Source organism: Indicator indicator, chromosome Z (assembly GCF_027791375.1).
Source record: "Indicator indicator isolate 239-I01 chromosome Z, UM_Iind_1.1, whole genome shotgun sequence".
Lineage (NCBI taxonomy): Eukaryota > Metazoa > Chordata > Aves > Piciformes > Indicatoridae > Indicator > Indicator indicator.
The window spans coordinates 5,579,742-5,839,671 of record NC_072053.1 but is presented as its reverse complement, the minus strand read 5'-3'; the positions used below and the strand labels follow the sequence as shown (position 1 = coordinate 5,839,671).

General features: G+C 40.0%; 2 protein-coding genes across 2 annotated transcripts; one reads left to right on the top strand and one right to left on the bottom strand.

Moving 5' to 3' along the window:
* Positions 1 to 16,541: 16,541 nt before the first annotated feature.
* Positions 16,542 to 121,848, top strand: VCAN (versican). The gene is made up of 12 exons (XM_054397725.1): positions 16,542 to 16,611; positions 24,541 to 24,912; positions 36,912 to 37,086; positions 37,203 to 37,330; positions 50,798 to 51,091; positions 93,095 to 93,208; positions 94,700 to 94,813; positions 101,538 to 101,696; positions 102,502 to 102,584; positions 118,848 to 118,992; positions 120,026 to 120,208; positions 121,718 to 121,848. The coding sequence occupies exons 1-12, from the start codon at positions 16,542 to 16,544 to the stop codon at positions 121,846 to 121,848; spliced, it is 1,968 nt and encodes a 655-aa protein (XP_054253700.1).
* A 52,757-nt stretch (positions 121,849 to 174,605) lies between these two features.
* Positions 174,606 to 204,547, bottom strand: HAPLN1 (hyaluronan and proteoglycan link protein 1). Its single transcript, XM_054398012.1, has 5 exons — positions 204,448 to 204,547; positions 203,135 to 203,137; positions 191,922 to 192,293; positions 182,383 to 182,685; positions 174,606 to 174,895 (listed from the first exon to the last, which is right to left on the bottom strand). The coding sequence occupies exons 1-5, from the start codon at positions 204,545 to 204,547 to the stop codon at positions 174,606 to 174,608; spliced, it is 1,068 nt and encodes a 355-aa protein (XP_054253987.1).
* Positions 204,548 to 259,930: the final 55,383 nt, after the last annotated feature.

Genomic DNA, 259,930 nt, shown 5'->3' with positions numbered 1-259,930 from the left:
TTTGTTTGGTTTACCAAATAGCAATTCCTCTAGGAAACCTCAACAAAGAAGTGGATTAATGAGAACCCTAGCAGAGAGTGTTTGCTGTATAAGCAATTCCAAGCCTAAGTAAAGCAAGGGGCAAAGTCTGATCAGCGTTCAGTACCAAACTCAAATAAATTCTGACAGAAGTGGGTGAAAAATGCACCAGCTGTAGGTCAGCAAGAAATGCTAACAGCCCTCAAACACTGGCTTGCCTATTTTCATTAGAAAGCAAACAGAGAGCAAAACAAACACTTATTTTGCCCCTGCCTTTTATTGTTCTGTGGAGTTTGTTTTGACACTTGTCCTCCTTCAGCTGTACTGTCCTCTGGTTTCTTCTGTTTTCATGGCATCTTGCTGCTCCTCAAACCCTTTTAGCCCTGCCTGGATACATGAAAGCTAGACTGCACCTGTGATTAGGCCACATTGTCCCTCAGAGTGCTTTTACCTTGCTGCTGGCAGGTCCATTCTCTGCCTCTGCTGTCCCAATGTCTTCTCAAATTCTGCAGTGGAGAAGTTTGCTTTTATGCATACGAGCAGGAAGACCCTCCTGCCCCAAGCTGCTTGCAGCTGCTCCCCTTGAGTTGTATCAGGGAGATTCTATCTCCTCCTGGACTAATCTGAGCCTGAGGTGCTGAAGACTTGCTTACTGCACAGCAGAGGGATGTTGCTGTACCTCAGAGTGCTCTGTTGTAACGGAATGCTCAGCATGCAATGGCTGTGTCCAATGCACAGTCAGCTTTTACTTCACTATAAGTTACTGCTTTCATGATGTGGTATTTCTTGCAACTTAGTCTGTATGGCTTTGCTTTCCTGATAGGCCCTACACATTTTGAGACTGTGGAATAGCTGATAGGAACTAGCCAGAAGGCAGTTTGCAGGAAGCAAGCTTCTCCAAAACTGTGACCTCTCCTACCATTCTATGACCAGCACAGCCCTTGGGGTGGCTGACACCATCTTCAGTGGCTAGGTGTTTGAGGCACTTCACATAAAAAAGTGCAATATCCTGCAGTGCTGGTGATAGGCAAGACACAGAAGCTGTGAAACTGGATGCAGGGTTGAAGAAAACTAGTTAATATGCCACAACTGGGTATGCTACTGAGTAACATTACTATTGGGTTCAGTAGAAACACTGAAAATTGTAACTTCCCTTAACTCTTGCACATCTGAACAAGGGGAAGAAAAGAAAAAAAGGGGGAGGGACACAAGATGGATAAAACATCCATCTTAACTGTTTTTTCTTGGAATGTTCTGTACAATGATGTAGCTGGGGCTAAAGACAAGAAAAGGAAATATATCCCCTCCCAGTCTTTGCAGACTTGGACCACTTCTCATCCTTCAAAATAAAATACTAAGCAGGTGGGTTTCTGTATATACATTGTGCCACACTTCCCCTCATTTCTTGGCTCACAGGGCAATTAGTGGTGGCAGGACAAGCAGGAAGGAGCAGCAGCGATCATAAAACATCCATAAGGCAGCAGATTTCAGAGAGCCTTGGGGGAACTTGTACCCATAGCATGAGAGCTCCTTATCTGCTCCAGGGCACGTCACCAACCCAGTTTGCAAACTCACCACACAGAGGAGATAGCACAAGCTGCTATCTAGGCACTTTGGCCATGGAAATATCAACTGCTGGGGCTAAGGTGCTGAAGGTATGTACTCAGCCAGATGTCCTGCTCAAAATAGCAAAGAGAACCCCTCTGCTGTGCTGCTGCACCAGGCTAACAGCACTGGTAGGTCCACTGGCATTAGTACAGAAAAATCACATGAAGTTTATGGTACTTTTGTCTGATTTTTATACTAAAAAGGGTAATTTTTTTTAGCTTTTATAGTTAATCCCATGAAGAAACCTTTCTCTGAATAGCTGGATACCAGAAACACTTTTTCTTATCCTTCCTTCAGTAGCTAGAGGATAATAATGGCATGTCTCCAGTGCGGGGGCATTGTTTACAGAAACAGAGCAGGAAAAATTGGTGAGCATTCCTTGGTTATAAAGGAGCCCTGCTCATAATGGAGATCTGGGATAGGTGGGAGGGTAAGGGTGAGAAAGGAACGTGGTGCTTGAGGCTCCTTGGGCAGAATGCCCTGACTTGGTCTGCAGAAGCGTTTTAGCAGCACTGCTTGATGCCTGGTCTTAAGGCCTCACCTGGGGAGATGTCTTCATTTGCTGTACCTGCCTGACACAGCTGTTGGAGCATGCATGAACTGCAGATTGTGGCATTGGTACTCATGATGTTGGTGCTCATGGTGTATGCCATCACTAGATTCTCACTGACAGTTCCAGGCTCCCCAAAGCACTAAACCCATCTTGCTCTCAGGCAATGGGATTGCTTTACAAATCTCATTTCTGTGAGCCTGATTATTTTTATTTGCATGTTGGGTCTTCAGGGAAAAGTTGCTTCCTCTTTCCAAACTTTTCTCTGCTACCACCATGATTCCATGATTGGTGCCAAATGCAAATGGGCTTCTCGATTGAGCACAATATTTTCTCCTTCTAGGCATTTTTTTCTTTTTGGCAGAAAACCAAAACAAAACCAAATGAAATGTTACAAATCACCAAACATTCAACAAAGTGGAGTAGTTTGTCATCAGAGAAGACTCCTCCCACAGTTTAAGGCTTTTGAGGCAATGCTGAGGGGTCAGAAGTAGTGTTTTCTGAAGTAGGTGGAGCAGAGAATGCATCAGAGCCACTGGCAGGAGCCATGGGCAGCCCTGCCTGCTCCTCAGTGCCATGGGGAGACAGTCCTGCAGTGGAAGGACTGAATGTTTCTCTACTTTTTTGTACCTATCACTTCCTAGGGAAGTGTTTACAACTTACATAAGAATCTTATGAACTGTGCAGGGAATATCTGCAGACACCCTTGATATTTTTATTTATTTATTTAAAATTAATGTATAACAGATACTATCCTGGCTGTCTCCGAAAGTCAGGCAGAAGAAGTGAGATCCCAGCAATTCCATAGGGAATAAAAGCATATTTTCTTGCATGGTGGAAGACAAGGAAAAGGCCTGCAGTCTTCCTCTCCTCTTCCTTTTAGGCTCTTCCTGCTCTGTTGCATTTCTTTACTCCATTTCACACATGGCAAAGGAAAAGAAACTACTGCTTGACACTTTGGAGTCAGATCTTCCTAGTGACTTCAGTAGGTTTTGGATTAATCACATTGTGAATGTTTGTTATTGCTTAAACAAAGGATGAGAAAGCCCAGGAAAAAGAGACTAGTTAACAAAATCTTTCTTAATCCATTTCAAGAGCTTGCCCTATCAGTGTGGAATCAGACTCAGCAAGTTTATTTTTTGCACAATAGTGGTACCTTCATATCATAACAAGGAAAAAAAAGAGAGAGATGTTATGAAAGACTCAGTTCACTTGGTAAGTGAACAAAACCACATCTGATTATCCAGGATTATTTCTTCACTAAAGCTTGTAATGCAGCCACAGAGTTATCAGAACAAAAATAATGGGTGTTCAGGATGGAGTTTATCAGAGGAAGCCCAAGACGCTATGGCTTAGCACAACACTTTGGCTTAGGCAGCTCCATGCTGACAAGTTTCTTAGGACCTGCCCACCCTAACAACTCATCCTCAAAATCACAAAACAATCATTCTTTCAAGAGTCAGATGTGGCTGTGTAAAGCAGACTGCTTTTTGAGCCTCACTTGAAGACAGAGCTTGATACTTTGGCTTACACCAGTCAGAATCAAATGCCACCAGCTTTCCCAAGCAGACTTTGGTGAGACTAGCCATGGAAGCATAAGCAAAAGCATTGCAGCCTGGCTCCTTATCCTTGGATTCAGGACAGAAACACTGAGACAGAACAGAAGGCAGTATTGAAATGCAGGAGAAAAGCATAACCTTGTCTCAGCCATCATCAAGTGGTGCTGAAAACCTCTGTGTCCTGGGCCTCGTCCTGATAAACTATGTCCTGGAAGCTGACTATCTCGGTGTCGATAATGGTGTGTCTGTATCGTTACATTTAATGCAGAAATAATACCTAACCATCAATTGTGGTTTGTTCTGTTACCAAATAAAACACTCTATTCATAGCTTTTCATAGCAGAGTGCTCTCTCTTCCACTGCAGAAATACAGAGTGAAAAATAGGTGGAGAAGGGTTTTGCCACAAGAGAAACATTGGCATAAGTCATCAAGTGTTTCATTTGAGAAAGTGGTTGTATACACTATGGTTACCACTGCTGCTAAGGTTGACTCCTTTGAAGAGTTTTAATTTGGCTCTAAAAATATATTTGATTTGAAACACAGGAAAGAGAAAGGATTGGGAAAAGCTTTTCTCTAACACTGAATATGAGAACTTGCAAAAGTCTATTGTTTTGAAAGATTTTGTGGTTTCTGAAAACACATTGGGCTTTAGATAACTGAATCACAGCAGAGTCAGGAAACAGCCTACATTACTGCACCTTTAACAGGAAAATTGGACTGGTGGATTCATTTTCAGCACAGCTGACATGATACAGCCCTTTGCAAATAGATGGAGATGTGAAGTTAGACCTTCAGAGCTAGTGGCCAACTGGAATAACTTTGCAAGGACCTTTGATTTGCCTGAACTGACTTTACTGTTGCTGGCATCTAAATTGTGTTAATGATTTCCTTGACTTTTACATAAGGCTTTTCGCACACAGCAGCTCAGCAGACAAAAAGGAAAAAGGTGTGGGAAAAGACAAAGAAAAGGTGATTCTGAAGTCACCTCTGTCAGGCAAATTAGTTTTTGCTTGATAGACTGTATTTCAGATTCACAATATTATTTCAAGTGATGGGAAGCTTTTTTTTCCACAGATGTTCAGTTTGGTGTTTGCACGTTGGCTGTAGCCATGGTCCAATTAACTTCAGATATTTCAAAACAATGGTTTCTCATAAAGAACAATCTAGGGTCTGTGTTTCACATAAGAAATTATAATCATTGTTGAGTCAGTAACAGAAAACCTGTGCTTTAAAAGTGTGTAATGAAAATAGTATTTTTCATCACCTCAGGACTACAATGTAGCTAGCATATTATTTTTTTTTTCTCTAGTGATATTGCTTTTAGGATTGAGACAAAAGCCTAAACATTTTCTCTTTGTTGGGTTTTCATACACAAATCTCAACATCTGAAAACAATGATTTGTCATGGGAGACATTTGGCAGCCTGAGCAAAGGTTTACTGTTTCTACTTTGCTTAAAATATTTACAAAGAAAAATATCTGACATTCATAGTAAATCAGAAAATGTTTCAGGCCTCTGACATAACTAGTGAAGAAAGTCTGCATTTTGTCTCTGAAAGGAGAAAAGATCTCATTTCTGGGTTTTTTTTTGGTTCAGTGCAGAAACCTTCACTCTTGAGGAAAAAGGGGAGCGTGAAATAAAGTGGGAGGGTTGCTGCGGTCAGTTTTTCTAGCTTGATCAGCTCCTCACAGCTCCTCCAATCGTTCTCTCCATTCGCAAAAGCCCTGAGGGTCTCCTGAGTAAGCCATCCTCCCTCCTCCAGATTTTCTTTCCCTCCCGGGCAGGGGATGCCCAGGATGAGTTCCTCCTCCCTCCCACCCCGGCCTCACATTTCTGGCGGGCGACAGGATCACATCCCGCACAAGGAAGGCGGAGAAGGAGGGGCTCTGCGACCACCTTCACTATCTCCGCCTGTGCCTTTGTCTCACCAGCCCGAAAGTCTCCCTCCTGCCCAGAAGTCTCCATCCCACCGCGGATGCGAGCGATCCCCCTAACTCTGAAAGGGAAGGGGAAGGGAGGAGGGTGTGAGGGGGATACAAGACTCGTCTGCGTCCTCTCTTTGTCGCCTGGCTTGGTTTCCCCCGTCGGAGAGGTGAGGGAGGTGAGGGAGGGGAGGCGGGGGAGCGACTCCGCTCCCCCCGCCGCGGGGGTCCGCGCCTCTAGCCCCGGGGCCAGGAGGCTCCGCGGGGGCACCGGGAGATCCGTGCCGGGGGCGACCGGGGCCGGGCCGCGCCAGAAGGAGGAGTAAGAAGCAGAGGAGGAGCGGGGGAGGGGTGGGAGGAGAAGGGGGTGGTTTCTGCATCCTCCGCTTTCTTCCCGGCTCCGTGAAAGAGAGGCTTGGTCGTCCGTTTCCCATCAGGGCTCCGGCATTCGGGGAGTGGAAGAGGAAAGGGAATAAGGAGAGTGGGAAAGGTCTTTTCTTTAAAAATAATCTATTTTCTTTCCCGTCTTGAGAAAAGGGATGCAAGCAAGCATATCTGAGGCTTGGTTAGCACCGGGATTTAACTCCTCATTACTTCTTGGTGCTGGCTGCAAGCAAAGAAAGCAGCGCTCTCTCTCCACCCCGCCCCCTCCAAATTTCAGGTCATACCCAGTGTCTCCCTGTCCCCATGAGGATTCGCCAACTCTGGGTGCCAATTGCAACTGGGTGGACAATTGCAACTTCCCCTGTTGCAGTTTTACCACTGGTTTCCTGGACAGCCACAGCTACAAGGAAATGCTCAGAGACCAGCTCTGCATAAAAGATCTTCACATGGTAGGGACAGCAGAGTTGCCAACTCCTCTTCCCTTACTTTGACAGAAGCAGTTGTCCAGTCTCAAGTGACCAAGAACCAAGAGGTGATGGAGAAGCTAGACCAGGGATGTACAAGTGGCTTTTGCAATTTCTGCCTGAAGTGAAGGCAGGGTATGGAGTAAGAAGAGAAGTTGGGAGGATGAGATGAATGGGAAAGATTAGAGAGGACAACTGAGCTACCTTCAGTTTGGCTGTGGTGCCTGATCTTTCATGAGTTCCCCATTTGTACTGGAGAGTGGTCTAGGGCAGGGGAGGCATCCTGTCTGCTTTTCTTGAGGCCTGGGATGGTGGATAGAGTTACGCAACTTCATAAAGAGACAGGGATGAGCTATTGAGACTGGTGAAAAGGAGGAAGTTTGTTCAGAGAGATTCCCATTTTATGCATGTGTCCTCAAAAGGCTTCATCTGCAAGCCTGAGAAGGGGCTGAAAGTATATGGGGAGAGGGAACTGTGCATGTCAGATAACCTCAATAGGTCTTGAAGGGCTGAAGAGGCTTGTTTGAACTAGAGTTGGAGAAATTCAGTGTTACTTCTCTTCTTTTATCACAGCATTGGGCAGAGGAAGTGTGCACAGCCTCGGCAGTGAGTGTTGTCATCTTCATGTGGGGAGGCAGGGAATGCCAGGCTAGCAAAAAGCAAAGTTAAATCTGACAACCTCCTTCCCGTGACTGCAATGCCTTTGTGTGAATCTGCACCAAAAGCCTTGAAAAGATTCTTGCAACTCTTTATAGTGCCCATTTAAAAGCAAAGAGTTGCATTTTTATCATCTGCTTCATTTCATAAGGTTTAAAGACTGAGAAAACTTCAACCTAACCATGGAGCAGGTCCAGTCTGTTGAGACAGAGCACTGCCCAGGAGGCATGTGTGCAAGAGGAAGTAGAGGGCCTGGTGCCAGGGGAGTGGCAGTGCTGGGGAGGCTGCTGTACACTGTCTATGTTCATGTGGGAGAAAAGGGGCAGCCTCTCTTCAGTGCCCTTGCTAGCAAGTAAGCAATATTTGCTTTAGCCTATTTAAGAAGGAAAGACCAACAAACTCACACAAAGGTGAGGTAAGGATTTCACTCAGTGGTCCAGCTCCACTTGCACACACCCAGGCTACAGCTCATGCAAACCTGACCTGGTTTAAGCCACCAGGTCTCAATTTCCCCCTGCTTCGCTGTTATCTCTCCTGCCTCCTACTTCTACCATTTAGCAGCAAAGGCTGTGTTTGGAAATGAGGGCTTTGGGCTTGTCTGAAACCCACTGTCAGGACAACTCTGGGGACAGAATAACTGAAACAATAGCAGCAAGAGGCACTGAAGGAAAACTCCTTCTGCCTCTTCCTAGCTGCGGACTGCCAAAAACGTGCCCAGAAAGGTGTGATCTGACACACCTCTCCAGGCTTTTCTGGCTCTGGATTTTCACCTTCCTGGAGGAAGGGAAATTGTGGCACACGGTCCTCTCATTTATTGCCACATACCAAGATAGGTACCTTTTGGGAAAGGAGCTGCCCGAGAAGCACAGCAGAGCTTTTATTGGTGAAAGTCCCCCATAAAAGGTTGGTTTAAGAGTTCTGCTTGTGACTTTGCCTTTGAGAGGTTTGGACAGCAAATGGAGAATCTAATCTTAAAGAAAAAAAAAAAAAAGAAAAGAAAAAGAAGAAAAGTGGCTGGAGATGCATAAAGCTAGGGTGGAGAAGCTTGGCTCAGGAGCTGCCGATGTGAGGCTGCCTGTGAATTGGCACCGGCAGGGGAAGTTTGGAACAAGCACTAGTATATTCTTTCATTGCAACCTCCGCTGAGACTGGGGAGGCAAAAGGGAAAAAGGGATTTCGGTCCCAGTCACTTTCCCCGTTTCAACCAGCTTCGGGAGCCAGAGTGGAGGAGGTCTTTCCATTCTCTTCTCAGTTAATTGTTTAATTGGGGAACAATGCTCCTTTCGCACCCAACTGTCCTTCTCCGAGGGCCGATGCCGGGCGAACAGAGGGACCAGTCCCGACGCACCGGCTGCTTCTCCCCGGTACTTTCGGGGCTACTGCCGGGCTGGGGTCTACGGGCCCCAGAGGGGACGGCGGGAAGGAGGGAGGCGGGGGGGGGAACGGGAGGGGGGAGCAGGGGAGGCTCCGCGGAGGCAGGCGCTGGGGGCTCTCCTGCGCCCAGCAGCTGCGGGAGCTCTGCAAATTGCAAGGAGGCTCTTGCAGAGCTTGTGAACCCTCCTCTCCCCGAGCCAGCGCCCCTCCTCTGCAGCGCTGACGGTACAACGATATAATAATGATGGGTGGCTGAGACTCGCATTTGAACTTGCAGGCGAGCTCCCTTTGCCCACAACTCGGTTCAGGCTCTGCAGCTCCGAGTCAGGTGCTCGCCGGCGGGGAGGGAGGGGAGACCGAGTTCTGGGAGAAGGAGAGACCCCGGAACCACCCGTCTTCCTCCAGCACTAACGAGGGGATTTACTCTTTCATGCGGCCACTGGGATCTCTGGACTAGCCTAGCCACCACGCTGTGATTTTTTTGCAATCTCTGCAGTACTCTACCTTTTAAGGTAACTATAACTCTTTTCATGTGGGTTGTTTTTTGACCTTTTTATTGTGTTTTGGGGAGTTCATATTTTAATTTTTTAAAAAAATGATTATTTTTATTTTTTTTAATTTGCATATGATTGCCAGCAAACACCTAGGGTGAGATTTTAAACTATTGTTTTACTATTGGTACCTATAAGGACAAAGAGTTGAACTGCAGAGCTTAAGCAGGAGAGAACAGCGGTGACTGGTGAATTTAAACAACCTGGGATAAGTTCAACGACCTTAGAGGGAGGTGTAGAGGAGAAGGGATGCTCGGGGATCCACAAAAATCCCCTGGTACAAAGAGTAGAACAAAGAAAACTAGGAAATAAAAGACTTTGGGGTAGAAGCTCTGACAGAAGTCTTTGCTGCTAGTTTTTTGAATGGCCAGGAAGGTAGAGCTTCACCTTGGTGTGTGATGGGGCTCAGGAGAGAGAAAGGAGGAAGCTATTTCTTACGGATGTTAAATACACAAAGCGCCCGTGTGGCAGGCGCGACAAGAAAGGACCTTTCCTCCGGCCACCAGATATTCTTGCTTCGGGAAAAACGTCTGCTCACTCTCCTCTGCTCTTGTGTGTTCATTTTTATTCCTCCCCCCCACCCCCCCCATTACCCCGCATTTTATTTTTATCCCCCCTTTTTTAATTAATTTTTTTTCTTTCCTTCCTTTGCCTGATATTCCTGGAAAGGTGCTCACAGGGCGAAGCGGAGCTGAGGTGCTCAGGCAGCATCTCTCCAGAGGAAAGGGAGAGCAGGCGTCCTCTCAGCCACATTTTCATTGCTGAAAAGGGGGGTGGTGGGTGAGGAGGAGAATCACAAGGTCAGTGGAGCAAAACGCCCCCTTTAACACACACGGCCAGCTTCTCGGGGCACGGGCACTGCCTTCTCCCTCCGCTCCGTGGGATTTCGCCTTTGTTTTACAAAGAAAAGTGAGAGCACCGTGGAAGGAATTATAGGAGTTTTGACGGCGGGAAAAAAGCGGGTGTGTGTGTGGGGGCGGCATCGGCGGAGGGTCGGGGTCCCCACGGCAGGGGATGGGATCCCGCGGGCAGCTTCCATCCGGCCCCCAGGCACCGTCCTCACACAAAGGGGCGATGGGGAGCGGGCGAAGCCTGGGGCCAGCCCTCATTGTCCCCCTTGTCACGTCCTCCCCGGCCACCCCCTCAATCTCTGGGCACCGGCTTTCGGGGTTAAGCCCCGAAAGCTTTTCTTTTCTTTTCTTTTTCTTTTTTCGTTCTTTTTCTTTCTTAAAAAAAAAATGAAAAAAAAGAAAGGGAGGGAACCGTATTGCAGAAATCTATCCTGGAATGGAGAGTGAAACTGTTTGGGGAGTTTTGGGGCTTTTTTTTCTTTCTTTTTTTCTTTTTTTTTCTTTTTATTGAAAGGCCGAGAGAAAGGGCAAGTTTCCCTCCCAAAATGAGTGAGTAAGACTTTGGCGGAGAGAAGGGGGCGCAGGGCCCCGTGGGGAGCCCTGCCTATACCGACGATGCGCACTGGCCGGGGCTGACCTGGCCGCCCTCGGGACGCGCTGTCGGGCGGGGCGGGGAGAGAGGTTCTGCCGGGGCTCTGCTGCAGGATTCACAGACGGCTAAACGGCTTCCTGAGTACACCTAGGGGGCGGGGAGCTGTTCCCCGGGCGGGAGGGCTGACGGATGGAGGGGGGAAAAGACGGCGGGGAGCTGCGGCCAGGGGCCGCGAGGTCCCGCCACAGGCAGGCGCGCTCCCGGTCGCGGCCGCTCTCGAGGAACGGGCCGGGCGCGGCTGTGGCGTCGTGGCGCCCTCTGGCGGCAAATGCTGGGCTTGTGGTTTCTGTCGCCGCTCGTTTCCCGCCAGAGGGCCCCGGTTTTCCTCACCCTGTTGAGGAGGGGTGTGGGGATGGAAGATAATCCTTATAATAAAATAATCGTTAGCAATCGTCGCTGCCGCGTTTCGGGCTGTTCCTCGCTCTCGCTCCCTCGCGGAGCGGCGCGGGAGCCTGACAGCGTGGATGGCCGCCCGTCGCGCGGTGTTTGACAGCGGGGCGGGACCGGCGAGTTTCCCGCCTCCGGCCGAACCCCTCAGGTCCCTGGCTCAGGTATGAGGCGGGCCCGGAGCTCTGGTCCCGGCTGGAACACAGCCGCGGGTCTCGGTTGAGGGGGGTGAGAGCATCCGCAGCTTCCCGCCGCTGGACGAGCCCACGGGAGGCGCTGAGGAAACTCGTCCGGCCAACATGCTGGTCCTTGCGCTGCGCTCAGCGATGGGGTGTGGAGTCACACCCGCCGCTGCCATGAGCAGCATGTCTACGTCTTTCTCCCGTTGCTGCTCATCACACATATGTCTTGCTCCCTTCACCTTGCCGGCGGTGTAGCTGATTGGGAGAGATGAGGCAGAGAGGTCCACAGTTGTTCTGGAAAGCCGGCTGGTAGGCGAGAACTGAGTCTGCTTTTAGGGTGATGATGGAAGGTGCAGAGGAGTGGGAGTACGTGTGGCTCTCCGGGCACATGAGTTCTGGGACCTTGTTCCATACGCTACCTCTGACAATTTTCCATTGCTTTTCTCTAAGGCCGTCTGAGAGAGCCCAGAGCCACTTCTGGCATAGATCAGCTCTGGCCTGTGAGGGATGTCCTCAGGCAGCAGCTTCTCGGCAGCTGCCAGAGCAAGAAGGGCCAGAACACGCTGTGCTCTGGTTACTTTTCCGTCTGCACCCCTGTGCTTGGGGCTGGAGGCAGAGCCGCTCGCCTGTCGAGGCTCCAGCGCGGGAGGCGTTCTCCCTTGCAGCTGCTTGCGCTGGAGGTGGTGAGGAACGGGTATTCTGAGAGGCCGTAGGAGGACCTCTGTGAGAGATAACAGGCTAAGCAGATGCCACTGATGAACCAGATGCTGCCATGTGGCAGCACAGTGGGGTAACTAATCATGCGACAGAGGTGTGGTGAAACTGGCAAAGCTAATTAGGCAGCAGTTGGTCAGGTTGATACATCTAAGCAATTAACAGTCAGATGGCATGAAAGGATCAAAAGACTACAAACGCCAAAGGAAGTTCAGACTGTGTGTATTCGAGAAAGGATAGCAGCTATGGAGGTTTCGGACAGAGCTCAGAAGGTAGCAAGAGGTGTGCCACATCTGGGATGTATCATATCTAGCTTGGTGGAGTTTCACTGGAAAGCTGTGTAATTTACTGCTTTACCCATTAGTAGGAGCAGCGACTTTCTTGAGTGTCAGATTTTGTCAGGGTTTCCCTCCCACCCTTTAAAAAGATTATTTTACTGTGAACCTGACTTTCACTATGGAGGCAGGGAGGAGTGTTTTGGGCATAGGGTGCTTTTTACGTGTTTAAGGAATGATTCCAGCTTTCACAATACAGCTGTAGACCATGTGCTGAATCAATCTCACTGTGACCTGAGAAGCTGCAGCTTTTAAAGACAGTTTTGCCTCTATGAAATTAGCTAATTTCTCATTGTCCCAGCCTCAGAGAAACAAGGGGAGTAGTCTGGATGGTAGATTTTAGTCTGTTTCACATCAGGACAATTCAGTATCTTTTTTAACCTGGAGTTTAAAACCAAAAGAGAGACATGATGTTCTCCCATCTGGTTAAATTAAAATAGCATTGGTGTGAGATCAAGCTTATGCTGTAAACTAAACACAAGCTGGAATGTGATCAGACCTTATTGCTCCTACAAGTTTTTGCTGTGGAAAGGGAAGGTCACAGTGCAAGCAAAACCAGCAGCCTTTCTCCCTACCTACAGAAAGAACCTCTGCTTCTGGTTTTAAAGATGTGAAATTTGTCAAGGTCTTGGCATCATCTGGCTAAAAGACACTGTGCTAAGGGTTGCTTCCAGTTTAAAAGTGTAGTGCAAATTACTACTGTAGATTGGTCTGCCTTTAGCAGCTCCCAATAAAATGGATCAGTCCAGGTGGAAACTAGCCAGCACACAACCCAAGTTTGGTCACATTAAATGACATACTTTTTTTTTTTTTTTTTTTTTTTTAAACAGAGGGTGGAAATTAAACACTTACTTAAGTCTTTCAGCCTTGAGCTGGCAGGATTTTCTTGCTGTGTCCATAGTATTATGGTTTTCTCTTACTCTAGATGTAGTGAAACTAAGGGGGGAAAAAAGTTGTGGAAAAAGGCATGGTTAGAAGGATTTTGTCTATTTACAGGGGATTTAGGGGCAGTACGGCAGCCAGCCAGCAGAGGCCTTGACAACTGTAGAGTTGTGGGAATGGGAAACACAAATGGGTTTTAGATCAGGGCTTTTGCTCAGGAGGCTGCAAGGGAGCACAGTCAGCCGCAGCCTCTGCTAGCAAAAGTGCTTCAAAGAGTCAGGAGCAGTCACATCTGATACCAGTGTCCTGGAAATGTGGGCAGCATGGACTGGGAATTGGGATGCTAGGTGTGTAAGCAGTAGCCTCTACCTTGCCTGTGGGTCCTGAGAAGTATTGATGGTACTGGGTCTGCAGATTACTGCACTACTGCAGATTACTGCACTACTCAGTAAAAGACTAAGTATCCATCATATCCATGACCACTCCTTTCTCTGCCAGTGCCTGAGTTCAACAGCCACAGCATGTCTTGAAAGTTATCCTTTCACAGTTTTTTTTTCTGTTTTTATATTTCACCATGGGTGTGTCTATTGTGTTTGGTGTCTGGAAGCTGAAGCTGTGATTTTTTGTTTTTTAATAAGATTCCTCAAATTGTGTTTGCAACGAAGTCACCACCATGACATCAGAGGATCAGTGCTCTGTGCTTGTGTGCGAAATGAACAGGAATGGGAAGATGAGAGCCCCCCTGTAGCATGGACTTGTAGTGTAGGGCAGAAGCTCAGGTTCTGAGCTCTCAGCTGGGTCAAAGCATAGCAGCTGGGCCATCTTACCAAATGTGGAAGCTTTTACACCACTTCTTGTCATAACAGTATAGCAAAAGGCTTCTGAGGGCAATGAGCATTCATCATTGGAATATCCCAAGTACAAAGATTCTCCTCATCATGGCTGATACGGAGTGGAGAAGAGCAGGTGGTGGCTGCAACACACAACGAACTCTGCTTAGGTGCACACCTGTCTTCCAGGGAAAGGAAAATCCTCTGATTCCTTTGTTTCTGGTCCCCAAAGCCATGGTTGCCTTTTGGGGAAGGAGTGTGATAAAGCAGCATTTGGGTAAACATGGAAAGCCTAAGCTATAAACAGTTTGTTCTAGGTTCTTGTTTAGCTGTTGATGTAACCAGTGTGTGACGCATGAGAAACACATGTGGACAAAGCATCTCAGAAGAAGGTCTGGAGCCACTCTGCTCCAGAGGGACCAGAGCTTTCACATTGTCTTACAGGCAGGTACAGCATTCACTGCCTTGGTGGTGAGGTCTGTCAGTCTTCTTTTTGTGCCTTCTTCAGAATGCTTGTGTTACTGAAGGAAGTAGTCTGCAATGGGTTGGGAGCTTGAGGCTTCCAGCACTTTCAGAAGGGTTACCTGAATGGCCTTCTAGTCTGTGCACATCTGTAGGCTCGGTGTGACCTTTCAATTTTAAACATTGTGTAATAATGAGGATCATTTATGTGTTTATCTAAGAAAACAAGTGACTGTCTATTGAAGAGCTGGTCCACTGCATTAAAAGGAATTTGATGTCTATAGCTCTTTCTTGTGCAACCTGCTCATTCACAACAACCTTATCCAGAGAATTACTAGGACATATATAGTATATCAGGGCATAGTATGGATTTTTAATTTTTAGTTTTTAAATATAGCCACTTTTGTCTTCTCCATGTACAGCATAGGGAGAGATAAAATTCTGGCTGGCTGGTTTTGGGGTTATGTATTAGAGCCTTCAGAAAAAGTTTTATGGCAGATAGGTCTTAAACTGAATGAAGCCAAAGAAGTTCCCAGTTCTTCTTCGGGACTCAGACACAAAAAGTGCAAATTCCATGAAGTTAATATTGCAAAATAAGTGATATCAGATTATATGCTCAGCTCCATGGAAGGGCTGAAACAGAGAAGGGGCGTCTTTGGCAGCATGCAGTCTGCTCTGCGGAAAGCAGATGTATTCTTCCCTCCACGCCCTGGGAATAGGTTGCAGCATGTGTTTCCCACTGCAACCAGCCAGCTCTGACCATCCACATATAGGGAATGAAATGCTCTTGGGTTTTCAGCCCTTTTGGGTGGGAATTTTTAACATGATGCTGTTATGTTAGAGATTGCCTCATTGGAAAGGCTTGGTTTGAGATGTTTTCTGTCTTTTCTGAGCTGTTCAGCCATTGCAGGATAGATGCCAATTCACACAGACTCATGTGAAGTTTGGGCTGCAGCTGTAAGCTGTGGAGAAAATTTTCCTGAGATTGAGCGTATCACCAGTAGTTTTCTGAAGATGTTTCTCTGTGTCTCTTGCTATCTTGTTCAGTATAGTTTGTGGAGGCTTCTGAATGTATTAATGTCTTAACCCATAAAGCATTATATGTAAGTATTAAAGAGCTGAAATGCTCACCTAAAAGTGTTAAAATATGTACATATAACACAAGTTTCATAGTTATAAAAGAGTTGTATATCTAGTAAACCTCTGTTTCACTTAATGCAGTTCAACTGTAATCTCTCTTGGACAGGGAAAAAATCATCAGTTCAGATGACTTGCCCTAGTAAAGAGCACAAGTAGTGTATTTTTACAGCAATATTAGGAAAATCAGGATTTTGTGATTAAAACTTTTTTTGATGGCAGTGTTTGGCAAACTATTGCTGAAAGTTATTTCTTATAGTGGTTATGTAACTGTATGGAAGAGGGACTGTTATGAATTCTTTACTGTAACTGACATTTGTGTGACTTGTAATGCTTTTGTTAGTGTAATTTTTAATTATTATTATTTAAAGATTTACAGATTCCATGTGTGTAACTAAAAGCTGGAATAAAAAGAAGATATTCTATTATGAGCATGCACTAATATAATGTATATGGTGAATGTTTCAGCTGTTAGAAAGTGGAACCCATAAAGAGAGAAGCCAGCCCAAAGGGAAATGTCTGAGTAATCAATAACCTGGAATTCATTATCAATCTGTATTAGATAGGGGTGGGCCATCACTGTTACTAATTTCCATCATAAAATATCATATGGAGCAACCTGGAAAGCTGGTGGTAATCTGACCACCTACTTGCAGATGGGAAGGATCATAGTGTGGGCATTGCCTCGTCATCAAAGTTTATTAGAAATTTGTCATGGGAGCCCCTTTCAGTACAACCCAGGTTGTTAGCTCTTGCTAAATGACAATGTAGTTTGTTATAGACATAAAACTACCTAGAGGTTGGATATGAAGTGGCAATACCATACCAGAAAAAATCAGGTTCTAATTGTATACTGCTACTACCATGTGGGAATAAATTTTAAATGGCGATTAAAATAGCAGAAGATCAGTGTATTAAGAATTAACTGCCCTGCTGAACATCTTTGCTTGTAATATCAATGACAAATATTAATGTCGCAGTACTAACCACTTACTTCTTTGTCCTTTATTTGTAGGTCAAGATGTTGTTAAGTATAAAAAGTATCTTATGGATGTATTCTACATTAGTTATAACATATGTGCTACCCAAAGGTAAGTCTGTTGTACATAGAATCATTCATCAAACTTCATTTTAACGGTCCAGTCAGGAGGGCATTTTCCAGGACTCCAGAAACAACGCAAATTCAGGAGCTGCATTTTCTGGTGTTGCCTCTGCCACCTTTTGTTGCTGCTCTGTGTAACTAATTTTGTTTCTGTGTTGTCGTCATTGCCTTACTGATGATTTATATAGAAAGCTCTTGGTGGGTGGGTGTGGTTTTGACAGGGTTGTTGCATGCATCTCTGATGTTTCCTGAAGATTTTAAGTGCCATTACTACAGTTCAAGTGCTGTAACATACAAAGTGCCATACGATATCACTGTGTAAAGCAAAATAGTTTGTCTTCTCCACATACATCTTAATCCTTTAACCTGTGATTCTGAAAACTGGGACTTGCTCGCCAGATATGTCTCACACCCTCATTTTTCCATGATCTACTAAGGAGCTCCTTGCAGTAGATGAGGTGAGGGCTTACAAGAAGGGATTATTTCAGTAGAGGCCACAGACCTTCCGTGGCACCTTCAGCCTGGTGCCGTAGAGGGAGGAAGCAAGCAGTGCTGGCATTATGGGAACAGCAACAGGTTCCTGGGACAGACCTAGCCAGGCTGCAGAAGTGATGGAATAATATCTTTCCCAAACCTCAAAGTAACACTTTTTGTTGATTTCCGCAACCCCCCCCCCCCCCCCCGCCCTGTTCTTTCCAGAAATTCCTCAAACTAATTTTAACCTTTCAGAGATTTCCCTACCTGCCTCCCCTTCCCCCCCCCCCCCATCCCCCCTAGTTTCAACACTGTTGCTAGTAGTCTTTAGGTAGTCCTCTAGGATAAATGAAAAGAAAAATGTGCTTAGTGGAAACAACTTAAAAGAATTTTTTTTTCTCCACTGTAGCAGGTTGGGAGCACTATGCTCGACTATTTCCTACCATCACTTCCTTTGTATAACTGTTTTTGTTTTTTTCCATTCTTTGTTAGACACAGAACAGGCCACAAAGATTAGATTTGTCCTCAGGGACAACAAACTCAAAGATTTGGGCTGTGTCAAGACACTAGCACTGAGCTTCCCTTTTCTTATTTATGGAGGACTGAGACTGATTTGGTTGCCAAATACTAAGATTTAGAATCATAGAATCATAGAATCAGTCAGGGTTGGAAGGGACCACAAGGATCATCCAGTTCCAACCCTCCTGCCATGGGCAGGGACACCTCACACTACATCAGGCTGGCCAGAGCCTCATCCAGCCTGGCCTTAAACACCTCCAGGGATGGGGCCTCAACCACTTCCCTGGACAACCCATTCCAGGCTCTCACCACTCTCATGGGGAAGAACTTCTTCCTCTTCTTTTTTTTTCTTACTCCAGTTTTTCACTTAGTGAAATATCTGTAAGCATAGATTATTGTGTCTTGGATCCACAGTTGACATTTAATGATCTGTTCACATGAAGCATTTGGAGAGGCAAAGTAAGCAGTTATCAGAAGAGGTCATGGACTTGCAATCTACGTCTACATGGTCGCCTTGAAGGTTTTTATTTGATAAGATGCTTATACTTCAAAGGGGCTATAAGAAAGAGAGAGAGACTTTTAACCCAACGAAAGAAGGACCAATGCCCCCTCACTGGAAGTATTCTGAATCAAGTTGGATGAGGCTTTCAGCAACCTGATACAGTGGAAAACGTTCCTGCCAAAAGCAAGGGGGTTGGAGTAGAAGATTTTTGAATGTCCCTTCCAACCTGAACCACTCTATGATTCTAAGTTAGAGCTTTAAGGCATAATAGTCTGTTTTAAGATACAGGAAAAGAAAGAGCTGCAACCAATAATTAGTCATCTTCAAAATAGAATAAATGACAGTGCATCACTCACATGAGCAGAGATCTACAGATCAATTTTACCTGGATGTCAGCATTGGGATGGAGAACATGTAAGGAGATAGAATGAGTAAGGCAATAGAATCTGACAAGTATCTAGACCTAACATTTCTATTATGACCTAATGAAAGACTCTTCATGTTTACTTAGTGCATAGTTCAATGGTCAGTCTAACAACAAATTTTTTCTAGGTTGTATAGTCCTGCTCCTTTTCCATTCCCTGGTGCTATTTTTTGCACTTTCCTTAGCACTGACACTAGTATTTATGTGGAATATATGGCCAGATGAATGAGGTAAATGAGTTGTTTGGAAGAGCATATGGCAATTCTTGCAGGTTAATTTTCCACTGGATCAAACCTTTGATTTGACTCACTGCCTTGTGCAAATGCTAGTGCTTGCAGAATTCAAAGACTGGGAGTGGGGCAGAATGTGATGCATCATTCGAGTGCTAGAACATAAGATGGTCCTGTTTGGTGTTCTCTGACTCACTTCACCTTTTATCACCTCTTACAAGGCTTCTGCTGTCTTCAGAGTAGAATTTTCAGTACTTTACGAAGTTCTGTATGAACATTCCAGTAAGGGCTTTTCAGGAATAGAGACCAGGTTCTGAGTGGTCTGTATTTACATGATTCTTTCAGAAGGACTTTGTTTTGTTGAAAAAATACTCTACATCTCTGCACTATGAAGAGTTGCACATCTTAAATTTTAACTTTAAATTCTGAATTTGAATATAAAATGGAAGCCTTGAGATTTTTCATGAAATAGAAATTCCCATGCTTGGATTCCCACAATGGATTGAGTCATTCCACAAGATTTAATTAAATGCAATTTAATAGTAGTTTAATATGATGCATTTCAGTATTTCCTTTAAAAAGCTCTCAGGCAAAATTGTTGTGAAAGTTTAACATTTTTTGTTCAAGAGTCATGTGGAAAATTTATCGAAATCAATGGTTATTTTTAAAGTGGGAATCCTGCAATCTGTGAATCATCGTGTCAAGTCATGAAATACCTGAAGCTTAATTTAGAGCACAGCAAGTTATAAGCATGCAAAATTTTGTGTGTTCACCACTAATCATTATTCCCATCTTTGTTTTCTCTTCCCACTCCCATCTTTGTGAGTGGTCACATTCATAAATATCCAACATGTATGCTTGGCATGCTTGTTAGATTTTGTGTGGGAAGAAAAGTATTTTTCCTTTGAGGGCAAATTGAGAAGGGTCTTGCATGCTTCTTTAAGTCTTTAAATTCTCACAAGATATGTGTCAGGAAGGCAGCAGGAAATATGGTCTGAGCTTCTGGGTTCATGGGAGTGCTCCTCTGTTAGGCCTTTGCTGTTTGCTCTGCTACATGTGAAGGATTAATGATAGAAGTTCACGAGCAAGGTTTATACTTCTTGTTAGTGTGACATTTACTCACATTGAGCTAGCTGGTGTTTGGATATTGTAGTTTACAAGCTGGACCTTCTGGTTATGACTAATATCAGAGTTTACCTTGCCTCTTTCAAGTGACTATTTGTCATGCCATGAGTGAGTATGTTTCATAAAAGCCATGTAATCCAGAGGATGGTAGAAATCCACTAGATTGTAGTGTTTAATGTGTTCTTTCAAAGATATATAAAAAATATTCTAGTTTAAACATCAATTTATCTGATCATGTTTTTACTCTATATGTGCATGCCTGTGATGTCTGCATATGTTCAGTTCTGCAGCTGAGATTTACAGTTGCTAGGCTTCCTGTGAATTTCTTGTAGAATATGAAAGTAGTTGGTTCTTCATCACTGTATGACTCTTCTTATTCTGCTTGTTTAGACCACCTGGTAAAGAACTTGGTGAGGGTTTTTGTTGAATCTCAGTCTATTACCTGTGCTGTCAGTGTTTCATAAAAGTTCATGTAAGTGGTGTATTCATTTCAATTTATCATTACCATCAAAAGATTTATCGTTAATGAAAAGACTTCTTTTATGATCAGTGTTAGTAGCCAGCATAAAAGAATACGTAATTTCATTGATTCTTTCTGTTGCTGTTCTGTTTTGTACCATTTACAGCAGAGAAAATTTACAAATTCTAAGAAAGAATTTTCTCAAGCAGAAGTTCTTATGTTTAAAGAAGAAAGATATCAAGCTGACTTTGCATCTGAAATAGTGGAGACTTGCAGGACCTAAGGCAGTTTTTCTGGGGGAAAAAGCCATAAAAAGCAAGCTGGAATTTTCTTTTTTTTTTCTAAGAAATGCTGTACTAGAAGTCATCATTCCCATGATAAATGGATACAAATGCATAGCTATAGCTTTATGTTTGAAGAAAATAAGACAGTAATAAATTGTTGCAAAATCCTACCCAGTAAGTCAGACCTGACAGGACTGTCTTCTGTCAGGACATTGCATGGAAGAAGTTTTCATTCTGAAGTCAGTTTCTGCTACTTATTCTGATACTAGAGATATTTAATATTTGAACAGAAGAAGACAACAAAATTGCCCAACTACTAAAGCATTCTGTCTACTGAGACTGCCCGTAATCTGACTGCACTGTGCTTGCTCTTGGCCTGATTTTTGTAGTCTCATCATCTTCTACGAATCTCCCACTGACTTTGCTGGGAATTCTGCCAAGATATGTGTTTCTGGCCAGGTGAATTGAACTTAGCTGTGTATTTATTTCTTTATTGTCTATGTATTTTCCCTAATTAAGCATTTATGAGTGATACATTAGCTTGCAGCAGGAAAAAAAATGCCTATATTTACTTCCAACCAGCTTAGTCGTTTCAAAGCTATTCTCTTGTTTAAGAGTACATGAAGTTACAAGTTTTCTAGGTCATACATGGTGAGGTGAAGATATGGTGTAAAAAACGGTTGACAAACTCCTACATTTCTCAGCTTGTGTTCCAATTTACAAGCAGTTACAAAATGCTTTCTTCATCTTTTCCCTGCCATGTCCCTTCTAAAGAATAGTCTATCACGCACAATTGATAGTGACTAAAAGAGAGAGGTGATCTCCCCTCTTTGTCATCTTCATCTCCCACCCTGTTGTCTTCGTCTTCCTCCCTCTTTGTCATCTTTGTGGCCTTCGTCTCCCCTCTTCATGGCCTTTGTCTCCCTTCTTTGTGGCAGCCTTCTCCGCTGCTCTCATCAAAACAGAGGCTCTTTTACACAGTGCTTTGTAATACTTCCTACAGCTAGACAGGCATGTTTGTAGCTCCATGATCTCCTGTTCTGGGATGTAGCCCAATCTAGGATAGACCTAATTTTCATACCGTGGTGATATGTTGTTTGCCAAGGGTTTTAGTCTGCTGATTTGAAGACACAAATTTTAAAGAGAAGGTATTTCCTCAGGGTTCAGTGCTGATATTCCAGATCACTCAAAACCTGAAACACTGTTCTCAAAACTTTATTAAAATTCTGTCACTCAGAATTGTTATAACTAGATCATTTTTCATTTCAGAAGTTTCTGTAATGTATGTAGATGACAAGAGATCATAATAAACACTAAATATTCTTAGACTGATTTTAATCTCCCACCTGTGCAATTTGGCAGTATTTCCATCACAACTGATAGGACTGGAAGTTCATTGTTCCTTTATCTCTACCTCACGCTGACTTGGTGAAGTTTCAACAAATTAAAGGTGATATTAAAGGCAGTGATATTTTCATGCATTACATCTTCAGGATAAAAGTAGTCCTTTCTAGTTTTTAGCAACCAATTAATTCTAGGTGAGTTGAGTTTTCATTTCCTATGAAGAAAAAAAAAATGGGTTCCCACCCCCCCAAAAGAAGTGTGTATGCATATGAAGCTTTGGAGATAATCTTTAGACTTCAGTAACTCAGAATCATAGAATCAGTCAGGGTTGGAAGGGACCACAAGGATCATCCAGTTCCAACCCCCCTGCCACAGGCAGGGACACCTCACACTACATCAGGCTGGCCAGAGCCTCATCCAGCCTGGCTGCAAACACCTCCAGGGATGGGGCCTCAACCACTTCCCTGGACAACCCATTCCAGGCTCTCACCACTCTCATGGGGAAGAACTTCTTCCTCATGTGCAGTCTGAATCTCCCCACTTCCAGCTTCATTCCATTCCCCCCAGTCCTATCACTACCTGATAGCCTAAAAGGTCCCTCCCCAGCTTTCTTGGAGCCCCCTTCAGATCCTGGAAGGCCACAATAAGGTCACCTTGGAGCCTTCTTTTCTCCAGGCTGAACAGCCCCAACTCTTTCAGTCTGTCCTCATAGGAGAGGTGCTCCAGCCCTCTGATCATCCTGGTGGCCCTTCTCTGGACACCTTCCAGCCAGTCCATATCCTTCTTGTCATAGGGGCTCCAGAAGTGGACTTCTAAAGACTTGCCTTCATGCCTTGTGAGTTCTCCACTTGGACCTTGTTTTGTCTTTCCCTGTTTTACAAATAGATTCTTGCTAGGTTTGGGCCCGACGTGTGTGAAGTGATTAGTTTGTCTGACTATTAAAAGTGAATTGTACCATCACATTTACTTGTAAACGGACTTGAAATCTCCCTATGTACCTGGATCATGGAATGAGCATTTTGTTGATGAATGTGCTCAGACAGCGCTGATCTATGTGAATTTTTCACTTGAGCTTTGGCTGCAATGCAGCTGTTTTGGCACAAGACTTACTCAGTTATTACTGTACTCTATCCATCCTAATCAGTTTTGATACAATAATTTTGAGTGTATCTACGTTGCATTCTCAAGAATTTCTAGTTAGGTAGGCATGGATGGAAAGGATCTGAGGGCTTGTATTCACACTTCTGTGTCTTCTTTGGTCAATCTGTTTTTTTGATTCTTTAAGTGAACCTTTTTAGATGATGCTATTAATGCTTTATGCTGTATAAATAAATCTCTCTGTTAAAAATAATCAAGGAACATTTTTTCTTCCATTCTTCAGCCCCCGCAATATACTCTTTATAAGGAGATAATATTTTTTTATATTAGTTAAATAGCTAGGTAATTTTCAGGGGCTCCTCTCTCCTGTTTCATGTACCACACTTGGTGGCTAGTATTTGAAGTTCCTGTATTTCTAAACTTCATGAATCATGGCTCACTCCTCATTAATGATCTCCATCCAGAAGATTAACGTTAGAATGCAGGACAGTGAAAGAGATAAGATAGATACTGTTGTGCGTCAGCTTTTAATCTTCATTTAGTCATTATGTATGGTGAAATAACATCACACAAAAAATAAATCTAACCAAAATTCTCTTTTCAGACAGTTGCTGTGTGTAGGTTGGATGAACAGTAGTCAGCTTTCCCCTCAGGACATTGTCAGATGGAAGCATTTCACTGTAAAGCGTTTGCAGCTGGAGATGTCATAAAGAATGATAAAGGTCCTATCATGTCTAGTCTGAGCCAAGAAGGGACTTTCTGTGTGCTTTACTTCCTTTTTTTTTCCATTAACATCCTGAGATACTTTATTTCTTCAATGTGCTAAATCCCTGAGGCTACAAGGAAATAATTTTAAAAGAATGATGATTTGGGAAAATCTCACTGGAAAGCTTTTGTTTCAGCATGTATGCAATAAAAAGAGTTAACCCTTGAGAGAATAATGGAGTAAGTGATGTCATGTATCCAAAATCATGGGCTATGCTTTACTTTAGGGAAGAGGCAAATCAATATGCTACCTTGGAGTAAGGTGATATGTAAACATCAGTATCTCCCCTGCATGCATGCTTTTGGCCACCATCTTTCACTCAGAGTGGTCTTCTTCCTAAGAGGTAAAAAACCACAGCTCTTACAGCATTAATCTGTCATAGAATGTTTCAAAACATTTTCCAAAGAAAGTCTAATACTTGGTGACTATAACAAATGGAGAAAATAATTCAAAGAACAGTGAATTAGATTTGTCCAAAGAGAAAAGCGCTCCACCGTGAGCCTAAGATACTGATGCAAACTCTTTTTGTAGTTTAAACTAATCAGTCCTGTGACAAACCTACTCAGGTTCATGAATTTCAGATCTTGCACATCTGTGAATTGTTAAATAACAAGGGAATATGTCTGTTTCTGATTTTGCTGTTCCACTAATGTTATCTCCCCTTCCTCTCCCATTGTCTCCCCTTTTTCTAGTTAAAGCAGAAAAAAAAACCCTGGTAAAGGGATCTCTGTCTGGAACTTCAGTGCTGCCATGCTTTTTCTCAACCACACCCACTATAAGCTCCAGCTATGCAGCTGAGTACCTTCGAATCAAATGGTCAAAGGTTGAACTGGATAAAAGCGGAAAAGATGGAAAAGAAACAACAGTCCTGGTGGCCCAAAATGGCAACATCAAAATAGGTCAAAGCTACAAAGACAGAGTGTCTGTTCCAAATAATTCGGAGGAGACCGGTGATGCTTCGCTGACTTTCTCTAAGCTGCGTGCAAGTGATGCAGGAGTGTATCGCTGTGATGTCATGTATGGAGTTGAAGACACACAAAACATTGTGTCATTGGCTGTTGAGGGTAAGGATTTGTCTATTTCACTTGTAGTCAATGATTCCAGTTAAAAGAGGGAAGATTAGTGCATAACTAGAGACCATTTAAAGGAGCCTGTTTAGCGATCTGTCATTCTTTAACTGTTAATTGTTCCCTTTTTCTGTGTCTTTTATTTCTTTTATTTATTCTTATGAATCTTTTCCAGTGTGCAGCTCTTTCATTTCTTACTTAAACCTTTGAGGAGGTTTAAACCTTGAGGAGGTATTTTTCTAATTGTGGAAGAAATGATGTTTTCTTATTCCCAAAGTAGTTTATATCTTTCCCAAAGGGTTTATAACCTTTGAAATATAAGCCTTTTTTTTTTTTTTTTGAGGAGATAACTCTGAAGTTTCCTCAAGCCAGTCCTTCAGAAATATGATACATATTGTCAGTGTCCTTGCAAGAAGGCAGACTTGGCAGGCAGAGATAGTTTCTTTTTAATTATTTGTGTAGGATAAAAAGGAGCAACTGCCTTGCTACTGGAGTTGTGGTTAGCTTATCTTCCCACTTATGTACAAAACTGTCATGCCAACAACATTCTCAGACACTTTTTCTGAGATAGGAACATCAAGCACAAAGGGAGAATTTCTTCTGTCTCAGTAATAAAGGTTGGGGAAATAGGAAGAAACCTGTCTGGCAGTCGCTGCAGGAAAACAAGTAGGAAGGCGGCTGCTGATCCATGTGGAAGATCCAGGGCTAAGAGTTTGCTTGCCATTACTATAAGGAAGTAAGCTTCATAACTTTGAGGGGAAGAAGTGATTTTCTCTCTCTATTTAGTAAGAGAGACAGAGGCCTGCTGGAGAGAATCCTGCTGAGAGCCACAAGGATGATTAGGGGACTTGAGCATCTCCCCTGTGAAGAGAGACTGAGATCCCAGGGGCTGTTTAGCCTTGAGAAGAGAAGACTGAGAGGGGATCTGATCAATGTCTATAAATATGTGAGGGGTGGGTGTCAAGTGGAGGGGGCCAGGCTCTTTTTAGTGGTTCAGTGATAAGACAAGGAGCAAAGGGTTCAAACTAGAGCATAGAAGATTTCACCTCAACATGAGGAGAAACTTCTTTACAGTCAGGGTGACAGAGCACTGGAACAGGCTGCCCAGGGGGGTTGTGGAGTCTCCTTCTCTGGAGACTTTCAAAACCCACCTGGATGCATTCCTGTGAGAACTATCCTAAGTGATCCTGCTCTGGCAGGGGGGGTTGGACCTGATGATCTCTTGAGATCCCTTCCAACCTCTGATATACTGTGATACTGTGAAGCGTGCATGTAAACAGAGAGAAGAAAAAGCATGTAAGTGGCAAAAGGAACCACAGGATATCTGTATTTTTTTTCTCCGAAGAGCCTGCTTGTACAGCATGGTAAGTACAGCATAGAGACTGCCCTAGAGCCCAGTGCTGTACAGCCCTGTCAGTTTGGCACTAAGCCTGAGCTAATAAACTGTGCTGAGAAGCAGGACATATTATCCCAGGCTCTGTGCCATGTAAATGCAAAATTTGGACCCAAATTACTCTCTGCACTTAAAACAGCATGGTGCTGTGCGGATGTACCAGCTCATGTGAGCCTTAACGTGGAGTCTGCCTTACACTCCTTTGCACTTAGCTATTTTTGAAAGTTCAGTGTTTACTCAAATGACTGAATCACAAAACAAGCATTAATATCTGCTGCTGGAAATTACATCTGTGGCTAAGATTTTTGTTTTGTTTTGTTTATTTGTTTTGTTTGTGAGCTTAATACTATAATGTTCTTTCAATACTTAACCTAACTTGAACAGTCTAGGCATTGATCCAACAATGGATTTTGGAGGTGTGGTCTTGATCTGGGAATACAATAAATCAGTGTAGCCATTAATGTCTATATAATATCATAAACTCTTTAGTCCTAATGGCAAAAGCCATTCCTGTTTTGAAAATTACTTTTCAGGAATTAGTGTACCTGACATTCCTTATTCCTTTTCAAGTGCTCCCTTGACTACATATTTATATCCAGAAGCAGCAGATGTTTATCATGATAAAATAATTGATATTTTATGGCAGTGCTTCAGCTTCTGTAGTTCGTGCTCCTGGAAAACACTGCAATGAGGTGAACTGATCAGATACTTCTTTCTAATTGAAAGAAAATTTCCTACATTCTTTTTCCTTTCTAAAACTGTTCTTCTCCATGATTTCAGGAGGAGAAAAAGCCAAATCTTGCTCTAACTGGAAATTAGTTTTGTTAGATTGCTGTTTGTGTACCCCATTCTCCATTTTCTACATTAAGTAAATGAATGCCATTTATGAAACTCCTCAGGATTACCCGTGAATGTTGCTGCTCACATATTCTACCCTCATTTCAGTTAGGCTTTATGTCTGGTTTGGGGTTTTTTTGTTTGTTTTTTTTATTTCAACGTTAATTTAAAAAGCAAAACAACCGTTTGTCCCAGATTTAATTTATTTCCATTATGTTGGTTACTCTTTGAATCTGTACCCCAGAATGCTCACAAGCAGAGGGATGTATACTTTCTGCATTCTTTGCTACCTGCTATTAGTGTGGTGTGAGATGATCTTTCCATCTTGACATTGGTGGCTTCAGAGCTACAGCTGGTGTAGTTCAGCACCATGCTTTGGTCAGCTCTCCTGTGTGGAGCTGGGGCTTCCAGGGAAACCAATGAAGTTATTAGGTAAAGTTATCACCAACTTTGCTCTTCTACACATTTTATACTTATCACAAGTGAAATACAAAAGACATTTGTGTAGCACTCTCGCTGAAGACTGAGCAGGCATGTGTTGCTTTAGCTTTTCTGTGGATTAAAAGTATGCAGAAAAAGTGGGAACTCTGGCTTGGGTAGTACTTGCTTGATCATGTGGCTTAATGTTAAAGGGAAGCAAAATAATTTTAGTAAAACCAGGAAGCTGTTGTAAAGTTCCCTGTGTGGGGTGACTTAGGTGTGGGATGAAATGTAGCTAATGCTTTAGAAAGCAACATTCATCTGCTTCTTGAACTGCCAACACTGTTATATGTGTTAAGTCTAGTTAAGTCCAGTTTAGTCCAGTTTAATAAATTAAGTAGGTAAAAGCTTATCTGCATCATTCTGCTGAAGTAGGTGAAAATGCTCTTTTGTTGTTATGATAACTTTATGGGTTTGTACACTTCTTTCCTTTGGGTATCTTTAAACCAATGCAGGACTTGAGTTGTAGGTATTTTCCGGATTTCCATTTGTTTTATGGACATCCCAGCATTTGAAACTTTCAAGCAAAAAGAACATTACAACATCAATGAAGGTGTGTAGCTAAGGTTAGACAGATGTGCTGTTCATTTCTCAAATGAACCTTTGCAAGTAAGATATTAGATAACTGGGAGAGCTATCTTGAATTAGGAAAAAAAAAGAAATAGTGTAATTTATCTTTGTATCTTTTCATTTAGCTTTGTTAGGAACATAAAAAAGATACTGAACCTATTGTGCATTAAGTGAAAGTATTTTACCAGTGGTGGAATTTATTTTGAATGAAAAATTTCATTTCTGAAAAAGACCATTTTTTTCTCTGTACCATATAGTATTTCCAAATTTAAGCTATACAAGCTGAACAGTTGGTATTAGCCATTGAAATTAAACAATAACATTTCTAATATTTATCTTTTTTTGCTTGACTCTCAAGACAAAGACTCCTCAAAAGATGTGTGTAACTATTGTACATCCACTTTTTTTGGCTGTGTAGCTACCACAACAGAAAAATTTCATAATCTGCATGTAAATATTCAGTTAATATGCTATTTTTAGATGCCAAATAAAATTCTGAAGTTCAGAAAAGTCAGATTCATATGTTACTAACAACAATATAAATACTAGCTGTACCAAAAAGTGAGATGTGAAGATAAAACTGCATTTTTTTACCACTTCAAACCTATATTTCAGTGCTTTGACTCAAAATGCTTTGTCATCAAATTCTACTTTGCCATAAAGTTATTTAGATTAAGTTCTGAATAGAAGATTTTGTTTCTAACATAATCAAGTGTTGCCTAACTTTATTCCTTGCAAATGAGGCCATATCCATCTGTATCATTTCAGATAAGAGATCTGTCTGTCTCCATGGCCTGTTCTAAAAAGAGCACGAGTAGCTGATGCCAAAGGGCAAGCATAACCATTTTTCCTACATATTCCTACTACCATGGTCAGAGACTTGTCAACCATGGGCATCCTGAGGCAGAGGAGAGGGTTTTATGTTAGACAATCCTGCACAGATTTTTTAAATTTACCTTTTTGTTTCATTTATTTTTGAGCATATATAAAATTTTACTGTTCAGTGGGAGTCCTGGTTGTGATACCACTTGACCACAAATGGTGAAATTAGTTGTTATTCATGAGGAAGATACATATGTTTAGGCAGTCACTTTGCCTTTGTTTTTGTGTCATGTGTTTCTACTACATCTGTTTTTGACATTCTAAAGAATGGCAGGATCTTGGAAACTGCCATATAATATAAATTGTTATAGACACAACCTACACTAACTTCTTGGGTATCAATAGCTGCTTATCATAGAATGGGCTAGGCTGGAAGAGCCCTTAGAGATCAAGCAGTGCTGTAGCTCTGTCACAGAAGGTCATCAGATTAGTCAGGCCTGATTTGCCCTTAGTGAAGGCACATTGGCTGTCACAAATCACCTCATTATTTTTCATGTGCTTTAGTACAGCTACCAGAAGGATCTGTTCCACCATTTGACCTGACACAGAGGTGAGGCTGACTGGTCTGTAATTCCCTGGGTTCTTTTTGCTCCCCTTTCTAAAAATGGGGCTCATGTTTCCCCTTTTCCAATCTGTGAGAACCTCACCAGACTGCCATGACTTATCAAATATGATGGTTAGTGGCCCAGCAACTTCAGCTGCCAATTCTTTCAAAGCATTGGATGCACCTTGTCAGGTCCCATGGACTTGTTGCACCTTCAGGTTCTCTGAGTGTTCCCAGAACTAATCTGCTCCTACCCTGGGAGGTTCTTCATTCTTCCAGATCCAACCAATGCCCTCTGTGACTTAAGTGAAGTGGTTCAAGTGGTTACCAGTGAAGACTAAAGCAAAAAATTCATTGAGTACTTCAGCCTTCTCCATGTCCTCAGTAACCAGGTCACCTGTGTCCCTCTGGAGAAGCCCCACACTCTTTTCTTTTTTTTTTTTCTCTCACATAACTATAGATAATTTTCTGTTATTTTTAATGCCACTGGCCAGACTTGACTCCTTCAGGGCCTAAGCATTTCTAACCTGGCTTCTGATTTCACTTTTTCTTAGATTCTTTTCACTACAAACTCAGAGACATAACCTGGACACCCTGGCTTAAAGTGGTATCTTGTGGCTGCTGAGCAATGCTTCATTATGTGTCTTGTTTTCTTGTGACAGGGGTGAAATAATTTGAACTCTGTTTAAAGTGTGCACTGTAAAGCGTAGTATGGGGTTGTTCAGCCTGGAGAAGAGAAGACTCCATGTCTATGGACAGGATGTCCCAGCTCAATGAAGAGGAGTTGGACTGATGAGCTTTGAAGGTCCCTTCCAACGCAAACTGTCCTATGATTCTGTGATTCTATGATTCTCTGAACTGCTTTGTTTTCAGTAGGGAATATAGCAGTGTTTGTGTTCATGTCACTAACCAGGGTGGCTCAGTTGTATGTACAGTCTTGGGGATCTGATGTGAGGAAGTTATAGAATCATAGGATTGTTTTGTTTGGAAATGCCCTCACTGAGCCCAAATGTCAAGCTGACACCAGCATGGCCATTAAACCGTGTCCTGAAGTGCCATGTGTACACGTTTCTTAAACACCTGCAGGATGGTGACTTCATCACCTTACTGGGCAACATACTCCAATGCCTGACCACTCTTTCAGTAAAGATTTTTTTCCTGATATCCAATCTAAGCCTTCTCTGGCACAACTTGAGGCCATTTCCTCTCATTCTTTCACTGGTACTAGGGAGAAGAGACTAACTCCCACCTCACTACAACCTCCTTTCAGGTAGTTGTAGAGAGCACTGAGGTCTGTCCAGAGTTCATACAAATGTATGACTAGGAGGGTATGTTGGGTCACTTAATCTAGTTCCTTTGTTATTGCAAATAACCACATTACATGCTGTGCAACATGCCTTTATTAATCCCAAAACTAAGCAAGAGCATCCATTCACATGGATTATCAGGTGCCTCGTGTATTTCACCCTTAGGATCAGTGTGGATAGATTTAACTATACCCTGTATGAGATTATTTTTATTTTACGGATAGTGAAAGCGTAAGAGAGAAGTGAAACAAATTTAGCCTATCTAGGAAATTTGGGGTCAGACATGCTTCTTCTGCAGAGCTGTCCTTGAGGCAGGGGACAGTGTCAGTGCCAAAAATCTGCAGGCTTCTTGCAGAGGGGTACCACTAGGTACCTCCTTTCTTGTAACTGATTGTGAGAAATGCTTTCCTTACACTCTAGGTGCTGCTATAATTAACATCAGCCTCTCAGAGATATTTTAAGTTCAAAATGGATCTAACAGTATTACAGTATGACATGCTTCAACTTCTTACCACAAGAGAAATGTGCAGAACAAGTCGGACACATTTTGTTTTTCTTACCATGTGTTTTCTTCTTTGCCTTCTCTGCATGCCCCCCCTGAAATTTCCTCTTTGTCTCAGGAGCAGCTCTCCTTTGTTCACTCTTGTCAAGTCATCCTGTACAGTATTTTGACTTTTTGTTCTGATTATTCTTGATGTTATTAAACCCACAAGCCAAACTGTCTCAAGCTTGGAGTCCTTGAGCTCACAGTCTTTGAATACTTCAATCTTATTTTGTCTTCACTCTTAGTCAGTGTCTGCCACAGTTACCTGTAAGTGTCAGGTCCCAGAAGCCTTTAGATACTTGAGAGATCGTTTTCTCTCTCAGTAGCTCACACTGAGTGGTCAATTCCTTCCCACTTTAAACTTCTTTTGGACACTGGTGGGTTTTCACTGTATTCTGTAGAGACATTTGGGATAAGGTAGATAGAGGATGACAATCAGCAAGTAATACTTTCTGAGGATCATCCCCAAGTGTTTGCTTGCCTGCTAATAGTTTACCAAACACAAGTCAGAGACTTGACTTGGATGCTATCTGAAATAAGTCTGAAATAAGGAAACCTGAAGTCAGGGTGGCATTTATTTAATCTTTGACAATTAAGGTCTTGTGCCTAGTCTGAGCTAAACATGCAGGCTCATGCTACTTTCAGCTCCTCTCTGATGAGTTTTGAGTGAGATGATGTCTCTTGTTGGTCATTCATTGGAAAGGTTTAGGTTACTAGTTTAGAAGAGACTTCTAACCATCAAGTAAAGCAGACCTTGGCAAGTTGAATCCCAGAAAGGATTTCATAAAACTATTTCTGTACCTGTGTCCATATTTACTCCCTCTCCCTGGTTATTGCAAATCCCACATGTATAAAATAGTTTTGAAATAGCCTGACAAAAGCTGACCTAGAAGTGCAATGTGAAAGAACACTTCATTCTGAAACATACCCAAATATTTAATGAAATTCTCAGGTGTTCTCAGAAAGAAAATTTCTAAACAAACTGCTCATGTGAGCTGATGTTTTTGTTATATTTCTTGGAGAAGATTGGATTTTAAGGGATCAAAGTGTTTTTGTTTTGTTGTTGTTTGTTTTTGTTTTTTTTTTTTTTTAACCACTAAAGAGAATTCTAGGCTTAAAGTACTGATCTTGTTAATGGAAAGAAGCAGCAATTAGGGAAGCAGAGTAGGTGTTAAATCACACTTTCATTTTATGCAAGCCCTTCTTTCTTGCAGGCATTATAATGATAATAAACGGGAGTTGTTTCCAATGTGGGAACCCTGCCACTCAATTGTGCTGTTAGTCCTAAGAGGTTGTGTGTTGACAACCTAATTGATTTATTCTCTCTTTAGCCAGAATTCCCCCTCATTATCTCTTAAGTATGGCATTTGAAGAGATGCATTTATTTAATCTTTTAGACTCATCTGTCTGGAAACCTTACTGTCCCCTGATGTTTAATTTCCATGCCTTTTTTCCTAACTAAATTAACACGGGCTACTGCATTTTTCAGCCTGTGCTTTAGTCTCCTGCATCATGAATCGTAAGGAATCTCCAACTTCTGTAGCTGGGAAGGGGAGAACTCAAAGGGTGAGGGTCATCAAAAGAAAGAGAGAAATTTATTTCTGGGGAAGAAAGACCTGGGTTCTACATAGATTGCACATGAAGAATGAAGGAGCAAATGTTCTGATCAAGCTGCTGTGACCCTCATATAGGGACCGGGCAGCCAATGGGCAGGCTGGTGAGATCTCTGTATCAGGCTGGATGGTGGGTCTTCAGTGGAAGAGCTCAGAACCCAGGCAGCTCATAACATGCCTTTACATGCAAGATGGTAGGGCAGAGGCCAGCACTAATGGTTCAACTGGTTTTAGGATGTCGTTAATCTCCCAGTATGATGTCAGTTCTGAGAGGCTGAGTATTTAAGTATCGGTGCCTTGGCCTCACTGAACAGTTGTGTAACCCTGCTGTGGAGAGAGAACAGAGTGAGGCAAGTGATCCCATTGTGTATTTGAAGATTAATGGAAACCTACTAAAAAAGTCCTCCCCCTGAGAAAAGTACAGGTAAAGCTTATCAACAATTGCTTTCCTTATCTGGATTAACTTGGTCAGAAGAGCTTGTGAAAACCTGCACAAAACTGCTTTGCTTGTGAGGATGGATGCAGAGATTTTGCTTAGAGGAACAACATGTGAGTTAGTGCAAGAAGTCCCTGGGGACCAGGAGGTGCTGGAGCTGGCATAGCAGAGGGGTTGGTAAATGCTTTCTTTCCCCATGATGAGAAGTTCCCTGGGGCATTTGGCAGGTGGGCGCCTGCTGATGGGAGTCTGTTCTGGGATTGCCAAAGCCTGAGATAGGGGTCAGAATAGAGGTGCAAAAACCTCGAATGAGGAATACAAATGAATTATTCATGCTGGATACTGAAACTGCTGCCTATTCCTTCCTTTCATATGGTGCACAGTCCTGTAACCTCTATTTTGGCATGTATTTGTAATGTAAATTTTCTTCTTCATTAAACGCAAGGAGGATCACCGGACTGTGTGGTAGCTTTGGCAGTGGGTGGAGGGTTATTACAGAGGTCTGTACCATGGTGGCTCAAGTTTGAAGATAGAAATTCACAGGATAAGAACCACTGCCATAATTTTCTTTTTTCTCTAGATATTTTTTGCTGTGTGATGCAGCTTCTGAAATTCAGGTTTTATGTGACTCTGAGGGTGTATGTTGCAGCTGTGTGAGCTCACTTAGTGAAAATGAGCTGTGATTTACTAGCCATACCAGGGCCCTTCCCCTGCAGTTCCATGAGGTTTTGCTGCATGATACTCTGGCAAATAACAAAGCAAAGCTGCAACCCAAAGGTGTGAAACTGCAGAAGAAGGCTCTTACCTGTGGAAGACCAAGTTTATTATTAGTGAAATATTTTCTAGTTTCCTTTTCTGGTCTAAACCAGAGATGAATGATTAAAATATATTCTCTCTTGCTCAGACAGAAGTGAATTTCTGGATGGTACAAATTACTTCCTTGTGAGTATTCTTCCTTGCAGATGTTGCTACTCCTTCCCGTAATTACACTGACTTTGTTTGCCAGATGTTCAGTGACATTATACTGCTGTAGTCTGTTTTCCAGTTGCTTTATTTCTTCCTGAGTCAACTCCTTTCTTGCCTTTGCTTTCAGAAAGGAAATAGACAAAGGGAAAAACATCCTTTACAAATGTTTTAAAGTGCAAAAACTCGGACAATGGATTTTGCCCCTCTCTCTCTGTCTGACTGAAACAATGAAAGTCCTACACTTTAATCTTCTTAGCCCCAGGAGGTCTTCTAATTATTGCAGCTGTTGCACAGGCTTATACATACTGAATTCTTTTTCCCATTCATCTTGAAGGCTCTTTTATGTCCATTAGCTCCTCACTGGAAATGGAAGAGTCTTTAAGAATAGGTGAAGTTTATCTTTTGGATCAGAGTGAGGAGAATAAAGCATTCTCCAAGTTCCTTTCCAGGATTTACAAATGACCAAAGACACTTCTTAGCACTGCAAAAGTTACTTTAAACTGTCAGTGACATTAACTCTTTAGTCCTGCCTTGTTTAGGTATCACAGGCATCCCAAACTGGAGATAGGAAGGGCAGTGGTTATTTCCATCATGGAAAGTGAGAGGTGAGAGCTGGTTGTGGAGAATGCACTCACATATTTAAACTGCAGGAAGCTTTAAGAAATGCAAGTTCAGAGAAGTATGTTGCCATCTCCTCCTAAGTTAATGAATCTTCTTGTGGGTGTACTGAGAAGCCCAGTTGAAGTCATACAGCACCAGCTCAGCAGTCTTGCAAATACACACCAAAAACTACCCGTGAGTAGTTTTCAGATAGTTTATTCTGTTTTAATTTCAGAAACCTTCTTAGAGAATCATGACAAGAAGAAAAATACATGTTTTCTATGTATTTGCTATATCCAGACCTTTGTTAAGTGGCAAAATTTTACTGGATTTGTCTGCAAGAGAAAAAATATTTTTAAATATACTGTAATCTCTTGAATCAACATTTTACTAAGTTATCCATCTTTCTGTTTACTAATAAATTAGCAGATTTCTCCCATCTTTCAACAATGCTTTAATAACAAAGACTTGTTAAATTTACCATTGCTACAATACCACCATTTCCCTAAACTGTGATACAGTATGTTATTTCCTCATCATGAAATACTCAAATAAAATCATCAAGAGAAAAGGATCATTTTATGGGTTATTTGTCTTGTTTTGTAGCCATTCTCTGTAGTGGATGTTTCATGGTGTTGCAGTACTTCTGAAGACTTTAGAGTGCAATGACTGAGGTTGAATGTCTTGTTTCACAGATCTTCATGAGACATTCTCTTCCTGCTAAATTATAAAAGATGCTGTCAGTAGAGAGGAAGTGATTTTGCAAGGCGGAATATCTATTTTCTGACATTTCAGAGTCACTGCCCTTTATGGCTTGTTTTAGGTGTGCTTGTGCTGTTGTTGCCAAATTCACTAGAAATTATGTGTATATAGAAAGCAGAATGTGGCTTCTAAACAGATCCTGTCTTAACCAAAACCATCTTAACTGTAGGCTTCTCTCTCCAAATGTCTCATGTGCTCAAGTAACTTTTGACATTGTTGAGATTCTTTCCAGAACCAGAAAGGCCCCAAATAAGAGCAAACTTTGTTTTGTCTATATCATTTGCAGTGTGTGCAGGAAAACATGGTTCAAAAAATTGACTGACTGCCGTATATTTATAAATATTATATTTATAGTAAACCTTGATGCATAGGAACAGACAACAGAGCCACCACTGATTAACAAATCTCCATCAAGAGCACAGTTATTTTGATGTTCCCATCAGTCACGTCTCACTGCAACTAGTAGACCTCAAGTGCTCAGGGGATCCCCATTCACTGTGTGCAGTTACTGCAGCTGGCTGCTTCAGAAAGTCTGTTTTTAAGCCCGCATTTTCCAAGGACTGGATGTGTTTAGTCTTGTCTTGCCACACGCTTTGGCTGGAAACTGGACCTGTCTTCTAGGCTGATAAGCTAACATGTCAGGTAGCATAGTAGTGTAAGCAACCTTGTCTGCACTGCAAGTTCCATAAGGAAGTGGAAGAATCCAGGTAGCTATGTGATACCATTGATACATGTTAGCATTCATTGTCCCTTTTTATCACAATCTTCTCTAACAGCAATATAAATGCATATATGGTTTAATTACTTCCTTCTGTGTGTACGAGTATAATTTCACCAGCTATTAATAAAGTAAGGTGCTATATAACTACTGGTAGCAGCCACTAGAGGGGGGGGGAACATCATTTAGATGATAACATATCTCTCAGTCTTCTACTAGTTTTATTGTACCCATCAGTTTTTAGCATTGTAACAATACCTAGGTGAAGTTATTGCGTGATGATGATTGCAGAATTGATGCACTTTAACGTGTCTACTAATGTAAGTATTTTTTTGTGTTTTCAGGTGTTGTGTTTCATTATCGTGCAGCAACCAGCAGGTATACTCTGAATTTTACACAAGCTCAGCAGACTTGTCTGGACAATGGTGCTGTCATAGCAAGTCCAGAACAACTGAAAGCAGCCTATGAAGATGGATTTGAGCAATGTGATGCCGGCTGGCTGTCTGACCAGACTGTTAGGTGAGACTTTTAAATCTCCTGACATCATTTCTCAAAATAAATATGCTTAGCCTGTACAGACTTAAACTGCTGACTTACTGTAATAATAAATAAAATATGAGAATGCTGTGTTTCAGGTATCCAATTAGACATCCAAGAATTGGCTGCTTTGGAGATAAAATGGGAAAGAAAGGAGTCAGAACATATGGGCGCCGTTTTCCTAATGAAACTTATGATGTGTACTGCTATGTGGAGCACATGGAAGGTAAGATAGGTCCATATTTACTCTGCGCTGAAAAGTGTAAAAATGTCTGGAGATTCTAATGTGAAAAGACAAAGAAATAAGAAATTCTGTGTGTAATAAGTTTTGGCTGTTTTGAACCTGAAGAGAATTGCACAACGAAGTGAACTTATAGTTTGTGGTCTAGCTGGCCTTAATTAAAGGCAAATGTAGAGCCTACAAAGAGGCAGTCAGGTTTAAAACTGCTATAGTTAGTGCAGGAGATCTCACTAAAGCTCCTCTTGAAGAATCTTACTTTTTATTCAATGTCTTAAGAGGATTGTCAAAGAAACACACTTAATGTTTGAGAAACTAGATATAAAGATGGATATAGTACACGTGCTAACTGTATTATAATTCATGAAGTATGTAATTAAGTTTTATATGTCCATCACATAAAATCAGACAGATATTTCGTTACAACACAATTTTAATTTTTTTTTTAAGAGGGACATCTCAGCACCAAAAAGAAACTAACAAGCAAAAAAATTCCAGTGGGAAAATTCTTTGCAGTTCCACAGTGGAAGTGTAGTCTTTGTAAAAGCTGCTAATTAAACATCTGTAAAATAGCAGAGTGATTATAATTCTGCCACATGGTGGCTGTGAACCATGGGTCATATTGTCAGCCTCACAGTACCTTGAGATCCATGGCTAGGCTCTGCATTGGTTTTTATTCAGTGAAGAGTTTGATCATAAAAAAGAAAAATATGGTAAATTCTTCTGTGATCAGGCAGCTCTAGCATGCACATATCTCCATATTACAGGTGTGATGTTGTAATAGTTTCTTACTTTTTTGAAAGTAAATTTAGTTATTTCCCTTCAGGAGGCCTATAGACATGTTCCGGGTACCTTGTGCTTAGACATTACTGTGACTAGTTAAAAATTTGTACTTAAAATATAAATGCAGAAATAGATTTTCCTGTTCTGTAGCCTACTTATTTTTGGGTTTGGACTGGTTATGCACATGGGAACTTCATTCTGGTAGAGAAATACTTTGCAACCAGAGCACATTTTCCATTTACTACAGTAGTCTGAGAGTGCCACACTGCCCCTGTCTTGATAGCCAGCAGAACAATAGAATAACCATGGCTGTGACCAAGCTTGCCTTTCTATATGTGGATACATTTGTAACACACAATTACAGAATTTAAGGTAATCTATCTTCATGTATATAACAGAAATGCATTAAATTGTGCATTTTACTTCTGCTGACTTATAAAGACTTTAATCACTGAAATCAGTAAGTGTTTTTTTTCTCTCTTTTAACAGCTGAGGATGTACCCTGTATGATATTAGTGTCATAGAGTTTTGGGAGAGTTATAAAATGTACCAGTACAAGCCTTGCAAAGACTCAAAAAAATGTATAAATCTGGGAACTCTGGAAGTTAACTGAAAGGATTTTGTTAGTGCTCAGTGTTCTTAATTTTACTTATATTACATCTATATCTATCTTTGAGCAGCATATAAGAACAACTGGAATTCATGATTGATCTTCCCACTTCTTGATGGGATTCAATTCTGAATCATCACTGCACCAAGGCTTTGAAATTCAATTTGAGTATTTTCTGGCTTACAAAAAGAAATTTTAAGTGATCTATATTATTCCTAGATAAAAATAAATTCCTTGTTTCCTCCTCTTGTAAGACCAGAGAAGTGTAACTAATATGGAAATGCTTATCCTGGATGCCTGTCAGCCAGCAATTTCTCAGGGTCAGATATTCTCACTGGGCTTGAAAAAATGGAAATTATAAAAGTCAAGACTGAAGCCTGTTTCACTGGGGCTGATGCTCTACGCTCAGCAGAACCTGGAACTAGGCCACGAGGTTCACATAGGCTGCAGCAACTGTGAAATCTTCTTTGGTGAAGATGCACATGAACAGGTTTTCAGTATTTCATAATATTAATGGATTCTTCTTTGTTACAATATTTCATTTACCAAGACTTATGAGCTGGCTTTCCTCTCTGGATAGTTACAACTTTCGCCCTATCACTGTGGGTGACGACCTGGTTAAACATATGCACCTCATTGTGGCCTATCAGCTGGGTCTTGATAATATGATCTGCTTGGAAATGTAGTCTTCAGCTTTTAAGAACTATAAGCTAGTATAGAATATTGAGGAGATTTGGTCTATTGACACAGGTAGCAATAAGCACCTTCATTTTATCCTCTCCCTTGCACAGTAGGTTCCTGTGAAAAACTCACTAAAACAAATGCACAGTTTCAGCCTTTATTTGAAAGGCTCCATAGCCTGGGTCATGGCTTAAAAACCTACAAGGGCTTGTAGGTCTTACTTGAAGACCATGATTGACCACTTCACTCCTGAGATCCATTGCAACTCTTCAAGACTGTCACAAAGCCAGCTGCAAGACAACAGAATGCTCATAACGATGACTACAGGTTCATAATGAAACTCTGCAGGAGACAAAAATATTTGTGAGTTTCATTACTGTTCTTCCCAAAGGCAAAATGTGTTTGAGCCTTTATCTAAATGGTTCTCAGAATAAACATTCTACACTCTTTTCTCCCAAGTAAAGCAAAAAGTATTCCATTTTAGGCTGACATATTTTGTACACTTTGATATTTTCTTTATTTCTTGGAAAAGCATGTGAGACAAAACAGTTGCATGTTCTGCTATGTTAACATATAAAGGCATTGGCTGGTGGGGAACGCCGCTTGCTGCCAGGAACTGGAAGGGTGGAGAGATGTGGCACTGCCTCTCCCCCGTTTTGTACTGCATGATCGTGGGGCATCCGGTGCTAAATCATTCGTAGATGACCTGATTCTGGGTCAGGGTTTCGTGCACAGCAGAGCAGCTCCCTCGCTGTGATCTGTTGAGAATCAGCCCTCAAGTTTTATTTATTTATTTTTTTTTTTAATGACAACAAGCTGGGGGCAAGTGTTGATCCATTAGAGGGTAGAAGGGCTCTGCAGAGGAACCTTGACAGGCTGGACAGATGGGCAGAGTCCAACAGGATGGCATTCAACAAGTCCAAGTGCTGGGTGCTGCACTTTGGCCACAACAACCCCATGCAGAGCTACAGGCTGGGATCAGAGTGGCTGGAGAGCAGCCAAGCAGAAAGGGACCTGGGGGTACTGGTTGACAGCCGCCTGAACATGAGCCAGCAGTGTGCCCAGGTGGCCAAGAAGGCCAATGGCATCCTGGCCTGCATCAGGAATAGTGTGGCCAGCAGGAACAGGGAAGTCATTCTGCCCTGTACTCAGCACTGGTTAGGCTGCACCTTGAGTACTGTGTCCAGTTCTGGGCCCCTCAATTTAAGAAGGACATTGAGGTACTTGAATGTGTCCAGAGAAGGGCAACGAGGCTGGGGAGAGGCCTCAAACACAAATCCTACGAGGAGAGGCTGAAGGAGCTGGGATTGTTTAGTCTGGAGAGAAGGAGGCTCGGGGGTCACCTCATTGCTGTTTACAACTACCAGGAGGGGTTTGGTCTCTTCTCCCAAGCAGCCAGCACCAGAACAAGAGGACACAGTCTCAAGCTGCGCCAGGGGAGGTTTAGGCTCAAGGTGAGGAGAAAGTTCTTCACGGAGAGAGTTGTTAGACATTGGAATGTGCTGCCCAGGGAGGTGGTGGAGTCACCATCCCTGGAGGTGTTCAAGAGGGGATTGGGCATGGCACTTGGTGACATGGTTTAGTAGTCATGAGGTCTTGGGTGACTTGATGATCCTTGAGGTCTTTTCCAACCTTATTGATTCGGTGATTCTGTGATTCTTTACTGTGGTAGTAAGCTAGATCTGAGAAGAGAGAAGTATTTCCTGAACAGTTTTACTATTGACTTCAAGAAAGCAGTCAGGTTAACACTGAGCACATGGGGAAAACTCATCCTTAAACTATGTAGCAGGAAGGTCCTGTATGTGGTATGAAGAGGTGACTGCTATGAGTGAGATAATTGCCAATTAGCTGTGCAGCCTTTATGAACTCCATAGGGATTAAAAAAAATTCTTATTATACTAATCAGCTTTACTGTCAGATTGTTATGATTGTTAACCAAAGATACTTTCTCCCTCACTTTTTTCTGCCCTTTTTTTTTTTTAGCCTATTTTCTCAGGATTTTCTCAAAGGAACTGAAGTCTGAAAATAACTTCTAGGAGTAGAAAGATTGATGATTTGTATGGATATAGGGTATAGACTTGGTAGAGGCGTGTTATACTGACATGAAGAAGAGTCAATTTATTCTGTTTAGATGAAAAGAAAATAACTTCTAGGAAGACAGAATACCATGCCATGGTTAAGTGCAGGATAAACTATTCTTCAGTACTTTCATGGAAATCTGAGCCACTGAGACAGACTTCTTTTTTAAAGTAGGACTAATGAGCTAAGATGGCTGTCTGTATAAGAGAAGCAATTTCTATAAGAACAAAGGATGCAGAGCTTGTTTGAAGTTACATAGCATCAATGGGATTATGCTTTCGAACCACTTATCCACAAGACAGAGAAAATTAACTAAAATGTCAATGAAAGTCATTGGCAAGTGAACATAGCAATAAACTAGATTGTGTGTTCTGTTTACTGTATCACAACACAATCATAAACCGGTAGAAGACCAAGAGTTCAAGATGTAAAGTTATGCCAAATTCTGATTGCCCTGTCCACCAAAGCCTGATTCTTCGAGGTACAACCTTTCCCCTCATCAATAACAAACGACATTCATGGTACTTACTATACTTTAAAACTGTGCTTAAACATGATTGTTTTCATGTGAATCTGAAAGTTCATATCTGCACAGCCCTATGTTGATTTGGTGCCAAATCTTACTTACTTGTGCTAAATATACCCTTGTTTGGAAAACATATGTCAGTGGGATGACTACTCATGAAATAAGATGGTGCATGATTAATGATATCAAAATCTGGGCCATCATGAGAATGTCATCATGGAAGTCATTGAACAGTTGTTGGTCTTTTGGTGCTATTAGTGTGTTACCCAAGAAAGGCCAGAAATGGTGGTAGGAATTCCTACCATACACTTTAAATGTGTACTGAATTTGCAGTACTAATTTGTGTACTTGCACTGAGGATTTGTAGAGGCAAAATAATTTCAGTTTTCTTCCTGTCTGGCCATGAGAAATCACAGTTAGCCACAGACATTGGTTTCTTCTTGAAATACAAAATATTTTCTTAAATTAAAGCCAGTTGGCTTGGCTAACTCTTACCATTTCCTTGTTCTGAGGAAAGCCAGAGACATTAAAGAGTGCACAATTATGAGTTAAATATTTTGAGTTTTGCTAAAAGACACGGAAGAGTAATTATTGGAAGGATTAAAAATTTCTGAGCTCCCAGTGATAAAAATAAGAATCTGAAGTAAAAAAAAAATCCTTAAATGGGTACTAGGCATGGTCTTTTATTAGAAACTGATTTACATTCCTCATATTTTGTCACATATTTTAGTGTAGGATATCTTTAACTGTGGGAGATGATGTAAAATAAAGAGTTTAATTTAAAGTGATTGAGCTGCAAAGATTTGGATATAGCTGAGATTAACACCTCCAGATGAAGCAGTGTCTACACCAGTGTCTTCTACGGAATAATACCTTGAATAGACATGAGTGATGGTGGGGAAAGAAGGTTTTCCATTCTGTCTTCAGGTAGTGTGTATGTGATTGATTTGGTAGTGCTGTGGAGTAAGAAATGGAGACAAAGTGAGGTCTGCTCACCAAAGCCCACTGATGAAGTGACGGACTGTGAGTCTGTGGTGCGGAGCCAAAGCACAAAGTACTCCATGCAGCATTGTCTTCTGGCCAAAGTCAGTTAGAAGCCATATATGTCTAACAAGTGTATGTAATATGCATAAGGGGACTCATGCTAAGAAAGTTAATTTGGAGTGGCTGTGGGGAATATTATAGTCTCCCTTCTATGCACTAGTTCCCCCACACACACAGTGAGTGCAGCGAAGAAATCCAAAAGCAAAACCAGATGTCCTTTAAATACTTTCCACCTACTCTCATGTAGTTTTACTACTGTCATGGAAATTTCTGTGAGAATAGTAATAATTAAAGAAGTCACAGTCTAAAACATGGCTTCAGGTGAGAAGTTTCTTCTGTCATTTTGGTAAGTAAAAATCTTCTCCAGAGTCTATTCTGATTCTGGATCAACAGTTACATGAGGTTTTAAAACAGAAAAAAAGGCTTTTTTTTTTTTTTTCTTAGTTCAGGACCGGTGGTAGAGTCACATCTTTAGTATTGCCTTATACTGGGTGCTACTCCAGCCTTGAATCCTCTGACCTAATACAGGGCCATGAATCCAAGAATTCTCAAGAGGACTAGAGAGCCCAAATAAAGTAAACTAAAAAGGACATAATGCAATGGTGGTTGCTCTGTATGATGTTACATTTGAGCTTATAATGTGATAAAGCTCATCCTCAGGGAGATCTGAAAATCCTGATTTCTGAAAGTTTTTTTGTAAAAGTAAGCATAGGAAAAAATTGTACAGAACACAAAGTTAATTTTCACCCCCTATATGAGTAAAAGCTGGTGATACTTTACAACTACAGCAGAGCTCTCTAAGGGTACAGCAGAACTCTCTAAGGGTACAGCAGTCACTGTGCTATTCTTCATGCTTGAGGACAAGACTATGGGAAAAGATGGGAAAAGTACGCTCTTCCAGTCTTGTTAGATGCAGTGGATCCCTGTTCATCTTATGGTTATGCATAGAACAGACCGAGGACATTCAGGAGATTTTAATTCAGTCATTACTAAGGTGTATCAAAATGAATCAACTAACTTGTTTTAACATGTAAGAGAAAAGACTTCTTCAACTTGTCTAGACTTCTGCTTTACAGTTGAACCTAGCTGCTTGAGTCTGAGGTTTTTCAGTCATAGAAAGTGTTTTACAACGATCTGTGACTTTGTTAAGGATACCTCTTTCTTAGTCTGGGTGTCACAGAACCAGCCTTTAACAGTGTTGGGATGGAGTAAGAGTCATGTTCAGGAATGGTGACTCTATTACCTCTCTGGGCAGCATGTTCCAGGCCTTGACCTCTCTTTCCATAAAGAACTTTTTCCTAATCTTGAATCTAAACCTCCCCTGACATAGCTTAGGGCTGTTTCTTCTCATCCTGTCACTAGCTGCTTGGGCAAAGAGACTGACACCCTGTATTAGTGAGTTCTTTTCATGAGGAGTTAATTAATTAAACGTACCACAGATGCCGATAGGTACATCTTGATTTATTATAAAGGCAGATGAGGTTGTACTGCAGTGCTGTAAGGCACGAAACCCGAAAACAAGACACAACCCTGCAAGCTACCCATGAAACCCAAAAGCAGAGCCAAATCCCAAGTAAAGCACAACTGATTTACCCTAAGCACCCTATAAGAAACACAGCAGTACTGAAGATCATGGAACAGCAGAGCTGACCATCTCCCATCCAGCGGGCATCCCCACGAGACCAAATCTCATCTTGTCGGATCAGAGAAACGGTAGAACCTCACCAGTAGCGATCTTCAGTTTATGGGTCTCATGCTCTGTGACATCAGGCCAAGACATCACAGGAGGCTGAGTCTTAGAGCCAAACCCCCTCTCATGTTTTGCAATCACGTCATGTAACCCCTCACCCTACTGCTCATGTGTGTAGCCTGCCTAGGGGCTCCCTGCCCAGCAATAGCCTTCCTCATCTTCATCTTCCTCCAAGTCCATTAGCGGTCAAATGAGGGTACTTTGGTCTTGTTTTTATTTAAAATTGTCAGTTAAGTGTTTCCATTTATGGGAATGATGGAAATGTACATTTAATGTCCCTTTAGATAGTCCTTTTCTTCAGCTGACGCAGAAGGTAGTGGAGGTTGTAGAATCTGAGCACCCAGTTATAAAATAAAGCTTGTGAGAGCCAAATTCCATATGGGATAGTGATAATGAAGGGTCCTAATGCTCTGGGAGAGCAAAATGGGGGAAAACACTAAAAATATTACAACCAAATAAACATAAAGTGTCATCTTGGTATTTATCAGTCCTTCACATGGACTGGATAATAGCAAAGGTTTTTCATAGGTGGTTGGCCATCTGGCATCCACAGCAGTTGATTTCAAAAGTATTTGGTAGAGGACTCACAGGTTACCTCAATCTTTGCAGTTTGGGACTCTCTTTCACATATTTGTATTACTTTTCTTACGGACTTGCACCGCCACCTTCATCTGCCATGTGCCCGTGACTTGTAGCTCTTTTTGTTGTGTCTGGCATGGTGGGTGATTGTACATCGAGTTGAGAAAGTGATGCTGTGTTCTGGGATGAGAGTACCATACAGGCTCAAAGATGTCCTCTAAGAAGTAGCAACCTGTGTCTCCAATGGCTTAACAATGGATTCATCAATGGAAAAAGAAATTAGTGATGAGGTCTGTGCTGGAGGGCTTGCCTCTAGATTCGTTACTTCTACTCTAGTTAATACGTGTTGTGTATTGAACCTGGCTGTGATTCTAGCCTGCCCTTATTTTTCTGCTCGCTTTTAAGATGTGTGATTAATGAAATTCACATCTACAAACACGACCAGTTCAGTGAGATGTCTCCTGATGAGTGAGAGTAAGTGAATTAACCTTCACAGAAATGAAGCTTGCTATAAAATTAGCAGCTAAGTCTGTAGATCTTAAGATTTTTCCTTGGGGGTTATAATGAGTCAGATTTTGTCTTCAAGAGAAAAACCTGACTTTATCTGTTTTGATACATTTGAAAGAGAAGGAAAAGCATGGCTTTGATCAGGTGTCTGTTTTAACCAAGCAAAACAAACACATTAACAAGAAAATCCTAACATTCTTCAAGTATTCTGACTCCTGAGGCTGGGTGATCGACCTGATCAACCTAAACTTCGGCTTCAAACAGGAGCCAGCAATAATATACATTACCTTACAGTCTGCTGTCTAAACAGTGTCATGTTCTTCATTTCACCCCCTGCTACTGCAGAACTAGTTTCTCTATCTCCTGGTCTAAGCCCTGGGCTTGTCTGCATAATATTGCTAACTTGCTTACTAGCAGTGTACTCCAACCTTGAAAGCATTGCACGTAGCTTTTAACACAGACAAAATTCAGTCCAACTTGCTCTGGTATTGGTACCTGTGTCATTTGATTATTGATCAGACAAGATTTCTCTTTTAGTTTCATTGTATCCAGTGTTTTGACTGCGAAATTGAGTTGCTTTCAGATGTCGTAATAAAGATGCTGTTAGAGCATGACAGGCCAAATCATTCTGGGAAACATGAAACCCATTGTGGTTCTAAAAAACAGCAGTTAATTTTACAGACTCTGTGGATTCAACCTATGTTAATTGGTTTTCACATTTTAGAGGAAGTTTCTGTGCAAAGGTAAAAACTTTTTTTCCTTTGTAGTTTGAAGGACTGAGGATGTTTCAGCTACACTGGCTTGAAGGAATTTATTTAGGGACTAGAACCCCAGACACTGTCTTACTGATAGAAGGAGATGCTTTAACCCTGATGGGTGGCAAACCCTGAGAACAGAGCGCAGCTAGAAGGAAAACACAGACACGTCAGCTCCCTAGATGCCACTGTGACCTAAGGGAGTTATTCAGGGACCTGATCACAAGAACAAAACAAAACTTAGGACAGAATTTTGGAGCCCCCTTATCTCTTGCTTGACGGTTGCTTAAGCCTTCTGAAAAATATATGCGTTCGTGTGATGCTTTCTCTCTGTAGCCAATCATGAATTTACAACTGTAGTATGGACATACCAATGACCAGTTACAAGCTGCCTTCTGACGTTATGTTAACCTATATAAAGAAAAAGCTTTGTACAATAAATCGACACTTGGCTTGCACCAAGCCTCGTCCTGTCTCTCCATCGCAGCACTGGCTGCCCTGCTGGAAGTCAGTATTGGGACACAAGTCATGGCCTCTTGAAAGCCTCTGTGTTTTGAGGCTGAGACCCTGAACTCCATCGGATGATTTTTCTGCAAGGGCTTGGTGGTGCCAGAGGAAGAACCTAGAGCTTCTTAACGTTCTTTTGTCAGCACTCTGCATCTTTCTTCACATGCCACTTTCTCTGTTTCCTGCTCTCTTGCCTAGCTTTTGAGTAGGCTGACTGGGGAGCAATGTGGTTTCCAACCTAAGTTCTCACTGAGAAAAAAAGCCACATTGTCAGTGAAGTGGGACCAGCATCATTTTCACATATGACAGACTGAATTTCCACATTGCTGTCAGGTAAAGAAGTTGGAGAACATGTAACCTAAATATAAATAGTTTAGTAGCTACTTCTTTCTGACCAAGAAGACTGGCAGTGAGCAATTGTCTCAGCACTGATCATGTCAGAGAGGTGATATGGATAGCAAAATATCACCCCTGCATGTTCCAAGTGACTGTGCTTTCTGCTTGTAAGCAGTAGATCCTGATTAACTATGCCTGTGCCATGAACTGCTAAGTCTGCTGTGCATGAGCTATGTCCTCAGTCCTCTCCAGATGAGAAGTGCAGTAAAGGTTCTCATCACGTGATTTAGAGCTGCTGCAAAACAAAGTGATGCCATTCAGCTGAAGAAGTGTTTTGGGGACCATTTTCTTCCCAAGTGCTCAAAAGAAAACATAAATGTCTCTCTTTATGTTTTTATGTTTTGGTGGTGTTTTTTTGTTTGTTTGTTTGTTTGGGGGTTTTTGTGTGTGTATTTAAGGTAGTTTTGGAAGATTAAAGGACAAGTTTTAACTGTCTCTGGGTGTATATTACAAGCAAGACCTTTCTTTTTCACATTTCATTCCCACAATTATTTTGCACACAAAATGCATACTCAGGCACACAGAATTTTAATTTATTTTCAAATTGGAGAAACAAATTGTGAAGTCATATCTTCTGGATTAAATGACTACTATTTGGAATCTGAGTTCTGCACTTTACTGGATTTTTTAAAAATAAGAATTCTGAAATCATAGAAAACCACTCTTTAACTAGAGCAACTGCATCTTTGTACCCTTTATCTTATCACAAGCATTTGTGAAATAAATATTTACATAGTATATGATTAAATGACAATAATGGTATTTTGCTCATGCTCTAGCACTTTTGTGTCTTCTTTTGAATTTGTTGTCACAAACTCTTTCATATACCGAATAAATGATAAAGAATGTGACTTTGAATTTAATTTGTTGCACTGTTCTGTTTAAAAATTATTTTTCCATAAATACTTGGATTTTTTATCAGTTAGTTTTTCTGGTGAAACATGCTTTGACAAAGATGGTATCCATTTGACAGCAGCTGACTTTAATAGCTGAACCAATGAAATAGATGTGGGGTCAGTAGAATAGATATAATACAAAGAAAGTTACACCACCCATCTTTTAAACGTGCAGTGTTAGTAATATTATATGTACAGGCATACTCCAAAGGCAATTTAAGGCAGTTTTCATATAGAAATGCTCTTTTGCAACTTGTATAACTTCAAACTTATAAGTAAACAAATAAGTAAGTTCTCTCCTAAATAAATACTGATTGAACCCTTTACTTTGAAGTCTTATAGCAAGACTTCTAACTTCACCAAGTGTCTTTGCTTAACAGAGTGCAGAAGACAGCTCAGAGGAGCAATTACCCCTAACTTTAATGATCTTATGCACAAGCTCCATTTGTAGGCAGTGCTCCAGATCATTTGAAGGAAAAATTGCTTTTCTATTAATCTTGCACTGTTTACCTCCTTCCCTCTGTATTCAATGAGTTTCTCTCAGATGGAATGTTGTGGGTTTGTTTGACACTACTTAATTTTTGTTCCATCACATTTATTTCAGGAAACCAATAAAATGCATTGTTTTTCTTACTCATCTCATGTCCTTGTCTGTCTAGACCTATATTTGCTGTTTAATTATAATAATTTTAACTACTACTTTTTGTATACATCATGGTTGTTGTGTGAGAGGATAAGCGAATAGTTCTCAGAACAGAGGGAGTTGTTCTGACAACGTCTTTGCTCCATTGTTTCACAGTCTGGCTGTTGGAAGGATATGGTGGGATAACTACATCCATCGTTCTGCATTGGCCATGATGTCAAGCCACTGAATGTAGAAAAAGCTGTCTTCTGCAGAAATGTTTAATAAAAAAGTGCCTTGACTGTGTGGTTTGAAAAATCTGAATGAAGCATTCTGGTACTTACGAGGATGAATGATTCTTTGCTTTCCATATCTGTCCCTCTCCAATAGACAGGGCCTGTCCTTTTGCCTCTAAGTTAGAAAATCCCTACAACTCATGTAAAGAAACTTACACTGTGGAATTGATATTGTAATTAATACAGCTGAAACAACAAATCAGAGTTACTACCTGGGAGGAAAAAGAAAATGGGCACAGTGCCTCCTATCACACTTGCATTCCTTTCAAGCCTGAACCAGATGTAATATTGATGTGAATTAAACTCTTCAGGGTGAGGTAGTTTCTGTCTGCCTTTTGCTAGGCTGCCTTGAGACCACTGCAGAAATAAGGCAGATTGTGTGTTCAGTATGAATAAGCAGTGCTGTCCTCCAACAATGACAGTGTGTTCTGCTCTACAGTATCTGAGGAAGAGTTGCTATCTTGTAACGAACATCTTGAATTTGCACTGCTTTCTACAGCTGAAGAAGTTGATTTTAGATTTCTTCAGTTCCATCTGAAGTCTGAGCACAAACTAGAAAGGAGACAGTTTATGGTTTCATTCCCATGACATAGACATTAGAACCTTGAATTTTGTTTATACTGTTTAGCTGAGTAAGGCAGTCAAGCCAACTGCTTAATGGTGGTTTAACTTGGAAGTAAAATGTTAGCTGTACTGATTGTTTTGTTTCAGTTTCCATCTGGATAGCTATTATTATGACTACAACAAATTGTTACTGTTACCACACTACCAGTACTCTAGACTAATTCAGCTTTTTTCGCTAAAGATGGACTTTGTGCATGCAACATGTCTAGTTCATTTCCTCACCTTTGTTTGTTTCCCCATGGGGCAAGATGAGGACTGGTGGAAATAGGGCATTAGAAGCTGCTATGGAGCAGCCACTGAAGAACATTTGCTTTTTTCAGTGTATCTCAAATTAGATTCTAGTAATGACTTAAAAGGTCAGGTAAGAGTCTTGCAGATGTAAAAGTTTTGTTCTACTGAGAATATAAATTTCGAAGGACTGGATTTAATTAGTGCAGTTGAGTTGCAATGCCTGCTCCAACAGACGTCACAGAGGAACTTCAAGGCTGCTATTACCTCTGCCTGGAGACTGAGGGACGAACTCAATCTCCAACTAGAATGTACTTCATGGCATAAAGTTTGCATATAAAGGTCAGGTTTTGTAGTAGGTTCATTTTAATGTTCAAATTTGGGACATTTTCTATCTGTATTTTTTTAAAGCAGAAGAATACATTGAAACAAATTTTGGGGAAAAAAAACCAACCCCAAACACTTATTTTCAGGATGCTGACTGGAACAGGAGAATCAAGCTTCCTTGATAGTGGAACTCAGTCTTTGATATCAGATACTCAATCCTTGTTATGTTTGTTTCCTTCCTCTAGATGAAGTGGTTCATGTCTCTGCCCCTGAGAAGTTCACCTTTGAGGAGGCTAAAGAGCTGTGTCGGCAGAGAGATGGCGTTCTTGCTTCTGTTGGGAACATGTATGTCGCCTGGAGGAATGGCTTTGACCAGTGTGACTATGGCTGGCTGGCGGATGGCAGCGTTCGTTACCCAGCCTCAGTGGCAAGGCCCCAGTGTGGTGGAGGTTTACTTGGGGTGAGAACCCTGTATCGCTATGAGAACCAAACAGGCTTTCCTTACCCAGATAGCAAGTTTGATGCCTACTGCTATGAACGTAAGCTTTTTTTTTTTTTTAGTTACAATCTTCAATGTGCTTTCCATGCTAACCCTGAAAAGTGTTTTCTTTAGCATGTGTTTTGCTTCAGTTTTGTGGTGTGCGTGAGTTATTGGTTTGTAACTATGGTTTTACAAAGAAAACCAAACAAAACCAAAGAAAACCAAACTAAACCAAATGTCTTAAAGTAACATTGGCAGATACAAACAAGCAAAGTTTTATGGCACTATTTCAGCCTGAGTAATGTTTGTACACATAGTCTCACACCATACCCACAGTTACCCTGTGTCTGCCAATGATATATTTTTTGGTACCAAAGTATATTTATGTCATGTCAGTGAACATAAGAACAGAAGAAAAGTCCTACTTGACTATGTGAATGATTACCATCTGACCTGATATTTTCTCTCCATTGATGGCAATAAGAGAGGCTGTTTAGAGACTACAATCAAGCCTAGACATTTTCAGATCTCTGAGCTGCTGATAATGTGCAATTCCCTTCATTTTGCCCCATCATATTTTTTAGGATTCTAAAGGAACTGTAAGTTCTCCCCTCACTCATTCAGTGTTTCATGTGCCAGTCTGGTACTCTGGATGGTCTAAATCACATTTTTTACTGCTGCTTGTATCCTTCCTGGTATTTTCAGAGGTGCATCAAGAGTTACCAAACAGGTAAACCACATTTCTTCCACAGCCAGAAATGGTTAAATGACCGAGACTGCAGCTGTCAGATTACTTTTGGCTTTAGGGTTACATATCCTTCTGCAATGTCTTCTGTCTTCAGCACCAGCTTGCTGGCTCTGCTACTGTTATGGTTCAGTCTATCATTACATAGATTCCTTTTGTCCCCAAAGGTTCAACACCTTCAAGACTACCTGAGTCACTCTTCTCTATATCATCTCACCTGTGCTTGGCTTCCAGATCCCTGCCTGGAACTGGCAGTGGTTCATAAGCCCCCATTCTGTAGGTCATGGTCTCATCTGCCTGGTCTACTCCAGAACATCCATCCTACATTTCTCTCTGTCATTTGTGATGACGCCTCTTTCTCCACACCTCCAAAAACCTATCCATGGATATCATGATATGTAACATGCACAGTTCCATGTATCTTTCAAATACCACTGGCCATCTACCCATATCTGTCAAGAGAGGATCCCATTACACTCTAAGGTCCTCTCCATCACAGACAGAAGTATTCTTTGTGCAAGAGGATACTGATACCATTGGAAGGTACACCATCAGAGAGCTTCTTCCCAGCTGAATATCCTGGCTCCCTGACACTTGCATCCTTCTCAGCAACACAGAGAGGTTGGACTGCTTAACAGTTTTCTTGCTGGCTTTTTTTGTTCAAGGAGGTGCCTGTCCTTACAAATAGTACAACTGACATTAATGTGTAAAGGCTACTTGTGTTGGGTTATAAGTTCAAAACTTAGTCTTTAACTATGGGGATCTAGGTTTTTTTTGGACTCAGACCTGTTACGGTAAGTCAGAACTGCATAAAATGTGTGCAGCCTGTCCTGATTTTTGTAGATGAAGAGCCAGCTGCAGCTGCAGATCTTTCCAGCTCAGACATTGATGGCTCATTTACAAACAAACCTTACTGCTTGAGTACAAATCCCAACATCTGGTTATTACAGCTTGGCTGTTCTCAGACATTGATTGTTGCGGTTTTCTTCCCTTTCTTGCTTGTGGATAAGATGTTCCAAAACTTTGCATGTGGAAGTAGTGTTAAAGGACTCCGAGGGAACTGTATAGAAGAAGAGGAACCAGTTAGGAATGTTTGCTCTGATATGCAGAGCAGAGTTTTGTCATATAACTTCTTCTATTCCACCCCGAAATTGTTTATGATCAGTTTTAAATGTCATGGGTCAAATTAGCATTAATGGGGATGAAATTAATAAATTTTCTTAAAAGACTGAAGTAGGAAATTAATGTTTTTTCTGTGATCTAGGACAAATTCCTATCTTCTGATTGTTTGCACCCCTTTTCATCAATATGTTCCTTTTCAGTTTCTTTCTGGAAGTTTGAATCACCAAGTTGTCCTAAAAATATCCTTGATAAGTAGCAGGCTGTTGCCTTTTGAATAACTGCCTTTTCTGCAAACTCTTGCCCTTGATACAAAGAGGACAAATATTTCATCAGTTTGCAACCCAGGAAGTAGACAGTCCATGACTATAAACTGTTTTACAAGACAGAAAAAGACTAAACACTATTTGGTAGGCAGTGGGCTGCTCTTGAACAATTTTAATTGCAATGAACATTACATCAGAATTAATTAAGTGTTGCTAGCTAGATGACTCAGGTTTTGCCTTATACTTCTGGTTTTGCATAGGGAAATGCAGGAGTGTAAGGCTGAGCTGTGTACCTTCCTTCAGGGTGCCTGTCTGCCACGTATTTCAGAAGTTACTGAAAGCTCTCTCTCCTCCTCAGACAGTGCTAGGGATCTCATAGGAACCAGCTGTAACTTCTCACTGCTTTTTCTAAAAGATTTGTGCAAGTGGTGAGTAATGAGGCTGGCTGCCTAGTATCTTGGTCTTTCACATTTCAAGCTGCTGACTGAAGCAGTGGCTGGGGAGTGAGTCACTCTCTCCTGTTGGAGCCTTGGACCCAGTTCCTTTTTGGGGGCAGAAAGTAGGAGGGAGAGACAAAATTTTATCCCCAGTATAGCAGGAGGCTTGGATTCAAATCCTTGTTTCAAGTCATCTTTTGCCTGGAAGCTTCTTTCAAAGCTTCTTCCAATTATCTCTATTTCAAAGTTTCAGTCAGCAGTCCCTCACATGAAGTCCACTGTCCCCAAGATCTGACTGCTTTTATCCGGATATGAAGCTTTTACACAGCAATTCCCACCATACCAGACCACAAAACTGTCCTCCCCAAGCCCATGTCTTTCCATGTAACTCCAGTCCAGTGCTTACACCTCTTACTGTGCTCATTATATGTCTCACATTACATCGTTATATTTCCCTCCCTGCCTGAAAACCCAGTCAAAGCAGCAAAAAAACACTTCTGTGGCTGAAAAGAGACGAAAAAAGGGATGTTGATACTTGCATTTATGAGATCTTGGTCAGCTAAAGGAAAAAACACAGAGTACCTCTGTGAGCAGGGCAGGATCGAGCCAACTCTCTAGGTAGCACCAGTGGTGAAGGTCTGCGGCACAGATGTTAATGTGGTGATCTCAGGGTTTTTACAGTGTCCTTGTAAGGTTTCCTCTACCTCCTATGTGAAAGCTAGCAAAGTTCCCATTGACTCAGCTCTGAGAGTAATGGCCACATGTTGCACATTTAGATTGGAGTGAAATGGCAATGAAAAAAGACCCGCTTTTACTCATGCTGATTAATACTACTCTCCCCGAGTAAGGCCACCAAAAGAAATGTCACGGAAAGATAAGTCCAGGTCTTGAATTTATGCATACTCTGAAGCTATGGATTTTGTGGCAAAGCAGGCATCTGTTTTGATAAAGATAATTCATATATTTAAGAAAGGGTATATCTCTTTCTTCAGGCCTCTTAAAAGTTTTCACGCCTGTCCTGTGAGTAAAAGTCTCCTTGGTGGAAATTCTAGAAATATTAATTTTAAGTTGGAGTTAAAAGAGTCCTCAATTCATATTTTGAATGTTTTAATTACTTTTAAAAAGGAGTTGCCTTTATTAAAATACATGAAAAACAATAACCCAAGCAGTATATCCATCTTTAAAATGATATGCACTAGTTTCAATAAAATGACAAACCTGTACAACATTTAACTGTAAAGTTCGAGATTTTGACTTCAGCAGTGCTCTGGTTACACAATTATATTGTAGAAAGTGTCTTGACTTTATGAAAATAAAAGTTGCCTAAACTAATAATACATGATTTAAGATCTAAAAAGCTTGTTATAAAACCAAAAAACCTTCACTTTGATCTTGATTTCTGCTCTACAGAAACCACATGGCTCTGAGTTTCTGAAACTTTATCCACGTGTTTCATCTCATCCCTCTAAGACTTTTGCCAGACTTCTTAGTTCTTCTTTTATTCTGAGAGGTACCTAATAACGTGCCTAGTGGGGCTTGAAAAATTAAGTACTTGAAGCTCCTTTTAGGTCATCTTCAGAAGAAATGTTTTTCAAGTATTAGCTTATAGGACTTATATTAACATACTGATTTTATTTTTGTAATTTTTAAAAGTAGACCAGCCATGGCTGAACACTTATGTTTATTTGTAAGAGACTAACGCATTCTGTCAGGAAAAAAAAAAAAGGTAATTTCATGATTACCTATTTTTCATGATTACCTGTTTTTCATACTTACTACCTGCATAGTGCTAGATGCTATTTATTTAATTCCATCCCTCACCTCCCTAGTTTCACCAGATTTATTTCACTGAGGTTTGTAGGAATCTTGCCACAGACTTCAAATGACTTTGGATGGGATATTTTATGCCCCCACATCTGCAGAATAAATTGCACTCTAGAAATGCACTAATCAAAATGTGTACAGGTTTTGTCTTGCATACCTGCAACAAAACTGAACTTGATGGACTTCATACACAGAGGTGTTTGAATTTGTGAAACATAAATCTGCATTTTGCTGAGAATCACTGATTTATTAAAGCTGAATTCTTTCATAGACCTGCACTGATTTTGGCAAATCTTCCCACAAAACATTTTTTGCTTGACTCAAAACATATGTTGACCGTTTTGCTCTGGATTTGACCACTTGTTTCAGATTTGCTCTGTCATTTTGTCTTTGTTTCATACACCTTTGTTGTTTCTCTTTGGTTATGCCACTTTGGTTTGGCATTATGATTTCTTTGTAGCTAGACATTGAAAAATTCCAGTTCTGAGACAGTGCTGCTATATGTGCTCATCATGAATAGACTCTACCTTGTTTTGACTGTTTCAATACAACCTCATTAAGAGTGTATCCAAGTTAGCCACTGAGGGCCTTGTTCTTTGATGTTCATCCATCTGAAGCTCAGAATCAGAGCACTTTTAAGGAAATATAGGAAGCCACAACCTTCACAGTATGTAGTAGTACAGATCTTTGAAATGATGGAAGTGGAGAATAATCATCTCTCTGCAAATCTTTCCTTTGCTCACCCCAAAATATCTCCAATGAAATCCTCTGTTTATTGTCAGTTCAACTGCAAGTGTCTTGCTAGGACAGGGATGTTTAGTAACACAATGTGACTTGCAAGCAGTGTTCTTCTATGGAGGACTTCAGACCAAGGAAAGAGTAAAACTCCCTTTATTTGGAAGGTCCTGTGACATGAGCCACGGAGATTGTAGACTAAGGCTCAGAAAGCACCAACTGTGCTCCCATTGTCCAGCATTAGAAAGGACAAGATTTTTAGGCACAATACAAAAGCTGGCAGAAGAAGTGTTGTCTTTTGCTGCATGTGACTTAGTTTGGAAAACTTTGAATAACTAAGCAGTTCTGTCCCTCTCCACAGCAACCGCCAGTAGCTACATGTCCTAGCTATTTCCTGGATGAGGGAATTATTTCCAACCTGATGTCAGGGACTCTATTAGTTGAGATCTGTGGATTTTAGATCAGTTTGGGAATGACCACATAATCCTGAAGATGTAGGGCTTGGTGAAAACAAGGAAACAAAACTGTCAATCTGAAGGAAAAGAAAATTAAGAGTTTTTATTAGATGAAACACAATAGAGTGCAGAACATAATGAAAACAATGTCCTCCACCATTGCACAGAGCAGTATCAGGATGTGTAAAATGCCTTTGAGCATGCAAGAATCTCAAGGTCGTGGCACTGACCACAGAGCACATAAATCTGTTGGCTCTGCTTGTGCTTCCTTTCCCCTCTCTGAAGGAGAAGCTATGCAAAAGGCTTAAGCTGCCTTACTGAGACAGCCTCCAACCAGTAGCAATCACTAGGCTTTATTATTTTTCTAAGAAGGTAGATCTCTGTGCTTCTCTCAGATACGCAGTTTAGTAAGACCTACATAGCTGTGCAGATCTCTAGTAATATTTTGGACCAGATGTAGGAGGAATAAATCCCTGAAGCTCTCACTGGGTTTATAGCAACAGGCAAAAGTCATAAAGGCTGTGCACTCTAGCAGCTTGCAGCATGTTTCTTACCCTACTTTGTATCACGATGAAATATGAGTCAGCGAAACCATACCGAAGACTGCAAGAAGACCTCAATACCTTTCAGACAATCCTGTGCTGTTGACTTCACAAGTACCTCACCCTGAGGAGGAAGAGGTGGCTGAGTGCACCTTGACCTTTTAAATGCTGTGTAAAGTATGAACAGAGACGACCTGATTTACCAATGTAACTGATGGACATAGAGGAACAGTTTGCAGCCTCTACAGGTGGAGCTTCAGGAGGAGATGTTTCTTTTGCCAAAGAAAGTGAACTTAAATTTACATGAATGACTCAAAACTGTATTCATTAGGTATAGCCTCTGAAAGCAAACACTGTGGGCAGCAGGAGAGAGGAAAGAAAAGAAGGTAGTTAAAACCATTTTCCTGTTGTTCCCTTAGATCACAGAATGGGTCAGGTAACAAGAACAGCATTTGGAGCAAGAGGGTGAAGAAGTAAAAGATCCATTCCTTTAGGTGTTCAAATACCAGAAAGATAAATTAGTTTTCCTCTTTATTACCTTTACTCCATGCTCTGGGAACTGGGTACCACTGCTGGCACATATAGGTAATTTGTCTCCTTTCACACTTGATGGGGAGAGCAAAGTAGCCAGGATTTTGCTCTCAGCTCCTGACATGAGTGACAATATTAGATCTCTTTGTTCTTCAATTGGCTTTTCAGCCAGGAAGCCAAGGCTGTTTGTATTTGGTTCTTGGATGCAGGTTTCATTAGGAAGAGGTGACTAAAGAGGCTTGCTGACTTTTCATCTTCTTTGGCAGTTTTAAATAGTGTGGAAAGAGAAATGTTTCTTGTTCTTCTTTTGTGGATAGATTGACAGGTTATAATTTGTTGACACAACTGCACTTGCATGTAGGGAAAGAAGGAGATAACATAACCTTTCCTTTTTAATTGTCTGACTTCAGAAGTTATGAAATAGCAAGTGGTTTTACTTAAGAATGTTTGTGTTCTCAGAGCTAAGAGAGTTGCTGGGTCTGCTGTAACAATTGGTTTTCCTTACAAACAAGAGGGTAATAGCCTTTAGGGTGGTGCTTTGCCTTTTTGTTGTCGGGTTTTTTTTGTTTGTTTGTTTGTTTTTTAAGAATATCTTTAATTTTCTCTGATATTTCCATCCTTTGCAGTTGAGCATTGTAGGTAAATGGGAGCAGACACCTGGAGTTGCAGAGAAATTTATAACTGTAGTATCAGATTTCACATGCTCCTACCACATGTCTTATAAGTAATGAACAAAACTTTACACTCCCTGTCCATCTTTCTGCTTCCTGAAATGAGTGAATGAGCAAATACTGAGTTAGTGTAATAGAAAGAGGTTTCTGGCCCAGGCTGTTATCTAGAGCAACAATTTTTAATTTTTAAAAATGTTTTAATTTTTTTAAAAAAATCTGTTCTTACTTTTAGACTTGTCCAGTTTGGAAGGTTCTGCCAGTAATTTAAAATCCAGCTGGCATAACTCTTGGAGTCAGGGAACACTCAAGACTGTCCTCTCTGCCAAGGTTGGTAGCAGGGACAGGCACATAGAACAAACCTAACAAATCAACAAATAAAGTAACATAAAAAAATATGTAAAAATAAAGCAGAGCAACCTCTCTGAACAGCTATTGTGATCTAAATAGACTGAAAGTATTCAAACCATTCATTTTGTCTCAATGTTACTGATGTTTTAGAATAACTTATTTTGGCTGTTATTGACAGAAATAATTAACTTCTGACTTAAAACAATTTTTTTGTTGTTTTGGCTGTCGGCAATGACTCAAACCAATTTATTTCTCTTTCTACAGGGTCTGTGTTTCTCCACAGTCTTAAGTACAGACCTGAATGTAAATACACAAAGAGAAACCTGCTCAAGTGCTTCAAGTTAGACATACAATTAAAACTTTTGTGGAAATGGTTATGCTGAAAATGCACGTTAGTAAATTGTAATACACATAATCTTTAAAATAAGAATTTTCTTCTCCAGAAAGTACGCCCATATATCCCAAAATTGTTATTAAACAACACAGAACGTTGAAAGTGTTATTTGGTAATCACAAAGTTAAACCATACCTAAAATCGTGTAGCGTAATTACCTTGAAAAAAATAGTAAATTTTAATATTTGTCCATTATTTTTAATCCTAATTTAAACAATGATGGGAGAGGAGAGGAAGAAAATGCTACATAGTTAAAGTATAAAATAAGTAATCAAAGAATGCAAAAGTGTAATATTTCTGCAAAGTTGTATAGGCCATCCAAAATCAACGTCCTGCAGATCATTCAATATAAAAGGAATTGATTAAAAAACGCAAGATAGTCCGTGCAAGATATGTGCAGATGTTGGTGAGATAATTTGCTTTCTTGCTGCTAATAAGTTCATGAATTTTATTAGGAAAATCTGCCTCATGTCTTGAACCAGAGGAAGGACAAAGGAGATAGCATATTGCATGCATGATGCAAGGAGTACAGTAATGTGAACCATCTGGGTGGAGTGGATGACAGTTCAAACTAATGTTCAGGCTATTAAAAAAGCAGCCTTCTCTTTGGTTGTTTTTTGTTTGTTTGTTTGTTTGTTTGTTTCTCTCTTCCCTTTTCCCACAGGAAAAAAAAAGAAAAGTAGCAACACTGGTAGATTTCTTCTCAAAAAAGTATTTTTTTTGTCCACTCAAATAAGTTTGCAGGCTTGATCTGTATGAAAAATTTTTGTATTTCATATTTATAACAAAGCAGTTGTAGAGGCCCTCTAGTTGATTTTAACTAGAACTGCTCTTTGCAGGCTGGCAACCCCATGTCAGTCTACCAATGAAGAAATTTAGGTGTTGATAAACTCTAAAAATACATCCTCTTCTTACACCACTATATGAATTTAATATTTGTTGATTCTCTTATATGAGCAAATTCACACTTTGGTGGATTTTTAGGTTTACTTCATGAAATTGTACTTGTTTTTTCTACTAATTAGCAGATGATGAGCCACAAATAACTGCATCTTATGCATAAATATAGGAATTTTTGGGATTTTCCCCAAGCATTTCTTGAAAGTTTGGAAGCTGCATAAAAATAGTTGTGAGTAAGTGTACACAATTTCCCAGCAGTGATGAAATAAAGTTACTTTTTTTTCTTTTTTTTCTTTCCCCCCACAGATTTTAAGATGTATTCTCATGCCCTCATTTTTGTCTAGCTTTGTTAGGAGGTACTTTGTGTTCATGTCGTTCTCAACAGTGATCTTGATAATTACCTAAAATATTGTACTTGGAGTCTGAAAGAGTAGCTGATACTGTCTGCAAAAAAAAAAAAAAAAGATCAGTTTGCATTAGGGAAACTCAAACTATGGTTCAAAGGGAGAATAGGAGACTATTCTGTCTTCTTTCCATTGTGCTGATAAAGAAAAAGAACAATTAAAGCAAACTGGCAGATACTTCGGCAGAAATTGAATAATTGCCAACTACCACTCAGGATGACAGTCCTAACTTACTTCTGTGTAGTCTTTTCTCTGGAGATGTGAAGTAATTCTCTGTGCTAGCAGAGAAGGAAAAACACTGTAAGAATTTGGTCATCTTTGTGTGAGCACTGTCTCACACCTGGGTCACATAGGTGTTGAAAAAAGCAATGAACAACCACTTTGGGTTGTAGCAGTCCAAAACAGAAAAATCACTTCAGATAAGGTTGTTCCTTGCTTAGGGGTATTTCAAGAACTCTACTCTTCTTGCTTAACAGATTGTTTTAAGCAACAACAACAACAACAACAGTAGCTAAGTCTTCTTTGTAAAACCACAAAAAGATTTAATATACTGTAGGGGAAAGAATTCTTTCCTTTTTCTTCTGGCAAAGAACACCACCACTTCTAAATATAGTGACTTCATATTTTCTTACCCTCACAATTTCCTTTTCACTTTCACTTCTCATTAAAGAAAGATGAAATACCAGATCGTTTTCCTCATTTTCCTAGCCTGCAAATACACCCATTCTGTTAGAAATCCTAAGCAGCTCTCATCTGGCAACCCTGTCTTCTTTAGGGTAATTCAAATAGGTCATTTGCAAAGGTGGCATTTTTGAAGCCTGGTGTGCGAAACTAAACAAATATTTGTGTGACCCTAACCTGCACATGTAGGATTCATACCTACAAAGATCAAAGAGGTACCTAATTAGGCATGGGTGTGTGAAAAGCACCAATTTCTGCATATATACTGCATATGCTTGTGTATAAACTGTAATTGCACAAGTATGTGACTAAGTCTTTTAAACATTTCACTTATTTTCTTCCCTTTCTTTGTTCCTACAAGTCCCAGGTCAGTCAGAAGCTGCACCATCATCTAGAACATCTTCATCCCCATATGCCAGGCAGTAACAATCTAATCTTGCAACTCCCTTTTTCCCTTAATAACTTGTATTCCCACCTCAGATTGAGAAAGGTTGCCTCATCTTCTTTATTACCTGATAGCTATAATAATGAGGCTTTGACTTCAATATTTTCTTGTCAGGTACTATAACTGTAGGTTTCTGCTTGTTAGAGGAAAACACTTTGCTCTGTTGGAAGTTGAGCAATACTTTCTTTTGCAAGAAGTTATATGTGTAACTCTTTCTGGTAAACCGTTAGTCCTCATGCACACAGCCTGTTTAATGCATTTGTATGCTTAGTGTGATTTAGAGGACAGTGTTCTGCCTTTTACTTGCATCTGTATAAGGCTTTTGACTCTGAGCAACTTGGAAATTGGCAGCACCACTTTAAGATACTCACAGATATCCACCTCTTTGCTCCCATTGTCCTTCTAAAGATTACTGACCTGGAAGAACTGGTAGATACAGTATCTACCAGTATGTTTCCACCCTGAGTTTTTCCTGAGTAAATCCTGTTTTCTGAACACAAACTCACATTTTTCAGGAGTTTTAAAATCTGATACCAGTCTGCAGTGTCATGGTTGCTGGATAGAAACGGTAGAAGTCATGGACAAGGCATAAGGCAACAAGATTGGTTAAAACATTTGGTTCCCTTGGAAATACCTTCCTTTGTGTCTCTTGTGAATCTAGGATAGCTACCCGTTTACTCTTTCCATCATGCAGAGGGTTCTTTTCATGTTCAGCCCTCCCGTAGAAGCACTTTTGTGTGTGAAGGAGTTTCAGATGTATATCTTTGAAGTGTTTTCCAAAGATCAACATCATTATAGTATTAAGTTTATGATCTTATGGTTTACTGGTCTCACCTTTCCCCATAATGAATTTCTCTCAGTATAATTTAAATACAGAGCAGCAGCTCCCATGCCACTGTAAAACAGTACTTTTTGATGGCATGTTTGCTCCTGTTGCTTAAGCATCTTCTCACTCCAGTGAGGGTTCTTTTTGGCAAGTTGCAATTATGTGCTGAAAATAAACTGAAGTGGTATTTCACTCACTTTATACAACTGAGCTGTATGCTACAGTAAGCTTTGAAGAAAACCCACAGGTTGGGTTTTCATGGCATCATGAAAGAAACCTTTATATTCCCTGATCGTTACTTAGCTGTCTGATGGGTACTTGTGTGATATGAAGACTTCTAGGAGTAATTATGTAAGCAATGCATATAAAGAATACTTCTACTCCTCTCATTTCATCTAAGTTAGATGTTCCACAGCTTTATAGTGTTTTATGTCATTCAAACCTCTGTAACACACTACACATCTGTCTAAAGCTTCTGACCTTTATATTTTTTTCCTCAGTGCAACATTTGGATTTTGCTGGAAACATTCAAAGTGAAGTAAAAAAATGTTTACTTGTGTTCTGACTGAATTATTTCTTAACTTTATTTTTTCTTTTTTTTCCTCTCTCTTTTTATTTTTAAAGGTAAGAAAGTTGCATCAGAACCTACAACTGTTAAGCTGACTACATCAGTGAAAACTGACAGTGTGAGATTATCATCTGCTAAAGTTACTCTTAAACCTCCTGTTTTTGAGCCTTCAGTTACTGAAACGGCTGTCACGAAAACACAGGTCCCTGCTTTGGAGGAAACAACCCTAGAGACTGAAGAAGACACAGAAATTACTACTGATGTGGCTGAGGAAAAAAGGGAAATGGAGGTGCTTATGGAAAACATTAAGTTAACCACCCTTCTACCTCAGACTGTCACAGATGGCGAAATAAGCACTTACGATACACTGGGAAGGACTGAATATGATGTTTCACCAAGGTTAACTGAGAGCACATCTGCAGCTTTGGAGCTGGAGCCCACTTACTCTGAAGTAGAATTGCCTGAGGAACAAGGTAGGTCTGAAAGCACTGAGGACGCTTTCTTGACCTCTGTAATTTTTCAGGATAGCACAGATGTAGCTAAGAGTTCCACTGGTTTGTGGGAAGATACGGAAAGAGGAGATACACAGAAACATGATGCTGATAATCAGACTGAACAGATAGAAGTGGGTCCTATGATGACAGCTACAGATAGTTTGTTACCAGCTTCTCGGAGAGAGTTTCCCAGAACAGGGACCTCAGTTTCACTAACAAAAGAGAATACGTATCTTGGTGCCCACTCAACAAAAGAACCCACCAAAAAGTCAATGGAGGCAAAATCTGACAAGAAACTTACAACTGTTGTAATCCCTAAGGCTTTGTTCACTGATCAGTATGATCTTACTACAGAGGGGGAGGGCAGAGAGAGCATGTACACCATTATGCCTGATAGAGTTTCTAGTGTGGCTGCTGGTAGAGTCCCAGAATCAGATGTGCCTGCTTCATCAGAGACACTCGTAGATAAGCATGCAGAAACCACTGGACAATTTTCTACAGCAGATGAGTCAACTCCATTCATTAAATTCAGTTCTGCAACACTGTTTGACAATGAGGCATCAGCTGAAGGAAGCAGGGAAGACCTGAGTGATGTGCAACCTACTGTGTCATCTGGAATACCTGTATCCTTTTCTTTATCAGCTGTTAATCTAACAGAATCAGAGGCCTTTAATCTCTCAGGAAGCACTGTTTCTCCACTACCCTTTGGAGAAAGCACCACATCTGTTATCCACTCATCTCAGCAAATGGAAGGATCATCCATTTTAGAGGAACAGGAAAAAATGAAGGAGGCAGACACAAGAACAATTGGTATTAAGATCCCTCATGTTACAACTGTCATTCCTAAGAGTGTTACAGCAGATTCTGAGGGACGTTATGCAGGTGAGAAGTTCACACAGGGTCCTCCAGCTTCTGGCATGTGGCTGCTGACAGATAAAGGATATATGACAGAAGAGTCGTCTCATACTAAAAGAATGCTTGGGTTAGATTCAGAAGATGGCATCTCTGGAATGGAGCCTACATCATCTCCAGGGCAAATTACAGAATACACAGAGCATCCAGGAGTTCTGATTTCAGCAGTTACAGATGAAACTGAGACAAGCATGGAGTCAGCAGAAACAAAAAGTGATGAAGAAGCCGTATCATCTGATTTTGATCAGAGTAAACACACTACAAGTGTCTCCCACACAAGCAGCTCTTTGGATATGGAAATGGTCACAGTGCCTGAAATATCAGAGCGTGAAAGTAGTGCAGTAATAAAGTCTTTTAGCTCCTCAAGTATTACAAGTGTTATGCCCACAGTCATGGGAGTAACTGAACATGAGGGAGATGAAATATCAGGGTATGTTCTGGAAACACCCGTTACAACCCCAGAAGCTGAACAAAGAGAAGATAGTGAGACAACAATAGCAACGCCTGCTGAGGAAGTCTCTACTGAAATGGAGATCTCAAAATACACAGTGGTAGAGGAAGGCCAGGCAAGTATTGCAACATCAACTAAGGAGGAGTTGGTGACAACACATCAAGACAGAGAAGGATCACCATCAGTGGGCTTTGGAGGGACACAGGAATCTATTATATTTACAGATGTAACAAAGGTAGATACTGCAGTCCCAATGAAAGAACTTGATGCTTCTCTATTTCCAGTTACTGTAGAGAGTGAGGTCACAAGAGATATGCCAGTTACTGATCAGACTCCTTTTGGTGGTATCTTTCATTCAGAAGCAACAGAGACCACAAAATATAGTGAGGTGTTTCCAGAAGAACTCTCCACAAAAGATCAAGATACTGCCACAGAGTCTACCTTACCTGTGACATCTTCCCAAATGCCTGAAAAAAAGACAGCACCAGGATCTAAATTGCCTCAAATAACTGTTCAGGAAAAACAGGATGAGACAGGTTCAGCTTATGATGAGACATATCCAGCAACAGAAGCATCAGTGTCCTCAGTGAACTTCACAGATTATGGAAGAGTTCCATCACCTGATGAAAGTAGCACCATGACCTTGCATCTCACAGTGACTCCTAAAGCTGGAACTGCTGCTGATCAAGAAAAGAAGGTCACAAAAGTGATGCCTGTAACAGTGGGTACCCAAGTGAAAACACATGAAAGCAGAGGAACCCCCACCAAGAAAGAAGATAGTGATGTGGTGAGCTTTGAATCTGTGTTGCCCCCTCATACGATACCAACAGGTCGTTCTACTGTGGAAAGCATTACTCATCTGACTTTGGGAGCTTCTCCAAGCCAAATTGTGGAAGCTTCAGGTGTATCAGAAGAACCTGAAGAAATCACAACACCTGTATTTTCACCTATTGCAACAGAGAAGACAACGATTCTCAGCGATGTAGCAAAATCTTCTATTAGTGCTGCAGACAGTATTCGACCTACATCAGCATCCAAAACTTTTACTACTCAAAAATCACCTCGTATCATTCATGAGGAAGAAGAGGAGGTAACAAGCAATGACATCATCATAATTGATGAATCTATTTCTCCTAGTAAAACCACTGCTGATGATGATCTGACAGGAAAGATGTCAGAACCAGAAATTGATAAGGAATATTTCACAGCTTCAACTGCTACTGCGGTTACACGACCTACTGCACCACCCAAAGTGAAGGAGGCCACAGAGGCTTTGAAACCTTCAGAGGTGTCTCCTTCTACTTCACAACCTGATAGTGGAAAAGACATAAGATTGTATGTTATTCAAATCACAGGCAATGATACAGGTAAGATTTTGCCTTTTAGACTTGTAGTCCATCAGAATGGATAGATTATCATAACAAACTGGTGTACTTCAGAATATACTGGAGATGTTTCTTGGATCAATGAAGGATGTGCAATACAAGATTTATCTAGACAGCAGCTTCCTAAATATTGGTAGGTCTATTTTTCTATCCATAAAAACCCTCAGAAATGTGTTACGTATATGGTTTGGGGTAAGATAAATTTCTGCTTGAGAATGACTATGAAAATGTATTTGCTTTTTAAAGTCATGATGGCTACAGTCCAGTTTTCTTATTTAATACTATCCAGTCACTGATTTAACTTCAGCTATCTGTGAAACAAGCACTTCAATTTCACAGCTTCCATTCCATGCATTACTAGTCCTAAACAAAGCATTAGATTATTTTAACATTCCATTAGTCTGTAGCAATTAACAATGCCATGTACAGTGTAGTCAGCTAAAAAGGATTAAAGCACATCTACTGTGTCCACAAGTGGACCTCCTATGATTTGATAGAAAGGATTTTGGACATTTTCATAGCATAATGCAATATTTAAAAAAATAATTTTAAAGAATCTCTGATGCAAATTGATATTATTTTTAGTGTTACTGCAATTTTTAGCTGATGGCATAGTACATGTGTACGTAGCTTCAATTCCATGGGTATCCAGAACAGAAACTCCTGAAGTATCAATGAAATGTTGAGTTTTATGGTGAATATGTCTCCATAATGCAACAGCTGAAAATAGTCTGTCAGCTGAATAGTATTTAAAATGTCTTAGTAAAACTTTATTTTTTAAAATGAAATGCAGAAGAACTGACAAAAAGGTAAAGCTCAAAACATGTTAGGTTCAATGTTGCATTCTATTTAATTATTATAATTAATAATACATAGTTTATAGTTATAAATTTACAATATTTTATAATTATTTACATCTTGGAGGACCACAGTAAAACTTTATTTTGTGTCTTTTATAACTTAACTATATGCAATGTTTCTGAATGGTAATATAAGAAACTTCTTTCTCATTGGTTCTTGAACATTATGTCTTTTAAGAGCTTATCCTACAGAATTTGTAATTTATAGAAGTCTTTTTAGTTGGTTTAGTCAGATTTGTGCTTGGTAGACTTTCATTGAAAATGAAGTTTCCTTGAGATGTGCTATATCATTACTGGACTTTTCACAGAGTGGATTTTGTATCTTTATTAATTTTATGCATCTTATTTTACTTTATATTTACAAGACATAAAACTGCACAAGTTGTATTAGTGATAGGTTAACCTGCTATTTCAGAAATAATAGTTGTGTTATTTTAACATTTAAACACTACTTTTGTTTCTGTGGTATATTACCATTACTATGTCTTAAGCTTTAGATGTTACCAGTGTCTTGGAATTCTCAATTAAATGAGACAAATCTGGTAAGTCAGAACAGAAGAATTATTTCTGAAGACTAGAATTAAACCACATTTTATATACTTTTGTACCTGTGAAAACTTGGTCAAGTCATCTTAATAGCTGGACTGTATAGTAGTGAGCTAGTTTTCCCTGTTACATAGTTAAATTTGTTGCACATGGAAGAGTTGGTTCTGCTGGGCAGCTGTGTGTTCTGGGAGGATGGAAAGAAGTAGGGTGGTTTGGGAGGGTGTGGAAACTTGGTGTTTTATTCAGATGGTGCACATATTGTACCATCCAGGATCTCACTGCATATTCATCAGTCTTATTGTGTACTATTTTTGGGACCATGTGGGTACCATGATTCAGCAAATCAGGTGTTAGTTCAGGATGGATTATCTAAAGGACAGCACATCGATGCAGAGTCATTCTTTCCAGATAGTTTCACTTTCACTTGGGTAATCACATCCTTAGGGTAGGCTTTCTTTAGGATTCTGCATCTTCACAGACTTTCTAAACCTGTGCATACATTTCTTCAGATACATATGTGTGGAGCTATATGCAAGCAGAGTTCAAGCTTTACGTGCTTAAAATTTTGCCTTTGGGACTGATGTAGTCAGTATAGAAATGTAAGGTTTTCTCTTGAAATATTATTAAATTCTCTACATGGCAGTATCTGTATTCTCTTTAATTTATCGTGTATTTTTTGTACGGTCAAAAAGGAGTTTTCTTTATTTCTCTGTTTTTAGAATCTGACAATAAAAATTCCTTTATTTAGCTACCCAGAGAGAAAAGGCACTGTATACCTACTTACCACATGTTAAGTTAGAGCTTCCAAAGATTTATTCCATCTGAGGATTCAGATTAATGATTTCTTTCTTCAGAAATGAAAAACTGCATCTGAAAAATCCTTTGAGTTTCACTTCATTGTTCCTCAGCCTATAAACTTTTCTTTGTGCTGAAGGAAATGTACATAGGAGATGCTGAAGAGGAATGAATTTGACAAATATTCATAGCATGTGCATTTCACCAGGATATAGTTCAACTTTATCACTTTTTGTTTGAAAATTGACCTGCAGTTATAAAGGAACTGCATAAACTGTACTTTCTAAATGTTCTTAGCTAAATGGGAACAAGTACAATTTTCATCACACCTCTCTGATAAAACAAAAGTTTTTTCTCCATTGCTTTGGCTTTCTTTTTTTTTAAAGTAATACAGCTTAACATTATTAAATAAAATAATTAGTAACTATTATAAACAAAGGCTTATAACATGATTTTCAAATCAAGAGTCCAAAAATGTCTCCTAAGAAAAGACAACTTTCTTATCTCAGGCCTTCAAATAATAGATATTTCAAATAAGAATAATAATGAGATGTTTGCTGTATAAATGGTATTATGTACAAATTAATATATTATTTTCCTTTTTTATATGGGCAAGTGTTCCAAATATTTATGATTTTTTTTTAAAATCTTTTTTCACCTCCTTGTTATTCAGCTTTTGCCAGAAGCAACACTTTAATAGTGGAGCAGAGCTCGGTGGGAATATGGTACCGTGTTTTGTTTCCTATCACTTGTATCACTTAATTACAGGAAAGGCTTGCTATTATACTAACACGGATGAATATTACTCTCTGCAGCTCCATTTACCATCTGTAGTGGAGGCATAATAATATTTAAGTGCTCCATGGAGGTGCTATTAGGCTTTTGTTAGTTACGAGCAATATTTCATACTCCTCGTGGAAGTGAAGGGTCATGCCAAATGAGTAGAGTTTTGAGACATGCAGACGTGTGTAGCAGTTTCCAGCAGGCAGGACAGAGTGGATCTCTGGCAGCACAGGAGTCCCTGTGTGATGGGTGGGTGTCCTACCTCTTGGTGTGAAGTGTGGCAACAGCAGCACCTTGCTGCTCTGGATTTGGTGAGTTCACCTGTGGCCATGCACCGGTGGAGGGAGAAATGGGAAAGATTTCTTGTGCCTTTCTTCTCAGCCTCAAACCGTTGCTACACTGGCACCAACTTCATTGAAGTGCTTTGAAGTCTTTGGCTGGAATGTGCTATTGATGTATGGAATGTGTTATTGATGTATGGAATGCGTTATGGATATATGGAATGTGGGTGATATTTTTCTTAATTATTGTAGGCTCAAGATACACTTGAAAGATGTTGAATGTTGCCTGGGTTAAATTCAATTAAATATAAGGGCAAGGATCTCAGGCCGTCTTAAACAAGCCCTCTCCTTTAATATGAAGTAGTACAACATATATCTGAAAGGTGATATTAAATATTTTCAGGTTTTTTAATACAATAAGCCTTTAAATTTATTAGACCATCCAACCACCATAGTTGGAGCTTTTCAAATGCGTATTTTCAAACAGTTAAAGCTTTCATAAAGGAAGTTTCAGTTGCTTTTAGATTTTAAAAATTACCATGGAAACAGAAGCAATTTGGGAGTCTGGTGGAAGGTCAAGCTCAGTAGCGTAAATTCCAGAAAATGCGCTCTAGTGATGATAAGAAAGAACACACCACTGAATGGAGTAAGCTGCTTATTTGTATAAGAATGCAGCAGTTTTCATTGAGGAAATGTGTGGTACAAACAATTCATATACTTCTACGTGAGCAAGTGTGAGGCAGGTGCACAAATTAATGAGGGGTAAAAGGCACGAGGTGTTTGACAGCCCATGGGACATGGGCAGATCTAGAGCGGGTGTTCCAATTAATGAAGAAAATATATCTGTGCATGGTGAAACATCCCTTTTTATGCTACCAAAAGCACCATGCACATGTTTCATAATGCAAGGAGGTTGGGACTTCATTCACTTAAGTAGAACAACAGGCTGTTCCCTTGGGTTTGTGACCATGTTGTGAGAGTGGGAAAGCAAAATAGCCCCACACTGTGATGTGTTATCAAGTTAGCAGCTGTCCACTGCATCAGATAGAACAGAAGAGCTTGTCTTTCACTGCAGAGGTGGAAAACTTGCCACTTCGTGCCCTCTTATATTCTCATAGCTCCTGTGATTTACAGTGGTGAGGGTTTATGCTGTTGCTGGAAGGTAATGGATTAGCAGCTGAAAAAAATCCTAAACCTGAAGGAGCTTTTCAGCTCATAAAGCTTTTATGAGCTGAAAAATGCTTGTGGGGGTGTTGTTGAACAGTGGTTGAGAGGATGCTGGAAACATAACTCCTGTATGTATCAGAAGTAATTTGCACACCTGCATTTTTTGGAGACATTTAAAAGTCTTAGTGAATATGTTTCAAAGTGCTTATTGGACCCTGGAACTCGCACCAGCTCTGTCTGGTTTCTTGTCCCCTCCAGCTTTGAACAGAACAAAATTGCAGGAGCTTGTGCTTTGTAGATGTGGAATTTCATGGAAGGAGGTTACAAACCTTTGTGTTTCAACACGTATTTCTCTGACATGCATATTTCAGTCTTAGGAGCGTAAGAGGGCATGTGAAATTTGAATGAAATGCAGAATGGTAATGAGTCATAGCTATAAACCTTAACAAAGAAGGCAGAATAGAGTCTTTTCAGCTGCATCTTAGGTCTTGTCTTAAAATTAATTTAATCCTGTTGTCTTCACAGCTCCTTCTGGAGCACAGATCATCATGGCTCTCTTTAAGTCTGATTCTAATATCTTGCCTGAATTGCTGCTTGGCCAATTTTTACCCATGTTTATTGTTGCCAGCATTGTCTTTAGCTTGAATAGGTCTTTTTTCTTCCTGACACTTACCCCTTAGATACTTTCATTTCTCTGTTCAGTTATAGAGACTAACCATGTTCTCTTTCAGCTTTCATTTTGCTAACTTCCGAGGGCAATGTGGGCATGGAATAGTAGAAACGTGCCGGGAACATGCTGGCAGGAAAGACACTGGTTCTGTTCTGGAGGCTTTGGGTGTTAGGATGTTGCTGTGACCAGAGCAGAAGATGGCGTGGAGGGATGAGAGTGCATGTCTCACAACACCATTCCCTCACTTCTAATAAAGACAGTTTAAAAGCATGAAGCATGTAGGCTTGCATCTGTCTGCACCTGCACCCACATTGTTCTCTTTTAAGTTATTTTATTTATGCCCACTGGCAAATACCTATCTGGACACTGCTCTTTGTAGTATACACACATATGCTACGTGCACATATGCTACGTGCAATTTTTGGTGCTCCTTTCAAACTTCTCATGTATTAATTATTGTGTTAGACTTCTACTGAAGGTGAGGAAACTTCATCTTTTGTGTGCTGAAATAATTTGGTTTTCCTCGAAAGAAAAGTGTGTATTACTCAAACCTATTGTTTATTCATAGGACCTATTGTAAAAGGAAGATACAGTCTTGCATTCACTGCATTCTGGTGGTTTATGCAGTGATTGATAACATACTCAAGTGCATATGTTTCCATAGGACTTCCTTGCCTGCTCAACCTTCTTAACAAGTACTTAATACCTGATATCACTATCAAACCTTTAAGAGAGGAAGAGTTCCAAATTTACCTTAATGCTGTGTGGAGCAAAGTACCATTTAATTTACATTTCAACTTACATGCAGCATAGTGTTCATGTGGCCCCAGTTTATTGGTTTTGTGCAGCTAAGACTGATTTGAATTAACTGCTGGTGGGCTATTGAAACCACAGTAAAAAGTCTCATATAGACTGAACCAACTTCCATCTTACTAAAGTCAAAATATCTTATTTATTTAATAAGGAGACCAATTTATTTATTTATTTGGGTTTATTTATTTATTTTAAATTTATTTGGCTTGTATCTTTATTAACTGCATTGATATAGCTAACTTTAAGACTACAGCAGCTGCTGCTTGTCATCAGTTTTGGAGAAAGGTCACATACTCTGCTACCTTGAGTATGCTGCAGTTAAGAAGCATGGTCTTATTTCAGTGTTTGAATTAGCAACGTGGTCCTTCCTGGCAGTGTTTTGTTTTGAGCCCTGGGCTTGTCTGTTCAACTAGGAAAGAAAACCACCTCGGATTTCTGAAACACATTTCCAAATTACACTTTCATTTCGATGTCTGAAAAGTAGTCAAGTAAGGTGTAATCGTGCCCCGAACGACAGAACTCTCTGTGTTACTCACAAAACCTGGTACAGATAGAGCCAAATTCTCACTTCATCTAGAATATCTGAAGTGTTAAACGCCAAGTAATATGGCCAGATTCTGGTATCATCTTCTACAGTGTAATTACACCATAGTAATCAATTAGATGTTTGAAGGAATTGTTACAGGGATGTGGGGCTGCTAGGTATCTGAATGTCTTCCTGGTTCATTCTTTAATTGGGTGATTTTTCTCTTCAGACAAATTTGTGTCACATATTTAACCCAAATTGATAGCACTCTGGCTTATTTGAATCAGTTGGAGTTTTTCTGTATTAGAATACTCATGTTAGAATAGTGTTGTGGAGAGCTTTTTAAAATAGTCTGGTCATCACATACAAATCATATTTAAAAAGAAACAGCAATGGTGCCCTGTGTGAAAGCAAGCCCTAATAATAACTTAAAAAATTGTAATAAATTCAAATTTTTGTTCACCGCCTCTTTTTCTAAAATAAAGGAAAGTAATAATAAAACCCCAGCATATCCAACAGAGCTGAAACTTGATACTTAGAAAATAACAAGAAGCTAAGACTGGATTAACAAGTAGTCTTCAGGTCACTTTTTCTGGCTCTTCTTGAAGACTTATCATAGAACAATAATTTCTTTTTTTTTTCCACATTCCTTTGTAGACTTCCATAGATACAAGGAGCAGTGCCCTAACTTTAAATACTGTTCAGGGGATGCCTACACATTCCCTGCTGCTTTTGCATTGTTTCCAAGGAAACATCTCAGATCTAGACATAGGGATTACACATTGCTAGCTTTCTTATAGCTCTTTGTTTATTCATAGGAGAAATGAAGGAATTTTATTCATAGGTACAATGTAGTTTTTCATACTTCTGTTGTGAAAGAGAGGAATCCTTTTAGCAGTTTTGTTTATACTTGGATAAAGCCTGAAGAAATCCTGTTGTAGAAATTATGAGTTGTTTTTAACATGGAAACACAGTAAGAATGATTTTTTTTTTTGAGAGAAGTGGTTTTCTGTACTAAACTCCCCTGAATTTATCCAGATTGTAAAAAGTCTAAGTACTTATGAGTAATATAATTTTTTTTGCCACTTTCAGAAAGTTTTACTTACACTTCATATGAAATGATGCACTGAATATAATGAAACTCAATTAATACACGTGTGATGTGATCCTAGAAATGCAAATAAACATAGTTTTACAAGTGGTCCAAAGGCTAAAGATCATAATAGAAAATCATTGCCTTTTTATGGATCACTTGATAATTAGTCTAATAACAGCTCTTTAAAAATATTTGTTGGCTATTCTTCTTGAGTATGTAGTTTTCAGGGGTCTTATTTTCAGTTGTTCTTTGCATATTTTAGATTTAGTGATTGAATTAATTCTTGCTGATCCAGGTAGTCTTTTTCTATCTCTTTGTTTCTGACAGTGTTTAGATGATAAATAGCTGCTCATGCCCTTCAAGATACTTGTGAACTATTTCCTGGCACAAGTCAGGATGTGTTCAGAGTGTCTGCTGCATATTTTGTGTTGCCTTTGGGAACATGGAGATGAAGTGATCTGGCTTTTTTTTTTTTTTTCCTATGGAGTAATTCACATTTATTTTAAAAACTTCTCAGTGAATTGCAGTAGGATTTGTTTGAGCAATCCCGTGTTACATTTGATTGAATGAGGAGAACTCAGGAAAAAAAATTCTAGAAATTTCTTGTCAGAAACAATTAGATCTGAAATCCCTGAGGAGAAAAACACTTGAAATTTTGCTCCTGAGCAGGATCAGTCTTAGCTTCCAGTGGTCTGTGCATGCTTTGTTTTTACGTTTCACCACTTTTTTTGTTGTCCAGTGTTATCTTAAATAGTGCATAAGAAACACTATAATTTTTAACTACAATCTTAGACTTTCACATTAATCAAGAATTCCATGGTTTCAGCGGGAGGTTTTTTGCATTAGGAAAAGAATTTCCACATATTTGATGTAGTTTTTTATTCCTCAAAATAATATTAAGAACATGCCTATATCTATACAGAGTAGAACCGGCATTTTTTTCTTTTTCTGGTAAGATTTTATGGGATTTTATCTCAACTATTTTTTTCCATTCATGGAGATGGTGAGTGAAATAATTCTTTGGTTACTTGTGTATTTACTACTCAAGTTTATAGTGAGTTTTCAGTGAGCAAAATTCTTGATTCATTTTGAAACCCCGTGTATACTATCCTCCAGTGAAACCAGGCAGTGATATTTAGGTGGTAATGGTGACTGAACCTGGAAAAACTTTGCAGTGGTGTCTTTTACCTTAGTTAAGGTACTCATTTTTATTCTTGAAGAAACCAAAGTTACTGTAAGATTCCACAGATTTTTTTGGACTAATCTTCGAAAAATATCAAATTTTGATCAATTTCATGCCATCAGGGAGAAGGCTGCTAACATCAAACTCAGCACGGTTTGGAAATTACTGAAGTGCAACAGATATAAAGATTCTGGCAGATTTTGTTGCTGTCTGTGAGTGTTGGGTGTAGGAGTCCAGCACTGCCCAATAAGAAACACTGCTGAGTGCTTCAGGGTGTGTAAAGTGACAACAACTTAACACAGTACTGAGTGACCTGATTACCTATGAAGGCATAAACCATTGGTATAATGTACCCTTCATGAAGTAAGAACACAGTGAAAAACAATGAAACAGAAGTATTGCTACATCTCCAAGGTGTTACTCGAGTATTTATTTGTTCTTAATTTAATTATTTGTCTTCTTGGCCTATATGCCTTTTCCCAGTTTATTCTGCCTGCTTTCAAAGCCTGTTAGGTGTGAACTGAGTCAGTAGCCACATAAGCATGTTAGTATAGGAAGGATTTTGTGCTGATAGATTTCTAGTCAAAAGTCTGTCCCTCTCTGTCACTTTTTTAGTGCTGCACCAAGCTTACCACAGCTAGACACCTATTTTTAGATAGATTTGGTTGAAAGCTTTTGTTCTCAAGTATTGTCCAACAAGAATATTTTTTTCAAAACATCAAGTGTTTCCAAAAACAAATAAATATTTTTCCAAAACAAATGTTCCATTTTAGCCAAGAAAAAGAAAACAAAGGTCAGATGGAAAAAGTTCTGCTTTTAGAAGAAGGATGAAGCCATTTCTCATTTTTATATGTGTGTATGGTTATGTAGTTAAAAAGTTCATAATCTATATGCAGTTTATGTAATTTTTCTGAGCTCTGAGCAAAGAAATAGTTAAAGAGTTAAATATTAGCAGCTTGCTTTCAGATAAGTCTTCTCCAGTTATAAACTGGAGGATACAGTACTTGCTGCATCAGGCTTTCTTTTCTGTTCTGCTCTTCTTTCTATTCCTTCTTTCTATTAAATGTCTCTGAGGAGTTCAGGAAAGCATAAGGATCAAAGGCACTCCCAAAGTTGATTCATGTAGAAATTATGTATCAAAATACTGTTTAATACTTAATTTTTTGAAAGCCATTCAAGTAAATGATGATGTACTCCTTTTCCTAAAATTCTACCTCAAATAGATTCACGCTTGTGTTATTCCATCTGCATCAGTGGGGTTTTTACATCCTTGTGTTGGTTTAACTAGGAATCTGGTTTATCCCTAGTCTGCTTGGGGTGCTTAATACCCAAATCAATCATGTTTATTAACCTTTATAGATAAGTTTCATTTTTTTTTTCACCTTTTATTTCTCCAAATTAAGGGATGATGCTAAGAATATTCTATTAAAATTGCAATTACAGAATCCAATCTGAGTCTTCTGAATAACACTTTAAGAAAACAAGACTCAGATCTGTGTGCAAAAATCCATGTGCCATGTATGTCAACATCTATGTGACATATATATATTCTAAAACATGTGTGTTCTTTCTAGATATTATGATGATATTGTAGTTACTTGAGTTACTGCTGCTATGGTTGTAATTCAAATAATTTTGCACAAGCAGATAGGACTAGAACAAGGGTGTTTTGCCCCACAATGGACTATTCCAGCAAAGCTTTCATTATATTTCAATGCAGAAAAGTGAAGCTTAAAAAAAAAAACAGATTTGCCTTGACAGAATGAGTATATGTTGTCCCAGGATTAGTGGCTCTAAATAACACCTGAGAAGAATCAGGGACTGCAGTTAAACACTGCATCCAATCAACTGTGAATTTGAGTTCTAGCTGTTCAACCAATGGGCTAGTGTAGACATTAAATTAAAAATGTGTTTATGAGGTATGACAATTATGCATGAAAATTGTGGGCTATAAGATAAGGGTAAGGCTTGATAAATGGCAGTATAGGTATATAAACTTCTTCAGGTATCTGTACAAAGGGAATCATGGGGTAGATCAGGTGGGGTAATCATCATAGATTTTGTTCTTTGAATTGAATTATTCAGGAAAAAGAAAAGTTATTTTGTGTAAGGAGAATCCCTTCCCTTCCCTTCCCTTCCCTTCCCTTCCCTTCCCTTCCCTTCCCTTCCCTTCCCTTCCCTTCCCTTCCCTTCCCTTCCCTTCCCTTCCCTTCCCTTCCCTTCCCTTCCCTTCCCTTCCCTTCCCTTCCCTTCCCTTCCCTTCCCTTCCCTTCCCTTCCCTTCCCTTCCCTTCCCTTCCCTTCCCTTCCCTTCCCTTCCCTTCCCTTCCCTTCCCTTCCCTTTCTCCTTCAGAACTGCCACACTCAGGAGTGTAATGTAACTTTGCTCCTAAAGCCAAAGTCTGTAATAAGATGTTCTTGGTTCGTCTGGGAAAGGTCACTTTCTTCTCATACTGGTACATCCAGAACTGGTTCCGTCTTGTCCTGTCTGTGTAACGGCAGAAGCATTTGAGGTTGCCCTGATATAACACAGTGTAAGTGTGGCCAAGGGGTGGCAGTGAAGTGGGCCAGAAAAGGGCAAGATCCTTTCATATGTCACTATTTCCACCTCAGTCATGAGATAAAGGCTGAAGCTGTTTTAGTGAATGGTTGCTTTCCTTCCCAGCCAACTCTTCTGTTTGCCATCTGACCTGTTGAGTTGTCCTGTGGGCTTGGACTTTTCTCTATATATATCTATATCCAGACAGATCAGCTCATCCAGACTGTGTGATTGCACAGTGTGGCTTTTTGCTTTATTTAGGATTCCAGCTGGAGAAAATAATTTATTATGTGCCAGTTGTTTGGCTTTGGGTTGTTTAGCCCTGCAGTGTTTCAGAATTGTCTCAGTAGACAGTAAGTAGTAAAATGTTGTCATTGGAAGGATGCTTATGTCAGGGACTACTCAGGAGGACACACTGCTGGCTGGAGTATCGTTTCGTTAATGCCATGCTAGAGTAGAGAGGAAGTGGGAGTTGTTGTCTTTAGAACATTGTATGACAAATATTCAGTCAGTACCCAGGGAACTGCATCCTGCACTTGCTGAGGCTTAGACTTGTCAATGCAAGGCTACCATTTTTAACAACTTGACATTTTACTCAATATATTTTTCCTTAAGAAGTTTACTGCTGCACCATGGGGCAAACACAGGAAGGAACGAGGCTGGAGGAAGTGCCAGAGATTCCCCGAAGGCTTAATGATATGCTTTTGTAATAAAAGGATTCTTTATTTCTGACATAGTTTTTGCACCATCATGTCTCTTAAAAATTTGGCAAGGGTGTTTATGCACAGCTATGCAGGCGAGATCCCTGTGCAAAACAGATGCCACGTAAGTGACAGTCATGTCCATGGGTGTTTCTGGTCATAGCCAATGACTCTGTCATGATGGTTCTTGGGGATATGTAAATAGGCTGCAGTTTAGGAACACTTCAGCACTTGGTACTCAGGTTTTCAACAGGGCTGTATCTTGTGTGGAAATGGAGACGTCCAAATATGGTAAAGCAAACTGGGTAAGTGAATTTGAGTAGGCAAGACTGACCACCCACCTTGAATTACTTTCAGCTCCTACCCAGGTAGCTGTGTAAAAATCATTCTTTTCAAATACTTTCTTCCGGAAATTCAATTGACTAGTTTGAGATTTTTATACAAGGTCAGGTTACATGTGAGTTTTGTTTTAATTTTGCTGTTGCTAAGAATTATAAAAATGAAAACTTCTCTTCTGACTGTTAGATAACAAAACATATTTTTTTGCAAAATATAGAAAAAAAAAATCAAACCAAACAATTGAAATGGGCACTATATCCTTAAGCATTTCTAGAAAGAGCCAAAGTTAACAAAACTTTTCAAAACCTATATCCACCTGGGGAAAGTTTTTTAAGTGAACTAAATAAACCCTTTTGTTTGTTCAGACTGAACAGTAATCAAGGACTGGATTTTACTAAATCTCGTCATACTAGTCATGTTAATGTGAGGTAGAAGGATTACAATAATAAAAAATGTAATTTATTCTGGATTTTTCTTTGTTGTCTTTTACTTAGGTATGTATAATAGTAGCCATGTTTCTTTAACACCTTAGACCAGTTCCTTGGCACTATTCCCACCTTTTCCTGATGGAAGAGATGGGGCATGCCTGAAGCACTATTGTACTTTGACCGTGCTTATGTAGGTTAATGATGTTACAAGATGGCACAAGTTAGAGGAATTGCATGTACTGAAGGCTGACACTTGGAATTTTCCTTCATCAGGAAAATTCTTTATTTCAAAATCTTATTTCTTTTGAAATTAGATGAAAAGTACAGTTTAAAAAGTTCCTTTTCTAGGAAACAAAATGGCCTAAAAGATGTTATCAGAATGCTTTATTTCTGTAAAACTGAAGCTTTGCAAGTCAAATGTAATATTTTAAGGGAGAAAAACCCCCAAAACCAACCCAGCCCTAAACAGAAAGGTTTTGAAACAACAACAACAAAGATTTAAATAGTTTAAATAACTATTTATTTACAAGTAAATAAGATTTATACTAATAATAACTAGTTATTTAGAAATAAATAACTATTTATTTAACTGTTAAATAGCTATCTTTTCAGATTGCTTCTTTTCTTCTTCAGTATTGCTTTTAAACAAACTATATTCAATGAGACTGACATGTTCCTGTGGAATTAGTTGAGCTTTGTTTTACTGGAAGATTTTCAGGAAGCCATAGTCAGAAAAGTACTCAGACTGCAAATCTGGTCATTGGCAGAGCTGAGGTTGAGTGGAGTCAGTATATGACATAAAACTGTTTAAGTCTTTCCTCACGATCCTCTCCCAGGCTCAGATACCAGGCTTCACTGGACTTTCAGAGGGTTTTTAAAACCATTTTGAACCTTTTCTGCTTTGAGGACTCCCAAACATTTCTCAGATGAGGTGGAGACACCTGTTGACTAATTTGAGTTGGCTGAGTGTTGGCTCACTCTTTGTAGGTCATCTCTGCAAATCCATCAGGAGTTCTATTAGGTTATTCTGAGAGTCTTAAATGCAGTGTACATGTTTACTGAGTGATGCTGTGGATTACCTGTTTGGATCTGCAGCTTCAATCTGCAGCAAATTCTATGAATGTGCAAAAACAAGGGAGATAACAGTCCATGCACCTGTCTTCAGCCCTCGTTGCTTTTCACAGATATTTATATAATCTCTTAGTGCAGTGACTTTCTCAGAATAATGGGTTTTGATTAAGAAAGGGTCTGATCAATAGGTGGTAATGAAGCTCGAGGCACCTGAATTGAGTTGTCATTTAAACACCCTGCCTAAGATGTTCTTCCATGATGAGCTGAACCATTGTGCTAACTGCTGGGTATTAGGTATGTTACTTGTCCCCCGGTCCTAGTCCTGGACTCCTGACCTTGATGTCAGAGCATTTGATAATTAGAGATAACAGTTAAGGCTGTTGCCAGGGAGTGCAAGATTATCATTGTGTGTGTGATGGGAATCTTCTGCAGGAGGTAATGACTAGTTAGATAATGGTTGGACTCAATGGTCGTAAAGGTCTTTCCTGTGATTCTATGACTATGGTGCTGTACAGACCAACTGTATTAATAAAGAGGAGACATACAGAAATAAATGTAGAGTATTTATCTGTAGAGAAGAAAAAAGGTGGCTTAATGTGGAACACAGAGGAGGTAACAATTATGCACAGAAGGCAAAAAAAAAAACCCAAATAGATTTTCTCAGTTTTTATTTCAGTTTTTTGTTGCTTTTCTCTTTGAGCCATTTTTGTTGTTGTTGTTGCAAGTTACTGCATTACCTTTGTCACAGTCATCAAATGTTGCATTTGTAGAGATTTGATACAAATCCACGTATATACAATATTTTAATTACATTTAGTCATACTATGACTGTGGTAATTCACTCTGATATAGTTCTTTTAAAGCCAACCCCAAAATTCTCTGGTTATCAAGTGCAGGAAGGAATTTGACTAGTGAAAAAGATTTTGTTGTTTGGTCTTGTTTTGTATGGGTTTTTTTGTTTGCTTTTTTCATGCAAACTGATCTTGTGGATATGGGTTCTGGATAGTGAGCATTATGAAGTTTGTGATAAAGAAACACATGAAATATACTTTCAAAGCAAATAGTTAAAAAATATTGTTGTCCTTTTTTTTTTTTTTAAAGTGCATAGAACATTTTACAATTCATTCTGTGAATTTCATAGGTTTATCAGATCTCCAACCTTTCTACAAAAGACTGCATTCTATTACTTCTTGTAAACAACTCAGCTCTGAAGAAATAAATGGACACAAAGCTATAGGAGAAAATCTGTTATCTGCAAGATGCTAGACTAAATGTTAGCAGTCCTATTTTGAATGAGACTTCACAAAAGACTGCTGAATCTATAAGTCCTCTAAATGAACCACTTGGGGTTTGAAAGTTTGGAAAATAGCAGAATCTGTTTTCCATTTAATTAACTCTTAATTCTTCTTCAGCTGATTACCTCAAGGTTTTTGAGAGAGAAAAGGTTTTTCATTGCCTGTCCCCTCAGAAATTATCTTAGGAAAGTCCTTTGGGGTTCTTTGTAGAATATTAAATGTCTCCTGAGAAAAAAATACTACTGCACTTAACATGTATTTTTAATGTGCAGAAGTTAGACTGTCAGATGTGACAAATTTTATCTTTGATCCAGAGAAAAATAAATGTAGGTTTAGAATAAATTATTATTTGAAATGCTGTTGTCCCCTCAAACATCTCTTCTCTGGTTATATCTGGTAGCAGCCAAGTCCTGTTGTGGCTACAAAGCACCACAACAGCCAGAGAGAGCTCCATTTCTCACACAGTTGACTGTTACTGAGAGAGATGGTTATTTCATGCAGGTAATTTTAAACACCTAGACATATTAAATGGATTAAGAAACACTCTAGGCAGTGTATACACCTATCTATTCCATCTCTATTTCACTGCATACCTCATCACTTTCCTCAGTAAGAGGCTTTGCTTATAAATCTTCTTTAGGACTTGTTTGGATTGGCAGTCTGGACTGACAGCCGTTGGTTTTACCTACTCATTTTTACCTTCTTTTTCTTGGGGTCACAAGTAGCAAAGCAGCTCTTTGAATAAGTAATACTTTTGGCTTGCTTGCCCTGATATTGTGTGAACTATTGATAAGCATACTTAGAAGCCAAGCTGCTTTTTCAAAAAGTCCTTGTTTAGTCTCATTAACAGTTTCAGGTCTGTATGTCTTTATGTGAAGTTGGAATGGACTTGAACATAAATAGGGGAAACATATGTCACCTGCATCCAGCCAGTTTAAAGTTATTGTAAGTGTTCATGTGTCTGCCCTAAGTTTAACAAATCATCTCTGCAGATAAAGATTTCCACTCCTGTATTCATATTTTATGTTAGCACTTAATCCTAGTGTCTTATGCACGGAGGACCCTGTTATATGCTACACATCAGCTCAGGTTATTGGCCATCTCTGAAGTTTAAGAGAATTTTCCATACCAGTTAACCCTGAGCATTGGTAACTTGATTACTTACACTGAATAATCAAAACTCTGGAAAGGAGAAGGAATTCTATTTATTTACTTGTTTATTTAAATCAATTAAATTCCTCACTATTTTCTCAAAAAATGGTCGGGGTTTTTTTTTAGCTCTTTTTTTCTCAGAAAAAGAAATCCTAAACAAAACCACTTAGTATTTAATGAAAGAGCCTTCTGAAATCTTATTATGTGAATATCATACCTTTAGCTAAGGTTCTTTTATGTGGATCTTTGTGGCATGTGAGATCTTGAAAAAGCTAACAAAGTAAAAGTACGTTTTGATAGAGATCTTTTCCTATGTAAGAATTTGTATATGTATATGTAATGAACAGATGTTGTTCATTAAATTTATTACCTACCATAAATGATTTAGCATGAGCTAGTAATTTGAGGTACTCCCAGGTGTGCACTGCTACAAAAATAATACACTGGTCAGAACTTGTTAGTCACAGTACCCTCCTACAAATTACAGCCTATGCAGGTCCATCCAGGTTTTAGAATTTATTTTAATGTATAGTTCTGTGCAAAAGCATGATGCATGCTTCATGCACACAATCTTAACAGCTGTGTATGAAACAATAATTAATCCTCATGTCACATTCGTCTAGTTATACACCAGGTTATTTATATGTATTCCTTCCTAAGCTGTGCACACAGAAGTTATTTTCCTTGCCCATGCACGTTTCTGTGTGTAGCTCTCTGATTCTCTATGTGAGTGCAGTTATTTCATAGTGGATTTACTGAGAGTCAAAAACTCTCAAAAGCTGCCCAGCAGCTTGGACTTGCCATTACCTTTTCACCTGCCGAATTCCCATGTATTTTTACTTTCACAGTGTTGAAAAGCAGGTGTACAATTCTGTGCTGATTAGAGCCTCTACTTCTATGAAAATATGATACCTCAATATGACTAGAATTGCTGCTTACTAAACCTCTGGATTCTGAAAGTGATGTTGCTAGATGCATTTCTCCACATCACACTGCAAGTCTTGGATAAATAATTAAATTTCCTTTGTTCTTGAGCAAAATTTGAAAGGCAGGTTTGGGAAGACTCAAATAAATGGCTGAAGAAGGTAAATTCTTCTGTGGTATCAGGCAACTTCTGCAAATATTTCTAGTCTTCTAGAGGAAAGAATAGGGAGAAATTCTCTCCTTCCAAGAATTGCATAAAAAAGCCCCCATCAAGCATGTGTGAGAGAGAGGAGTTGCAATTCTGTAGTTATCTAATACAGCACAAAGTAAACACCAGGCTTTATTGGGGCAATATAGACTAGCCAGGCAGAAATTAGGTTAAAAACATTCTTGTTTTTTTTACTTACACTGGGAATGCTGAGCCTAGTGCTGTATAAATGGAATATTTTAGTGCAAATACACAATACGAAACGTGTTTTATTCTCTGTAAGGCTGTCAGGGACCTCAGTTTTTCATACGCTGTGTGATGATTAGATCAAAGCCTCTTTTTCAGGGCACCTTATTAAGTGTACTTTGGAAAACAGACCTGAAATTGCCATTTACTCTTCATCTGGAGGTTTAGAAAAGAGAAGATTCAGTAACACTTTGCAAGTTTACCTGTAAACAAAGAGTGAGATGCTAGAATGTTTATTCTCAACAGAGTTGCAATGACCTTTTCAAGACCCAAATTGCAGTCAATTTGCTCAAACAAAATGCCCCCAGAGAACCATAAGCGTTTCACAGGGCTCTGCATCAATTTGATGTGATTTAATACATCCTTTTCCAGAATGATGGCCAGCTTAATCTGTGAGGGCTTGTAAATAATACAGGTTAAATGTTCTTCAATTATTCTTTGGGAGCAACCACAGCTCACAGTGCTGTGAGGAGTCCTGTATATTTGTTCAGATCCTTGACTGGCATGTGTAGACAAAGCCCTACTGGCTGCCTCAGTTTATACCAGCAAATAGTTAAGTTTGTTTTGGACAGAACAGTTATAAACATAGACTCAGAAGATACATTCAGGGAATCAGATTTTAGCACAAATTTCCAGCTTCAAATTAGTCATCCAAGCCTGAAATCTGGCTTCCCCCCCCCAATGAGGGTAGGATCAATTGTCTGGCACAGAAGATTAGAAGTAATATTTGTGCTGAGAGAGCACATTTGAAATTCATAAATCTGAAGAGTAATTCACAAGGACCTATGAAGCTAAAATCTTGTCTGTTTAGAACTTAATTCCACTTCTTTATCTACTTGACTACATAGAAACAAATGTTAAATTTTGCTGCCTGTGGGGGTGTGTAAATAATTTAAAGCGAGCAGTGAGCAGAAGAAAGAAATAACTCCTTGCGCTGTTTGATTGGTGACTGATTTTTCAATTGGGGATCATTTTCCTTACTTCCTCCATAATGCTTTGCAATGTCAAACAGCAACAACATGAGTGAGACTGACCTAGGGTCCATGTCTAAAGAGTAGGTCCATTGATGTAAGTCTTAATGGTGTTCCTAGTCTTTCTATTTACTCTACAATGAGAATAAATGGAGTTGCAGAAGCATATTCTGTATGTTCTATTTTATTCTAGGCTTTGCATTTCTTAGCTTTATCTAACTTCTTTTTTTTTTTTTTTTTTTTGGCAAGGGTTAGAAGCAATTGCTGTACACCGAGAGCAGTCTTTTAGTCTGAAAATGGTTCTCATTTTGTCCATCTCTGCTGCACAGGAGTGGGTTTAGGTCTAACAGGCTTGGCAGTTGACAGTATTACACAGTCAGCATGTTTCCTATATACAAAGGTTTCAGCTAGAAAGTCAAACACTGTGGCAGAGGTGTGTCAATAGATGACCCCACAGCATTGACTATGTTTCATTTTAAATTTCTTTTGTTTGATTGTTGGTTTTTTTTTTTTTTTTCCTCTGATGGATTGCTTGCACTTCATGTGTCTAGTTATGCACAACCATTGCTGTCACTTAGGGATTATGAAAAGCTCTCTTTTTTTTGCAGATCATCCGGTGAATGAATTTTTGGATCTGTTCAGTCGCCATATACCTCCTCATTCAATAGATGAACCCCACATTGATGCAGAATCAACTCAGACTGAACCCTGTACTTCAGACTCTGTGCAGGATTCATCTGAATATATAATATTGGATCCTTTCTTTCCAAACTTTCTAGAATTTGAAGAAGAGGAAGACTGTGAAAATACTACTGATGTTACAACTCCTCCAGCTTTGCAGTTCATCAATGGAAAGCAACAGGTTACTAGTGCACCTAAGAGCACAAAAGCTGAGGAAGCAAGAAGTGACCAAATTGAAAGTGTTGCACATTCCAAAAATGTAACCTTCTCTCAAATCAATGAAACCAACACATTTATAATAGCTGAAACTGAAGCTTCTGGTACTATGCAACCAAGCAAAGCTGGAGAAGTAATAGGGGCGTTTGATGTTACACAGCCAACAGCAGATGTTGCAATGTTAGAACCTGTCTATAGTGGTGAGTCAGAGGTTGCCACAACAGATAAATCAATAGCTATTACTTCTTCATCTTCGTCTCTCCAAAAAAACAGAGAAACTGTAACATGGCCTGGAACTGAGGAGAGCTCTACTAAAGGCACAAAAAACTTGCTTTTGATTACTAGTGAATCTTCTGGAGATGGCCCTACTGAATCTGATTATTCCAGTTCTGTATTATCAGAAATTGTGACAATGTCGAGAAAGGAAGATGATGAAAGAAATTCTGGCATAACTTCTGCTCCTGATGCTTTTACTGTGGAAAGTTCTGCTTCAACTGCTTCTCTGGATGCAGTTTTTAATGCTGCTACAGTAGGCATGGGTGTGAAAGACCTTATTGCAGATAAGACAACACCTGCTCCAAGAGACAGCAATAAATCAACAATTAGACTTCATGCAAATTATCCTGTTGAAAATATTCTGGAAACAAGTAGTCACACAGCAAAGCCTGCAATGAGTGCTGCTTCTTTTACAGTTCTAGAAGGCTCTGGAGATGTAGAGGAGGACATCACTGTAATTTCAGCCATGACAAGGGAAACAGCAGTAACAGAAACAGATTCAATACAAGATATTTCTCTGGGCTCTGACACAGTACAGCCAACAGAAATGTCTGTAACTGTTTCAGGAATTGCCTCTGCTTTGCCCAGAGGAATAGGCACCCTTTATTCTGTTTTTGATCAAAGTTCTGCAGTAACTGCTGCCACCAATTCTGTGTCTGAGTTCATTATGGAAAATGTAGTTGACAGCACTCTTGTAACTGAAAGGAATATTGATGATGAAAACCAGACTGCTATCTATTCAAGTCAGGAAAATTCACCTACCGCTATAGAGAGAAATTCAGAGTTGAGTGAAATTGGGAGTACTACTACTGAAGTTAGAACTGTAAGCCAAGAGCCTACCCTGCTCAGAAAACCAGCACTAGTAAGAGGCACAGTAAGTTCTGAAATAAAAAAGGTCACCACCATCCCTTTCTTGAGAGAGAAGAAGTTTTTTATAAATGAGGGATCAGCAGAAGAACCAGCAGACATATTTTCAGGGGGTCCCACAAGAAAAGTGGTAAGTACTGACTCCTCATTTACTGATCCAGGTTCTGGAGACATAGATGTTATCATTGAGTCTACTACTTTAACTTCAGTTCCATTAAGGCTTGTCACTGAAACAGAGCATGAAGGAGAATTTCACAGCATAGATGATGTTTTACTGGGGAATGCCACAACAGAATATGAAGACCATGCAAGAACAGATGTATCAGCAATATTAGTATCAGGTACTGGGTCAGAAGGCTTGACAGAGGAATCTGAAGTGTCAAGTCAGAAGTCCCAGGATGTGTTTAATGCAATAAAAGCGGGACAACAAAACCAGGAAACAGAACCAACTTACACATCTCCATCTGAAGTAAATTCTAAAACTCATGTTGCACCAGGAATTAAAACTGAAGTAACAGTTAAGGTGACATCTTCTCCAGAATCAGTGCTTAGTAATAGCCCTCATGACATCATGTTGACACCTGGGACTGGCAGTATAAAAGCAGTAGCTGACTCTACAGAAAGCAAAAATGCAAAAGTTAGTTCTTCAGCTATCTCATTAGGCAAGATTCTGCTGATTGAGCATGGCTCTGGAGAAGAATTCAAAGATGACAGCAGCACCACAAAACTAATGTCTAATGGACCTACTGAAGAAATACTTGAAAACTATTTCTCATTTACTGATCAGGGATCTGGAGAAGCAGACACACATACTGAATCATTTGCAAAAGCAGCAGTTGTGCCCACTGGGAAACAAGGAACACAAGAGAAGTATGACAAGAAAGTTGTTAGCACACCATCTACAGATGGTGCCTTCACTACCGAAACTGATGAGCAAATAACAAGTACTGAACATGAATTAACCACAATGGTGGCTATAACTGACATAGGAATGGAAGAGAAAACAACTGATGAACTGACAGTAAGAGATTTTTCTACTAAGATTCCTTTCATTGAAGATATACATTCTGGGGAAGACAGGCCAATGGACATTTCACCAAAACCTATAGAATCTTCTGAAGAAACAACAGCAGACACATTCTTTAAAAGCACACAAAGTTACCATGAACATTTGGGGGTTTTAAGTGTTCCGACTGTCAGTCCATATTCAGAAGAAAAGGAATTAGAAACCGAATCTGTTAAAAAAACAGTTCTACCATTTAATGCCGACAGAGTAACTGAGCCTGTAAAGATTGAAAGGAAATATGTAAGCTCCCCAGTTACAAATACAGAGCAAGAGGAGGAGTTGGTACTAAATATTTTTCCTACAAAAGATGTTCCAAGGTCACTCCTGAAACCTAAAGAAGACAAGCTAAAAAATCATGAGCTCATATATGATCTATTATTTTCAGGACAAGGATCAGGAGATGACCTTGCTGTTACTTCTTCTGCAGGGCCACTGGCTGTGAAAGAAATCATGAGTACTTCAAGTCCTCAGACTTCTCTTCCTGCAAACATGGGACCCAAATTGTCAACTGACAAGATACAGGACTTTGTAAGAGGAAGCACAGAATCACATGCTGAGGTTAATGAAGAAGTTACAAGTGCTGTAACTGAGCTGCTGTCAGAAACGGAAGACCAGTTCTCTAGCTCACTGATCACCAGTTCCCCAGCTTTAGCAGAAGAGAATTCCAAGAGCTCCAGCTCTAACGAGATTAAAGAGATGACACATTATTTTGCTGCCACTGAGGAACCTCACAATAATGAAACTAACTATTGGATGGGAGAAAATGAAACAGACATGACAATGGCTACTTCTACAGATGTTTCTCAAGAAGAAACTTCACATTTGCTGATTAAAGATGATGTAACTCCGGTTTCTGTAATACTGAGTGGAACTCCTAATCTTGAAACAGAAAAATCACTTATTGCAGCAGCAACAAAAATGCCAGGCAGAATATTACCTGAAAGCTCTGGAGAAGGATCTGGCTGGGTTGGTGTTTTGGATTCGTCTTCTCCTGATATGTTTACTCATTTGTCAATACCACCTATGTCAAAAGTAGAACTAAATGCTTCATCTAGTGTTCCTGGGGAAGTTTATTCTGAAGTAATGACAACAGAGGCACCAACAGAAGTAATGAAAACAGAGGCACCAACAGAAATAACAACAACAGAGGCACCAACAGAAGTAATGACAACAGAGGCACCAGTAGATGGATCACAGACTGTGACCATGGGACTAGCACCACTTTTTACAGAAGAAAAAGATATCGAGGCCAATCTGTTGGTCGTTAAACCAAAGACAACCACCTCAGAAGAACTAACAAGTGATACTGGGATATATGAGAAAATTATTCCCATTATTGATGATAAAAGAAGTGTTATACTGAATGTTTCTGTTTATGGTGATATTACACTAATTGAAGAACGACTTCACATACCCTCAGAGGAAACAACTATTATAGATATGGATCACTCAAAATCGATGCCTGAAGATATAATAAGTGTGCAGACAATGCCAAACTCTGTCATGCAATCAACATATGGCAGTGATGATAGCATGACAGCTGGAGGAGAGAAATACATTCCAACACCTAAATTTTCCATAATTAAGGAGAAAACATTTGGATCTGATGTTAGTCCTTCTTTGACTACTTCTAGTCAGCCAAGCAGTGAATCAGTAACAGCTGGGCATGGACCAAAATCAGATGACAAGTATTTGGGTTCAGGGAATCCCATGAAGTTTGCAACAGAAACTCGCATCACTACTGAACTCCCTGAAAAGGGCATTTTCCTTCCAACAGTACCATCACAGGCAAGCCCTCATGTGCCTCATGAGCCTAAACATCTTGTAACAAGCACAACAGAAGCCACCTATGAGCTGAATACTTCAGCAAACAACCAAGTAATAGCTGATCAAAGTGAAGGAGTTTCTGTCTCTGGCTTTTCAGGAATGGGCCTAGAAGAACTGGATGACAAGCAGCCTGTGGTTCCTTCTCTTACACCATTTTTAACTACTGAGACAGAAAAGGCTTTGACAGCTGACATGCTTGATATAAGAATTATCACCACACAGCATACATCCCAACTGACTACTGTATCACCTAACAAGAATGAAGAAAGGCATCCTACAGCATATACAATCACAAAATCAGCTTCAGCAGAGTATGAAGAAACAGATTCAGTAAGCTTTCATCCTGTACCTCAAACTCCTAAGTCCTCAGTAACTGTTCAGTTAGTTAATGGAGTATCTGAGTATCCTGAGGTAATCATTCCAAGTACATCATCATCAAAGAATCCTGATGTGTCCAATCACTCATCAGAAGGAACATTCAAAGAGGTTAGCTCTGATATTGCAGCAACATACAAACCACCCACTACAGACCTTCTTGACAGAACAGAGTCTTCTCTCCTGGAGTTTTCTCCCCAGCCTGTTTCAGAAAGCAGAACCACTGAAAGTACTCCTCACGTTAATAGATTTGTTACAGACAGGGCAGAGGAAACAGAAATCTTTGTAACTGATTTGGCTGTTGAGGAAGAAGCTACTGTTTCTGGAGATTCTCCATCAATACAAGTCTTGCCTACTGCTTCTCTTAATTTTGGAGACAGAAAGAGCACAGATGTCCCTAAAGTTAGCACATTGAAAGTCGAAGCTTCCTCAGGGAGAGTAAACACCCCCCACCATGAAGATGACATGAGTACTGAGAGAGAGCTCTCATGGCCTTTTTCCACACCTGTTTCAGATTCACCGAATAGTATTGCAAGTGAAATATTGAAACCTGACCAGGAAGCAGTTACCATACTAGTTTCATCTTCACAGCCTTTGGATAGAAACACGGAGACACAATCAGCTTTTTTTGGTCAAGAGGAGATCACAACCATTTCTTCTAACATTGCAACAAACAACCCTGCCCCTGGAAACAGACCAAATCCAAATGAGCACTCAACCATAAGCTCAGAGGATCCAAATACTCTTGAACTTGTAACTTCACCATTTTCCCTTCCGGAAGTCACTAATGGATCAGATTTCCTGATTGGCACCAGTGTGGGTTCAGTTGAAGGGACAGCAGTGCAAATTCCAGGTAACTTCTAAATATGATCACTGTCATAAATGTTGTGATATTTTATCTGTGTGTCTTAACTGAGATAGGAGGTATGAAAATCAGCACTGCATGAAAAAAACCCAGCGGAACTCATGTGCCTCAAGCTTTGCAATCAGCATGATTGGTTTTGCTACAAATTGAAGGACAATGGGGGTACAAAAACTCAAGCTGAGTGACTTTTCCTGAGTGTTTGCATTGTGGAGCATGGAATGAAACTTGAGGTGACCAACTAGTACTAAAAGACAGGAAAGTACCATTGATGGTAGAGAATTTGGCTATAACTATTTAATTTACCAATTTCCAACACATCATTTTGTCTGATAACTTTTCTGTGTTGGCGTGATGGTAGTACTTACACAATTGGTTTATCAGGAGGGTTGACTTAGAGATATAGTGGACAGTTTAGGATCAGAGTTTTCTGTAAATATGAATCTCTCTTAACCTACCAGATAAGTTTCCAGACAGAAAATTAAGACTTCACATTTTCAGCCTGTCTGTAGCTTCAACTTGTTGATACAGTGTCTCTCTCTTATAAATTACAGATCTCTCTCTCTCTTTTTTTTTTTTTTTAGTGATGTATTTTGCCACAGTATTTTATTTTACATAATGGTTATTAGGCAAGGTTTCACCAAAGACAAAGGTGATGAAGGTAGGGTCAGTATAAGTTACATCATTTCAAATCATATTTTATCTAGATATAGCTGAGAAAAGAACCAATCTGGCTTAATTTTATAGGGTATTCTATTTTTTTTTTTTTTAAATAACTCAAGAAGTTGTCAATTTGAAAGTGTTTATTGGAAAATATCCAATCCACAGGAGGACAAACAAGATAGTAAACACAAAATCATAGAATCATAGAATGGCTTAGGTTGGAAGGGGTCTTACAGATCGCCTACTCCAACCTCTGCCAAAGGGCAGGGTCACATCACAAAAGGCCTCAGATGCTCAAGGCCTTATTCAACCTATCCTTGAATATCCCCAGGGAAGATGCATCTGCAGCCTCCCTGGGCAACCTATTTTCAGCAAAGCAGTCTAAAACGAGCACTGTATTTTGTAGATAAAATCATATTCTTTTCTGAACCTTCAAAGTGAGATGATCCTGCCCACTTAATTAGAATCCCAAACTCAAGTATGGGATTTTCTTCTGGAGGCATTCAACTGAACTTCCTGCTTTCCAGTGATTAGACTTGGTACTTTAAGACTTCTCTGACTGTCTTAACTTGCAAGGCTAAAGTAAATGCTACTTACGTTTTATTTAATAACCCATAGTCAGATTGTTTTGGGGAAATATAACCAAAACTTTTCTCATGTTACAGAACTCTCTTATCCATTCTGTAAGTTCTCAAAGCCAGGGCTTTCTTCATGTGCCCTTGAAGGATTGTTTTCCTGATTTTCCTCTAATTCTGAGAAGCTTAGCAGTCGTTACTTAGTGCATACTTGTTTGTGTGAGTGACTGCTTCTAGGCATTAAATCAAGTGCAAACACCTAGGTATCTAAACTCAGTTGAAATAAACATCACTTGAAGGCATAAAGCTCTGCAAGGAAAAGCTATTTATATGATAACTCCAATAACAACTGAGGATTTCACAGCAGGTAAGCTTTTATCTTAATGCTGAGTTCAGTTACGAATATATTCAGTACTTTAATCTGTATTCTTGAAATGTGTTTCTAAGAAAGACATATGTGAAATATGCATGTGTGAAAATATCATTTCAAAGAAATAAGACTTAGTGGGCCAAGTGAAACAGCCAGCCAGTATGTTCTGTGTACCCAATCATTTTACATAAACTAACCCTGTTCAAAAAGAAAAGCATTTTCCATTCATTTTGCACATGCTTAACTGTTTTCAGCTATAATTAATTGTCATGTCATGCAAACTAAATCCTCAGCAGAATTTCATGACTGCTCAATATAATATCAATTGCTATGAAAAACAGTGTAATGGTGAAAAATTTTTATAGTGGTTCATAGTAAATGCAATGTTAGATGAAAATAGTAATGCCTGAAAATAAGATTTACTATTTTACAAAACCTGCAACAACAGTGCAGAATTGAAGAAAGGTGTCTTCTTAAAAAAAAAAAAAAAAGAAGACACCAATTCCTTGAAAGTAAAGAGTCAGTTTTCTTTTTTTTTTCTCCTACTTGTTTAACAGGCCAAGATCCTTGCAAAAGCAATCCCTGTCTTAATGGTGGTACCTGCTACCCACGTGGCTCATTTTACATCTGTACGTGTTTGCCAGGTTTCAGCGGCGAGCAGTGTGAATTAGGTAAGCTGATGACACCCAGGAGCTTATCAAGTCAAGAAGAAAGTTTTCGTGTATGAGATCTGCAGAGCTGATGTGTTTTGAAGACATGGACATTTGAGAAATTCTACAGCAAGGCCTTAATTAAGATGATAACAATGAAATTAAGCAGATTCACTTACTGCTTTTCTCTCTTACCATAAAGTGCACAGACATGTATGCAACAAAAGAAAGGGAATTGTAAATTAATTGCTTGACCTAGAATTCACAACATTAAATTCATAAATACATCAAATAAAATCAAATAAATATTAATACTTGGGATAATTCTTAAGACAGTATGTGATTAAAAAATAATTAGGCAGTGTTTTTCTCTACTATCCTACCTCATGTTGGTGAGTTTACTAGTTGCCTCGTGGGTCGTAGCTGCTAGAGGTCAAGTTTTAGATGTTGTATCTTAAATGTTCTTTGTCAAGGAATGTGTTGTCCTCTAAGTTGTAAAACAGAGGTCAGAATTTTCTTTTTTTTTTTTTGGATTATAAAAGAATTATCTGGCCATTTCTGGAACTCTTAGTGGCTTGTTAACGACTTGGAGTGGGACACTCCATGGCCAGTCACCATATAGAATCATATTTGGTTGTGGACTACGATATTTGCAAAATCTGCTTTGAACTTCGAGTTGTGATTGTTTCAGGGAAATAACACTCTTTAGAATACATCATATGATCTTTACAAAGAGACATGCTAACTTATAACCCATGCAAATGCATGCACAAATTAATTACAGAAAATGAACTAGTGCTCCAATTTAAAGGACAAAGAAGGGGTATTTTAGCAGCCAGAAGATCAGGGGAGATAAATATTATTTCTGTACTCTAGAGGAGCCATAGGCCTATCAGTAAACCTGTGCATTACTGTGAATGTTACTATCTGACTGGTTATTTTGTGAGATTTTCTTTATGATGTTTTGTCCTTATCTCAACAGGATTAGACATATTGGAAATGCAAACCAAATATGATGCTAGGGCATGCTGCTTTGGAGACTGAAATTACCAGTCTGTTTGATGCTATTTGATAAAATTTCCAATATTTAAAATTTGTGAAGATATTTGAGATGTCCAGTACTTTTTTGGTCCACGATCACACACTTTTTCCACCAGTACAGGAAAATACCATACACTGCACAGTATCACTTCTTTCTCAGCTACACAAAGAAAAACTGAAGATCTCAGTTTTACACATTAACTGAGAAGTCAGAGACCAGGATATAAAATTGTGGCTCAGTATTGTTACATTTCCTGAGGAAACTGTTTCTTGACTTGTGGATAAAGAGAAAGGAAGGTTGTGCATAGTGAAATCAGTTGTCATGCAAAGAAACCAGTCACTGGGAAATTTTGCAATACTTCATTCTTCTGGGTTGAACTGGTTCTAGTAATAAGTATGACTAAGGCTGAAGAACATTTCCCTTCTAGGAGGTGGGTGGATTATTGAAACGCTTTTATCTTTATGTTGCAGATATTGATGAATGCCAGTCAAACCCATGCCGGAATGGAGCCACGTGTATAGACGGCCCCAATACTTTCATTTGCCTGTGTCTGCCAAGCTACGTAGGTGCTCTCTGTGAACAAGGTAAAGTATATTCTTTATTCTAGGGTGATTGAAGTAATTAGTTTCCATTTCAACACCCTTCTGGAGTAATTTAGTAAAGCTTCATAGAAACAAAAGGATGGAATAAACTGTCAAAATCTGTGGGAAATCACTAGTGATGGGAAGGTGTCATACTTCCTGAGTATGTTAGACTGTCAAGATTTGTGGCCCAGGAATTTTTGTTTAAGGTTACATCTGCACGGTCTTGTGAAGAAGGATGAGAGCAAATTCTGTCCACATGCTAGCTTGACTGGAAGTTGCATTGCTGCTGTACTGAATATAAACTGATATATTGGGCAATTTCTGTGTCAAAATAATGACAGCCATACAGTTTTTAGGTGGCTCCAAGGCAAGAACAGCTTCCTTATATTGGCTTGTAAGCTAGTGGGAAGACACATAACAAGGTTCTCTCATTACTCTAGTGATGTTTATGGGATGATGACTGGGAGTGGAATTCCTCTCTGAATGAGCTTCTGTCTTAAAAACTATTTATGTGGTGTGAAAGACATATCAGAACATATTACTTCCATCAAGGATCACTGGAATAGTCTACTGATTATGCCAGATCATATATCCATCTACTGGGAACCATAACCTTGACAGCTTCATCCTAGAGTTTTCAAATTGATTTGTTCTGTAATAATTTATGGAAGAGTAAGAGCAAGATCACAGTTACAAGTTTTAAAAGGCTTTCTAAACTGGATGTCTGAAATCAGATTAAACATCTGTGTTTCCATAATAGTTAGAACATTGCCTGAAAGAAGTCCCACTGTGTTTACAAGGAATATTTACAGTGCAAGATGCTTACTCATGGAGGAGAAGGAATAGGGAAGGAAATCCTGTTCTGTCAGTAAAATGAATGAAGGTATTTCTATGGGAAAAAGAAATGGTATCTTCAAGTGTACTCTCTAAAGCTTAAGAAATAATTTTTTTGACTTCCAGTTGAATGTTTTTTGGTCACTTGTGAATGAATTAGACCTTTGGATTTGATCATTAATATTATGTATTTTCATGTTTGTTTCTCATCTTCAGTGAAAAGCAGTTTGCAAACTCTTCCAGCTCAGCCTAGAGAGAAAATTCTCAAGCCTGACCAGCTCCAGGACTTTTCACTGCTTAATTTTTCAGTAGCCTGTTTAACCTTGTAATTAGAAAGGACTGTCTGAATCTGTTCTCCAAAACAGCAAGTTGACAGTGTTTTCACAACAAAAGAAATGAATGTTCTCACTGCCTTCTTCTGGCAAATCCATGGGAGTGAGTGGTTCTGAGAATCATGGTAGCTTTGAGCTGCTTTTTATGACCAACCTGAGAGAGCATTTTAGGTGGTTAATGGGAACATTTCCTAGTTTGTCAATCAGAACCAGAGCCCTGCTCACTCAGCTTTGGAATTTAAATTTCCTCCACTTAAAGTCCTGCAGTGGTTTGGGACATGGGAAAAGCATTTAGTGCCAAATTTCCACTCCACCAGACAAAATAAAACCGTGTTGGCAATTCACACATGGTTGTCTGGCAAGCAGTCTTTATTTTAAGGCACCAGTCCTGACCTCACTAGATTTGAAGACCAGCCAGAATGACAGAAAGCACACCTTGGTGTGACAGGAAAGGTGGAGTTGAGCATACCAAGATTGTATTTCATTACTTTTTTTTTTCTTCTCTCCAATATATGCTATTCATTTTAGAAAACTTCAAAAAAGTCAGTCTGAGGGTCTTTCTCAGGCATAGTGCTGAGTATTCCAAATGCCATGAAAAAGAATGGGAGCAGCAAGAAGGCATTACCTCTGGAAATGAAATTCAAAATAGGAGAGAACTCCACCACATCCTAGTCTCGCAACACTGGTGTAGGAAAAAACATAAAGCTCAGAATTTCACTCAAGTGTCCCTGTGAGACTTTTCTAGACTGAGGGATCTTCAGCTGAAGTAGTATGCTTGTGTCAGTGCTAGGAGGGGACGTGAACAGAGGGCAGTGCAGCTGCACCTCTGGGACGTGCAGCAGGTGGTAGATGTCAGGGGAGCCTTCACGTTGATCTAACCTAGGGAGAGGGAAATTTATAGGGAGATTCAGCAAGATGTAACTGACTCTGACAAATGTTTTCTTGCCAGGTGGAAACAGTTCAGCAAACTATCTGAGCCCAGGAATGTCTTCCTGAAGAGAGCTAAAATTATCTGATGTTAGAAGTAGAGCAGCTGTTTCCTTTTTAAACTAGATTGGTAGCTCAGTAAGACAGCATCGCTTCTGTCTCAGACTAGATTGAAAGTGAGTAGAGTACCTCTGTTAGTTAATACCTACTTCTGCTCACCACATGTATCTTTTCAAAGTACAGATGAATAGTCTGCATGCCTCTTGGAGACACTTGAACACTACTTTTTAAAATATCCCAATATCTCAGAAATATCCCAAACCTAGGGTTTTTTAATTTTTTTTTCAAAGATTGACTGTGGGCTATGGTACATCTAGGTGTGACTCTTATTCTTGGAAGCCATAAGTCTTTTTATTGTCATTCCCCTGTGAAAAACCCTTATGAGAGTTCTTGATGTCCAGATAAATGATCACACAGTTCAAGTCCTCCCAATTTTGCTGTCTGATGACTTGCTTTGCAAGTAACATGCTCAGGAAAAGAAGAGAGAAGAGTTGTTTCATACTTCGTCTCACAGTGGACTGGTGGAACCAATTGTACAGTAGTCCCCTATGATCAGTAAGATGTATGAAAAGCCATGGCCATTGCAGCATTATCTGACCATCTGTATTTGTGGTGACAACTGCTTTGTCTTATGAATAATTACATGGGAAACATCAAAATGATAGACTTACAACTTGAATGTCAATTCAAGAATAAGTGTTCCTTATGAGAACAGGATGAGAACCTGTTTAGATTTTCCTCTTCCTTCCTTGTCTGGCTAGAGCATCCTTTTCTTTTTTATTCTTTTGCTATCCTAATTGTTGTCCACCTGCTTTCAAGGAATGGTGTTTGCATTTTAAAGTCTGTCTTCTTCTACTGCGAGATCTCTGCAGCTCACCTAGGCTAGTCTGTCTGCCAAATGCAGCTGTTTGCATGGGCTTGCCTCCTAGGGATAATACAACCAGCTGTTCTCTTGGGTTTTTTAACCATCATGTCAGGAACAATAGTTTTTTTATAACCCAAGTTCATTGTTCAAATTGTCTGTGATCACTCCAGTCTCATTTTATTCACTTCACTCCCAGAGATTGGTAGTTTGGGACGGAAGTATTTAAGAAGGGTTCAGTGCAAAGATACTTTCCGAAAACAGATGGTCTCTAATTGATGTCTTTCAGCTGAGAATATTTACCAGGGAAATGGTTTCTCCTCAAGATGTGTGGGCTAATGGGCCTCAGGCATAGCTCATCAGATAAAGGCAGACAGATAAAATTCACAACTGAGTAAGACTCTGATTACGTTCTAGTACCTGTATTCCAATCTTTATTTTCTTTAAGCCTCTTAAGGAATTTTTTGAGACAAGGGACCTTTTGTCAACAGTTTATTGCAGCTGTTGAAAAAGCAGTACCTGTCTATATATTAAACCTACAGAGAACCCTTTTTTTCAATGCAATGTTTGGAGGTGTTGTTACGCACATACAATTGCAATTACAGAGAACAGAAGCTATGTAAGTAACTCCTTGCACACGTTGCTGAAAAAGCCTATAAATTGTCATAAATGTTAAAACTAGTCAAAGAACTTTTAAAGCACCATAAATACGGCAAGTAGTGCTTCAGTCTTTCCATCACGTTGTGGAATAAGGTTACAGAAAGCTGTGATTACCTCCCTGGATAAGTACACAATGAACACGGAGTATTGTACTCAGTAAGCGCTTGCACCTACTTTGGTCACAGGTGGTCAGGTCAGAAAATTTACAGCCACCTGCAATTAGACTTTACTGTTTCAGTAAAGGCATTAAAATCATATACCTGTATGGAGCCCTTACCTTTGTGTCACCCTTTCAGCTTTGTTAATGTGTTAAGATACATGCAATCAGGACAAAGCAGTACAGACATGAAATATTTTCCCACATTTTTACTTTCTTGGTTTACATTTTTCAGTCTCTAGCCTCCTGACTCTGCTTTTTCCCATTAACTTTTCTCCTTTTCTCATCCACCTCACCTCTCAAAACCAAACAAGAATCCCTACCACCCAAAAAACTTCCTCAAATACCCTCTTCCCATCTAAAAATCCTATGTATTTTAGAACCATCAGCTCTATCTCTTTCTGCCTTTGTAGATTTGAGCTACAAACAGATGCAGAAGAAATTATTCAGCTTTTGTCTTTTGCAAAAGAAGATGTCATTTTGAATAGGAGGGAGGAGTTGTATGTGGACTACAGTCAATGCATTTCAACTAAGAGCACCTATGTTGGGTAGCTTCTGTCTTAAGAAGAGAAATTTTCTTATTTTGTGATTCATGCTCAGACCATTATATTGTAGTCTTTGAACTTAGTCTGCTAGATTGTGTGTCTTCAAGCCTCTTTGCCTCCTCCATATGCATGCACTTCATCCCTATCAGAGGCTTGCTTACAATAGCCTGGAAAATCTCTCTGGCCATGATTTTTTCTCAGCATGCAATGCTGCACACTATTATCTGACTTCTTTCCTGTGGGACAAGGGAGTCCCTGAACAAGATGAATAATAAAATCTTAAGTGCCTTCACAAAGGACATTGCACTTTTAATCAGCATTGTGTGGTTAAGCAAATGTTCTAGAAAGCCAAAGGCAGAGTAAAATTTAAAGTGGCCTAGATGGCAGAAATAAAAGCCGTGTCTGCAGCTGTATCTTACAGAATGGAAAGAGGGAAAAGATAAAAAAACTAACAAGTTGGTAGTACAGATTACATTCCTTTTTTCATAGCTGAGATTACTCAAGGCACAAGCAGTTTTATACAGCTTGTTGAAAACAGAAGAGTGAAAATCAGTGTATGCTCTATTATGCCTTTGAGGTTGGCACAATTGTGTCTGTATTGATGACTTTTGAAAGTGATTTTGATGCCAGACTCCTAAGACAATGACTGCTGCATTACTTATTGTTGCCAAGAATTGTCAGAGAAATACTGGGAAGCCTCCAAAGAGATATGTTTGCACTCTGAAATCCATTTCAAGTCTAATATTTTTTCTTGGAAGATTTAAAAACTAAAAGAAATAGTAAGTAAATAGATGCTTTGGTGCTTCAGGTTCTGAATGCTCTCTTCCTGCTATGAATTAAGAATCAGTCTTGTGTTATGAAAAACATTATCCCACAATTGTCTTTCAGGTGGTAGTTGTTCAAATCTAAGAAATATCACAGTTAAACAATTTGCAGTCATATGTTGCTGGTATCTCTTGTAATAATTGGATTTCTGTACTAATGCCCCTTCAGCCTCTTCTGTACTAGAGCCCCTTTGGCCAAAGCATGTAATTGACTACTGACAACACTGACTTATTGAAAGTACAAAATATGGTTTCATAGACAGAATGTATATATAGATCTGGGAAGGCCAGATAGTTGCTTTCAAGTACAGTTTTGTTTGGGGATTGATAAAACTTGGTTGGAAGTGGCAAATTCCTGTTGGGTGGCTGGGGAAGGTCAAACTTTGTGTTTCTTTTCTTCAGCATCCTGTGACTGAAGCCCTTCAGGGTAAGCCATCGTGTAATAGATAGCTGGAACCAGCTGTAGTTGGAAAGGGCTGTAATCTTCTGCCTTTTTTGTGTCATTTCATCTGCCATAACTCAAACCAGCCTGAGTTTTCCCTATTGTTTCTTCCATTCCTCCCTAGAACTTTCTCATCTCAGTGGCAAGTTCTTGTCATCATCACACAAACATCAGACACATTCAGGCACTGTATTTTTTAGGCCTGTCTTATTGTTTGTGATTCATTCCTGCAGTATTGGTGCAGAAGCAGACTTGGAACAGGACCTTTGCTGCTTTTTGCCATCCATTCTGTTTGCAGCTGCATAACCTTGACAAAACAATTAATGTAAAATCCATGAACTGTTACTGTTCCAAGGCTCTTGTTTATTTCTCTTTAGATGAAAGGGCTGGCTGGTGTGAGCTTCTGTCTCTTATGCATTCTTATCAGTACCATCCCTCATACAAGAATAGAAAATGTGTATTTGATTACTTTGTATTTCAGCTCTACATCCTGCTTTAGGAAGTGATGTCTAAAGTTTATTTAGGTTAGAGTTTGTCAAGGAGGATGGGTTCTGAATGAGTTTGGAGGGGTAAGTTCAGAAAACTAATACTGCAAATTTGCATCCATGGACTGAACAATGACAAGTGCTTTCCTTCAGATTATTTTCAGTTATCTTCCAAACCAAGGTACAGTCACTCAAACAACTATCTGCCCTTGCAAGTGAAAATTCCCATCCACATACACAGACTCAGATGAAATGTAGAACTGAAGTCCTACCAGGCATTTCATTCATCCAGAGCTATGGGCTGAAGATGTCCTCCAGATACAGCACAATTTGATCCATGAAAGCTCACAAAGTTGCCAGTTGCAATTATACTCCTTATATAAGTAATAATCTTGCAGCTTGCGAGATTACTAGTTCTGTGTAAACAGAACTAACTGAAAGCACAATGAAGTCTCAAGGATGAATGCTGGTTGTTTGCATTTTTACCAAGGGGTGGGTGTCTTCTTGAACATTTGCTCTTCAGAAAACACCTTGGCTTGCATGAAGCGTGCCTGTGTTTCATGCCCATTGACAGAGATCTGATTTGTTTGTCACAGACACGGAGACGTGTGACTATGGCTGGCACAAGTTCCAAGGACAGTGCTACAAATACTTTGCCCATCGGCGTACATGGGACACAGCTGAAAGGGAATGCCGCCTCCAGGGAGCACACTTGACAAGCATCTTGTCCCAAGAGGAGCAGATCTTTGTGAACCGTATGTACTGTTAGGTTTCCTCTAAACAAAAGTGGGCACTGAGTGTTCAGAGCTAGTGAAATATCCTCCTGGTTGTTCAGCTTTTACATCTGCATCTTAAAATGCACTTTTAAAATGCTCAAAAGGCACACTTAGTGTTCTTCAGGTTTATTTTTGCTGTCATTGCCAATTGTCAGTATTATTATTTGTTACGTAGAAACTAACTTTAATTTTGAGGGAGAGGAGACAATTTTTTTGGTGTTGAAAATTGATGAACTTTTTTTTTTTTTTTGTGGGTTTTTGACTTTTTGTGCACTTGACATCAATGACCACACCATCATATGTTGTATTACCTAGGCATAAAAGAATAGTTCCTGTTTGTTGTGTTGCACAGTCTAGACAACACTGGTCTCAGCCCAACCGTAATGAGAAAGGTAGATTAAAATACTTGCTTTTATTATTTTAAGTGATTTTCCCCCCCTTTTTGTTTCCTTCCATATGTACTCAAGAAGGAAACTAATCTGTTTTCTTTGGGAGACACTATCAGAAGCAAAGAGGCATGATTGTTTAAAACTGTCAGATGAGAACCTACATTTTTATAGATAATCCAAATTAAAATTGAAAAGTTGAAAACCAACTTCTAAATAGTTTGCATAGTGAATAGTAGATTAATCTTAGATGTCTGATTCATTCTGTGCAAATTCTTTTTGCTTTCTTTGTCTGAACAGGATGTCTGATTCATTCCGTGCAAATTCTTTTTACTTTCCTTGTTGAAATGTCTTCCATTTATGGGAAGATTAATAAAAATATCCTTCTGGTTCCTTAGGTATTGGTCATGACTATCAGTGGATTGGCCTTAATGACAAGATGTTTGAGCGTGATTTCCGCTGGACTGATGGTAGCCCACTGGTAAGATGCCTTTGAAATTAAATCACTCATTCATTTCTTTCTGTGGTGGCTTATCAAATTCCCAGTAGCAATGAAGGAAGCTGCATGAAAAAAAAGTGTGTGCCCAATCAAAGAGCCAGCAGACTCTTGTTTTGGGTTAACTACTATTTTCTATTGTAGTTCTAAAATCTTGATTTGAGTTCTTGTTATTGTACATGTGAAAGCCCTCAAAGCTTCCAAAGAGAACTCAGAAAAGTCTGAGACTGTAATTTAAGGGTCTCTGCTGGGGTTGGTTCGTGCTCTTCTGATCTTATACAAGGCTGTTTGTGGTGCTTCTTCTCACCCTTCTGTATATGGAGCAAAATGCATTTTTCGGGTGAGGATATGACAGTTGAAGCTCTTGCATTCTATAAGTCTGTGGGAATGTACTAATAAGCTTCTCAAATATTGTTGGAGATTGTTCTAGGCTGTGTGGCAGCTCTACATGGATGGAGAAACAGTCATCCTTAGATGATTCTGGAGGCCTGTAACCTCTAATCTGTCCATAAAATTTTAGGATACTATTGATATCTCTTATTGCCTTAAAACAATCATATGAAGAAGAGGGAAAACACTCTCTGCCCACCTTTAACTAACCTAAATCAAAGAGTTAATGAATACAGGAAATGACTGATCTCTTCCTAATTCAAAACACTTTCTATCGTAGAAGGGCAGGTGATTTATTGCTGTTTATATAAAGAAACCCCCAGACTGGTTATCTTTGTTATTCTTCTTTACAGTTCTGAATTCTTCTTACAGCAGAAAGCATTTGGATACACATATGTACATCCTCACACGTGCACACCACGTGTCTATAACTTATGCAGAAAGACACCTGGGGCAAGGCAGGCTTTGTTTATTAACATTTCATGTAAATAACCAGAGGTTTAGAGTCTTGTAAAATGACTTGTAAATAATCCATTTCTTGAGGAAACTACCATGTGGCAGGTGACTGCATATGGAGGGGAATAAAAAGATGAAGAAATTTTTTGTTTCCTGACTGATTGCTCAGTGCATCTGTGGTGATACTAATGCACCTGTGGTGGCTTGGAGTCACAGTCTTGCTGGGTGTAAGCAGAAGAGTTGTTTTATCATTTTCTCTTGCCTATCCTCATGTGTATTTGGGAGTGTAAGTTGGGCCATGGCATTGAACTCCACTGAGTTCATTCTCTGACTCCCAGTGTAGTTTCTTACACCACACTGTTAGTAACAGGCACCCTCTGAGGGTGGTTTAGGTTTGGTTGAAGCTCAGGGATGGTCTGGGCTGTCTGTAGAGGTGGGTGAAAGAGCTTAGACTTTACTAAGGGATCTAAAGTTAAGTGAGACAAATTTGGGCATAAATGTAGTGCCTGAAGTGGCAACCCATCTTACAGTGGGAAGTGTAAAGACATGCTCATATATTCCAAAGACAAATACTCATATATTCTAAAGCTAGTGACAAAGAGGTCACTGAATGATGAATTTAAGGAAATTAAGTTAGAGCTGAGATTCTAGTTTTTAATTCAGGCTACTGGGCAAATGTGGAATTATGTTTTTACTTTATTTTTCAGTTTTAAGAAATTAAGATAAAACCAACTGCCCAACATACTTCAATTTTGATTGATCTTTTTTCCACCTTCTTTTTCTTTTATTTTTAATAACTTCTGTCTGTGCCTTCTTTCAGAAACAATTTAGGTGTCTCTTGAAATCGTTTATGTTCGCTGCTTAAATAGCTTTCCCTCATAATGAATTCCTTATGGTTTCTGGATACCATGGTTTTAAGTGGCTTTTAAGTAGCATTTGTTGCTTTTCCCATTTTTAACTTATTTTTCACGCTTTCTAAGCACTCTTTTGGATGCAGTGATTTATTACTTGTCTAGTAGTTAATAGGAAACAATAACATAATTAAATGCATGGATCAAATGTCTTTCCCTGATTATATCTTGAAATTCCAGTGAATTTGAATACTGTGTATGTCAAAAAAATTACATCATTTACCTATTTGCAGGTGAACAGTAATCATGATAGTGTTAAATGCATTACTATAATTTCTGATCATAAAAATGAGCATTATTACATCAATGCTCAGGTTCTAACTTGAATTTCTGAGATAAGAGGTAGCTCTTGCATTTAGCCAGAAATCTTGTATTTCACATATCAAGGTGCTTCTGTAATTCAGCTATTTCAAACTCTGTGTCCAGTCCCACATTTTCTGTAAAATAATGTTATCTATCTACAATTCTGTTCAACACTGCTGGCATAGAGGAAAAATTATCAAGTCTGTTGAGAATTCATCTGATTTAGGAGTTTGCTTGGAGAAGTCAGAAAAGTCACTCTAGGTGCTATATAAGCTCTACATGTACAAGTGATGCACTTTTGTCTGGATACCTGTTTGACTTTCCTTCCAGTTACAGCTTGATCTAATCTGAATATCATACTAACAAGATTTTATTAGGCTTTAGATGAAAAAGCAAATGAACGAAAAACAGCAGCAGCAAGATATGTTGTAGATGGAATTGTTGGCCTGGTGCTGCATGTGGCCCAGTACTGACAAGATGAATTAGATGTGACACATTTTAGTGAATTTTCTTTCATGTGAGTTTTCTTTCTGAAAAAAATAAAAAAACTTAAACCCCCCCCCCCCCCAAAACCCAAATCCCACAACTCAAACCAAAATACTCTGGGACTGGGAATCACTGAACCACAGTTTCTACTACTGGAGATCGTGGAACAAGGTTTAGATCACAGTCTAAAGCTGCACCAGGGGAGGTTTCGTCTGGATGTTAGGAAGAAATTCTTCACAGAAAGAGAGATTGGCCATTGGAATAGGCTGCCCAGGGAGGTGGTGAAGTCATTGTCCATGGCAGTGTTTAAAATAAGACTGGATGAGGCACTTAGTGCCATGGTTTAGTTGATTGGTGTTGGGTGATAGGTTGGACTTGATGATCTTGAAGGTCTTTCACAACCTAGTTAATTCTGTGGTTCTGCGATTCTGTGATAACTTTGGTAATTCTTTTCCACGGACATAAGGAAACCCATAACTTAAATATTCAGTATATTGAAAGGAATTCTTTTGCTCAGTGTTGGCATGTATGTTACTAGCAATTTCTGGAAAAGGGATCAAATACCTTTACTTTTTCTTTTTTTTTTTTTTCCCCTTTAACACGTAAAAGGTATTTCAACCAATGAGTTCAGTGGAAGGAAATCCATAATTTTTGGACAATTTGAGCTCATTCTAAGTGACGTTTTTCTGTTTGTCTTTTTTTTTTTTTAACTAAAGTGCAAATCCCCATTAAATATGACAGATAAAGCACGTACATGAGTTTTGTAGTGAAAACCAGCAAACATATTTCCAAGTGCATGTTGATTCTAACTACAACGAACTTCCGAGCACACACATCCACCTTAGCTATTTTTTGTGGACTTGATAGTCGTATGCAATCATGGCATGTAAATCTTGTGCTGTCTCATTTCCACTGTCTTCCTAGGTACTTCTTGTTAATTCCTGTGAGATGAAGGTGATAAAAGCACCTTGGTCATTGGCCTGAAGACAGGGGTGATTATTTAGGTGTCTAGTAGTGGAATAATTGTAGTCAGCCACTTTTTGATATCTTGGGGTTTTTTTTGTTGTTGTTGTTTTGGTTTGGGTTTTTTGTTTGTTTGTTTTTTAGTTCCTATAGAAAACAATGACTGTTAACAATTCATCAAACCCAAGTAGAGTTAAAAAGACCCCTCTACTCGTCTGCATGTTTTTCATGTATCAACTGGAATTTGTGTTTAACTTGCAAAAATAATGCCAGTAAGCAAGTCCTGGAATAAATGAATGGTGATCTTGTAAATACATGCTCTGATTGTCAGAGTTCCTCAAGGGAAATGTTGGTGTCTTGAATAACAAAGCAAGTACAATCAGATTCAATAAGAAAGTTAAGAATAGGATTTAAAACATGACATTTGTCCATATCAGTATTAAATCTACTCGTTGTCCATAACAAGAGCTTTTAACATAAGGAAAATTATCTAAGCAAAATAGAAATGAGCAGACTCCTGCATCATTGTATTGCAGGCTCTGTTCCTGCAAAGATTACTTGAGGAGGCTTTCTGGTTTACCTCACTGAGGTTTTTAACACATAGTTATCTTTGGACTTTTAGTGGATTTTGGCAGACTTGTTTCTTAATTGTAAAGTGGGTTTTAATTTAAAACTGCTTAGCAGCTTCCTGCCTTTCAGGCAAAATGGTACAGTTTTATGCAATGGATTGGGTTGTGTGGATTAAGTCCTACAATCTCCTGCTAAAAGATATCTTTTCAGCATGCTTTTCCCACTACATCCCAAACGTTGACTGGGCTTCAAAAGTGCAAAAGGACACAAATAAAGAAGTTAAGTCATGCACTAGAGCTTAATTGTCAGTCCAGGCACTACTTGTTCATAAATATTTCATTACACTGGATTTTACTGACCAGGTCATTATGCTCATATTTGTCTTTGTTTCTTTTAAAACACTAATGGGGATCTTCTTGGTTAAGGTCAGAGCACATCTTCAAAGTTGCTCCTTGGGTAAGCTTAGACTACCTTGTCAAACATGCAGAACAAAATAAGATATAATTATACTAAACTGTGGAGTCTATTGCTGACCATCCATATGAATCTAATTTGTTCTGACTTGCTGTACTGTATCCATATGGCAGGAAGCAATCTTTTCCCATCTACAGTGTGTTCCTGCTCTCCCACAATTTTTTTTTTTCTTTTTTTGGTCTGTTTTTGAAAGAAAAGGAAAAGGTTTACTTTTTTGGGTGGTTGTGAGAGGTGGGTTCAAATTCTGGAGTTGATAGGCCACATGAAAAACACTTTGACACCAGCAATCATTCTTTTTCTGAATTACAGAATCATAGTATCATATCATGGTTTAGGTTGGAAGGAAACTTAAAAAGCATCACACTACAAAGCCCCTGACATAGGTAGGAACACCTGCTGAACCAGGTTGGTCAGGGTGCTGTCTTGGCTTTGAACACTTCCAGGCTTGGAGCCTCCACAACTTCTCTAGACAACCTCTTCCGGTGCCTCACCACTGTCATGGGGAAGAATTTCCTCCTAATGTCTAATATATGTCGAGCTTTTGGGTTGAAGCTATCACCTCTTGTTCTGTCACTACATGACTTTATAAAAAGTACCTCTCCAGCTATTTTGTTGACCCCCTTCAGGTACTGGAAGGCCACGTTGTGGTCTAACCAGAACCTTCTCTTCTCCAGGCTGAACAACCCCAACTCTCACAACCTGTCCCCACAGGGAAGCTACTCCAGACCTCTGATCATCTTTGTGTCCCTCCTCTGGGTCCACTCGAACAGTTCAATGTCCCTGTTGTCCTGAGGTTCCCAGAACTGATGCAGTACTCCAGGTGGATTCTCAAAAGAGCAGAGTACAGGGGCAGAATCACCTCCTTCACCCTGCTGGCCATGCTGCTTTTGAAGCAGCCCAGGATACAGTTGGCTTTCTGGGCTGCAAACACTCGTTACTGGCTCATGTTGAGCTTCTTATCCACCAGTGTCTACCCAGTCCTTCTTGAGACTGCTCTCTACCCATTCTCTGCCCAGCCTGTGTTTGTTCTTGGGATTGCCCTTACACAGGTTCACTTGGCTTTGTTGAACTTTGTGAGGCTGACATTGACACATCTCTCAAGCCTGTCCCTCTCTATGCCATCATTTCTCTTCAGTGTGTTCACAGCACCACACGACTTGGGTGTTGGCAAACTTGCTGATGGTGCCCTGGTCCCGCTGTCTGTGTTGGCAACAAAGAGGTTAAACAGCACCAGTTCCAGTAGTGATTCCTGAGAAGCACCACTTAGTACTCATCTCCACTTAGACACTGAACCATTGACCATCACTCTTTTGAGTGTGGTCATCAAGCTAATTCCTTATCCACTGAGTGGTCCACCCATCAAACCCATGTTCCAATTTGGAGACCAGGATGCTGTGGGGGAGTGTCAAATGCTTTGCACAAGTCCAGGTAGACAACATCAATTGCTGTTTCCTTGCCCTTCAACACCGTTACCTTGTCACAGAAGGCCACCAAGTCTGTCAGGCACAATTTACTCTTGGTGAAGCCATGTTGCCTGCCATCAATCACCTCCTCATTTTTCATGTGCCTTAGCAGGAGGATGTGGTCTGTGATCTTGCCAGGAAAGAGGTGAGATTTACTGGTCTGTAGTTCCCAAGGTATTTTTTCCTTTTTGAAAATGCAGGTTATATTCCCCTTTTTCCCAGTCAGTGGGAACCTCATCAATTGCCATAGCTTTCCAATTATGATGGAAACTGACTTGGTAATTTCATTCACCAGTTCCATCAGGACCCACAGATGGAGTCCTTCAGGACTTGAGCACCTTCACATTCTTTAACCCGATCTTCAGTTAGAGCAGGCAGTTTTTTGTTTTCCCAGTTCCTGCTTTTACCTTCTGTGACTTGGGTGGTGTGATTAGAGCCCTTGCTGATGAAGACTAAGGTAAAAAGGTCATCGAGTACCTCAGCCTTCTCCTTATCCTGGATGATGTAGTCTCATGTCCTGGTAGAGAAGGCTTACCACTTCCCTAGAATTCCTTTTATCATTGACATACTTCCTGAAGCTTTTCTTGTTGCTTTTGATGTCCCTGGCAAGATATAATTATCTCAGGGCTTTAGCTTTGCCTTTTTCTCAAGGGGAAAGAGCTGATTGCAGCTGGTTTAGTACAACACATAAAGTGGGTGCTCTTTGAGGAAGCTTAGGTCTCACTTATGGTACAAGTTCACTGAGAGATGGAGATTAGGGGCCGCTGCCACAAGCATAGGCTTGGAATACCAACAAGAGCTGAGATCACATGGACTATTTAGAAAGGAATTTGCAGGCTGCAAACTTTAGCTTATCTGCCTAGTCTCTAACTTCACATAATTTGTCTCAAAGGTGAAAGCAGTGAGAGCAGGTACTGAGGTGTGTTCGGAGAACTCACAATATCCTAACATTTTTAAGGTTTTGTTATTCATTACTTCCTGAATATCAAGCCAATTTCTGCTCAAGCCATTTTAGGTATGATTGCATTGACAGATGCAAGTAGTAGAAGAAAATAATATATAGTATTTTAAAGAGCATGTTTCCTTACTTCTGCTTTTCATCTATTACAGTGTAGTTATAGGGCTGTTCTGTTGGCACTTGGTGTGGGAAAGCATTAGTTTTCCTCTGATTTACATTCTACACAGGAATGAAAATGGTTATATGAAAGACATTGTTTACATTTTGAAAATCACAGAATCAAAATTATTCTTGCACTTTTCTGTAGATCTGTCTCCCAGGATTTCTGTGACAGGGAACAACTCTTTAAGGGAAAATAATGGATGTCTTCGTCCCAGAATCATGATAAAAACTCTAAGCAATAAAAACAAATACATTTAGGAAAATCACAGTGGCAGAGGAGAAGAAAGCAAGGCCTAAATACTCACACAACTCTCTGAAAACTCGTCCATGACTACTTGGACCTCTGTATACTTTAAATATGATGTAATACAAACTACAAAATAATGAAACTTTCATTATCAATGGAGACAATTAATAATTGGCTTGATCAAAGGAAGAGTGAACACAATGTGACATTTGAAAATATCTCAGGGAAATTGAATTTAAATAATTCACTTAGTTCTGTGAATAGTAACTTTTTCAGCTGTAAAGCACACCCATCCAAATAGAAAAAATCTGGTGTTGCTTTTGGCAGCTCCTCCATTGTATTTGGATTGTTGGCATTTCACTGTTAAGGATTCTTGTGAGCAGGCACAGCAGTAAAGGAGTCCTTTGGAGCTATTCACGTTATGGATTAAGCCCATATAGTTACTTGGGGTTGTGCCTTGGGCCTCTGTCTCACAAGGGGAGTTATTCATATCCTTTGGAAAATGCTGTTGATAATTAGTGCTTTGTAGGGTGGTGAGCTCACTCCCATTACATAAGATTAGTGCTGTAATAAGGAGCTGGCTAGTGTCTGTGACCAGATTGTCTGTCACTTGGAGAATGCTGCCAGCTAGGAAAGTAATGGGGCGTATTGCCCCTTTTAAAACTATCCAGAGACTCTACATTAGTTTTTCTTCCCTTCGGCATAAGAGTGTTTATGCTTTGTGTTTTGCAGTGCTAGACCTCTGTTTGTCCGTGCTAGGTAGGTATATCTTTAAAAAAAAAAAAAAAACAACAAAGGGAGTAAATAAATAATAAAAAAAAAGAAACAGCAAAACAAAACTGAAGTTTAATTCTGGCAAAAACAAAGCCTTCTCTTTTCCTTCCTTTATTGGTCAGTGAATCAGAATGCTTTTACTTTAGCAAATCTGTAACTGCACCCCTCTCAGAAAGAGTAACTTTATTGAACACAAAAACCTTCAAAAGGCATGGAGTATTGTAGGGAAGGGGCCTGGCTCTGAGGGTTAAATAAAGCAAACAAACTAAAACATACTGTAGTCAGCTGCAAACAAAAAGCTCATTGTGCCCATGTCCCACAGGATCCTTGGAGAAGGAGATTTTAAATCTACCAAATGTTTTGGTTTTGTGCTGCAGTCAGTCATTACAGCCTCTGTTTAAGATGCTCATTTGACCTGCATTTAAATGGTGGAGAACTATATAACGTTATTAACGACAGGTATATTTTTAGTTCAGTGTGTTGTAGGCAGTAAGGAGGCCCTCTTGGACAAAGTGGGGTTTTGTCTCACTTTTACCAGGGGGGTCAGCAGTTGCTTCAGAGCCTCATTATGGCTGGCTCTGGGCTAAAACTTATGGACAGCTTCAAACCTGTAGTAATTGTCGACATAAATGACAAAGTTCAGGATTTTTTTTTTTTTTCCCAGTGGTTCTTCTGGTAATTGTGCACAGAAAGAGTAAGTCACATACCATGAAATTTGGATCAAGTTGATAGTATACAATTATGTTAGCGTGGCTCCTGAAGGACATGTATTATATCAAGCAGCATTTAACACCCCACCATACCTTTCTGGGTAAAACACCTGTCCATTAGCTAGAGAATATCTCCAGCTCTTTGACACTCCTTTTGCAGTCTCTGTACTAAGGTGACTTCTGAAAGCCCAGCACATGCAGTACACAAAAAATTGAGCTATATATGAGTGTGTGAACGATGACAAAAGTTACCAACACTACGAAGTGTTGGTCCAGGAAACATAAAAGTCAATGGAGTTGTGTCCACTGGCTTCAATTAGCTTTGAAAGGGTTAATAAAAGAGGTATCTTTTCTGAATAATTAGTATTTTGGAACGCCTTAGTATCAGGACTCAGTAGTGAGTAGACATTGCCATCTAGTGGGAGTTTCTTGCCATACCGAGTGGTTTCTCATGGAAAAGTCATCACACTAGTTTTCTTTTTAAAAACATCATCTGCTCCACCGCAGGATCAGCTCCCCCCCAAAAGATAGCATTGAGAGTGCTTTTTTTATCTTTCAGCTTCATCAGTTAGACTTGTTCACTCGTTTCATTTGTATTCCTTACATTTCTTCCCTAAACTATTTAATTTTTTGCATATACTTTACAGCATGTTCAATCTGCAGCTAGTGACTATGAATATTCATGGCTATACACAAGTGTATGTTATTCAGAGTACTTTTTTTTTTCCCCCAAGCTGTGGCACAGGAAATCAAAGAGTTTTTCAGTACATTCCACTGCTCTGTTACCAAGAAAAATCCTTTCAAGTTAAATCTTTTCCAAAGGTCTTTAGCAAGATTGTCTTGGGAGTTTGTCTTGCTCACAGTACAGCTCTGTAATGGAAAGTGTTGGCCTGATACAAATCCTGCCAGTTTCCCAAATCCCATGCAAATAAAGCTCAGATTAAGGGCCTGAGGGAAGTCATTGAATGTAATCTATGACATATCAGGATCAAAATAGGCAATTTTTGCATAGACTGGAACATAAGCTTAAATAAAGCAGTCATCTTCAAATGGACTGGAATTTCTCCCAGCAAAGATTTACCAACACACATAGTTTGGAATTATTTTAGGCATTGCCAAATCTTCACAGCAATCTAATTTTTATTTTTCCTATCAAAGGGAAATTCAGTTCCTTTCAAACTTCCAATGAATGCCCCATGTAACAGAATCAGTGCTGTGTAACAACATAAGTCACAAATAAGGATTTTCTGAACTGATCTACACGCTGATTGTAACCTTGTACTGATCTTGCTGCAGTTCAACCAATGCATAAAGCTGGGTAACTATCAGGACTACTGAAACTGAGATGTAATTTTTAGTTAAGCCATGCTGTTATAACAGAACCTCCACAGCAAGGGATTTGTTTAGGAGCTCTCCTGATAAAGATCTCTAAGAGTTTGTCATACATTGTGAAGAAAGTGTATTCCACATCTTGGCAGAGTTATGGCAAGGGCAAAAAGGGACAAGTAAGTCTTACCAGTAAGATTTGCAGTGGTGGTTTTAGCTTCTTTACTGATAAATACCAGGCAGAAAATACCACTTCACTTGAAGATTAAATGTCACATGGGGTATCCACTCAGCCATGAGTCTTTCTTCCTCTTTTGTTTTGTTTTGGTTTGTTTTTTTTTTGTCTTGACTTTCCTTATTAGTCTTGCAATAAGAAGCAATCAGATAGGGAAGCAGCCAGAACGAAGCAAAATAAAAATCACATTGGAATTTACAAGTGCTAAAACCTGCCAAGACAGATTTGTAGTTTAAGCTGATTTAAACATGCTGAAAACATGCTTCCTTTTTCCAGAAGGAAATGCATTCACCCTGCAAGACCTAAATAGGTGTATTTCAAGTAAATTATTTCCCAGCTTTAGTTATATACAAAAGGTTATTGGCCTTTAGACAATAAGGAGGTCAAGCAGTAAAGTTTTGTTTGCATCAGTAGTTTATTTTGCTGTGCTTCATTAAGCACAGTGCTTGTTGACTATTTTGGAATGGAAAATCCAAGTGATTGATCTCAGCCACTTGATGTGCCTTTTAGAGGTAAAGGAATGGCTGAAATTTCCAAATCAGTGTCACAAATCTGAGATACTGCTTACTCCTAGATTCACCTTGACAGTGCAAACATCTGAAAAAGCTGAGTCAATCACTCATTAATAAGCAAATGAGACCCTCAAATGAGGCTGTTTATCTGAAAATTTAAATGCCAAATCTCCCACAAAGTAGGAACTTGCTTATGATGGGAAGGCTCTGCTCACTCAGTTTAATTAGCAGCCATTATGAATGAGAAAAAGTAGTGACTAGCTAATAAAGTTAGCTGCCTTACATCTTTTGCTATAACCCTGTCTTTCTTAGATTTAATTGATGTGAAAAATTAGCTTGTCACCCAACTGACAGATTATGGCTGCAAGTTAATTCAATATTACACAGAAATCTTTCCCAGATATATGGAACTTCATAAAACATCTTCATAAGTCTCTGTAATCATCATAACCACGTAAATCCAATGTGTTAGTGCAGGCTTCGACTTCAACAGCAAAAAAACCCCAACAACAACAACAACAACAACCAACAAAACAAAACAAAAAACCCAACAACATTAAAGAAACAAAAAAGCAAAATAAAAGCAAACAAAAAAAAACCCCAAACAACTGTACAGGAGAGATTAATTAATTATCACAATATAATTAAAGGCATAAAATGCATAATAGGAGCTCAAGTTTTCAGCCTGAAAGGATAGCAAGGCAGAGTAGTGGTGTTGCTGCCACAGCACCAAATGCTTCCATAGGGACCAAAATCCTGTCCCCAAGGGTAGGTCCTGCACTTACTTGATCACACAGAAACCTCATTTTGGTAAAAACTCCCATGTCTCTTGCCATCAAGGATGCTGAGAGCTTTGAAGAGTGGCTGGTGCGGTGGTATCTGCCTGAGGCTGAGGTGTGTGCTTCCAAGCCTCACCTCCACGAATTGCTTTGAACTTCTCTCTCCACAGCCACCTCAGCAAAGCACTCTTCATAGCTGGAGGAGAAAAGCGCAGTGGGCCAAACCTCTCTTGAAGCACAGTTTAAGTCATGTAATTAAGATTATATATCCTAAAATGTACAGACTGGAAGTGTTTGAATTTTAATCCAGGTGCAAGCTTCACAGGTTATAGTACTGTTGCTTAAGGATCAGGATGGTAATAGTTTTTATGTCCCTCTGTGAGACCACCCAGGGCAGGTATTTCTGCTGAGGACTAAAAAGGTCTTAGCATCTTTTATTCCATGTATTAACATTCTAATCTATTGAGGTTTTCAGAAACATGTCACATCTCATGATGCACTTATGAGTGCATTGCTAAAGGTGTCAGCTGGGAACAGCTTGTCTTGAGCTTTATCAATTCAAACACAGTGCTTCTCAGAGCAGTTTCATTGGTCTGCTGAGACAGTAACCAGCAGATATAGGAAGCTATAACCTAGTAGCAGGTTGGCAGGAACAATGCCAGGAGATTTTGGCTCATTTGTGAGAAAGGACGATCGATTTTGGATGTGATCTTAAAAAACAAACAAATCTGAATGGTGTTGTCAAGAATGAAAGATTTTTGTTGTTTTTGTTCTGTGGATTGTTGGGGTTTTGTTTATTTGGGTTTTATTTTGGTTTTGTTTGTTTCTTTTTGGTACAATACACTTTTCTAAAACTCAGTAATACATTGAAATACAAGGATCTCAAATGACATAGCCACTTCAAAAAGTGCATCTTGTTCAAGATATTTTGAGCGGTGTTTCCCAATAGAATAGTGATGACCTTAGATGCTTGCTGCACTTACTGTAGATGTAAGGGAGTCTTTACACTTAGCACATTTGGGATGGGAGATTCTAAGGGAAACCTTTGAAAACAAACAGTACAAATCAGCATGTGACTTATGGGAATTGGTTCTTTCCCATTAATTCTTTCACTGATGACAGTTTACTAGAGATAGTAGAACAGTCACCCCTAAATTACACTAGTGTGAGTGAAAACCAACATCATGCTCATGGTCATGCAAAAATGTAATGACCCATAAGAGTAAAGCAAAATATTAGTTTAATTGTCTAGCAACTTAGTCCACTTGAACTGTGAGAATCTTTTTGTATCGTTATCCCATTATCAGTGTCTAAATAAGGAATTGAAAAGCTACAGAAGAGCTGGGTGGAGACCTAAGAAAGCAATTCAGCAGTCTGGAACTTCCTCTGCTAAGCAATTCTGGCACTAAACTCAAGTGAAATCAGAGTTATTCAGCCAAAATAAATCCAGGCAATGATGATATCAGATGTGAGGTAACAGCAAGTCATGCTGGAGGATATCAGACATTCTTGAATAAACCTCAGGGCCTAGATATAATCCATTGCCATTGCGCTGCAGCCCTGCCCCAAAGCAAATACAAATTTTGGAGACATTATTGCAAGGCAAGTGAGAGCATATGGAGTCTATGTGCTTATGATGGGAGCTGGCAAGCTGATGAGACCTTTAGCTCACACGCCTCCCATAGCCATTAAATATCCTTCATTCCCATGCTCTGATCCCTAAGGAAGCAAACAGCTCTCTATTATCATTTCCACATGAAACAGCTGCAACTCTTGTTAAGTCTTTCCTTTTCTGTCAGGACATTGCTGATTAAACTTGTCTACCACTAACCTAGCTGTTTTCTTTAATTTCTCTATGTGTCTGTATGTCTGAGCATATTCCTGAAGAGATTGGATGACCTCAGTTGCAGAAATTGCTGCCCATCACCTGAGCAGTGTAACCACCCACACGTACACTCCTGACTAGATTAGCAGATCTGACTTTCCAGTGGGGTTGAGTAGTAAGCTGTTCAGAGCTGAAAGTGAAAGCTAATAATTTATTTCTGCTTACCCCACCTCTGCAACACCCAGACAGAATTCCCTGCAGGGGAATTGAAGGCTGCATGTTTTCCTTCACTGCCTTGTACTTTGTGGTGCTCCTGAAGGTGCATCACAGCAGCCCATGTAGAGCAGATGGAGCAGTACCACTGACAAACCTAAGCCTTCAGTGTGTGCAAGCAATCAGCTATCCCTGCTTTAGTTGGCAGTAGGTTTCTGCGTTGTGGTAACATTACCTTTTCTGTTCTGATTCCTGCATTGTTAACCAGCTCTGCTGTAAAAAGGTACTAGACCTTCAGCTCAGTGGCCATTCCACAATATTCTTTTGGAAAAGGTGTCTTGGAGCTCTCTATGTTGCAAAATACTCATCACAGACGGGCATACTCCTTTCTCCCTGGTTTCCTTCTCCCTGCATCAGTAGACAGCACAGAGCCTGCTTTTCTTTGTTTGCACTAGGTGTTACTAGAACCCACACACACTGCGGATCCCATTTGACTCATGTGTGTGATTTGGCTACCATGCTTGCAAAACTTGCACTCTGATTTATAAGCTAATGTGAAATGCTGAGTAAATGAGTTAGTGTGTATTGTAGTTTAGGACTATTAAACACTGAAATGTAGAGAAGGAATTAAGTTATTTCGACTTGAAAAGGGAGATGTTGTATTAAAGGTAATAAATTCAGTGCAGTGCAGAACAAATTTATTTAGACCATGATTTTAGAATTGCTTGGGTAATTAAAGCCTGTGATGGGTAAGGTAACATGTGGTAGGAAAAGGTTAAGTGTTTAACTCTGTTTTTCTCATACTTTGATTCATTGCTAAATAAATACTACTTGTGTGGGGTAGGTTAACTTTATTTCTAGAATGTGGTCACCCAGGCAGTGGAGGGTCCTCATTTCATAAAGTTAAGAAAATGGAAAGCTAAACTTTTATTACATTTATATGGGCCAGCTCTAGACAGAAAGATGTAAGCACTGAGGAAAATATAAGCACTGTAGAAACAGTGTCATTTTGACCATACAAGGTGCTAGCTGTCTGGTTAATGTCTGGCATTTATGTGAATTCCAGTTCTTTCAAATACCTATTTTTATCCTTCATTAAATTCTTCTTTGAATGGCACCACAAAAATCCCAAGAAAAATTGCTAAGAATAGTTTCCTATACCTTCACTTTGCCTTTTTTTACATAACATTATGCAAATATAATGTGCTTCATTTGGGAGCAAGATGAAACAAGAAATGAGATAAGGATTATCCCACCTCTTCTGACCACAAGGACAGTGGGCTGTATGCCCCTTATAAAAGATTCCAACTCGTGTGACACTCCCTTTCTTTGTGTTTTTCCTGCTTATTGAATGAGAAAGCAGACTTACTCCTCCCTAATTTTCATCCAAAAATGACATTGCACAATGATGTACTTAGCCATGCTTCAAAGAGTGCAGAGTGGAATTTATTCTACAGTGGAATATATGCAGATTCAGCCCATGCACACAGCTGGGCACAGCCTGACAGCAGCCAGCATACAGAGCTATTGGTAGGGACATATTTTTAGGTAGATGCAGAGCTGAAAGCTGCAGAGCTATGCAGTTAAAGCGCAGACTTGCATATAGCCAGCTTGGATCCCAAAGAACGGAGTCTGCCCAAATTGATATGCCAGATGTGTGCCCCAGATACAGGGCTAAGAAACTATTTCCCCTTCCCTCCCAACCCCCCCCCCCCCCCCTCCCCCCCCCCGTTTTGGTTTTGTTTTTTTTTTCATGTTAAAGCTATTTTTCAGCCATCTGAAGCTTTTTTTGTCACACACCAATAATCAGATTTTTACTGAAACTAGTGAGCTAGTTTCTGGTTGTATTCCTGTATATTCATAGATGTCTGGAGTTAGTTTTTCTAAAGAGGCCAGAATCCAAATGATCGTTTTATAAAGCTAGTAGGCAGCTGTATATGCTCAGTCTGCCACCTAGGCCTCTTTAATGGAAATATCAATCTGTAATGATCTGGGGGCATATTCTGACACCTTTACTTATTTTACACCCAATTCTGCATGTCGTCCCATGAAAGACTTCATCAGATGAGGTCAGAAAATAAATAATTTGAATCGGAGAAACTAGCCTGTAATTTGCCACTTGGTAGGTATGGAGTAATGGGGGTCATGTACTATTTCCTGCATTTCCTGGCATTCCATTTCATGTCTATGTATGAAAGAGAGTGTTTAAACACACTTGGGATCAGGTTTTGCTTGTCATTTTTATTTCATCCACCTGACATCAGTTCACAGCAAGAGAGAAGTTAGATTAGTTCTTTATTCCCATTGAGATAACCTGTTGGTAGAATGAGAGGATATTATGAACCTGGTTCTGTTTAGTTTGTGCTTAACAGCCTGAATAAAACAATTGAGATTGCTCTTCACCAAAGGTAATAATGCATGTTCTTCTGTAAAATGGAATGCAAATATACTTCAGCATAGCCAATAATAATTTTCCTCCTCTTTTCTGCAGCAATATGAGAACTGGCGACCAAACCAGCCAGACAGCTTCTTTTCTGCTGGAGAAGATTGTGTTGTTATCATATGGCATGAGAACGGACAGTGGAATGATGTACCATGCAATTACCACCTTACCTATACTTGCAAGAAAGGAACAGGTACAAACTTTTCAGTAACAACAGCATATTTCTCTAAATACAATGCTGTAAAATGACAAATTCTAGATGATTGCTGGTAACCAGTATAGCAAGTCCTCAACTAAGCTAGTGGCACAAACTCATCCTTCATCTGTAACCACATATTACATCTTTACCTAATCTGCTCTTGAGTCAGGGACAAAAGTATGCTCACTTGAAACTCTTGGTTGTAACCAGGAAAATTGCTTCTTAGATATAAATTTTAGCAAAAGAGATGTTCATGTATGTGGCAGGCCTGAAGCATGCTGTGAAAATATTGGCAACTCTTCTTTCCTGGGATGGTAGCACTAGGGAATACGTGGTCAGCAGAACGCTGGTAGGCAGTTAGAACAGGCAACTGACCATTGGGATGTGTGTCAGCTTTTCAGCTTCCACTGAGCATAATTTTCACTCATCAAGGTAAGGAACCCTGACTAGTTAACAGCAGCTGTGTAAAAATACTTTAGTATTTGCCTCTGTCTCTTCAGAATGGGAAAGTATGGTAACAGCCAAAATCTTGTGTGTGTTCCATTGATCCCAAATGCCATCTACAACTTTCTGCTAATATATTCTCTAAGCCTTGACAGATCCATCAGTTTTAAGTGCTTTAAAATAGTCTATTGTTGAGGAATATACAAGAAGTATTGAAAATGAAACATATTTCTTAAATGCCTGTAAAAACTTAACTGGTTTTCAGGTTTTCATCTTTCCAGTGGAAATCTCTTCTTTGTGTGAGTATGCCAACATTTTTTGGCTCAAATTTGCATTAGGAATTTAAACCAGCAAGGCAATACTAACCTTACTATATACAGTTTTCTAATTTTCATCATTACTGTATTTGGTCTAAAAGACTGGAAAACTACAGGAAAGACTGATCTTGTCATTTTCTGGGTGTGTTTCTTGGGAATCTGAGATACCTTAACACCTTCCCCTAACCAGGGTTTATAGGTCAGTAGCATACTCAGAAGTGCACTTATAAACTGGTGTTTGGGGTTATATTCTCTCTTCCTTTCAGTTGCCTGTGGTCAGCCTCCTGTTGTGGAAAATGCAAAGACCTTTGGGAAGATGAAGCCTCGTTATGAGATCAACTCCCTTATTAGATATCACTGCAAAGATGGTTTCATCCAGCGTCACATTCCAACCATCCGGTGCCAAGGGAATGGAAGATGGGATATGCCTAAAATTACTTGCATGAATCGTGAGTTCTTTGAATGCACACCAGTGCTGGATCAGAAGTGACAGACTAATTTAAGATTAATAAGTAATGAACTTATATTTTAAGAGAAGTAGAAGCCTGGTATGATAGACTATCTGGACAGGTTCAATCAAACTGGGTCCAATGGCATGAGGTTTAACAAGACCAAGTGCCAGCTCTTGCACTTTAGCCACAACCTCACTACAGGCTTGGGGAGGAGTGTCTGGAAAGCTGCCCAGTGGAAAAGGATCTGGGGGTGCTGGTGGACAGCTGAACAGGAGCCATCAGTGTGCTCAATTGGCCAAGAAGGTCAATGGCATCCAGGCCTAATTCAAGAACAGTGTGTCCAGCAGGAGTAGGGAAGTTATTGTGCCCCTCTGCTCAATACTGCTGAGGCCACAGCTTGAGTCCTGTGTTCAATTCTGGGTGCCCCACTACAGGAAACACATTGAGGTCCTGGAGAGTGTCCAGAGAAGAGCAACCAGGCTGGTGAGGGGTTTGAAGGGTTACTGAGGGAGCTGGAGTTGTTTAGGCTGGAGAACAGAAAGCTAAGGGGAGATCTTAGGGCTCTCCAGAACCACCTGAAAGGACGTTGTAGTGAGGCTGGTGTTGGTCTCTTCTCCCAAGTAACCAGTGATAGGATGAGAGGAAAGGTGTTAAGGTTGTGCCAGGGGAGGTTTAGGTTGCATATTAGGAAAAACTTTTTTACTGAGAGAGTAGTGAGGTGTTGAAACAGGCTGCCCAGAGAGGTGGTAGAGTCACCATCCCTGCAGGTGTTCAAGATTCGTGTAGAAGTGGTGCTTCAGGACATGGTTTAGTGGTCATGGTAGCAGGGTTATGACTGGACTCATTGATCTTAAAGGTCTTTTCCAGCCTTAGTGATTCTATGACACCAATATTGCTCCCTCTATCTGTGGGAAAAATACTCTCAGGTCTCCAAAACTAATGAAAATAACCTTCTTCTATTTTTACAAAAGCTACTATGATTCTTTTAAAGTAAACAACACTCTTGACAAGCCCTCAAAATCAAAAGGCTCCTAGTAAGAGTAAAATACTTTCTATAGCTGTGATCTGTGGGCAAGAGTTCTCCTGCCTGTAACATGGTCACAGGAACGGTTAATTGTGTTAACCCTCTAATTAACCTATAATAACTGTAACTGTAATGTGAAGTGTAGCCAAGAGGATGGAGCCAGGCCTTTCTCAGTGATGCCCAATGACAGGACAAGGGGCAGTGGCTGGAAGTTGAGGCATAGGAAGTTCCATGGAAACAGGAGAAAAAATATTTTCACTGTGAGGGTGAGGGAACACTGGAACAGGCTGCCCAGGGGGGTTGTGGAGTCTCCCTGTGTGGAGACGTTGTTGGATATGTTCCTGTGTGACCTGGTATAGGTGATCCTGCTCTGACAGAAGGGTTGGACTAGGTGATCTTTCGAGGTCCCTTCCAGCCTCTAACATTCTGTGATTCTGTGAAAATTAAATAATTTCCCCTTCCCCCCCCACTTCTCATTGCAGCATCCACATACCAAAGGACTTACTCTAAGAAATACTACTATAAACACTCTTCGTCAGGAAAGGGGACATCATTAAATTCATCAAAACACTATCATCGCTGGATCAGGACGTGGCAGGACTCAAGGCGCTGAGAGCTAAATGGTGAATGAGGATTTCCACCATTTCAGCCAAAGTCATAACTTCCTGTGCCTTTTCTATCACTTATAGGAGTATTATCAAATTGTTTTGAAACTATGGACTGCGGTATTCACAAAGCGTTTTGCAAAAATAGGGTGTTTATCAGAAAACCTTAAGAAAAAAAAAAAAGAAAAAAAAAAAGGAGACATGCTTATGGGGATAAAAGGAAACCATTTCCAGCCTGTAAAGATTATTAGTTTTCTATATGCCATCGGTGTGGACCATTTTATGATATCTACCAGCCTTCTGCAATATTTAAACAGCTCAATTTTTAGCACCAATGAAAGTGTAAATAAGATGATTTTAATGTTGTGTAATTGTGTGTTGTTTCTTTGTTTTTGTTTTTTAAAAATCCTGTATATAAAATGAAAAGTCACACTAATTTCAGGCATATTTATGGTTAGAATGGCCTCAGAGGCCTTCAGTCATTTATGGCGTTGTTTTTGTGCTGTTTACCTAGGCTGGAAATGGTTGAAATAGCTTCACTGACTGAAATTTGACATTATCAGGTGAAGATAAACACACAAGTTACATGACTTTTTTTTTTTAATATTATTTTTATTTTTGTTTCTTAATGGGAACTCTGCTGATTCCCATCCAAGGTACAGTTTTTGTCCATGTGATGCAAAGTTTAGACAGAGCACATATAAGTGGCATGAAGCATGAAATAGGAACTACAATGTGGGATTTTTTTTTTCCTGCTCTCCATTCCAGCTTCACCATTCATGAGACTGCCTGGAGGAGTTGTGTGCGATGAGGAGGGCCTGTAAAAATCCAAGTGCTAATACATTAACTTTATCAACCAGGGCCACTTTTTTTGAGGAGAAGAAAACAAAAATAAGAAATAAATTTTTTACTTTCGCAACATTAACCACAAGGTCTATATCACAGGTGTCTCCATTCTAAAATGGAGATAGGCCTGGTGTTTGGGGGATTTTTTTTTTTTTAAACCTTTTTTTTTTTTTTGTAAAAAACAAACAAAAAATCAAAAAAGTAAATAATTTTGTATATATAACCATTTTTTAATCTTTTTATAAAGTAATGAATGTTTGTGTATGAATGCTGCAGCTGTGAAGCGTACATAAATAAATGAAGTAAGCCATACTGATTTAATTTATTGGATGTTATTTTACCCATGCAAAGGAGATAAAGAGAGCTCACCACGTGCAGTATCAGCCCCTGAGCTCCACTTTTGGAACCATCTTCCAGTTCACTGCTATTTCCCTGCAGAACAAAATTCCTGCTAATCAGGATCATTTCTTTGCTGTTAGATGGGTGAGAACTGTGTGACTTACAGAAGAATCAGAATCTTGGCTTTCTAAGAAGTGTGTGCAAAAAAAGATTGTAGGTTGTAGCTGGTGCAGTGTCTATGTAGGAGTTTTCTGTTATGATTTCTTACTCTGGTCAGCTCGATGACTGATTTGGATGTGTACAGTAAATGTAGAAGGTAATGTTTGAAACGACCTCTCCACAGAAAGGACTTTCATTTCTGCAAAGTGTCTTGCACACCGTTGGGCACTGAGCTAAAAATAAATGAGGGAAAAAAAAGGAAAAAAAGAAAAAAAAAAAGAAAAGTGAAAGTAAAGAACAGTAAGTGTTGCCTATGTTATACCTTCTAAAATAACATTAAATACATGAACACAGATGGGAGGTTTACACCTTTGTGTTAGTGTGGGGATATGATGCATAGATGTTGAAAAGCAAAGGCAAAGATTAGAAACCCAGCCAACATGTAAGAGTTTGTACTAGGCAGAGCTGCCCATGGAAGGGACCTTGCTATAGCTCATTGGGAGCAGTAATTACCTTTCCAGACAAGAGCAGTGACTTTTCCATCAAGTGTACCCAACCTGTCTGCGTTCAACGTGGCAGTGTGTCACTGTATTGGCTGGTTCATTCCCCACCCCTTGCCCCCAAACAATGCACATAATACTTTTCTCTATTTATATTATCTTGTATAGTGTATAATGTGAATGTCTGGGGGTTTTTAGGTGGTTGTTTTTTTTTTTTTTTTTGTGAACGAAAGTCTAAAATCTTTGTAACTTTTATATCTACTTCTGTTTCACCAAAGAAACAAGGTTTTGCTATACTGTGACTTGTCTTGTTATTGCATGTCATCCTGTTTAAAGTCTATGCAATGTGACTACAATTAGACTGTCAGGTATTTCACAGTTACCACGGGCTTAGTCAAGTGCCCACTGGAGTCAAAGAGAGTCAGCTGGCTGAACTTTAGTAGGTGCTGATTTGACTTTATATGAGCAGCTCTAGGGGATATTTTAAGATATACATTGTATGTTTTGAAGTTGGTTATTGCTTGTATAAGTCAAGGCTCTGTTCATAACTATACAGTATTCTACACTTCACTTCCTTGTACCAGAAACATACAGAACAGAAAAATATATTTTAACACTTTGCAAACTTTCTCAGCATATGTATAAAAATCCCTGCATAGATTTGTTGTTTTCTTGTCTATTTGTTGGATTTGAACAATGTTGTAAGGCATTCAGATAACATTGTGATTGTAGTTTTAAATAGGTTAGATATGGTGCTTATATCTGATCCTTTTTTTTTCACCACCTTCTATTATGCTTAATAAAATAGGACTGATAACATTCCTTATTAAAAAAAAAATGTAAAGAAAAACAAACAAAAAAAACCCACCCCAAAACAACCCTGTTACCCATGCTTGTTTATTTAGACAGAGAATGGAACCTTATTCAGCTCTGGAGACATTTTCTAAGGACTGACCTAAACCAGAAATGTCTCAATACCACCCTCCTACAAAATGCACCCATGGAGTGAAGCCAGGGCAGTACCGTGAGTGTCGTGGTTCCTTTGTACAGAGCATCTCCAAAGTCCAGTATGCAGATGTTTGTTGGGGTTCGGGCAGAGGGATACTAGATGAAACCTAGAGATTCAAATACAGGTTTTTGAAGCCAGTCTTTCTCACCTTTGATTTCTTACCTTTCAAGTTAGACTGGAATTCTTCTAAAATTCTCTAAAGTTACCCTGTGTCTGCTGCAGATGTAGAAGAGTTCACTTGAGATTGTGCTTTACAAGTAAAGGCAAGACAAATATCAGAGTGGCATTCCTGAGGTAATCTTCCACTGTTGCATGTATTTTAAACTCTTTGTCTTTGCTAACACTCTGCGTGGCATTCAAATGGGTAAAAAAAATGGTTGTAGACCAGGGGGTGAAAAGGTTAGGAGAGGACAGGGCATTGATGAATAAAGTCATTAGCTTAAAGGAGTTCAGATTTAAACTGCACATCTTAGGTTGCCAGGAACACACGGAGCATCTGATTCAATCAAGGCTCAGGCTGCTGGTTTGTGTGTGAAGCTCAATATGCCACACATGAGAAATTGCAGTTTTGTACGTCAGTAAAAATCTCTACAGAGTAGCTATGATTATTCTGAACATCTTCCTCTGCCTTCAGATATTGACAGCATTTAATTTCCCCACATGAGCTTCAGAACATGGGGCTCACCTCTTGCAGAGGTTAACAGCACACAGTCTGATAGAAATAAGCCAGGCCACCTATTTCAACAGAGCTTCTCAAATAGCAAGAGAACGTGCTGATTAGTGGAAACATTCCTGTATTTTAGCTATGCCCGAAAAAAACGCACAACATCTTGAAGCTGGAAAGGAAGAGAGAGCACTGTGATGACAGATCTCCTTAGGAAGCATTGGTTTATATGGGATCTCTAGCCTGAGATGTGGCTGCGAGTGGCGATTTGCCAGCAACTGGGGACGGATGAACCATGCATGTAGGAGAAAACACAAGTCTCTGGAAGCGCCACAGGTGGGCCAGCAAGATACAAGAGGCTGGCAAGTGGCTGCCAATGGAAAGGATAGCTTGCAAAGAGGGCAGTTAGGAATTGCTTTGCCAGGGCAGTGGCTGCAGTAGCTTTGAGGTTCAAGATGTGGGTAAGCCCTGTAATACATTTTTAAGCAAAAACTCTTCATTTCTATAGGCAGTATCTTTGCTCTGAGCACACACAGAAGCTTAGCACACACACGCACAGGCATTCTCTTGGCAGTGGGAAGCTGAAACTGCAACAGCTGGTGCAAGCTTGAGCTCTAAAAAGCACAGCAGACTTGAGTGACAGAGGAGGAAGCGCAGCAAGAGAAGGAGAGCTACCAGTGTAAATGCTACCATGTAACTTCTGAAAACCCAGTTCCTGCAAAGAGCAGAACTCACAGCTGTATCAAATCCTCAGTGAAGCTTTGCCCCTCTGCCAAGTTTGGAATTTTTTTTTTTTTTTTACTTTCCTGTTTTCCCCATTGCAAGTTCTGTTTTTTTGCATTTTGCATTCTGTCTGCTGAGAAGTCTTCCTAGAATCATAAAATGTTTTGAGTTAGAAGGGGTCTTAAAGCAGTTACAAAGCTGCCTCCTGGGGCTTCTAGGCATATGTGTGAACTTTAATGGCATTTGTAGACAGAGGGGTATGAATTGCTCCTAGTATGACCCAGGGCTGTTTCTTATTTGAGATGGGAAGGTAAAAGGGTGGTCATGTTCTTTGCTCAGTTGAAAGGCTTTCAACATGCTGTGCTATACACCAGAGGTAGAAGATGACTCAAGCTGTCTGTAGGCTTCAGCTCTCTAGGTAGGAAATCACCCCTTCACCAGGAAATGTTTAAGGTCTTGAATACCAAAAATGACTGGAAAAATCTCTGGGTTCAGTGCACCTGTGTTAATGCACAATGGCAAAGTGCATTCTTGTTCAAGGGAAACATGCAACGGGAATTATTGATTGTGACCAGTGATGTGCATGCAGCTTTCTGAGCAGACTCTTTTTCCTGACAAACAATGAAAGAGTCAAAATTATGTTTGGACACAGCACAGACAAAAGTAGGGTCAGCAAATAAGAACAGAAATATCATCCAGGAAAAGCTGTATCATTTGAACATTCTAGCAGTAAACCTGGAAGGAAATTTAAAAGCCTGTAAAACACTATTTGCTGGCAAATTTTTCACAGCAAATAAATATTTTCCAGTGAGGAGCCATCAGCTGTTACTGCTATAGAGGCTAAGTTACTGTGTAAATGCAGATAAAAATGAGAAATGGGACCCTGAGGTGCATTAGTAAGGAATTTATTACGAGGGTGGGAATGGATACATGATACTACCAAGATGCCTCCAGATTTCCAACTTCCAGTAGCCAAAAGAAATGAATTCAAGCTGGCAATGGCCCAGAAGCCTGATTCTGGGATGGTAAGAAGAATGAAGATGATAAAATGAAGGCAAACCCTGGTGGTCCTGCAGACACATCATTCATAGGGAACAATTACTGGTTTTAAGCTGTTTTGAGATGTCCTGTGACAGTAAAAAATTTGTTATAGACAGCAGATAACCAGTTAAGGAAAGGGAATAAACGGTGTGGTTGTCTTTGGTAGCAGGTGAATTGCAGGAATTTTAGTTGTGTGGTTTTTACACTAAAGCCTTTGGGGCAGTAGTTACAGATAATGTTTCCTATGTGGTAGAGAAAAAAAAAAACATAACACAGAGGCTTGGCAGAGGCCATATACAAAGATCTACAGCAGACCCAAGCAATGTATTCATGTTTACTGGGGGTCCTTCACAGGTTTAAAAATCCCAAACCCTGACCATTCTAAGCAAGTGATGAAAGTTTTGATTCCAAAGTCAGTAGTATCTCCACACACACCCCCCACCCCCCATCCTCACTCTCTTCAGAGTTAAAGCTTGGGACCAACCACATACCACTTCTTTTCTTTCTTTCTCTCTCTCTCTCTCTTTAAGAACATTAGAGAAGGGAAAAAGACCAAAAAAAAAAAACAAAACAAACAAACAAAAAAAAAAAAGGCAGCAGACAACTTGCTTGCTGAATGAAGATTCCTTTTAATCATGAAAACCAAACCTGTTGTTCTGCTGCAGCTTGTTCATCTTAAACCACGGCAGTTTCTAGACATGTTTAGATCCTGCCTGAGGACAGTATATGGCAGGGTGACAGGGACAGTGACTGCTCCTACTCTGCTTTCCACTTTGACCTCATGGTGAAAAAGGAGGCAGTCCCCATCTTCAGGTGGCTGCAGAGGTGGTACCATACCTGCAGTACTTGCAACATATGGTATCTCAGAGGTGTGTGTGCCAGGCAGGAACTAGTGCCTCATGTCTCCCCAGAGAGCATTTCAATGAAACATGTGCTTTGTTAACAAAACCCCACAGACTTGGAAGTGTTTTGAACCATGCTGTGCCCAGGTTGGTATTGACAAATTGAAAACAGCTGATGATACAGGGGTGAAATGCCAGCTATTGCCCTTTGCTTTGGTTGAAAATAAAGGTATTTTTCTCTCAGAAGGCTGACCAGGTCATGTTGATTTTCTCATGTCTTCAGGTTATAAAAAGAATCCTAAACCCGGCACAGAGTTGGTACTAAATCAAATACATTCAGCTGTGTCTTTCAGAAACCATCTCCTTTAGGTACCTTCATAAAAGGTTCTACAACATGTCGGCACAAGGGGCTCTGCTTGCACTATGTCATCACTGGCAGAGACCAGTGAAAGACACTCTTAAGGAAAAAGACATGACTGGGAAAAGAGATGCTTTGATCCATCCTCCCCCATGTCCTCTCTGTGCCATCAGCCTGGCTTCTTCCCCCTGTGCTTTCCAGACTGACAGTTTCAAAGGCAGAGTAAGAAGGACAAAAATCATCAGAAAAGGAAAAGGAATTGTGATGTCAGAGATCAAAATGCAGGAAGAATGATGAGAGGGGAAAGTGCATGGGTATTGATCTGAAATGAAAAATCAATTCATATTAACTTTCTATTAGGGAGGAATTTGAGTTTATACCAGTGATTTTATACCAAACAGGCAGCGATATGCCCAGCAAGAACACATCAATATAGCAGCTACAGAGAATATAAAACATACACTACTGTAGTTTTTACCCTAAATATGTGTGCCCTTTTTTTTTTTGATAGTAGCTTTTCTTTGCACTTTTTAAAAAAGCTGCTGCAATCCCTCAGGACCTTATTTAGGACAGAACTTTTCAGCTTGTGTTTGCGCAAGTGGGCTACACTTAGTCACTTCCCAGTCCTTAAAAACTGTTAGGAGCAGTTGTTTGTACTTGTAAAGCCAAGCATTTGAGTTTAAAATTACTGGTAATTGGACACAGATTTTTCAGGTTGCCTGACATGACATTAGCTTACTGATGAAGTAAAACGATTTCAAAATGAAAGAGCTTAGGATATCAGCATCTGGACTTAGAGTTTAGGACTACATCACTACAAGTGGTGCTGGATGTCCTAAGAGTGACTATACACTCCTGAGTGGAAGATTCATCCTCAAGAAGAGATTCCAAATATTCAGGAAAGTTAAGGAAAAATCTTGAGGTTTAGTCTACAAAAGTAATTTGAGCTTTACAGTACACCAGACACCAGCTAACATGTAATTACCTAAAGAAGTAAGTTTACCTTTACCTTTTAGGACATAGCTTTATAGTTACATACATAGTAAATCTTTTTTTCAGGGTTAAAATAATCAGATATGTGTATTTTGATTGACTTAATACACTGAGTCCAAGATATTACTAAGAACATCAGGGCTAACCTCAGAGGAAAAAGATATTTGCCAAAGAGGAGATGAATAGAATTACAGGACTCCAACCCTTGTTCTCTCACCCTGCCACAGCTGACTCCAGGCAAAGGTCTAATCTTAAAATGTCATGAGGATTGCTCCAGGCTGCTGACAATAGCTCTGGGACTGCTGTGTTTGCAGCTGTTGATCAGCTGCCATGTCCTCCAAGCCCCTGGAGCAGCAGAAGGGCAGTGCCATCATGGGGTACCAGGGAATTGCCATAAGAAGGAGAAAGCAGAATAACTGAGGCTGGTGTCAATGAGACAGCGCAGGAGCAAAGCCCTTGCCTGGATGAGCCCCATCCCATGGAAAAATGGTTGGAAAGCCCATGAGAGCTGTCACCTTGTTCTGGCAGGAGTCAGATTTGAAGCTTCCCTGATGTGATGTGACTTGTGGTGTTGGCTGAATTAAGGAGCTGAGACATTCCTTTTAGGCTAACCCAACCCTACATGCGCCAAGATAATGCAGCTGTAACCACTGTTAAATTTTCAGCAAAGGTAGTACACATGGTACAACGAATCACCAGGCTTACAAGGGCAGTTTCAGTTAATTTCTTGAGGAACAAACCCCCTTTCTGTTAAATCATTTCTGTGTCTTTCTGCATTCTTTCAAAAGTGGATGTAGATCAAAACTGTTGTCTCTGTAAGTAGCAAAGTCAGCTCTCTGCTGCAATCATGGCTTGGTGTGGCCACTTTCTTTGAGGTTATAACTCCTTCAGGCTATTCTCTCTGTTGCTGCTAAGCTCCACTTCTGTGAAGTTCAGAGATCTTGCTTTTCCTGGGCAAAGAAATAATATTGGACATTCAAAACAATTCTCTCAGCCTCTGTGATAGCAATCATCCGAAGTCAACACATTGTTTTGTTTTCATTTGTTTATCTTACCTTCTTGTGAGAGTACAATGTAGTCTGTTGCTGAAAATCCAGGACTGCCTCTTGATGTCTGCTGTGACCTCCTCATGGCAGAGACACCTCTTTGGATCTTTGTCTGTATATACTTTCTGTGACATCCAGAGCATAAAAGCCTCCAGCTAATCTCACATCATGTAAACTCCTTTTTGGCTGTTGATTTTCGACTTATGCTCTACAGATGGTGAATAAAGAGCACAAAAGGGAAACAAGTAAATTCTGTGTTGTACAAAACTTTTTTCCTGTCTCATCCACATCACTATTTATGTAAACATTACTCTTTGCATTTAACTGCCCCTGTTTCCTTACTTTTTGTAACAGATCTGTCTCATATCTTCAGATATGAGAACAGTAAATAGACAACCTTGACCCTTTGTGGTCAAGTATTGGAAAAAACAACAGTTTTCAACATACTTCAACATCTATCCCTCCATCTCATCCAAGAAGGGTGTTTCATTATTTAATGCTCTCCATCTTTCATAAATTAATAAATGCTGACAGATTTTTATTTTTATTTTTTCAATTATGTAATGTGTATCATAATAAGAGACATCTCTTCTGGAGTAAGGAGAGATGTGCAAAGACTTAGTAGCTTTCATCTCACTTTATTGGAGTGTGAATCTTTGTGTGAAATATTTATTTCATGTGTTTTAAGAACAGATTCAACCAAGAGTAAATTGGATGTTGCATTCTCAAAGCTGGAGAAATCAAGTTCTCCTTTTATTAGATATATTTCCTTAGTCCAGCTGGAGACGTTTCATATGGAAGTTATGTCATGATCTCTTTTATGACAAAAGGTGCAGGCAATGGTTAAACAAAACACTGAGCAGCTATTTCCCAGTATTTTATGTATTTGTGTATTCCTCAGCATAGGAGAACTTAGCAAGGATTCCCAGGAAGAAGTGTGAAGGTACCATTATAAGTACCAGATCATTAGCAGAGCTCTCCAGTATTTATTCTCAGATACTCTTACACCACCTATGAAGTGCAAGTTTGAGGATAGCATAAAGACACAGAAATGAGCTGAAAGATCCATGCAAAATAATCTCTGAAAGTATTATAGGACAGAGGACAAATCCTTTCCTATGATTTATTGTAATATGTTTTTGGAGCAGAAAACAAAACCATTTGAAACTCTGGCCAGAATGCGTGTGAATAAACATGATGTGCATGTTTTCCCTTTGAATGAGAAAAGGCATCTTCTCAAATCAAGGGACTCAGACCCACTGTAATTTTGGACCCACTTTAATTGCTCTCAGCTCTTTTGTGGCGAGCACAACTCAAATCCAACCTACTCACACATCTTGCTGGGTAGCTACTTCCATTTAGCAAAAATTTTGGGCTGACCTCTGGGAGCTATTCCTACACTTACTAGCCTTGGAGCACAGTATAACTGAGGTCTAATGCAAACCTCTACATCCATTATTGACACAGTAGTGTGGACAACTAGAGGTAGCAGGAGGTTTACTACCCTTCATGGATGGTGGCAGTGGCAAGTTGTATCTACCAGGCAGAGAGGCAGCTTGCACTCTTCCACAAGTACAAATATGCTCACAAACCACCCCCTCCATAAGTAAGAAGCTGTATTTGCTTGGGATCTCCCACTCTAAAATGAGCAGGAATAGATGTTCCCTCTGCTGAAAATGTCACCTGAGTTCCCTCATCTCCAGTCAGCAGGTTTGGGGGAAAATGCTAACGTGATACATGGAAATGCAACCACAAGGACCATGTCATCCAGTCTTCCCTTAACAGTGGGAGAAAACATCAATTTTAGCACAAATATTACAAATATAAATGTATGAATGTATAATGATTGGATAAGGAAGAAGAGCAAGAGTGAAGAACTATTATGAAAAATATCATTGTCTGTGGATAAGTTTTGGTGGGTGGTAGTTAAGTCATCCAAGAGCAGCCTCTCCACATCCCAGAATGAGATAAGCTCCAAGAAGTATTGGATGTCACGGATTTTATTAAAGCTTATGACTTCTTCAGCTTCACACATACACAAAAATTAAACTTGTATAGTTATGCCCTGGGGCAAAACATCTCTGGATGGAATAGCCAGCAGGGTAACAACAGCAGAATGGAAAACTGCATTTTAAGGAAATTTGTATCCTTCTTGAAGCAGACACAGAGTTGCCTAACTTCAGAAATACAGCCAGGGAGTTAGAGGTGAAAGAACTTCATTTGCTTCCCTGTATTACTTATTTAAACATGAAATTGCTTACTTGAAGTTCAAAAGTGGGAGGAAAAAGACTTGAAAAATCAGGGAAGAAGAAAAGGGGAATAATAATAGTGTTTTTTTGTTTCCTTGTTTTTGGTTTTGTTTTGTTTTTTTCTTTCCCAAAGTCTCTGAAGGAGAAAAATAGCCTTAACAGAGGAGATATTTGATACTAATAAGGAGAACTCATTGCCTTAAAAATTATTCTGGCTGATGATGGATTCTCCAGCGGCTTGGAGGTTTGGTTTTGGTTTTCTTTTTTTTACTGGAAATTAATCAAGAAGGAGTCAAACCTTAGGATGTCTTGTAAATCTACAACATTTTTGGTCAGCAAGAATTAATATTGCTGTTCAGGATGGATTGCTTTGGGTAGGTAGAGTGTCAGTTCTGTATCATCAATGCATTTATATAATCTGGTCTGACATGGAGTAGAGCCAGGAAGGAAAAAATTCCATAGCTTAAAAAATAAGGGTACTAATTGCTAACCATAAGCACAAGCAATGACAATCAAGCCACATTTTTAGCAGCATGGAAATACTTGCTTCCAAGGGTCATGAAGAACTGCATAAGCATGAAGAACTTGGTCTTACAAGATTTTAGCACTTCCTCATATTAGGTTTGGACTTGTGCAAGCTAAATACTAAATGGTTCATCACACCTGGGATCTGAGGCTTTGCTCCAATATTTATTAACATAATAAATATCTTATTGTGAAGTACAATTAATATGGATGCATTCCTGTGCAGACTACCCTAGGTGATCCTGCTTTAGCAAAGGGGTTGGACTTGATCTCTGGGAGTCTCTTCCAACCTCTAATGTACTGTGATACCGTGACACTGTGATGATGCCCAGAGGCATTGTTTACCAATACAAAGCCAAAGATAACTAAAGAAAAAAAAGTGATGAAGTGTTGATGTTTTACTACAAGTCCACCCCTGGATGAAGAGGTAGAAGCTTAGTCAAGCTGGGTGCTGTCTCAAATATCATAGAGGGATGAAAAATTTTGTGTCTTCATGGGGGCAGCATACATCCTTTAGAAAAGCAGCAAACACTAATGGGAGTGTAGTAGGGTGTGTTTTCAATGGAAATGTTACTTGGGTTTTTTTCTCCCTTAGTGTTTTGACTACTGTGTGAGGATCAGTTTTTAGATTTAACCTTGAAGGAGCATGCAATGTTTGCCTCCTCTTCACTGAGAGCAGCAGCAAATGCTGTACAGCACATAAAGCACTCAGCTCTCAGTCTGTCCCAATAAGACAACAACCCCAAAACATCAGGTTATTTTTTCCTTCTTGCACGTGCATTTTACTGAAGTAGCACAGGGTCCATTTCAGTACCATTTGTGCACACACAAGGATTTTCCCCTTCAGGGAAGCTCTGGTTAAGGATTTCTGTAGCTGAGTTAAGGGAAAAGGAGGAGAGACAATAATGTCTCAGCTGAGAGAGATTTGTAGGAGCACTGACTCGTTGCCCTTGAAGTTCCTGGATGTTTAGCTGGGAGCAAAGCTCAGGTGAGCTTTACATTTCAGAAAATACTGGCTGGTTTGGGCAAGAAATAGAGCTGGTTATATGGAAGAGGCAAATACTGGGTGCAGGGCTTGCAGCTTTTGGGGAAATGGATGGAAAACTAGCAAGGGTAGAAAAGTTTCCAGGAACATGGCAAAGGAGAGCTTGCACCAGTCCAAAGGATAAACCATTTCTGACAAAATATCCCTTAAAATATGCTCCTACGTGCATACTTAGAGACAAACCTATGAAGAAAATTATTTATTTACTCCTCCAGTAAATTTGTGGCACTCAGATTATGCTTTCTTCGTGTGTCACATTCATCTAATTTATTTCACTCCTCAAGAGGCAATAAATATAAGGTAAGTAAATAAAAAATAAGTAAAGCTTCAATAAGCTAGTGGCAAGCTGATCTTCATTTGACTGTCAAAGCTACCTGGTGTAAGATAGAGAGGTACCTTTTCTAGGTGATATTGATGATAGTCTATGTAATTTAACCTAAGGATTAGTGTCCACTGACCTTGTGGTTATTACATCATCTTTTTTTTTGTTTTAAATCAAACATAATCAACAAAAGTAAACTCCAACTAAACCTAAAACAGTCACTCTTGCTGAAATATACATAGAGCAATATCCAGGAGAAAGTCAATGACATAGACCAAAACTAGGTTTTTGCCTCCCAACACTTGTTGGTTTGTTTGTTTGTTTCTGCTTTGTCACTGATGAGGTGAGAATCACAGAAACATTTTTTTTGGAAGAGTCTTTCAAAGTCTTGTTGTTGACCCAACACTGTCGAATCCACCACTAACCCATGTTCCTCAGCTCCATGTTTATATGCCTTTCAAATACTTCCAGGGATAGTGACCCCACCATTTCCCTGGGCAGGCAGTTTCAGCATTTGACAACGCTTTTGGTGAAGAAATTTTTCCAAATAACCAATCCAAGCCTCCCCTGACACGAATTCTGGATGTTTTCTCTTATCCTGTCACTTGTGACCTAGGAGAAGAGACCTACATCCACCTTGCTACAACCTCCTATCAGGTAGCTGTAGAGAGCAAGATCTCCCCTCAGCCTCCTCTTCTCCAAGACTAAACAATCCCAATTCTCTCAGCTGCTCCTTGTAAGACTTTTTCTCCAGATCCTTCACCAGCTTTGTTGCTCTTCTCTGGACATGCTCCAGCACCTCAAAGTCTTTCTTGCAAGCGAGGGCCCCAAAATCAGTATTCAAGGTGCAGCTTCACCAGTGCCTAGTAGATGGGCACAATTACTTACCTGCTTCTCCTGGCCACACTATTCCTGATAGAGGTCAGGTGGCTGTTGGCCGCCTTGACTATCTGAGCACACTGCTGGCTCATGTTCAGTTGGTTGTTGACCAATACTCCCAGGTTCTTTTCCACCAAGCATCTTTCCATCCATGGGTAGAAACGTGTTTGAAGCTGTTGTCTAGGATTTCTTCTTTCCTGCCATGTATTATGTCATCTGTAACTACTCTGGACTTAATCATCTTTGGCTGAAGGAGCATATAAGCTGTTAGCACTGAAGAGTCTGTCCTTCTGCCCTCAAGACTCTAAACTGATGGTCTCAACAAATCACGGCTATGGGCATTTTGATTTAAAATATTGGTGCTTTACAAGCCAAGAGTTTCTAAATTAGTTTCTTGGGCATTTGATTATCTGCTACTTCATTGGCAGTTTTATTTCCTGCTATTAGCTGAGTATGGGTAGTTTTATTTTTATTAGCTTCGTGATTTGTTACTGTCCTTTGCAATATGAAGTGTCTTTCTCACAATCTGATTTGGTTTCTGGCAATGCAGGCCAAATGAATCTCAAATACTCCATCTGTCGATGTTTCCAGTTCATAAGAAAAAGTGACCTCATGTGGCCTATGAATTGGTGGTCTTCTCTTCTGTCTTGCAAGGAAAATGTGCCACCCACTTTCTCCAGGGGTATTTTTGCATGGAGTAAGAGTATCCTTGAATTTTACAGCAGCTTTCTTCAGTCATCTGCAGCCATGGTAGAGGGCATGATAGCTCTTTGAATATCAATGGACTGAAAAATTTAGCAATGTGCAGATTCAAGTCAGACTCCAACTTCTACATTTTGACCTAAATGTTGTCTGCACTGAGGGGAAAAAAGAAAACACTCCATTCCCAGGAGCTCTTTCTCAGCTTTCTTCTTGGAACAGAGGATTGAAAGGGTTTCCTTTCCCCCTTGTCTATAAAAATGTTATTTTCTAAATTATGTCTTTTCATCTTCCTATAACCATTACTTTTCATTATATCCCTAAGTGACCTAGGCTAAAATATAAAATTTAATCTTAAGCCAGAAATACTGTTTCAAGTGGAAACTACACACCACATGCTAAAAAGCATATTCCTTTTTCCTATCAGCCAGTCATCAAGAAAGTCTCTTCAGGTTTTGCTTTTCCCCTGACAATAACCAACATAGGTGTGATACCAAAGAAGGTGAAAAGTTGAGTGTAGGTTTACAGGAGGAATGAGGGACACAAACCCTGCTTGCTTTCTGCACTTTTTATTTCTTTCCTTTTTTTTTTTTTTTTTTGTTTGTTTGTTTGTTTTTGGTTTGGTTTGGTTTTCCTTTCTGATTCTTTTAAAAGCTTCTGAAAAATCTCTCTTCTTTATTTACTTGGCCTCTCCACTAACAAGGACTAAAATGACAAATGTCAGTAGCTCTCTACAGTAGTGGATATTACACTCATATCCAATGATATGATAAAATACAGCTCTAAGATTCCTTGCAATTTGCATGGAAATCAGAGTGCTAAAACCCACTTAATGAAGTTTATTTCCTCAACTGGTTTTTTGGTTACAAACAGACAATGCAAAACACTATTTTATTCACTCCTCAGATGAAGTATGCTTGATTAATTTATATTGGATCCTGTGATAGAAATAGTCTTGCTAGAATGGGTAAAGCAATTCCATACCTGTTATCAAACAGTTGTATTGTGATGAGGCGCTCTTTTTTTTTTTTTTTTTGTCTCTTTTTGGGGATACTGGTGGATGAGAATCACAGAACCACAGAATCACAGAATGGTAGGGGTTGGAAGGGACCTCCAGACATCGAGTCCAACTGCCCTACCAAGGCAGGCCCACCTAAAGAAGATCACACAGGAACACATCCAGGCAGGTTTTGAATGCCTTCAGAGATGGAGACTCCACCACCTTTCTGGGCAGCCTGTTCCAGTACTCATGTTTCTCCTCATGTTTACATGGAACTTCTTGTGTTCAAGTTTGTACTGTTACTGGGCCCCACTGAAAAAAGACTGGCCACATCCACTTGACCCTGCTCTAGGTATTTATAAACATTTATGAGACACTGCTTCAAGTCTTTTCTTTTCCAGACTAAAAATTCTTTCAGTCTTTCCTCCTAAGGGAGATGTTCTAGGCCCCTAATCATGAGCCAACAATGTGCACTTGCAGCCCAGAACATCACATCCTGGGCTGCATTAAAAGAAGCATGGCCAGCAGATCCAGAGGGGTGATTCTGCCACTCTGCTCTGCTGTGCTCTGGGGAGACCTCACCTGGAGTACTGTGTCCAGATCTGGAGCCCTCATGGAACAGGTCCAGAGGAGGGCCACAAAGATGATCAGGGGGCTGGAACACCTCTGGTAGGAAGAAAGGATGAGGGAACTAGGGTTGCTCAGCTTGGAGAAGTGAAGGACCTAGAAAGACCTTACAGTGGCCTTCCAGTATGTGGAGGGGGCTTAGAAGAAAGCTGTGAAAGGACCCTTCACAAGGGCATGTAGCACTAGAACTAGAGCAGAGTAGATTTAGATTGGATATTAGGGAGAAGTTATAGGGATATTTTTTGGATTGGATATTAGGGAGAAGAAAATATTAGGGGTGGTGAAACCCTGGGACAGGTTGCCCAGGGAGGTGGTCAAGGCCCCATCCTTGGAGACATTTAAGGTCAGGCTTGATGGGGATCTGAACAACCTGATCTAGTTGGGAATGTCTCTGGTTCTACAAGGCAGTTGGACTAGATGAATTTAAAAGTCCCTTCCAACCCAAACTGTGATGCTATGATTCTGAAGTGGTTGGGACAACTTAGATGACCTTTATAAACTCCAGACTCTTTTTTGTTTTCTTTACAGCGTGAGGCAGGTCAGTTCCTTCCTGCACCAAGAGGGTGACCCAAGAATTATGGTGATGGGAGAAGGCAACTGTCCCCTCTGCCTTTCAGAGAGGAGAGGTTCAGGCACAGGACTGAATTTAGAATCATAGAATTGTTTAGGCTGTGAGGGACCTTGAAGATCTTTGAGCCAAACTGTGAACCTGGCACTGGACTTCTGCTGCCGAAGAGTAGCCTACTGAAAAGAAAATCAGGCGACTGATCAAGAACTTGTTGAAGCCAGGGTACTGATACTGTCCTGCAAGCAGGATTGAAGGCAGGGCTAGGGCAGCAGACCTGCCTGCTGCTGGGGCCGGCGGATCGAGGCTGGGGTGCCAGGGGAGGTTTAGATCGGATATTAGGAAAAATTTCTTTACTGAAAGAGCAGTGAGGTGTTGGAAGAGGCTGCTCAGGGAGGTGGTGGAGTCACCAACCCTGGAGCTGTTCAAGGAGCGTGTATAGTTTAGTGCTCATGGTATTGCGTTATGGTTGAACTCAATGATCCTTTTCCAATGTTAATGTTTCTACGATTCTGTGGGGGGCTCCGGCAGCCCTGCTGCGCAGCGGTGTGGCTGCAAGCGTGGTCCGGCAGCGGCTTGTCCTTCAGGCAAGCGGACGCTAGATGTCAGACGCAGGTGGGGTTATTGCATCGCGTCCGCCGTCCCCTCCGCGCCTCGGAGGGGCTCTTCTGCCAGATGCGGCGGGAGAAGCTGCGGGAGCAGCTGCGGGAGATGGAGGAGCAACTGGGAAGAGGACAGTGATTTTTTTCTTTGCTTTCTTTTTTCTATGTTGTTTTATTTTGACATCTTTTAGCAGCAGTTACGGGTTAACTTGTAACAGACCAGCAGATACACGGACGTCTGCTCCTCTCAGCAAATAAAACCAATGTCTTTCATACGTTACCCAAAGGAGAATAATCTGTTCCTGCAATAGAATTGTAGATGCGTGTTAGTACAAAGAAACCTACAGGATCATCAGGTCCTAACGTTTGGCCAACACTGCCCGCTCAGCACCTCAGGCAGGTCAGTTCCTTCCAGAACCAAGAAGGTGACCCAGAAATTACAGTGATGGGAAAGAGCAGCAGTCCCCTATGCCCTTCACAGGGGTGAGGTTCAGACAGAGGACTGAATTTAGAATCGTAGAATTGTTTAGGCTGTGAGGGACCTTTAAGATCTTTGAGCCAAACTGTGAACCTAGCACTGCTGTGTCACCACTAAGCCATGTCCCTGAGCACCACATCTGCAGGTCTTTTAAATACCTCCAGAGACAGTGACTCCACCACTTTCCTGGGCAACCTCTTTCAGTGTTTAAAAAAAACTCTTGATGAAGAATTTTTTCCTAATGTCCATTCTAAACAATCATTGGCACAACCCGAGGCCATTTCTTCTTGTCCTATTGCTCTTTCTCGTGTTGTGTTGGTCACAGAACTGACAAATGATATCTGGATCCTGTGTTTCTCCAGATCTCATCTAAACTTAAGCATGCCTCTGTTTTAAGCAAGACCTGCTTAAAACAATCACACCTGCTGAGGGTCATTTGAAGTGATTAGATTGCCATTTTTTCAGGTGAAGATTACTTAAAGTTATGTTTTCAGACATTTGGGACTGTTGGTGGAAGTTGCTATAGAAATGCAACCTCTTTCTGCAATTACTGACAATATGGAAAATACAAATGAACCCAGAGAGCTGCACTAGATGCTGAAGATAAACTACATATGTTTTCTGTACAAAATAGCTGTCTGATTCAATTTTAACTGTTCACCTTCTCTTTTCATTGATGTCCTCAGCTGTCACACTGCATTAGGTACTGAATAAAATAGTGACAAGTTTAGGTTTGGTTATCACTCTCTTTTTCCTGTCTGTAAAGATCAGAAGCTTTATTAAAGCAGAAGCCTTAATTTTACCCTAAATTATGCAGAATTATTCATGTTTGCAATTTTTTTTTATTATTTAGTCTTTGAAGACTCTTTGGAGTAGGGGAGCAGATGTATATCTTTTGCTTCTGTTAAAATCACCCAGCTACCCAGTGGTGTTGCGTGTGTTCTCCTGTGGGGCATTTGCAGAGTTTGCCTGATTTTGTTACCAAGCAATCATTTGAAATGCCCAGACCTCAAAACTTTACAGTCATATACTTTGTTAGTCTAATCACCAACACATCAAAAGAAATACTGTTTTGATAGCTGTCTTTGTCTGTTGAACTGTTGCATTTTTGAGAAAAAAACCCCCATGTCTGTGATAGGGAAGGATCTGATCCAAACAACACAGATTTGCTGGTAAAAGAGTGATGACTTGAAAGTGTAAGGAAAAATACCCCACGGTGTAGGCTCAGCAAGCCCTCTCCACTCGCAAGCTTCTCAAGTCTTTGAAGTAGCTTCATTCAGTGAGCCAAAGCGTCCTCATCTGCAGCAGCCTGTGCACATCTCTCCCTGCCACCCTGCCCACTCCAGGTGTGTGAATCTGCACATGAAACACACAAGTTTACTGTGTCTGTGGAAAGTGGATTCACCTCAGCAAAGCTAAAAATCCCCAGGGACTGTGGTTTCTTTTCAGCCTCCACCAACATTATATGCTGCCACAAACCACCTGAGATGACGTGGTACTGACATGCTTGTTGCGAATATAATGCTTGAAGTCTGTGAAGCTCAGGGGAGATGTACAGACAGACTGATTTTCCTGCTACAAGGATTTGTGAAACAGGGCTGCAGAGGGTAGAAGCAGGAAAGTGAGTGCTTACTCCTGCACCAGCTCCTGGACACAGGCTTAGTGTTGCTTTGGTGAAAAGTGTGTGCATCAAGATAGTGAGGATTGCCTGGGAAAATGGCCACAGGTGGACACTGACAAGGTTCATACCACTGTGAGAAGGTATGGCCAATGGCCAACACTGGTGAAAGATGAATGATAAAGCAAACATGTTTTTTTCCTCACCTGTACAACCACCAGTGAAGTGAGAGGGGAACTTGTAAATTTTCTGTGGCTTGTTATCAAGATAAATCTGGATGCCTCTCTGGAGATGCAAGATTGAGCAGGAGTACAGGGTACCTGGTGAAGCTTGAATGTCCCGTGGTAGCAGAAGGTCAGTTTCTACCAGGCCTGGCTTCACACTCACCTCCCAAGCCTGACTGTGGCAGGTGGAAATCAGCAGGGCCTGTAGGACACCCACCATTCCTTCTTCTTGGAAAAGTGGTTTCAGTGCACCAAATTCAGCACCCAGGAGCTGGGCTTTGATGTCACATCTGGCACTGAGTCCTCACAACAATTTTTAAGAAATATTCTCAGCTTTGCTCTTGAAATATTCCTGAACCTTCAGCTCAGTTAAGCAATGGTATGTTTTCTGGAAAGGCAGCTGGCTGGGTCAAATAATGTCTTGTGGTGACAAATGATGTAGACAATGGTGACTGGAATAGTTAAAACCTTAAATTACTGTAACTTTTTACAATTGTTTGGTTGCCTGGGGGAAGAAAGAGGTGTTCCCTTTTAAATAGTGTGGTTTAACAACTGAGAGAGTCATATGGAATGAAAAAAAGTAAACACAGTAGTAGGTATTCAAACCTCTGGCTGTGGATATTGTTTTGAGTTCTGTTTTTAGGTAGAAATGAGACTAGAGACTATAGGCAGGGAGTGGAATCCAGCATTTCAGAAGTACAGCTAAGCTGTCTGATTTCCAGATTTCTTCTCTGTTTAGTTACAGCATAACATCGTTAACAAGATTTCAGAATGGGACAGACTTTCATCTCAGTTCGGATATACCTGAGAACTTGAGTTAATCACCATAATCCCAGGGTATTCAGAGCTGCTAGCAGAGCATGGTCTGCAAGCAGGATTCCCTCCTCTGTCCTTTTTCCAGGACTAAGTAGGACAGTAATGTCAATGTGTGAGAAGCTCTAACAGCCCTTTTTCTGGAGCATTTGATTAATTGTCTTCATGGTAGATGAAGCACTGCTGAGGCAACAGAAATCTCTGACACCCACTAAGAAAAGTGGTCACCATCAAAAAAAAAAAAAAAAAAAAGCTACAAACCCAAATGTTTCTAAATTTCACGTAAAAGTAATGGAGCTTCTTATTGGAAATGTGGCACTGTCACATCTTCAGTTACCAGGAATCATGGAACTGCTGAGCTTGGAAGGCACCTCTGAAGCCCACCCAGTGCAAACCTGCAAACCTTCCTGCTTAGAGATGAGTCAGTTACAGCAGTCTGCCCTGTGCTTTTGTATGTCCACACAGGCAGATTCTATAACCTGTCTGGGCATCTCAAATCAGTCTCTGACCACCCTCAGAAAACAGTGTTTTCTTATGTTCACACAGGTTTATACACATTGCTTCTTGGTCATCACTGAGAGCAACCTGGCCCTGTTACTCCTTTTCATCAGGTACTTAAACCTGTGGATAAGGTCCCTCTGCAGTTCCTCTTCTCCAGGCTGGTCAGTCTCAACTCCTTTAAGCACTGCTTATGAGAATCATAGAATCATCAATGGTTTTGGTTGGAAGGTCCTCCTAAATTCATTTAGTCCACCCTCCATGTACTTCAGGGCCTTAGTCATCTCTGTGGGCTAATAGTGGACTCATTGTGGTATTTCCTCATCTAAAGTAATACATGGATATATTTATATGTATATATGCATAAACAATAATTTTTATGCATGTATGTCATAAAACAAAAAGTTTATTGCAAGTCACATCCTACAGTTATTATTCTCAATAGCCTTGTTGGAATTACCAGTTTCCTGCTTCTTTACAAGGTATGTATTCTTCAGAGACATCAAAGAGTCAGTGCTGTGCATGTGATACATAACTAGCATAGCATGGACACTTGCTGTAAGAAGGAGTTAGTTCAAACTGAAGCGTATCCAGAATTTAAACTCTCAACTGTACAACTGCAAAGGTCACATGCAGATTAGGTGGGACTGGGGAGAATATTTGCTCCTACACAAGTACTGCTAGATCAGAGAGGGGTGATTTTACAGTGTTTAATGTGGGCATGTGATTTCAAATAGATTTACAGTGTCTCAGCAAGTGTCAAGTGCAAGAACCAAAGTATGAAAGAGCAACCTGCTGAGTAGGAGTGCTGGTAGCAGTACCTGCGGTGCAGAATTATGTGGCCAAACATTACAAAGGTTATTTGTAAGTCATGATGTCACATGAAAGGGCAAGGCAGTAATGTCTTTTGCCTGAGTGCCCTGCAAATGTGTTTATCTGTCAAGTAATGTCAGACTTTTAATCAAATAAATAATTCACAGCCAGTGTTTGATGATACTGGTGCCTGGGAATTGGACACTGTAAGAAGTGAAATAAGGCTGTCAGCATGAAAGGGCAGCAGCACAGTCCAGGACAGATCAATGGAAGCAGAAACACAGCTCCATTTGGTTTATAACTAAGTGATCTTTTCTGGAAGCTCTAATTTTGTGAAGCTTCAGTGATTGCCTGCTTCCATTACCAGTCAAGATTTGGAGTGTCTTGTGTAACCTGCAAATTATCCTCTCTTTTTTTTTTGTTGTTGTTTTTGTTTTTGTTTGTTTTCAGTGACATTCAGTGACATTTCAAATGGGGTTGATTCATGTAGTCATAAAGACATGAAACAACCCCTACACAACCAGCGTTCAGCGTGACCTTAGAGTCAACAATCTGATATCTAACGAGTTTGTGAAGGATTTAGCATTTATTCCCTGCCTAGATACTGGTTTTAAGTCTCAGTCCAGAAGAGATGGCTTGCAGAAGTGGTACTGAGTGCCTGTGGTGCTCCTCCCAGGGAAGCCAGGCATGAGCATCTTCTCTTGTTGTACAAAACTTTCCACAAAGCCACTGGCAACCCAACCCCAATGCTGTGGCCCTGGGCTCGTGTACCGAAGGCGAATGCCAGCCAGATGGGGGTTGTTTTGCCCTGTGCGTGCAACAGGAATCCGGCCTCAAACTTAGAGCAGTCACGGTGCAGTGGACCATTGCTGAGTTAGGAGAGAAACAGCCTTTTCATAAGTTGTTGACAACTGGCCAGTACTTGACTTGTTTTGCATGTTTATGTTTGTGTCCAGTCAGCTGCATTCATATGGGATCACTTGAGGATCAGGTTGTAACTCTATCACGCAGGAAAAGTAGCTCTCAATGAGAATAATGGTTTGATTGTGTGTTGTTTTTTCTGTCTTACACTGCAGAAATAAAAGGCATCTGGTCTTTTCTATTTTTCTTTTCACGGTATCACAGTATCTCAGAGGTTGGAAGGGACCTCAAGCGATCATCAGGTCCAATCCCTCTGCCAAAGCAGGGTCACCTAGGATAGTCCACACAGGAATGCATCCAGGTGGGTTTTGAAAGTCTATAGAGAAGGAGACTCCACAACCCCCCTGGGGAGCCTGTTCCAGGGCTCTGTCACCCTCTCTGTAAAGAATTTTCTCCTCATGTTGAGGTGAAATCTTCTATGTTCTAGTTTGAACCCATTGCTCCTTGTCTTATCACTGTGAACCATCAAGAGCTGGCCCCCCTCCTCCTGATCTTTAGCTCTAGATATATATATATATTTTTTAATCCTAAAACTTCTCATTGATTTGGTTAACTGTTTCTTTATCTGATTGAAACCCTGCCTGAGCTCAGACACAACTTGTTGTTGACCAGTAATAAAAAAATTTCCTAATATTAGACACAAATTATTAATTTTCCCCACTCCTTCTTTTTTTTTCTTGACTTGTTATCTTCAGGGTTAGTCTATATTGGTGCCTGGCAATTGCAGGCACCAATATAGAATGGGCAGTGACTGGTCTGAGAGCAGCCCTGAAAAAAAGTTTTGGGAGTGCTGGTGGATGAGAAGCTCAATGAGTCATCAATGTGCACCTGCTGCCCAGAAAGCCAATCAGATCCTGGGCTGCATCAAGAGAAGTGTGGCCAGCAGGTCAAGGGAGGTGATTCTCCCCACTACTCAGCTCTGGTGAGACCCCTCCTGGAGTACTGCGTCCAGTTTTGGAGGAGAGATTTAGATTAGATGTTAGGAAAAAGTTCTTCCTCATGAGGGTGGTGAGACACTGGCACAGGTTGCCCGGGGAGGTGGTGGAAGCCTCATCCCTGGAGGTGTTTAAGGCCAGGCTGGATGTGGCTCTGGGCAACCTGATCTAGTGTGAGGTGTCCCTGCCCATGGCAGGGGGGTTGGAACTAGATGATTCTTCCAGCCCCGACAATTCTGTGATTCTGTGACATTCATAATTTTTCTAAGACATTCTGTTATTGGGAAGGCAAATTTTTACTTTCTTATTCTCTTCATGTCTTCTTTTGGCCTTGGCATGGCCTAGCCCCAGACTTCTCTTAAAGCCTTGGTACTGAAATTTTTGTTAGTGTGGCAGTAAACTGGCCAAGTTGGAAACAAACTCTGGTTTTAGAAATAGTACAGTGTTTTACTCAAATTCCTGTGGCATGCAGGGAGCTTAGGGCAAAAATTATCCACCATGGCATCTGTCAAATCTCTTCTCTCAGTGATACAGACCTCTGCAATGTTTGCATGGGTTCTTATTTATTTTTAAAATGTATGTCTCCAGAGTCACTCTGCAAAACAAAAAACAGTGTTAATTTGTAATTTGAAGTATTTCCATGAAAGGTGATGTTTCAGCTTACTTCCCCCCCCCCCCCCCCCCCCCCAGGTAAAAGAAAACAACATGCAAACAAAATCAAAACACAAAAAAAACCCCAAACCAAAACAAAAATACAACAAAAACCCCACAATGGCAATGCCCTAGAGATCTACCTGAAGACCCAAGAATGCTTTAAACTGAGCTGTGGTATGTCACACAGAGCTAGATGCACATCTGGTTATACCATATTAGAGAGAGTTTAAAAGGATACAGCAGTTGTAGTGAGTAACACTAAACATACAAAAGGAACATTAAGCAATTGTGTTTAGTGCTTATTTTAGGCCAGTACAGCATCTCTTCCTCTAAACACCCCTTAAGGTCCCCTTTAGGTGTGAAGGGAACCTTTTAGGAAGCCAGTAGAGAACATCACTGAGTGACTTAAGGCAGTCAGGCCTTACTGTATATGCTTAAAGCCAGACTGAAAATTGGGAGCAGAGGAAGGTTTGCTGACTAAGTGTCCCTCCACTAACGCTGGGGCTGCTGTGAAAACAGCCTTATTATACCTTTAGCCTGCAAGAACAATAAACTGACAAATCCATGCTGAATTTGCAGAGTGCATCTCCACTCAAAACTTGTCAAAGAGTGTCAGAAAGTGGGAAATGTGTATTTATTTGTGCATCTTCTGCACCAGGAATGACTTTAATGTAATCCAAGTCATTTTTCCATGTACTTTTCATTAGCTGAATAATGCAAAGGGCTGGAATAGTGCTAAAGATCAAACTCAACAAATGGACTTACAGCACACACTAGTCATGCAGAGACAAAAGTTACTTCTCCCAGATAAAATCTCCTCCAGGGTGAAATTTGTTTATCTAAACTTTGCTCCCTGTGAAATGGCTGGAAGCTATTTTGATTATATTATTTATTTTTGGTAATTGGGTTAATACAAGATCAGTTTCTTTTTCAGTCATGGAGCTAGGAGGCGAAACAGGCAAACCTCAGTAGAGTTCAAATATTAGTGAAGTGCATTTACATTTAGGCAGAACTAGGCATTAAATAAAATGTATTAATTATTGCATGAACACATACAGAAGAAAATCCAACACAAGGAGTGTAAAATGTTTCTTATGACAAAGTGGAGGCAGGGGATGGTGGTGGGAAGATCCTGGCTGTGCTCTGGTGTGCTTACCTCCCTGAGCAGAGCCCCAAGCCTCCACAGAGCTGGCATTTGGTCTCTGTTGAAAATAGCAGCTTTCACCATTGGTCAGCAGACAACTGCATGGGTTTTCAGAACTTTCATTTCAAAGACCTCTTGGAGGCTCTCCTGGAAAACTCCAGCTGCCTTTGAAGTCAAAAAGTATGGCACACCCCCACCCTTGGCATAAATTTTGATGTCTCCTAGGGGATCTCTCTAAGGGTGTGTTTCTTTTTAGCCTCTGCTGATTTCTTTGAAGGGCAGATGCTCACCTATGCACTGACAGTTGGAGGCACTAGCCTTGTGGGCTTCTACCTTAGCAGCCAGGAACCTAAAGCTAGTTACCATCACATAAAGCTACTAGTGCCTTACTCTTTGAGCAGCTCCATTTAAACCAGCAAGCCTTCCCTTGACAAAAGGAGCCACACAGCTGCCTGTGCTCCTCTGGTGTTTTATCACTTCTCTTTTCCAGGCCCTGGGGAGACTTGCAAGTTGTAGTGTGACCACAGCAGAAGTGTTATGGGTCACAGCGATTTCAAGTCCTATGTAACAGTAAAGGAAGTGTAATCTGATATGCACTGTGAGGTCAAAGGGATGAATGAGCAGACCAGATGATGAAACATGCATTGCCATGCAGTATGCAGTGAAGGTGTAGCACAGAGGTGTGAGATGGGGGCTAGGAAGCAAAGCAGACCTGCAAGTGCTGTACAAAGTGCTAAACTGTGAGACAGGACTTTGGACAAGACACTTTCATGACTTCTGTGACCACAGCTGTGAACTCCAGCTGAGACACAGACAAAACTTGTTGTTTTTTTGGAGAGAGACAGTAAGCAGCAGGGCTGTCTCTTCAAAAGATGTCTGGCAGTTTATCTTGAGATGTCCAGTTGATGAGGCTAAGCCAACATTTAAGATGAAGGGGTTAGTGATCTCTATTTTCCCTCCTCTGAGGGCCCAAAGTTCCTTCCTCTCTGATTTATGAGTTCCTGCTGGTTTCCAAATGGCCCCTGATCCTCCCTCTGAAATCTGAGACCCAGAGGACCCTCCTGAAGTTTCTCCTTCACACTCAAGGGGGAAAAAAAATCAATTTCAGAGTTTTCTGATGGATGTTTTGTACCTATCACTCTTGTCCTTTCTCTATGTATGTTAGCAGAAGAGAGTGGGTATGGATTATTATACATCAACCATCTCCTCTAGTACACGTCTTTTGAGGTAACCTATTGTGTTTCCCTTCACTCAGACAATTGGGTTTGTGCTTCATCTGCTGTGAGTACTGTGCAACTCATATTGTACCGTCTCTGAGCCTGATAACAATCTGGATGAGGTAGGGGAAAACTATTTCCATTTCATGTGTGACACAGACAACATGCAGAAACAAGTTGTGTAAGATTGCACAGGGGTTTTGTGCTGAATAAAATGCTTGAACTCAGCCTGTACAAAAATGAAGCATCCTAACTGCCTATACTCACCTCTTTTCTGCAGCTTAAGAGAGACCTCATGGCAAGAGGGAAGAAGGCTTAGCAATTGAATGGCAGGCAGTCACAAAAATCAATTCAAAGTGAAGTGTTCATTGGATGACTTCCAATGAAATTTATTGCTTGACATCTTCCTGACAGATTTCCTGAGAGTGTTTGAAACCTGAGTGAAATCGATGGTGTTTGAAATTTTGCAGTAAGAAAGTATTAGTTGAGTGTGCTTTTTTTTGGCAGGGGGGGAGGGAGGTTGATGGCTTTTATTTATTTATTTTTAATAGATTGGTCCTTATTATTTCTTCTATTACCTCAGTGCTGATTGAAGTACACTGCTGTGACCTAACACAAAAATCTTTGGCTGCTATGACATAGCTGAACAATGGTGCTTAATGTTTTTTGGCAGGAGGTAAGTAGATGCAGTGGCAGTACCAGAGTCTGAGCTGTGTTTGATACATTCCTCAACTTCCCAGTGAGGTTCTTTTCCTGAATTTTCAAAGCAGTATCTTAAGTCCTAGCATTAGATATGACAAAGATAATATTCTTTCAGTAAAAGCTATGTGATGCTAGGGAACCTTGTGAAAAGCCTCTCTGAATACTTGTGTCTTTGTCTTGGGAGAGGTGAGCTATCTGGCTAGGACAGGACCTAGAGTTGCTTCAAATCCATGGCCATAAAACAGCAAAGGGATAGTGTGGCTTTTAGAAAGTCTTTTGCCACGTGTCATTAAATCTTGATGGTATTTGTAAGCATGACAGCAACCTTGCTGGAGACTCTGACTCTGTAATGACTTATGACTCCTAAAGAATTTAAAGAACTTATCCAAATTCCAGTTTTGTTCTTCACTATCAAGGCAAATTTAGGAGATGTGATAAATAGCTGCTGTCCTTTGTCCTCTGTTTTGCACATCAGTAATGTTGCTTGGACTAGCTGGACACATCCATTTTGGTGCTTGTGTGTATGAAAAAAAGAGCAAGTGAAACTTGAAAGTATGACTGAAATAAGAATAGTTTTTAAAAAAATCATATTCTGCTTGGAAAGTCTTGAATTTCTTTTTCTGAAGTCAATTTACACAGTGTCTTTGTAGGCCTTGTTAACAAGGCTGCTAACACAGCATGACTAAATAATGTTTAAAAATGAGTTTCCACCCTTCCCAGGACAGTGGTTGCTTCATCTCCTAAACTCCTGATGCCTTGCAGAACAAGAGAACAATGATTTCCTTATTTTGCTGTGCAGTGCACTTGATACAAGACACGCTACCTACATGCACTTGTTTTGACAGTATGAATAATAGGAATTTGCTGAATTTTCAAGGCTGTAAAGTTTTCTTTCACAAATGGGTGGTCTTTGTTATCTTTATTTGATGGTTGTCCAATTCCTGAATGCTGCCACATTTTTGAAGGTGGCATATCTCAGCAGCTGGCACATCAGAATGAAGAGCTCTGTGGTTTTTAACCAAACAATGTGAAAAATGATGCCTTCTTCTGTTTCCCCCTTGTTTTCTTGGTTATGATCAGTCTTTCAGACACTTGCCACTGTCCTTTTTCATTAAATGATCTCCTGAGCCAAAAGATTATTCAACCAGACATAGGTGCCAACAAAAACTGAGTCACATACACAATGCAATGAATCATTTGAGGTTCAGCTGAGACCTTGGTCTTCAGTGCTTACAGTTCTCATATGAATGCCCAGCACAATGACATGTTTTACTGTGGTTTGTGCTCAAGGGTGCTTATGCTCTGTGTCAGAACAATAGCATTTAGAGGACTTGCAGTGTTCTGTATAAAGTAAACGCAGAATAACACAGGTTTTGATGCAGTTTTCTTAAGCCAAGTCTGCTGCATGCTCTTGGAGTCTTTACGAATCTATACTAGGAATATTGATAGCTTAAAATAGAAGTGGGTACTGTCTGCAAGGCCTTGGGGAAACAGAAAGGGGATGATGCAGACAGCAGTGCAGACACTTGGAGTTTTTAAGGTGATGGAACTTGAGGGTCTGGGCATTCAGAAAGTGAGGCAAGAATCCAAAGATGCATCACCAAACTATGACAAAGAACCAAATACTGACTAAAACTAGAAACTTGGAAGCAACTCTGTCTACTCCTAAAGATACCAAAATTTGTGGGCTAAGTGCATCTGGGCAAGAAAACTCTGCTTTACTGTATTGAATTTGCCTTTAAGGATATTGCCATTATGCAAACTGATGACAAGCTACCCTGGATTGTTTAGCTTAGGTTTTGTCTTTAGTCTCCTGCACTCTTGCTGGAATTAGAAGCAGTCAGCCAGGCAGATGCATGTCATAAGCAGTGCCAAGCATGTCCCATGCATCAAGAGGTTGTGCAAGATGTCTGAGTGAGTGCTGGGTGGTGGATCGTTACAGCCAAAGACACCACAATTTGTGAGGACACGGTTCAGTTTGTGGAGGTGGTAGTAAAATTAGTTTTTATTGCTTTATTTATCATCATAGATGATGAACCCTGCCTTTTCCAGGACAAGCACCCCAAGGCAGGAGGTTGTGCTGCTTCACAAGGGTTTTTATCCAGAAAGATACGTCCACTGTGCAGGAAAATATGCTTTTGAATATTCTCAGAAAAATATTTGTCTCTGTGGTTGTTCCTAATTCCAGGTAAAACTGATTAAATCAGACTTAGGGGCTGGTCTGTGACAAATGGGCACTGTAAAAGTAGCTGCTAGGGTACATCAGCCATGCTTGCTGTGCTGTGAAATGCACTCTGCTCTCCTGTTTTCTCCTCCCTCTTTTCTTTGGCACAGGTCTGGAGATTGCTCAATCCCTGTGCAGTCTGGAGCACAAACCTCTGCATGAACACACTCCCATATGGTAATGAGAAAAATCATCTTCAGCAGGGTAGATGAAAATGTGTACAGTCCTCAGTTGCTTCAAGATCATGCAAGACTCAGGAGAGGCTATTAAATAGATGAGTTTCTAGTAAAATTACACTTTCTTAATGAACTGGAGAAGTTAGTGAATTTTTTTGTCCTCCTTATAACAAACTCCCAAAATGGGAAGGAATTGAGAAATTTTGGAAAAGTTTAATTATTCCTGTAAACAGGAATTTATGGGTTTGTTTTTAAATCAAACATATTGGCACATGAACCCTCAACTCCTTCCCTACCTGGTCTCTTATTTTCTCTTTACAGAATCACACAGAATCACAGAAAAGTTCAGGTTGGAAAAGACCCTCGGGATCAGCAAGTCCAACAGATACCCCTGTTTTCCCTTCAGACTGTGCCAGCTCAGGACACATGCTGCAGGTAGAAAAGGTATTGCAAAGAAATAACCAATTCCCAATTGCCTGTACTAGGTTTGGCAAGATGGGCTCAGCCTGGCTGAATTAGGCTTTTAGTTTGCCACTTCTATGACAGTATCGGAGTGACTTTATCTATTTTAATAACATGGATTTTCCCTGTGTGTACTCTGTTGCAGAGCTTACTTGTCATCTTCTTGCCTTTCTTCTGGCCCAGTTCTGACAGATTTCCACCATACTTTTCCTTTGGTACTTGTGAGGACCTTACTTTATTGTAAAGCACTAGCACAGATCAGAAAGATGTTAGCCAAGAAATGCCTCTTGCCTTCATAACCCCTTCAATTCAGAAGGGACAATTTCCATTAGAAGGGACAATTGCCATTATCTTTCACGGAGAATTTGGAATCCACAAAACCATAAAATTCATCTAGTGACTTACAGCTCTGTCCCAATTATTTGTTAAGTGCTATTTGTTAAGAAGTCATCTGGTCTTGATTTAAAGGCTATGAAATTAATTCAACCTGGCAGAGAATTTCCACAAATGACAAACTCCATCAAACTGATTGGTCTCAATCTGATTAAAACAATACTTCAGAATTATTTTGGTGCAATATTTATTCTTTTGGGGAGTAAGAGAATAATGAATGGCCTATTTTTTTTCAACTTGTCTTGAAACTATGGTTTTGTACTGCCAATTTTTTGTTATAATTACTTTTTACATTAGAAACTGGTCACTAATTCAATTTAAACTTAATATAACAGGAGTTACGAATATGTTCAGAGTGAGGTTCTTAAATAGTGACCTAAACTTACTGTGACTATGAACTGACATAGAGTTATAGCTGTGTGAGTTCAAAAATAAATTAGGCCAATAAATGAGTGTGGGAATTAAATGGCACATTTGAAGCGGCTTTCATTCATTCTTTCATTTATTAGCCTCAGTGCATATGTCTCTCCCTCTGACTAAATGAAATAGGTCTGGCAGCACAGAGAGATCAGAGCAGTGATGGAGGACTCTGTTGTCCTTCAGGAAGGGCACAGGATTATGCCACAGCTCTCTGCAATGGGTGGTTGGGATCTGACAAGACAACGTGTCTCAACAAGTTTACATTTCAGTGACAGATTCTGAATGTCAGTAATTCGTTCAAAACCTGTCCTGCACAATGCAATGATCAAGGTGAAAAGAGTAATGGCAAACACGGGGCCTCAAAGTTACCTCTAGAGGTGGCAGAAGTCTTTTACATCTGTGTTGTCATCTGGTAGTTGTATGCAGTTACTGGACTTTTCTTCCCCAAACCCATTTCCATAAAAGAAGATCGAAAAAAAACAACCCAAACCCCAACAACAACAACAACAAAAAATGAAAACCAACCAACCAAACAAAAAAACCCCAACAAAACCAAAACACCGAAGAACCCAAAAAAAACAAGTTTGAGCCAGCTTTGGAGGGTGCCATAGTGCCAAGCTCCATAGTGACCTTGTTTTGGAGAACTTGTGTTTATCTGGTGAGAACTTTCTGGGACCTGTGTCTTTTCACTGCTTATCTGGTTGGATGTCAGAGCAAACCCCAGCTGAAGTTAATCCAATGTGATGGTGGAAATGTAAAGAAGAAAGAAAAACAGGTTAGGAGTGAAATACAGACACAGAAATGTTAGGATTCTTAACTCCCCACATATGAAGTAAAAAGTGTGCAGAACTGGCCTCTGTTTTCTCCTAGCCTTCTAAGAACAATACCCACTAGGTTCTGTGGCCCCTAATGATGAGCACTTTCTCCTTCTGCTTTTCTGAGAAATCAGAGACAAGGCAGTAAGGAATACTTGCGTGCTGTAGCCCATTACCGAACCAGCCTATTTCATTTTTCCGGTGTGGAAACATCATTAAAAGACATTTTTCTTATAATTAATTGAGGCAGTGTTTAACTCATGTCTAGATGTGACTTCCTGAGCAGGAGTCGTACTTTTACAACAGTACAACCATACATTTAAGCTCAGAAAATAATTAAAGGGGTCAGGGAAAATATTTTCTCCTTAGCTTCTGAAGAATATAATATTTTCTGTATTTTTTGATTTTGGCAAAGACTACAGTGGATGCCAGCCAGCCAGCAAGTAAAATACAGTCAAAGACTGCCCTTGTCCACATGTTTAAAAGGTACTACCAAAAATGCATCATTTTTTCCAACATTTTTGTTGGGTGGAGCATGGAAGGTGATTCCCCCTTCACACCCTTACATCAATATTTATACAGAACAGCTTTAGCTTAACCTGAAAGGAAAATTCTGAAAGTGCTTCAGAAAGCCTGTGGTAGGAAATACAAACTTAAAACAATTTCCATTAAATTGCTGGCTCTGAACATGATGTCGTGGGCTTGGCACAGATCGTGGGTTTTGAGTCAAACAAATGGCCCTACAGAAAACACTGAAGTTTTAGACTACATCTTCACAAACTGTCTCTGTTGCTCATGAACCACTGGAAAAGGAGAGGAGGAAATGCTTTACTGCATTGGGAGGGCACATTAAATAAGCCTGCTGTCCTTTGCTACCTCCTCATTGAAAAGAAGAAGAATAGTGAAAGGATACCCTATCTAGGGAAAAAATATACATAGCATCACAAACACAAAGGGGATGTATAAAACATCATAAGACAAGTGCTTTTTTTTTTTTTTTTGCCTTTTCTTTCCCCCCCCCCCCCCCCCCAGAAATGAAGAGGTCTTTTGTGAGAGAATTGAAGGTTTGGATTTGCTTGTTTTGCTACAGCTCTTGGCAGTGCTCTGTCCCCCTAACCCAGCAAAGGGGAAAACCAGGAAAATTCAGTACTTGGGGAACGGTACTGAGCAGAGCACTGAATTTATACTTGTCCATGTTCTTTTCCTTGCTGAGTTAGGTTAAGCCCCATAATTACTGAGAGACCCATTCCCAAGTGCTGTTAATTAGAGGCTTCAGTGCCTTATAAAGACAGAGCTGAAACAGAAAAATTATCTTGACTGGCCTTTTTGCCCTGAATTTACCTTCTTTTGCTTCACATTTGTGAACTAACACTGGTAATGTTCCCCCCCTCTTCGGGCTGTGATACGATTGCATGGGTCAGGTATGTGCCCAGCATCACTACTCCAGATTTATCTCTGTGCACTGGATACAACTCTCCCGCTGCATATAACCCTTGAGAGTCCTTCTCATGCTCTTTGCTGTGGTCTCCACTCACCCTGTCACAAATATAGAAAGTTAGAGGCCACGTTTTGCATGGAAGTGCAGGTGGGCCCATCCTGCCCATACAGTTTCTTTCATACAAGAAGGCAGCTACTCAAAATGCTTTCATCCCAGCTTGAAACTGAGAACACAAAGCTAAGACATATTAATGAGAATGTGAACAGAGACATAATTTTAAACGATAGATTCTGTCTTTGTTGTGCCAGGAAACTTGTGTTTCTCTGCATTCCCATAATGCGTGCAGTACATGTGGGGATACAAGAGATGTCCTCACACTGACACACCAGTAGGCCTCCACTCCTGGTAAAGCATCTAACTGATGAGCAAAGAAGCAAACACATCTCTTCTTACTCTGTCATCGCTGTTACAATGAAAGTTGCCATTCTGATGGTGGTTATACAAGGTGGACACATGGCCCAGAATCGTAGAATGTCCTGGCTGGAAAAGACTGTAAGACCTTTTCCAACCATAAGATCATCAATCCAACCATAAACTAACATCTCCATGTCCCTGAGCCCCTCACCCATATGTCTTTTAAACACCACATCATTTCTCTGGACGACCTGTTCCAGTGCCCAATGACCCTTTTAGTGAAGAAATTTTTCCTAATATCCAATCTAAACTTCCTCTGGAAGAACTTGAGGCCATTTCTTCTCATCTTATCAGTTGTCACCTGGGAGAAGAGGCCAGCCTCCACCTTGTTACAGCTTCCTCTCAGGTAGTTGTAGAGAGCAGTAAGGTCTTCCCCTAAGTCTCCTCTTCTCCAAGCTGAACAACTCCAGCTCCTTCTGCTGTTCCTCATCGGATCTGTATTCAAGAATAATTCAGCTGAACAGCTTCATGTGTCTAGGCCATCTTCAAATTAGGTTCAAGTACTGTTTTCCATGTTAAAAAAAAAAATCAAGATTTATAACGCCAAGAATGATAATTTCTTATATAATTTAAAGCAAAACTATAGAAAAAGATATAACAAACCCTCACAGCTATATGAGAGGAGAGGTGGTTTCTAGCACACTGGGGAGGTTTGGACAATACCAGTCTCTCTCCAAACTCTCTGTTTGTGTTAATTTGTAGGCAAGTACTACTTTGCAGTTATCTTGTTTACTCCTTCTATTAGGAAACCACAGTTGAGCATATCTGCTACCAGTCAGGCCTAAACTGCTTTGTGTAATTAGCGGATTAGCTGCAAGTGAGCCTTCAAGTATATCTCCCTATCTGTGCTCTCTGTAAGCTACTTAAATACCTGGATGCTCATAATGATGTCCCAAAGGGAAGAAACACCTTTTATTTTATTTTATTTAAAGGTTTCTGTTCAGCTGGTCTGTGCAGCCTGTGAAATTGCACTGCAGGTATCCCAGGAAATGAAACAATGTCCCTTATGGTTCCTGGGAAAAAAAAAATGAAATGTGATGTTATACTGGAAGAGGTGCAAGAAGGTTTTATTTGGTTCACTATAGCTCATTACTTTTAAAGGACTTAAACTCTGACTACTTCATTTTCTGGATCAAAAATTAATGATCCATCCAGAGATGGATGAACCTAGAGAAGTTTCCAGCAGCAATGATTGAGGAGAAAAGTGTAACTCTGGGGCTGTTGCTGAATAACCATGATCTTGTGCTCAGTGTAACTCTGGGGCTGTTCAATATGATCCCTGTGGGTTTGGACATCATGCAGAAGCCTCCCCTGTCCCACAAGGCTTTGCTGGATGTGCCAGCCTCCATGTGAACATGGAGTTTACACAACCACAGTATCACAGTACCACAGTATCACAGTATATGAGAAGTTGGAAGGGACCTCAAGAGATCATCAGGTCCAACCCCCCTGCCAGAGCAGGTTCACTTAGGGTAGTCTGCACAGGAATGCATCCAGGTGGGTTTTGAAAGTCTCCAGAGAAGGAGACTCCACAACCCCCCTGGGCAGCCTGTGCCAGGGCTCTGCACCCTCACTGTAAAGAAGTTTCTCCTCATGTTAATGTGAAATCTTCTGTGTTCTAGTTTGAACCCATTGTTCCTTGGCTTATCACTGTGAACCACTGAAAAGAGCCTGGCCCCCTCCACTTGACACCCACAACTCACATATTTATAGACATTGATCAGATCCCCTCTCAGTCTTCTCTTCTCCAGACTAAACAGCCCCAGGGATCTCAGTCTCTCTTCATGGGGGAGATGCTCAAGTCCTCTAATAATCCTTGTGGCTCTCCCTTGGATTTTCTCCAGCAGGTCTCTGTCTCTCTTGAACTGGGGAGCCCAAAACTGGACACAGCATTCCAGGTGTGGTCTCATCAGGGCAGAGTAGAGAGGTAGAAGAACTTCCCTAGACCTGCTGGACACACCTTTCTTGATACATCCCAGGATCCCGTTGGCTCTCTTGGCCACAAAAGCACATTGTTGTTCCATGGAGAACTTGCTGTCCACCAGCACTCCAAGGTCTTTCTCTGTGGAGCTGCTTCCCAGCAGGGCAGCCCCTAACCTGTCCTGGTGCTTGTTGTTATTCCTCCCTGGATGTAGGACCTTGCACTTGTCCTTATTAAACTTCATGAGGTTTGCCTGCACCCAGCTCTCAGCCTGTCCAGGTCACGTTGGATGGCTGCACAGCCTGACAGGTGTCAGCCAACCCCCCCAGTTTGGTATCATCAGTGAACTTGCTGAGGGTATTCTCAAGATATTGAACAAAACTGGACCCAGTACCTATCCCTGGGGGACACCACTTGCCACAGGCCTCCAAGCTGACTCTGTGCCACTGATGAGGACCCTCTGAACTCTGTTGTGGAGCCAGGTTGCAATCCACCTCCACTGACCAACCATCTGTGCCACATCTCCTGAGCTTTTCTATGAGGATGTTATGGGAGACTGTAACAGATAATGCATGGTGTCTGCTCACCCTCTTTAATGGAGGAGGTGAAGGGTACTGACTGCACATCTCTGTTGGCCACACAATCAAGTATTTGCAGAGAAAGGGATGGAGGGGTCGTGGCCACCTTCTTGCGCAATTAGCTGCTGCCCTGTTTCCATGGCAGCTACATCTAGCCATACAAAGCTGTGTCTCTCAGGTTCATCTGCTGGCTTTCTGCGAGCTAGGTGGCCACTTACTCCAATGCATCAAGGTTAAAAGTCTGAGTAATTTGTGCAGGAAGATTGTTTTCTGGGCTAGAGATACCTCAGAGTCCTTGTCCTTATGTTTCTGAAATACTGAGTTTGGTGGGTTTTTTTCACTCTGTAAGTGAGGTCAGGTTCAGAGAAAGAATCAATGAAACATACATACTGCTTTGCATTTTTAATGCTTATAAATAGGCATCTGTCAAATGGGCAGGGAATCTTTAAAGTGCAGAACAAATGTTCTAGCTTTATGACAAATCTTTGCAACGAACTTTTACTAAAGACTAATAAACCATTACTTTGCATTTGGAAAACATGATAGATCTATTAATGTGGACTTTTAATCTCTACCGTGATGAAGATATTCAGCAGTTCAAAAGCTTGATCTCAGAGTTCTCATTCATAAACCTCAGTCACATTTCCTGGGTGTAGTTTTTGTAGCCTGCTAAATGTACTTTAAGCAACAACTTTTTAACAAAAGTGTTTATGTTTTAGGAAATGTCTTAGATGGACTTCTGCTTCAAAGATGGGCTGAAATGATTGCCTAATTTGAAATGGAAATTAAGTTTGAAAAACTATACAAGAGTAGATATGAATTGCTAGTCGGCCGTGGCCTTCTCTTCCCACTGTCCCCAGTGCAGTCACAAGGCCAACTGTTGTATCATGTAAATCACCATTTTGTGGGGTGCAAGCTTTCACCTTCTGCAGGTTTTCTTCTGAACTATACCTCTGAGCAAAGACCTTTCCAGCTCATGTGCAGACAGAGGCTGATGTGTTTGTGGCTGTACACATATCAAAGGGGCCAAACAGGAAACTTCTGTATGTATCTTGCATGCAGTGGATGAAGCTTGACAAGACTAACTGCATGATACTACAACCTCCTTTGTATTTTTGCTTTGCTCTCTTGCTTTCCTTCCAGGCTTTTCTAACTTGGATGGTCTATAATGCTTTACACAGGTCACATAAAGAGTATTTCATGTTTCTTCTCTTTCTGTGTACAGAGCTGATGGTTTTGACAGCTTGCTCTAGAAGCAGAACATACCTAAACCATACCAGAGTTGTTCCAGATGACTGACAGGCCAGATCCCTATCTGCTACACCTTCAATGATGCAATACTTGGTCTACATAGAAAATAGTAAAGCTGGATTGGCACATCAAACCTCTGCCTTACTTTGCAGACAAAACTCAAATTTGAGGGCACTGGGGACAAAGAGAGGGAGACAATTAGATATAACCAAGTGTCTCTGTCTTGATAGGTTTTCAACATCTTTTAATGTGGTTGCCTGGACCTTTCCTTATTTTTTTTTTTTTTTATTTAATTGATTATTTTCTCAAGGTCTTGTCTTTACCCTTCCATAGTTGAGGAATATTATTGAGAAAAGTGTGGATAAGGGTGTGGCAGTACACCCAAACCCCCTTTTGCCACCCTGCAAAGCCAGGATGGGGGGAAAGCAGAGAAGCATGGGATGAGGGGACAGAGGAGGATGCCTCCCCCTCCTAGGCTGTGGTCACTTGAGCCCTTCCACCAAGCCACGTGCAAGGCACAGACCCCATGCTGGAGCAAGTCTGGGCACGTAGGCAGAGAACTGATGGTTATCAGTTTCTGGCCTTTTGTTTTGGTTTTGGACAAATGCTTATCTAGTGACTCATGACAAAAATTAGTGTGGATTGTATGAAATAGGTGAGCTGCACAGAGTACAATCTCTTCTCTCTTGGGTTTTCCCCATGTGGATTATAAGCAGCATAATCAGCCTCCAGCATTGTGAGTAATTGATATATTCCTAAAGTCTCCAGGAAAATCTTTTGTTAGGCTTTTGTAGGGGTAACATACTGCTTTTGGATTTTTCTTTTTTTTTTTTTTTTTTCCCCCAAATACTATTTCACAAACTATTTGTAACCATTACTGTATTGTTAAGATATTCTCAACCAAACACAGAATCTATATTCTTTAATAACTTTTGTCTCCAGATACATGGGAGGTGGAGTCAAATTAATAAATAATTTATATTTTTACTAATTCTCCATCTCATCTCTCCTTATTTATAACAAAGGCTTTATTAAGCTTCTCTGAGACTTACCTTGAAGTCTTGTTCCAACTGGGAAACCAAGACAGAAATTGTGCTCTTCTCCAGAAAAACATTTCACAGTAGCTAAACTCAACCCTGTAACTGCCATTATCTTCTTACAGCAATAACCATGGAGAAGAATGGATTTAGTCTCAAGAATAAGCTGAATGTGTTGCTGGGGAAGATCACAAAAATCCTGAAATTGAAGTGAATATCTTGGATGCCACTATAGCAGACATCTGTGTCACTGCCAGGCTCATAAACATTTAACACCTACTGAAGTCCACAAAACAAATAATGGACCCCATATTTCTAGGTGTCTGACACCCCAGCTGTGTTATGGTCTGTGTTATAGACCAAGGTGATGTGCATTGCAGGTGCATAGGAACTGTGCCTTTACTCTGTTCTCCCACTTGGCTAAGAAGCAGACTTGCAGCCCTTCAGCATGGTCCCTGTTAGGATCAGCAGAGGATTAGACAGCCCTGTGTGCTCAGCTGCTGACATATTTTTACCAGTGAGCATATTGAAAATGCAATTTTACTAATGTTTTCGTGTCACTCACAGCCCTGACTTCATCCAAGGCTTTGGAAAAGTGTTAAATTAGGACTTTTGTTCAGGTACAGCCACTGCAGGAAGAGCCCTAACATTGTCAATATGCTCATGCATATTTTAATGCCTCTATCCATCTCTGTCCTTGTCTCCTTACAGTTGAGTGACAACCCTTCTGACTGTGATTGTTCCATTTTTCCTAACAGGGCATTTTTAGGAATAACAGAAAAATTAGGGTGTATCACTAAATCAGGTGATAGAGGAATTTTAAACCAGATATCTTGTATTGTAGGACAGATCATAGAATCATAGAATTGTCAGGGCTGGAAGGGACCTTAAGGACCATCCAGTTCCAACCCCCCTGCCATGGGCAGGGACACCTCACACTAGATCAGGTTGCTCACAGCCACATCCAGCCTGGCTGCAAAAATATCCAAGGATGGGGCTTCTACCACCTCCCTGGGCAACCTGTTCCAGTGTCTCACTACCCTCATGGTGAAGAACTTCTTCCTAACATCCAATCTGAATCTACTCATTTCTAGTTTTGCTCCATTCCCCCTAGTCCTATCACTCCCTGACACCCCAAAAAGTCCCTCCCCAGCTTTCTTGTAGGCCCCCTTCAGATACTGGAAGGCCACAAGAAGGTCTCCTTGGAGTCTTCTCTTCTCCACACTGAACAGCCCCAACTGTCTCAGTCTGTCCTCACAGGAGAGGTGCTCCAGCCCTCTGATCATCCCTGTGGCCCTTCTCTGGACATGTTCCAGCATGTCCATATCCCTCTTGTAATAGGGGCTCCAGAACTAGAGATATGGTGAGGTTAGATTTTTATGTGTTTATTTTGCTAGGTTTTAAGCAGCTTGAAAATGAAGTTTTCTTGTTTTCCTTCAGTTTGGATTAGGTCTCAGTTCTCCATCTCAGCAAGCCCCAGGTTTGGCAGCTGCCTCTTCAGAAGCACACTGTTGACTGGTTCCTTTTCTAAGGGTTGGGAGTGAGGGAAGGCTCAGCACCAAGGTTCTTATGTCCAGTTTGGCTCTGCATTTAGCCTCAGTGTGCTCTCACAGAGACAGGGTGATGATCTGGCCTGCAATGTCACACTGGCATGGCATAAGCCTGTCACAGAGATGTGTATGCTCAGTTTACATATGGCAATACATTTTGCAGGGCAGGCACTGACTCTTCCATGGGTCTCTGGCTGTGTCAATGGCCAACAATATTTATCTGTCATGTTGGAACAGCAGGTGACCTGATACCCCTAGGCACCTTGAATCCTGCTACAAGAATCTGTGTTAGTGTGCTATTGAATCTGATATTTTGTAGTGCCTTGATACAATACTTTAACCCATCAGAATACTAGACCAGAGCTTTGTTGAGCCAGACCCTGAATATCTCCAGGGATGGGGCCTCAACTATGTCCTTGGGTAACCTGTTCCAGTGTTCTGCCACCCTCATGGTATCTAGAATTTGTTCCTATCATCCAGTCTAAATCTATTCTAATTCCAAACCATTGCCCCTCATTCTATCGCTACAGGCCTTTGTAAACCGTCCCTCTGCAGTCTTCTTGTCTTGCAGTCTACCCCTTCAGGTACTGGAAGATCGCTATTTGGTTTCCCTGGAGCCTTCTCTTCTCCAGGCTGAACAACCTCAGCACCCACAGCCTGTCCTCACAGGGAAGGTGTTCCAGCTCCTGCTCATTTTTGTGGCCCTTCACTGGACCATCAGGTCCATGTCCTTCCCGTGGATGAGAAGCTGGACATGAGCAGACAGTATGCACTTGCAGCCCAGACAGCAAATTGCATCCTGGGGTGCATCAAAAGAAGCATGGCCAGCAGATGGAGAGGTGATTCTGCCACTCTGACCTCACCTGGAGTACTCAGTCCAGCTGTGGTTTGGAGGTCTCATCCCACCCAAACCATTCTGTGATGCTGTGATTGGAGTAGGTGATCTCTAAGGTCCCTTCCAACCTATGCCATTCAATGGTTCTTGTGGCAAAGGCTGAAGTTATGGCTGCGCCTTGATATTAAAAGACACAAGATTAAATTTAAGCAGCCCTGGAGGAGCACAGGCCTTGCACATCTAGTGCTGCACAGGGCTGGCAATACTGGATAAGTGGCTTACTGCTCTCCCTCAGCTAAGGCTTTTTCTAATTAGCCCTCAGTGGTCATTGGGCTTTGAAGAAGTTTAGGATGAATAAATACTGCATCCTTACCTCTTCCTGCAACTCTTCTTGCTTTAACTGCATTTTAAATAAAAAGAACGATTTGTTTATCTGTATCCAAAGCATGGATGTGTTTGTTTGAGGTTTTTTTGTTTTTTTGGTTTTTTTTTGGTAATGAAAATAAGAGCTAGTCTCTTCAGCATTTGATAGCTGATGTGTTTCTTGTTTTTTGATACTATTACAGTTAAGGAGAGTCTGTGGATCTGAGTTTCCCAAACAGAGGGAGTTTTGGTTTATCTGTTCCCATATTGGGCACTTACCCACCTGGGTCAGTAGAAGTCATGTGGAAGTACCCTGATCCTCATCCTCCACCCCTAGTTTCTCAGATGTTAGTTTAACATTATATAATTGTCCTGAGCCTCAAAAGCAATTTAGAAGTGAAGACAATACAAATACAGATTTACATTAGTAATTACATTGATTCCCCATGTTTCTGAAATCAGTGCTGTTATATGTGTTATTTAAAAATTTGTTAGTCTTTGAGAAATAAAAAACTCCCTCCCCAAATCCTAATGGAATTCTGTGTTCAGTTAACCCTACATGGCCAGTTACTGCATTGTTACAGAAAAATGCAGCTTGCATTTTTCTGAGAAAAGGGTTTTAGAGGAATACATCATAGAATTGCCTGAAAGTGATCATTTGTATTGTGGACCAGCAGGGAAACTTCAGAGATGAAATACACATTGGTAAAAATAATATCTCTTTCGGTAATATTAATTGTGATTGAGAGCTATCATAAAGAAACAGTGTTCTTTTGGAGGGTGTTTAGTTTTCTCAGGGTTTATGTACAAATTATTTTCCTTTTGCCAAGGAAAATCAGCACTTACATGATATCTTTAGAAATGTTTAAATAGAGATGCAGTTTTTCAGGAAGTACTCAGCCTTGAAGGTCACATTGTAAACAGCAGAAAAAGATAGAATTTCCCAAATGCAGTCCCTGGTGTAATCCTTCTATGATAATTATCTTTGAGACAATCTGTTAGGAAAAACTGTGGGAATCAAAAATCTTTTCATAGCTCTGTGTTTTCTGACTGAGGCCTCTCTTGTGCATTAGTGTGTCACCTCTTGGTGTAATAAAAGTGGACATGTCACGATGGAGCAAGAAATGAAAAGAAGGGTTAACAATACCCTGAATGTTATTTTGGTGCTGAGAACTGTATTATTCAGAACTAAATATCCCAAGAAAATCCCTTGAGACCAGCTGATGCAGTAAAGCTCAGCTATACTGGATTGCATTCAGTAACAGCACAAAACCATATTTTAACTGGCTTTCCACACAAGCAGCACACATCCTAATGGAGATGTGCTGCATTGATAAGAAAACAGACATTTACTGTTAGTTTTCTGTAATGAATTAACAGAAACCAGATTACCTGGATCTTTATGAAACATTATGATGTCAGTGTAGTACTGTCAGGCTGGGACATGCTTTGATGAGCCTGACAGCTGCTCTCAAATCTTGTTCTTGTAAGGCCATGCACAAACAGTTTTAAAACACATATCTGGAACTCCATAGCTCTGAGAACGTGTTTGGGAGCTGTTTGATTTGAGCACAAGTCTGGTGAGAAGTGGATGAAGGAACTGGAGCTGTTCATCCTGGAGAAAAGGAGGCTCAAGGAAGACCTTCTTGCTCTCTACAACTGCCTGAGAGAAGGTTACAGAGAGATAGGGCTTGGTCTCCTCTCCCAGTAACAAATGATGAGACATGACAGCTGGACTCCATCTTAGAGGTCTTCTCCAAACAAAACAATTTTATGGTATAAGAGGAAATGGCCTCAGGTTGTGCCAGGGGAAGTTTAGCTTAGTTATTAGGAGAAATTTCTTTACCACCAAAAGGGTTGTCAAGTCCTGGAACAGTCCTGCTTAGGTAAGTGATGGAGTCAGAGCCTGGACATAGGTAAAAGATATATAGATGTGGAGGGACATGGTTTAGTTGCGGTCTTGGTGGTCTGGGTTAATGATTGGGCTTGATCATCTTAAACATCTCTTCCAGCCACAATGATTCTGTGGCTCTATGTCCAATACAGGAGAGGTTAATCAAAGAAAGATGAATTCTTCATTAGTGTCCCTGTTCTTTGAGGTACACTCTGTGTCAAAGGCTGACCCAAACACTGACACCATCTTTAAGCCCTGATATATCCATAAAGTTTGCAAAAGAGAGACTGGGCTTTGGATGAGAGTCTTGTGATAACCCTCCAAACTGCCTGCACTGAAGTCACTGGTTCACCAGTTTTCACTGTCTGATAATTTCAGCACTGGCAACTACCAGCCACTCCTTTCACTCCATCCCTTTCACTGGGCATGAAAAGACTTGAGCGGAAGGGAGGATCCAGCATGTATCACCAGATGGATACACCAATCAGATACAACATTCCCTTTTAAGTTTGTTCTTTTTAGGAAATTTAGAAGAGAAAATATTAAACTCTGCATGCAAAGTATTTGTGGGTATAAAGATGTATCTAAAGATAAAACCCTCTGTAAACCTTACTGGATATGATGGCAGCCTTACACCAGGGGCTGGAGGAGGTACAAGTACAGGTACAAGTGTGCTGTATCCAGCACTTCTGGTGGCTGAGACATATTGCTGTTATGAGATACTCCTGAGACATTCTCCTTGTAGCCACTTGCTTGTCAGCAGCACTCCAGGTTGACCATCTGTGCTGTGTCTGCCTTGCAAATAATTCAATGCAAGAGGAGTTATTAGGGAGGATGGAGCAGTTAATGCGAGGATTTCTGCATCCAAACAGTGTGAGTTATAACTTTTATTTCAGTCCCTGAAATAAAAATCCACATTATAGATGTGTTTTGAAGATGTCTGGAGGATTGAGGATTGGTTCAGACCCTTATGTCTCCTTTATGACAGGGCTGCATTTGATGTCCTCCTCAGCTTGAGCTTCCAATTTAGTTTCTTCCAAAGGAAACATAATACATGCACACCAAAGTCAACCCTAAAACAAGCTAGAGGGAAAGAATTGGAGATGATCAGAAGACAGAGTTCAAAACTGCATCGCTGCCTTCAATTAAATGCACTGATTTTTTCTTAAATGTACACATAGTGATATGTAGCTATGACCTTATCACATGGGTAGAGCATTTAAACTGTCATTCAACTAAAGAAATCATTGTTATTTTTGTTGTATTCACAAATTGAGAAACACTTAGCCAGCAGATGTTTGTGTTCAAGGGCCAGCTAAGAAGGGCCAGGTGAGCAGTTTAAGCATGTCTTCCACAAGACACCATTAATAACATTAAATATGAAAGTGAACATTGTAGAAATTGTCTGAGGATGTGGAACCCTCTGGTGTGCGAGTGAGGGTCCCTGTCTCTTGTGTTCATTCACAACACACACAGTAAATGGGTTTATTGGGGCATTACACAAGAGGTGCTCCCCTAATCTACAATAAACCAGGTGAATTCAGATTTCCTGCCAGGGGAGCTGTTTGCAACTTCACCCTTCCCAAAGTGCAAGCACTCTGTTCAGTTACCCAATGTTCTGCTTCCTAGGAGACCTATGCTAGAGCTGGGAGGAGCTGGTTCTGCTGGTAAAAGCCATCAATAGAAGGAAGAAATGTCACTGTCTGAGATGGGGAACTGTGAAATTACCTGTTATTACTATTCTTTGTTTCTCATGCTTCATTATTAAGATACTACTGTTACCCACTGCTTTTAGTGGGCTTTTTCCTGTCATACTGTGCTCTGGCTTTTGTGTGTGTTTTATGGGGAGGTGTTGGCTTTCGTGTCATTTTTATTTTACTTGCTGATGAAAATAAAAACCTCCAGATCAGAAGCACTGAAAAAGAACTAAAACCTCTAAAAAAAGTCCTTGAAAGTCAAGAAAAGTCACTGGTGGTACTTGTTTGGTGACACAGAACACAAATATAATTTTTGTTGGGAATTTTAAGCTTGCCACTGTAGGAAGCAGCCACTGATTCAAAAGCCACTTCTGCTGGAATGAAGGATTTTTAATTTTTCTGTCTTGCATTTGACCTGGAATTTTGAAATACATATTTTTTTTTCTATGTAAAAGAGAACCAGAAACAATTCCCTTTTAGCTATTAAAGAAATGAGGATGAAATTAAGTAGAAAACAAACAGCATCATGCATAAGTACAATGAACAGCAGTGTAGGAAGGAGATGAAATGCCTTACAACATATCTTTTGGTAAAGGATAAAACCCAGACTGTTCTTATTCAACTAGCACAAAGGCACACACAAGTTTTGATTTTGTTTCCTGGACTTAAAAAAAAAAAAAAAAAAAAAAGAAGAAACCATTAAATACCCACTGGACACATTGGAAAATATGCTAGTGCATAATTCATTAGCTGAGTCCCATGTTAGAGCTGCTGTTATTAAGCAGACACTTACTTGCCTCTAGCATAATAGTGCAGAAATAGATGGACTTTGTATTTTATTCTGTGGTAGTTTTAAGGATTGAGGCATTTTCAGACAAAAAAAGGGGAAATATTAGACTCAAAGTACTTCTTATGAGAATTTCCTGTTTCCAGTCTGAGGCTTGACAAAGAAAAAGGAGAAATCCATGCTTTGGCTGTTTTGTTGGTGTGGCTTTTTTGTTAGTTTGTGGGGGTTTTTATTGTTGGCTTTTTTAATTTATTTTTAATTTTATATTTAAGCATGTGGCTTAGTAGTCATTATGCAAAATATGACAAGGAAGACTCAGTGTGAAAGATCAGTACCTAAAGTATTGCCTTCTGTTTTCTTTCCTTTTCCTTCTTAGAATCTTCCAGGTCACTTCCATTTTAAAGGGACTATCCCTATTCACAGCACAGGAAGAGGATTAATTATTTTTCACTAGTAACTATTAATTATTTTTCTCTAGTAGTTATTTTTCATCAGTTTATCATAGAATCATAGAATCAGTCAGGGTTGGAAGGGACCACAGGGATCATCCAGTTCCAACCCCCCTGCCATGGGCAGGGACACCTCACACTACATCAGGCTGGCCAGAGCCTCATCCAGCCTGGCTGCAAACACCTCCAGGGATGGGGCCTCAACCACCTCCCTGGACAACCCATTCCAGGCTCTCACCACTCTCATGGGGAAGAACTTCTTCCTCACTTCCAGTCAGAATCTCCCCACTTCCAGCTTTATTCCATTCCCCCTAGTCCTGTCACTACCTGATATCCTAAAAAGTCCCTCCCCAGTTTGTCATGGCTTTCTCTTAAAATTAAGACTATTAGTTAATTTTGTATTTTTGATTTGATTTGCAGAGTAATCTTGTCTCTTTGTGTAAAGCAAATTGCCTGGTGCTGGAATTTTACTGCTCTGCAACACATTTCTTCAACTTCTGTAGCTTTTTTTTCTTTTTTAAAGAGAGAAAATGGATAACAAATGTGTAAGATTCAGCTTCTTAAAATCTTTGAGAAAAACAATTAGCAGTTGTTTGAACAGAAAGCTATGAGCATCCCTTGTGAGACAATGAGAGAATTCTGTCTAAATAAAATAGCAGCCTTCTACTTCATTTAATAAGTTATTAGGTAAAAATCTAGCCATTTTTAGTTTTGTGTAGTTCCATCAAATCCTAAATCCATTCACTTCCAGACATGAGGACAGTGCCTCTGTTGTGTATGTCATTCAATGGAAGATGGTACGATTAACGGAAAACAAAATTACTGCAGGACTCTTTTTCTTAAACACTTCCAGGGTGATGATTTCAGTGTCTCACCACTCTCATAGTAAAGCATTTCTTCCCAATATCCTATCACCACAGGCCCTTATAAGGAGTCCTTCTGCAGCTTTCCTCTAGGACCCCTTCAGGTGCTGGATTGTCTCTGTAAGGTCTACCTGGAGCCTACTCTTTTCCAGGGTTAACATACCCAACCCCCCATCCTATCCTTGTAGGAGAGGTGCTCCTGCCTTCTGATCATGTTTGTAGCCCTCCTCTGGATCCTTTCTTTCCAACAGAGACAGTCCTTCTTGTGTTGGGTGCTCCAGAGCTGAGGCTTCATAAGAAATGAGTAGAGGGGTAGAATCACCTCCTTTGACCTGCTGGGCATGTATTTTTTGATGCAGGCTGGATACAGTAAGATTTTTGGGATGCAAGTGCATACTGCTGGCTCATGTCAGGTGCTGCATCAACTAGTACTCCCAGGTCATTCTGTGCAGCGTTGCTCTGAATTCATTCTTTGCCCACGCTGTATTTGTGCTTGGGATTGTCCTGACCCAGGACCTTGCCACTAGCAAACTTGCTGAGGGTGTCTTGATCCCATTGTCCATGGGGGTTTGCTGATGACACCAAGCTTTGTGGTGCAGCAGACATGCTGGATGGAAGGGATGCCATCCAGAGAGACTTTTGACAGGCTGAAGAGGTGGGCCCATGACAACCTCATAAGGTTCAACAAGACCAAATGCAAGGTCCTGCATCTCGGTCGAGGCATTCTCAAACACCGATACAGGCTGGGCAGGGACTGGCTTGAGAACTGCCCTGAAGAAAAGGACGTGGGGTGCTGGTGGATGAGAAGCTCAACATGAGCCGGCAGTGTGCTCTTGCAGTCTGGAAAACCAATCACATCCTGGGTTGCATCAAGAGAAGCACAGACAGCAAGTCGAGGGAGGTGATTCTCCCCCTCTGCTCCGCTCTGGTGAGACCCCACCTAGAGTACTGTGTCCAGTTCTGGAGCCCCTATTACAAGAAGGAAGGTGTTCAGAGAAGGGCCACCAGGATGATCAGAGGGCTGGAGCACCTCTCCTATGAGGACGGACTGAAAGAGTTGGGGCTGTTCAGTCTGGAGAAGAGAAGGTTCCGAGGAGACTTTACCGTGGCCTCCCAGTATCTGAAGGGGGTTACAAGAAAGCTGGGGAGGGACTTTTTAGGGTGTCAGGTAGTGATAGGACTAGGGGAATGGAGCAAAACTAGAAATGGGTTGATTCAGATTGGATGTTAGGAAGAAGTTCTTCACTATGAGGGTAGTAAGACACTGGAACAGGTTGCCCAGGGAGGTGGTAGAAGCCCCATCCCTGGATGTTTTTGCAGCCAGGCTGGATGTGGCTGTGAGCAACCTGATCTAGTGTGAGGTGTCCCTGCCCATGGCAGGGGGATTGGAACTGGATGGTCCTTGAGGTCCCTTCCAATCCTGACAATTCTATGATTCTAATTCTATGCCACGGAGAAAGATGTTAAACGGCACTGGTCCCAGTACTGGCTCCTGAAGGACTTGACTGATCTACCAAGGGAAGTTTTATATTTCTGATAGGTGTTGAAAAATGAAAATGTGACTACTTTTAAAACTGATGTAACTAAATTGTTAGAAAATAAAAGAGATTAATCTTGATAACGCGTTAACGTCAATATACACTTCTCTTGCTTCAATGCCAATTTTTTTAAGCTCTTTTTCACCTGTTTGGAAATATGTTGCATATACTGAAATTTTTGGAAGGTCGTATTTCTCAGCAAAGTGGTGCAGTGAAGGTAACTTTCAGGGTTAACTCCCTGGCACAGATCAATAAAAGAATGAAGAAATAATGTGATTACAGAAGCTGAAAAGCTGGCCCAGTGCTCTGAATAACTAATTCTTTGCTTGACACTGGAAATCTTTCTTGTTGCATATTACAAAGAGTGATTTCTGTTGGTTTTTAATTTTTAAGGCCTTAGGATTACATAAATAATTTCATAACCTTTCCCATACTTGACACAGTGTTCTACATCCAATTTCTAGTGATGCATGTGCAGTATAATGCCAACCATAAGAAAAAAAAATTCTTCCTTATTTATGCTTTATTTTATTTTAGAAGATGTCAGAGAACACAAAGAAATGCTGTGAAGAATCATAAAAGAAAGTTGTGGAATACAGTTTTCTTTATTTTTATTGTAAAAGATATTCACAGAGTACCCCTAGTTTATTTTTTTTCTTAGTTTTGTAATGACTTTGGGGTTTATGGCAAAGTAAGTATTTTCATGTTTTGACCTATTCCTTTTCTGTTTGTGTTTTCAGAGACAAAAGCAGAAGAATGGCCAGACAATAAGGAGAAATCATCACATTGAAAAGAGCAACATGATTTAATTGTCAATTTTCATGGGCATTAAAATTCAGATACATTGTGAAATACAAGATAATGACAGAGAACATGAATTAATTCTACTAATAGAATATTCTCTTATGAACAGAAAATAGCATGGACTTTTATCCAGTTCTTAAGCTGCTTTTTAAAGTTTTTATCCAAGCACCTAGCTAGCTTAGTTGAAAATAAGAAAACATCCTGACACTTGACATTATAAAAGTAATTGGAGTCAGTAGCTGTAAAAATAAATAGAATTTGTTTCTTTTTTATTTAGTTGTGCCCACTTCTCAGGCAATCACACAAATTTTATGGTTCTTATACCTTCTTACATTAGAACTATTTATTTATTTTTTTTTATACAAATGTATTTTCATCGAGCTACCCAATTAACTCTATCTGTTATAATAATAATGCTCTATACCAATGCACAGATCTAAATCCAGCCTGATCCCAGACTGGACTGCTGGGGTCTCCATAGGCAACATGACAAAAGCAAGTTCACACACCATGACTCCGTTACACGAGCATATGATTCCTAGCAAGCAGTATCTTCAAGGCGAACTTACAGGCTTAACTGAACGATAAATTTGGCCATCTGTGATCATATGCCAGCTCAGCATCTCTCTGGAGACCTAATTCTTTCTTGCCTTGTGGCCTCTTTGTGCTGCCAAGATGGGAGCTCAGGGGCTTTCCCCACAGCTGAGGGATCACCTGGGTGGTGCAGAGCCTGCTCAGCCACCGGCCCGGGGTATGGGTGATGCACGAAGCAGGGGTGGGGTGGGGGGATGCTATGCTTGGGCTCTCACAGCGGCAGCCCAGGGTTGTGGACACAGAAGGCATTAAGCTAGCGCAAGCCTGAGATTGCTGTGATTTAGGACCTGACCAGCCATCTCCAGGGCATTGCAAAGTTGGTGAAAGGCTGAATTCACCTTTCCTGCAGTGCCTTTGGTCTAGCAGTGAGGGCACTTTAGCCAGCCCCATGAGTGGGTTGGATGTGTACATTTTTTATGCAGGCAAAATATAATCCCCAGTCCTGCAAAAAAAGAGATGTGTTTGGGTGAAACCCTGTGAAGAGTTTCCCTGGAGAGGTAAAGAAAAAAAAAAATATGAGGGTTTCTTCACCTCTGTGCAATAGAAAAACCATATAGCCTCCTCCAGATCTAGCAGATCTTTGGGCAGTATAGAGCCAGTTGCTTAAAAGGCTTCCATCTTTACAGCAACTTTGGATCTAGCTGGAATAACAACTGGGATATTCCCTATAGCTTTTTCCACCCCACATCCTCCTTGTCCAAGCTTCAGAATAGATTTTGAAATAATCTGCACCTTTTTTATCCATGTTTCTGAAGGCTGGATGGGGGGATAATACATATTCCCCTTGGTCATGGTTCAATCTTGCATAGCCCATTCCTTATCCTGTACAGCTATTTTCCATTTGTCTTTCCATTTCCATTTTTTCTCCAAATGTTTCATAAAAGGCTGGAGAAAATGTGCGAAATGGACACCGACTTAAAAAAATGGTTGTTCAGGAAAGATTGTATGGATTTGGGGGCTTGACCTGTAATAAGTCTCTATTTATAGCTCAGTGATAGGGTTTCAAGAAAATCCAATTTCTAGTGGATTAAAAAGGCAGGGATGGGAGTGGGGGTTTGGCACCAAGATTGCTTCATCTGTATAGTATGAGCAAATATCCACATATCCACAGTGGATGCAAATATCCCCATAAGGATGGAAATTTGACTATAAGCTTGATGGGAACAAACTCCAGTAATATATCTCTTACAGCAGGGTATCTTTCCATTACAATCTTAACCATATACTGTTCCTAGTTTGTTCACAGAGTTTTAAAACAGGACCACAACTACTCCGGGAAAGAGATTTATTTACTCATGTCCATGGGAAAATAGCTACATCAAACCATTCGTGAAAGCATATCAGTTGTGTCCTACTTGGATAAATACCACTATATCTCATTTAGATATGGAAACAATGGGAAGCTATAAAACTGTGAGTAATACAAATATTGGTCCTCTGAAATCTTCATAGTCAGCAAGCATAGAGTAGGAAAAAAGTTCTCCATTTTCAAGTGGTAGAACCAGTACTGGATAGAGAACATCAAAACTGCCTAAGATATTACTCAAGACCAAGATATTTTTTATCAGTGGCCTCTTTTTTTGGATATCCAGCTTGAGACACCATAAGTGGAGTAAATTTTCAGAAAGCCTTGAGCACCCACTCTCTGAAAAACTGGTTGCATTAAGGTATCTGAAGATGAGCACCAAGAATTGCTGCATCCAAAACCAAGTTTGCATCAGAAATCCAAATTCCCTCAGATTGGCATTTAGAAAGGACCTAGTGCTTTAGGCAGCTCTGAAAACCCTAGGCACCATATACAATCTCTGACACTGGTAGATATAGGTAAACATCTTCCACTAGATCACAGCAGATTTAGTGAAAAGAATATTTTTTTTTAATTTTTTTTTTAATTAACTTTCATGAGTATTATCTAAATAATTCAGGGCTATTGATATTATATCTTTATTGTTAGCTTAAAAAACAGATGCACTTTTTAGATACAAATAAGGTGTAGGAAGTAGTGTTCGCTGTTGCTTTTTTTTCTCTTTAAACCTTAATAGCTGGTTTCAGATTTTAGTTAATAATCATGGTCTAAGACTTCATAACTTCCTTTTTTTTCCTTCTTTCTAAGGTTTATTTCTTGTAGATGTGTAAATAGGTAAGAAATATTAAATATCATAATGTGCTTTCGTTAAGACAATAACATTTCAAAGGCTAATGTAAAATCAAGCTGCTAAAGTTTACAATTTCTCTGTCCAGCAGTTCATTTATACAACTGCCCTGAGTAGATGCTATATGCTGCTTAGCAAATGGCCTTTAAGAGTTTAAAAATAACTCAGTAAAGCTACTCAAAGGTAATACAACACTTCTCAGGCATCTCTAATTGGAGTTAAGAAGAACACAGGGTTTTCTCGATAGTTAATTATTAACTCCTTCATCAATGATTTATTCACAACAAAAACACAATTGAAACGTTCAGGAGAACTAGTTGTGCTTGTTCCTATGCATGGGACCAGGAGTGCATTTTTCAGATAGGCATGATTTTAAATTGCAAAACTAGTCCTATTTTTGTGGACGCTTTTAGCTGCTTTTATTAAACTCTGTGTTGTTCCCATGTGAAACCAGTGAAAACAGTTATTTTCTAACCTACGCTCTTGTGAGGTTTCTTTTTTTCAAAACCTCACTGATCCCCTTTAACAAAAAATTTTTTCTTATTTCAAAATATTGTATTTCCTGATATCATCAATTTGCAGTGTTTCTCAATTGGGTACAAACATGTAAAATCTGTGCTTTTAAAAGCTTCTGCTTTGAGTAGCCTTACATTCCATAATTGTGCCCTAGCAAATCGTCAAGCTCTATTGCATGCCCCATTCATGAAAAGTATATTGTGATGGGATGATGTAGCTTAAAGAATTTGGCTCTAAAACTTCCTTACCTAGAGCTTCCATTAAATTATATTAATTTAAAATATCTATGGAATGATAATTTTACAAAAATACTAAAACAAAAGAAAAGAAGTCAACAAATTAATGGGTTAGGTTTATGAAAATGACTCTTTACAGTAATCAAAAAAGGTTTATCACAGTTTTGGTAACTTGCATGAGTTCATATTGAAAAGAAATCTTTCACATGTTCTTAATGAATTTAAAACTTTCGTGCTCTAGGTATTTTCAGTTGTATGCTCTGAAGCAGTAGACACCATACAGCTTGTGCTTTTTATCAGGGAAGCCTACAAAGCGAACTGCTGCTTCGTTAGGACTGCAGCGTTTCCTTGGCCTGGAGATTGGGTAGCGGACGCTGCCATCAGCCAGCCAGCCGGCATCACAGCGGTCGTACCCCAGGAGCTTCCAGGCAGCAAATATCTGGCCAACTTTAGCAATCTGAGCTCCATCCTTCAAGCATGCCTGAACAGCTTCATCGTAGGTCAGCTTGGTTGGGTGAATCAGGTAGTAAAAGCGACCTGGCAAGAGAAAGAAGGAAAAAGGGGTTGTTAGCATCACGATCCGAGATGATGTGATAATGGTGACTTTTGAGAAGAAATGGAGATTCTCCACTGCAGTCATATCAAACAGTGGTTGATTTGGGATAGTGCAATATGAACAACATTGGGCTTCTAACATTGGGCTTTTAAAAATACTTTTTTTTTTTTTTTTTGTTTTTTGTTTTTTGGTATGGTGAGTTGAAAAACACGAGGACCAACAAAAGCTGAACAGAACCAAACAGAACCAGGTAGAGAAAACTGACTGTTGAAACCAAGAAAGTAGTGCTGTGTTTATTTGTGCTAACTTAGGAATGGTATGGATTCCCACCACCACTTAAATTCAATGCATTTTCATCCTAAGAGGCAGAAAAGTAGGAGGACCAGGGGAAAGGGGTGATGGGAAACACCCTAGGATTCAGAGCAGGACTGCTGTTCTACATCTAACTTTATGGTGCCAGATGCATTTACCAACGTGGTGACAACATCAACTCAGTGAAACGTCTAAGGAACCCTGAAGATACTGGGCCAAGCAGATCTCATACCACTTCAGCTTACTGTGAGAGGAAGGAAATCAGTTATACACACAAAGCAGTGAACTTCTTCATTATACTCCCAGCATTACCTTAAAATTCTTACAAGTTTCCTCTCAGAAGCATGGCATAGCAAGATCTGGCCTTTGATAGCATTTGGATGAGAGCGGCTGGAGGTAACGCATGCAGCTTTACTCTCTGACAAGGCAGTGAACTTGTTTCGGATTAAGTACAAGAACAATTTTTAAACTTTTTTTTCTTGTAAAAAAGCCAAGGCATTGCACAGCTTCTCTGAAGCAGACTTTGAGCCTGTGGTAGATCAAAACTGTGCCTGTCGTAGGTCTTCATTAGCGGTGTCAAAACCACGTGCAGCAGTTCTGCAGCTCTGTTTCTCTTTAGGCATCAAAGGATATATCCTTACCATAAGACAGCATTGAACTGATAGTGCTGATAAGAAAAATGGGCCTTCCACTCACAGTAATAAAAACAGATGCCAGCAAGCAAACCTCAGGAAGGAGCTACCCTAGTAATCCATACTAATCCACAGGCAGCAATAATAATAACATTAATTTAATTTATCAAGGCAATATAAATTCATTGTAAGCCTTTCACTCATTGTACCTGAGGTTATTCTTCATCACTAATTTGACAATTAACCAAGTGTGAGGTAGAAATGGATTGCAGAGGAATAGTGTTAATTTTAAGGAATAATCATTTCCAAATAAATTCATAATTTTTCATTCAGACTGTCCTGCAATAGGCAAGGTAGCTGAAAGACAAAGGAATGTATTCATGTGGGGAACTTCTATGTCCAGAACAAACTCTTTACATCTTAATTTAGAATGTAGTCTATAACAATATCTTTCGCTATTCCTCATAAAAAAACAGGTATCAGAATTCTGCTCAGTTTCAGGTCAATGTCTTGGTGAAGAAAAAGCAGTGAGCAAGATGAAGAGGTATGTCAGCTCCAGATCCCTCCAAGAAAACACACAGCTTTTGCCTAAGTGAAAGAAATGTCAGGTCAGATGACAACATAAAGGTAATCGAATTAACTTTGTGTAAAGGTTGGAAATTGTATACCAGGACAAGAACATTAAAAAAAAAAAAAGGCATTTACATTGCAGCCACGGTGAAGAAGAAACTTTAAAAAAATAGCATTGCTATTGGAGCCAATATTTACAGTATTTCCACAGAAAAACTCTCGAGAGTAGATAATCTACCGTTTAGTAAAATGCTTGCTTAAACCCATTGAGAGCATTTACAAGGTGTTCCTAAAGAGAATGTTTATTAAGTGAAAACCTGTTCCTGCTATGTTATTAAGAGGTTTCCCCAAAGCAAACAGGATTTCAGACTTAGGGGAACAGGGATTTGGACTGATAGTATGTAAACTTCACCTAGCTTATTAGTTACTCTTCAAACCATATGTCAATGGAATGTAATTTCCTAGGGATTTGCAGTAAGGTCAGGCTTTTGACATATGACATCAATAATAAAAACTGCTATACTCTGCCCATTCCTTACATAGAAGAACTTTAATAGTAAGCCCTACAAGGGTGAAAGGTGTATCCAGAATGTCTGATTAAATAAAATAGAAAAATAAAGTAGAAATTTGCTGGTTTCCCCATGCTAATTCCTAATTTTTCAGTCTTAGTAATTATTAATTGATGTGGAAGGACAGGGAGGCATTAACTCTCTCATTAATATCTAGTACCTAGGTCACTCCTACAGAGGATAAGCATGCTTGATTTGACTTCTCACAGCCAAATCATGGGGCAAAAGCTTTATGCAAACTTAATCAAATCCCATTTATAGTAGCTATTTAAATCTTTTGCATGTAACAAAACAGCTTCAAGAGAAAAACTTGAGTACTTGACCTACATACCATACTTTCTGACTGTGGGATTTTGAGGGATGCACTCCTCTTGGAGATTTTTTTCCAAGCACAGCTCTAAATTTTGAGATTTACTAGTAAGTTTTCATACTGCAGTTGGGTGTACTACACAGTGGGCCAGCATTTTCAGAGGCACAGAAAGGCAGTATCACACTCTTTGCTATTCTCTGCATAATGTAATGCCTTTGACATAGGGTTCCTTGGAGTGCTCAGAGAGGATGCCTCCATGTGCAGCCATCCACCAAGTATCTAAGCACTTGGGCTAAGCCCTAAGACTACTCCCAACAGTTTATTGAGGTGCTGAGGCAGCCTATTGCTCAGGTTCCTGGCTACAAAGCACTGATCAGGGGCAGCTGAGCAGTGAGCTCTGCTTGGTGGGTGGCAGTACACGGAGCAGAAATGCAGGACTGTTTTTGCAGTCAACCATCCACATGCATGCTGAAAAGATTAAGGCCCCAGAAATCAGTTAAGTTGTTTTACCGTGTAAAACTGCTCTAATTTGTGGTTTCATGTGGCCATAAAAGACACTCTCAGCAGCCCATGGGGTGTATTTGTAGCTTGCACAACATGTAGACCCCATCATCTGCTCAGCAGACTCAGTTCAGTGCATCTTACAGCAGCACTAAACAGTTGTCACAGACCCATTGTTCCTCAAAATTTAGGAGCATATTAAAAATTGGTGCAAAGTGAGATGCTTTCCATTCTTTTAATCAAAAGGTCCTGATATATATTTTGAAGGCCAACAATCACCTCCAGTAACTAATTTTGATATTAGCAGTGACTCAGAAGCAACCCCTTCGAAGAAAGGAGTTACTTGATTTTATTTTGGGTGAGTTTGTTCCTCCTTTTGGAGTGATAGTTACATGCTCCCAGTGACAAAATATTCTGAAATGGTCAAATGAGCAGGCAGCATGCATTATGAGAGACAACTTTCTATACTTTTCTCCCATTTAAATGGTGGAGGTAGGTAGCTTACCACATGCATTACTGGAATTAACAGGTAGCTCACAGCTGCACTATTAACACAATCCCTAAAATTTATTCTTTGTATTTTTAATTTTGTTAATATGAGATTTTTACTTCATTCTGCTAGAGCTGATAACAAATCAGTTATGCACTGTGGTTCTGTGTGCAAAGTATTTAACAAAATACATATTAATAAGCAGAAAGTGTGATACAAGTTATACTTGCACCTTTTTTTTTTTCTTTGAAAACACTTAATTATAGAGTAGTTGATATATTTATATTTGGATCACTGAACACTTTTCAGTGCAAAAGATTCCCTTGGCTTTTTCTTTGAGAAAATTACTATTCTCCTGCAGAAACCTTCTGCAATCAAGAAAAGAATAACTACTCAGCTCTGCCATTACATATTCATTGTCCCATGCCTTTTGGGCTCTGTGAGGGAGGCTGCACTTACTGTCCTGAATCGGTATGCAGAAGCCCCGACTGACGTTCAAAGGGGAACATATAGAAGATGAGGATCCTATACCTTAGGTCAGGGCAGGGAGAGAAACTGGGGTGTTCTGTAGCCTTTGGATCATGGCAGGTTGTATCACCACACAGGTCAGGAACCTTAAGCTTTCCTAAAGAGAACATGGACTAAAGCAGCTTCTGCTCTGAAGGAGTAGAGGAGAAACTGTCTGTGAGGGAGCAGAGTTCAGCCCTCAGACATCAGGAAATTCCAAGATAAAATTTCCAAATTTAAGATAGCTCTTTCTCATTTCAATAGGCTGTTCAATAGCCTTTATCAACACCAGCAATGTAAAAGCAGGAGGGGAAACATGTTGCCATCCAAGAGTTATCTTTATGTAGGCAGCAAAATTATGTTATTTCACAATATTTCACAATATTGTTTCACAATATTTCACAATATTTGATGGTTTTAATGCATAGCACTATGCTAATGTTACTCTGTATGGTTTTATGAAACACATCACTATATATTCTTATAAACTGGTATAGAGCTGGTACTACTATTTACAAAGTGCATGAAGCTTTTCCAGGACTTTGGCTTTGTCTGCACAGACACAGAACATGAGCAGCTGTCCTACGAGCCAACAGAAAGATTTTAGTATGAAGCAATTACAGAAGCAGAACAAAATGTTCAAGTATTGCACTTACACCAGCCTAAGAAAAGACACTACAGAGGGTAATTTCATAAAGTACTAAGATTATTTTAGATTGCATTGCAGAAAAACATTGCTAAAACAATTTCCCTGAGCAGGTAATGGGAATGCATGTGGCATTCTTGACTAATGATATAAACCCTCCTTTTTTTACCAGTATTTTTTGTTGTATTCAGCTCAGCACAGATTGGATTCAGCAGTTCCACAGCTGAATGTTGCCTCTTCTCCCAGGCAACCAGTGACAGAATGAGAGGACACAGTCTCAAGCTGCACCAGGGGAGGTTTAGACTGGATGTTAGGAAGAAATCCTTCACAGAAAGAGTGATTTGCCATTGGAATGGGCTGCCCAGGGAGGTGGTGGAGTCACCATCCCTGGAAGTGTTTAAAATAAGACTGGATGAGGAACTTAGTGCCATAGTTTAGTTGATCAGATGGTGTTGGGTGATAGGTTGGACTCAAAGGTCTTTTCTGACCTGCTTAATTCTGTGATTCTGTGAGTTTAAACTCACTGCATTGTTAACTCTACTTTCATTTTTCACCTTAATATCTGAGTGTAATTTTGCTGTTTTCAACCTATACTTATTTTTTTCAGGTGAAATGCAAGGTTTGCATGTATTTTAGACAAAAAAAAATTAGCTTTAACTGCTGAACTACATAAAATTAAGTCTTTTTTTTTTTTTTTTTTTTTTAATAATGATCCCTGGCATCATGATGTTTTGGGGATATTTCTTTCTGTCAAAAAAACCCAGAAATCTAAACACCACTCACTGTATTTCTTCAAGACAGCTCCCACAACTGACAACTCTTAGAGATTTATTTTTCTATTGAGCTTGCCTTATATTCCCCTGATCCTGGGGCCCCTGGCATTTTCCCAGCTCCCTTACATAAAGCTGAAGGCTTCTCTGTTTTATACCATCAGGAGACTCCAGCAGTCACTGTTACCACTGGAAATGCATGGTGTCTTAACCACTTCTCATTTTCCTTGGCTGTTCCTGAGCTGAGAGAATCAATATTGGGTGTTGCACAAACAGCTCTCTGCCTGTAGCCACTATCTTTGGCAACTGCAACCTGTTGGCAAAATGGGTTATTATAAGTTTTTCCCTTTACAGTGAGAAAGCTAACGTATGCTCTTAAGCATACATAAGCTGTCTGAGGTGTTGAGCTGAAAATAGGAAGCTGGCATTTTGGGAGACTGACTGGGTTTATTATGCATATTAAAGTAAGCTTAGTACATGAATAGTGGAGAGCACAGCAGAGACGTGTGAGGGTAATGTAACTGGTGGGTTACTGGTTGAGGAAATGGATGCTGAGAGAAGCACAAGTCCACATTTTCTGCTAATACCTTGAGAGATTTATATGGCAGTGAGCTGTAGGGAACTGGAGAAGCTCTATATATCACCCTATTGCTGTGTAGTATTCTGTCTTGCAGGTTGGTTTAATATACTCACCAAGGATGAGCTTCATTTTAGTGTATTGTCTTATATTTCTCTACTACCTGGACATCTAATCCTCAGCTTACCTCACTGCCTTTCCTTCTTCTTTCTCTCTCTGACTGTATCAATTCACAAACAATATTTGTCTGTCAATATTATTTTTTTTCCCCCTAGAAATTATTTTTATCTTTCTTTAAGAGATGCTCTTCAGCTGCTGCTGTGGAAAAGAGTGGTTATTAGTAAACAGAAGTGACAAATATGTCCTCCTCAGACATTATAAATAGTGCAGCTATCACATTTTAATTATTTTTCCTTGCTTGTTTTATTCCTTAGTGCTATTTCTACAGTATAGGGTTAAATCTACATATGGCAGATGAGCTTATATAGGATTTCACTTTGGATAAATGAAGAAGAAAAAAAGGAGCCAGTATTTCATGGTATGATACAGCATGATAAAAATCATCTAAAATTTTGTTTCAGACTGCATCCAGACTAATATTGTTGGTTTGAGGATTTGTTTTTTATCTGAGAGGGTGGAGCAGACTTAACACTAAAGCATATCTTCTGAGAGCAAAGCTCATGTTTATTTTTGTGGTCTGCTGTAGGACAAAAATGGTTCATTGTGGATAAGCAATCTGTACATAAACTAAAAGGGCCATGCTCCTTGGTCTGGGTGGGCTGCCAGCCAAACATGTGCATTGTTGAGTAGGAGTTATCCACAAGCATGATTCTGTAGAGGATTGTAGACTCCTTTTACATATGTTCACTTGCAGCACTTCTCTCATTCACAGCCATGCTTTCTAAATCCTTTCCAGCCACTAAACATGAAGAGATAGCAAGCTGAGATCACATGATTCATACCTGAAGTAACATCTATTAATAGCAAAAAAAGCTTGCAGTCAATTAAATAAGGTTTAAAGCAGACTAAGATCAGAGCAAAAATGAAAAGGGTTGTGGCAGTGTACTAAGATAAAGAACCTAAATTATTAGGCAACAAAAGCCAGAAATAGCTTTGCTGATAAGAAAGTATTAGTCATATTAGACCTGGAACATGAACAGGAACTGCTTGACACAACAGCACAGATGAAGTAGTGATCAGAATTTTGTTTTGGTTATATATTTAAGTTGTAAACCACCATAATTATAATTGAATTAAACAGGAAAGCTCAGTTAATGAATAGCAGGTTTCTTCATCACTTCAACTTAAATAAACTGGGCATTTATCAACATTAAAAGAGTACATATAAATTTTAATGGGGCGAAACCAGCGATATTAGATACTTCTGTCAATACAAGTTGTAAAAATGTGAACTACCTGAACACGTGGCAAAGACACCCTTACTCTGTGCCCTTACAAATTCAGCAATACCATTTTCTAAGCATAATATAAGCTTTGACAAACCCAATGTCATTCACCACCAGTGGAAGTTCCTTCCTAAGTGCAGAAACAGTCATTTACAAGGCAAGGGGAGAAGACTCTTACCGTTGAAGTTTGAAGTAAAGCAGAAAACATCGTATCGGCTTCTATCTTTATCCCAGAAGCCATAATTCCTGACCCCAGGCACTGTGTTCTTCCCTCCACAGGGCTCCCTGGGCTTGGTGATGGGGTATTGGACAGAGCCATCGCTGAGCCAGCCGGCATTACACCAGTCCAGCCCTGACCTCCAGGCATCATAGAGCTGGTCAAAGGAGGCGATAACAGAGTCTTGGTCCAGGCACGCTCGCTGGGCCTCATGGAAGTTCAAGTTGTAACGACCCAGCCGTGGAGAGTAAGGAAACACTACACCTGAAGTGGTACAAAGAGGGTGAGTTACTGGATGTCAAAAGAGCAGGAGGCAAACATGTAGAGCCATCAGAAGGAGAAATAAAGGTTAACTCCAGAGTCTGTGTCAGATTGTTGTGTCGTGTTAATTCTGGTGGGAAATGCACTGTCATCAGCCATTGGGTTTGAGAAGGCGAGAGGGATGCCACCTTACCCAGCCAGCTCCTCTCCCCAGAACCTCAGCCCTTTCCCACTGGGAACTGTGCCAGGTCTGCACATTGCTGCTGTCTGCAGTTTTGCTGTCCTTGTTGTGATCTCAACCTCGTGCACTCTGAGAGCACTTAAAAGATGAGCAGAGTTGGCTGAAATTTTGCAACTACACATTTCTAATAAAAAAACTTATCACCTATAAGATCAATTTCTCATTAAAAAAAAAAAGTAAATTAAACCCCCTCCTATTTCTATTTCTTGTGGGATGGGATTTGGGGAGCTTCTAGGAAGAAGTGACTGTAGTACAGAGGCATATGCATTACTTCTTTTTACATGTAGACATTAAAATAAAGTGTTTTGATTGACAAAGTGTTTTGATTGACATAAAAGAGTGCTATGTTGGGCCTTTTGCATGGGTCCTTGCCAAAACTTCCTGAGAGGTTCAAGGAAGTTTTTCTTTTGTTTGTTTGCTTTTATTTTATTTCATATTATCCTAGGAATGAGAAGGTATTTCATGCCTGGCTCAATAACAACATTTCAAGACAAAACTGGTAGAGGGCATTAGTATCCTGAGATCTTAAAGAAAGAAATCTATAAAGAAATGAAACCAGTGAAGTCACATGTGGCTTTAGGGATGGTTTTCTCCTATTTTCTAGATGGTCTCTGGCAATTTTGTCACCACTCAAGGAGGAAGGGCTCCTCACAGAGGGCATCAGGGAGCATGGTCCCTTGAGCAGCAGGCAGGCTTCCCCAGTTGCAGACGGTGAGCCATGTAGCACAACAGCATGCAGCAACTCAGTAGTGGCCTGTGAAGAAGCCATGTGAGACACCAGGTTGCATTGCTACCCCTATGGCTGCCAAAACCAATGCTGGCTTAATCAAAGAACACTTGCTGGAGAGCCACTGTGCAAGAAGCATGGACCTGACAAATGCTATCTTACACACCTGGGGACCAGCCCCAAGCCCTGTCTGCTGCTCATCAGTGATGAGCCACTGCAGACAGATATGGCAGAGAGACATCTTCATAGCAGAGGACATCCAAGTGGATATGGGAAACATGAGAACACCTTCAGAGTTGTTTCAGCAGCAAGATATAATTGGTCATTGCCTTTGTCTGACACATTTTTCCACAGTATATTTTTTGCTTTATGAAAAAGATCTGTAGTAAAAGATCACTTCCTGAAACATTAAAGACGTTTTAGAAAATGCTGAAGAGCCACCTCCTCATGTGGCTGTGATAAAAGAGAAGAGAAAGACTTGAAACAAAAGCTTGGACCAGACCACCCTAATCTTTGGCAGGGTTTAGAAACTTAATTCAGATCTATATTCTACAGTTGGATTTAGTCCAGTCTCATAATAAGCTGAAATAAAACAGTATCAGAGGAGATCTGTCACAGAATGTTTATTCTCTAACATCTCTGTAGAATTAAGTGCTGTAGGATGCAGAAGGATGGAAGACAAGATAATACAGGCGATGAGCCAAAAAAGTTTATGCTGGTATAAACATCCTATAACAAGTTCCTTGTCTCTGTGGCAGTGTAGCATAGGATAGAGAAGTTACACTCTGGTCATACAAGAGTGTCACCATGCAATGGGGCCTTTCCTCTTTCCAAATATTCAAATATACTTCAATGTCTATTCCACCACTATCTTAATGTCTCCTTTCTTTCTCTTCTCTCCCTCAGCCAATCTACCCTCCAAGAAGTGTTATTTTTATTAAACAAAATCTTTTTTACTACTAAACCACGGTGACTTGGTCCAAGAAAATAAAGCATGCAAATGTAAACTTGGCAGGATAATAATAAACAATATTTTGCTCTCCAGCAATTATCCAAAGAGTCTGCTGAGGTCCTTTCCTTTTGAATATACTTTGTTAAAGAGCTTTTCAGTTATTAGCTGATCTGAGCTATAAAGCATGAATGTAATGTAACACAACATGTGCTGTTAACTGAAACTTCATAAACAAGAAGCTGTAGATGTTTCATATTTTTCTGGATTTTTGTTTTTCCTTCCTCATCTTCACCTCTTAAAACAAACAAACAAAGCCCCCAAAACCCCCAAAATACAACAAAAATATTAATTCCCCCTCAGTGCTAGTGAGAGAAATATCACTGGCTATCATAAAACATAACAGATGCCAGATGAGTCCAAGTTTTATGACTTTATTGGAAATCCAATATGCATTATTTTTCCAGAAATATACTTCCCCAGACAACCAACTCCTTGCCCAGTACATGTGTCTGATTTGCATATACAAGCAAAAAACACTCCTAAAATCATCAGGGTATTTTAAATCAAGATCTAAACCTACATCTAAAAACTGAGCAACACTGATATGCAAACTATCCAGAAAAAGATCTGAATCCTTATGGTTTCTAAAATCCCTTTATTAAAAGTGATTAAATATGTATATAAATCTGTGACAAATCTTTTTGAGACATAATGTTTTAATAACATAAATATGAACAAAACTGTACTATTAGCTTTGGGCTGATTTGGGGCAGACTGCATAGAAGCTGATTTTTGTTTGAGTTCATCTGCAGTACAAGCCTGCAACTGATTAGCATTAATTTCACCCTGCAGATGGGGGTAATTCTGTGGAGCAAAACTGACTGGCTATGTGTTTTGTGTAGCTTTACATTATCTTGCATCTTCATTTTTTTTTTCTTCATTTCCTAACAAACATAGCTGAAATTCATAGTAGATCGTACTACTCATCTTTTTTATAATTTAGCACTACTGAACTTCACTTAATTGCAAAGCATCTTCCTGAGTCTTGGATCTTATAACCAGTCCACCACATCTGTTCTTGAATGGACAAAAGCTATCCTAAGGCTTGTTGCTGTTCCCAGACTACAGACTGAACCTAAACTCCTGACTCCAGCCCTGTGTTTTACAGCTAGACAAAACATTTGGTTCCAAACATTAACAAATTCGGTTTAAAAAATGGAGGAAGACAAAAACTTCCATGCTCAGATTGTTAAAATCTTGTTAGTTTTTGGCAGGAATAAGCTGAGGAGCCTTAACCTGAGCTTTGAGATTCAGCTTTCTACCCTAAAGAAGCAGCCAAGCAACTCATGGAGTCTGAGTAGGGAATATTAATTTGCAATATAGACTTCATAGTGTGGCTCCCCTCCCAGAGAGTCAGTTCTCTGGAATAGGTCCTACCCCCAGGGAAGGGTCTCCTTTTCTGCCAGAAAGAGAGGAAAACCTGAGACATAATTCGGTGGAGAACAAATCTGTTAGTGAAAAGGGAGAGGAGGGTGAGGCTTGCTGCTGTGACAATGCAATTTCAGTCCAGAAAGTGACTGTTTTTGGAAATCAAGATTTCTACCAAATCAGAACATAAGAACTGGATGTATAACCTACCCTTACCATATGCACACCTGTATCTCCATGAAATGACTTACACTCAATTCTGGGAATGTACAGCTCTGCTTCAAGTTACTGGGGGTTTTAGAAGAGATGGTATTTGTGTGTTCTCTGTAACATATTTGCATTTCAGAGACTTATCTGCAGATAATCCCTAAAATCTAGTGCTAGTGCTTTGCATTTACTCAAGTCACTACGTATTACTAATGCAAGGAGCTGTAATGGTTACCCAAGACAACAAGGTGAGGACATAACCTAAAAAGCTCAAGTCCTGTAACGATTCATGGGTGTCTATTAAGCCAGAACCACACAGAATTAGCAGCTTTAAGGTTATCTACAAAATAACACAAATTTCTGTTGACCCATATGGGGAAAAAAAAGGGTCATTTTACAGCCAGAGTAAAGAAATGGTCCTCCTTGACTTCTAGCCCAAACAAAAAGAGTAATTCTTCCTGTAGCCAGTGTAAACACAGGGTAACAGTAGGGTTTGCTGTATACTATGCTGTAGGATACAGTTTTATGCTGCTCATACGGAGCACAGGAACAGGCTGCCCAGGAGGGTTGTGGAGTCTCCTTCTCTGGAGAGTTTCAAAACCCATGTGGATGCATTCCTGTGTGGACTACCCTAAGTGATCCTGCTTTGGCAGGGGGTTGGAACTGATGATCTCTTGAAGTTCCTTCCAGCCTCTGATATACTGTGATACTGTGTTAGACTCAATGGCAAAATTTTCCATGCTGCGTTTCTAAAATTCTGTTAAAAATGGCAATACTTGCATTTTCTTTGAGACTCTATCTCCATTTATCTGTCTGTCAGAACTGTCAGATATCTGCACAGTCTACAGGTGGGCCACCAGCAGGTACCAATCTCCCTAAAAATTAAACTGAAACTTGAGATGGTGTCCCTCCAGCCCATGGCATTCTGTAAGAAAGCTGTCAATGGGATTTCTTATTGCTGACAAATACAGGCATACAAATTAAAATCACCTGGCCTGGGAGCAGATTATTCCCTATTTTTCTACAGACTTTATCAAAATTTGGAGACCGTTCTTTCCTTGCTCTCCTTAGGCCACTTAGTCTGATTCTTTTAGCATTTTCCTTTTAGGTCATCATTTCCAGGTAAATTTTTGCTGCTGTATTTTGAATGTTTTAGTTCACTTGCAGCTTCCAAGTACCTTCTTCACAGCACTTGCAAATTCAGCTTTGTCTGCAAAGACCCTGTCACAGAAGGAAGTATATTAGTCTGTCATGACTCAGTCTTCATAAATTCCTGTAGTCTTTTACAATACTTTTTGCTGTCTCCTAGGGGCCCACAAATAATGTGTCTTATGAAATCAGTTTTACAGTAAAACATACAACAGATTGTCATGCAAAGGATATTTAAAATGGGGATTTTTTCTGTGTATAGAAACACAGCAACACAGAAGAAACAAACATGACCTATGATATTTGGGTAAATGTGGTTTCCTCTGCTGTTGAGAACATAAAGCTGTTTTCACCTGCTTATATCCACCTGCTTATAACCACCTTAAGAACAAATGATGAGATTAGGAAATGATCACTATGAAAATTTGGAAGAATTTGTTTATATGAAGCTTAGGAATCTGTTTGATCCTGTGGTGTTTCTAACTCTATCTTGAACATAAAGGCCAATATATCTCTAAGTAAGATAATAAAACCTGATCTTTTTTTTTTCCTTTGTTCACATGGAAATACCCAAAGTGTTAGCTGCTACCTAGGAGCAGCTTTCTACAGTGGTTTTGAATGGCTTTATCTAGTTCTGCTTATTTCTGGTACTGTTGAATGTTCAAAGTAATTATGTATTGCAAAATTAATGCTTTCCATTATCACCTCTCCCTGAAGACAGAAACTTTAAAAAAAAAAAAATTTTAAAATCTGCCTTTGGCAGTTTAGAGTTGTTCCACTTTCTTTGTCACCTGGCCCATGAATCTCATGAAGGAATAGCACACAAAATGTATGCCTGATTATAGCAAAGGGCCTGTGCTGGAGCCTTCATCTCCCTGGAAAGCTGAAGCACACAAGCCTGATGCAGTGATATTCATTATTCTGCCCAGATTTCATAAGAAAGGAAAGCAGTAAGGTGCTAACTTAAAGAAAATTTAGGGTAGAACAGTAATACACCATCATAAAGAACATTTAAGGTAAGCTGACATTTCTTTCTTTGCCTATGACTTGGGTAAAACATCTACTTGACATAGGAGGTCTTTCAATGTGTTAAGCTTTTGACTCTCAAAACATTTGACAAAGAGTGTAAAACTCATGATCCATGCTTCAGGTATAGGAGGACAGGAAACCAGTTCAGTGAGAATATGGCTTTGATGACATGGCCAACATTAAAAGTGTCCTGCTCTCCACAGTACTTTACATTACTTGCAGCCACCATGCCCAGCCCAACCTTTTTGCCCCTAGACCAGTCATGTACTACAAACTAGATGTTAATTATGGTATGATGCAACAGTTCTTAAAGGTGGTGATTGTAAAACGCTGCAGTGAATCCTAGTCCAGGGATTTAGTTCTTGCTAGCCAGGGAAAATGTTGTGGATCTGCATTAAGCTTGAAGAAAACATACCAAAACCATGTCAAGTATGTAACAAACACAGACTGAATCCAATTCCACTCTTGTTTTTTTCAAGGCTAAAAGCACCCAATTATTATGAAGAGTTTATTTAATGACAATCCCAAGTGGACCTTAAGTCTAATAAAACCACATTTAGAGAGGAAAAGAGGTCCATTGACGTAGAGGTCAACTATTTTCATATGAGACATTAACATGCTTTCAACTAGCTGAAGCTATACTCTTGATACAGTGAGCTCACGATGGAGCAATCAGCTGTTTTGCACTGCTTGTGGGCATTCCTGGATGTAAATGGTTTTGTCTTGCTGCCAATTAACATCCTTAGGGCCACCATCTTAGGACATCAGGCTATTGATGCAAATCCTTCCCACTGTGAGATTAACCTTGTTATTTGTAACAGATGTAGCATGTTGGAATGGGCCGATATATTCTTACTTCTGTCCAAACACTGATTTTTTTATCTTGATCTGTTCTGTATTGCTCAGATACATGACACAGCAGTTAAAGACAACATTACATGAAGCTGCAGATGAGGTGAAAAAATAAGGACAGGACTTTGTAATATCAGAAATGAACAGTTTTACACCTGTTTCTGTCTGATACCTGGACACTAGTTAAGATACATAAACTTTCTCATGAGCAGAGACTGGAACATACTTGGCTGAAGAAACATGACTCCTCCCATACTCATTGATTTTCTTATTTTGGGGAAATGCAAGAAGGAGTGGTGGTGCTGTTGTAAAGGATTGGAGGGAGCTGGCATACTTCAGAACAAGACACTGTTCAGAGTTATAGCAGTAAGCTACAGGGGATGATGTATCTCAGGAGGTAGGACCCTGACTTTGTACCCAAAGGGCTGGTGGTATGCATGTAACAGTCATGGTATAAAAGGTAGAAAATCTTTCTCACCTTTGTTTCCATATGGTGGAAGAAAAAAAATTCTTATTCTTTTCTTACTCTAGTATCAACCAAAAATCGCTTTTCAGATGTGGATTTCTGCACGTGTACAAATATTTGTGGCAATCCTCAGGCAAAGCTTCCTGATCATCAGCATCTCCCCTTCCCCAAGCACTCCTAGCATAGCAGGAAGCATTTGTATTGGAACCCTCTTGCTTTTAGTAGCAGAAAGCTAATGAACTTTTGCCTCAGAGGCACAACACTAAGTGGCACCAAACAAGTATCTGGTCTAGATGTGTGATGTGATGTGATGTGATGAACACTTGAAAGATTTTACACTGGCTCTGACCTTTTTACATTAGAAAAAAATACCATAATGCTGTAAAGCATAGGATGTAAAACTCAGTATCTGTTGGGGAATATGATATATAGGTATTTATCTGGGGTAACTTGAAGCCTGATAGCAGTATGTCCTTAGGGATGTAAACAGACTGGCAGAAGAATAGCACCAAATTATTGAGCACCCATACAACCCAGGATTGTGCTACAGGACTGTCCACACAACAGCACAAATGGAAAAGAGATGTGCTTGTTCCTTGCTGGGATTACTTGGTGCTTGCTGTTTCTCACATGCAGTAAAGAGCTGCACTTACTGAATCTTTATTTACATTCTTACTGTCTGGAAAACACCCTATGAGGATCACTCTTGTCCCCTGGGGCTGTCCAGCTTAATCACAGGGTGCATATCTGCAGCCTGAACAGCTGACCAGAGCCTTGCTTTCACCTCTGCAAAGCTGAGCAGGCCAAGTAGAATCTGCTTATCCTTCAGTGGCTCAGAGAGCAGCTGCAATGAGCAACCAGTGCGGAGTCTGCCTGAGTGAAGATTGAATGCACCAGAGCCCTTGGCTAGCAGAGAAGAATAAAGTAAAATCCTTTTTCCCCCTACTCATTTCTGTCTTCTCTCAATACTGTTTTAGACAATGTAAGCTGGACAAGTATATATCTAGTTCTCTCCTAAATTTGAACAGAACAGTGTGCATCCTTATTAAAGACACATTATATGAGGTGAAACAACTTAAACTGAGTATCCTGCTGACATGGAAATTGTGCATAGCCTTTCTGCACTCAAAAGTGGAAGTTTTTAGCATCCTCCAACCAGGAATGGAAAAATAGATGTAAAGAAGTAAGCTAAGCCTAGCTCCAAGAAACACTTGACCAGTCTTATCATGTAAACTACAATGTACACTATTCTCTGATGAAAGAGTCATATATTTCACCTGCTTGCAGATGTGAGAGCCAGGGGTTTGATTTTCTTCTTTTCTTTTTTTTTTCTTCCTAACTATTTTCCATCAGAGATAATGTGACTTCTCTACAGTTCTCTCAGGTACACACCTGCTACTAAATATAAGGATAAGGGAGACATTGCCTTGCAACCTTTTGTTTGCCGTTGCAGGACTGTTCGCAGGGCTTTAGGAAAAAATCCAAATGCTGGTTTATGTGCATTATTATATCATAAAATGTATCTAAATTTCATAAAAGTAAAGAAAATCTGGATTTCCATTCCTCTTTCAACCCATTTCACTAATTTTTCTAATGCTTAGTACTCTGCTGTTTTCAAGAATATTGCTGAAGGAAATGACTTCAGACTATACGTAGGAGTTGGCTGGCAATATAGAAATCTATTTTCTGTAATTACAAGGCTGGAAAAAAACAAAACCATTGTCTCTGGAAAACTATTTCAACAATTTTCCTCTTCATAAGAAGATTTGTATTTCCTCAATAAACTAAAATGTCCCAAAGTTCTGTAAAATGCCTATTAGAGGAACATTTAACAAAATTTGGCCTAAATCTACTATAAAAACAGCCTGTAAAGTGACAGGAGCAAATGAAAAACATATGGATTTCTTCATACTATTTTGATCATTCTTTTTGGGCTCCTCTCACCCCAGGTCTCACTGGGAGCTGAATATGCCATAAGCTAGCAAAAGTTATAGAAGCCTTAATGTTCTTCTAATTTATGGTTGTTGTCACGAGCTGTCAGGCCAATATCCCTAGAGCACACTGAATTCCACTTCTCAGCTTGCTGTTATCATGGATAATACAATATCAGCAGTATTAGGAGAAAAAAAATGCAGGTGTACCTTAACACAGCACAAACTGAGTTAAGTATCACCCAGGTGTTACTTACCTTCCAAATTCAGAGCTACCACTGCTGTGTCGTCCTCTAATCCTTCAATCACCTCACACTTGTATCTCCCATAATCCTCCAGTATTATATTTGTGATTATAAGAGAGGCATCATTCTCACTGCTTCCCCTCAGAGACACTCTGCCCTGGTAGTTTCCATAGCTCTTTCTGTGGTGTCCCATCACAACAAAGACGTCCACTTCTTTGAGGTAATCTGAGGTGAGTTTGGTCCACTTGACCCGGATTTTGTGGGTTCCTGAGCCAGCTGTTGATGTATGTTCATGGTAAAATTTACATGGCAGTGTGACATTGCCACCCCGGTGCGAGAAGATTTTAGCTTGCTCTGCTACCACAAGTAGACGGGGACCATTTTCTGTGAGGATTTAAGAAGAAAAACAAAACCAAGAATTACTCTGCAGTCTGCCTTTTACAGAATGTAAGCAATCAATGCTGTAACAACCATCAGCTATATTACACATTAGGCCTGCAGGATGATTCCCCTGAAATAATTTTGTAGCTCTGCTGCAGTGGGGTGTATAAGCCAGTTGCATACAGTTACTTACTTAGCTGCAAGTGCACCTGTACATGTACGCTCCCAGACAAGCGAGAGGCAAACTGGTTCACAGCATTGCCTCCCTGTATAGGCTTAGGCCTCCATAGTCATGAAGGCAGAGTTGTAAAAATCTGTTTACAGAGTTGTATAGCTGGTGGGTGACTGCCATCATCCATAAAAGGCTTCACATAAACATCCCGTATTTCCTTGCAGGTTATTCAGGAGCTGTCTATCAACGCTGCATTTTTATGTGGTAATTCAAATTTTATGTACTGCCTAAGTTTATTATGGTGGCAGCACACAAAACCCCTCATGATCTAGGATGCAGTGAATCATACTCACAAAAGAGGAAAACCATTACTGTATCAAACAGCACTATTTATATTGACATGAAAAGTGTCAGCATAATTCTAAAATGTCTCATTTTCTATTTGTATTTTATGCTAATTTTTTGAGTTCAAATTCCTATTCTGGCATACTTCCACCAAAGTAAGTGTGGCAGTTTAGGCTGGGTGCCTCCTGTTGCTGCCACATAAGCTACACCACCAAAATCCAACAATGCCCAGATATCCATTTTAACTTTTCCATCTCTGCATTTCTCCAATCCAATTTGCAGAGTTCCCTGCAGTAACCATCCTCTGCTACCAATAATCTGTGCTGGTTTGAGGCCAAACAGATCCTCTGTTGCTCCGAGAGGAACAAAAGAATGACACTCACACAAACGGACTGGAGAGTGATGGAAAGTTTAAATGGAAAAGCAATTGGTGAAACTACAGAAAACTACAAAGCATGGTCCCAAGAATATCCCAAAGCATACAGAATCCCATATGTAACACCTAAAGGCTTCCCAATCCTTCCCTTCTCCCACCTGAGGGTATACCCAAACCCTCAGGGCTCTTTCTTCCCCCCTCCCACTGCTAGGCAAGTCTCAGGCTGGCCGTGTCTGAAACTGCCCCCCCCTCCCCCATCCTTTCTCCTCTTGGCATTAGGCCTAGACATGCCTAAGAGGCCTTGAGATACTCCCCCACTGTTACCCGATAGAGAGCATCTCCCATGGGAGCAGAGAGGGGAGAAAGAGGAAGAGAATGGCTTTGCAGATGGATTTATAGGGCGCAGGATTTATGGGTAGAAACACGACGTTCCCTGTGTCCACCTGATTGGGTTGGACACTCGGGACACCGGAGGTGTAATTTACGTGGCACTAACAGGAGGCACCCAGCCTGAACTGCCACATTAAGCCAGTCCAATTTACCTTCAAATATAAAATCTGGTCCTTTCCTGCCCACTTCTCTCCTTATCTCAGTCTGTTTTTACCCTTTGTGACTTCCTTATCTCCTTCAAAGCAATCACTATTTTGTCTTTGACATTTCAGTCTCACTCTTCACCGAAGCCTGTATTTGACTGGTTGGCTTTTCTCCTTCTCACCCTCACTCCAGGTTGTTTACCCTCTTTTCTCTCTAGCAGTTTACTACAGCTGATGTTGCTGTGGGAAATCATTATGTTTAGGACAGTCAGCTTGAGCAGGTGCTCCTTCCAACCTTAAGACTCCAGGGCTTTTTCGACAGGCTATCCTACCTTGGGGAAAGCCAGAATAGAACAGATTTCATGGCGGCCATCAGCAGATGTATCCAAAAGCAAGAATATTTCCTTCTTTCAGCACTTCTTGCCTCTCTTCTCACGCATAGTTTGCTAAATTGATTTAGCAAGCTCAGCACTTTGGTGATACTGCCAGCCTCTATCACTGAGACACGCATCAAAACTGGTAATGAATCACCAGCACTCTGCTTGCTGGGACAGACTTACCATCCTCACTCTAATAACAGATTGCAAAGGAAAACTTTGTAATTCTCTACGTCAATGTAACAGCCTAAAAATGTGACTCCCAACTCTTAAGGCTCAGTCTGCCTCTCTCTTAACTTTGGCAAAAGCCAAGGCTAAGAGATGCAGACGCTGTTCAGAGGCTGACCCTATGAAGCCTAGAAGTAATTTTCTGCTAGCCTTCATGGGCGTGGTTCTGGATTGACAAAAACATAACCACAGAGAGACATCCAGAGAGAGGTGTGGATGACTGAAGGTGCGAAGGACTAATGAAGTAGGTCCAGAGGAGGGCCACAAAAATGATCAGGGAGTTGGAACACCTCTTGTACGAAGACAGGCTGAGAGAGTTGAGGTTTTTCAGCCTGGAGAAGAGAAGGTTCCAGGGAGACATAATAGTGACCTTCCAGTACCTGAAGGGGGCTTACAAGAAGGATGGAGAGGCCTGTAGTGATAGGATGAGGGGCAATGGTTTCAAACTAGAGAAGAGGAGAAGAGTAGGTTTAGACTGGATGCTAGAAAAAAGTTCTTTACCATAATGGTGGTGGAACACTGGAACAGGTTACCCAGGGAGGTGGTTGAGGCCCCAGCCCAGGGGATATTCACAATGAGGCTCAACAGGGCTCTGGGCAACCTGATCTACTGCAAGATGCCCCTGCTTACTGCAGAGGGGGTTGGGCTAGACAACCTTCGGAGGTCCGTTCCAACCCAAACCATTCTATGATTTTATGATTCCATGACTCAGATGGAGGTGGACTGGAAGACAAGGTTTCAGTGATGAGCCCACCAGGAAATAGTCTGCCTGGTCATATGTCTTTTCTTAGCACTGAGAAAACATGTGGTGTGTCCACAGCCATGGGTGGTTTCAGGGAGATGTTAGGATCTGTAGCTCATAAATGTCTCCAGACAGTCCTAGGCTTCTGAGTCTTGTCAACAGGTCTGTGTCTAAATGATATATTCACCTAAACTGCTGCTTCAGCTTGATTTCACTATCTGACCACATTGCCTACACCAAGTAGCAGCAGAGGCCCCAGGGTATACAGCATTTTATGATCATGCAAACATGTTCAGAGGTGGGAATTGCAAAGATAAGCTTGCTGAATGCAAACATGCATCTGTTTAAGAAAAACAGATATCCCAGATGTGTAGTTCTGTGTTAGGAGATGCTGTGTCAAGATCATTGCTGTTACCTTCACAGGATAGTACGGTCAGGGGGCATCAGGTTCCTCAAAAGCAAACAAGTTGGGGAGCTGCAAGTTGTTTTACATGGAGAGAGGTCTTCCTACCTCGTGAAAACTCATGACTGCAGAGAATTTCACCTGCAGCCCACTATTACTGTTTTTGTTTGTCACCCAGAGGTAACCAAAAGCTCAGAGCAGCTCCAGTGACCCAGCTTTCCCTTTTCAGAGGAGAAGATCCAAGAAGAGAGGTGATCTGAGGCAAGGCACCATGGAAAGTGTTGGTAACACTGTTTCCACAGGACGAGAAGGAGGAAGAAGGTGAAGGCGGCCAGGATGGTTTGTCTGCGAATTTCCCTGTTTCCTTCAGGGACAAAGATGTTCCACAGACTGCTGTCCACGTTGGGAGGAGAAATGTTGTGCTTTGGGGTGGTTATTACCAGGAAATCTGAATCAGAGCTCAGCTATGTTGGGTCTTAAATACTGAAATAGTCAAGTTAATAAATATTAGCAGAAAGGACTGGGGCAGGAGGGAGAGTCTGACTCAGGCTGCTAACACTCACTCTTTCTAACAACAGCTAGTCTGTGCCAGCAGGGCCTGGAGACTTGCCCAGAGCACTGTCACCTCTGACTCTAGCATTAGTATCCTAATGTGGTGGTGTACCTCTCTCCTGGCTGTTTCCCAGCTTCTCTGGCCCCTTGCAGCCACCATTATCTGAGTAAGTGTAAAGAACACAGGGGATGGCAGCTTGGAAAGGAAAGAAAAGCACAGCTTTTCTCAGCCTGGAACATCTCCTACGTCACTTGAGGTTCAAGTGAAGATGTAGCACTTGAAATAAGTGTTCACCCTCAAGTTTCCTAAACCCCTTTTTTTTTTTTTAACAGAAAAAAAGATAATGTGCCCTTCTCTCTGGCAAGACAGCAGGGCAGAAAATTATGTTCCTGCTGCTCCCAGATATAGAAGATGAGAAAGGAAGGATCTCTGGCTTTCAAGGAAAAGCAGATGTCAGGTTGGGGAATGCTGTGTGGTTTCTTTTCGGGCTAGAATACAGGCAGCACGGACTCAGGATTAAAAATTAGATGACTAGGGTTTGTCAAGAGGCCAAAAGTCTATTATCCAGCAGCCAGTGAGAACCAGGGCCAAATTCACCAAACTGCATATTTTTGTGAAGATGGCAAAACGAATGTCTTAGTTTTTCTGGCGCTGATAGAGAAGGGATCTCTCAGGAGGAAAAACTTGTAACAAACAAAGGAAAAAATGCCCAGGCACAGAGCAAATCAGAATCCCTTCACTTACAGCACGTTTAGCACTTGATGCAGCCTTCTAGCTTACTGCTGTAGAAGTCAGCTTAAACAAGGAATGAATCCTGCTTCCTGGGTTACGTTAGAACAAGCAGCAATGATCTGTTGTGAAATGGTGACCTGATCATGGAAGGTGGGGTAAAGGCTTGTCAAAGTAGCTCCCTGGATGTTTTCCTCATGGGATTTCTGACAGGTCTGCTCCTTCTGAATAAAATCACCTTTGCATCTAAATGGCAGGAATATATATGAGTGCAAGTGAAAACATGGGACACAAGAATGTTATCACAAAGTCCCATATGTCATTTGAAGAAGACAGAACTTCTTTAGAAGTTTTTCTTCAGACTCATGATCAGAGAATTTGTAAGGTGAATGGCCAAACAACCATCACCTCTGCAAATCCAAGATGATCCCTGACTACACATTTTCCTGCAACAGGACAGTTTGGATACTTGATGGAGACAAGACAGATCACATGCATGGCCACACAAGAGCCTCAGAGAGTGGACTAAAGGTGAGAAATGTACTTGGCTCCTGCTGAGATGAGTGGTGGCATCAGTGTAGTTATTGGTTCTGGTCTCAGCTCCAAGGTCAGAAATGGGATGTGAAAGACTTGATCAGTGGAGTTTTCACTCTTCCAGGCATATTTTGCCTTGTAAGACATGCAGAAGCTTAGCTGTTAATAGAGAACCAGACACTACTGGTGACTAATTCCCTACATTTTTTTCCACTCCTGCTTCACTGCTATCAATTCTGACAGGCTGTGGCCTTTTGTTAATCCTCTTGGAGCAATTATATGGATGACAAAGGTAACATAATGCAAAACCAGTTATGCTAGCTAGAAATGAGTTTGTCCAAGTTGCAAATCTGTCCAGCCGTGCAGTATAACACACAATTCTGGGAACTGCTTTTCCAAGCCATTGGGAAAGACTGCCTGCCATAAATGAAAACTCACTTAGAAACTTGATAGTAAGATCAGTTTTACTGTATCTCAACAGTGTCAAATCAAGCAGGCATAACTGCAGGCAAAAGGATGTATTGCAACCCTTTGGGTGCTTTTTGTTTTGGTTTGGTTTTTGTTAGCTTTGTATTTTTATTCATATATTTATTTATTTTAAATTTTAGCTGGCTTTTGCCACTCAAGAATAACATCAAGCCAGGTTTGGAAGGCCAAGAACATAATGTGGGGCAGAGAGGATGAGTCACAGCATGACCCTTGACAAAGAGCTTTATTCACTTTATCCATCAGAAGCTTATTCTGACATGGCTACAAAACTTATTATTTTCACATTTTAATGGGCTAACTTAAGAGAGCAATAGTGGAGATAAAAAATGTGAATTTTAGAGGGAAAAAATAAGTCAGGGATCAAGTCATAGATGTGTTTTGTGTTTTGTCAGCTAAGCTCATGTATTGCCAAAATGTTCCACATTGCTAACGAGCCATTAGGTTAATAACACCATGTGTCATCCTAATTTAAATAAACTCAGAGCTGTAGTGAAAGTTGCTTTCCTGTAGTGTTACCAGGACCTTGACTACAATTCTCATGCTAACATATCCTCCTTCTTCCTATTGCAGTGCAATGTTTTATTGTCATACTATGCTTGTTTAAAACTAAAATATCATTCCTATGATAACAATAATTCCCTCTTGGGATAATATGTACAGAAGTGCATTATTAAGATGCACATATATGTGCGCATTACTAGAGAATCTGAAGGGAAAAGCATGAGCAAGAATTGTGCACACACTTTTCCACATACATTTCCCACTACATCTTTTCCAACTATATTTTAACTAACTACCTTTTTTTGCTTTTGGGGGAAAAAAAAAAAAAGAACAAAACAAAACAAACCAAACCCCACCACTTCATCTGTAAAGTTGAAAAGAGCAGTTTTTACTTAGCCCAAACATTAATATGATTCTATTTCTGTCATGAGAAAGAAAATACAAGCAGCAAACTCATATGTTCCTACCTCTAAAATGACAGGATGAAATACTCTCTACACATTACTTGTAAGTTTTGACATACAACTGGTAATAGAGATGTTAGATGAGTCTTCATTAAAATGTTCAGCTGTATAGGTCCAAATGAGAGTACAGATAAAAATTCCCATTTTATTTCTGAGAAGAAACCTCTCTCCAATGCAAAGAACGCAAGACTGGAGTAAAACATTTTTCAGCTGATCTCATCTACTCAACCTGCATAACATATTGTTAAAGGGGCTGCATAAACTTAAGTTTAGGTTTCCAGGAGATCTAACATCACATAAAACCATCAGGGAAGTAAGAAATTTCAATTCTCCTAAAATATTGACACCTCTTGCCTTAAATAATATATAAGTTTGTGTTTATTTCAGTATAGATGCAGGAATTGCATGAACATTAGGCCTCATAGAACAGATCACAACAGAAATCATGACAGTATCTCTGCACGTCTTCTGCACAAACATCTTATGGGTATAAAGACTGTGTGACAAAACCAAGATTTTATATAGATAACTGGTGAGGAGCTATTCCAATTCTTTTATTACTTCTGATGTTACAGAGACTTTGGAAGATGCAAATTAGTGTAAGAGGTCAAATCAGTAGTCCACCTAATTTCTTATCATAGACTTGTCTAGTCCAGCAAGTCTATGCACCTTTTCTCTCTCTTATTATGAAGAAAAGGAAGTGGTCTGTAAATAAAATTCATTATCATGCAGAAAACGCTGGGCAAAGATTTCTTCTGCTTTTGTATTGGGTGATTTAACTATTTTTTCTTTTTAATGGGGTGACATTAGAAAGTTTTTGGTTCACTCCATGTTGACATATTTCTTGGTATGTTCAAATAAATCCATGCAGGGACTTTGATAGGCAAATGGGTGTATTCTTATATCTGAACAGTAATGAAATGTTTAATAAAATAAATTAATTTATATTCAAGGAAAAGTTAAAAAGTTAAAGGTTGATCCACCACAAACCAGACTTCGTGTTCTCTTCCCTGGCTTTTCTTTCTGTATTTCTAAAAGCTAAACAAAGTCGAGGCATATGTTAAAAGCTTCTGCCACCTTTAATTAGCTTAGCAATTACTGTAATGGCTTTAGTCAACTTCGTTTATTTTGCAGAACAGCTACACACACAGAAGAATGTTCTTATCTCTGAAGGGTATTCTGCTGCTTTGAATAATTGGTCAGCAACTAGCACTATGAATAGATTAGAGATATGCAAAGCTGAACACTGAAAAGAATCATCTTCCTCTCTCCTGGGTCACAGAGTACTGTGACCTGCAGATCTTGACTTTAGAGAAAAATATAACCCTTTAATTACAGTGATCTGTTTAGAGCAGTATTGTCTTGTTGTGGATACTTATGTGGCTAGGGTACACTCTTGCCCCATTTTCACTTTCACTACATGATTTCATTTAGGTTGATGATTTTTTCTAAGGAATGAAATTGGTTATCCCCTAAGGCACTCAGAGTTTACTGGGGTAAGGTGATCCAGAGATCTTATTTAAATACAGGTTTCTCATTTGATTCTTGTCCACCAAAGTTAAACTGGAATGACTTTTGTATGCAAACACATTACCATAAAGAAATACAAGAAACAGGCCAGAGGCAAAAAGCAGAAAGTAGTACTGGTGAAGGTAGGGAAGTAATATTGTCCAGCAGAAGAGGTATTTGACTGAGGTCCAGTTTCACTCTCTTAACCAATGGCAGGAGAACCAGGAGCTAGAGCTGGAACTGACACCAGGAACAGAGATATTAGTGAAGTCAGAAACTCATTTCTAAGAAAAAAATGTAAGATTCAAGAAAGAACATATCTATGTCTATTGGAAAGATAAACAGCTTGGCAAGTGTTTTGTAAAGCTAGAGAAATCCAGAGTTTCAAGAGAGTGGACATATGAAGGACAGAATTCTGTGTTCATAAAAAGCATTGGTCTGTCAGTAAAATCAGGGAACAACACAACGTAATAAATACTGTTCATTCTGGTTAGAGCCTGAGAGAGAAGGCAGGAATTTTTGCTGATGGAGGGGCAGCAGATCCTCTGGTTCCTGACAGAGTTGTTAAGGTGTTCAGAAGCATGGTGAAATAGCCACCAGACTGGAATACAGTATTAATAGGTGGCTTGCCCTTTAACAAGGCCACATGAAAAATAAAGGTTATGAAGTGGCACTCTACATTAGTGCTTTAACAGGTTGTTAAGAAAAAAATGATAGTGAGAACAAAATGGAGCATGGATTGAAAGTATGTCAGGAAGGGATGTAAAAGATTTTACTGTAGAAGTGAAAAAAAAAAAGTCTTCATTTTGTAATATGGAGTGACTACAAAGATAAAGGAAGAAGACAACAAAGAAATGACCTAAGTGCTATCTTGACAAATTACATCTTTTTAATAATGTTCAATTTGATACTCTGGAAGTATGATGTTTAAAGTATGTGTGTTGATATGAGTCTGTTCATGAACAAAGAGAAGGGTAGAAGGCTTTACAGCATCAAGGACTGTCAATATTACTAACACTTGGTATGTCAAATCTCTGATGGCAGAGATATTAGCTCATCTATCAGTTTAATAATGATATGATGTATTTCTGGACAACAGCAAAATAACAAACACTTGTAAGGAAAGTAAATTAACTATTAACAGGCTGATTAGTCTGACCCTAACAGAAGGCATGACCTTAGCACAATTCTTGAAGAAAGATTGTTGAAGAACAGATGCAGAGTAAGTCAAGTCACTACAGAGAGGGATGAAATATAGTAGCTACTTACTAAAGGGTGTCAGATTAATTTGCTATAAAATATGTAATAAAAATAATTGTGCAAGTCCAGGGAAATTTGGTGTATCAATTGCTTGGTGCCCTAGGAATTGAGTGATATGGAAAATATACAATACAGACAAGATGGAGAAAACAGGTGTTTTGGCAGAAACCTTGCCAAGTGTGTAAGAACTAGATACAAATGAGACTGCAATTGGTTGGGATGAAACACAAATGATTAGCCTAGGCAAAGGCCAGTGAACTGTCTCCAGTTAATTTTTGAGACTCTTTAATATTTCTGCTAATTTTATCTTATAAAGTAAATCTGACTATTGAATTAATATAATTTTCAGATGGCATATTGAGCCACACTGAAGGGAGGAGAATGGGTATTCAGAATGTTTGAAGAAAAAAAGTGGTAAAAGCACAATAACATTTAATATTGAATGTATAATCCAGATTTTTAAGGCCTAGTATGAAAAATAATTGGTGTGAACCTTGTATTAATTAATTTCAGTGGTAATGAGGGAGAAAGACTGACAAATATTGTCTGTCAATATAGAATATTCATGAGCATGGCAGCATGAATGGGAAGAGTACAAATTTGATCCAAGGTCTGAAAAACAAAGCATTGCTAGCTGGAAAACAAAAATACTAACGTCAGGCCTTAATATCTGATCAGGAATTAAATCCTGTCTGGGCACACTCAAGATACATGAATTCAAACAAGAACCAGTGTAGGGCTGACCTATGGATGGATAATGTTATCAAGTTATTCACTTACAGAAGAACTTGAAAAAGATTCCTTAAATTATAGCTGTGAGGATATGTTGTTATCTTATTGATGATTTAAAATAAACATCAAGGAAGAAGAATTATTATTTGAAGATAAGACACAATGCTAGGAGAAACACAGGGCCATAAATGGCTGTGAATAAGCATGGAGAATTAGAGGTGAGATTTGAAACATGGTGGGGATTTTTTGGCTTGGTTGTTTGTTTGTTTTTAATTAAACTAAGCTTACAGAAGATTACCTAATGTAAAGAAGGGGGAAATAGAAGAGAGTTAATCTCATTGCCTCAGGAGATCTCTTTCAGCTCTCTGTACTACACAATATCTGCCCTTGCCTTTTGTAATTCCAAGATGTTCCAAGGCATGCCTTCCAGGGCAAGCATAGCTACATGCCTCTTGGATATCAGCTGTGGAGGAGGATCATATACTCCTTATGTAATATAAAATACTCTTTTCATGAGGCTGTAACACCTATGTTCCACATACTTCCCTGATTTCCCATTCACTCCCAGGTGTAGATCACTGTACGTGTCTATGCAGCACTGGGCAAAGCGGAATCCCAGCCCTGATGGGATTCCACAATGCAGACACAAGCAAAAGAAAAAATCAAAGTAAAAATACTAATTAACTATTATTTTCAGTTTGTGGTCTGTGTGTTTCATAGCCTGAATCAGCTGATGCACAAAACTCATCACAGACCATTATCTAGCTTTCACAAAATCACTGAATGTTTTGGTTTGGAAGAGACCTTTAAACACCAGCTAGTCCTTGACAGAGTAAACTCATGAGGTTCAGATGGGCTTTCATGGGTAGGGAGAAAGATCCATCTTGAAGCTTTTACCAGCTTTGAAGTGTTTAGCACTTGCAGATTGCACTATGAACACACTTGAAATGTATGACTTGCAAATTATGCTAAACTGCTGACTAAGAAAAGTTTAACATACACAGATTAAGAGAAAAAAAATGAAATAATAATTGAGGTGGTTCAATTATTTCCAGTACTTTAATTTTCCAAGTAGATAAAATTCAGAGAGAAGAAACTGCAGTACACAAGAAAAGGCAAACTGTATGTTCACTAGACACTGGTGTCAAATTTTAAATTTACCCTAGGGAATGAACGTTCATCATCTCATAACAGTAATATGTTTTCATTTTGATGTAACACATTCATTTGACCTTCATCCTGTGAGTTTCCTTAGAGTCAAACCAGTTCTCTGTTACTCCTTACTTGACCTTGAAAATCCAAATGCCTGTTTTAATGGGCAGGGTACCTTCAACTTCTGTGACTTTCCTCTGAAGTTATACATGTTCAGGCTTTCTTAGTAACTAGCACTAACTTGGTCATTCCTATTTACACATGGGCTCAAATAACATAATTTGCCTGTTGTTGCTGAGAGAAAAAACGAATAGAAAATCAAAGAGAAAAATGATGCTGTATTTCTTAATTTAGTAAGATTAATTTTAGCCAGCCTCAAGAGCATATAAATGAAAGTAAGAAAATCCCTGTTACTTCTGCCTGTCCTTACTACATAAATCTCCTGTTTTTCTTATACAGCATGACCCTCACTGACTGAAGCTGGAACTGAAAAAAACAGCTGCATTGTACTGCAGACTCAAATCCTGATACAGCTACAAGCTCTAGGATTCAAACATGAACTAAAAAATGGATTATGCAGAAGGCCAGTCAAACACTTAGTGTGAATTAAAGGTATGAAGAAAGATATTTCTTTTGGGGTAAGATACTTTTCTTTCTTTTTCTAGTTTAAATTGCCCAATTATGCGCTGAACCTCTTTAAAAAATAAACAGCAATAATCTTCTGTAATGTGAAGAACCATGTGTGACAGTCTTCTTAAAACAAAATATAATCCATGAAAAAGGTATTTCAAACCCACGTGGTTGCTTATTACTTCAGGATGCATGTTTGTTTTTTTCTTTATCTTAAATCATGCTGTACTTCACTCACTAATCTTTGCAAGGTCGTGACAAAGTTCTACTTACAGTTTTTTACTCTCTTTAGGAGTAATAATAATGCAACAGAACAGAAAAGGGTTGTACATCAGTAATACTAGTATTTAAAGAACAGTGCAGCAGAATGAAAAAATAAGGATCATTAAGCATATTATTCTGATACTGGTGTTTTATCATTTCCTTACCTTGAACATGAATAATTCTTTCATGATCCAGACTTGAGTTGTCACGGTGAGGTTCAGCCCAGCAGACAGAAATCAGCACCAGAAAAAGTAGACTCTTCATCTTTGTAGTCAAAAGAATCTTCTTCACTGTAAAGGCATCACATACAAAGAGGATTCTGAATTTTTGGAAACCTTTACAGTGTTGCACTGCATAACTTATTACAGCAATGATCTTATGAGGAATCTGTAACATAATTAACTCACTCAGCTGAAAAAGTTACAGCAGCTCCTAATTTTTTATCCATGAAGATCAGACCTTTTTATCATGGACTCTCACTAAAGGAAAATGGCAATCTATATTTAACTCTGCCTATGCAGATACACCATGAAAAAAATAAAATCACACACACACAAATATCCATAAACTAAACTCCTTGCAACCATATGTAAGCAACACCTGTGTTTCAAAAAAGGTTTCAGTGTGCTTCTGCTTTTCCAGACCTACTCTGGTCTGTAAATACAGTTAAAACAATCAAACCTATCACTATATCTATATCCACTGCATGATGCAATTTGCTGGTGATAGATTTTCAAGATTAAAACAATTTTCTCATAGGTTTTGGCATTTCAATCAGGACTGCAAGTAAACTTAGCAGTGAGGGTGGTAAGTTTGCTTGAGCTAAGCAGTAAAGATGACAAAACATTTCTTAGGCTGACTAGAAAGGTATATTTTATTTCAGATCCACTTACCATTTTAAAAGATGCCTAAATACACAATGAAATGTTCAAAACCATGCACAAAGTAGGTTAGAGTTGTATATGCTACCACTGCAGTTGCCCTGATTGATTTTTCATTCATTTCTACCTAGAATGCTGACGCACTAACTTAGTGTGCCAGGTAGGGTCTCTGCAGTCAGCAGAGCTGAGCTCTGCAGGGAAAATCTCTGCCAGCCTCTGAGTAGTAATTAGGCAAATGAAGACCTGAAATAGAAAAGGAGGCATAAAACACAAGAGGTTTTATGTAGAGGGTTCATGCTGCTATGCCTTTTATAGCTATAATTTTTATCAACCTGACTTCTTGAAATAAAAGATATCCATTTTCCAACTTTGCCTTTCAAGACGCTAGATTTCCCCCCCTCCCAGTCTTCAAATAGTGGCAGAATTATAAATATGCTTTCTCTCTAATGCAGAGAAAAATCCCCTTCCCCCCCCCCCCCCCCCCTTTTTTTTTTTTTTTTCCTTTCTCTCAGAGCTAGAAACACATCAAAGTTGCAGGGGACTTTCAGTCAGAACCTGAATCAACCTGGGCTTTGCCAGCAGTCCTAGGAGTCCCCAGACTCACATACCCATGTATTTCAAGTTTAGAATCAAATATTGCAATCTGAACCAACCCCTATTGCAGACTAAAATGCAAGAATGCTATTGCTGTTTTTTTCATAACAGAACATGCATGTTACTTGCCTGCCTTTCCATTTCTTGAGAGTGTGTCTGGATGGAAGCTCAAAGCCAGCTCAGCATCCTTTACTGTGGAGTGTCTAGAGGTAGACAAATGCTCACTGCGCACTATTTTCCAGGTGGTCCATGCTCAGTAACTCAAGACTCTAGAGCCACTCCCTCTTTCCTGGAAAGCCTGGCAGTCTGATGACCTCCACTCCAGGGAGGAAGGACAGATGTGGCTCCCTCTAGAGCACATCAGCCCAAGCCTGGGAGAACCCAAGGGTCACACAAGTGCAGCCGGATGTTCCTCCAGCACAGGGGCACTGCCAGCCCAGTTGCTTAAGAGAGCAGGACACGTCTGTGCAAAACCCACACTGCCCTTTGCCTCGCAAATCCCAGACCAGGCACCTGATGTACTTCCTCTAAGAGTGAAAAATGCTTCAGGTCTGAGGTTTGGTTTCTTTGTCTCTTGACTAATAACAGATAATTCTTTTTATTGTTGAGAAGTAGTAGTGTTATTGCTTTAGAAACAGTCCGGTTAACAAAGATTCCTTGATTTTGAAGGCAAAGCTTATGGGGGTATTCCCATGTCAGCCTACAGCTTAGAACCTACTTTGGATGCAAAATGTCATGGACCCAGGGCATGGCAGTAAAGTCCACAGGAGCTCTTTACAGACCTGCTGTGGGTGCACCTTAGCTGCTCATTAGCACTTTGCCTCTACTTCTTGCCACAATACTGCTTTTTGCCAAGGCACTAGTGAAAAGTAACAGTCACATAACCAGATGGCAAGTAGCATTACCTCTTCTGGGGACAGAATCCCCATCCTCCACTAAAATGTGTGCAGAAGAACTGAGACTCTGTTGTAGAGTAAGAAAGATTTACCTTGCAGCTATGTGGATGAAGAACTCCACACATGTTCCCTTCCTTGTTAAGGTCTTCCAAATATAATGGGGAAACTCCTCTATGTAGTATCATCAAATGATGATTGTCAGAACAAGTTTCACGGCTAGTCTCCTGCACTCAGGGGGCAGAATACACCTTTTAGAGATATTTGTTTGTATCTTCAGGAAAATATTATGTTACCCTAGACAGTTTATGTGGTAGCAAGGCACAAGCAGGATGAGAGACAGGCCAGTGATGACTTGGAGATCTGCACCTCCAGTTCAGTTTCCTGGGTGCAGCTGAACACAGTCACAGACATCGTGCAAAATCAACATTATAGTTACAAATTAATGTATTTTGGGGGGGGATATACTCAAAGTGGTTACTTTAGCTATGTTAATCGGCTGGCTTTATGGTTTTCCCTAATTGCCATGGACAGGAAGGACAGTCTAAAATATTCATTGTGTGTGCAGGAGCACACATACAAATAGCATGTGTCTGGTAAAATTCATCTGCACTGCTAAGCTGTTTGTCAGGCTGCACAAAATTAGCAAGAACTTAAAAAAATTATTTCCTGGGGGACTAAATACCTGGTCAACATTTTAGAAAATGAACCTATTGCAGATCACAGCACCACTAAAATTTGAAAAGATCTCTAAGATCATTGAGTCCAACCATTATCTTTGCTTAAGTCACCAGAGCTTCATACTTAAGGACAATTAACTGGCAGTAAAGTTCTAGTTGGGCAGAAGCATCCCACTGGGGGCCATTTCAACCCTCCATTTAAGTCTGAACAGTTTTACAGCTGCTCCCTTTTATTGCCATGCACAGCAGCAGCTGAGAAAATGTGGGGCTCTAAAGTCAGGAATACCCCAACCTCATTCACTCTCCTCTTGGGATTCCCCATGATGGGAGCTGTGGCATGGTGCCAGAGCAGTGCAAAGACATGTTACCTGGCCAAGAATCTGACCCCTGGTGTTTTGTAGGTTATCCAAAAAGCAATTAGCCAGAGGAATTCACATCCTCAACTCTAGCCAAAGCAATAGAAGTCAGACTACATTTCTGCAGCAGCCTAGAAAGACCTCAGGGGAGAAATGATAGGTGTGGATGTTTTCATATTAAAATTAATAAAATCTTGGCTGGGAGACAGTGAATTTTCAGTAAGAAATAGTAATGATTAGTCATACTAAAGAAATTCACACTAGTTTCAATTACTGCAGTTTATGAATCTACTATCTCCATGGGCAGGGACACAAAGAAGCTGAAAAGTAGTTTTTAAAGGCACACCTCAAAGCTCAGGAAAGTGGTCAAGGTGACTGTACATTTAGTTCTTAAATTCTCAAGAACTGTTTGTTTTTAGACACAATTTGAAGATCTAATATTAATCACCATTTTGTCATACATACCCAGACATAATTCATCTACTACTGGCAAATCTAAAAGGCTATGAATCACCAATATTTGTATTTTAATATAAGATTTTGAAAATTAACAGCATGCCTTCAAGTAATTTATCAGCAAAAGCAACATGCATTTCTCCACAGAACAGAATAGTGAAAAATGTCATTAAATACCAATCTCTGCTTTTAATAAAATAAAATTTCTCATTTACTACACCATCAACTTTGTAGCTACAGAGCCTGAAACCATCCACAAAAGTCCACCTAGCTTGGTATTCTGTCTGTGACAATACTTGAAATCCTGGGAAATTCTTTTGTTCACAGGAGTTACGTTCTGTCTTAATATAAGACATGATGCCCTACATCAAATGCTTGTTTCCCTGAGAAGAAAGACCTATGGAAGCTTGAACTTACAGTGGCTCAAGCATATATGGTAACACAACCATCATCTCTCCTATGACCCAGCTGCTGACATTGTCACCCTGGTGAGATAGCTGGAATGTGCCTAACTCATGCAAAAATCTGCCTGCTCTTGTGGGAGCATCCCTGCTGCTTTGGATCTTGTGGGACTGTGATTCCCAGGTATCCACAGGGCCCTCATAGAAGTGGATATTGCAGGAATATAATATGTCATCCCCTTGTATGTGTAACAACTTCACAATGCAAGAAAGTTTTAGAAGGCCAAAAATAGATACCTGGGGTAGAAAGAGATGAGGTACCAGTGTACAGAGACAGAGAAGAAAAAAAACCTCCTAGAGCACACATGGGAGACTTCATAAAAGCATCTCCCTTTCTGTGGATTTTCCTACATTTAACACAGTGAGACCTAGCAAGTAGAGGCAGAAATGAGTGATATCTAAACCAGGTAATAGAATCAGTAAAATAAGTCTCTATAACTGAGGGTTGAAATAACCTCCCAAATCTGCAGACTATTCACCATCCATGCACAAACCTGCTGCATAATGTAAGCCTTTATAGGCTCTTTCTCTGTGTAGGTCTGTTCCATCTGGGAACTGGTGCTAAGAACTAGAGAAGTACCTATTAATAAAACAGAATTTATGTATTTTCAGAGAGGGTATCAGCTGCAGTAACTGAGGCTCTCATCCTCAGACACTGCTGGCAGATAACAGAACAAGATGAAGACCAGTCTAGACAGTACTCACAGTCTTCAACAGTCTTTCTTAAAATTGGGAAGTTGGAGTAGAACACTTCCATCTAGCTGATCAGACAGGTAACTGAGTCAAGCCATAAGGATGGAATTTAGCTCCTGTGGACATCTAAGTTAGTGTGCCTGTATGTAAAATGTTTTCATTTCACTCAAAATCCAAGCTATTATTACAGTCAGTTCACACCTTATCAATGTGGCGGTTGTAAAACAGATGTGTTTAATTGACCTAGGATGCCTTTTGTTTATTCATTTTTGTCATTGAATAACTTCCTCTATCTGCAGTGTAACCTGTCTGGGGAAACAGAAACAGTGGGCTTGAATCTTGCACACCGAGGTGCAGGGCACACTTTGCACAGCCTCTTTGGCTGAGTGGTCTACAAAAGGGTGTTGTGTAAACAAGGTACAGATGTAAATTTGTTTGGTCAATGACTCAGCACTCAGTATTAAAAGAACAGCTAAGGACAGAGGTTTCTGAAGTACAGCTCTGACTCAGGGGCTCCTTAGAGGTGAGGATTCAGTCTCTCTCATAATTAGCATTAATTCTGGTTAGCTCTAGACAGCTTCCTACTCCACGTGGTAAGCAACACTTTAAGAAACAAATACTCATTTCTCTATTGACTGCAGAAGGAGGGTGAATGTTCTGACTCATCCTAGTAGCACTGACATGTTCATTTCAGATGTCCTGATCCCAAAGTGGGCATTTCTAAAGCAGGCAATGGCAAAGTTGAAGAGCACCTAGCTTCCTATAAGTATTTATAGTCTTCAAAGATCTTCCATTCTCCAAAGGCCACAGCAAAATACTCAGTTCCAGGATATAATTGGAACTGAGTCAGCAAAATCAGGAACTCAGACCTAGGAACTCAGGGAGTAAAATCAAATTAAAATACATTTCTTGACCTGATATGCCCTTACTCCACCTAGTCTTGATTCTTCTTTTCACTTTTTTTGCTAAGAAGGATATTCTCAGAGAAAATGCCCCCTAGGCAGATGGAATTAAGTCAAGCCAGATTCAGTAGACTAGTCCCCAAGGTAAAGCGTTTCTACCAAGGAAAATTTTGCCATGGCAAGAAGAACACTTGATGGTACAAGAATGAGAATGTTTACATGCTGTACTGAAAAGACTTAGAGCAAGCTTTCCCAGGCCTCCTCCCATGCTACTTCATTAGTTAAAACAATTTGGAAATTTGTGTGACTGTGAGACCATCTAAAGTGCCAGACGGTCGATGTCTGGAGAGCAGGTTGTCATAGTAGTTCCCTAACCACAGGCAGAAAAAGTCAGTGGAAAAGCAGCATGATCATTCAAAGACATCTGGAATCCCTTGGAGTCTATTAATTCCCTGGGAAGAACGCTGATAAATGGCCTGCAGGGATAAAGAAAATACTGCCTTTGAAGTATCTGTCCTCTGTTAGATATGAAATTTGTTCCAGTCTCTCAGGGTAACAACAATAACAACACTTTTGGCATTGTTCACAGAGAATGGACAAGGTCATGTTGTTTCATTTTATGATTGGAAGTTAGAAAATTTGGTACTTTAGGTTAAATGCAAACAGGTTCACGACAAATGTGCTGCAGGTAAGGTCTATCATTGATGGTACATTGGTCAGTCAGTGCTTTGGGTAGGTTTCTTGTTAGGTTTCTTGTTCTTTAGAATGGACTACACAAATATGCTCTTTAGTTCAGGAATTTGGTTGGTTTTGCTTGAAGCATGGCAGTGGAAGGTTCTTTGATGACGCCTGACATTATGTCACTGAAAGGTAAATGCAGTTTTTGCTTTATAAAGCAAACTCATTTATTTTTAGTCCCTTCCTTTAGGGAAGAATCTTTAGAGAAAGTACTTACTGCAACCTCCACATATCAGTAGTCTTTAAAAAATTTTGCAATCCAACTTGAGAGCTGGCTTTCCAGCTAGATTGTGCTTATATTCTGACATGTTCTTCATCAAAAAGTCTCTTTTAGTTCTGAGCATGAAAGTCTAGGGGTCCGTGGAGGTCAGCAAGAAAACGTAGATCTCCCTCATTTATCTTGCCTTCTGCTCATGTTTCTAGCTTTTCATCAGGCTCCTGTTGCTTCCCAGGTCTCCTCTATTACTTATATCTTTTCTTCAAGGTGGTTTCTTGGTTGCAGCTATACTTCTAGTTGCCTGCATAACTTCTGCAAGGCCATTTAATTTCAGAAGCTCTGCCAGAGTGTCTTCAGCCTCTTTAACCTTCATTTTGTTGATGCTTCTGGTTCTGCCAGTTGTTTTTTGAATGCTTGGATTTTTACAGGGACATAAATGACTTAAGTATCTAGTGGTCTGTTCCCCTATCAAAGGTGAATGAAAACTAGGTGCCTGTCTTTGATTCGTCAAAAAAAGATCTCATATTTGATGTATCATTGGTCAGGTTCACACAAGCTGTTCTTATGACTTGTTTGTTTTTTTAAGTAATCATCATCATCATCATCTGTCTTTGGGAATTTGAACTACCTTCCTGTATCTAAAGAAGTGCTAAGTTTCATGTTTGAAGTGAATGCTTATTCCAACCCATTTCTAAGAATCCAGGTGGAATTTTTGAGAGATTTGTCTACAGTGAAATTGCAACAAATTTTACTCAAAGACCATTCAGATGGATATTCTGACATTTAATTAATTAGCATTAGCTTGAGACATTGGAGTTGGGAGTCTCTAGGATTGTTAGTTCTCATTGGTAATGTTCAGGCGATTGAGAATCAAATCAGCACTACTGTTGCCTGACCTTTAAACTCTGCCAGGCACAGGACCTAGGATGACAAGGAAGAAGTTTTCTAAATACTAGTTTTATTTCATAGTTTTCCATAGTAAGTGGCTGCTCATCCCTCCTACAGTTCATGCCATGTCTTGCCACAGAGTCCTCTTGTACTGTCAGCCACCTAAAAACTGATAATGTTTTGAAGCAGATCTGGAAGATATATTTACACAACCTAAGTCTTCTCCAGATTCCTCTAAGTGTAGATTTGATGGAAAAAGTGTTATTACACATTAAAAAGCAAACAAAAAAAAAAAAAAAGAAAAAAACCCAACATACAACACTACAAAAACCAAAGACCAAACAGGACCAGCCTATAAGGACAAAGAAAAGTCTGGAAATGTGATAAAAAGGAATGAATGCAAAGAAGTAAAAAAAAAAATCACATGGTGATACTCTGTGTAGAAATTCTCTGTCATTGTGTACAGCAGCTTTCTAAACTCATTCAAATTTTTTACTAAGTCACTCAAGGAAAATGATCTAATCACAAATTATACATACTTTTTACTTAGGAAATATTGTGAAAGTTACTGGAATGTAAAGTTAGGAAAGAGTCCATGCAATGGTCATTCCGTGAGATACACTTGTAAGCCAGATTCTGTTTATAGAAGGGAGATGCAATATCTCTGTTCTGACTGTCCTACACTTAGTTCAGTTCTCATTTCTTTTCTTCCCAGCTAAGCTGACTGTACCAGCAACATAAAAGCAAAAATTAAAAGCAGTAACAGTGCTCTGACACTCTTGAAGGATCCCACTAAGTGAGGGAACAGATGCAATACCAGGCTCACTGAGCAGGAGCCTTGTGCCAGCCTGCTGTAAGGAACTGCTAGCAATATACCATTCCTGGCACGGATCCTGGTGCAAAGCATAAAAGAGGACTTCTTGTCCAGCCAACCATGAGTGCTCAGTCCTGTCCTCCCTTTTTGTGGTCTGAGAGTTACACTGTCTGCACTGCTATGTCATTGAGAATTACTTTACGAAGTCATTCAATTTGTTAAAGAAATTATAAGTGATGTAATTCTCTGTATATTATTTAAATTGCTGTTACACATTGCCAGTGTGAGTCTCCACTGAATCACTGCTAAAGGTAAACACTTTAATTTTACAACAGCACTGTTTTCATCAAACATCTGCTTCTTGCTGCAACAAGACTTAAGATTTCTTTGGCTATTTGGTCACGAAGCATTAGCTGTGGGTGCAGCCAGATGAAAGCCATATGGGGATAACTTGCAAAAGCACAATTCTTTCAATAATTTTTAATTTAATTAATCAGCAATCAATAGCAAAACATACTTTCTACTGAGATCAGTTATTCTAAAAAGAAGGAGGGTCTAGAGGTGAGGGCATGAGTTCAGACTTTGGGGGACATGAGCTCAAGTCTGGCCTCTCTACCCTTCCTGTAGGAACGTAGGTTGTGTGGAAGTGGTGGGGAGGATTAGCTTTTGTTATCTTAGCTTACTATGTCTTACTATCTCTGACAAGTATAACAGTATTTTCTGTTGCTGAGGGTATTGTGGAAGAGAATATATTTACAGGTAGAAGGAGCTCTCACATTGCTGCAATGAGGTACATATAGGTACCTAGAACAGAAAGGGACTTCTTCATAAGGGCACCACTTACAAACACTACACAGTTTCATGTGCAGACGCATCATGTGATAGCTGACCATATGTACGCAGGCAGATAAACATACAGATGTCTACTTGTACCAAGTTTTCTCCTGTTTTTCTGAAATATTTATTAGATATTCTTTTCACTGCAATATCTTAAGCCTGAGAGCAGTGGAAAAACATGAGTCATAAAATTATTTAGTTAACTTCTTGTTAGTTAAATTACATTTTAAAAAAATAATAAACATTTTATTTGTAAGAGAATTTATCTAAATAAAGGCAACACTTCCAAACATCATTGCTAAACAATGTCACCTCAGTATTAAGCATACTTTTTTTTCCCTAAATTTGTTTTACAAAACAATCAACAATAGTGTGAACACCACAAATTCAAACTGTGGTTTGAAAGCTAATTTTTTATTTTGAACCAAAAAACGTGCATGACTCATTTATTAAAAAAAAAAAAAAATTCTTTGTCTGCAGCAAGGATAACAGAGACTTGCACAGACATCTTTGGTCAATAAGACATGAGAAAGATGCTAAAAATTAGTCTTTTTTTTTTTTTTCCCCCAAAGTTGCAAATTCTACCAGTTGGCAGCTATTGGCAAATAGTGATTGCAGTTCTGCACTTTGAAACAAGTAAGTAAGCAGCAAGACTAGAAAGAAATAGGAAAAGACTGTACTGGATTCGAGACCATAATAATTTGAAAACTAAAGTTGTAAACAGTTCTGAAGGAAGACATCTGGGAAGCTGGAACGGTTGTTTGTGGCAAGTGAAAAGCACATGTGCCAGTAAAAGAGAGAAGCTTTGCTACAGATAGATCACACCACACTAGTTCTGTGACTAAATAACAACTTAATCCCATTACCCTACTTGGTTTCCAGGAAAGTATCAAAACATTGGCTGTGACTCAACATGGGAAACTATTATTTATGATAGAGAAGGAAGAGACTAGTATAAGGAGGTAAAATGATATTATAGTTGTGCTAAACCCCAAAGTTTTGCTGCAGGGCATCACCAAATGAGTTCAAGGAGCAACCTCAGGACCAGATTTGTTACATTGAGCAGACACACACCAATTTAATCTGTGGATGAAACAGTGTTGAAGGCATTTTCAGCATGGAGCAGAATCAGCACGTAGTACAGGCTTAAGTGGATGGTTATCTAGATGACCCCTGTGAGTGCTGCAATAGAAACTGCAAATTTTGGCAATGGAGCTTCCAGGAAGCATAGCATAATTGGACTGACCACTTTGTATCACCATCATTTTGGCAATACCTTTTCCAGCTCTGTAACACTGGCAACGCTATACTGCATACATCCCATGGGGCAAGGAGGTGGCGATTTAAAATGAGATGAATGCAGACAAAGGTTTACTGGAGCAATCAAACGAAAGGAAAAACCATTTTATAGAAAGAGAATAAAAGAACTTGTCTTGGTTAGTCCAGCAAGGTTGTAATTGCTCTCTATAAATATATCACAGAGTAAATGCCAGAGATGGAAAAGAACTTTTCGGTTAAAAATTAGGAACTGAACAAGCGGGGCTATAAATAAGTTTAAACTGGAAATAAGTGATTTTAAGCTGTACAAAAACATCAGTTTTCCTAAAGACATTTTATCAGGGAGAAAGAAACAAGAGTAGTTCTAAACCAGAACTTGACTGCCTAGGAAAAAGGGGAACATGGACAGAAAAGGAGTAGGTTATGACACAGGGGATCCTCTTTGTTTGCCCTTTTATACCGAACTTTTGGCAAAGGCCTCAATTAAGTAGGTCAATCAGTTCCTATTTCAAGCAAGAAATCTTTTGTTTCCGACACGTCTGACCTCACCTGGCTACTGCCATTCATGATAAAATCCAAAATACCCAGACAGGGCTTCTTACTGCTCTATGTCCAACTACAAACATGATTTCACTAATACTCAGCACTGGCACCAAAGCACTTTTCTTATCATTGGGATTATCTCAAAACAGTTTGTAATATTCCGACTCATTGTTTGACTCCTGTAATTCCCTAATGCTGTTGTCCCTGACATAGATCATTAAATATCTGCAAATGAAATGGAGACACATGTGGCTGGCTGCCTTAATGGCCTGACTTTTGCAATGCTCAGTCACATGGAAAATTTGGTTCTGTATGCTGTAATAGTGTTGTGTAAAATGTAAAGAAAACAGCTCTTAGGTTCCAGAGGGGGCAGTGCATCCTTTCCACAGTTTTAGTTGTGATGCTTTTGAGATTTAGGTTCATGTAAAAATACACAAAAATTGCAGCTCCATTTCCATTCTGGACTACTAAGGAGAATGACTCCAAATATGAAGTTGAGAAAACAAAGAAAAATTCAACACATATTTCTAAATCAAAGACATATCATGAAAAAGATGATAGGAGCTCCCCCAAATACACTGTCCTTGTTTAGCATCCTCATAAAAAAGTCATAGACTCTTTAAGGTTGAAAAAGACCTCTGAGACAATGAAGTCTAACCCAACACTACCAACCCATCACTACCATGACCACTAAACCATGTCCTAAAGTAGCACATGTATGAGTTTTTTGAACACCTATAGAGATGGTGATTCCACCACTTCCCTAGCCTGCCTGATCCAATGCCTGGCCACTCTTTCAGTAAAAATGTTTTCCTATTATGCAACCTAAACCTATCCTGGCACAATTTTGGGCCATTTCCTCTCATAAGGTTGCCAGTTACTTGAGAGAAAAGACCAACAACCACCTCATTACAACCTCCTTTTAAGTAGTGGTAGAGAGCAATAAGTTCTCACCTCACCTTTCTCTAGACTAAATAACTAGAGCTCCCTCAGTCACTCCTTGTAGCACTTGTTCTTCAGACTCCTCACCAAATAGTATAATGGCTTCAGTAAATTTCAGAAACACAAAAAGCAAAATTAAGAGTAACTGAATAATTTGCAAGTGTTTGATAAAATCACAATGCAGAATATATAGTGGTAAATAAAACTCTCTTAAACTGCATTAGCAAAACAGCTTTCAGAATATGTAGGTTAATGCACCTTGTTCATGAACAAAGGTATATCAGATTTTAGATTCGGATGCATCTAGTTTTAGGAAGATGTGACTGAAGAATCCATATCCAGAAAACATTCATATTCTGCACTACAAAATTAAGTAACATATAAGCAGTTATTAAGAAAAAGGTGAAAAAAGCCATGGACTTCACACAGATGAGTATAGCATACACAAATATAGAGGCTGTGAGGACAAAAGCCTAAGGGAGGGTTTTGATTTGTTGAGATAAAACAGGAAACAGATGTAATTTAAAAGGCAAAAAATAATCAGTGTTTTTGTTAACTGAGTTGTTCTGACATTTATTTTGGCAGCCAGCAATATCTGATGGCTTTTGGTCAGTGCCTCAGGTAAAGAAATCTGTGCAGATTTCAGAAAACAAAACAAAACAAAACAAAACACAGACTTAACAACAAACCTTCTTGACAGTCTCTGAATTGGAAAACTCAGTTAACAAGGAAATTGTATTGATTTGTATTGTGCTAGAAAAGGCCATATCCGTGCACTGTCAAAAAATAGAAATACCTGCAGCACTAGTAGGCTGAAAATGAATGGTATTTCAAAGATACATAAGTAGGATATCCAGGCTTAATAAATGGCAAACAGACAGGATTCACATGCTTTTTTTTCCCCTGAGTGCCACTCAGCCAAGTTAATTACAGGGATCAGCATTTCTACAGTTGTTCAGAATAAATGCATGGCCTTTGTTTGTGCTTTAATGTCCTCAGGATTATACAGGCTGCTTGAGATTCACAGATGTAATTCCCAGTTCTGAATACCACTTGGCTAGACTTTGAACACCCTCCAACCAGTTTTACCCAATCCACATCCTCACATCTGAAGTGGAGACATGCTTATGAGGTGGTGTTTGTCACACTCTGAAGGACAGTGGGAATCCTAGGATCCGGTCATATGCTACAGATAGGGATCTCTTACAAAGGTGTTGGAAAGACGAGCCAGAGAAGATCTGAACTATTCCTGCCCTTTTTAAAAGAATGTGTGTTCTTTCCCTAAACAATTATTGCAGGGGATCACTGGACACTGGGCAAGGTTTAATTTTGCCTTGACACAATACAGCCTTTGTCCTAGTTCCAAGAGCTTCACTGATACTTTTACACCAAATACCTGTCCCAGAGACTAGAGTGCCCAACTGCTTGTGAAGACAACAGTAAAATGTCCATAGTAAGCTCCACACACTGCAAATAAGGTGTTAAAACTGTAGCCTGGGGTGAAGAACTGAAAATCAATGGAAACAATACAAAGCTCTTCTCCAAAATTGTCTCAGTGGAGAACCCCTGCCCCAAAGTGCCGGTAGTGAGAAGAAAGAATTGGTTTTCCCTTTGGTGTGCTAATAGCAGGGGTTCTTACTGCTAACCTCCATTGACCCACATGGAGAAGGAGAAAACAGGAGGATCTACTAAGCATAACTGCAGAAAGGTGGTATTCCTGATTATTTCTTCCCATACACTCCACAGTCTGAACTATGGGATAATAATTTTCTCCACACCACATGTAACATCACCTGCCTTAGGTATTTGCAGAGATCACAAGAGATTTGTGCCAAGCATCAGCAAGGTTTACCATTTCCTTATTGCTTCTAGAAGTTAAAGTAGTGATTTTCAACTAGAACCTTGACCATGTAGAAATTTGCCAAGCTGCATAAACTGCAGAGCACACAGGGCATGGGATATTCTCTAAGATCTCTAACCAGTAGTTTCAGTCTTATAGGGTCAGTTCAGATGAATTTCTTTCTTAGAAGGTCAAATGGACTAATGTCAGGGTTTGCAGTCTATTCTATGCCATTCTCTAGGTTGTTTTGCTAGGGCAGGAGTTTTCAAGAGTGAAATAGAAGTGGCCCAAACACTCAAACCTATCCCTGTGAAGGCCTCTGTAAACTAAACCTACAGAGTTCCACCTCCCTGCCTGAGGGCTGCCAAACAAGAGACTGGGAGCTGCGCTAATCCCTAATTAAATTTAATCTACACTAGAGAAGTTTTGTTGATTTAGCTAGAAAGCTAGAGCAATGCTGACAGGTCAGTCTTAACATGGGCATAGCTGTAAGAGGGAAAAAAAAAACTTCCAAAAGCATAACTGATATTAGTTAATGAGCAAAGTGAACTCTTATAGAATGCACAGGTTTCTTACAGCTGTGCAACTGCATCAGTGATACACGACAGTGGACAACTGACCATGTGTGCGTGTTGTGCAACAGGAAGACAAGGAGACAAATCAAGGAGATAAATCGTCAAACAAAAAAATCTGCAATAAAATAATTTCTTGTTCACTCTTGAAGCATTAAGACACATTATTACCTGCTCTGGGAAAAAAAATAAGAATGACTACTTATGCAGTTATGGATCTCAGGCAGGAAGTGAATACTTGTTGAAAAACCAATAACTTGCTGTTCCCTGAAACTGGAAATTCACAGGATGGACTTGAGCAGGTCCCAGATGTAACCTCCCCACCCACCAATCCTTCATGCTTGTGTAATGGCTAATTTGTTTCTAAAATGGGTTACTCATGTACATCTATTTTAACGTTCCCAAAGGAACTGCACTTCCAAGGGGAGAAGACTTAGTCATTTTAGGGACCATAGCTAGTACTACAGCAAAAAGTAGTAAAGAAAATGTCACTGAAATTAGCAGAAGATCAAAAAACATAGTTTAATGAGGCTGACACATGATAACCATATTATAAAATACCCTTGTCTTTTGGTCAATTTAAGGAATGGATACTATTTTAAAAGTACTTTCATGAGCCTGAAAAGGAAATAATCTGAAGATCATAAATACAATAAATGAGCTTTTTAATAATTTTGTCTCACTGGAAACATTGAAATTACAGAATCTATTTCTAAAAAATCAGGTCATTGCTTCAATTAAATCTGACACAGACATAAAAGCACACACATAAAGCCCGTATTTAACAAACAAGTTTGCACCTCCAACATGCCACTAAAAGATTACATTGCATAGAATTAATGCCTTTGAAACCTGCTATTTTAATCTGAAATGTGCATGACACACCTTTAGGTGTAGTCATGGATCTGTTTCACATAAATGTAGAGTAAGGACATTTTTTCCTTGCACTCCTGGACTAACTCACAACATTTAGCTTTGATCTTTGTTGGTGTCAAGATGGAACAATTCCTGCCATTAGATACCAAAGGCATTTTACTCTCAGGGAGTCACAGTGTCTCATATGTGCTGCAGGGAAAAACAATTGAAGAAATGTGATACTTTCTCTTCTATGGGAAGGGGAGATCAATTGAACAAAACAAGTTTGGTTTTTTTTTTTTTTCACTAGGAATGTGGGTGAGGAGCTGGTGGAGAGGATCCATACACTTTTTGGCTGAGCACCTGTTTGGAGCTCTGTTCTAGGTGAGCTTTACATGGGTCATCACCCAAGAGAGAGGACAGCTCTTCCTCAGCTGTAATGCAGCTCTACCAGCATAATTGCTATACTAAGCAGAGCAGATTGTGTTCTAGGCTTGGCAGGAAAGGCAACAGTATTTATTCAGGAAGGGTTACAGATTCTTTCCGAAACAAATGGGGGAACAGGAGCAGAGACTGAGTTAGTCTAACATTCGTATCCACACATTGCCCATCAACAGACCTTTCTGTATAAAGCAGAAGGTTGGTTGCCAACAGATTGTGTCTATTGGGACATGAGTGAGAGCAAAAGGAGAAAACCAAATCAGAGAAAGAACTGAGAATGTGCTGTGGTTGTACACCATTCCTTACAGTTACTGTGTGAATTAGTGGGTGCCCTCTATTTTACAAACTGGGACGTCAAAGCCAGATTCTATTTAAGAACTGAGAAATTCCCTTCAATTTTACTATAAAAGGGCTAGCACGCATATTTTATGAAGGATTTGAAACTGGGCATAAGAAAAAGAATAAAAAGCCTTCAACACTAGTCCTCTACTTCAAACACTGTTTAAACGTCTCAAATTAGATTTTGTTGGAAAAAAAGATACTGGCACACTCATACCTCGACATACTTTCCATTATAAACTCATTTCTAGTGTAAACTCTGAACATACAAGTTAAAAATAGCACCTTGACTACAACATAGCGTTTTATCATGTGCTCTGAATTCAGAAACAATATTTGGACTTTAAATAATTTTTCTTTATAATTCTTCATCACTTCCACTATTTATTTGCTATTTATTTACCTTGTAATAAAATTATGTAAGAAGGTTTTTCCATAATATTACTCAGATAGGAAATAAAAGATGTGTTTGCAGAGAAAGGCTTCACAATTGCTGCTCCGTAAGCAATGCAGTGCACTTCCTTGCTGGGCTATGGCATAAGCAGTAAATCCCCAGGCAGAAAGAACATCCAGGACTATGGTCCAGTAGTCTTCGATTTAATATCCAACCTCTCTATGCTCACTTCAAACTTTTGTGGCTGTTAAGCAGCTTCACTTTGTCAGTAAAGTGTGATTTTATCCAAATTAATTCATCAGAAGCTTTTGCATCCAGCTCAAAAATTCCACTTTCTAGTATTTACATGGTAAAAAAAAGGGAATAGAACACAAATATCCTTCATGTCCTAGTACATCTAATGTATAAATCCTCTAGATATTCTAAACCACACAGAACAATGCTACTACCTGGGGAAAAAAAAAAAGATGAAAAAAAAAAAGTACCTATGAAAAATGAACAACCCAATCAGAAAACCTTAAGGTAAGCCTTTCCAAAGTGTATGAAGGTATTTCAGACTGATGGGTTTTAATGTTCTACAAGGATAAAGAAAAAGACAATAACAACATTGTTTATGCTTCTTGATCATTGAAGTAAAGGTTATTAATTTCATAAGAGACATCCATAGCTTACTGTAGTGATATGCTATAAATTCAGTAAATATTTTCATCAGTGCAAGCTAGCTGAGGCAATATTCTGACCTGATAATGTTGTTTGGGGTTTTTTTTGGCAATGTGTTCCTTATTAGTCTGTTACCTGAGTCTCATGGTGACTCTTACAACATCTCTGATGAGTGCACAGGATGCGGTCATTGCATAGGCACTGTAAATGGAGTTATGGAGTTTGTCACCATCTGTTAATATTGGCATACTTAGGATTCTCTGCATAATAGATGTGCATAAACAAGCAAAAGCCCTAAGATTTCTCCTTGCCTTGAAACGCTATATGCATTCCAAAGTTTTTACCCCCCCCCCAAAAAAAAACAACCCAACAAACAAACAAAAAAACCCCAAAACTTTACCTCCACTTTTATCAAATGGCTTAATGATAGCTATTATCTTTGTAATGTAATTTAAGATGTAGGGATGACATTTCTTGCAAATGTAAGAACTAAGTATTAATTTAATGGTTCTGAAGAAAAACTTCTGAATATGTGAGTTTGTGGCAAGCAGTTCCATGGTTTCTATCTGAGCCTGCAGTATTCAGCCTAGAATAGCACCTCTTGGAAGGCACCACAGCTCCTGCTTGTTTCAAGGAACTAAGGGAAGTAAAAATATAATGTCAAAGCGTAGCAATTACTATTTAAGTACAACACAATTAATGCTTTCATAGGTAATGTCTTTAGCAGAAATACTCAGCTAGTTTGCCTAAGTCAATCACTGCAAATGGGTGGGTGGTCACATACAAGTGGTGGAGACAAGGAATAAAACACTAGTTCTCATGTGCCAGTTCTGCCACATAACTATGGCAGGTGTCGTATCTGCCCACAGTGGGGATAGGACTAGGCATCATTTACTACTGTATGACCAAGTACATGTTGTCTTTCCTGCAACTCCAAGGTCAAAAATATCCTCTCTCACATGGCAAAATCTCACTCTAAATTCTCTAAAATCCCTTTTATCTTCTTATGAAATAAATGCTCAACTTAAAATGTGAGCATTGTTTATAGAAACCAGCTTTAATATCAAAGTATCTTGGAAGTGCACTTAATGGTGTATAAAATGGTGTCCTGGTCCAGTGCTCCTTATGAAATAAATACTCATAAGACATGCTGCTGCACTGAATGGGCCGAATAAAAGGAAGATAGAGGAAAATTTAACATGGGAGACATGAGATGCATTTCTACTGCAGGGGTTAGAGTCATGTCTCTTTGATATTTATGCTCAGGTCAGCTTGTGCAAACAGGTAGACACCAGGTTTAGTGGAATGGGCATTATCTCACTGTGGTGTTTGTGTATGCCAGAACCTGCAAAATTGATGCTGTCTCACTCAGAAAGTGAGTGAATGTTACTGAAGGCACAGCAGTTGCTCTCCCTATTGCTGCTTTCCATCCAGTAGCCAGGAAAGATGTTTCCAGACCTCTCTTCTTCTCTCTGTTCCAGCTCTGTCACTCATCCTTTCCTTATAGCAAAAGATGCTTGACCAAGAAAAGGTGCAAACTGTACTCTTAGCAATGACAATATACAGTGCCTCCCTTGTGGTGGTATGCCTTCATGACTAATATGCTGGCTGAGAGTCAGTCCAAGGGTCTGACTGGTCAGATTAATGGCACTGTGTGCCAAAGAGGCTTTGTGAAGGGAACACTGTTTGAGGGAAGATTGATGGCACAGTCCTGTCCAAGGCTAGAGCTCAGTGTGGGGTTTGTAGCCTGTCATTGGCTAAGAATTGGCATGGCTAGATGAGGATTTACCAGCCAACAGACAGCTTGGCTTCTTAAGTTTAGCTTTCTCAAACTTGAATAAGCCACCTTCCAATGCCTTGACAGAGACAGTCACATACTCTGAAAATTGAATCCTTCCTTCAGCACTTGGAGGAATAAAACCTCTACAATAGCAGCAATCCGTCTAACCAAAGGAGCTAGGATAGAACACAGGACATAATGACACGACAGATAATGCCTTTGGCCAGCATAAGAAATAATTCTACCTGCTTTGAATATGCAGTAAGAAATACCTAAAAATATTCCCATAAATTTAAAAATTAATCACTACAGAAGCTACATACACTTTAAAAGGAGAAGTCAGAAAATCAGAAGGAACATTACTGGTCTCTGAGTCAATGAGCCAGAAGACATTAGCATCTTTAATGCATTTACTTGACATTTTTCAGGTGGTTGTACTACCTTTGGAAAAGTAAACAATGGAAAGCTAGATGACTATTTGCAACAAAGCATGAGCCAGAACTGCCTTTTTTCTTTTTTTGTCTTCATGTGGAACAATAACCTCATTGTTCAAAGCCCTTTGACCAGACTTTTATTTGCCTTCTACTTCTATAGACAATTATATCTTTGTAATGTAAATGTATTGTGTTCACATACAATGTAATCTAAACAAGGTTAATAATAAGGGGTTTCTTGCACAAAAAAAGGTGCAGAAATTTTCATATATAGTTTCTATTATATGCATTTCTATTATATGCCTTTTTTTTTTTAGTTTTAATGTTGATCACTAAAATGTGTGAAAAGCTATATCAATTTTTTGTAGGTTTCTTTTTTTTTTTCCTGTTATTGTTTCCACATCTTCTCTCTCTATTTTGTTCTAGAAGTCAATAAAAAATTTTCTGGAAGAGGAGATGGTTTTGGATTGTTTTGTGTGTGTGCTTTTGGTGTTTTGTTTGGTTGGTTGGTTTTGTGTGTGTGTGCGTGGTTTTGTGGGTTTTTTAATATACGATTCACAGTAGTCTCATACAACCTAAATACTTTCCTTTACCTACAGTCTCATTTTCATTTTCTTAGTTTCTTGCAGTCTTTAACATGCAGGCATCTCTTCTTTATTTGGAATAATGAATATCTGAAGTACTATAGAAGCTGTCAGCCCGAAGCGATACAAGTGCTGACAATTATTTCATCTTGTAGAGGAATTGTTTTGGCCTCAATGACTAGCTTGCTGTGATTCAGTGTTGCACTAAAGCTCATAAACCCCTTGGAACCATGAGTTCAGCATAAAACCAATGATGTGGTATCAGCTGAGCAATGATTGATGATATAGATGTACCCTCCATGCAGGTCCTCTGGATTTCCTTCATTATAATCCTTCCAAAAGCTGTTGGAAATGGTCAGGATTAGGCTGGCTTGCATGAAGGCAGATAAGCACTTTCTGGTAAAGTGTCACAAAAAGAAATATATATGGCACTGAGCTGGAGCTGAGCTGGAGGTTATAATATTCCTTGCTTGAGCGAACTCATTGCACAGCCACATTTTACGGGTGGCTCTACACCACTACCAGATAATATGATGAGGTTGCCTACATGAATATCTGTATCTTCATACAATCCCTGTGAAGAGGAGAAGTTGTGTCGTCTGGTTTATTATAGGTGGAGAAATGAAGGACTGGGAGCTCCTAACTTATTCAAGGTCACACAGGGATTTTAGCCTGAATATGGTGCTGAAACTACACTTCTCAAACAATTGTAAAATATTTTTACAGTCTTAACTACTCAGTAATAATTTCTTCCCTATTGCAAGTAATACATAATTAAAAGGTAACATTTCATCTTTTCAGATGCCTGAATCTCAAACTGATACCATGTTACAATCTCACTGAGAGTACTGCAACCACAGTTACTCCCTTCCAACAGCAAGGAGTTAAGATGGCAATAATGATTCCCTGTAAATCCTTTGTGGGTATTCCATTATGCACTGAGAAATTCTCAGTCTTCACAGCAGGGTGATATAAGCAGTAAGGTGCTGGTCTTCTGATATTCAATAAAGTTGCCTGACTTGCAATCATACTAGAATTTCTGTAACAGGGAAATGATAAACTGTATTAGAAGGATACTGCAAGTACTAACTCTTCCCTAATGGTCTATTTTGTGCTTGTGGACCTTTGGCTATCTTCTACTGTGATTTTATTTCAGAGGGAGGAAAGCAAAGGTCAGCATCATAGGCAAATCTGCTGGCTCATTCCTCACCATCCAAGCAATACACTGCATGGAATATATTTGAAGTCATTTTGAGATGAAAGATAACACTTCAAAAGGCTGTTCTAGCACTGAATCAGACACGAAATACCCATAGCTTCCTGAGACAGTCTAGAGATGCTGATCAGTTTAGTGCTGGAGAATTGCATTAAAGGTCAAAGCCAAGAGCAATTAAGAGATGCATGACAGGAAACTGAAGAGTCAATTGGGAAACATGATGTAAATGTGCCTCACATTTTCCATACACTGTCTTAATTGCTTCCTTCTCTAGATTCAGCTAAATTCAATTTTAAGAGGACTGTTCAACATTTAACAGCAGTAGTTACCATGCATAGGAGGAGCAAGCCTTCTCCTCACATCCCTCTGCTCTTGTTTAATAAAAATCAATATTGCAATTTTGGTATTTTCTGTTCTTTTTCTTTCCCACTACTTTTGCCCTTCCTCCTCTATCTCTGAATGGCATTTGAAAATATTGCTAGAATGGAGGTTTGGCATAATTTTGTAAGATCTTGTCTTTCTTGTGCTTTTGTATATCCAAGCAGCCAAGAAAAAAACGATGACCCTGTCTTAGTTAAAATCAATGACTGTTTCTCTCTTCAGTACTATGAGACTAGATGACCAAATTAGATTGTAGAAGTCAAAGAAACAAAGATTAGCTGAGGCTGGAAGAAGCCTCTAGAGACCACTTGTCCAACTCCTCTGCTCACAGCAGGGCTGGGTAGAGTAAGTTGCTCAGGTTTACATACTGTTGAACTTGGATTCTCTCCAAGAATAGAGATGATTCCACCCTGTCAGGACAACCTGTTTCAGAGTTCAATCATTCTCATAGTTTTCTGGTATTTCTATGAGGGCCCCTTGTCTCCTGTTCCTGTCATTGGGCACCACGGAGATGAAAATGCTCCTTCCAGTCTCACTGACACCACTGATACAAAGAATTGCTAGACCAAGCCATGTGGTAAGTATTCTCTAATTTACTTCTGCAGTTCCTATATTCAAGCTTTCCATTGTAAGCACAAAGGCCAAGAACACTCTCCCTAGTGCAAGTCAAGACATCTAATATTATTACTTTGAAACAATTAAATGTTATAAGGATTGAAAGAGTAGATGTTTTCTAGGCCATCTGCCATATTTAAGCTTCCATGACAGAGATTTATGAACAAAATTTTCCTTGAGGTAAGCTCAAATGTATTTCTTCTATGCTACATTGTCTGAAGTCTAGGAAGAGCTTAGGTACCTGCAGAGAACCAAAATTGCCTTTTTTTTTTTTTAGATCTGCAAGATTTCCTAAATGACAAAATGCATCCTGCAAACATGGGAATAAAATGTTGATCAGTACAATGAATAATTTCTCCTTTTTCTCATATTTATTTGCACATTGCACAGTAACTGCACTTGAAAACCTTTAATTGCAAAAAGAGTTTTCTTGCTTCTTGTTTTCCTCCAGACTACAAAGACTATAAATTTCCCTGAAGCAGACACAATGGGACTGTGACTCCATTGCCAAAATAGCTCATATGTGGCATTTCTGCGGACTTAAAAGACAGAAAGCCAAAATTCATTGAGCTGAGATCCTGGATTTCTAATGACTTGGGGTCATATTCAAGCCTGATATAAGAAATATGTTAAATTAGCTATTTGGTATCAAAGGAAGTCAGATAGTGTGCTTTCACATTGAAGACTCCCATTTCCCTCTCCTTAGATATATATTTTTAGAGTGAGCTCTTGCCTGTTGATGTGTGTTCTTCATGATCATACTACATGTGTAAGATTTTACCTAACTTTTATGTAACGAACTCAATATAAACTGGACAGTTAGTACTAATATATAATAAAAAAACCACAAAAGCTGTAAATCATAGCTTCATGGCAGTCTCTGGAGAAATAAAATAAACAAAAAAAAAATCACTGAGGAAGGAGGGCTGTTTTCTGAGACAACTTTTTTGCACACTGCAAATCACAGAAAGAAAAATAGACTTGATGAAACTCATGAGCAGCTAGAAATAAAAAGTCCTATTCTCCCAATATAATGTCAGGAGAAGGCTGAAGTTCAAACAAACAAATTGCAGCAGTTCAGTATTTGTGCCATCCTGAACCAACACTCCTTAGGTAAAATAATACAATCTCAATCAATCATCAGATGCACCAAACATAAGTCACCCTCACAATATGATCTGACAGGATCTATGTCTCTTGGTCTGGAAATAAATGTTTGTGCTTTCCCTTGACACTTCCAGTGTTTTTCATAAATGTGGTAGCTTTAATTTTCTGATAGAAAACCATTATTCATTAGCAGTGTTCTATTCAACTGACATTATCTCAAATTCTCTGCATACTTTTTGCTGCTTGATACTTCTTGAAAAACAGCAAATTTAAAGTTTTTATGAACTTGGTACCTAAAATGAATCACTCAGGGCAGTGATATAAACAGATGACGATGCTTCCTTTGTCTCAGATCTGCAGTATGTGGCTAAAAATGAGAAGTTCTCAGGCCTCATTTACTCAGATAAGATTGGAAGCCACATTGGACACAACTGTATCTACAAAGATCATATATTGAAATTACTACATTCAAAATCAAAGAGTTATCTTCATGAGTCAAAAACTGTGAAGAATCATTAAACTATTCAGATTTTGTTAAATACTCTTGCATTTGTTTAGATGCTGAAGCAAGTAATATTTTTTCAGAAGTATTTCTCTCAAACAGAACTATCTAGTTCAATAGAATTGTGAAAGATGTCCAGCAGTCCCAAAAGCAGACATTATCTTCATACTTCTGTCCATTTTATCTAACATGGTATTGAAAACTGAAACAATAGGACTTCATAGGCTTTCCAGGCAAAGTATGTCTGATATTGAAGAGTACCAAAGCTGACTAGTCTTGGCAAAATTCTGTTTTCATAGTCAGACATTGATTTCCAAACCAGTTTTGAAAATATATCACACTTGCTTATCAAGACATTGTCTTCCTAGTTTGCACCTGACCTGCTGGACCAAGTTGGGTTGAATTTATCTAGAAAGGGTGAGAGGGTGCTGGCACTGGGGTTGGCAGGACTCATTGGGAGGGCTTTAAACTAGGTCTGAAGGGGGTGGGTGTGGAAACCAGTCTCCCTGGAGAGGAGGGAGGACCACATAAACTGGTGAAATCAGCAGCCCAGCTGAACTGCATGTACACCAATGCACGCAGTATGGACAACAAACAAGAGGAACTGGAACTCTTGGTTCACCAGGAGAACTATGATGTAGTTGCCATCACAGAAACATGGTGGGACGATTCTCACAATTGGAGTACCACACTGGAGGGTTATAAGCTCTTTAGGAGAGACAGGCAAGGGAGAAGAGGAGGAGGGGTAGCCCTGTATAGTAGGGAATCCTTTGATGCCTCAGAACTTGAGGTTGCAGAAGAAAGGGTTGAATGCTTGTGGGTTAAAATCAGAGGGAGGCCGCACAAAACTGACATCCTGGTTGGAGTCTGTTATAGACCACCCAACCAGGATGAGGAGGCCGATGAGATATTCTATAAGCAGCTGGAAGCTGTCTCAAGATCATCAGACCTTGTCCTTGTGGGGGACTTTAACCTACCAGACATCTGCTGGGAACTTAATTCAGCAGAGAGGAGACAGTCCAGAAGGTTCCTAGAGTGCATGGATGACAACTTCCTGATGCAGCTCTTAGGTGAACCTACCAGGGGTAAGGCTCTGCTTGATCTGCTGTTCTCAAATAGAGAAGGGCTGGTGGGAGATGTGATGGTTGGAGGCTGTCTAGGGTGCAGCGACCATGAGGTAGTGGAGTTTTCAATATGCAGGGAAATAGGGAGGAGCAGTAACAGAACCCTCACTTTGGACTTTCGGAGAGCAAACTTCAGCTTGTTCAGGCAACTTATTCAGAAAGTTCCCTGGGTAACAGCCCTTAAGAAGAAAGGGGTCCAGGATGGTTGGACCTACGTCAAACAGGAGCTCTTAAAGGCACAGGAACTGGCAGTTCCCACATGCCGTAAGACGCGCCGGCGGGGAAGACGACCGGCCTGGATGAGCAAGGAGCTCCTGAAGGATTTAAGGGAAAAAAAGAGGGTTTATCGCCTTTGGAAAGGGGGGGAGGCAACTAGTGATATGTTTAAGGATGTTGCTAGGTCATGTAGAAGAAAAATTAGAGAGGCAAAAGCACAGTTAGAAATTAAACTGGCCGCTTCCGTGAAGGACAACAAAAAGCATTTTTATAAATATATTAATGCTAAAAAGAGGGACAAGAGGAGCCTCCACTCTTTATTGGACGTGGAGGGTAACATTGTAACTAAGGGTGAGGAGAAGGCTGAGATTCTAAATACCTTCTTTGCTTCCATTTTCAACAGTAAGGCAGGAGGACTTCAGGATAACTGGCCTCCTGAACTGATTGATGGGGTCAAGGAGCAGTGTTGTACTCCTGAAATCCATCTGGAATTAGTTCGAGATTTGCTGAGTCACTTGGATATTCACAAGTCCATGGGACCTGATGGGATTCATGCTAGGGTGCTGAAAGAGCTGGCAGATGAGCTGGCCAAGCCTCTCTCCATCGTTTTCCACCAGTCCTGGCTCATTGGAGAGGTCCCAGAAGACTGGAAACTGGCCAATGTGACACCCATCCACAAGAAGGGACGGACAGAAGAACCTGGGAACTACAGGCCTGTCAGCCTGACCTCAGTGCCAGGGAAAATCATGGAGCAGATTGTCTTGGGGGCTATCACTGCGCACCTGAAGGATGGCCAAGGAATCAGGCCCAGCCAACATGGATTTAGGAAGGGCAGGTCTTGCCTCACCAACCTGATCTCCTTCTATGATCAGGTGACTGCCTGGTGGACGTAGGAAAGGCTGTGGATGTAGTCTCCCTGGACTTCAGCAAGGCCTTTGACACTGTCCCCCACAGCAAACTCCTGGCCAAGCTGGCAGTCTGTGGCTTGGACAGCAGCACTCTGCGCTGGGTTAGGAACTGGCTGGAGGGCCGAGCCCAGAGAGTGGTGGTGAATGGTGCCACATCCAGCTGGCAGCCTGTCACTAGTGGTGTCCCCCAGGGATCAGTGCTGGGCCCCATCCTGTTCAATATCTTTCTTGATGATCTGGATGAGGGGATTGAGTTCATCATCAGTAAATTTGCAGATGACACCAAGCTGGGAGCAGGTGTTGATCTGTTAGAGGGTAGAAGGGCTCTGCAGAGGGACCTTGCCAGGCTGGACAGATGGGCAGAGTCCAATATGATGGCATTCAACAAATCCAAGTGCCGGGTGCTGCACTTTGGCCACAACAACCCCATGCAGAGCTACAGGCTGGGGTCAGAGTGGTTGGAGAGCAGCCAGGCAGAAAGGGACCTAGGGGTACTGGTTGACAGTAGGCTGAACATGAGCCAGCAGTGTGCCCAGGTGGCCAAGAGAGCCAATGGCATCCTGGTCTGCATCAGGCATAGTGTGGCCAGCAGGAGCAGGGAGGTCATTGTACCCCTGTACACAGCACTGGTTAGGCCACACCTTGAGTACTGTGTCCAGTTCTGGGCCCCTCAGTTTAGGAAAGATGTTGAATTGCTGGAGCATGTCCAGAGAAGGGCAACGAGGCTGGGGAGAGGCCTTGAGCACAAGCCCTATGAGGAGAGGCTGAGGGAGCTGGGACTGTTTAGCCTGGAGAAGAGGAGGCTCAGGGGTGACCTCATTGCTGTCTACAACTACCTGAAGGGAGGTTGTAGCCAGGAGGGGGTTGGTCTCTTCTCCCAGGCAACCAGCACCAGAACAAGAGGACACAGTCTCAGGCTGTGCCAGGGGAGGTTTAGGCTGGAGGTGAGGAGAAAGTTCTTCACAGAGAGAGTGGTTGGCCATTGGAATGGGCTGCCCAGGGAGGTGGTGGAGTCACCATCCCTGGAGGTGTTCAAGAGAGGATTGGACGTGGCACTTGGTGCTATGGTTTAGGTAGTCATGAGGTTTAGGGTGACAGATTGGACTCGATGATCTTTGAGGTCTCTTCCAGCCTTCTTAATTCTATGATTCTATGATTCTACATGCCAGTGTCATTGTCCCATCCTATTCGGGAGTGCTCCACTGGATTTGAAAATTTTTCTTATTGCCTGATTTGATCAGAGCAGAACATACATTAAAATGCAGATGCAATCAGACGTGGAAATTGCTTTGGAAAAATGTAATAGTTGCATGCTTCTCTTAGCCTGTCCATGGGGAAAAACAGAATGAAATATCTGAAAACCGAATTCAACAACCCAATCATTGGCTACAAGACCAGACATTGGTATTAAAGAAAGTCATTTAGACACATCGACAAATGTTTTATTATTAGTTTCAGTTATTCTGAGAGATTATTAGTTAAAAATTGATCATTTTTTTTCCTGCTAGATTTCCCAGGACATTGTTTAATTGAAATGCTCCTTCAACTCCTATACTTCTACCTGCTCTTCTTTGCTTTTTACATTTTATGTTGTCAGAACAAGACCAGCATTTCACACAGCTGTTTTTTCCCTGGCACATGGTTTGAAGGCTCAGAGGAGCTCTGTTGAAAGACAGGAGACTTCTGCAGCAGCCAAGTGCTTCTATCTGTCTCCTACTACGTGCTCCCTTATGCACGGGGTGTAACAGACCAGGTGCCTTCAAACCAGAACAGAGAGCATTCACACCATGTGCCATGCCAGGCGTCAGACACAGGGTAAATAGGTGTCTCACACTCTGGTGTTCAAATGTGCAGATATCCTACTTCTTTAGCAAAAGCTAAACAAAACCTATTGACTTCTGTGTCTTTTATCTTTTGCAATAAAATCTGAGATAATAGATCTCTAGTACAATGTGGCCAGATTATAATCTGGTTTAAGAAGACTTTTAATCAATATTTAATAGTAAATAGCCAGTTGTTGTTATCTTTATCAATAATAACAACTGAATTACCTCTCTATTCACTGTTTCAGCTGGGCAAAATCCAGAAAACAGATGTTGAGAGAGCAACATCTCTACTGATTCTTGGTTCACAAAGATGACTGTTAAGTCCCCAAAGTACATCAAAATAGTACATGATATATAACAACCACAACAAAAAAATCACATGAGCAAACAGAGAAGTACACAGTCACTTCATTAGTATGGGTTTTAGAATAACTTAGGTTAGAAAAGTTCAACTACAGTTTATTTCAATAAAACAGTGAAAATGTGCTCTAAGCAACCAACTGAAGAATAAATACACACCTGAACAAAACCCCAAAACAAACAATGAATCTGTCTGCTAGACTTGCTAATAAAACCTAAATTACACCTTGCACGCCTATTTTAAATCTACATGACCAAAGCTATTAAGAAAACAAGTTACAAAGATGCAGCAAAACCTGACATTTTGCTTCAGACATACGGAAATCTGGAAACATAGTTTAGTTGAAAATAACAATGTGCTCGTTAATCTTTCAGGCTATGCAAGAAATTAAAAACACAGAGTTTCACTACTGCATGTACAGCATCTCAGGTGTCAGAAAATGGGAACAAATTAGGCAATAAGCAGCAGGTATCAGAAGGTGGCAGTACTGTTATGGTCTGCTGCAATGTGTTATCAGTGCAAGTGCAGTAAAGAACTACCACACCTGCTGTATGTATCATCATTTTTCTCTGATATGGTTCTTATAAATATATTGGTTGGCTTCCATGCTATAAAGACTCCCTGGATGTTACAAAACAGGAAAATCTGCAACATGCTTTTCCCATTTCCAGGTAGTATTTTTGAATGTGACTCAGAGCTGGGTTTTCCTTTTGCTTGAAAACATGTTTATGGAAAACAAACAAACAAAACCAACTGCTGCATAAATATTTTGAGGTGTAGAATGTATCTTCACAAATATTAATAAATAGATAAGCAGTTACTCAGTTCCAAATGGAGAGTTTAGGAAGTTATTTTATCAGTGAAAGGTTTTTCTCCTACCTAAACAGAGACTCCATATGCAGAAGTTTTGATTCTTCTACTCTTTGTAAATGTCCAGCTCTGCTTAACGCTTTATTGACATCCTTATATTCATGAGTATAAAGCTAAACAGACTATCAGGTTAGGAGCTTTATGTACCGCTTTTTGATCAGCCATGTGTGGTATCATAGATTCCACTCTGCAAACAGATGAATAGTTTTATTCATTGAGCCCTTTCTGAGTTTCTATTAATTTCATTGAATTACTAATGTACGAAAAGTTGCTTATATATTGTTTTACTGGGCCAGAATCTCACAGGGCAGTGGTATTGTATCATGCCTTTTGTGTATATGATGTGCCAAGAGTGATAGTCACTAAGTAGCAGAACAATGAGTCACCAGTTTTAAAACAATGGAGGGCAATAGTGTGCTAAAATCTACAAATAAACAGCAGTGTGCCATATTACACAATCAATTTTCAATCAGGCTCCAAAAAATAAATTACACAGTCTAACAGAGCATGTGAACACATATATGTGTACACACATAGAGATAGATACATACTGACTGCCTCTTCTCTGTGTGTATAGGCATTATTGTAGGAAAGGAATTCTGAATTTAAAGAAATGTTAATCACAACAGATGTATGTGTATCTTATGGTACAATGCATTTAGTGATACACTTTAGGTGAGTTGCTAGGTACCATGACATAACATGACATAAGCAGTGTAAACTAACATGACATGACATGAAAACAAACAAACAAACTCATACATCTACTTGCAAAACTACAGACCAAAAATGGTCACACCCAAAATTTAGCTACCTCTAAGTAACTGTACTTTTTTTTTTTTTTCCTGGAGTAGTTTGAAACGTTTGTTTTCTACTTAGATTTCTGTCAAACATTTTTCTAATCTAACCTGTCTCTGTTGCCCATATGTTCCTTGTAAGCTGCAAGCATTTAAAGTAATTAGGAGATATTATTAATGGAAAGCTGTCTCAAGATAATGGTCTTCTGCTATTAGACAAATGCCAAGATGACATTTTTTGAAGCAAAAGGCATATATCTAGAGATATTCCTCTGGTCTCATGATTTCATTTCTGTTATGCCAGACAATTAATGATGTAGATTCTGCAGTAATATCTGATGTACCTGCTTTAGAAATGGTGGCAACTCTGTGTGCCAGTGACACCAGCAGAAGGCCTTGTCCCAGGAGAGACTGCAGCCTCTCAAAAGACTCTCAATAACACAGCTGAGGTCTGATTCCACTAGCAGTTCTTGTGACTCACAGTACCAGGTTAAGCAGAGATAAAATGAAAGTCACCTATGAAGCATAGCATCAAATTAGCCTGTTTGCTGTTGTGGTATTTCACCTTGCTAGATTTTAATTTTTAAACTTTGCCTGCCTAATGCAAGGGCAGATCTCCTTCTCACTTTAGTTACGAACTCATGCACCACATTCACAATCTTTTATGGTAACATTCCATACAACTCCCAAGAAAAGTTTTCAGAGTAGCTGCTGCAGATTGCTGCTCTGTGACCTCTTAATACATGTTTTAAATGTTTGTTTTCAGCCATTGAACATGGTAAAGATTTCCACTCTGTAGCACTAACTAAAAGGAATAAAAAAGTTTTGAAAGCCAAGTGAATAAGGACACAGAAACTGTTCTGGTAAGTGTGATGTTGCCATTTGATTTACTGTTCAGGCAGTGATGAAAACCAGGAGGAAGTGAAGCACAGGGAGCCTGACTTTGCCAAGTATTTTAATTCTTCTTTGCTCTGGTAGTCATTGTGGCACTTACTTGAAAAATGCAGGATCAGAAACACAGATTCATCAACATGGTTTAGGTGCCTAGAAGATGACAGCAGTATAAGCTGTGGTGATAGTGAAATTTTAAAAAAGCTTAGGAAGTAAGAGAATGCAAGGTGGTCACGCAGTATAAAAACAGTCACAAAGTATATTCAGATTGATGTGTGCCTGCTTAAAACTGTGTCATTTCACAGGATCCTTCAGTGTTATGAGAATTGACAGCACCTGAACATTCACTACTGAAGTAACAATCCAGTGGACCAAAAAAGCAATTTTCTTTTGCCTAACAAAGAGAAAGGATAGTCCAAGCAACAAGCATGTGTGAAGTCTGAGGAAGGCAAATGACATACATGGAAAAAGAAGATGGAGAGAGTTTACGACCTTTTATTAGCCATCAGAAATAATTCGATGTTTTCTTTGTCTATGCCTATTATTGACAAAATATTCACGGACAAAACAAAAGGTAGTTTGAGAAAGGCACATCCTGCATGATAAAAGAGTTTTGGAATGAGCTTTGAAATCCTTACAGGTGAACATAGCTTCTCCTGCCACAATATTTTTATAGAAATCTCTTCCCTTTACAGTAGCAGCTCCATATGTCAAACTAAGCATTAATTTGTTGATATTTCTTACTGCATGATTTAACAAGTCCTTAGAAATAGGTATTAGTGCCAAATTACATTAAAAAAAGCTGAACTGATTTTTATCATATCTAATAGGCACTTAAAAGGCAGAAAGAATCTCAAAAAATCTATTAAAAAGAATAAAAAAGAATAAAAAAGCTAGATGATAGCTTTTAATGGTAAAACTGAATAAAACTAACCACTTACAGCTAAATTACACCTCGATTAGTCACAGATGTTCCTAATAAAAGAACAAAAATGTTGACAGACCTTGCAATATCCACTAGGTGGCAGACGCTGACCACGTTTCGGTGGCCTTATCTCCACAAAACCTCCCATTCATACGGCAGATAAAGAGCTGCATTATTAATTGATACACTGCATCCACTCTACACCTAATATTTGTTTAGCCAGCTGTTTCCTCTAATCCTCCTTAAACACCACTGATTGAAATCCTAAGTATATTCAGACTTTTTTTTTTTTTTTACCCCAAAGAACATTTTGTTACTGACAAGTTACAAGCTACCTTTTCAAGTGCAGTACTGTATGCTACAGTTACTGACAGAGGAGACAGAATGTCTAATACTTTCTCACAAGCGACAGAGAAAGCTTGTCATAAGAAAATTATTTTTTTCCCCAAACTTTTCAGATAGTTTTAAGTAATGAAATGCACTGTCAAATTTACAACGAAAGAGAAATGCAAAGTATTTCAACATCCAAGGATAGTTTAAGAACCGCTTCAATGAAAAGGCAAATGAAGAGCAGAAAATATTAATTCCAGTTCTCAAACTTTAATCCTTGCAGTGAATTGGAAAACTCTGAATGTATTTTAATATAAGCAATTGCAAAGTCACTCTTCACTTGAAGATCTCAAAACACTTTTTGGTTGGTCAACATTATTTCCAGAATTTTATTGAGGGGCAAGGAGGTTGAGTGTCTTGCTTAACCAAGTAAGTATTGACAACAGTTCTTTTGGCTCCAAACTTGACCAATAGTGAACAAAAATATTTCTTTTGGTCACATATCAGCAGAAAATCAGAAAGGATGGGGATCTGTAATAGAAAATGCTCTCATCCTTCTACAAACTGTGAAAAAAGTGCTATAGAAACTCTCCACCTTTTCTGAAACCTCTCAACGTCTAGCTCAAGAGTTTATACTACTTCAGGCATTTTTTTCAGGCATTTTTTTTTTTAGTAGCTGTCAGTTATTTTAACCATCCTAACTGAAAGTGAGAAGAAACTGAAGCTTCTAGGTGTATAATGAAAGGATACTTTCCTGTGAATTACACTGTCAGTCATGTCTCTGAAGAGGGCATTGCTGTGGATAATACTTCACCTTCATATTAACAGATTTTTTTTTTTCAGTCTTTCTTATTGGAATCTGCTTATACATTCCAGAATCTTATTAGCAATACAGGCCTTCTGGCACAATTTCAGTGCAGACCAGCAGTGTCTTGATTATTACACAGACCCTTTTTTTTTTTTAATTTGACTTGAAAAGCTGCTCTCTACAAAATATTTTTTCCCATTTTGCTTAAAGTCTTACATCAAACAGTATCAAAAATTATTTTTTTTTCTTTCTTTCTGTTCCTTCCCACATTCCTTCTTCCCTTTCTCCTTGGGAATAAACATAACGCAGGTAAGTACATATGGGTGGGAGTCTCAGGTAATGCATTCAGAGCAACTCCATTTAGCTGTGCTTTATGGGAGTTGAAGATCTGCCTCCATTGGATGTAAAAAAGCCCAAGGAAGCGTGAGCTGTCTCTTTGTATCATGAGGATTTGGCTTTCTGTATGACATGCCTTGGCATGAGGCTGCTGACTACCGGTTCCATAGGAGCTCCATGGGAGCTGATAATAATTTCCCTGTTTATGATACATTTCTCCACGTGCTGAAAATAATTTGTTGCTAGAAACTGTATTTATTGAGAGGGTGTGTATCCATAGTTACACAGCTTTACTGCATCTACGTTTTCAACTACTGCATCATGCATATTCCTAACAATAGGAATCTTTCCACATTGCTTCCTTCCACATTCAGGCACCAAAGCAGTCTTGCTAGCCATTAATGCAAATTCATAGCTGTTAACAACATACATGATTCTGCTTTACACATTGCCAGGTTCCCAGTCACCTGAAGGTCTTTCATCAGCTACATGACATCACATAGCAAAAAATATGGCAGCATTTTCTGCCCCAAAAGACTAGTAATTCCCTTTCTAAAGATATACAAATAGCATTAAACCTCCTTAATTCAAACATGCAAAATCTATCCATCCCTTTATATCTAAACCTACCACACAAATTGTTTTTTCATGAAATACATTTTGAATGACACCTTTATTGGACCCTAAAAACCAAATAAAGAGCCAGTAAAATGATAGTTATAGCCATGGATCAGCTAATGTGCAACTACATATTCAAATACTGTGGCATCCTAGATTTCTTGGTGAGTGGAGACAATACAGAAACCCATGCCAAATGTTAGTCAGGCTTTCTCTGACAATAAATGGACAAATATGATATCAGTACGTATTTTATCCACATCTTATCAAAATCTGTTTTCTTCTAGATGGATGGGGACAACCGTATGCAAGTCTTACTTCCAGCCCTTGAAATTCTTGCTCAATTTACCATCCTCCTTTTCCTACATCCTAAAAAATTCTAAAAGCATCTGACTGGATGGAGAAACTCCTCAAGAAAGACAAATCTCTGCGAAATGTATAATCCCATAGGAGGAAGTCACAGAAATACACAACTTTTGTCTTTCAGACAGAATCTGCAGTTGCAATATGATCTTTCCTTCGGTAACACAGAGCACTTAAAACACACTGAAGTTAGCCAGTTTCAATCTGTCTTTCGCCCTTACCCCCCACCCCCCTTTCCTCAGCTGCCAAATTAGATCGCTTGAAAATTCCTTCAGTGCAACCCTGGAGCTGATGCCACAGACATTGATTACTGGATTCACATATGACTTAGAGAAATTATAGAGTAAAAATCTTTCCCAAAAGTTTGATTTTTTTTTTTTTTACCTTATGCAGAGGTCCCGAGTTGAGGTGCTCTCAGAACTCTCCAGCAGTTTGAAACAGAGGACAGCAAAATGCGGAGGAAGTTTTTGGTGCTCACCTTAAGTCAGCGTGTACGTGTGTGTGCCTATGTCCCGAGTGTCTCTGTGGCTCTGGGTGGCAGAGGACCTGATTCAGGGAAGAGAGAGCCACTTTCTCACCGAGAGGAAAAGAAAAGCAACACGTCATGAGTTAAGTACGCCTCCAAGATGTCTTAATTACAGCTCAACGTGCTTTCCATTCAGACCCCAGGAATGAGAGGAAAAAATAAACCCACACAAGCGGTTTCTCTCTCTCACACACCCACATCCACCCACCCTGTCCCAGCACACTCCCCTGTCCCTCCAGGTCCCTGTCCTCGCCCCCTAGGTCCACCCCTCCCAGATCTGCACCTAAAAAAGCCTCTCCCAACCAATACAAGTCCCGAGCTAAAACTACACAGGGTTGGAAAAAAAAAAAAAAAAAGAAAAAAAAAGTTAGTAGTGTTCCTAATGAAGGAATCGTTGCATATAGGGTGTGTGATAACCCAAGAAACATGACACTTCTGACCACTTGCCTCTGCTCCCTCCTAGCACCCTGTTCCTTATTTACTCCCCCTCCCCAACTCCACCCTACTATTAACACTGAGGGTGGAAATGTGGTTTCTGAGGGAGAGAAAGTGATGCATGAAAGGCAAGGGGTGTGTACAAGGGTGGAAACAGCTGGACCTGTTGTGTTTTTGTTTTACCCCCAACTTCCAATTGAATTATTAATCTAGTAAACAAGTTCAGCTTCTCTTATTACACCCTAAATGCAGAACACACCCTTCTCATGGCACTGGCATCACAAAACCCTAAAGTCAGGCAACTGTTTGCCCCAGGTCTTTACAAAATTTCTAAACAACACCTTGGGCCAAAGAACTCCCTCAGCATCAAAAATACCTAAATTATGGTGCATTTCACATCAGGATACACACAACCCCAAAGGAGACTGCTCAAATCTGCACAAGACATGGATTTAACCCTCTGTGTCCCATGGCATGAAAAGAATGCAGACAAAACCTTGCCTTTTACAACTGCAGACAAAGGTGCTGCTGTTGTTGTAGCTATAATATGCCTTGTTATTTAAAACAAACAAAAGTAAAACCCCAAGTAAACCAACAGAAGGAACAAAAACAAACACAAACAAACAAAAAAACCCCAAGCCTTGTTGATAAACTACAGATTGGCAAAATGTACTATTATTATTTGAATGCCAGGCAGGTGTAGTAGCTATTTCTCCACTTGAAAAAAACACAAGGTTCTTAATACCTGATCTCCCAACAGTGCTGGGTAATGCATGCCTGAATCCTCAACCTCTAAAGTCAGCTAGATTAGAAAATGCAGGTAACCCAGGCAACTTGATCTTGCAGATTCATTCTCTATTTTTTTCCCCTTTCTCCAATGCTAAACAGAAGAATGTGACACACACAACATCCACTGTAACTCTCCAACATAATTTTTCAGCCTGGACCCTGTGAAGTTTTTATCATTGTGGGCATCAAATGCTCAGCCTGCACCATCAAAAGAGACTGCAGCTCATCAATCGTACTTGACCAGGAAATGCCAGAGCCTAGCACATCCTGGTGTAAAAGCACATCTAAAGACACGGGTTTTACCAGAATCCCCAACCAGGGGTCATCTACTACATCTCATCAGCCACTTCACAGATCCCGCAGGATGAAAAATACAACAACCAAACAAATAAACATGGCTCTGTACAGAAATATCAGGGTAGTGGTTTGTGGTTACTACTAAAAGGGAAAAGAGAGGGACAGCGCATTTCTCCAGTCTAAAATAACCAGGTACAGGTGGCCACAAGGCAGGCGCCAACGTTAGACGCCGGGTCCGCTCTGGCGTTTGATCCAGGCCCAGCCCCGGGCGCAACGGCACCCAGGGACAGCGGCACCCAGAGACAGCTGCACCCGCGCTCCCTTCGCGCTGGGGCACCAGCTTTGGGGCAGCGGGACAGCGGTTAACGCTGTCAGGGGATATCTCAGAGAAGCCCGGGTAAGGCGGGAGGGAGGGTGTCCCGGCCTGAGGCGGGCCCGGCCCGGCCCTTCCCGCCCGAACAAAGAGACGTTTCTTCAGGGCGGCGGGTGACCGTACCGCCCGCCGATTCCCGCCTCCAGCCAGCGGCCTCCGCCGGAGAGGAAGCGGCCTCATATTTCAATAACAGAGGGGTCTTTGATGGGGGCACGGCGCGAAAACACACCTCCAGCGAGGCGTGGGCACTGCGAGGCGCTCCGCGCCACCGCCTTCCCGCCCGAGCCGCGCCTCAGGGCGGTAGCGCGGAGGAATACGACCCCGCGAATGGTCGTGAGACGCGAAGGCGTACAGTGAAAGGAATGAACGGCCTGGGTGGTCGGTTAGCAGCCTCTCTGTGTCGTTCGTGGGCCTGGTCGGCGCTATTTCTCCGCGTTTGTCGCTCTCCACCGTGGTATGGCTACCCGGGCAGGCTGGTGGGGAGTGAAGCGGTCCCGGGCATGCCTTTACCACCCCACCTAGCCTGGTTTTGCTGGCCGTTCGGATGCCGTGAGGCGAGGTGAAGCGCCAGTTCCCGTGGCTCCTCCGTTCCGGGCAGCAGTGCGAGAGTGACCCGAAACGGGCATTCGCCGAGGTTTTCTGCTACCGTTGTTATACATCACGATATCTCTGTTCCGAGTGCTCTCGGGTTTTTTGTTTTGTTGTAGGGCGTTTGGTTGTTTGCTGGATTGGTTAGTGCACACACTTTTCTCTTCTCTTCTCTTCTCTTCTCTTCTCTTCTCTTCTCTTCTCTTCTCTTCTCTTCTCTTCTCTTCTCTTCTCTTCTCTTCTCTTCTCTTCTCTTCTCTTCTCTTCTCTTCTCTTCTCTTCTCTTCTCTTCTCTTCTCTTCTCTTCTTCTCTTCTCCTCTCTTCTCCTCTCTTCTCTTCTCTTCTCTTCTCTTCTCTTCTCTTCTCTTCTCTTCTCTTCTCTTCTCTTCTCTTCTCTTCTCTTCTCTTCTCTTCTCTTCTCTTCTCTTCTCTTCTCCTCTCTTCTCCTCTCTTCTCTTCTCTTCTCTTCTCTTCTCTTCTCTTCTCTTCTCTTCTCTTCTCTTCTCTTCTCTTCTCTTCTCTTCTCTTCTCTTCTCTTCTCTTCTCTTCTCTTCTCTTCTCTTCTCTTCTCTTCTCTTCTCTTCTCTTCTTTTTTTCTCTTTTCCTATTTTTTTTCCTTTCTGTGTAAGTACTTCAGAACATAACCAGCATCATGCTACCTGTGGCACTGGAAAAGAGCTTTGGAAATCGGGAACTGTCTGGGGAAAGCTGCTGTGATTATACAGGGCTGGCTTCTGGGGGGTGATAGACTACCTCTGATTTACACCACTACCACCCAGCCTAATGCCTGTGCTGTGGGGTTTATGTCAGTGAGTCCTTCAGGGGCCCCATTTTTGCTTTGTGAGTCTGTAGTAAGACAAAACAAATGCACCGTAAAGTGAATCTGGATGGATTTGCACTGTATTTTGCAGTTATAAATCAGGTGCAGGAAGCTAGAGAATCAAACACTGCAAAGCTGGCATTTGAAGACTTGCTAATAGAATGTTGTTAAGTATTACCACTACTTGTGCTTGCACTGACAGTGGGCCAGGCAGGGCTGGATTGCTCTGTATCTGTGCATCTGAAAGTATATGAAAAGGATGATGGGATATTGAATAAAGCCCACAGGAAGCATGAGCAGAATGCCTAAATTTTGGCAAATATTTGGGAAATTGGAAAAAAAAACAATGGCTTGTGGAAATTCCAGACAGCTCTGTTGTTAGGGAAGTCCCTGAGTGGGTACAAAATCAAGATAGTCTTACTCTGCATCCACCTCACCCCCCTCTATTTTTTGATGAATAAGAATTGGCTCAGTACATTCATTTGAAACAAATGGAAATAAAAGTAAATTAGCTTGTAAAATTCTATTATGCCACTTTTAAAACTCAGAAATCTACATGCAATGTTATATACTAGATGTAGGGGCTTTATAATTGCAGGTAGATGTGTTTGAAGTATTAACTCAGAAGCTATCAGTGAGAGCTGGGTGCAGGCAAACCTCATGAAGTTTAGTAAGGACAAGTGCAGGGTTCTACATCTGGGGAGGAATAACAACAGGCACCAGGACAGGTTAGGGGCTGCCCTGCTGGAAAGCAGCTCCACAGAGAAAGACCTTGGAGTGCTGGTGGACAGCAAGTTCTCCATGGAACAACAATGTGCTCTTGTGGCCAAGAGAGCCAATGGGATCCTGGGATGTATCAATAAAGGTGTGTCCAGCAGGTCGAGGGAAGTTCTCCCTCTCTACTCTGCCCTGCTGAGACCACACCTGGAATACTGTGTCCAGTTTTGGGCTCCCCAGTTCAAGAGAGACAGAGACCTGCTGGAGAGAATCCAAGGGAGAGCCATGGGTATGACTAGGGGACGTGAGCATCTCCGCAGTGAAGAGAGACTGAGATCCCTGGGGCTATTTAGTCTGGAGAAGACTGAGAGGGGATCTGATCAATGTCTATAAATATGTGAGGGGTGGGTGTCAGGTGGAGGGGGCCAAGCTCTTTTCAGTGGTTCACAGTGATAGGACAAGGAACAACAGGTTCAAACTTGAACATAGAAGGTTTCACCTCAACGTGAGGAGAAACTTCTTTACAGTGAGGATGACAGAGCACTGGAACAAGCTCCCCAGGGAGTAATCTCCTTCTCTGGAGACTTTCAAAACCCACCTGGATGAATTCCTGTGCAGACTACCCTAAGTGATCCTGCTCTGGTGGGGGGTTTGGACCTGATGATCTCTTGAGGTCCCTTCCAGCCTCTGATATACTGTGATACTGTGATATTTCTTTATAAATACTGTAGCGGGTTTTAGAGAGATGTTAACTCTAGCTGAAGAGGAGTTCCACATGCAGATCACTGGTCTGTGCACATTCATCGTCTTGAGGAAGTAACCGCATGATCCTATCTATAATAGTGATGAAGGATGTTTCATTGCCCTTCGTCCAAGCATAGTTTAGATTTTTTCCCCCCTGGTATCTGACCATGAAAGAGTGCAGAATGAAAGATGTTTGCTTAAACCCAGCCCAGATAAGACGAACGGATATTATGTTTGCTTTTGCTGTCATGACAGGCAACTTCATAGGCCCGCTGATTATTATTCCTAGCACCTCAGACCATGCCAACAACTCAGAAAATGAATGGTCAGTATCGTTGTACCAAGGATTTTGAATTTTCCTTTCAAATGTGTTCACAAAGATGGCGTTTTCTGCAAAAGTGAATATTGTGCTTAATGTTACACTGAACCACTTCTGAAAAGAACTTGAAAATTCCTGCTGGTACCACTTAAAATTGGCTATTTTTCAAGATTTGAGGAGAAGCATTTTGGGGAAACAGCAGCTAAAACCAAAAGAGTAAGAGAGGAAGAGTTTGATATGTGTTTTTTTAAATAACAGGTTTATCACTTCCTAAATTTGCTTGATTTTGTGTTGATTGGTTCTTGAGCTACCTGATTTTAGATATTCAGAAATTCTTAAAAGTTTTCAAATCATGGTAGCTGGTGCCTGTCTGTTTTTTTGGGGGGAGGGAGTGGGGGTTGCAACTGTAAACATACACAGCCAATAAAAATTTGAGTTGCTCATTGTTGTAATGTCCATTTTAGGCTTTGCCAAAAAAATTAGGTGTTAGCAAGCAGTGCCAGGCACATTTTCTTGCAAGAAGATGATTGTTCTAGAAGAAGTGTATTGTCCATTCTTCTTAGGCAACTGTTCTTTGTTCTTAGTGCTCCTTTATTTTCAGTTTTCAGATGTCACTATCGTTCTTCTTGCACTTATCTTTACAATCAGTAATGGATTTGCCAAATGTCACTGGTCCCAAAGGCACGGCAGGTACTACCACTTTCAGACTCTCCCTCAGTTCTGTTTTCTGCCACTCACCATGGTTTTCATTTGTGGTCATTTGCTCATCTTTTAGTTTTTCATGTGAAGGTGATTCTCTTTTCCTAGACACTCCTAATAATGGTGAATCACTTTCTTTAGAGAACAATAAATAGCTAGCTGAAACTCCAGGGCTCTGGCAGCTAATCCTATGCTAGAATACTCAGTGGAGTAACCTGACAAGATTTACGTGATCTTGGTGTGCTTAAAAAAATGTTCTATTTACCTTTGCTATTGTCCTCAATTCTCATTGAGTTCGAAGATAACTGTTGTAACTGTGCAGTTTGAGCTTAACAGTGATTATCTTTTGGTAATATATTCACATACAATGAGGTGTTCAATCTTAAGCCAGAAAAGGAAAAAGCTGCTAAGGAACTTGCTTGACAGCAAAAGTGAAGCACACTTGATCCCACTGAGGAAGAAAACGTAAGGTAAAAGCTAATAATACGGTGAAAAATATGAGTTGTACACTTCCTGTGTCTGGAAAATTGAACAGGATGGACACTATGACTCATTGGTAGAAAATGATAGAAACCTACAGGGGGGGGTGGGGAAAAGAGTCAGTGGAACATGCTCATTTTAGAACAAATCCTATGTATCCATAAAAATTTATTACTGGAAAAAAAAATGAAAAGCACTGAAGAGGAATATAAACATGGGGAGAAATTGTTCATAAAAACTGAAATGCTAATCAAAAGGCAATATATTAAAACATTTTTCTAACTGAAAATGGAGGAAATTCTTTTATGCCAACTGAACAGCCAGCTTTCCATTTGAGATTATTTATAGCTTATACTATAGGGTTTTGTCTTTCTTTTCATAAGGTAGGCTTTTTACAGTGTGAGATTGTTTTTTCAGAGTAATTGCCAGGTTTTAATGAGTTTGAAGTATGGACATTAGTAGCTGTTTGATAATCCTAGTTACATCATCTTCTCATTTTTATGATAATTCTCATTTCTACTGCTTAAGAAATGGAGCCCCAAAAAACTTCATGAAAAAATACAGATTATATCACTTTTAACATCAGTTTCTCTGGAGATAGATGTATGGGCTCTGTAAAAGGAAGTTGCATGGTCTTCATTGTGTCTGATAATATCGAGAGAATCATTTTCATATAATACACTTTTGACTTACCACTTCATCACACAATCTTTACACATTTCCCTCCAGAATACTCACTGATTTTATCTTCTGATCTGTGTTATCTCTGCCTGGGAATTTGATTGGACTTATTATGAAGTTGGGCCAGCTCCAGGCTTTTCTGAGAACTTGTTTAATGTCAATACTATATCTCACAAGTAGTTGTGCCTCTTCAACACACCAGACCAGTTATGTTTTTTCTTCTCATCATCTGTAAGCTCTACACATTTTATTCTTAATTATATTTCTGTTTTCCTGGGAGACCCTGAAGATGAATTGGTTAGATGAAAATAGAGTGTGATCAAGAGGCAAAGAAGGCAGAAAGAAAGCAGACAAGAAGAAAGACTTTGTAATTTTGTGTATAAGCAGAAGCAAAAAACTTTCTCCTCAGCGTGCAATTTAGCAAAATACTTTGCACTGACACTGTACCTCCTACAGATCTCAAATAACTCACAAGTGTTCATGCACTGCACGTCCCAGAAACGAGCAGGTTGTGTTCTGTTAGAAGAAAACCAACCCTTGAAATGTCTTAAGAAATAAGGAAAATATGGGTCGTAATCTTTGAACTGCAAATTCAGTAGCAGGTAAGATACATTTTAAGCTACCAACTTGAATTGTCTTAAATGCTGATTTTTCAGATAGTAATTAAGATGAAATCATCAGTGCATATGCTTTACTTGATTTGCTTTTATCACACTAGTTTGTTAAAGGTAGTAAATATGACTACAGTGTCAATCAACTCTCAGAAATGGTCAATGAACATCTGCTGTGACTGCTGGAAAGTCAGTGATATCTCTGTGGTCCACTCTGTGATGAGTGGACATCTCATGACAGAAAGATCACAGATAGTAAATAACATTTTGTCAATTCATATGAGTATGACTGATGTTTAGTATTTGATATCATGAAAGACGCCATTCCAGGCAGTTGGGGTGTTTTCTGATCTAAAAGTAGTAGAAGGAGTGGCCTTCTTACCTGGAAAACTAAGGCAGTTTTCACTCAGTGTTGGACCATAGCAACAAAACGTTGCTGAACTGAAGCACCATTTGTGATTGCACTGTCGTCTTTCAAGCCGTTCAGACAGGAAAAAAACACCTTTTTATTACTGAACTACTCAGCAGTCCCAAGTTGCTGGCAATAGCTTTTAGCTGTTGTGTGTCCTCCCAAATTACCAGAATTGAAGTGCTGAAGAGAAGATTTTGGCAGTCTGCAGAACATCCGCTGAGTGATCTCAGTACAGCTTTTGATCAGCCAGTTGTACCGATATAAAAAGAGCCAGTTTAGCTTTCCAGTAGTGTATTTTGAAGTGTTTGGTTTGCAGGTGGAGAGCATGCTAGTGAACTTGGGTAACCTATCTAGTTCTGACCTGTGTTTTGACCTGCCCTGTACCTTCAAGCTAGGAATGCTCTGTAGGAGATGCAGTGCATTTGTTTTAGACTAAATAGTGCTTTCTGAGACATTTAGAAATGTGGGGAACTGTAGTTGAATAACAATGCTTCTAAAAATTACAGTGAATTCATGAAGTCCATGCAGGATCAGCAGCCATAGCCACTTGGCTATCAAAGAGATAGTGGGTAGAGTACACAGTGTTTGCCCCTGGACACCAGACAAAAGACTAGCTACTATCCAGAGGCAGAGACCTAAGCCTTCAAGCTGTCTTGCTCACACTCTAAGGCCAGCTGGCCTAGAAATATGTATGACTGAAACTGTGTTGCACAGTTTTGGGCCACTTTTGTTTGCACATCTCATTGCCTAGATATGCAGATTCAGCCTGAGTTTTGGTTGGGTGAATGTTTTCATCATCCACATAATCACAGAATTAACCAAGCTGGAAAAGATCTTTGAGGTTATCAAGTCCAACCTATCATCCAACACCATCTAATCAACTAAACCATGGAACTAAGTGCCTCATCCAGTCTTTTTTTTAAACGCTTCCAGAGATGGTGACTCCTAGCACCTCCCTGCGCAGCCCGTTCCTTTTCTGTGAAGAATTTCTTCCTAATATCCAGTCTAAACTTCCCCTGGTGCCGCTTTGGACTCCATACTCTTGTTCTGTCTCTGGTTGCCTGGGAGAAGAGACTAACCCCCACCTGGCTACAACCTCCCTTCAGGTAATTGTAGAGAGCAATAAGGTCTCCACTGAACCTCCTCTTCTCCAGGGTAAACAACCCCAGCTCTCTCAGCTTATCCTCACAGGGCTTGTGCTGCAGACCCCTTACCAGCCTTGTTGCCCTTCTCTGGACACATTCAAGCTTCTCAGCATCTTTCTTAAATTGAGGAGCCCAGAACTGGACACAGTACTCAAGGTGTGGCCTAACCAGAGCTGAGTACAGGGCAGAATGACTTCCCTGCTCCTGCTGGTCACACTATTCCTGATGCAGGCCAGGATGCCACTGGCCTTCTTGGCCACTTGAGCACAATGCTGGTTCATGTTCAGCCTACTGTCAACCAGTACCCCCAGGTCCCTTTCTTCCTGGCTGCCCTCCAGGCACTTTGTTCCCAGTTTGTAGTGCTGCATGGGGTTGTGGCCCAAGTGTCACTTGCACTTGTTAAGTCTCATGCTGTTGGACTCTGTCCATCTATACAGCCTGTCAAGGTCCCTCTGCAGAGCCCTTCTACCCTCTAACAGATCCACACCTGCCCCCAGCTTGGTGTCATCTGCAAACTTACTAATGGTGGACTCAATCACCTCATCTAGAGCATCAGTAAAGATACTAAACAGGATGGGGCCCAACACTGACCCCTGGGCGTTACCACTAATGACTGGCTGCCAGCTGGCAGTGGCACCATTCACCACCACTCTCTGGGCTCGGCCCTCCAGCCGGTTCTTAACCCAGCACAGAGTGCTCCTGTCCAAGCCGTGAGCTGCCAGCTTGGCCAGGAGTTTGCTGTGGCAGACAGTGTCAAAGGCTTTGCTGAAGTCCAGGTAGACTACATCCACAGCCTTCCCCACATCCACCAGGTGGGTCATCTGGTTGTAAAAAGAGATCAGGTTGGTCAGGCAGGACCAACACTGCACAGGCTCAGATACCTGAGTTTACAAGTTGCTGTCAGTAGCTGACCCAAACAGTCATTCTTTGAAGAATGGGTGGCTCACTCTACATCATTTTACAACTCCCATGCTGTGCAAGAGGCTATTATATTACACTTAAAACATACAACCCCCATTCCTTCTCCATCTCACTGAAATAAGAGATGTGCATGTTGTACCACTGATTCTGGAAAATCATTAGCACTTGCCTAGATAGGCAGTTCCATTGAAGTGGGATTTCTTGAGTAAAGGAGTATACTATCTATATACTACCTAGTCCCAATTATTATTGCTGTTTTAGCCAAGTATTTTCTGTAAGTAAATGAGATAATATGAAATGTAATGCTGTCAGTGTGTGACTGGTACAACTCTTACATCTCTGTGCAAGGCAATTCATTATTTTTTCTTCCCAGGGGTTGTGAACAAAATTAAAATTTCTATGAGAACAGAATCCCTGAAGGTCCAGGGTGACCTCTTTTCTCATTTTGCATGATAGGGCCTTAAATCAAATGCAACAGTTTTCAGTTAATATATTTCATTTGATGACAGCCTGACATTGTTGGTATTTAGGATTAAATTCATGTTCTGTCAAATCTCATTAGTTTATTTGTAATAGGGATCAACTTGATTGTAGTTCCCTGGCTTCAATAATAGCTAGGATATCTTCTAATAACCACACGAAGCTCTGATATCACTTTCTTATTTATTTAAGTACTGCTTAGTGGTTTCTTATGAGACATGCCTCAGATGAGAGCACATAAAAACAACCAGATAATTAGATAACTTTGCACAATATCGTTTTACATCAAAAATCCCGAAAACAAGGCAATACCATACAGCTACTTGTACTAACTACATATATAATAATATACACTACTTACACTAAAAACCCCCAATATCATTACCATCTCTATCCCCCCTCCCTCATATCCCTTAATAAAAATTAAACCTCCAATACTATTTTATAATACTCCCTAAATTTTTATCATAACACCATCAATAATTCCTAAAAACTCCCAACCTACACTATACACAATCCTCTATATTCCTCACAAATATTATACCATTCCCTAACATTCAAAACCCCTCCAACACACAAAAAATCAACCACCCAATAAAAAATAATACTAAATACAACACTCACTAAAAACATCCAATAAAATATATAACAATTAAACACTCACAAACAAACACACCCCACCACAAACCCAACACCCCCCCCCCCCCCCCACACCCCAACCCCCCCCCCCCCCACCCCCCCCCCCCCCCCCCCCCCCCCCACCCCCACCCACCCCCCCCCACACCACCCAACCCCTACCACCACAACCCCCAAAACCCCCCCTCCCCCCCCCACACCACCCACCCAATTTTTACCTACTACTAACCCAAGAGGGAAAGCTGGGTGTACTTTTTCTCATTTGCTGTTTACTTACCCTTGAAGAAATTGCCACAAGGGACAAAAACCTCATCTAACTTGTGACAAGATTCAGTGAATCACTTATAATACTATCTTTTGGTACCTAACTGGGTAGGTGTTTTGAAGTGGAATCTCTGTTAGTATAAATATATTATACATACAAGAACATAAGGTATCGCTGCCAAGAACTTGATAATTTTAAATATTTATAAGCAGCATTTGTATGTTGGAGCGTATTCTCAAACTGATGGTAAATGTTATAAACTCTTATTTTTAATTTGTTGAATGATTAAACATGGAAAATATTCATCAGGTTATGAAAATGTGTTGACTTTGATCCTTCTTTTTTTTCTTTTTAGGAGGACTGAAAATCTTTGCAGTTATTCTTAAGTGGAAAATCAATATAATAAGAAAATGTTGATTTAGCTTTTCATATGGAAATATGTTTTCTGAACGTAGTTAGGATGAGAGTCTTAAAGAGATCAGATGCAAAGAGTTTTTTCCTTTTGAAATGAGGATGGTTATTTAAGGAAAACAATTTAAATGGGAGAAAAATCTTGTTCACCAAGGTTGAAATTAACTTCACCTGCATAAATTCAGAGTAATAATCTACACAACTATTCATATGAGAAAGAGAGCCAAGTATTTTTGGAATGCTGAATTTATAGTTGTCAGCTATGCCACATTACTAGCAGTCAAGCCCTGCAAAGTAACCATCTTTCAGTTTAGTCCAGCTTTCCTCCATGCTTTGGCAACAAATACAATACAGTCTCAGCAGCTTGAGAGTATTTCTGATTAGAAAGCTGCATTACTGCTTTTGAAAAAGAGATAGAAGGGAAGCTGTGCTAAAGACATGAAAAATGGTAAAAGAAAAAAAAACCTCAGTCCAATGAAGCCTTGCCAGCCAAAGGACAGAATGAAGAGAGAGTTTCTGTAATTTGTAGGGGATTTAAACTAAAACAGCAGTTCAGGATATAACTCTGCACATCTCCAGGCACATGGACTCTTACCCTGATCTATAAAGAAGATTCAGACTGTTTTAAAAGGGTTTCCTATCTTCAGAGCCTTTTCTCTTTTCAGGCTTAACCATTATCCATTCCCCACAAGCAGTAGGCAAATAACTGACCAGTTAGGATAAGCTATAATACTTGCTTAGATTTAAGACAAAAATAAGAAGCTTGTCTTACACGATTTTATGTCAAAAAGTGCAGTGGATAATTACAGTGATGTTTTCATAGCTTCACAAATATTTTGCATTCCTAATATACCTAACAAGGCATTTTTTGTTTTCGTTTCACTTATACCTTTAAAAATAATTTCTGTGTATAATGTGTATGTGTGCATGTCTTTTTTTTTTTTAAATCTGTGAAGAATTCTTTCAAGAATGCAAGTCAGTAAAAGAAACTTCTTCAGTCCTTTTCTGTATCATATACTAATACTCAGATGAAGCTATTACTATCTTTTTGTCCAAATCTTTATGCATTATTTTATTGGATAATATCAACAAAGATGAAACAACAAGTTTATAAGTCCTCTGCACCTTTTCTGTGGGTGCCTTTGGAACAGGAAGGCATTACTGAAATAATTTGTGACAGGAATTATCCTTTCCAGAATTGAAAAAAATTCATGGGTCACAGTAAATTCTTAGAACGAGGATGAACATTAAGGACAATTATTATCTCATTTTTAACTATTCTGTGAATGTTATTTTCTTCATAGCAGCAGACTTTTGGGCCCTGCAGATTAAGGCATTTGTGCAACTGAAACCGGGTTTCTGGATATTGATCTTTGTATTCTCCACGTTTCTTTAATATAATAACAAAATTGAAATACTTTCACCTTTCTTCCTTAGGCAGAATACCTACTGATCTTGGTGGCAGTTTTCAGATATTAAGGATTAGAAGGAAAAAACCTTAATAAAAAATAAATAAATTCGTAGCTTGCCAAGGAAGTTGTTTATTAATTTCCATGTTAGAAACCCAGAAAATTGTATTGTTTAAGAAGTGTTTATAAAGTGTTGTGTGCAGCAGGATTATTGAAGATTGTGGGCAGGCCAGATCCAAACCAGTGAAAAAAATCTGTAATTTTGCACACACAATCTAAAATCTCTGCATTTTCTGCAGATTTCAGTCACTATTTCTTCATTAAAAGTAGATCTGTACTTATGAACCCACTTAACTTCTTTTACAGTATTCTTTCTAAGGTATAATGTAGAATATACCCCAAAGTGTACCTATCTATTCATAGCTCTGTGCCAATTCACCCTAAAGTGAGAGGCAGTTGATTCTGCTGCCAGGTAGAAACCCGAGAATACAGAACTAGTGAAATGCACCCTAAATGGATGTAATTGTGTGTTGTGTGCTGTGCCAGAGCAGGGTCCTTCAGGCTACTTAAATTAGGCAATGGAAAGTCAGAATGAGGTTGCTGGCTTGAGCATAGTGGTATGAGAAAATAGAATTAGGCATCTAGGTCATTGGGGTTTGAGTTTAGCTACCTCCATTTAACCTGTATTTTAATTTTGGACTAAACAGTACTGATTTGGATCTTTGGCATCTAATCCTGAATATAATATCCCCTATTCATATGATGGGTTTTTTTTTAGGGTGATGAGCAAACTGCTGTTATTTTAAAATATCTGATAAATATTTTGCAACCTAAGTTTATTAAAAAGGTGTAATTTTGGTTCCAGCCTTTCAAGACAGAAAGAGCAATTGGTACAGAGTGGTTAAGATTAGACTGATATTCACATTTATGGGTGGGATTTACTTTTCTCTCTGGATACATACATTCAAAGCCTGAAAATAGTGTTGACACCAAAAGACCTTGCTTCAGAAGCAAATTAACTTAGTGGTTTCACAGAATAAATCAATCTCCGTCTGAATAAAGTTTATGATGTGTGGCCTTAAATGAACTTTGCACAAAATATCTACCTAATTCAGACATTAGTTTATATATCTCTATTTATCTACATATCTATATCTATACCTATCATCCATCTACTAATCTACTATCTCTGCATATTGAAAAATACTTGGTTTTCTGAAATTATCTGGTCTTGACCATGTGCTACATGAAGTTTATGGACTATAGGTAAGAAATTAAGAGTTAGTTGATTTTAAAAACAAAGATAAAAAGAGGGCTGGATACTGCAGCTGAAAGCCAGTACAGACTTTGTAATATTGTTATTTTCTCACAGCAGATAAACTTTGTCTGAAGAGGAGTTTTCTTAGTGTCTGGTAAGATGCTGTTACATTTCAGTTCTGTGACTTCACTGTGTTGGACATTGGTGGAATTAGTTCTTATGAAATGCTAATTTGTGAAAACATTCAAAAGGGAGCATGAAGCAAATGAGTGTCACTTGCTGAAAGCTGGAGTTCTGTATCTTCCGTGAGTACAATTTTTTTACTGCTTTCTGAACTTGTGAACATCAATGGCTATGAAGGTGCATCCATACTGCAGCAGGAAGGGAAGTTCGTTGAGCTAGTACTTCTAAGTAGTTGTTGCTAGCTGATCTGGTCATTATTCATTAGCAAAATAATATATAAGCAATCTCTAAGTTGAGCAGTTAATTGTCCTTCAGAGGCAACTCTATATTAATACTTCTTGCAGCATCTGAGTGTGTTCTGAGACTGCAGAGAGTGCAGCATCTGTCAATGGCATGGGTAGGTACTATAGGTGGACAGCATTTGTGAGGATGTAAAGCTGAACAAGATGCATAATTTCCCTGTAACAAGTGTGTAGTGCCTGAAATGCTCGTGTCCTGTGAGAAATGCCAAGCTGCAGTTAAGACTGCTTTATGTTAAATAGCGAACTTCAGACAATAATGTTTAAGACTTTTCCAGTTTTGAGTGCTGACAGGTTCACCCTGAAGGGCATGCTGAGAAACAGTAGTGAGCAATCTGATGCGTTTCTCTATCAGTCAGAATGATTTTCCTACAATCTCTCTATTTTGCTCCTTTAAGTAGTTACTCCCTCTTTGGACATATGTTCACTTCAAATATATGTGGGTCTTTCTGGATCACCAGACTTAATCTTTCCTAGTCACTCTCTGGGGTTGTTCCTCTCAATGCTGATTTCACTTCAAGGTAATAAAGTCCAGTTTTGATACAGTGCAGAAGTTTTCCAGAAATAAATGAAGTTTTTTTCCAGGCTGAGTATTACTGGAATTACATAGCACACAGATATCCACTGCCACTTTAGTAGCATTTTGTGTCCAGATTGAAGAGAAGGAGGACTTATTGTATATTGCAGTTAAAAAAAAAAGGTACTTAATGTTTGCATACATTGAGGCTTTTCATAGGTATCCATGACCTTTTCTGCAGTTCCTGGAATTTTTCTTTGCAGTTACTCTGACTGGTTTTCACACTGGGTTCACTTTTTGTCCCTTAATTTGTCAGATGAACTTACAACATTCACCAGTTGTCCTTGTGGTTCATCTGCTTCTTGTGTTAAGTTTTAAAACTGTCTTGTCTGGCTACCCTGTATCAGTTAAATAGTATTTCTTTGACTGTCAATTACATAGCAGGTATGGTAGCACATTTTAATTTTGACTAATAAATCTGAAGCTAGTTTTGCTAGTTTCATGTGAGAGGGTGGAAGAGGAATGAGCAGTGATAGGGTTAAATTTGACTTCTGAGATGGATATCTGAGCAACAAACAAGTAATGGTGAATGAAACCATAATTTGTCACATTTTCCTGAAGGAAACAGCTCCATCCTCCCCAAATAAGTACAAACATTAAGTACAAAAATATATATTTTTTTTAAATAGCAACTAAATTAAGTGTGGGGTAAAGTCAATAGATGTAGATGTAATTTATGGCCCAAGTGCTGCTGTGTTAGAGCAACTGCTTAAATAGAGTTCTTTTATTTACTGAATGACATGGACCTGCGTTTCTGATGAGTGTCTATAGGGTGCATTGGAGAGAGAGAGAAGAGGCAGAAGACTCTTCTCAAGTCTCCCGTTAAAAGTCTACTGCTTTGAATAAATAATTAAGCTTTCACACCTCTCAGGCAAGTGCTCTCACCACTGCTGACACTGTCACTTCTCTGTACTCAGTGACTGTTTAAGTATTATGGAAAAGAGAAGTGTTACAGCATCAGAGCAAGCACAGTGCATTGATAAAACCAGCTGCACCCATGCATACAGCACACAGTCAGGTGTGAATCTGCCTCTATTTTCCAGTTGTACTGGTTATTATTGAGTGAGAAAAAAAGTTGTCTGACTCACCTAGTACTCAGGTGAAACATCTGAGTGCTGGTGTTTATCCTAATGGATATTTATTTATTTATGCAGCGTGGAATGGATATGGCCAGAAGGGCAGAGCTCCAGTTACAGCCCAGTGGTTTGTTTTTCACAGGCGTAGGAAGAAGCTGAATTGTTTTAACTGGACAAAAGCACCAGCCACTGAACTGTTGAGTGGGTATGGGAAGTGAAAGTGCTGTGAACTGAGGCCATATTTTTCAAGAGGACACTACATGCTAGTTCATCTTTTACTGAAAAAAACAGTCTCAACCTCTTTTCCCACTACACAAGACCTGAGAGTGCCTGCCTGTCATCTTCCATCTTCCAGACTCTGGATTTGGGGTGTCACATGCACAGCAACACTCCTGAAACCATTTCTAGGGTCCTTCTTCCATATAATGATTCATTGATAACAGTAATTTTTAAATACAAAACTGATTAACAGGAATCATGTCTTTTTTTTTTTTCTCTCCATTGTAAATGCTTCCAGACAGGTGTCTGTTATAAAGATGACTGTATTTCATAAATACTTTTTTTTTCCCTTTCCCTTCATGGATCTAAAAGAATCCTATGCCTTACACTGTAGTTTCCAACATCTTTTTTTCTGATAGCTGGACTTCAATATATCTGTGCTTTAACATTAAATGAATATTTTGGTTTCTTTCTTTCTTCAGATTTGCTTATAATTTAGTTACAGAACTATCAGTACTTCAAATGGCACAGTTTTAGTTTATGTGCTCAAGTGACATCAGTTTAGTAAGAGATTGAACAGATCCTGTGGGAGAATGACTGACCTTGAGAAATTAAAAAAAAAGCAAAATATAAGTCTCTGTAATTAGACCAGCAGAGTGTAAGCCTGCTGCTCTAGTGAGGGCAAATGGCATACATGAAAATATTAAACAGCTGCTGGCAACATGGTACTGAAATATCAGATAATCCCAATTCTGTTCTCAGATGAATTCCAAAGGCATTGCTTCTGGAAGCTCTCTTATCACTGGGAGAAAACATCTGAATTTTTCATATACCTTGATGGGTTATAAATTAGCTGTAATCACTCTGGAGAAAGACCTGTGCCTTGCAGGAAAAAGCTCAGTAAGAACATCTGCTCAATGTGCCATGGTGGTCAGAGAAGCAAGGAAGAGATCAGGTTATATTAGGGAAAATATATAGGATGATACTGAGATTGCAGTATTACTGTTACATATAAAGATACATTATCTTTATTTCTGTGTTTAATGCTTCAGGAATTTTAATGCTCCACAAATTCCAGTATTTCAGGAAATATGGGTATACAAGCTTGGTATTGACTGTCTTTTGTTTGGTTTTAAGGTGAGAGATGACAGCTAGTTTTATTTTTATTTATACTCTTGCTTTTATAACATAAAAATAGTGCTTAAAGCTTCGACAAGTATTTACTCCCTTAGCAACATAATAAATAAAAGTGAGAGAAAATCTATATATTAAGGTCATCCTGTCTTAAATAAAGATTAAAGCACAAAGTACATTATTTGAGACCTAAGAGGATTTTTCTTATGAAGAAAGCTTGAAACAGCTGGGAAAATTTGCATTACTGAATGTGCAGAGTAGTTGTGGCCATAGTATAAAACCCCAGAAGATAGGGCAATGGAGAGAGCTTAGACTTTTTTCTGCTCTCTTGGGAGGACAGAGGGATGCTCAGTGAAATGAAAAGATAACGTATGACACAATGATCTAGGCAGCCCATTTTGCTCTCTTTCCCAACCATTCTGACCTTTGGGACTCACCTGCCAGTGTTGGCAGGTAGAAGTGAAGTGGTGCTTCTGGAAGTCAAAGTGGTCCTCCAGGGTTTTGTAAAGATCCTGCAGAAAGACTGAAGACAGTAGTGCCACTGTACTGCTGCCTGACCAGGACTCTCAAATTCCTCCCTGGGTTTCTGGTGTTATCAGGAGACCTGAGAGGATTGGGCTGCTGGAGTGTGCACCAGCCTGGGTGGAGTACTTCAAAATGGCATCTGCTCATCTGCTCATAAGTCAGTCTCCTTTCACTGTTGTGTTTTTTTGGTTTGGTTTGGTTTGGTTTGGTTGGTTTGTGGGTTTTTTTCATTTTTAATTTTTTTTTTTTAAGAAGAAAATATTTTTTATGATGCACACAGGAAAATACAGTAATGTTAGCAGAAACAGATGATGTTTGCCTAATATGACAGACTAGCTTTTTTCTTGGTAAATGCCTGACTTTCCTTGAAGCAGGGAAATCAGAATGACCTGACATTTGACTGATGACATTGCTGTCCGCATGAAAGGGAGAGAGTCAGCTCCCTTCATGCTAGAGATCTCTGCTGTCCCTCATTTCCTGTTAACTCTATATACAATGTTTAGACTTTCAGGGAATACAGTTCCCCTCCTGCTGTTTTTACAGTAGAAAATGTCTCAGAAAAAGTAGAGGACATTCAGCTTAATAAAGCCCTTGCCAGTATTAAACAAGTTATGTCAAACCAAGGGATAATGAGAAATACTACTTATACTGATTTTCAGAGTGTTAGTGAGGATCGTCCATCCTCATCTGAAACAAGGCTGAATATTACAGTATTTAGGTGCATCATGTTTACTGTGGTACCTATTACTAAATGCTTGTTTTGGGGCTATTTCTTAGTATATCTTTTAGTCTATATCTTAATATAAATGTTGGGTTTAACACATTACCTGGGAAATTGGCAAGGTACCTAAGGGAGTGATTTGGACAAAGACTTCAAGGTATATTTCTACACACAGTCAACTCCTTGGAAAACATTCATAGAGTAGAACCATAGAATCTTTTATGTTGAAGAAGACTGACAAGATTACAGAAACCTGGAATGGTTTTGTTTGGAAAACACCTCTAAGATTATTGAGTCCGACCATTGACCTAACACCACCACCACCATTAAAGCATGTCTCAAAGTGCCATATACACACGTTTCTTGAGCAACTCCAGGGATGATGACTCCACCACCTCCCTGGGTAACCTACTTCCATAAAGAAATTTTTCCTAGTGTTCAATCTAAACCCCTCCAGTCACAACGTCAGGCCATTTCCTCTGAAGGTGTCACCCAATACTAGGGAGAAGAGACTGACACCCACCTCACTACTACCTTCTTTCAGGTATTTGTAGAGAGCAGCTGCCTAAACAATCCCAGTTCCCTCAGCCATTCCTCATATGACTTGTTCTCTAGACACTTCATCAGCTTTGTTGCCCTTCTCTGGACACACTCAAACACCTCAATGTCTTTCTTGGAGTGAGGGCCCTGAAACTGAAACAGTATTTGGGGTGCAAGCCCTGTACAGGGTCACAATCTCTTAACCTGCTCCTGCTGGCCACACTATTTCTGATATAGGCCAGGGTTCTGCTTGCCTTCTTGACCACCTGAGCACACTGCTGGCTCATATTCAGCTGGTTGTCAACTAACACCCTCAGGTCCTTTTCTTACAGACAGCTTTCCAGGCACGCTGCCTAAAACCTGAGGTTGTTGTAACCCAAGTGCAGGACCCAGCACTTGGCTTTGTTAAACCTCATACAATGACCTTGGCCTATTGATCCAGCCTGTCCAGATCTCTGCAGAGCCTTCCTATCCTCAAGCAGGTCAACACTCCCACCCACAGTTTTGTGCCATCTGCAAACTTGCTAACGGTGTCCTCAATCCCCTTGTCCAGATCATTGATAAAGATATTAAAGAGAACTGGCTTGAATACTGAGCCCTGGTGAATACCACTTGTGACCAGCTGCCAAATGGATTTAAATCCATTCACCACCACTCTGGGCCTGGCCATCCACCCAGTATTTATCCCAGCAAAGCATCCACCCATCAAAGCCATAAGTGCCAGTTTCTCCAGGAGGATGCTGTGGGAAATGGTGTGAAAGGCTTTACTGAAGTCCAGGTAACAACATCCACACCCTTTCCCTCATCCACACTCAGTGGGTCACTTTATCATAGACAGAGACCAGGTTTGTTAAGCAGCACCTGCCTTTCATGAACTGCTGACTGTGCCTGATCCCCTGGTTGCCCTGCACATGCTATGTAATGGCACTGAAGATGACGTGCTCCATGACCTTCCCCAGCACCGAGATGAGGCTGACAGGTCTGTAGTTCCCCTGGTCTTCCATCCAGCCCTTCTCGTAGATGGGCATCATGATTGCCAGTCTGCAGTAAATGATGGAAAGTGGCTCAGTGGGCACTTCCTCCAGCTCCC

Excerpts from the sequence above, each read along its gene's own strand:
- HAPLN1 (XM_054398012.1), bottom strand. The coding sequence starts at position 204,547 with ATGAAGAGTCTACTTTTTCTGGTGCTGATTTCTGTCTGCTGGGCTGAA. Across the intron at positions 182,686-191,921 it reads GGTAGCTCTGAATTTGGAAG|GTGTAGTGTTTCCTTACTCT; the intron begins GTAAGTAACACC and ends GTACCACTTCAG. Across the intron at positions 174,896-182,382 it reads CTTTACTTCAAACTTCAACG|GTCGCTTTTACTACCTGATT; the intron begins GTAAGAGTCTTC and ends TTCTCTTGCCAG.
- VCAN (XM_054397725.1), top strand. The coding sequence starts at position 16,542 with ATGTTGTTAAGTATAAAAAGTATCTTATGGATGTATTCTACATTAGTT. Across the intron at positions 37,087-37,202 it reads CTGTCTGACCAGACTGTTAG|GTATCCAATTAGACATCCAA; the intron begins GTGAGACTTTTA and ends GCTGTGTTTCAG. Across the intron at positions 51,092-93,094 it reads TGATGCCTACTGCTATGAAC|GCCAAGATCCTTGCAAAAGC; the intron begins GTAAGCTTTTTT and ends CTTGTTTAACAG.